At 36.8% G+C, this 241512-nt stretch overlaps 9 protein-coding genes, 3 long non-coding RNA genes and 2 other non-coding genes across 16 annotated transcripts; 10 read left to right on the top strand and 4 right to left on the bottom strand.

The window, feature by feature from the left end:
* Nucleotides 1-19712: 19712 nt before the first annotated feature.
* LOC105388150 (zinc finger protein 184) lies at nucleotides 19713-43545 on the top strand. Its single transcript, XM_011559011.3, has 6 exons — nucleotides 19713-19849; nucleotides 37834-39782; nucleotides 39872-40378; nucleotides 42317-42442; nucleotides 42670-42829; nucleotides 43133-43545. Exons 2-6 carry the CDS (start codon nucleotides 37837-37839, stop codon nucleotides 43346-43348), a joined length of 2955 nt encoding a protein of 984 aa, XP_011557313.3. The 5' UTR covers nucleotides 19713-19849; nucleotides 37834-37836; the 3' UTR covers nucleotides 43349-43545.
* Trnam-cau lies at nucleotides 29768-29839 on the top strand. Its single transcript has one exon. It is a non-coding gene; the product is annotated as a tRNA-Met (tRNA).
* A 244-nt stretch (nucleotides 43546-43789) lies between the features above and the next one.
* On the bottom strand, nucleotides 43790-45011 carry LOC105388141 (40S ribosomal protein S21-like). The gene is made up of 4 exons (XM_038118105.2): nucleotides 44889-45011; nucleotides 44755-44813; nucleotides 44219-44410; nucleotides 43790-43861 (listed from the first exon to the last, which is right to left on the bottom strand). Exons 2-4 carry the CDS (start codon nucleotides 44802-44804, stop codon nucleotides 43852-43854), a joined length of 252 nt encoding a protein of 83 aa, XP_037974033.1. The 5' UTR covers nucleotides 44805-44813; nucleotides 44889-45011; the 3' UTR covers nucleotides 43790-43851.
* Nucleotides 45012-46690: 1679 nt separating this feature from the next.
* LOC105388149 (ankyrin repeat domain-containing protein 29) lies at nucleotides 46691-83363 on the top strand. Its single transcript, XM_048623684.1, has 9 exons — nucleotides 46691-47003; nucleotides 62321-62431; nucleotides 64478-64490; nucleotides 66427-66512; nucleotides 67045-67143; nucleotides 80871-80969; nucleotides 81352-81549; nucleotides 81980-82075; nucleotides 82411-83363. Exons 1-9 carry the CDS (start codon nucleotides 46992-46994, stop codon nucleotides 82594-82596), a joined length of 900 nt encoding a protein of 299 aa, XP_048479641.1. The 5' UTR covers nucleotides 46691-46991; the 3' UTR covers nucleotides 82597-83363.
* Nucleotides 64499-65860, top strand: LOC125489078. Its single transcript, XR_007266729.1, has 2 exons — nucleotides 64499-64983; nucleotides 65599-65860. It is a non-coding gene; the product is annotated as an uncharacterized LOC125489078 (long non-coding RNA).
* A 3733-nt stretch (nucleotides 83364-87096) lies between the features above and the next one.
* On the top strand, nucleotides 87097-94674 carry LOC119693675 (syntaxin-1A). Of its 2 annotated transcripts, none has more exons than XM_038117758.2 (8): nucleotides 87097-87350; nucleotides 89148-89246; nucleotides 91648-91741; nucleotides 92373-92618; nucleotides 93388-93461; nucleotides 93901-94038; nucleotides 94257-94367; nucleotides 94553-94674. In XM_038117758.2, the coding sequence occupies exons 1-8, from the start codon at nucleotides 87306-87308 to the stop codon at nucleotides 94622-94624; spliced, it is 879 nt and encodes a 292-aa protein (XP_037973686.1). In that variant the 5' UTR covers nucleotides 87097-87305; the 3' UTR covers nucleotides 94625-94674. The 2 variants fall into 2 exon arrangements, with proteins under 2 accessions (XP_037973686.1, XP_048479637.1); XM_048623680.1 differs by lacking the exon at nucleotides 87097-87350 and adding an exon at nucleotides 87603-87621.
* Nucleotides 94675-95786: 1112 nt separating this feature from the next.
* On the bottom strand, nucleotides 95787-101084 carry LOC105397315 (lymphokine-activated killer T-cell-originated protein kinase). Its single transcript, XM_038117757.2, has 5 exons — nucleotides 100901-101084; nucleotides 100538-100833; nucleotides 100165-100360; nucleotides 97948-98163; nucleotides 95787-96120 (listed from the first exon to the last, which is right to left on the bottom strand). Exons 1-5 carry the CDS (start codon nucleotides 101001-101003, stop codon nucleotides 95963-95965), a joined length of 969 nt encoding a protein of 322 aa, XP_037973685.2. The 5' UTR covers nucleotides 101004-101084; the 3' UTR covers nucleotides 95787-95962.
* Nucleotides 101085-102464: 1380 nt separating this feature from the next.
* LOC105397314 (flocculation protein FLO11) lies at nucleotides 102465-109256 on the top strand. The gene is made up of 3 exons (XM_048623759.1): nucleotides 102465-102684; nucleotides 106666-107728; nucleotides 107820-109256. The coding sequence occupies exons 1-3, from the start codon at nucleotides 102656-102658 to the stop codon at nucleotides 109254-109256; spliced, it is 2529 nt and encodes an 842-aa protein (XP_048479716.1). The 5' UTR covers nucleotides 102465-102655.
* A 1319-nt stretch (nucleotides 109257-110575) lies between these two features.
* LOC105397313 (nuclear receptor-binding protein homolog) lies at nucleotides 110576-161641 on the bottom strand. 2 transcript variants are annotated; one of them, XM_048623672.1, is made up of 11 exons: nucleotides 161149-161641; nucleotides 120470-120694; nucleotides 119355-119485; nucleotides 118810-118988; nucleotides 118327-118501; nucleotides 118014-118132; nucleotides 117431-117590; nucleotides 116797-116977; nucleotides 115966-116085; nucleotides 115578-115696; nucleotides 110576-114926 (listed from the first exon to the last, which is right to left on the bottom strand). In XM_048623672.1, exons 1-10 carry the CDS (start codon nucleotides 161272-161274, stop codon nucleotides 115604-115606), a joined length of 1509 nt encoding a protein of 502 aa, XP_048479629.1. In that variant the 5' UTR covers nucleotides 161275-161641; the 3' UTR covers nucleotides 110576-114926; nucleotides 115578-115603. The 2 variants fall into 2 exon arrangements, with proteins under 2 accessions (XP_048479629.1, XP_048479630.1); XM_048623673.1 differs by having other exon boundaries at nucleotides 115966-116082.
* On the top strand, nucleotides 137513-137584 carry Trnac-gca. The gene has a single exon. It is a non-coding gene; the product is annotated as a tRNA-Cys (tRNA).
* A 7074-nt stretch (nucleotides 161642-168715) lies between the features above and the next one.
* LOC119693748 lies at nucleotides 168716-172770 on the bottom strand. The gene is made up of 4 exons (XM_038118137.2): nucleotides 172667-172770; nucleotides 171885-172040; nucleotides 169236-169385; nucleotides 168716-168962 (listed from the first exon to the last, which is right to left on the bottom strand). The coding sequence occupies exons 1-4, from the start codon at nucleotides 172757-172759 to the stop codon at nucleotides 168804-168806; spliced, it is 558 nt and encodes a 185-aa protein (XP_037974065.2). The 5' UTR covers nucleotides 172760-172770; the 3' UTR covers nucleotides 168716-168803.
* Nucleotides 169758-171305, top strand: LOC125489077. The gene is made up of 4 exons (XR_007266728.1): nucleotides 169758-170188; nucleotides 170298-170470; nucleotides 170649-170688; nucleotides 170778-171305. It is a non-coding gene; the product is annotated as an uncharacterized LOC125489077 (long non-coding RNA).
* A 6381-nt stretch (nucleotides 172771-179151) lies between the features above and the next one.
* On the top strand, nucleotides 179152-180455 carry LOC119693640. The gene is made up of 2 exons (XM_038117532.2): nucleotides 179152-179309; nucleotides 180036-180455. The coding sequence occupies exons 1-2, from the start codon at nucleotides 179234-179236 to the stop codon at nucleotides 180251-180253; spliced, it is 294 nt and encodes a 97-aa protein (XP_037973460.2). The 5' UTR covers nucleotides 179152-179233; the 3' UTR covers nucleotides 180254-180455.
* Nucleotides 180456-236592: 56137 nt separating this feature from the next.
* On the top strand, nucleotides 236593-238538 carry LOC119693746. The gene is made up of 2 exons (XR_005254635.2): nucleotides 236593-236773; nucleotides 238158-238538. It is a non-coding gene; the product is annotated as an uncharacterized LOC119693746 (long non-coding RNA).
* The last annotated feature ends 2974 nt before the right edge of the window (nucleotides 238539-241512 follow it).

Below are 241512 nucleotides of genomic sequence, written 5' to 3'. Positions count from 1 at the left end.
ATAATCTTAAGAAATATTTTTTCTTAAGTAAGTGACAAATATTAAGACTAGGGTTTATCACCGTAGTGAAAAGTTTCTGCAGTCAGATTAGCGTCAGTCGCTGACTGTCCACTTGTCCAGGGTGCGTATGTAAGGAACAGGTAGGTAATACGTCACTAAAGGGGGCTCTATTTGTGCACACAAATTGACCTATGTAATCATTGTCAGCAACTGTTTAGTTTCTACAAGGACTTTGTTTCTATTATATATACGAATAGACTAAAATTTGGAATAAAAAACTTATGATTCGACATAAGTAGGTAATACATATATTCATCGATGTCTTCTCATACATGTAGAATCACCTAGCTGGTCTCGACAAATATAACGCACTCGATTACACAGTGTTTCCCTCACACTTTCCTGTACAGATCGATCATTAGATAACAATCGATTGTAACACACGTCAATAAACAAGATAACTCACACGGCAGTCCCACACTCCGCGGCAAAACTATGAGAATTGTCAGCGCATGCAACATATCACTCAGGGCTTAGACAATAGCTGTAAATAAAACTAAACGCGAGTACCTACCGTTTCCTGGACAGTGACATCTCAATGCAACTGATGTACAGGTTGGATAGCACTGTTGAGTAGTCGGATAGATAATGTACTACTACTTCTAACTAATTAGTAATTAAACACTGAAAGTTAATTCTAAAGATGAAATTAACTTAAGTAGTCCGTCTTGAAATTTGCAGCAGTGCTTTCATCTACAAAATGAGTACAAAATTTCTCAAGTCAATGCTCACTGACCATTATTGATCTACACTTTACAGTTTGTAGATCCAAAAATCAATCTAAAACGGAGCTCTCAAGAGTTGGCAGTAAAAGGAGACATCTTTGTAACCAGCAGCAAAAGTGCTCGGCAAATGCGCGCCATAAACTCACAAAGTGGCCTCGACAGTGGCGCCGCCGCTACAAAGTCACGTTTTTATGGTGATATTTTAATTTAGACGTCGGCAGACGGGTGCGGATGCAGTTGACACATCGCTGACTTTGACGTAGCGACGAATGTAGTCTAGTCTTTACTTTAGCGCTGGATCTAGATTAGATGGGCGTTAAATAAAATGTTGCAGTGTTAACGATACGTTTCTCTGGGTGATTTAGAGAGTAGAAAGCTTTTTACCACACCACACAGTAATAGTATAAGTATACCTAAAGGGTGGTATACTACTACCTACTACTACCTACCTCCTTGCGAGGTAGGCATTCACTCATTTCATTGCTGCATCTACTTTTCGACAATGTTGTGTTTAAGCTCAAATAGAACGAACATAAATTAAAACCAAAAAGCCAGTTAATAAGCACTTAATAACATTGTTGTTCATGTGTTTACAATATAAATTTAAGATGATGGAAGTGTAACATCTCACATATAAATACATATAATGAGCAGTCACTGTTTTCACACAGTCTGTAAACAAATAGGTACCAATAAATGCTTACACACAACAGAATACTCCATTCGATTAAAAAATGTGCATTTTACTAAGCCAATATAGTGTGTGTCCACTACAGAATGTTGCATAAGTGGTAAGTATAGTAATCCGAAAGCGGGTGACTCGGGGACTCCTTCAGCCGCAAGTCTGCAAAATTTTCGACTGAAAATTATGATTTTGGAGCTCTATATCTAAGACATCATAAACGAATGAAGAGTGTAGTGAGCAAATGAGTATAATTTTAATGAACCCTAATGGACGTCTCCAGTAGTAAATTATGTTTTAAGTAAACATACCTAAAATGTTTACGTATTCGTAGCTAATTAAATAAAAACGCAGACATTACTTAACTGTATCAGCCGGGGCGTATAACCACACCTATCTTGTAAGCATTTTTATTCAATTATTTTTACAACCGGCGACAGAAAACCCCCGGGGTATTTGCCGCGGAAATAAAATTTATACCTGTTATCAATTTTAATAATTTTATTAGGCACCGTGAATGCGCTTGCGCAGGAATAACATTAACATTAATAGTTAGTGCGCACCATTAAGACCTGCTTCGTTTAATTGCATCTCCCTTTTTTTCTGACAGCCCTGTATAGTGTATACCTATTTGCGCGCGTACAAGAGGGTCACTTTATATAGACGAAAAACGAACGAACGAGAGCTGTCGTGCAATCGGCACGTTTAATACAACGAGATAGGATCTTGGCTCGCGCAGCAGCGCCCTGAAACTTCGTTTTTCGTCATAAAGAGTGACCCCAGAATAGGGTGGCACTCTTCCGTCTTTATACTAAGCACGAAGTACAATGCATTACTACATCGCTATTACCTTTAAAGGAATATACGCAAATAAGCAGCTGCGGCTGAAAGAATGTCCAAGATACGTGCTTACACCTGTCTCAGTCTCTAATGATAGAAGAAGACGTTAGTGAAATATAATAATTGTTGGTAGTTAGCGATTGAAATGCTATTGTTAAAGCGTGAACGTTCGTTGGTATTGTCTGGGGATCACTCTAGTACACGAAAAACTAAGCTGCTGCTCTGCTAACCACGGCTTTATACTTTTGCTTATAGCAATTGTAGGACAGCTAGGTAGTTTTGTTCGTATTTAGTCCAGCTACAGTAGTAATCTACTATTTTTCACTTGTGTCTTCTTCAAACCCTTTACGTCGTCTTAGGCCTTCTGTTACAGCTAATTCTATAGGCCACATATCCTGACAAATCATCAAAACCAACGCATTAACATCCTCTTGTCAAGCCTTCCTTCTTCTAATAGTACTATCAGAAATGAATAATAATAAAAAACCAATGACTAGTGATGTTATCATGTAAATACAAATGTGATGTCTCCGCGACCGGTGTGGTCCGGAGAACAGCTGTTCGGCAGTCAGGACTCAAGACTCAGGAACTAAAGGTCGACGGTATTAGCGGCGTGTTTGATGTGTCTTGTTGATGGCACAGTGAGGAAGTAGAGCAGTAGTGAAGTTACAACAGGCCAACTGAAAATGCTATCAATATAAGCTACCCTACCTTTATGTGGGAAAATTTTGTTTGCAGACACAGGCAAGGAGAAGTGAATTGTTAAGGAGTACATCATATGCACTAAGATTCTATCAGAATATCCACCATGTCCCATATAAGTTAGTGTAGGTTCGTTCTTCGTTTTTCATAAGCTAGAGTCAATAATAGAGTTTTTCTTTGCAATGGATACCTTCGCACATCGGATTAGTAGGCAATGAAGAAGCTGACCGTCTCGCTAAAATGGCTGTATCGGATGGTGTTACATACAATATAAAAAGTAATTATTCAGATTTCTTGTTAAAATATAAAAATCGGAATCATGAACACTGGAAGGAATATTTTGATTCAAAATCTGTAGAAAAGGGCGTTTGGTACAAAACGCTACAAGCTGAACCTCCCAGAATCCCATGGTTTGCTGAGTGTAAATTAAGTAGATATGAGATTATTTTGTCCCATAGATTAAGATCAGGTCATTTGCCATTAAATAAGTTTAAATATATGATGAAAGTTGTAGGCTCACCGGATTGTTCAGCATGTTCAGTAGTAGAGGATTTAAATAGTGTATGTCTCGATGAGACTGACATGGTCACAGTTTATTGTAAGTGACCTAAGTCTCTTTAAAAAAAAAAAGCTGGAGTGTCCATAGACGTATAGAAATATCTCTACATGATAACACATCCCTGAAATTCAATCTCCACTATTTGAACCGTGTACTGTGTCAGACCTACTAGTACATTCACTGTAACTCGTGGTGTCCCGTTGAATTTATTGGTCTTGAATTAAAAATATTAATTACGGTCACTAGTAGTCACTACAATCTACCTTGATAGTTACTAAATGTAGTTACTCAAAGCCCCAACAAAAAAGAGGGGTGTTATAAGTTTAACGTGTTTGTCTCTATATCTGTCTAGGGTACCGTAGATTTTTGTGGTAAGTAAATATGTAGAGTGATAGAGTCCTCTTCCTTATAGCTTTCATAGATACGAGATACCGTGGGTTTGAAACCAACAACATTGTCACAAACGGCCATCTAGTGTATTCTATTCTACCTATTCTTAGCTATGCTATAACAGGTAAACAACAGTTATCAATAACCCGACAAAAGTATAAAATAACACTATATCAGTGTCCGACTGTACCCGAGGAATGCGATCGCGTGCCGAAGTACAGTCGGCTCACTAATCGCGTATTTACAATGGCATCAAACGTAGGTATTGTATGTGTACAGAATATTTTTATGTTAAGTAATTTATAGTATAATTAAATAATTATGAGTACGTTTTACTGTAGCTTAAACACAGACTAATCCAAACTTACCCAAAAAATTGTGAGATAGTTTTTATTTTATATGTTTTACGTTTAGGAAATTCAAGTAAAATTATGACAAAGTTACAGTGAACGGTTTGTGAGTATTCAGTATGTAAGGTTTATTACGAATATGATGGTCTGCCTGTCTGTCTATCATAAAAACTTAGCCTTATCTTAAAAGCAACATAAGTAATAACTAAGTTAGCACGAGTTTTTGCACTTCCAAGAGTAGTCGGTCAGGCGATTAAAGAAGAGCTGATTAGTTTTTGTTTTGACAGAACATTAAGTACCTAGTTTGTTTTAATTCATAATTATGTAAGTATATGGTACTTACATATACATTACTATAGTATATAGTAATGTATATGTAAGTAAGTTAAGTAGGTACATGAATGATTATGTACCTACTTTCTTAGTTTAATCCACCTTTATTGTTGTTTTTGTTGATACATAAAAGATTTTTACAGATAAAAGCGGAAAGCATTTGATCGAATCAATCAATCCATAAAGCCGCGTACACACCGGGCCAACGAAGGCCAACGAACGGGTTTCGTTGGCCTTCGTTGCTGCAATCTACCCTGTATTATGTATGATAAATATCCATCGTTGGGATAACCGTTGGCGTTGATTATGCATTTTTTGTTACTTACGAGCAATATTTAGGATAACTCTGCGTTTTCAAAGCAAAGAAAATATTTTGTAAACATTTTCTTGAGTGGAGAGAATTGCATTGTGACAGGCAAGCGGGACGGTCGGGTCCGCCGGGCGCTCCAGGCCCCCACACGTGTTGGCCGCTGGCCCTTGCGCATAAAAATCCTTTGTTTCGCGTTGCCTTTTGTTTATCAGTAACCGTTGTACGAAAGCGCCTGAGTCTTTATAAGTTATTAAGTGATGTCTTATTTATTGAAAAAGTTTTGGAATGTGTATACTAGAGTATAACATTACCTAATCTCTTGCCTTGTACCAATAGTCATCTAAATAAAGTGTGCGGTTTAGTGTGTGAGTGAAGTGTTTAAGTAATTATAGTGTGACGCAGCCCCTGTACCTGTACCGACCCTTAAAGGTTCGCCATCCGCCACCGTCATACCCTAAAGCAACAATCGTCGCGAGAATCTGGTGAGAGAATTCCAATCCCGATCTAGAGACCGGCTGACGCTGACCTCAGAAATACCAACTATCTGCACCACCGTAGTTTGACCATCTAGACCTTAAGGCACCTGACAGAAGGCAATCAGCATACTTTATCATCCTTCCAAATGCTCCATCCTAACTAATATTATAAATGCGAAAGTAACTGTGTCTGTCTGTCTGTCTGTCTGTCTGTCTGTCTGTCTGTCTGTTACTCTTTCACGCCAAAACTACTGAACGGATTTGAATGAAATTTGGTATACATACGGTCTAGACCCTGGGAAAGAACATAGGCTACTTTTTATCCCGGAATTCCCACGGGAAAACTTTTTAAGGCGAAGCGAAGCGCGCGGGAACTGCTAGTTTGAAATAAAAGCCTTTTCTCTCAATGTCCTGAACGAGAGTGGTGGTTACTTCAACTAAGAAAAACGTGGTGATTAATGCATATTTTAATAGGGTCACAAGAATACATATTGCTTTAATCCAAATAGCAAGGTATCTCCAAATGAATTTACCATTAGTCAACAACAAAAAACCTCAAATTTCTTTGTTGCATGAACAGTGTACCTACCTAATATCAGGCTGTTATATTTTGAAAAGGATTAAGTAATAATGAAACCATCCAAAACGCACGTATCCAAAAAAAAAAATATTATCTAGCACGGCGCCTCCACCATCCCGCAAATATCAACGAATTTTTTAAACTATAGTTAGTAAATTAAAATATCCCCAATTTATTAATTGCATGAACACTAACGTAGGTATCCTATTATACAAACACGTGCAGGGTTTAGGACCATAAAAACTTATATTTTTCCCACAGCAAACGTAATTCTTAAAAATAAGCTCTCTTTCAGCCCAGAATATTTTCTTTACAAAAACCCCGGCAGTAGACCCATTGCGCTAAAAGAAACAGAACATCTGCAAGCCATAAAATAGACCCAAAATGAAACAATGGGATTAAAGTAGACAAAGCCAAAGTTGGTTAAAAAATTCCACATTGCAACAACGATACTTTGAAATAGAAAATAACAAAAATGTTATACCTAGAAAGAAACTGTACCCCTAAAACAATAACTCACCGAATAGTTTAATGGAATTCTTTAAAGTTTTTTTTCTTTTGACCATTTGGTATAATATGGAGAGATGTAGCTGTCTACATCAACGAACGCTATTCAAAGGAAACTGAAAAACGAACACAGGATAAAATACAATAAAATCATTATAGCAACTATAGCTAATACGCAACCGCTGCCTGCATATGAACCAGCTAGATCTGAATAATAAATAGAAGTAAACAATCAATTTATTTTCAATCAATTATCATCACCATTCGAAGACGCACAAACACAGAATAAGTATCATCAATCCCGTAAACTACCCACCCCAGAAGCCACAGACGCAAGGCATAGGAACGCTAGATGAATCTACATCCACATAACTGCAGTATCAGACACAGGAACACTTCAGCCATCCACAGTCACACACTACGGCATCAGCACAGGACCACTACATCATCAGCACAGGACAACTACAGCATCAGCACAGGACCACTGCATCATCAGCACAGGACAACATCAGCAACAGCACAGGCCCACTGCATCATCAACACAGGACAACTGCAGCATCAGCACAGGACAACATCAGCATCAGCACAGGACCACTGCAGCTTCAGCACAGGACCACTACAGCTTCAGCACAGGACCACTACAGCTTCAGCACAGGACAGGACAACATCAGAAACAGCACAGGACCACTGCATCATCAGCACAGGACAACGCAGCATCAGCACAGGACAACATCAGCATCAGCACAGGACAACATCAGCAACAGCACAGGACCAACTGCAGCATCAGCACAGGACAACATCAGCATCAGCACAGGACAACATCAGCAACAGCACAGGACCAACTGCAGCATCAGCACAGGACAACATCAGCATCAGCACAGGACAACATCAGCATCAGCACAGGACCACTGCAGCTTCAGCACAGGACCACTACAGCATCAGCACAGGACCACTGCGAGCCACGAGTAAGCCACAGATGGCCACAGATACGCTCTCCAAAAACCTTATTCCTTACCTGTACCTACTCTTCCTATATTGGCTTTTTAGGGTGCATACTCGGTCGATTATACTCACTTTCCCAACCTGTCCCTGAGCGTGTGTTCCCCCTCCCTTAAAAATATTCTGTGCTACTCAGTGGGCCTGGCGTATCCAGGATGCAGGGTAAAACCTGGCTGGGATAGTGCAATTCAATCAATCAATCAATCAAATCGTTGGGATAACCGTTGGCGTTCGTTGGGGCTTCGTTGGCCCGGTGTGTACGCAGCTTAACAATGTGTCAATGATCCATAAACAGCTTCGCTTACCTGTCAAATATCTATTATATCAGTGTAGTTGGTCTATGGTTAGATCCATACCAGTTATATAATTTATAATATATCAGATTTGACCAGAGCGATTGCTATTGTTCGGTGGTGGTAACCCTACAGGTCCTTAGACCGAGAGCTTACAACAGTGGCTGCTAGTAGCGCTGGTGGTATCATAAACAACCCTTTCAAGGCAAAAAGCTAAAATATTTATTTGCATTCCAACCTTAACATCATGGCATAAAATTCAAAATGTGCTGGCAACATTTCAGCTACTGCCTGTAAAAGTACACTGCCCTCGTAAACCAGCGAGCCAGATATCTGATACCTTGGCTCGGGGCATGGAAGGTTGGTTTCCATTATACCTCGGTACGATAGATACATGAACCATAGTAGCAATGAAATGTAGAAATTAGAGGTCTATCTTTATCCGAAATGATGGTTAGATACATACCAATAGCAAATTTAGCTCATTTTAGTTGAATAATGAAATGCAGGGTTATGTAAATGAAAACAAACACCAAATACATTGCAATGTGTGGTGCAAGCCACTCTGAATTTGAAAATACCAATATGTACATAATTACCTTTAGCAATTTTTTTATAAGCTCAACAACATTAGGGCCGGAACACATAAACACGATACGACGTCGCGTCGTGCGACTCTCTCGCTCTCTCCCATTAAACACCTGCGAGTAGGAAGGAGACGTTTTCACGACACGACGTCGCATCGTGTTTATGTGTTCCGGCCCTTAGACCTGCAAGTCCTGCAACAATGGACTCGAGATTTTCTCATCAAACACTTTGTAAGATCAGCACCAACACAACAGTAGGTACCGTCAGCGGTTCTACCTTTTTTGGCATAAGATTTTTTTGCCTAATCTCGTATTGCATAGTAACGTTTGGTCAAAGTCTCGTTACGCCGAAAATTGTATGGCATAAATCTCGTTTAGTAAAAAGTTATTTCGCATAAAATTGTTTAGCCTAATAATGGTATGGCCAAATCTTGAATAGCCTAATAATGCTATGGCATAGGTTTATACAAAGTAATAATATTCGTTTGGCTTTAACTTTGACGGAGCGTCTCCCTACATAGCGCAAACTGGTGCCTTGTTTTGTTTCCGCTGTTTGGAAAACGCTCCGCTCCGCTTCGCTGCGCTCCGCTTTGGTTTTGATGAACATGTGCACCTAACACGCTCCTCCTCGCTTTGCTCGTCGTCGCACCTATTTTTAGGTTTCGATCTCATGGGGTTTGTAATAATTATATTGGTCGTTAACTTTCGATTTTTTGATCATACAATATCGTGATTTTCGGGATGTAGGAGAAAAATACCACAATTTGTACATTTACTACATACTTAATATATTATTTGTTAAGATAACATTAGGAGAAACAAGATTATACATAGGTTATAGACGAACATAAATTTGAGCAAACGAAACTTAGGTGTTTAAAGATTGTGCCTAAAGAGTTTTAGACGAAACGAGCCTTATGCCACATAAGTCTTGGCAAAGTGATGGTTCGGCCAAAAAAGTTTAGACCATACGAGTTATGCGAAATGAGTTTTGGTCAATAAAGATTATGCCAGATGAGCGGAACCCACCGTCAGCAGCTACATCACGGTACCGTCAGCACCTGCAGCCCAACAGGAACAATCGCTGGACATCAACGCCTTTCTTTTACTGGAGTGGAGTTTCAGTGGTAATTGTATAGTAAGCTTAAGGAACATAAAATACTTAACTAAGCAAGTGCAATATGATATGATAAAATTATGAAGTACTAGCTGTTCCCGCGCGCTTCGCTTCGCCTTAACAAGTTTTCCCGTGGGATTTCCGGGATAAAAAGTACCGTATGTATACCAAATTTCATTCAAATCCGTTCAGTAGTTTTGGCGTGAAAGAGTAACAGACAGACAGACAGACACAGTTACTTTCGCATTTATAATATTACTAGCTGTGCCCGCGCGCTTCGCTACGCCTTAAAAAGTTTTTCCGTGGGAATTCCGGGATAAAAAGTAGCCTATGTTCTTTCCCAGGGTCTAGACCGTATGTATACCAAATTTCATTCAAATCCGTTCAGTAGTTTTGGCGTGAAAGAGTAACAGACAGACAGACAGACAGACACAGTTACTTTCGCATTTATAATATTAGTTAGGATATAGTTAGGATAAAGTGTATGTTCTTAAAAAACATCGATCAAGTGAAACGGAGGTCCTTATTTAACCTTATTATCCAGACACAAGCTCATAATAAATAAACATTAACACCGATCGAGACACAATAACATTCTCAATTTCTTTCTTTCTTTCGACCGATCGTTTGATAATTCCTTTGAAATGTCAATACACCTTTGAAGTGCCGGCCAAGGGGAGTCACGCGAACACAACGGACCTCAAGTGAGATTCGATAATTAATATGCTAATAGTTCAGCCTCACCCGCCCTGATACGTGAGAGGCATAATGCTCGAGTAAGCCAAAGAGTAACAACGGTGCAGAACCGACAAACCTTCGCTTTGCATTTCACCAGCTAAAAAGTAATGAGCCTCGAAATTGGTGATAAAGACTAAGTTACGATTGTTAAATAAAGAGAGGGTTTTAGGGAGGTATGGGAGAGGTTCGTGCTTATGTTTATTTTTTAATCTCAGAATAGCATTTTTTTTATTTCTACGAGTAAGAATTAATAATTATAAACCAAGAAGTGTAGTCCTATGTAGTTATATTTAATTCACACAGTTTGGTATAAGGTGTCCTCGCGAGCAGCCGCATGTAATACAAATGATAGGTAAAAAGTACGTAAGTATAAAATTATTGTTTGATTTTACATTAGGTACCGCAAGCTATATACCTTACTTTACCATTATTTTCTTTAATTTTACACATATTTTTCTACATCTACTAGGCACTCAAGTGGATAAACTATTCCCATTTATACACTATTAGGAGTATCTGCAACAGTCGTTGATCTTTGCCCAGATGTGGTGAAGCGCGACAAAAACGTCACAATTTACGATCGAGCCGCCGACGGCTGACGGCTTTGAGCGACAGCATCTTCGCGCACCGATGCAGGAGGGCCACTCTACCATCATCATCACGACCCATCACGTTCCCACGGCTGGGGCACGGGTCTCCTTCCAATGAAGGAAGGGTTTTATGGCTAGTCTACCACGCTGGCCAAGTGCGGGGTTGGGGTCACTCTATACTGACGAAAAAGGAACGAACAAGAGCTGCCGTGCATACAGATTCGCGCAGCTGCGCTCCGGAACTTCGTTTTTGATAATATAGAGTGTCCCCCCTGATACTTTATTATTTAGTTTACTTAACGCTAATAGCAATTAAGTGTAAGCATACATAGTTCTCATAATGAAGACCATTTCCGGACTGTTTTTCGTAATGTAAAACTACGAAATATGAATAAATTATCGAATAATTTACAGAGTTCTGAATCCTACGATGGTATCTCAAATAACGTTGGACTTGATAACAAGGCAGATTTAAGATATATACATATATACTGTTAAATAATAGGTTATTAGGGAGTTGATACCTAGACCATGGTGCGAAGAGATGATGGCTTCATATGCGTAGTTTACTTAAATCACTTAATAATGGTGAGTACGTAGACCACGAACAGGAAAATTTAAAGTGGGACACCCTCGAACCCTTCGACTTTATACAGATATCCGCGGACTTGGTTATTCCGAGGACTGTGGGGTTACCACCACCGAACATTAGCAATTAACAATCGTCAAGCAGCGTCGCTCACCATCAAAGGACCTATCCATTATGAATAAAATTTGTAATACTGTCTTACTTAATTAATTTATGAAAGTATTAAACTATGTTAAAAATATTATTTAAATGAATAAAGCAAACAATAGCCTTATAAAAGCCAATTAATTAAATATAGCCCAAAGGCGAATACTTAACCGACAAATTAACAGTCGGTTAACAAAACGAATTCACACCTTACGGCTGCAAAAAACACAACAATGGGTGAATTAAAATTTTCCGAATCCTTTAACGATGTAAAACAATAAGTGGAAGTATTATCAGGTTGTAATATCGGGGGGGCAGGTGTATGAATTGTAGGTTGTATAAATGGGCGAACATACAAGATGGCGGCTGGACACTAATAGATGTTGTCTGTGTGATCGATTTAAGGACTCCGTGGCTGCGCCGGCGCAGGTGGCGTGGGGACGCGGGGCGATGCGGTCACAGGGGGCACATGCACTAGAGAACAACCAATAGATACACTCACGAGCAATGAAAAAGTTTCACTTATATAAAATGACAAAAAATTACCCCAATTTCTTATAATTTATTTATTTATTTAATCCTTTATTGCACAAATATAAAAATAAGTGTACAAAGCGTGGACTTAATGCTACAAGAATTTTCTACCAGTCAACCCACAGGAGGTGCAAGAAAATTTTATTAAATATAAGTAAATAAATTTTAATAAATAAATTTTATTTTAGAGTGTGATTTAAATATTTCCGTTTTTAATTGGTAGGTAATATTCTGATGCCGTGTTAAATGTTACTTCAACATTGCAGACGGGCGGCGCCATTAAGCTACTAGTAATTTAACAATTATATTTACTTGATATTGATACACATAAAAATTAAAAACCGACTTCAAAAAATCACTAAAAAGTAAGAAATACTGTCACATATGTCAGTAGGTATGTTTATACTGTCACATAGAATCGGTGAACCTTAAATTATTTCTTACTTTTTAGTGGTTTTTTGAAGTCGGTTTTTATTTTTTTTTATTATTATTTTATTTTATTCTTTTTAGTTTATTTTCAATCAAAAGTAAGATGCAAATAATACCAATAAGTCCTACTAGTCAATACGAATCATTCAAGCCTAAACACGAGGTAGTTGCTATATACCGTTGAGGAGTTCCCTTGACTGCCTTCCGTTTCCATCATCAGATCAGCTCAAGGTCACCATCATATTTTTTTGTTATAAGAAGTATATTTATGGTCTAAATTTCATTAGAATGGGTTAATAGGTGCCGAAAATGGAAATTCATATCCTGTTTTTACCCCTTTACCCAACCTTGGGGGTGGAATAAAATTCTGAAAAAAATGGGACCACCCCTGAGCTCAACCCAATGCAACAAAAAAAGAATTTTTAAAATCGGTCCATAAATGGCGGAGTAATCGGTGAACAAACATAAAAAAAAATACATACAGACGAATTGAGAACCTCCTCCTTTTTTCGAAGTCGGTTAAAAACTAATCTTACCGATTAAACTTGAGTGGTTATTTGTATATAACAAACTTACCTGAAACAAACAAAAAACATGAATGAAACAAAGTTTTGATAAAACTTTTGAATTGAATTAATTAACAGTTGTTGTTAGCTACCGTACTGGCTACACTTTTACTCATTCACATGAAGATTACAACGTAATGCCTGGCAATTGTAATAACATGCTATTATTTTGTTAACATTGGGCTTGTTGATATGACTATGGCACAAGATGAAGGGTTCCATGACAATTTACTGTCGTTTGCTATTAACTATAAATATAAACGTTATGACTTATGATTATGATGAAAAACTTAAATTACAGCAATATTGAGTTATGGAGGAAGTAAAAACATCAAATGAAGTAAGTATACATAAGAAATACATTCTATTCGCTGCCGATAATTGGAAATCTATTATTGAATCTATAATTTTACCACTCTTTACACAATCCAGTTAACCCTTGCACGGCAATATCCTATAATAACCCTACTTACTTAACTCCCGATAGGCGTTTTTCAATCGCACCACGACTGCTATACCAATTTGTTCAGTATCAACCCGCGCATACATCAGCACTAATCTTGCCACTGCGAAGGAATCTAAACTGTTCCACATAAACCACTCCTGCGCAGTAATTTAATAAGATCTCCGACCGGTAGAGGAGGGGGCAGATTGTCGATAATAATGGCTATAAATGTGATGCAATTTAAGTACAAATTACTCCTCCGACGGAGTACAACACTAGAGGAAAAAAGTTTAAGATGTAACGTTTGAATGCAGAAGTTGTTGGATGGAAAGGCGATATTGCAGCGAATCCCGAGAACGAATGTGCTATATACAAGCCACTATAAGCACTGTTGCATACGTATTTAAGGTTTAGACTAGCACATTTACCAAACACCAGCCTTTAAACATCCAATCTGTGCAATATTTTGTGCGTGTAACTACTCTGCAGGATCCGTTTCTAACTTCAGGAAATCAATTATGTACGCCGGTAGTTAGTTTTTCAAGATAAAAGGATAGTTAAAACTAATTTAGAGGAGAATCTACAGCACCACAGTTTTAACCTGTAATAACTTAATTTAATGTCCCAAATCAATATCCCAACCCAAATAATTAAACGTCCTTTCAGAACAATATCGACTCGCCAATACACATCAGCTGACAGACGTCAAAATCAGCTGACAGGCACACCGTTCTAAATTTAAATAAATTACAACCAATCAAACAAAACCTTCGTGCAAGCGATACTAAGCTTTATTAGAGGGAACTAGAATATTCAGCGGAGGTTTTGATAAGATGGCGCACGTGGAAAGAGATTGACATTTTGACATTGATGCGATATGGGACCGTCAACCGCTTTCAGCTGTCACGTCGGAACAACATCGGTATATGACAGGTTATTTTCATGATGTCGCGAAAAGTTAAATTGCGAAATAGATTTGGTATTACAAACTATTAGTTTCGATTTAAATTTAAAATCTATCTAGCGCAGGCTTCGGGTTACCACGCAAAATGTTATTGGTGGTTATTTTGAAATTCGTTTTCCACAGACTTGTTTCCGGATCATAACAATGCCTAATAATAAAACACAAATATGTAGGTAGCCATAACGAGACAAGTTAGAGTATTACAGATGAATAAGTACCATAATTCCTGTACTAGAATCATTCGTCACTTGTAAGTATATTATGAGAAGTCCGAAAACAATATAACAACTGAAGATTCCTTATTAAAATCCTCACCAAAGGATTCGAAAGCTGACTTTAAAAACTGTTCAAAACTTTTGATATTCCAATAAGTTTTCTCAAATATGTGCGTTGTAAGCAGTCCCCGGGATTTGTCGGCAGTCTCCGGACGGACCTTAAGGTTCACTTAAGTGAATGAGAGCAAAACAAAGGCGACGCTGCGTTGATGTAGATTTACGTTCGACGGGGCCGTGCTCTACTCGCCCGCCCGCGCACAGCGTTGCGGTGGAGACGACATGTTTTGGGGATTTTTTGTTGGTACAAACGGACAAAAATCTCTGTAATTGCATTTGCTGTGGCTGGATGGCAATAGACAGAGTGATGAAGAGCTCCTTGGGAGAGCCCCATGTAATCAAGATGCCTGCTTTGGGCTGCATAGGGGACGATTCTGCAATTCCGGGTTCTCCCTATTTTATACCTCCATCAATTAAACTGGAATCAATTTACGATGTATTCACTTGGTATTGTGCAATGTGCATAAAATCTAAATCATCCTAACATTTTTGTCTTTGTAACCTACCACATATATTTTAACCGACTTCAAAAAAGGAGAAGGTTCTCTATTTGTCTGTAAGTTTTATGTATTTTTTCTCTTACGCAAAACATGCAAACTTTTACCTATAGATAGATAACACCTCTAATTTAATCTCATACCATCATAATACTATCAGGCCTCTTGTTTACACACGTTTTAAACGACAGTTTATTAAGCACGGTGCGCATTGTTTTATGGTTCGCTACGGGAGCTTTTTGGTTTAAACCGACAGCCAAACTACGGCCAACACACCGTCAGTTAAGAAAACTTCCAACAGGCCTCAGTGTCTACAGTTTTCTCTGTCCCATTATTCGAAGGATCCTGGGCTGCAGATAGCACGGCGGCACACCACACATTTTTTGTCTCTGTATGCTTTTTGTCCCTTATTCTGCTAATATAGGTGGACAGCGATCGACCACAAACGTAAGCCAGTTTATCAATTGAATAATAATAATTAAATACATATAGGTATTAGGTATCTATACCGTGGCTAAAGTGTTTTAAGAAACACGTAAGTCAAATTTTTCAGTACAACACGGGATGTTCTAACATTTGTATGATGTTTGCAGGAGGTAGGTATGTAATCTGTATGTCTATGCATTCGGTTTTTGTTTCCAATAACCTCTAACTAACATTTCGTTTAATCGAATGATTCAAAAAGATGATGATGAGTTGTTAGTAGAGAAGCCTTATCATTATTGTAACCAAAAGCTGTAGTGCCGACACGAAATCCTAGTTTTTTATGTATAGGTATTATATGGAGATTGACATTTGTTTTAGTGTAAATAGAAAATCTACAGATACAAAAGGTTACTGTTTTTGGTTTGAATAGGTTAAATGCTTAGGCTTTTGACTAATGAAGTAGCTATTGTAGACTCTCTACTCTAAAATATGTTGCTACGTAAGTAACAGCCTACTCAGTAAATAACTTTTCTAGAAATTTAACGAAATGGATAAAATAATATAAATTGACTCCATTCATAGAAATAATGCCACTATAGCTACAGCTACTTAATCAACCCCATTAACATGATAAATTACCATAAAACACTTTCTCCCACGAACTAAAAGAACAAGTAATTAAAGATATAATAATAATATATTATTTCAGTTGGCAAAACGACACTAAATGGACACACGATATCGCGATACTGTTCACCTGGCCGGCTCATTATGGAAAAAAACTTGCGCCGGCGCAGGCAGTGAGTGGCGACATCTATCGGCGATCTGCGTACCAATTTTAAATTTAAAAACGTTTTTCGTATTATCGGGCAGGACATCCTTAGAACCGAGTTTTAATAGCGGGGATAGAAATGTGATTATATCTGGGTTTAAATTGTTGTTTTCTGTAAAGGTGCAATGTAGAAAGCCAATTAGTACCTAGGTGGCTAAACTAAACCACGCAGCTGTCGGTAAACATATGTAATTAGCTTGCTACAATGTTTCGCTACATTGATAATCTACACGTGTTTAGAATAAATGTTATTATTCAAACCAAAATAAGTATACAGGATGTTGCAATGGAACGATTTTCTTTTAACCGTATCGGTGACAAACATTGGACTAGGGTGTCATAAAAACACATTACGGAAACCAAAACATATCTACTCCGTTAGATAAGTAACGCAATATATGGCGCAAAGTGGGCACCTCCAAGATCTAAACCGACATAATGGGTCCTTAATAGGGGGAAATGGGGCAAAACGCATGTACGGTCGTTTGAGGGCCCAAGCACAACAGGTAATTAGGGCGCACGCACCTTAAGCAAGTATTAAGTTTTACTATTATGTCTTACATTGGGACAGAGGACATACCGCAAGTAGGTATACTGCTGTCTTGGACACCTAGACATGACTGTATGTTATTACGTTTTTTTTTTGGGAAACTGTGAGTCTGGTCGTCAGTAAATTCGCTAATTTGTCAAACATCTGTCAGATCCATTTAAGTTACAACAGATTTTTTTGAAAAAAAAAATGAAAAAATATTTTTTTTAAATAAAGATTATGAAGATACAAAAAATAGAGGTTGCAGCGTTTGTTAACAATTTAAAGGTGGTGATGTAGCAAGGGCTACCACACTAGGCTAGGCCTGTGTCGTGGACAGACAGTAAACAGGTTTTTAACAATTTGTTTATATATAGAAGGTGGCGCAGTTTAACAATTTGAAATTTAAATTATATAAAACAGATTTTACATTTTAGGATGCATATCTTAAAACATAATAAAATTAATATAGCAAACAAAAATAAAATAAAAACAGTTTCTCAATTTGAGTAAAAATGTGCTTAAAAACTATAAAAACAAAACCTTACGTAGGTAATACCTACTTGTTCAGTACTACTTGATAAAATAAGGGAAGTATTTAAAATTAATCAGGGTAGTTAGATTTGACAGGCGAGTGACCCTGCTTAAGGATTGCTAATGTATCGGTGGTGGTAAGTCCACATAACTAATAAAGGCGACTTAGGTATTTACAGGTTATGGTATATGTATGGATTTATATAACTGACGACCTTGCAGATTCCTCACTCATCTGTGTCAATAGCCACCAGATACTGTCATTCAGTGAGAGTCCATCAATCAGATGTGATACTGTCATTTCCTTACGTCAACACGTCAAAGACTTGATCTTCTGTCAATGCAAAATCAGTGACAGCTGATAAATAGCGATAAGTATATCAACGTTTTTATTTATTTTGTGACTAGCATTGCCATTTTATAAACAAATAGTGTAATCGGACATGCCCTAGGTAATATAATTTTTCACCGGGAATTATGTTACCAGGAATAACACCAAATGAGTTTGGATAGGGTAGGGTAGATGATATAGGGTGATACCAACTAAAAAGCTTTAAAAAGACAAAACGTGTCACACCTTCCAACCACGGGGGACAACCAAATCGCACGCCACGAAATTGCCACCTAACAAAATGCGAAAACAAAAATAGCCGCACAGCAATTCATTAAAAGTTTCCCAGTTGATGACCCCGGTTCTTCCTACTATTTCTAAGGGAATAGTTGAATTTCGCGAGGCTGGTAACACTAAGCACCAGCGAACGAGCCAACTTAGATTGCGAGTCGGTTATGGCCCAACCTCCCCTCCCCTTTCGAATCATTCTTGCCATCTTGCCCTGCCGTAGTAGGGGCAAATACAAGGGTAATTTTCAGTTTTTTTTTTGAGTCACTGTACCTATACTCAATGTTTGTGGCTTCTTATCCTTTATCAACACAAGAATAAATTTAACCTATTGTAATCAGGAAGAGTGGCATACAAATTGTATTCTCCAAAAACATGTACTCGTATAACTTTTGTAAATTTATTTAAGTACTAATAGCATTTTTTATCTATTTGGTCGAAAACCTTCTTGTAATCCTCCTTAGTAGTCTTACTAAAACATCCTGTTCGTTGTTTTTTCGGGATTTCATAAGTTTGATTTTACAGAGATAATTAGGTCACTCGATATACCTACCTACCTATCAACAATTTACAATATTTCTCAAAATTATAAAAATACAAAAACACTGGTCCTGCCATAAACCTAGAAGTTTCTATTCAATTACAATACTAGTGGCGCCATCTGTTTTCTTGAAAATAAACTGAAAGGTTTGCCAAAGTTATTAAGTAGGTACATAGGTATTAACTTCTAAGCTATTTGTTGAATTAAAAACTACTTTACATTATGTAAATAAAATTTTATAAGGAAAAGTATTACAAACTCACGTACATTCAGCAGAAATCACATTCCAAATGTATTGCTCACGTATGGACGGTATCCTTGTAAGGCGAGCGTTGTTATTTTATTTTTTCCCATCTTTAATTAAGCGAATCGTGGTTGGATGGCCATTGTCCGAGTTACCTACCGGCTCGATTTGAATCTTCTCTGCTGAAACCGGTTACGCAAACTGTCATACACTTTTTTCCCATTTTTTGTTATACGACTATTATTGAAAGAATATAAATCACTGCACACGTATGTAAAGTCTGATTATTTTACTCTTAATAAAACATAAAGTAAAAATGTCAGTTAAGTGTTCAGCATTAGCAAAAGGCAAACGGAAAACTCATAGAAAAGTGAAACTATTTCGTGAAAAACTATTTTCCTTTTGTTTTACAAGTGTCCAAAAAATTTAACAACCATTTCACATTTCCAAATTACATGCAACTGGCTGATTAGACAGTCAGTGGAAAAAAAACAAAAGAAGTTCGATGGTGTCATTCGAATTTAAAATCGGCATCGCGCATCGCGAAAAAAGCGCGGGAACGAACGAGTTGCGTTTCATTATCACCGCGCGTTGTTATCATGTGGCGCGTGGAGCGCTTCTGGCAGCACTGGGCGGGCCGGAGGGACGGCCTACCGCTTCGGCTGACATCGGAACGCATTCTCTCGCTCGACGCGAAACGTCAAATGAAGTGAACTGAGCCACAATCCATTGTCTGTGCTGTATTTTTGTGTTTTATTCAGTTTTTCATCGATTACCGACTTGGTGAGTGTATCTGAAACGTTTTAAATGTTCTAATTTCATCTGAGATCATTTACTTTCACTGATTGAGGCGGAAAATGATAAATTATTAAGTTTATTGGAATGTTTTCATTCAGAAAAACAAGCGTCTGTAGTTCGTTACTTGTGACAAGAAAATAATTAACTTTGTGGTGTTTTGAATACTAACAAAATTGCAGATATTATAAAAGCATTTGTGCCGAAATAGTTTTGTTTATTTTTATACTTTTTACATATAAATAAAAGTAATAAGTAAACCTAACCTCAAAGCATGAGTTGTCCTAATCTGAACAATAGATGGCGCTGTAGTCGTAACAGAAACTTATTTTTTATTTCGTTCGGTAGGTAGTTAGTAAGTATCTAATACCATGATGCACTATTCTAGTATGGAATACCTATATCCGCAAAAAGTTATGAGTTTGAATATTGTTCTGATCATAGGAATAAGGAATAGCGTTGTAATCAGCTAAAAAATCTCTCACTGCTCTCTTAGTGGCACACTCTAATCTTAACGTAACTCTATTCTTACCAACATAATAACATAAATTAATGTGTTGATCAATACCTTCTAATATTACCAGTCATTACTGTAGGCCTCTCACTGGCTTACGTGGCAAATTCGATACTATTTTCGATACTACTTACTTATACACAAACATAATATGGAACCAACAAATATGTCACTTTTGGAACTAACAAATTTTCCTTACGTTTTGACAGTTGACCATACGCAACGTAAACTGAGGCTCGTGAAACTAATAATAGCCCTACTGTATTTAATTTAAAAAAAAAAACAGCTACAGTCTCATAATCATGACTCATACCTAAGTCATTAGGTCGGCATCTGTCAAATAATAACTCTAAGGTCTAAGGTAAACTCTAAGGTAACCTACATCCGTGTGCAAGAGCACTGCCACACAGATCAAACTTGTATCCCCCATCATTTCTAAGGGGTAAAAAGAGCGGTGTTGTTGGCATACGGGGCTCAAGCAGGGGGTCGTTGGTTTGACAGATTTATGTAAGCGCGGCTTTGTCGCGCACGCACCTAGGGGTCACCCTAGATTAAAATAATTATGTGTCTGAGAGATGCTACGCTTGCAACGACTTTTTATCGTTGCATTAAACGCACCGATTGCATTACAGTTCTCGCTCGTTCGCTTTTTATGAAGCTAGAGTCACCCTACAAGCGTTCAAATTAAAATGTTCCATTTTCGAATTCTTCCAAGTTTTGAGCGATTTAATTTATTTTATTTTTATAAGGTTCTTTTGTTTATCATCACGCTTTCTACCTGCTGGTTTTGGTGAATACGGTGCACGAGTTATTTAGAAATGTATAAGTCTCTACATAGTCTACATGTGTCCATACGCGGTAGTTTTTCGAGTAAAGAGTACTTAAATGATAGTATGAAATCCGGGATTTATTAACAGATGCGTATAATTATGTATGTTCTTGAATAGCAGGCATATAATATACGAGTATTATGTACCTACTTACATCATGAAATGCCAAATACCTCCATGCCATGCCAAGAGACAAGTGCCAACCTAAATACAAACCAGAAAGCAATGGTTTTTTTCTAAACCAGCATTTCATCCAGCCAGTTCCTCAAAACTCTTGAATGACAATAGCAATGAGATTTATGAGAGGCCACAGACAATAAGTGCAATGCATCACTCGTCATAAAAGGCAGATTATGTCAGTGGGAATTATGAAATTTACGAGCTGTTGCATAAAAGCAGCGACGCTGGGAAAGTATCACTGTTTGCTATGATGATATGAATGAATGCTTTATTTTGTGTCGTTTTTAAAACTGACTTACTTTGGGAATTAAAAATTAAAAGATGGTCAATGTTTTGATATGCAGAGCTGTTAACTAGATGCCTATACACTAAATTAATTGTTTAGTTTTCAAGATAAAGCTAATAATAGAGACTAACCCCCTTATTCATAAAAAAGTTAGTGGACGCTTTAGCTATTCAACTGTTTTGTCCCTCTCTGTCAAAGAACAAATTGTCCTCTGTCAAAGAGTGACAGAACAGTTCAATAGCTAAAGTCTCCACTAACTATTTTATGAATAACGGGGCTATATTATAAAAAAACATTGATGTATTACTATTTACTATACATATTATTATAGTATAATATTTCAATTTCAATCATAAATATGCACATGTTCGAATATAATCATACTTACCTACAGGCTGATAAAAAAAATATGGGGTGTTATTTAAAAATAAGCTAATTAATAATAAATCAACGGCAGGATTAGCCGTGACGTCGTCGGAACAAATGTTTCCGGGACCCAAAAGAACGGACCTTTTCATATTTTATTATTTTTATTTACAATGAATTTATGTGTTTCCCGACCGCCTTCCGAGAGATTTAGCATGAGTGTGTCATAGACCGGCCCGGACGAAAAAATATTGGGGACACGACACAACCGGATTTTTCATAAATAATCATCGTGAAACGGCTTTAGAAAAGGAAAATATAGTAGGTATATTTGTTACCTGCTTAGATGCAAATAATAAAAAACCCGATATACCTACCTATATTTTGACTGCCAAGTAATTTTGAAATTGCATTCATAGTCCATAGAAATGACTAGTTCACATTTTCAAAAGAAATGCTTATCAAAGTCAATTTATCTACAGCTGCCCTGAATGTATGGATGGAGCCTATTAATGAGTAGGAATTTTTAGTCAATTCCAGAAATCAAATAAAAATAATTACAGTTATGATAGTTAGCTATAAAATGTAGTTTTATATAATTGCTATGAAATTTCTAACTACTGTGCTATCATAAAAACACGGACTCTTATCAAAATTATGCTTTTTTTTATATAAGTACACTTATGTAATATATGATCTAAAAAAAATGAATTTATCTGAATTGAGGTTTTTATTCATGCGATCCTCACAGAGACATGAACCCTGCGCGCGCGCAACTAGACAGAACTCACAACAAACTGACAATATGCTCCGAGACTTGTAATACAAGGCCGAGTACAAATTTAGTTATCCACCCACTCCCGCTCGCCCGATTATTTATAATAAAACTTTTTATACATTTTGTTTCCGATTCAACATAAATAAGATATGTTATTTAAAGCCAATATATCACTTGACAGGTGGTAGGACGACTGGGCTGTTAGCTGAGGGATTTTGAGTCGTAATTAGTAGAATTTTAGGTGTTAAATTTGTTTGAGGGTTGACGGTCGGCTAGCAGACGTTTCATAAGATTTATACATATATCAGAATAAGGCATTGTGTGAATGTAGTCAGAGATTTTAATCAACGTCCGAGAGTCCGCCAATAAGTCGAGGCTCTGGTATTCGAAACGGGCAGCTATATACAGGGTGATCTGGAGCTCGGGCTATTAAAACTTTGCTTTTTGTAGTATTGCTTGAGGCTTGATGAGGTTAAGATGGAAAGTTCAGGGGCAAATCGAAGTCTCATGGATGAAAGTCGGTAACGCAAGGAAGGAATTTAGGATATGAAATTATAAATTATTGAGTATGTCCTACGCCTGATTTATGTATTCAGAAAACTTATTTAATGTCACCTTAGACAAAGTATAATTCTGGCAAATAACTACTACGATTCCATCATAGTATCTAGTAGCTCCATCTACATGTGAGTGTGCGAACTTAAAAAATGCAAACGAACTTTCAATAAAATAATAACGTTGCCGTTGTCGAAGACCACCAAAAAGTGATACTTTTTCATTTAATTCTTTCTACTAACTAATTATTATAATTAAACAAAGATTAAGGCCTAATTTCACACCATTCGGTTAGGTTAAAAATACCTCGGTTTGGTTACATGTTGGACCGTTAAGGTTAGTGAGTGTCCCACCATGCCAAATTACGGGGTTAACTCCCTTGATCGGGTGATAAACTTGATTGCTGCTGTGGGGTTCCGCTAAGACTTGGTTAAGACCGGTAACCAGGCAACGGGTTGTTTACTTGTCACTCATTCTGTCAAGATTCAAGATGGAAAAATGAACAGAGCCTTTGATAAACAATATACGAACTAGATGTTGTGTGACATAAAAAATGAGGCGAAATACTGTCTGGGTTTTATATAATGTCAAACCGAGATAAAAGTTTAAATTTAATGTCCTAACCTAACTTGGAACCGCAATATAGAAACACAAATTGATGGCCCTACCTGGAAATCGAACCCGGGATCCCTGGGTGATGAAGCTGAGCTTCTACCACTAGACCACAGAGGTAGATTCAAGAAGTTAAACCTAATGATTTTATTTATTTATTTATTTAATTATAGGTTATAATACATAAGAAAAAGACAAGCTTAATGAGAACTATTGAATTAAGTGAAAAATCTTCTAACAAAATATTTTAAAATAAGACCTTACTTAGAAATTGATATGTTATTTCCCGAGAAGTTTCTTTTGCACTGACACTCCATCTTGTTCGTTGTATTGTTTTTCAAAGGGCATGGCGTAATAATGCTGGATTTATGAATGCTCTGTTAGATTTTCGTCGTGGGACTCATCCAGTTAACAAGGGTAATAATCCTTAAACGCGTCGTCAGCAAATCCGTTATTGAGACTGTAACTAACAGAATCATGAGAAACCAGGTCTAATTATAATAGACACGATGCTTCCGTCGAACAATTTTAGGTTAGGTCCAGCGGACTTAGGTCATCCCTTTGCGAGAGGGCCATCTAGGTCAACTCTCTGTCAGCTCTAGCTAGCTACTAGGAGCCGCAGTCGCTACGATACACTGAAAGACTGAACATTCCATTTTGAGCTGAAATTTCTCAGGATATAGACATAAAATCAAGTGGAAGTGCAACTTGCGAGTTGCGAGCAGTCGCTTGTTGGGTGAGAGCGGTGGAGAAGCGAGCGCTGCACAACTCAAGTCTTAGCGGACTCTTGTGGGAACTTGGAAAAGTTGTGAGAGTAGGCCTCCTGTTAGGTACTGCATTGAGAGTAACACACCACTGGTGAATAGTTGGTGCCACCATGCAGCCCTGGTAGTGTCCATTGAGGATGGGAACACAGGTTTGAGACACATAGTATTTAAATAATGTGTTTATTGAAGTTAGTTTGTTTTGTTAACACAAACTGATAAATCTTCCATCAAGCAGTCAGGGCTGACATGAAATAATTGACACCTCAGCATGTAATGTAATTTCAGCTTGTCTTCAGGCGCCTTCCCAGGGAAAACTTTAGTATAAGTAACAGACTAATTAAGTGTTAACACCACATAGAAAAAATCACAATGTAATATGGCATATAGTATCAGTCACTCAACCGCGGCGGGCGGGTGAATTTCTTTGTCACGAAGCGCTAGTGATGTGCCACGTCTTCGGCGTTGCGTCGGCGGCTGGCGCGGCGAGTGGCGCTAATCGATGCGCGCCAGTGCGCTGTCTTCCGGCGGCGGCCATTACGCACCTTTATGGCCGCCCGGCCTCCGCCCCCGCACCCCGCTCGTCTAAGGCGCCACATGACGAATCAATATGCCGCCAACCGACTCAACACTTATTTATTTGACACGATTTATTAGCGAAATGCCTGTAAACTTTTATGTGCCCTTCTGTTTTCTTCCTCCCTCCGAGAGAGGGCGGGAGGGTTATGCTTTATGATGGACTGTGATAAAATTCGATTCTATATTTCGGCTGTGCCATCTTCTTTTATTGGGAATGGGAACAGATGTCTCGAGCACTCCCATATGGAGCCGATGTTTTCGGAATGCTAAGTTGAGGTTTCTTATCAATCTTTCCGACATTAAAATGGCGGTGGTTTGCAATAAAAACCGAGTGTCCCTAATGTAAAATATTTTCTTTTTAAAGTTCGACTTCATTAATTGCCGTTTTATTTTTGCGCGGTTGCAATTAACATTTGTTACTTTTTGCGACCGGTGCGGCCAGCAAGTGGCGAAGTGTAGACAAAATGTCTTGCGGAAGTGTGTAATTTTTTCACAAATATTGCGGAAGGAAGACGTTCGCTTCCTTTGGCCTGTTTAGATGCTTTTTATGCTAATCGCGGAGATTTGCTGGGTTTTCTTTCGGCGCGACAATTATTCACGGTCCACGGGCGCTTTTCGCCGGAGAAATTATCAGTAGGATGTCAACTTTTTTTAGAATTTCATTGAGCCAACCCTTGTCGTTAATTGCACGAATGTTATCATTTTGTTGTTTTTATTTTACTGATACACAAGAAGGTACTTATAGAAGGTGACACATTCGGATAAATCTCTTGAAATTAAGTTCCATAAATTCCATAGGGGTTTTTCTGGTTTTATTTATCCCGAAAAACAAGGGTTTCCTTAACGTCACCCTCCTCTTTAATGACCGCTATACATGCATAGCCTGTTGTGAACTTGCAAACGACTTCTCACTAATAAATTAATTTCGCAATAAAGTTCCCGTTATTCCCAGAAAAAAATACTTACTCTGCAAAAATGTAAACAAGAATGGTTCCGAAATGAGAGTTTTTATGAGGATTTCATCTGTTGAAAGTGGCTCAGTCACCATGCCTCCCATACAGCGTTGTGTACATGCATGCGTTACAGACAGCGAGCTAATCCCGGAGTTATCGTAAATTGTCAGTTTATGACGTGCGGAACGAGGGCGGGGGCGGCGCGGGGGGGGGTGAGTTTTCTAATTTCGCCCCTCCGCTATTTTGATGCGCTAATTCGTGTAAGCAGTTTCTGAACGCGTTTGTTTCCAGTTTGCCTGCCACTTGGAGAACAACAGCTCTGTTTGCACAGTTGCCGCGACCTTTGTGCCAAGGATAAAAGGGTGACTTTCGTTCACCGGACGCGAATGGTATTATGTTAGCTTTACATGCAGATCAGATATTTACATAATGCCTGCTAAGTATTGGGTTTTATAATTAGCAATTTTAGAGGCGCTGTCGTTTCAATATATGGACATTTGGAAAGGCTGCTGTCTAATGGAATATCCGTGCTAGCATTTTTAAAATTCCCAAATACTGTTCATAGTCCTAACCTATCAAAAATATAATATTAGTCAAAGTATAATAATGGTACCGATAATGTTAATGCAATATAATTTACATATAAAATAAAGCAGTGTATGCGGTAGATCAGTCGCAGACCGAGCTGTCCTGCCGTCTGGGCCGGGCCGGGGCTGGGAGTGGGAACGATGCGCGGGCGCATCAGCCGGCAATTAATACTCTTCATTTAATCGATTCCTTCAATTATTCCACTTTGATATATGTTAATCCTTTTCGGCCCTCCCCGGGATATTGTTGGCTATAATTACGTGGGAGGCGACGTCTATTGACAAGTATGGATGTTTTTAATCTGATGTTAGGATAAGACATTAGTATGCGCCCGTCCGTCTGTCCGTTGCTTGATTTGTGGCCGGCCGGCTCATTGCCTCGTAATTATTGGATTTCGGCGCAATATTTATTGGCGTTTCTTCTCAGTCGTAGTCGCCTTGATTTATCAGTGGCCTGTCATTCCGAGTGAGTTATAGCGATGCGTGCGTGTCCCGGGAATCGATGTTTTCTGTAATCGAAGAGCTATACTCATAGGTGTTTTTTTTTCTACCGACACCGACACGTTATTAACGGTGAATCCCTGAGGTGCATCCGATACGTCATATTTCAATATGTTATGTGTTCACATGATCACCGACATTAGAGGCGAGCCTCTCCCGACGGATTAGCGACATCTCATAAGTAATGAGATGGTGAAAATATTGGGAATAACACGCGACAGCAATAAAGGAATAATAGGGGAGACGTGAACACAGCTGCGGGCGCCGCCAAGACGATTCTTTTTAGAGACTCCTTCGCCACACGTGGATGACAAATTAAAATCGATCGATTTTGTAAAATCATAATGTGCGGCATATAGATGGATCATCACTACGACATCAACATTTTGGTGTTTCTTTTACTTTCAAATAAAAATGATTGTAATTATAATTCCAATTAAGTTTTGTTGTGATATGACAAACTCATTATAGATAAGTAACAAATAACTGAAACTAGTTTTGTCGGTCTGTCTGTAGCAGCGCATCGCGTGACTTCATCGCTTTCTTCGAAGTTGCCTTTCGTATAATTATTTATGAACTTTAACATCAATTTGTCATTGTTTTAATCATGTAATAAACATGTATTTGTATCTTTCTACCTTAAACAAGCGATGGGACATAGGCTTAGCCTTGATTCTATGAGTAAGCTAAAACCTAGTGAATATTTAAGGCATACCTACCTACTGAGGTAAAACGAAAATTATAATGTAAACGTATCCTTTAGGAAGGCTTGATAGCTCTCAATTTAGGGGTTAATGCAAGATAAAATTTGTGATAAGTTAGTTAAATAATGTATGGCTCGCTACCATGTTTTAGATTAAAGTACCTATCAACAGCAACACCCTAATAAGTCTTACTAGATTTATAGTTACTCATTTAAACATAAAGCAGCGCTTCAATGTAAAGTCCAATATTTAATAATTACTACAACGACGCCATAAAACACCTGCATGCATTTTCTATCGCAATATTCGCAATCTTATGCAATGGCGGGCGGCGCGGCGGGCGGAAAGCGCGCCGAAATGATGGATTAACGTCACCCGTCTGAGTTTCCTTTTAAAAACAATCTAGCCAAGCAAGCGGCTTGCAGCACAGCTAATATTCCCTTGCCAATCATCTTACTGAGTCAATTTTCAATTTTCCCGCTTAATAAGCACGTCATCTCCTCGCTTCGGAACAATATCGAGAGGTTATTTCTTTTTGCTTCAGCCGTGGCGTGGCATAACGTGATTATTATGGGCAATATATTTATTGGTTCTACCTTTTTTGGCATAAGATTTTTTTGCCTAATCTCGTATTGCATAGTAACGTTTGGTCAAAGTCTCGTTACGCCGAAAATCGTATGGCATATATCTCGTTTAGTAAAAAGTTATTTCGCATAACATTGTTTAGCCTAATAATGGTATGGCCAAATCTTGAATAGCCTAATAATGCTATGGCATAGGTTTATACAAAGTAATAATATTCGTTTGGCTTTAACTTTGACGGAGCGTCTCCCTACATAGCGCAAACTGGTGCCTTGTATTGTTTCCGCTGTTTGGAAAACGCTCCGCTCCGCTTCGCTGCGCTCCGCTTTGGTTTTGATGAACATGTGCACCTAACACGCTCCTCCTCGCTTTGCTCGTCGTCGCACCTATTTTTAGGTTTCGATCTCATGGGGTTTGTAATAATTATATTGGTCGTTAACTTTCGATTTTTTGATCATACAATATCGTGATTTTCGGGATGTAGGAGAAAAATACCACAATTTGTACATTTACTACATACTTAATATATTATTATGATTATTAAGATAACATTACGAGAAACAAGATTATACATAGGTATAGACGAACATAAATTTGAGCAAACGAAACTTAGGTGTTTAAAAATTTTGCCTAAAGAGTTTTAGACGAAACGAGCCTTATGCCACATAAGTCTTGGCAAAGTGATGGTTCGGCCAAAAAAGTTTAGACCATACGAGTTATGCGAAATGAGTTTTGGTCAATAAAGATTATGCCAGATGAGCGGAACCCATATTTATTTTTTAAATAAAGAAGTTTATGTTAGTCCAGGTATAATAAATATAGGGACTTAGTTAAGTACTTAAAACAATTTCTAAACTAAGCAGATATGATAGGTCTGTAAGGATTACTTTTGTTTCACAATGTCTGAATAATTTTATTTATTTCAGTTGAATACAACAATAAAAAAACTTAAATATTTTTGAAGACAATGACAGTTTTTAATCACACACTATCATTAAACTAAACAAACTAACAAAACGTAAACTGTTCACATCACTATCATTTGCCAGGCAGCACACTCACTACTACAGTACACCCGCCATAATTATACAACTATTTCGACTAGGTTTGCAGAGAGCAGAGTGGCGCAGTGGAAGCGTGCTGGGCCCATAACCCAGAGGTCCGTGGATCGAAACCACGCTCTGCTAGAATAACTTTTTGGTTTAGTTTTTTTTTCTTTTTTATATTATTTAGTCTATGTATTGATTCAACAATTATTTAATTTTAACGTTTAATAATAATAAATTAATAAAAACAATAATTTTAATTAGATTAGAGTGACAGCCAGCGCCACCTAGTGTCGAGCCCAATAAATAAAATTATTTAAATTATGAATTTGATTTCATTCGTGTAAACTGACAAATCCCACCCTTTATATATGAAAGGAAGCATACTTCGCACAACCTACAATGTACCTACCTACCTACCCTCCCAATAGAATATTATAAACCGCAACTGAATGGACCACAGACTCATAACACAGGAAACATAATATAACACCCCTCTTTATCATTCGTAAGTAAAAAACATTACGAAACCTTTAGGCTCATACATACTAATTTCTTATCTTATCATTACATAGCAATATAACCTAGCAAGATAACCGTAATATATACCTAGGCACATCTAGAGAACTTCATATAAGTAATAGTTAACTCTATTAGCTAGCCGTCAAGGCGCGGCGTGATCGAAGATTTATATTTAATTGAGTTTATTTGTGCCACCATTTTGATTTATATCGGACATGTTGCGAATTGTTGCTAGTGCGCTCCGGCCGTCGCCTGCGGACTTTATTGATATAATGCTCATTGAAAAGTAAACACAACTCGCAAACTTCCTGATGGTAATAGCAGAGTCTTGCGCACACCTTAGGGCTAATTCCGGAGAGGTTTTTGATTGGTAACGTTCCAAAGTAGGTAGGTACTTAATTATGGCACAAGTCGCGATAAAGGCAAAATAAGTGACTTCATCATCAAGCCGTTATAATCAACTGCTAGGCAACATCACTGTCCTCGGCCTTCCCCATCCAGCCTTTATATCGGCTATTTGTCTAAAGTCGGTCGGTCCAGCGGGTTGAAGAACGTCCCTATGTTTGCCTGTTCGTGGTCATTGGATCCTCGGCAGATATGATTAGACCGGCCCACTTCCACTTGAGCTTGCAGATAATTTAGAGCGTATAATCTGGTATCTTAATTTATTTCACCTAAGTTATCGCTAGGGTACATAAATGTAGCCACCGTATAAAGGAAGCGATAACTTTCATAGTTTTCGTTAACCGTCGTGTCAATCGGGTACTTGAGTAATAATGTTTTATATTATAAAGGCATAGGTACCTGGAGGAGCATGTAAGTATACATGTACGGCAACGGCTGTAACGTAAATAAACCTTGGTGATATGTAGACTGCCATAACAGAAACATATTTTAACCCAGTAAAAAATTACGTTCGCAGCGATAATCTTGTAAGTCAATAAATGAATAAACGAACGCATCAATATCAAAAGATTCGTGTCACGAATCGAGCGCGCAGTGAAAAAAAACAATGTGGCACTGACATACGGGAATCCTTTATAAATAACTCCTTTTCACATCTTATTATTTATTGGTCGCCGTTCCTCCGGTGTCCGACGGGTTAACGATGACGAATAAGAGATACGTTGGTAAAAAACCCTTTCAGAGTTGACGCGTGATATATGTAGGCGCAGGCGCGTTATAAAGAACGCGGCGGGGTGCGCGAGCGCTCGACGCTGATTGGCCGACGTAATGACGTTCCATTTTCAAACTCTACTCTTGACAGCGACTAATGGAGTCTGCAAGGCAGGCCAATGACGGATAGGCACCTTTGAACCTATTGTACATAAGCCCGAAGCTTAGGTATATGTTGCGATGCACCTTGTATTGCCATTGCAGTACAATAAAATTAATGGATCCGCTAGTTTGATTTATGACGTCGCTGCGTCATTTAGCATTTACGCGATGGTGACGATGTCATTCCTCAACAGTTTAGTTTAAAAATATTATCCTGCGTAACTTTACACTCGTAAATACTCTCACGTGAAGTCCGAAGCCGCGTAGTAAGTACCAGGGCCCTATAAGTTTCAGGAGCAAATTTAACTAATTAGTGTCGCGGTCCGGCGGTAATGAATCAATCAATCCCGCGGGACGCATCCGTCGTCCGGCTCTGGGGGGTCACTCTAGATTGCCAAAAACAAAGTTTCGTAGCGCTAACCACGATCTCACTTACCTCTATCTGTTTTTTTAAACGTACCGATTACATGACAGTCGTTCGTTTGTTTTTAGTCAATCTAGAGTAACCCGCCCGGCCTGGACCGTGGCTCGGGGGGGAGATCGATTACTGCTCTCATTAGACTCCTCACTTCAGGTGAGAAGCACCGAGGTGTCCGAGTTTTAGGAACTTTGTAGCGGAAATAAAATTACTTTCTCTAGCAGGTTCTTTTCTTCATCAGTATCACAGTTTTCGCTTTCAGTGTGAGAAAAATTCACAATCATTACAAAAATTAAACAAACTATGATTAGCACCTAAACGACATAAATAAAGTTGACTGGGAACTGAATTTGAACCCAAATTATGGCACAAGGCCCGCTCAATTTTACAGTGGCAATCACATTGTATCGTTCAGAAACTCTTACTTCTACAATACCTACCTACTTGTAATCCTACCTATCCTACCTATCATTTTTTTGTGTATCCCAAACACAGTCAAACTGTTGTGTAGGATATGGCAACACAAATGCAACAGTCGTGTTTCTACGCTCCACTCCGAGTAACTAACTGCAAGTCTCGGTGCTTTTGCATTTTTCTCCGATCAGCTATAAATCAGTCGTCCCGCCCTTTTCTAATGGGAATTATAATTGATTCCCTCCCAAGCCCGGCCCTGTAATGTGCTCAAGTATTCCAGTTTAGCTGCTTAATGGCTAGGACTTCCTTCTGTCTGCTAGGTTTTGTTCGGGGCTATTGCCTGCTTAGCACGATAATCAGCGCTTGTGTTTACGTGGTAGCATTTGATTGGATATAGTTCCATTTCTGTAATCATTTTGTACTTAATTCAATCATTAAAAAAAGTGAGGCCACATGTTGAGTACCTAATAAGAGAAACGGCCGATATCTTAAAATTTAGATCCGGTTCAAACATGTCAACATGTTCACCAAAAATACTAGAATCCAGTAGTGCGCGGGATATTGTTTTGATTTCAAGAATGTACGGTTTTCCCCGATGGTACATCAACAAGGCAGTAACATTGACACGTTTTCATACATCACAGTATCCAGAACCTACTGTTCATACAATATCATCCGGCAACCGAGAGAGTGAGAGACCAGCATTACCAGTCTTCAACCTTCGACTCTTGCCTGCTTCGCTGACAGTTGCATAATATTCTCTGGAGCCTGTCTGGTGCCGTCAAGAGTCACAGGAAGGTGACACGGAGTGGGCAGGGGCGGCGCGGGGCGGGGGGGGCGATCGATGCCGACGTCGTTATTCGGACGACAGCCTTTCACAACGTCGTGGTGCGTTCCTAAGCAGCCTTCTGAGAGGATGCTCAACCCTTCCGATTAAACAAATGCTGTAAGTTAGATGATCGTTGCCGGTTTTAGTGATCGCTGAGTGAATTAACAAAATGAAGAAACTTAGATTTTATGTTTATAATATCAGGTTTCTGCTATGGTTACTTAACTGAAAAATTCAGGCTTCTAGTTCTATCCAAAACGATGTTATTGAGGGTTGAAAATGAAGCCTGTAACAGCATCACTTCAAATCCCACAGCTGTAACTTGTGCTTGCTCAGGCTACGGTACAGTTTCAGGTTGTGTGGGGTGTTGTTGGGAAGAGCCCGGCTCAGGTCGGGTCTGTGGACGCGTGACTGACGTGCGTCACGTGACCACACCTCCACACACACACACTCACACACTACTGCACAACAATAATACTATCTTGCAGATATCTTATTGCAAAATAAAGGTATCTGATTCTTGGCCGGCGGAGTTCGATCGCTGTGGGGGTGGGTCACAACCGATTTAAACACAATAATATTTATTGTTTATTTACCTTTGTTTATATAGTTATAGGATTAGCTAGGTACATTTTAACTAGCAACAGCCGAAAAAATACACAAATTTGAGAAAAACCCAATGCAAACCGCAAAAAGACTAGACAAACCGATACCTCAAGACCCGTGACGTGAGAAAAAATCAAACAAAACACAACGCGCCGCGGAAAGAAGCCATGGAATAATTAAAAAGTTCCCAGAAACGGAACGTAATGACACAAATGACGCGTCAGTGACACGGCGGGTCATTTGTCAGCCGTTTGTGCGCCAAAATGGTGTCAGGCCGGTGTCAGGCGCGGATTGACGCGTGTCAGCGGGTCGACACCGCGGCCACTCGACTCAAACTCGATTGATTGCGATTGATGAAATTGGCTTGTCAAAAAGCTGTGTTATTTCATTTTGTTGATTTTTCAGTCAGTTTGTGTGACTTTGTCATATTATCTGACGTGTCGTTTTTGAGGCTATGTTAGGTTTGTACCTTCTCACAATTGTTACTTGTACCTACCTATAGGGACTGAACCTAACGTCAATTTCTATGTTCAATTTTGTATCACTTATTTTAAGAGTTGGACTAACTGATGATCTCCTTATTACGAAATAATGTAACCGAGGGACCGTAGTGCCCCAGCCGATGTATGTGGACAGGTGAAGGCAGAATTATTAATGTTCCGTTGATTCAGGGCAAGGGGCATGTCTCATGAAATCCCTATTTGTATGTCACCATTGTCACCCTACCACTGACATGTGACGCCTGAAAATGTCTATACACAAATCATTGAGGATTAAGGGCCCGTACAGGGTGACGTCCGCGCCAATTTTGGGTTTTCAATGCTCTTCACACAGCAGACGCAGTGACACGCACACATGTAAGTTTGCACAGTGGGTCGATAAACTTTTACTCGCCAACTTTATTGACAATTATGTTCAAGTACATTTTGGGTGATTTTAGGGTAAGTAAGTATAATTCTTACTTACACTGGTAGGCACCAGGAAAGAGTAGAAATTAATAGGGGTGCCACTTTACTCTATACTCGGAACCCGATTAGCTTTCTCAAACAAATGTGGTATTTACTTGTAGAAAGGTAACTACAAGTATTAAAGTGTAGATAATAAGTTTCGGGCATCCTCCAGCCAACTGAACCCCGACGACAAAGCAAAGTAAATACATAGTGTCGCAAAAGGGCTATACTAAGCCAAAAGGGGATGACTCAAGGGGTCATTCTGAACAACTTTTGTTCTACGAGATTTGCAAATTCGCGAAAAAAAATATTCGTTTTCCATGGTAAAAAGTCACATGTCCAACAAAGTTTCTATGAAAAAGGTTTTTTTTTGTTAATTTCCAAAACTCGTCGAGCAAAAGTTCAGAATGACCCCCTGTCTTACTCCATTTTACCCGACTGCCGAAGGAGGAGGGTAATGTTTTTTGATTGTATGTATGTATGTATGTTTGTCTGTTTCTTTGTTCCCTCCTATAGCCTAAACGGCTTGATAGATTTTGATTTATGAGGTATTGTTAGAAGCGTATTGATGGCGCGATGGTTATAGGCTATGTGACGTTCCATTAAAATGTACATAGCACCCTCTAGAGGACATAACGTGATGATCGAAAAAATAATAATTCAACTTTGCCGTGTTAGGTATCAAATGAAAAGGCTTGATTTTCACATTACAAAAATATGCATATTGAAGGTGTTTAAATAACAACACCAAAATTATTGAAATAAAAAATTATCATGAACTACTGACGTAAAATTTCATAAAATAAACACAACTAAAAAGTTACAAATAAAAAAATACAATTATAAAAAACGAAAAACCCGACTGTACGCTAAAAACATGAAAACAAGTCCCAATACTCCCAATGTTAAAGGGACCAACTTGACCGCCACTCAAGGCCGTTTTCTAAGTAACATTCAGCTAAATGGTGAACCCTCTGCTGGTCCCCGCCTACGATACGTTCCATTAACATTGGGACTTGTTTTCATCTTTTTAGCGTGCAGTCGGGTTTTTTGTTTGTTTATAATTTGTTTAGTACTATATACCGCTTTTTCAATACCTGTAAGTAAATTTTTTGGTAGCAGCATAATGTTTTTACTTAATTTTAGGGTTTCGAACGTCAAAAGAAAAAAAAGCAACCGTTATAGGATCTCTTTGTTGTCCGTCTGTCTGACTGACTGTCTGTCACCGCCCTTTTTCTCAGAAACGGGTAAAGATATCAAGCTGATATTTCGCATAGATGGGGAGTACCCCAAAAAAAATATTATGGTACTCCCTGTCCCAAACAAGTAAATTGGGGCTTATATTTTTTCCAGTTATTTTGATGTGTATCCTTTTTTTTCTTTGTTGTTTTGTATAAGTACTTATGTGTTTTTTTTCTTTAAATCTGTATTTTTTTTGTTGTTGCTGTCTATGTGTCGAATAAATGTATCTTTATCTTCAAATCACGCCATCTATCGTTTGTTTTTTTGTGGCTACTGTCTATAGAAGAAATTCCGTCATTGACAATTTTACGCTACGAATTTATTTTTATTTATTTTATTTTTATTTTTACATTTTCGTGGAGAACCAACAGCATTTTGTTAATAAATAATTATTACTTATAAACACATAACAACTTGATGCCATTTACAGAATGAACTTAGTAAACCCAGTAAACCTAACACATCCAGAGGAAAAATAAAATCTCTTTCTCTCTCTCTGAAAAACATACTTAATAGCCCAAACTAGATGCTTTTAGCTATTAACATCTTTGAAATAAAATTGAGCCACCACCGTGTTACTGCCCTCATCAGATCCTCACGAGACCATACCTCAACCAGCACCAAGAGACTGTATTTTTGATCCCTAACCTAATGTTCGTGCGTATTGTCATCACTTAGATCCATTCGCTATATTCCTGCTCCTCATCAGACCTTTACGAGACTGTAATGTCACGAGAATATTGCACACTATCTAATTTAATTTAATGTATTGAATATACTGGAAGAATTATGCTACCTCAATTTCAAATCAAATTATGTTGGTGTCATATAAAAGTTGAAAAAGTGCAATGACAACCAATGTGCAGTGATTTTGTATCTGTACACGATAAGATCGCGAGCTGTCAGTGCTGCCTAAACCGACGTGACCCTTCTTTGGAGGCCAGCGGCCAACTGAGTCAAACGTCACTTGTGTTTATGATTTTATAACACAGAAAGCCGCCATAGATATTTGTATGAAGATTTGAGTGAAAAAAATTGCTCAAGTTTGGGATTAATTTACACAAAATAAGTGTGTGTTTATTAAAAAACAAGGTATTTAGCGCCTAGTCCAAGCCTTTAACTTTATAATATGATAAAAATCATATGAAAATTCTTAATAATTACGACACAGTTGTTACAATACGGGAGTGGTTTTTCGTGATATTCTGAATTTTATTTACAGTTATCCATAAGCATTTACTTGAATTCGAATCATTCAGCACCTAGCTAGACTCTTCGGCTACCTGTGTGATTTTTTTCAAGGTTGTAGAGCATCGTTTACTACATAATTCTATGACAATGCCAACCCTCGATTCCCCCTTGCTGACCCTTAAACTGTGTATTATTTGTTAGTTAGTGGAGCGCTTTAAGGTTGCACCCATTGTAAAACAGATCATTTAGTCAACCTTTCCGTCTAAAAAAATACATCGCGTTGCGTTTCAAGAACTATGCTGAACTTTAAAACAATCGGCCCACTTTCTTGCGGCATTCTAATTTATGTCACTTCGATTATGATTGCAAGAAACTTGGAGTCGTAATTAATCTCCCTCCGCATACATTAGCGTAGCATCACGAACAGAACTAAGCACTGCTAACATTACCCACTGCGGCTAAATAATTCGCATTCGAAGCGTATTTATTACCTTACGATGAAGCCTTCACTGCAACGCTTAATATTCATTCGCCACGCGATTAAACGAAGACAACGAAGGAGTTATAACCCCACCGCGACGTCACCCGACGTCCTCCCATTAATAACACAACCCCTAGCCATTTTACACCTCAACTTTCTACATCTATTCATCAAACCGGTTTCAAACTGCGAACTTTCCCGCAGATAATGCTGCCACCGAGCCGCGAGGACGACGACGACGACAGCCACCTCTGCATCAAGTGCAACGCGACCGTCATCGGCCTCGACAACTACGTCAAACATCGCAAGCAACGGTGCCAGAATAAATATACCCAAGCAAAGAGCTTAAAAACTGATATTCCCAGCTTGGACACTTTAGAACCCAGCTACAGCCTCGGCGCAGATGTTTTCTTCCAATCGCTGGAGCTGCAGAGCAGTGCCAAGAAACCATCGGTCAGACTTACTCCCCCCATACCAGTGTCCAGTAAAACAAGCCAAGTATCAGATAGGAAGCATAATTTGGCGACTGCGACCTCTTCTCGAGATATTCCGTTGCATTCGCCATTGGAAAGTAACTTGAGAGGCGAAGATTGGATCGGAGGTCATAGTTTGCGAATAGGAAATAGCGAAGCTGACAACCAGACTAAATTGATAAATGCAGTCGCCAGCATTAGTGGGACAGCCAAGAAGGATACTTCTACGGCTTACAACATTGTTCCGTACAACGATTTCAAAGGTGACGAAGAATCAGATGAAGCCTCAGAAGACTCGGAAGATGAAGAGGATGACGAACCTCCAACTACAGGGGGAAAGTGGAAGCCACCTCCTCACCACACTGGCGGCAAGTGGCGACCAGACTCCCCAGAACATGATGTTTGGGAAATGAAAGAAGACCACACCGGAGGAAAATGGAAACCATTGATGCCCACCGACACTCAGGAAGGAGATGAAGATTATGACGCGCCACCACCTGGTCATACTAAAGGAAAGTGGATCCCTGGAGCTCAAGAATCCAAGTCTCAAATAATGAGACCCACGATACAGACGAAAACATCAGTCCAGTATTGGTGTGGCCCGTGTAATAGGCGTTTAGGGACAAAAGCGGTATATCAGAAACATTTGATGTCCAATTTACACATGAAGAAAATCTTGCCCGAAACTGATTTAGAGTTTTCTGGGCCAACTGACTCGTCAAAAAGTATAGGAAGTAGGAGATCTAGCCGAACTCCAAAATCTATCAATGACAGTATTTACGTTCACGAAAACAAACGTAAAAGGGATGAAGAAGTGACTGAGAAGCTCGGCAAAAAGAAAAGAAAACGTAAGCCTTACTACACCAAGTGCTACGGCTGTGAGTCTAGGGTTAGGGTTCATTTGATGGGTAAACATTTGATTTCACACTACCACTTCAGGAAGGCCACTGACACATCTAATCTGGAATATCAAAAAATGCTACTTGACAATATGCACGCCATTGTCCGCCAAGCCCCTTTCCAGTGCAGTCCTTGCAAATTTTATTCCAACTGGCTTTCCACTTTCAAACAGCACTGGTTAACGGAAGAACACCAAACTAAAATTTCCTCTCTAGAAGGAAAATATTGGTGCTCATTTTGTAAATTTGAATGTGATAGTTCTGGAGACATGCTACAACATCTTTCGAGTCCTGATCACAACGATGTCGTGGCGGTAGTGAACCGATCTATGCCCATAATTATACGCAAGAGAAGCGTATTTAAATGTAAAACGTGCTTCAAGGAGTTTAGATATAATATCGAAGTAAAAAAACACTGTAACAAAACTGGTCATGAGCCGACTCATACAGCTACAGACGTGTACCAAGAGCTCCACAACTGTCATCAGTGTAGAATCAAGTTCAGATCCTCCTTGGCCCTGGCAGGCCATCTCAAGATCAAACACAAACAGAAAGTATACTTTTGTATGGTGTGTTCGAAATCTTTCAAAACATCAGAAGAGGCCGTGAAACATCGCCAGACGTCGGAACACAAAATCAGAAGGAAAGAGATGTTAAAAGAGAGAGGAGTTCCAATAAAGGACATGAGAAAGAAATGTCCTTATTGTGTAGACATTGTTGTGAAGAACGTGTTAGATCTGAAAGATCATCTTGAGAGAGTGCACCCTGACATGAAGAAAAAGTGAGTATTAATCATGACGTCATGTAAAGTATAGGTACCTACCGTTATAATTTATTTGGGCATATATAAAATTTATTGTTTATTTGCAGATGTCCCCACTGCGGAATGGCTTTCACGCTCTCACAAGAAGTGAGTCACCACGTCAAGAGCAACGCCTGCCAGTTCTCGGTTCCCGGACAACTAGACTCACCCACCTTCTGGAACTGCAGCCAGTGTCTCTTCAGAACCGACTCGCAGGCCGAATGCTACTTCCACGAAGTTCTACACACTGACCCATTGATCGAAGTTCACAAACTTGGCGATGAGGAAAAAGTTGTGCAAAAGTTTGTGTGTCCTTTTTGCCATAAGGCGTTTAGGAAAGCGTCTTTGAAACATCACATTCGACAACATACGTTTGAGAGGCCGTTTGCATGTTCCATATGCTGTGCCAATTTCACCAGACAAAGCTCGTTGAGCAACCACGCGAGACTTGAGCACGGAGCCGGCGCCAGCACCTCCACCGCACCACACGCCCAGAGCATCATGAGGAAAGCTATCAACGAAACCAAGATAGAATACCAACCCAACGACCATGAGCTTTACATCAACAATTACAAGTAAGTGACTAAAATATGTCCTGTCATAATTTTATTTATACAGCACAGTTCCCAGTCGATTAACTCAAATGTTGAAACCTTAATAACTTAATTTAACGATCAATAAAGCCTTCAGATACGAACAAGAGAGAAATCTCCCCGCATGAGACTTTAAATAAAGACATAACATGACGCGTCGACATCGCTGCAGCGCGGACGCCGGCGGATGCGTCAAACGTCACATTTTCATTCACAAATATCGGGAAATATAATTTGACACGAGAACTTTGATAATGCGTTTGCTAACCTACCTCGGTATTGCCCGCGCTGACGGTTTTATTCCTTTCGGTAATAAATTGTCTGGTATCCCCGGATGTGGGTATTATTTAGAGCATCGTTCATACTCGGATCAAAATATTTAGTGCTTTTCAAAGGGACAGCTCTGTTTTATTGTTAGCACATGTTCCGCTCCACTGTCGGTGCACATATTAGCGATGTGGGAGCTGAGTTGTTTTTTGTATCCGTCCACTTTGATCATTTCATCAAACATGAGAGTCAAGATCCAGTATCAATTAATTTACCTAGCATATGAAGTTAGTGCAAGCACCTAACTGAAGTATAAATGTAGGTAATTCTACAATCCTCGCTCTGAGACTTTAAACTAACCAAGTAGACGCCGTTATGCGGACTATTGCAGACTCTCTTGCATCAAACCGCATGCATCAACATAAGCCGAATATTATCCGAAGTTTACACATATTATAGGCAATTCAGAGCCCCTGGGGACTTCTCTAGATGCTGATGATCCAAGTTTCGCGATATCTTACGCCGACGGCCATTGTTTTACCCGCAACCGTGTTATTACAGCTAAGCGGAGTTGCATTTAATGCATTCACCGCGGTCTAATGCTCGGGGAGGTTTCAATGACATTGTTTTAATCAGATGTTATGGGATATGGGATGCTTCTAGTACCCAGGTTGGAGTAAGTTTTACAGTTGTTAGGTGATTATATTACCTACCAGTGCATGGAGTCCTGCTTAACACTGAGGTTTTATTCCTGACAGGGAGACAAACGTGAAAATGATATCAATGGATAGCGTACTTTATGATCGCTGAATCATACCTAGACTTCTAGCTCATATTGTGAATGTTCGAAAGATTTTCAGAAACTGAACGTTATAAATAATACTTACCTAACTACATAATATCTAAATTAAATACATTATTTTGTGAACCGATAAATAGGTTATGTGCAATGTAGTACAATGTGCAGTTATCGACATAATAATATTAAGTAACTATATAGGTACTTATCCAAATAAACCCTTTATTCCAGCTTCTTCCCAACAATCCGTGCAAAATTCTAACGACAGAAAATTTAGTTTTTATTCTGGAAGGTCATCAAGGCCAACTCAAAAGCTAGACTAAAGTGTTAATATCAACCCGTTATAATTCAAAATGTCTCTTACGTCGCCGCTGCGGTATTTATGACCCACCCCGCTGTTTTTAGTGTTATTAGTGGCTCTGCTAAAGTGACTAGACTTGTATTATGGGTTATGTTTTCAATCTGGTACCTGAAGGTGCTTGAAATGACGTGATTATGTAGGTACTTGTACCATGGGGAGATTACTTAATGTATTTTGACCTTGAAGTTGAATTAAAATTGTCGGCTATTAAGTACGGTGGCCTGCGCCTAAAAGTATACAGGCGGAGTTTTAAAAATAGCGATCCCTGATGATGAAGTGACCAGCTACATCTGTTATAAATCCGGGGACGTGTTGTGTGTGATGTGTGTAGCAGTGGTTGTACATAGGTAGATGTAGATACCCTGCAGTTTTCATAGACAGAGGTGCGTTTTCACATCAACTTTTCACAGGTGTATGATCTATTCATCAGCTATTACTGTTACTATTATAGTACTTATTAATGTTGAATCTTACCTTAAAAATATGTTTGCAGGTCAAACTTGAAAAGAGCCGTTCCATCTTCAACCCCAAACGAAACCGAAGTTAAGATACGGGAGCACACATGTCCGCACGACACAATATGCAAATACGTTGCTGCAACTGAAAAACAGTTATTGAGGTAAAATTTAGATTTTTGTACACGTTCAATTTGTATGTAGTTGTTCATCATCCCACAAAGGAAAAAGCATGAACTTCAGCATTTTATAATTTCACTGTTAACGCCATCTCTACTTCATTATCGAAAACATTAAGTAGCGTCGTAAACTAGTAGGTACTCCATACGTGAAAACTACTTTATAGCTACTCAGCAACAGATGGCGCTGTTTGACGATTATTTTATTGCAGGCACAGAAAGTCTCATCATGGGGAGCGACTCAAACCGCATGAATGTCCTATTTGTACATTTAAGACAGACCAATCAAGTCATATGAAGCGACACATGAGGTGCCACGCAGGGTCCAAGCCATACAAGTGCCCACATTGTCCGTTTGATTGTGGTAGTTTGGTAAATATTGTTTTCATAGTTTACTAGCGCAACTATATTGTCCATCTTTCGTTTACGACGAGGCCCCATTGCTGCATTAGTGCGCGTTGCGTCGTTGCCGACATAATATTATTAAATATATGATCGTGCCCTTGGTAAAATATGCCATGCAACGCACCAATGGGGCCTCACCCTTAGCCCATGCCTCATTACATCTCCATGTTATAGTGATTACCTGTTTCGTTTGTTTTCTATTCACATTCCGATTCACAACAATTTCAGCTCCAAATCTTACTTACCTCTCTAATTCCTCAATTATTTCAGGAGAACCTACGGAAGCACGTCTTGACTGGTGGGAGGCACTCGGGTCTGTATCTGTACAACTGTACGGAATGTTGTGGACAGTTTGCCACCAACATGGCCGCTGAGCTACGGTCTCACCTGACTGAAGTGCACGGAGACAAGTATGACACTAAGACTGCTATTGAAGCTGTTAAGAGGCATTTGATGAAGGATTTTACTAGTGATATTGGCAACTAGTGTTTGACTTTGGTGATTTGATCTGTAAGTGATAAATAGTTTATGCCTGACCAGCAGGGTTGGCTGCAAACTGTGGGACCAAGGTCCTGATGGAAAGTAGTTCAAGCATGTGAACGACTGTCTTATGACAACAGGGGTATTTTTGTGTTTTAGTTTTCTAAATATTCTTTTTTACAAGCTAGGCTAGTTAATTTGTACTTTTTTTGAATTTTAACTTTTATACATATAGAGCCTCCTATTTACTATCAGCACCCCTGGATTACCAAAAATATACTTATAACTGGACCGCTTCTCTTATATTTATGATTAATTATTTAAGTTGATAAAATAAATATGTAAACAAAACAGATCAATTGTACCTATGTAAACATAATTTTAACTCACTTGAGAATTTGTTCATGGGAAGGATAACTTGGCTTTCACCTCATCAATATAAAAGTCTTGAAGTTTTATGATTTTTTTATTTTTTATAAATTTTTGGTGTACTTATATCACTAACTGCATCAGTAGTTCCTGAAACAAGAAAAAAGGGACTTAGTTCATGAAAAACAGTAGAAGAAATCTCACTCTGCATCTGACAATCTATGAAGATCTTATAATAATGATAAGTATTTGTACATGTATTTTATATATTTGTGCAATAAAGAATTAAATAAAATAAGTTGTCCTGGTTTACTCTACAATAGCATCCTAATAGTGCAACAAAACCCTTGTCAACAACTAGGTATTATATTTATATTCCTCATCACATCCCCACTGCTGAGGCACAGGTCTCCTTCCAATAAAGAAAGGGTTTTAGGCCTAAACCACCATGGTGGCCTAGCACAGGTTTGTGAACGTTTAAATTGGAAATAGTAAAACGATACTTACTTAACCAAAATACCGTCCTTCTTGGTGAGCCTGACGATGCAGTCATCACTCTCTCCCATACGGCGGATGGCTCCGCACACCACATACATCTTGGAGGAGTCGGCGGCGCGGCCGGTGGCGGGGTCCACGTCAGCGATCACCAGCTGCACGGACGCGTGGTCCTTGGCGTGGATCAGACGGTTGCTCGCGGAGCTGGAATGGTGGAAGCGGATTTAGTGAATGATGAAGGTTGAGAGGTTATGTTTTGTTTTGTTGGAGTTTGTGAGGAGTTTACGGTGGAAATAATCGCTATTATGGACCGCTCAATACTGTAACTTCTGACGTCGAGATTATGATTTAAATCAGGAAGAAAAGAATGGATACGTTGTGAGGTTAGAAAAATATTAGAACATTAACAGCATAACAAAGATAAAAACTCACTGTAGAATTAAAAATAAAGGTTCCTACAATACGGTAAGTGGCATATATCTTGTTTTATTAATGATAAAGCACGTAAATAAGTTGGAACCGCGTAAAACACGTGGGGAAACACTCACCATTTCCTTGGGCAGTAAAGGTCAACAAATTCACCAGCGTCGTTCTGCATTTTGGTGATCTGGAACAACAGAAAATTACACTTTCTTCTGGATCTATTAAAAATATGAATAAGCACAGAAAATAATAAACTTACAATAAAATCACTGTGAAACAAGAATCACGCAGATTTGGCAGATGCGAAAGAAAGATGGCTACCGGTGCCACAGACTGTCAGACACAAACCGTGTTGCGTAGACGACCAATTTTATTTACAATCTGTGTACTTTTACAATACTTATTCTGGGATTTTTATTTTATATATGTTACTGTAAAAGCCCGAACAACGGTAAATCCTAGGATTTACCAGTAAATCTTAGGATTTACCAACATGAGTTGGTAAATGTAAGGATTTGTGAAAATGGGTCATTTTTTTCGGGCTTTTACCATCAGAATTTGGTAAATCCTAGGTTTTACCACTGACACCTAGTAAAAGTTGGTTTTGGGAATAAAACAAAGATTAATTATTACCTATTCATTTATTTCAAACCAATAACCACTTGTCGAAAAGAAATTGGAGGTCAAGGTCATTCATCAACTTTTGGGCGATGTAATGCCCCGGATTATGGTATTTATGTGTATATTAATAGATGCGAATTATCATTGAATGCTGGATTATTGGAAAATAACTTTATTTTCACTCATTCACTGAACGATAATTTAAACACGGAAACCGGAAGTAAAATAATTTTCACGTATTATTATTGTTGACGTCGAGTAAATTAGATTGCAATAATAAATATTTCTTAAGTTCGGTTAGTTATAAGTTATCATCATCATCACGACTCATTACGTCCCCACTGCTGGGGCACGGGTCTCCTTCCAATGAAGGAAGGGTTTCGGTCTAGTCCACCACGCTGGCCTAGTGCGGGTTGGTGGACCAAGCAAGCTTGTGCTGAGCGAGTTGTCGGGTAAGTGGGCAACCTGACTGTCAGACGTTTTCAAGCCGCCCGAAGGCCTATGACTAGGCTTAACGACTGCTGCCGAAGCAGCAACCGGGACCCACGGCTTAACGTGCCATCCGAAGCACGAAAGCATCCAGAAAAGAACCACTTGAAATCGGTCACCCATCCAATGGCTGACCATGCTGGTTGTTGCTAAACCTCAGTGATCAGTTACGATTACTGAAGCCCGCTCGACTACGGATGCTTTGTTCGACTACGGAGGTTATAAGTTATAACCTGGCTTTTTCAACATTTACCGTGCCTTAATGTAAATCCTAAGATTTACCGAATAGTGGTAAAAGTGCGAATCGCAAAATCTTTCGGGCTTTTACCATTAAGAGTTGGTAGATCTTAGGTTTTACGCGTAAATCTTAGGATTTACCGTTGTTCGGGCTTTTACAGTAACATATACACACCTTTAGTGCGGACGGACAGAGCTAAATTGTAATTTATAAACTAGTTCAGATAGATAATGATTATAAGACAATATTTTATTCTGAAAATATTAGTAATGCTTTATTTTTGTAATGGACAGTTGTGTACTGATTTATTGTATTTTACTTCACAAGGTAAATATATTGTAAAATATAATGATAAAAATATTATAATATCCAAAGTCACACTTTTTAATTTTCTCCTCATTTTTGCCAGGCTGTACATGTCTTAAAGTCCGACTCTGAAGTCTTTCTTTTCGTCAAAATAAGGAACTACTACCACTACTAGGGGCTCTTAGACTTCAGGCAGTTACACTTCAGTGGTGCTGGTGGCGACTTCGTACTGTATCCCTGCTTTGTATTTGCTCTCTCGAGTCCACTCGAGTCGTTTTTTGGCATTCCTGTTGAAAGAGGTAATCACCATCATCAACCTCCTACGCAACTCGCCTCAAGTATATATTTTTTTGAATGGCAACATCGTCTGAATTTCCGGTTGTCAAATAATCGACCAATAACCCGCGAGAAAAATAGTGAAGTGCGAGCTAAAGACGGCGAGAGTAGCGTATTGCGGGCAATTTGTTTTCTAATATTATACCTAATAATTAACGTACCAAAAAATCCCCAGATTTTTTGTATTTGAAAAGAGATTTTTTACTTCCATAATAAATAATATTGGTCTATAAAAAACGCATTTTAAATTCGTAAATAAAAATTGCGCGAATTGTGTTGTGCAACTGTGTTTTTGTGTCTGAAGAAATTAAAATAGAATGAATTTTGAAAACGTATGAGGCAAAAGAAAAATATATCTATAAATTATACAAGATGTCCCTGAAGGTGAGTTATAATACCTATCTATATAAAACTTATTATAAATTTACTGTAGATTTTAAAAACACCGCTCGTCTTCAGTAGGTTTTAAGACATAAATCGAACGGATACAGGTAAGTAGGCCTATAACAAAATCTTATAATAATTATGTCTACATTTTAAATAAGTACCTATGTATTTTTTCGCCATTAACATTCCCATTTCCTAAACTACTTATGTATTGTACCTATTACTTTTTTTTGTAGTTCTTTATGGAACCAATAATAATTTATACATGTACTTACAGCAGTAAACAAATAATGAGTTAGTAGTTATATATACCTACCTATCTATGTATGTATGTACCTTTTTGGTAAGTACATAACTATACCTACTTATACATATGTAACTAGCTGTTCCCGCGAGCTTCGCTTCGCTTTAAAAAAAATCCGGGATAAAAAGTAGGTACTCTAGGTATATTCTTTCTCAGGGTCTAGTCTAGACCGTAATTATGTACTTATATTATACCAAACTTCATTAAAATCCGTTCAGTTTCAGTAGTTTTAGCGTGAAAGAGTAACAGACAGACACAGTTACTTTCGCATTTATAATATTAGTTAGGATAAGAATATTTTGTATTAGGTACCTACCTATACCCATACCTCAATGAACTGAGCCTACCATAAAGAAATACATTACCAAAATAATTTGACTCTTACTCAGACAACAACCAATTTAAGTTTTAAATTGAAATACTTACTTAAAACAAATAATATTCATCTCTTAACCTCCTGTGACCTGTGACAAACAGATAGGTGTGTTTTTTTAAGCTGCCCCCTTCCTACGCTATATTATCTGCATACAGGTAAGGTTTCTACTATAAAATAACACAAGACTAACGAATTGTTAAAACCTACCTACGTATCCTTACATAGTTTAAAACTTTGATTTGAAGACTGAGTGGAAATACCCACTTCAATATTTAAAAGCGTAGGTTTAAAACGGGTTTGTGTTTGCTGCAACAGCAGAATCACCCCTCTGCCAAAATGCTTTCATTCATGCTTTGTTACTCTGACGAGAGTCACTCTATACTCGAGTCGAGGGTTACTCTATACTGACAAAAACAAACGAATGGGAGCTATCGTATAATCTGCACGATGGGCAGCAGCCCTCAGAAACTTTGTTTTTGTCATAAAGAGTGACCCTCCAGGTACTTTTAGCCCCTCGCTCGGTATGAGTTGCTAGTGACGACGGCACTTGCTCTTTCGATCGAACAAAAGGTGTTTGAGTTGAGTTGAGAGGCTGAGAGCTAATGGGATGACGCAGTATGCTCTTTGGTATTGATTTAAAATACCACCCTCAAACTCAAGACATACCCATATTTCCCATACGTACAGTACATATTGGTAACAACTTTTTACTCAAATACAGCTCTTTACTTACCTAGTTACTTATCTAATTAACCCTGATATACATGGAGAAAATGGGATAATACCAACGTTATCCGTTTTCTATGAAATTTATTTTGCATCTTCAGACTGCTGCAGCTGCAGGTGTAGCGTATTTTTGCTATGTTGGTTTGAATGGCAAATTTATACCATTAATGCCATGACTGCTGAAAGAATCTAAAATAGCCCCAAATCCCACTAAACATTTTATTCCCGGCCATGCAAACAAGAGTCATTGCCATTTCTAAACACCTGTACTAGCACAGGGGTATAATCGTGACAGTTCTGACATTGCGAAAAAGAGACGCTTAGCTACATTAAGCGTAAGAAAGAAACGTTAAGCTGTAAATGTTTTTTGTCCTTTTTGCTGTGGCGCCTGTTTACGTCAGTTCTCTTTGCCAAACAATGAAACAAATGAAAAATCTTTGCCAAACAAAGGCTGACAGTTACAACAAAATTTTCTAAATGCTATTTATTTTTGATTTGCTAGTGATTTGTGAGTGTTTATTAAGTTTATTAGACTATTATCATCACTTAACGAGTGTGTGACATGGGTGGGTGGATTTTGTTCGGTTGTATAGAGCATATTGAACGAAAACACGATGGAATGATGGATGAGATATATTTTCACATGTAAGTAGATACTATCAAGTTTAACAAGCTTACATTTATCATAGTACTATCTATTGGCTCGATTTTAATATAAAACGATACTAATTTTAATACTGTAAGGTCTTTTAGTATCAGTTTTAAGTAAAAATTACGAGGTACCATATCATAACAAATCACATGGTGTTGCAATTGCAAGTTATTGAAAATTTATTTTACCCACAAATATTATAGTATGCAAAGAAAATACTAGAAATTGTAACGGACTCGGGTTGGGTTTACAAATGGGGCGCACGAATTCGGTTTTTGTGAAGATTGTATTTTGTAGAAGTCATTCTCCTCTTTCAAATGAGGTGCCTCTCATTGTGAGGAAACTTTCTTTTCGTTTTTTTCTTCTATGTGTGATTTCTTCTGTATAATATAAAGTTTATTGTATTGATACGAAATGCGTGTTTCCTTTAAAAAAAACCCTATCACATATTTGGCCCACGATTATAATGCTCATGCTCATCCATTTATCTCTGCTTCATAGGTTTCCGACAGAAAAAAAAATATCAAGAAAATGGATAGACATTACCGGTCGCACAAATTCGGTATGTTAAGTAAAAAAAATTGATGCTAATTCCAAAACCGTTTCGAGATATTATCTTCTTAATAAGTGTCTCATTCTTAAAAATATAAAATATTCAAGGATTCCGATTATTTTATCAAAAATGAAAATATAATTTGTCCTTCAAGACGCTGCGCAAGGTTAAAGTTTCAACCAAAGAGAATAAAAATGTTCAATTGTTAAATGTCACTTCTGTCAATCTAAAGTGTAAATATTCACAGAGTTACGATCTTGATGACGTCAGCCGCTGCATGGTAGCGAATGACGTCATAAAATCGTCGAAGAACCGATCTTTAATTATTTTTTATTAAATTAACGAGAGCAGTTAAATAAAAAATATTCAAATTAGTGTCTCAAATTCCAACATACTTCAATTTAAAATTATAAAAACAATCACCATAAAATTACTTAACATACCGAATTGGGAACCAAAGAAACAAACAAAAATTGTGTTCGGCACATTTTGAAGAGGATTGTTTCGATTGGACGAAGACAATGAATCATACAATCCACTCAGTTTGTGTATATTAAATAATTATATTGAAATCAAATAAGTATGAGTAAAGTTTTTTTTCTTATATCGTCGGTTGACAGGAAAAACTCACTAAGGCTGATTTTTCAATATTAAGATAAATGTTATCTGGGTAATACAAACATTGAGAAACATTGAGACGCAACAGCATCAAAATTATTTCCCAGCAAAACTTTTATCTGGCTATTGAAAAATTAGCCTTTAGTGTCTTTTTCCTATCAACCGACGATATACTCAAGTTTTGTTTTTGTTATTATGATAAGTTAAATTTCCCCATATTTAGGTTTAATTTTTTTGTCGGCAACATCTATGGTTTGAGTGAGAAAGAGAATAGTGCACACGGCGATTGCCAGTCTAGAGGTAGTAGGTCTATGTGTACTAGACTATACAATCATAGACTCGCAGATAAATCCTGTGTTCTTGTTTCCGCGCCACAAAGAAAGGGCCAGACGACGCGGCCCGGTGTTGCCATATACAGCGAGCCGGCGGCAAGGTCCGCAACCAGTTGTAGCAGTCACTGACCTGGGAACTGGGTCGCGAGATGCGCTCCATCTGGAGCCTTTGTGCTGGGGTGGAGAGGTACTTTCACTACCCTGGAGCTTACGAATGTGTACTTGAAAAATATTGAGAGACGGTTTTCATTGGTTATTTGAAATAGGTAGGTACGTATTGGCAAAAATAGCGATGATAGCTCAGTCGAGTGACGCGCGCTTCCCACGCTCACGACAGGGATGTGTGTTAAAATCCCGATCGAAGTCTAGTAGAAGTACAATTTATATATCGGTAACAGAAAACATCGCTAGGAACCTGCACATGTATATAAAAGTTTAAAAACACCAATCCGCAGTGGATCCCTTGCAGTGGTGTGAGCATTGATATACGGGTGAGCCAGATGCAGACTTCAAAGCAGGGCGGCATACAATAGAATAGAAGATCAGAGAACAATATCTTGTTGGTACCTACAGACCTACTTAAGTATTCCAAAGAGTCTGAAAATAAAGAAGTGGTGCACCGCATTAAGTATTCGCAAGTCGTAAAGCGAAATCGGTGAAAAATGTTAATGCCGAAGCGGTGAACAACTGCACCACTTTAAAAAATCTGATTTGATTGTAATTTATTGTTACTACCTACTCAGAATTTTATTAGCAAGCAATAATTTCCTTTTTAGCTGCTGTTTTATTTGTTAATACAAATTTAAACAACGACCTATATCTATAGAGTTGGGTCGTGCATAAGACGTAATAGCTACAGCTTTGTCGCCAGAGTTTTAGTCTAGACTTCGTCCATATTTAGCTCAGCTCCAGTTTCCAAGAACGGGTTTGCGTCAGTATGAGTTTTACCTTTTTTACTATAGATATCATAGCATTTATGTAATATATTAGTAGAACAGATACCGAATTTCTATTTTGGACCATGAAAGAATCAAACATATCACATACAAATCGGACCAAATAATCACTCCTTATTATTCTTAATATATTGACGACATGAAAGTACCCCTGCGGAAATGCTCCCTATGCTATACTTACTTACCCCAAACTTTTCCTAAAAGGAAACGATATCTCTTGCTGGTAATATTAGCTCAACAGCCTCGGTATCGATGTCAGGTGCAGTTAGTGCGATTAGCCGGTGCAAGAATGATACCAGGAAGAAATTGTCTAGGCCGAGAAGCGATACACGCAATACGATGTTTCCTAACGGAATGTTGGTGTAAGAAATACGCTGCCCGTTACAGAAAATCAGTAATATATGAGTGAGTTCTTCAATATGAGCAACTTTATGTTTGAGTTTATAGTCGTACAAGTAAACATAAGGGATACTTACTAGGTTCAAACTCTGTAATATGAATATACTAACCAGGAAATTCGTAGCAAAGCAAAGCCTAGACAAGTACTAAACATATATCTGTGCAAAGCTCATGCAAACCAACTTCTTTGTGGCAGGACTTCAAATAAATTATGTAACATATTATAAGCAGTATGTTCCTTATTAGAAGGCCTTTGTTAAGGAGACCTACCTTACAGTAACTACAATTATTATAATTATCTGAGGTTCTTACACGTCTCTGTGAAATGATTAGAGGCTAGGGCCAGCGTTCCTCATTTAACATATAGGTAGGAAAATTATTCATATAACTACTAGCAGTATAAGGTTTCGAAGATGCGTTGTTAGGTACGGAGGCTTCGTATGAATTTATACTCAAAAACATATTTATAAAGCTATAAGTACCTACTTGTTTACATTTCTTTGTTTTTTCCTAATACTTAGGTATTTATGTATACATTAATATAAACAATACCTATCTGTGTAAATGTAACACATGAATGCATCATGTAAGCTTTACTTGGAAACTAATTCAGAAACATCACCTATTTTTATGCCAATATAGTCAGCAAACACGCAAAGCTAACGTTCTGAAATTCTAAACGCTATCTATTATGGTGTAAGTATTGGAGCATGACCTTGCACATTTACGAAGAAGCACAAATTTCAGGGCCCAGAGAGATCATTAGATAGACATAGTTGTATTCTTAACTTAGCAGTGTAATACTTAAACACTTTTTTGGTATCAGTTTAACCTCGCATGGTTTAGTGCATCGGGGGAGCTGGTTCAACAAAATTATAACAGGATTAACTTAAAAATACTTTACTTACATAACAGGGTGTAGTCCGTAGGCATTACCACTCGAATATTTCGGGGTTGTTGTGTGTTATTTACAGTAAATTAGTAAGAAACTGCTGTCTACTAATGTTAGCTGAACCATCAATTGCCTATTATAGGAAACCGGATTCCTATTTCTGTTTGTGACAAAGTTATGATGTCACTTTATACGGCATTTGATTTCCTTAATAAATATGTACGATTTAAGTACGTAGGTACGTATCTGGTAGACCAATTTTTAATGTTTTCCTTAAAAATAAATCTAGGTATACATATGGTATAAGTACATAATATTTTCCATCTTTATTATGATAGTATGATGCCTATCAGTTCATCCTAAAATCTTCTTTACTTGTCAGTCCATTTCCAGTCTACCAAACGTATACCATTCCTAACCTTACCCTAGCAAGTTGATATGAATAGAAACAGGAGATATATAGAGTAACCCCCAGGAACGCAACCATATGAGTGTTACTTCCGAAACGGATTCAGTGAACAAGGGCAGGGGTCTAGGAGACGTCATTTGAGCCGGTTGAATGCTATTGGAAACGTGGTGATTGCGTAGCATTTCCTTTAGCCTTGACTTTTTGAGCGTTGTAGCTATGCACAGTTTTAATTTCCACATGAGTATAACATAATATACTAAAACGTTGGTTTATCTCACTTACCATCGTATTTACACATAAATCAAACTGCCACCGTGACCTCTAACTAAGCACTTATACAAACCTACGTAATATGTATGTAACATAAGACCTAGTCAAAGTCGCAGTCGGCCTGTTTTGCCGTAGAATGTTCACCTTGACTCCATAATCTTGATTACAGCTCGTTTGTAAACAAAACTGACATTTAGGCATCCTTGGCGAGGCTGATTTACTTTTAAGACGTTTTACGCTTTGCGAACTGTTTTTCCGCATTTTTAGATAAGTAGAAATAATTTTCTGATTATGCAATGCTACAGCGTCATCTTGCTAATGCTATTTCACTTGTGACAAATTATACTTGCTTTTTCTATATCCCCTGCTATAATGTCTCTTCAAGATTGGCACGCTGTAGTAATAGTAGTTGCGTATGTTGCTTCCAGTGGGAATGCGGCAGCTGTGGGCGACCAGCTCAGGCAAACCTGGCGACAGGTGGCCAGGTCAATGAACTCAGATGGGGACAGTGTCGGTACCTGTAGTTCAGGAAGGATTGAAGGAACTTGAAACTGTTCTGAATCCTCACTATTTCTATAAACAAAATATTACTGAAGTGCTAAATATAATTTATGCCAACCTGCGGACAAGGTTGGCATAAATTATAAACTAACTATTCCCGTCGGACATAAACTACGACACATGTCTTAGTTATCGAGGGCAAATTGTACCTGTACCTATGTATGTACCTAGGACATATGTTTGTTTTCTAAGTCACCTTTAAAATATCCAAAGTAAAGCACCAAATATCAAATAGCTACATGATGGTACCTAAACACGATGTCATTAGAGAGATCATTACCATAGAAAATCTTTAAATTACCTCCGCATTGTAGTTTGGAAAGCACGCAAATGAAAGTTGATAACTTGTCAACAAAACGACAAACGAATCACGAATATAAAAACTTTTTCCAAAAGTTATAAAGGAAGGACGCAATTTTACAAACAGTCGTCTTCGCCCAAAATGATTAAATACCTATGTAATGCAAGACTCATGGACTTCTCTTTAGAGAAGTACTTATGTTCCTTGCTCATTGGAGCAGCAAAAAATTAGGTCAAACTCACAAAAATGTCACTTGCATTCAGGATGTTACTTTAACAAGGTACAATTGTTCAACAAGAACGGGGAAAAAGATTTAAACCATCAATCAAGCCTACGATTCCTACGAGTAAAGTGAAATAGTGAGTAAGGCCCAGTACAAAATTTTAACCCAGTTGCTTTACCAGCATAAGGCGGTTTTAAACCGCCTAAAGATGTCATCAAAGTCCTAATGCATTTTGGAATTAAAAGTGATAGGTATTACTGTGTTATCCAATGAATATAATATTACGATCGCGTATTTTTACGATCCATAAAATTCCTGGCAGCATTCTCAAGTTTTCAATTATCTACGCTGTAATGTACTGTACATCCTTGAAACCATCTGTTTTATTTCAAGGTCTCAATAAGAGGAACTCAAGGTTTTTATAATCCTCTTTCTTTTCCTTGACCTTTACCTACTATACATTAAGAATAATAAAACTTTTCTGAACTGAATTGATTGTTTTTACTTCTGATAGGTCTGTACAGTGCTCCAAAATTGATAATGCGCATAGAAATCTTTGACAGATCGGTTGTTTTCGATTATGGGACACATGATATTGACTCCTATTTCTTTAGTACAAGGTGCAAAATGCAAGTGTTTTTTTAAGGCTCTTACGATTTAATGATTCGGGTGTGAAGATCTGCATGTGCATTATTAATTTTGGACAAGTGTACGTTTTCTTCGTAGACCATCAAGTACATTTGTAAAAACAATATCCAAAATTGATTAGCTACAACCAATGTTACCGCGACGAATCTGTCGAAGCTATGTTACCAAAAGAAAATACCTATTGATTTTTCAAACTAACTACTTATTATAATGTTTTTGGAATCTGTTGTCAATATATATATTATGTTTATATTTTCTTTTTAGCATGTCGGTAGGGTTTGTCACCGTATGTTCAACACACCGCATCCAGTCCACTAACACACTGAACTTTCGTTCGATGAAATTTTGTACCACCTATTTCAGTCTCAAGACTCAAGGTTACATCGTCTCGCCCACATCCTATATTTGGATTAATTCCAGACAGAACGATAGGGGTGTTATAGATTTGGAAAGTAAACCGATGTACAGATTTGAATTCGCCGTGACGTCTTGTATTGATTTTTGACATGTTTCATGAAAATGGGTTCAGTCGACTAAAGTTATAATTTTTTATGCTTTGTGCTTTTATATTCTACTAGCTGACCCGGCGAACTTCATACCGCCTCTTACCCTACCCTACACTACCCTACACTACCCTACACTACTCTACACTACCCTACACAACACTACCCTACCCTACCCTACACTACACTACACTACCCTACACTACACTACACTACACTACACTACACTACACTACACTACACTACACTACACTACACTACACTACCCTACCCTACCCTACCCTACCTTTCTTACCTTTTAAACCTTCCCTGGACTTCCACGAATATTTCAAGACAAAAATTAGCCAAATCCGTTCAGCCGTTCTCGAGTTTTAGCGAGACTAACGAACAGCAATTAATAATAATATATAATAATAAATAAATAATATTTTATATATAAGATTAGCACTTTTGCTGTGCAGAAACTATAAAAACAATAATAAATGCATCTTATCTCAATCGATATAAAATATCTAAATAACGTTTACTATTGATGCTACACCAAATTCTTATTTCTTTAATTCATCTTCCAAATCGTTCATCTCATTAAAAAAAGTTGAGTTCATTGACCCGGTTAATCTTGGTCGGTGATCGCTTCGGTATTGCAACACTGCTATTGTAAACATTACGTAAAGAGGCTCTGAGTCACGATTGTTTTGGTAGCACAGAATACGACTTTTATACGTATAGATTTAGATTCTTTATTAGGAACGCTTTCATCTTCTATCTATAGAGATGTATTCAAGATCAGAGTAACCATTTTGTTTCAAAAATGATGTAACTTCAGAAAAGAGGGTTTTACATTTTTTATTACTTTCTTTGTTGTCTGGTTGTGGTTGTGGTTACTGGCACACTCTGGAGAGTGGAGAGGACGGACTTATTTGAATTTGTATTTTTTTTTGGGTAAATAATTTTCTTTGTGAGCAGAGAGCACTGTACTGTATCATCAAAATACTTAATTTAGCAGTTCTGCTGTTTTCATCTATACTCTCCCTTTTATCTGACCAATGTGATTTTATCCTTCGGGCAGTAACTACGTCCATTCAATTTACATTCGCTAAAATAATTTCAAGTTCTATCATAAATTTTCTCCGCCAGATCGTCATAAATTCCGACCCTTGTTTGACTTGTGGCGCCGAGACGAACCCTCCGTCGCGACGTTACTCCATAATATACTACCGTGTTGTAATTGTAAACAAAATTAAGCTACACCATTCCTTTTGTTACTAACAAAATTCCTTAAATTTCGAAAACACTTTTAAAAATCCCGATACTGTGGTCTACTTGGCGCCAAAATAACAATCGATAATGATAATCATCATCGCACGGATTTGCGAAGCATTACTATGTGCGTATAATAAGAGAAAGTGTGCCTTCCTAAGCGGACAGTGATACAAAACGCGATGGAATGTCCACATGAGGTAGGACGCAGGCGTTTTATAGTTTCAAACTACCTACATAGACCTGGCTAGGACAGTACCCGTAGGTACTGTACTTATTACTACAAAAATACCTATGTCCTATTTGAACAGCTTGCTTGTGGCTTGTGATACAGTCGCCTGCCATACTTACCTGTTATTGCTATAGCCACTGAAATTTTTGAGCTAATAAAATAATATCTACCTACATAACAACAATGTTCCCTGGGCTGATGCGCTAAAACATCACCCAATTTCAGTGACGCAGAATTCAGAATAAGTTCTCTTCGTCAAGCATGAAATATCATTAGGAGTACTTACCTATTTGAGATCTGGTAATTATCTCCAATCCCCGGAACCTCTGCTCCGTTTCATCGTCGGCCAAAACAAAAACAAAAAATATACACACGAATTGAGAACCCCCTACCTTTTTCAAAGTCGGCTAAAAACGATCTCACTTCAAAGGGCTGACATAAAAGTTAAAAACTGCTCAATCAAGGAACAGTTTGATAAATTAAATGGGCCTCTTTCTTTATAACCACTCATAACGGAAACTGTAGGTACATAATGTTGATTGATCTTACCACACAGTTAAGTGGTGAAGATATTTTAATACTTAAATATATGACTGTAAAACATAAAACTACGTCGAATATAACAATTTCAAAAAATATTTATAATAACTACTAAAGTAGGTAAGTACATTAAAGCATGCTGATGTATGCAAATGTATCGTAATTCCTAACTAACGATCATAATTAAATTGATAATCGCACAATTAAAATGCAATAAAGTCATCCATTACAATTTACAGAGTCGGTACCTAAGTGTTACTTAAATCGTGTCACGTTTTCCTAGAAATTAACACTTAACTTTTTTAGGTATGTAATATGTATGTATGACCACTACAAAATGAACTCCAGCCATAGAGTGATTTTTCAATCAATCCCGAATAAAGGTAAGCGTACACCAATCGGTATCGTACGTATCGCACCAAACGGATTGTCATAAATATATATGGAGAAACGGCGCGGCGGCGTCGGCAATGCCGATGAAGTGGACGCACTTGTGTGAATACTGAATCCGTTGTGTACGATGCCGAAAGGACGGATACCATAAATCTGTTTTGAAATCACGTATTACAGTGAAAGTTTTTCCGTGTGCCAAGTGTGAATATTGTGATAGTAGTTATGATTATTACCCACTTACAACCATCGCGTGACAGTAATGATAGTGTCTAGGAAACCATGCTCCAACCATGTGAGTAAAAAGCTAATAGGTAATGTACGGGTGAAGAATAAACAGCTAAAGCCTTTAAATGTGCTATAGGCAACAACTCTAGTTGCTATGTAATTAGATTATTATCTTGCTATTAGATAATGCAAAAGTGTAAAACAAAGTTCATTATCCGACTCCGAAAAAAAGGAGGTTCTCAAGTCGTCTATATTTATGTGTACCTATAGTCATCGATATCTTTGCCAGTTATGGATCGATTTTGAATTTCCTTTTTTAATGTACTTATTGGGTTTGTGTGTGGGGAAGTCCCATTTTAGAATAGAATAGAATACTTACTCTTTACATTTTTATACTTACTTTTATTAGGTACTGACCATGTTAAGATTGACCGTACCGTAAAATTTAATTTTCACTCTTAGGTAGTCTTTCTCATTCTCACCACCTATAAAGATTTATAGAGTACTACTTTCATGAATACTTAGTTTAAATTAAGTAGTCGCTTACTGTAAGTTTAAAAGTGTGCCAGATCCATCATAAAGTAACGGTACGTTACGTAACGTAGCCTAATGCCAACGAAATTGAGAGTTGTTTACATCCGGCAGGCACAAGTACCAAAGTACTCGGGCAGTGTCGAAAAAAACTTTGTGGTCTATGGTCTACTTGAAGTGTCTTTGTTGAGTAGATAATGAATATACTAGACGAATAGCATAATATAACATTTAAAAATACTAATGGCATTTTTATAGTTATTGTTAATGGTGAAAATATAACAATTAATTATTATTTTTATTCCTTATATCCGTTGGTGGCTAATGTAATGACGAAGCCTATTTCCATCAGTAGACAAAACATATTGATATTCAATTAAATATATCCTCGATACCTACTCTAAAATTATAAATCAGTCAGTGATTATACTTAAGTACATATAACTACTTATTAACTAGTCTCAAAATCTTTAAGTTTTTTTTGCTCAAATTACTGAATGTACAATGTAGCTACTTAATTACTGTCTATTGTAGTTATTACGAAACAACCGTGAGATGCAGTAGCCTATTCAAACCGGTAGTGAGTTAGCTATTATGTTATGACTTCGACGGTACCTAAGTAGTAGGTAAGTAATAGATTTTAAAAGATTAGGCACTTTTATGCATCGCATTATGTAGTAGATATTTTATTTAAAAGTTACTGGCTGGTGCTGGTAGTTAGGTGTAAGGTAGTTAAATAAGGAATGAAGTAACATGACTTTCTATTTCTAACGTGAAGTCAAGAAGTCCAAGACATGCCCATGTTCTACACGACAAGACACGAGGTGAGGTGTGGTGTAAATGACTTCCTTTGGTGGAGTTGATGGATGCATTTTCGGATGTCATCACACTAAGAATGAAAATATTTGAGCTTTTTAAGGGTATTTAGTATTTAGGTACCGACTTACTTTGTTATTTAATAGTAGTCGTTGCACATGCGTTTATTGATTTCACGTTTCACGGCAATACGAAAATGAGTTTCAGTATTTTTGAGACAGCCTATATAATTTCTCCTTAAACCTAACTGAAGATGACGAGATAGCGGTAGCAGTCGGAACCATCAATTGAAGTATGTAAGCCATTGTAATTATAACAACACACACATTATTACTGTATGTCCGCGGACGTGTAGTGGAGCCACACAGTTCTGTAAATCAGATATCATTTTTAAAAATAAATCTAGGTAGGTAGTTGTCATAGAACCAAAATATTAACTTTTGTTATGACGTGAACACTGAACACTGTAGCGGACTTGAGTGTAATTTTATTAACGATCTATGTTGATGTATAGAAAATTATATTTTAGTCGGGAATACTTTTGACAAGCGTAACGTTTGTTATTTCTTGTATGTCCTCAAATATTTATAAATTTTTTTATTTTTTTTTTGTTATATTATGTAGGTCGTATTCGTACCTACTGATATATTACTTCTTCTTTAAATATGACTGGCCCACTGCCATTTCAGCTTTCAGGTGACAACACTTTGTGCTTCATTATGTATGAAATAAATACTTAAGTATGTGTTATGTCTGTTCTTATTAACTGAAATCACACAAAAACATTTGAATCACACAAAGAGCAATAAAAATCCATTGTGGTAATTTATGATTTGTAAGTGGGTCGTTAGTATTGGAGTTACCTACTACGTTAAAATAAAAGTAATGGATGAAATCGTGAGAAATGAGTTTTTATTTCTTTTCTATGTATGTGTACATGTATAATGTATAATATTATGTACTTACTTGTGTTTTTGTGCTGAATATCTGAAAGAAACCCATAAAACAACCATTGTAAGTGCCAGTTTAAATATAGGTGTTTTTTTTACCGATGATGACTGGTACTTACTACATTATACTTTTATTTATTTATTTCATTCTTTATTGCACAAATATTTGACATAAATGTACAAAGGGAGGGTTTTATACGATTTTAAAAAAATTGAGACATAAAAGATGAAAGCAATTGCATTGGTGAATTGATAAGTACCCTACCTCTCCGGCTTTCGCTTGGTTCTTTGCACTCACATGATCTACGCTACGTTACGAACCATATCGTAGAAAAAAATATCCGATAAGAATACCATACATCTAGACTACATCCAGTAGTTTACTAGGTTCTTCATTTGTACCTACTTAATTTAAATTACTTACAATGAAATTATTCTTACCTAGTTTTCGTATTTGCTTAGTTTAATAATAAAGTATGTTTTTTTGCTATAACTCACATCTACATACATATAAATGTGTAGTGTATTGCTGTGCAGCGCGTTCTGCTTTCCGCTACATCGATTTGCAACGTGGTTCGTTGTTCGACACAGGTGTTGGGTTTCTCCAGATTTATGCGAACAAAATATTACATATTACCTACTTGCTTACACTATAAAATCTTGTTTGCGTGCGAGGAACCACCAGTCCACCACTAGGTACCTTAAGGTTTTTTACAAAGATGACGTTGTATATTTGCGAGGCTATTGGCCTGCTGGTTGAAGCTAAAACGGTATTGATTCATTTACATAAACTACATTACTTACAATAAGTATCTCACATTCGTCGTTTCACCCAATCTTCCTGATCGTCCGTAAATGGCAAATGTCTAGAGACTGACCCAACCCGTTAACCCCATTTATTACATTTCTTTATTAGGTGCCCATTTGAATAAGTCGCTCTCTGCCGTGCCGCAGTGTGAATGCAATAATTCCAATTATTTCGTGATGCAATCACTTGTTTGTACGATTTCGTCAGAGATTGGAGGTTCCCGTGAGAAGCTTTCTGGAACATATTTACTTGTAAACATTTTATACTTTCAATAAGCTTTTTAAAATAAAATTGGTAAGTAGGTACAATTACCTACTTACCAATTTTATTTTAAAAAGTTTTACAAAATTAAGTATTTTTTTAAAGTCTGGACTACACTCTACATAACGTAGGTAGGTAGATAATATTTGCACTACGCTGTGAAAGCCTGTGAAAAATATATTTCTTAGTAGGGTTTCTATAAGCACATTACTCCGTAATTAAAATTTCTTTGCCCGGGCGAGATATTCAGTCTAATGAAAATAATTTGACTTGATAGTTGGAAAGGTATTTAAAATTTTCTACGTTACTTTTACTGCAATTGCAACTATTGCAAGCACTATAGGTACTTAGGTACTTAAAATACTTAAAAGTGTTTCCCATTTCAACAATACTAATAAAGTGTAATTTCTAATAAATACTGATTTTAAAACGGAACATACCATCCGTTTTTATTAAATTTACGTACTTTTTTCTAATGCTCAATCATACATGTATTTAACTCGCACTTATATCTTGTATTGAAAAATAATAAAAAAAAACTATTAATTCAACCATATTCGTCATTCCGTTTCCAGAAGGAGTCGCGGACGGACGTGCAGTTCCACCTGGCGGCGTTGCGCGGCGACGCGGGCAGGCTGCGCACGCTGCTCGACACGGGGAAGGTGCACATCGACTCTAGGGATCGGGTGAGTTGATATAGACCGGTTTATTAGTAATCGATGGACATATGGCTTAAATGATATTGCCTAAACGTTTTATTCTGGTTAGTGATAATGATTTTTTTATGAACCCATTAAGTCCCATTTCTGTGCAAAGGTCTCTCACTGGGACTTCCACCTATCCCTGTCCTACTATGATTGGTCAATTATGAGTTATGAGATTAAAATTTGCTAACGAAAATCTTGTCATTATTTATGCTGGTCTAGCTTAAAAGTTAGATACCTACCTATTTAGTAACTGGTACTTAGATATCAATGATATTTTAGATACTAAAACATATAAAGTTGGATTGGATAGTTGAAATCCGTGACCCGAATGAAAGTTTCCAATTTGCATTACGCGGGCAGTTTAACATACTAGGTACAAAATCGAAATAACCTTTTAGCTCAGAGGGCCAATTGTAGTTTTTCTTAACCGATCGAGCAGTGAAAATCGCCTCAAATATTTTGTAAAGCGCGGAGCGGTGGCGATGGTGCATTTATTCGTCACTAGTCGAACGGAGTACAACATAAAACTAAGTTATCTAGAGCAAAAACTAGTCCACGAGTCTGTAAATAATAATGGACGAGACATTAACAACAGCGGCGGCATAGGAAACGCAGTTACAATGTGCTTCGATGAACAAACAAACAGACAACGAACTGTCCGGGGGGGTCACACTATATGACGAAAAACAGCTCTACCGTGCGAGCCACGACTCTATCTCGCTGTATTAAACGTGCCGATTGCACGACAGCTCTCGTTCGTTAGTTTTTCGTCAGTATAGAGTAACCCTCCAGTGGTCAGCCACACGTGAACAGTAATGTACCGTAGCGGCTGTAATTAAAAGCAAAGCTACTCTATTAAAAGGATGAAATAATTGGCTTGGTAATATGATGCCTTCATTAGCAATAATACTATGTCGGATAAGATTAATCTGACTGGGCTAGGTGATCTTGTTAAATTAAGAAATTATAGTTCTACATACAGATTTTTAGCTGCCTGATCCCGTATGTTATAGTCGAATTTAGCAGCTATCGAAACTAACATTATTTATGGCTTAAAGAAAACTATAAACGTTCACCTGATGTGCGATAAAATAAAACTGTTGCCCTAGTTTCGCTCTATTCAAATAAAAATGCTCGTAAAAGTGATTGATTGGTAAAAAGCTTATGAAAGGAATTTATGGTGTGCCAGGCACAAAATTACCTAGCTATATCCATGGAAAAAGAGTTTTTGAGTGAAGTCTTCGAAGAAGCAAAGGTAGACGACGATGTTCTAAATGTGAAGGCAGGTTAATGAGACACTCCTTATATGAAGACCTAACTAACTATCTCAGAGAAATAATGATGCATTGATTGCACTCAATATAAATCATGTTTCGCTCGTGCGTTACATTCAAATGACATATATGTATACATACATACATACATAGCATTGACCAATCTAAATATGTAATGAATTCAAATTCAACATCATAAATGCAAAACTGTCTCATATTTACATACATACTTACTTACATGTTTCGCTTCAAGCACGCTTCAAAGAACATTGTCTATTGGATCGGATAATCTATTTACATAACAATGTCAATAAGATTAAGATTAGTTGAGTAAATGTAGAAGTTCAAGATAGTTAACATGGTAGGTTACATAAACATTTTTTACAGCTAGTATTGCCTGTAGCTGTAAGGTCGAGAGTTTTAGTAAGTAGTTATAACCTAAGTTAACATTCGACATTCAACACTAAAAGTCGCATAACTTTTGTACCGATTTACATGAAACTTGGCTAACAACACTCGGAGCTCGGAGTAGGTAACATTACCTACGACCCAAAAAATGATCATCAACAAAATTAAAATCGGTCCACCCATTTGGGAGCTAAGCTACCACAGAAAGATAGGTACACAAGAAGTTACACAGACACAATAAACTTTTTCCTTTGGAGGTTAATAAAATATAGTTAAGTTTATGCCTTTCTCCTTTAAGAAAATCCAAAAGCCGTCTTACCTATTGTCCGTTTCCATTCCCCAGGACGGCACGACCCCGCCCAAGTAGCAAAAATATGTGCAATAAAGGTAACGGCCACGTTCCTGTTTTGCTAATATGTGCTGTAAAAGTCCCGTAATTAGTCGAATAATGGTCGCGGCAGCGCTGTCTCGACGCGAAAAGGGCACAAATTATACAGCAATTCAGTGCTATGAAAGTCGAGTGATTGTAACCAAGAAGCTTATATAGTAGGTTAAAAGTCGAGTAAAAGTAAACTGTACCCAATTTAGGGTTGTCATAGCAATTTTGTTGCAGCTTCTACACTAAGGGTGCAGTAACAGCGATGTGGTGCTCATTAATCGACTAATAAGTAGAATAATAGCTGTCGAGTTGCTACAACTCTTCATTTTTGTGGGATAAATGCAACAAAATTACTTTTTCCCCACTATTTAGCTGAATTTTAGTCACACTGTTGCAGAAAAATATATGGAAGAAAATCTGTGGATTATTGTGACTGATCTATCGTAATGACTGATTACAAAAGCATAAAGGTAAGTAAGTCTCCATTAATAACTAAATGAGTTATTACTAGTGCAATTTCTATTGTTGCATTTTACACATTCGTATACGAAAAATCTTAGGCGCATTTAACTTTATCGATAAAGTAATAGGAATTCTTTAACATATGTTTAAGGGCTACGTTAAATCTTTCTTAAAAAATAGTAAATATGGTCAAAATTAATTAAATAAATTATAAAAATAAAATAATAGCCATGTTTGTTCGTATATCGCTATTACAGCACTATTAATCGATATTTGATGCAATAATAGTTACAATGTTGCACTAATAGCAAAACAAGCAGCCATCATTAAATAAATTTAGGGTTCCTCAATGCAAAATCCTTAGCTTGACTAACCCGAGTTGGGGTGAATGTCATTTGATGTATTTTATTAAATGTAATTAATTAACGATTGGTTAATATTTGCTTCATTTCATACTTAATGATAAATTAGCAACTATATTTTCTTCACACGATGAAAAATTTATTACATTGATTTTCAGAATAGAATATAGCAAACATTTAAAAGTGATTGATTGATTGCAAAGCAAGCAAGTATACAACTTGAATAAAGCAGAAAAGATACTAATCACGCTTTTTTTCCAGAATGGTTTTCAAGATTGTGCAGACAATTGAGAAGGGAGGATACGTTTTATGGACCGAGACACCAGGCCCACGATTTCTTCAGTTGTTTTCTGTGGAACAACGGAACCACTTGACGTTTCGGCCATCGCACTTGACGAATTTTGAGACAAATACTTTGTTTGAACCTTAGTTTGAATTTTTCCGTATCTTTGTTTTAATTTTCTTTTTTAATTTCCATGACTTGTAATCCATTTTATCACGTAATAAAAAAATGAATGTGCAATGGAATTATTTATTTGCTTGTCACATTAAAATACTATAAACTGTATAAACGTAACCAAAATGCTGTTACTGAATTATTTATCGAATTAATGTGCCATAAGAGCATTTCAAATAGTATGTGAGCTATTACAGTTATTTGAAAGCTTTTATTCGAAATGTCGATTAATGAAGCTATAAGAGTTACAATGATGCAGTATAGTGAAATAAAATCTTTTATTCAGCTAATTAGATCCAAATAATACAATGATGAGTAATAGTTCTATAATAGCAACCTGAACAATCAATAAGCGAATTAATAACTCTTAAAGCTCTCTTTCAGCACTAATGTGTGCGTTAAATAAAATAAAGCAGCTTTTATAGAAATGCCGAATAAACGGGCTATATAGGTCGAATATAGGTCGAGTAGATGTGTATTCGACATTGTTACAGCGCAAATTAGATAAAAATGCTTATTAATAGCTGTACCACTTTTATGGCACAATCTAGTAAAATTTCAGCCATTAATCAATACTTATTCGATTTTAAGTGCTATAAATGGGCCCTTATTCGACCATTTTGCTTGTTGGGCGCTGATCCTGTCGGCCGCCATGGGGCACACGGAGTGCGTGCGCGAGCTGCTGGCGCAGGGCGCCGACCCCGCCTGCAGCCGGACGGTATGTTACACCTTCTGTCTCCAGTACGGTATGTCACAGGCACTTGGAGGGCTAGCACGTGGCGCAAGACGTGACAAAAGTTCTCCTTCGTCGCATCTTGATGTATATACGCGTCATGAGCGCCGTACTAACCCCCTTACACTGTTATGACTCTCATCATCAGCCAAGGATCGCCTATATGTCCAACAGACTTGGCTGGCCTGTTTGAGCTGCGTCAGTCACTAATTCTCAATACTCCGTTCTGGTCTTTCCTCATTTTAAAACTAGAAGTCTGAGGTGGTCCATACTGGAAGGCTATGTTATGTTTCCTCTAATCGTGGCTTCAACTTTTAAAACTTGGCTGTTCTTCAGCAGATTTGACTGTCCCCATTTAAATATTAGCGTGACTTGGGTTCGTCACGGTTGTGAGATATCACAATTATTATCACTATCGTGAAGGCTCCTTGCATCCCTGTGTATGTATAGTTGTATACATAGACCAATACATAGAGGTAGATAATGTTACGTTATGATAATGTGATGTTGTTGTCAGACAGGAACGAGCGCGTTGTTCTTCGCGGCGCAGGGCGGCTTCCTCGACATCGCACAAGTACTGCTGGACCACGGGGCTGCCATCGACGCGCCCAGCACGGTCAGTGCATTATACAATACACCTTAGCAATGGCATTAGCACACTAGTAATAAGTGCTAGCATAGAATAACTAAGTACTACAGAATGACAATGTCATAGTAAAAAATCGTAGCCATAAAAAAGCTTGAAAATTTAAGCAGTTTCCAGATGGCGCTATACGTTTCGTTAAGCGGTTTCTAGGTGGCACCACTATCTATGGATAAATGCAATGACATCTATCTATTCGATGGTCGTCGTAATCTTGGAAACGGCCAATAGATGGCATTTTAAGCATAAAATATAAATCTTTGAAGTAAATATTATTCTCTTCATCTAATGTGCATGCAGTTTGGTAAATATTGCACTCATAAACTTATGGAAACAAAATAATGCTGGTACATACTTAGGTACTATATCATTGTCAACTTTGTAAGAAGATATTTATTTTGCTCGTACCTACGAGAGTCAACTTGAGACCCGCTACCTATACCCGTCTCTTTCACTCTCACGTGATAATAGAATGGAGTGAAAGGGATAGGACCATTTTTCAGGTGTCAAGTTAACTAGCGTAAGTATACTTTGCTCGCTTATGTGCGCGGTCGCCGCCCTCGCACCATCGAGTCAATATTGTATCATAGAACGAGTAGGTACCTACTTAATGTATTTTGGTAAATTAAGTATTTAGTTATCATCATCATCAACATCAACAGCCAACGCACGTCCATTGCTGACCATAGGCCTCACCCAAAGCACGCCACAAAACTGTCACATTCGCCGAGCATTCGCCCCGAATTTCATAATTTTGATAAGGTTCATTTTTGTTTGTGTTTTTTCCGTATCTCAAAGTACAATCGACAGAAAAGGTTTTTGCATTTCTTAATTGATTGCATATAAAGTGATTATCATTTAACTTTTAGAAATATGTTGACTAAAATGATTATTATTTCATAGAATAGTATACTTAACTAGCCAAAGTTTAACCTCAGTAACAGTGAAAAGTAATTTACCCTTCTCATTGTTTTAGCTCTTACCTGAAACTGAAATAAACGGTTTATCGATGTACTTACTTATACTTACTATACTAGTACCTACTCGTTATTCTATGATACCATTTGTTGAAAATATTACTTATTCATTACCATAGAATAACGAGTTGGTACCTTCTTAAGAGGAGAGTATACATACCTTTGCGATTTTAGCGAAATAGTTAGGTATTTAAGAAAACATTTGCTATCGCTTGTACTCTCATGCCCCGGGCACGGGTGCGACAGAGATATACTGCAGCTCGCGACTGACAATAGGTAAGTACCTACTTTTCTGAATGAAATTCTGGTTTTGGGAGAAAACGTTTTACACTAACTAAATACTTACTTTGGGAAAATAAAGGAAATAAAATGGGAAAATAAACTATGGATATATTTTAATAAATATTTATTTTTTATTTATGTTGTAGAATTCGTAGCTTAGAGTGAGGCTTAAATGCAACAGACTCACGAATTTTGCCACTTTTACAGTAAAAATGTATTTTTACTAATATTAAGTGATCAATAAGGAACTTAATATGTTCTTGGCATAAAAATGCCATCAAATCTTCTGCCTCGCATCTCAAATATATTAAAATACTCTTAATCAGATTTGCCTTTAAATTTCTTAAATGAATCATGTTATCAATATTATTATTGAATTCTCCAAGCACTAAATCGATAAATTTCTCAAATATGTCACTCGGCGTCTTAAGTTTTATCGTATTTAAGAAACCGTATGTTTTATTTAATATTAAAAGTTGTCTTTTATCTTCCAAATCAAAATCCTTAATCAATGTCTTTAGACAAGTATCACATTTAAACTTGTCTAAGCAGACTTTAGCCAAGTAGCCAGCGAAATAGCTTACAGCGCAATCTTCTAAAGTTGCTTCTGGTTTATTTTGTAGAGGTTGTACAGTTGCAGTTGATGTAGAGGGCACTGGATTGGTAACAACATCTGATACTGGTTCCGTTTCTAGAGTTTCATAACCATCCGACTCACTTGTTGGTGTCTGAATGGAAGATAATTCCTTTGTAGTATTGGTGTTTACAAATTTATCACCATCTTCCTTACAGTTTTTGGTTGACGGCAATTTTATAAACGAGTTCACCAAATTACTTCTAAATATTGTCCTAAGAATACTCGCACTGGGGTTTCTGTTGTTGCCGCCTTTTTGTCTAAATAATGCAAACAAATTTTCTAAAACATCTTGATTTAGTTTGTTTGTAATCATGAATTTTGTACATTCTTCTGTAGATTCTTCATCAAACAATTGAAGGATTGCTTCCATAGATAAAAAATAAACAATTGTGAAAAGAGTGCCATCTCGAGGAGTTTTTTGTCATACTCTATACGTCATACTGAGCCTACAACGCCATCTCTTTATATTGCTCAACCTCATTGTACATACATACAGGGTGCCCTGTTAGGACACCCTGTATATATAGATATTGTTATCACAAGTTAATAGCCGGATCTCCACCAAACGATCCAATGCGATCCGATCGCCCGATCCAAGAAGTTTAGTATGTAAAATTCCTTGGATCGCGCGATCGGATCGCGTTGGATCGTCTGGTGGGGATCCGGCTATTAACTTCAATCTATAAAGATATAAGACATATTTGCGTTAACGTAGTTACACCACACAACAGTTATTACATTTATCAGCTAAATTTAAGTTCAATCTATTTATGTACCTACCTACATGCAACAATAAATAAAAAACAAATTATTATATAATTCTTTATTACCTCGCATATAACAATGTTTCAGTTCAGTTTTGTTCATGTCACTTGTAAAATAATATGCGAGTGGGTGTGTGTATTCCTTTCACCATGAAAACCAATTCATGTTTTGCTAGTTTATGTTTCCCAAGAGAAGCAAATCTTGTCACTTGTGGTGATAAAGTCATTTCGTCCAATAGTGCATCATTTATCCTCGCGAGGCAAATCTTTGACGACATTTATCAGTTTGGTACACATAGTATTTTAATCTTCAGCGGATATGAAGATGTCGATCGCTCTTTGCCAGTGCCGCCATTTCAGCTCGGTTCCCGTGGAACCACATGGAACCTGGATCCATATGGAATCTGTCAGGTCACAAGAATTTCATAAAAACACTTTTTGCGGATAAAGATGCTTTTTCTTGATACACCATGTTTATTTTATTTATAGGTATATAAAATTTATAAATAACGATATACCGAGAGTATAGGCTTTTATTACAAAAATGACATTTGCGAGACATTGTAAGACAACTGAACTGACACTGACACGCAATTTCTTCATAAAAGCCATAGATCATGACAAAGTGTTAGCGAATGCATCCCAGCAGTAGTCACTACGTCACTACCGGATGTACATTTAATATTAGTAGGGATTTGAATTATTGTTTATATGTTGATCAAATTATTGTTAAGGTTTATATAATATGATTTATATCCGAAATTATTAATATGCAGTTATAAATAGCTTTATAATATTACATTATTTTGGAACTAGCGACAGTGGCGCCATTATACTACCGGAACAGTTAAATTAAGTATCAAGTTTTGTTATTTAATTAAAATAACCATTTTAAAAATATTATTAATATGTAGTAATTATAATCTAAATAATTTATGATTTTACGAGTTGTTTTGGATTATATAATTTTAATATTTAGAATATCCAGATACTGTAAGCGTTTCCATTTCCGCTTAGATTACGATACTTTTCAAATTGTTGGGAGTTCTTATAAAACTAGATGTAAGGGCCGAGAGAGCCTCACTCTTTACTGCACCGTCACCTAGACATTTAGTTAAGGGGAACCTCTGCCCGAAAATAAAATAAAGTGAATGTGCCTGCCGTCTATATTTTTCGCCATCCTTCGCCACCTGTTATACCTCAGAAGTGGGATGAGCCCAAGATGTCCGGCCCATATGCTGCTGGTTTGGGCATGAAGAAGAGGACAATCAGCCACGTGTCCACCACCGACGACGAAGAAAACGAAGAAAATTTTTTTTCTTCCAACGACGCCATGCCTGTTCCGACGAAAAGACGGCGAGTCACACATGCCGACGCAGAAGTAGTCCCAAAATTTCGACCAGAAGACAGCAACACCAGCGTCAGTAGCTGGCTACACAAGATCGACCAGCTGGGAGACGTCTACGGATGGGACGCGACCGAGAAGCAGTTCGTGATGCAACTCCGCCTGCGAGGTTCAGCTCGACGTTGGTATGACGAGCTAGAAAACTATAATCTACGCTGGGAAGACTGGAAAAGTGCACTACGAACTGCATTTCCACGATCAACCGACTACGTGGATCGTCTTGAGGCCATGTTGTCCAGAACAAAAAGAGACACGGAAACCATGACAAACTATTTCCACGACAAAGTTTCACTCCTCAAAAAGTGTGAAATAGAAGGTGAAAGTGCAATCTCGTGCATTATTCGTGGTCTGCCTGTGGAACTGCGCGCTAATGCTAAAGCGTATCAATGCGAAACACCCGAGCTTCTCTATTACGGCTACCTGTCGTCACTAGAAAACTACCGAAAAGTCGAAGCGGCTGCATCAACCAGGCGGTCAACGTGGAGAAGAGGCGCGACTGACGTATATGTCGCAACATCACAGCCGTCTGGAGTGAAGCGGTGCTACGCCTGCCGACGAGTGGGTCATGACGCACGGGACTGCCGGACTCAACAACGCTGCGACACCTGCCAGCGGGCCGGCCACACCTCTGCTACCTGCTGGTTTGCATCCGCCCCAAGTTCATCTCGGGCACCGGTGCAGCAGGCGACATCACGGGTGAGTCGTATTATGTTTACAACTATCAGTACCTGTCAGGACATCTATAAACGACTAGTTTACATTGGTGCGATTGTTCTATTAGCATTCATTGATACGGGCAGTAAATTGAATATCCTTACATCAAAGCGAGCCAAAATGCTAGATCTTAATGTCGTTCCATCGGATATAGTAATGAGAGGATTTGGGGGTGCTCATATAAAATCTTTAGGCAGAACGCGCATAGATGTATCAATAGATGATATTTGCTTAAGTGGAGAAGTTGAAATTACTGATTACGATTTATCAGATATAGATCTAATCATAGGACAGTCTATGATCAATCAACCCGGTATTAGTCTAGTCACTACCAAAAATACTGTAGAGTTCGTACAAACTAAGGAGGTAGAAAACTGTCTTATGAATTGTAAACTAGAGGACAATGATTTCAACTCAAAGTATTGCGTGTATCTCAAGTGTGATGTTAAAATACCAGCTCAAAGCGCCTGTTACATTAACGTATTCGTAGATATTGAATGTAATGACAATAGTTGTTGTTTTCTGACTAATTCGATATATGTTCATAACGGTCAGATGTGCTATGCTATACCTGGGCGAGTTATCTGCATCGAGGGATATTTAAAATTCATTAACTTAAGTGATGAGGTCATATCTTTACCAGCCCATAAATTAGTGGCCCGAGCCGAGCTTGTTTCCCTGGTTCCTGATAATTTTCGCGACGTCATGGCTGTTGAATTACAAACAAAGTCCACACGTAACGTACCATTATTAGATCCTAATGAAATTGACATAGGTGAACTTTCAGGAGAAGATAATGATAAATTATTGACCTTGCTTAGTAAATATAGTCATATGTTTGCCGAAGATACGAAAGACTTAGGCTGCACGGATCTAATTAAGATGCAAATTCAGACAACGACCGACAAACCAGTTCATTTTAAGCCATATCGATTGTCACATAAAGAAAACGAAATAGTTAATGAAAAGGTGCAGGATTTAATCGATTCGGAAATTGTTCGTGAGTCGATGTCTGAATATGCAAGTCCCGTTATACTTGTAAAAAAGAAAGATGGAGATTACCGGCTCTGCATTGATTATAGAGCACTAAATTCACAAACTATTAAAGATCGCTATCCGTTACCAAATATTGATGACCAAGTTACGAAATTAGCGGGAAAATGCTACTTTTCGACCTTGGACCTCGCCCAAGGTTATTACCAAGTCAAAATATCAGAGGAGTCAATACCTAAAACTGCGTTTGTTACACCGTCGGGACAGTATGAATTCCTTAAAATGCCGTTTGGTCTAGCTAATGCTCCCGCAGTTTTCTCTAGATTAATACGTCTAGCTCTACATGACGTCAGAAATGACGTAGCAACGTATCTTGATGACGTCATGCTACCAACCGTTACTGTAGAGTCAGGACTAGAATTATTAGAACGTGTCTTGGAACTTCTCGAAAGAGCCAATTTAAAATTGAACCTAAAAAAGTGTTCGTTTTTAAAAACTAGTGTCAACTATTTAGGTCACGAAATTACTGAAGGTACTATACGACCAGGTCAAAACAAAATTAATTGTGTTTCCGAGTATCGTCAACCTCGAAATGTCCACGAGATCAGACAATTTATTGGATTAACCTCGTACTTTCGCAAATTTATCCGCGGATTCGCTGAAATTGCTCTACCCTTGACGCGTTTGACAAAAAAAGACGTAGAGTGGCAGTGGGGTCCAGAACAGGAAAACGCATTTCAAACTCTAAAACAACGGCTGATAGAAAGACCGGTACTAGGTATCTACGATAGTAAATCCGAGACCCAACTGCATACCGATGCCAGCAAACTAGGATTAGGTGGTATACTTATGCAGATACAGACTGATGGATCCTTAAAACCAATTGCGTATTTTAGCAGGGTTACTACTAGGGAGGAGCAGTTCTATCATAGCTATGAGTTAGAAACTTTAGCGGTTGTAGAGTCGTTAAAACGTTTTCGAATTTATTTAACGGGAATACCAGTAAAAGTTGTTACCGACTGCGCAGCTTTACGTTCTACACTGGTTAAAAAGGACTTAATACCACGAATTGCCCGTTGGTGGCTTACTATACAGGATTTTGACTTGCAAATAGAGTACCGTCCGGGGGAACGAATGAAACACGTAGACGCGCTTAGTAGGAACCCTGTCACTGAAAACGTGTACCAAATAGATGAGTCTGATTGGCTTGTGACCCTTCAGTTACAGGATGATAATTTACAAAATATTATTACCCAATTACGAGAAAATACAACCAACCCAGATATAACCAACAATTATATTCTGAAAGAAAATCTTTTGTACCGAAAAACATTGTACGGAGAACGCTTTGTAATACCAAAATTAGCAAAATATGGCCTTTTACAGAAGTACCATGATCAAATAGGACATCCGGGGTTTGATAGGTGCGAGAAAACTATTAAGGAACAATTTTGGTTTCCGGGTATGACACGGTTTATCAGAAAATACTTGAATTCCTGTCTACAGTGCGCATATGGAAAGTCAGAGTATGGTAGAGCGCAGGGTGAGCTATACCCAATCGAAAAACAACCGATCCCCATGCATACTTTGCATGCCGATCACTTAGGCCCCTTTACAAAAACTCGAAAAGGAAATACGTACATCTTAGTGGTGATAGACTCTTTCACAAAGTTCGTGTTCGCAAGACCTGTCAGAAACTGCAGCTCTATAGAAACAGTAAAACACATGAAAGAAATTATTACAATGTTTGGAAATCCAAATAGAGTCATTACAGATCGAGGAAAGGCCTTTACGAGTCGTTATTTTAAGCAGTTCGCGGAAGAAACCCAATTTAAACACATACTCAATGCTATAGCTAGTCCGAGGTCAAATGGCCAAGTTGAGCGTGTCAACCGCACTATCATAGATGGTCTCAATACAATGTCGGAGAGCGAGAGTACTTGGGACGATAAACTTGCTGATATTGTGTGGGGAATCAACAATACGCCTAATGCTACTACCTCATTCCCCCCATTCAAACTTATGTTCGGACACGAAAACTCCCGTTTGCCGGCCTACCCTACTAATAGGCCTACTTCTCAAGAGGAAGCTTTAAAAGATAGGAGAGAGAACGCAAAGTTACGTATTGATAGGAATATGACACTAATGAAAAGTCGATTCGATCGTTCCCGTAAGAAGTGCAAAAAATACACAGTAGGTCAATTAGTTTTGTGGAAAGGCGGCGCTAGTAGAGTAACGACAGCAAAAGTTTCACAAAAACTGAAAAGTCCGTACAGCGGGCCGTACAGGGTATGCAAGGCAGAACCAAACATAGATCGTTATACAATATGTAGTGTAAAAGGGATGAAAGGATATAAGAAATTCAGTGCAGTTGTTCGGGGTGAAGTATTAAGACCATATAAATCATGTGTTTCCGATGCAGATAGCTGTTCATCTAGTGATAAAGATGTGGATAGAGATGATTTAATAGATTTGCTAGAGAGTTAATGATGTATAAATAAGTAGAAGTTAATCCTGTAAATAGACTGTTCATAATCAAAATGGAAACTTGCAAAATTATGTCGAATAATTATGATGTTATATGCTTGATTCACTAACTTTTAACTTATATCTTGTGTGCGAGTATGAAATTAAAAGCAGGCCAAATAGTATGTTTAATAGAAATAATGATTTACAGAGTCTTGGTATTTTGAACATATGGTAAACAGTACAAACAATATTATGGATATAAGTAGGTACATTATCTGGCTGAATACTTGCAACTCCACGAAGATCTTCTTATGCGGTAAACTCGGTAAACTGCAATTAAAAACAAATATAGCATTATTGATAACCGTTACCTAACCTAAGTCTATGTGACAAAACTAGTCTGTGTGACGTCATGGCGCCTTGCGGATTTTAAACATACTTATTAGCTCTTAAGGTCTATGTGACACGTAGAAGCAAGCACATGGTGTGTGATGATGTGTATTACATAATAATGGGTCTATGTGACAATTCTAGGTGCAACAAAGTCTGTGTGACAATGCTAGGAGTTATTTAAAGTCTGTGTGACAGCCAATAAGTCCATGAGATCAAAAATGTCTGTGTGACATGTTTTAACAATGAGGGGTACTAATAAAAAATAAGTCTGTGTGACTTGAACAAATGTAGACATGAAAGCAATAGAATATACATATTATACTTTACTAAACTTACCATTCGCTTGAGGAACGAGATGTTGCTTCACTTTCAATAATATAAGTATACTTCATCACCCCACTTTATATTTTATTCGACGACCAATTTTCTGCCTGAATTTATTATTTTTTCAGATACAAAATGGAGGCAGCGGCAGCGGTGGAGACTCCAGGGTGCAGCCCGAGCGACGTGGGACACGCGCTTTCCAGGATGGCCGAGTGTTAGCGAATGCATCCCAGCAGTAGTCACTACGTCACTACCGGATGTACATTTAATATTAGTAGGGATTTGAATTATTGTTTATATGTTGATCAAATTATTGTTAAGGTTTATATAATATGATTTATATCCGAAATTATTAATATGCAGTTATAAATAGCTTTATAATATTACATTATTTTGGAACTAGCGACAGTGGCGCCATTATACTACCGGAACAGTTAAATTAAGTATCAAGTTTTGTTATTTAATTAAAATAACCATTTTAAAAATATTATTAATATGTAGTAATTATAATCTAAATAATTTATGATTTTACGAGTTGTTTTGGATTATATAATTTTAATATTTAGAATATCCAGATACTGTAAGCGTTTCCATTTCCGCTTAGATTACGATACTTTTCAAATTGTTGGGAGTTCTTATAAAACTAGATGTAAGGGCCGAGAGAGCCTCACTCTTTACTGCACCGTCACCTAGACATTTAGTTAAGGGGAACCTCTGCCCGAAAATAAAATAAAGTGAATGTGCCTGCCGTCTATATTTTTCGCCATCCTTCGCCACCTGTTATAAATGTTAACATTCAAATACTACTTATCTATGTGTCTTGTTATTGTTCTATGGTCTTGTTGATAACGCCATCTTACATCTTTTTTGGTAGTAAGAGTAATATAAAGAGATGGCACTACCTTCTACTAAAAGTTCAGCCATTAAGGCACTGACCCCCCCCTGATTGCTTCAATGGTCTGTTGAATGCCATCAAAACAAGGTGGTCTGGAAAAAGTTTGTTCCAAAGATCCTTGCTTGTTTTTTTTAATTGTAATTTTTCTTATTGTTTTAAAAACATCTTTTCCTTTTAAAATGGCTTTCCTAGCATGCGTTAATTTTTTGGTTAATGCAGACCTGTACACATTTTTTTCAATTTTCTTTCTACTATTTAATGCGTCGAACATATTATTTACAGTTTCTAGGAAATTTGCAGTGTTGTACGCAGTTTCGCTTTTAAGACTGCCTGTGTCTTTAGCCGTTTGAATCGCTGCGGACACCGAGTGACTAAATATTTGAGTAGCTAGGCTCACATTCATTTTTTGAAAACTGTTGGGATTTAAATGTTTTTCAGTGATCTTTAACATACAACGGCTTTTGCCAGAAATTTTGTCCATTTCATAAGTCTTGATTATGTCCTGAAATGATATTATTTCATCATTAATAACAAAATTGTTATCAATAAAATTGTTTCTTACACTCTTAATACTCTTAATCAAATAAAGCGAATATTTTTCTTTCATTGCAAAAAAAGAAAGGGTTGTCCTTCGTGACGCCAAATTTTTTATAAATCTTCTGATTGGTTGACATCTGATCGCAGACAACTGCTTTAGGCAGGAGGCCACAGATAAATAATTTATTAATAATAGCTTTCACTAATATTTCTAAATCATTAGCTTTAACATTAGTGCCTGATAAAAAATAAGCCACTGGGACTTTCCACTTGGAGTATAATCCTCTCACTAGAAATACTAAAGCATGTTTAGCTATTTTGTTACTTCGGTGTTTACCACCCAAATCCTCAAACCCCTCCACAGTATCTAACTTTTTAGAATAATTTAAATTACACATTATGGCCATTTCGTCGAAACAAATAACACAACTTTTTTCTTGTATGGATGCATGTTCAAATTTTTTGGACAGTTGATTAAAAATATCTGCGGAAAAGCCTGGTAAACAATTCGTTTTTGATAGCCACGATCTAATGGTTGATGGGGCAGAAAAGAAGTAATTTAAGGTATTTTAAATAAAGTTAAAAAATTACAACCGAAACGACCACTGTAAACGCACGTAATTTCGGCGGGCAAGGTGTGACGTCATTGTGACGTTTCACTTGGCTCAAAATAATGACTCGAGCCAGTCGCGCCTACGCTCCGTTGACATATGAATGACATATGAACTTTATGATCAGTTTTACGTTACATCCGTCCTAAGAAAATGCGTGACGTTTCTAAAGTTTTAATCTACTGCAGTTTTTTGCTACTTTTCAACCATTACCTATTTACTTGCTTTATAATAAATTATAATCAAAAATATTGACGGAGGCATAACTTTGAAATAACAAAGTTTATTAAAAATAATATTTGACCTATATTTAATTCACATGCATATTCCCTATTCATATATACTATGATACTTGATGCTACTAAAAACTTTATAACGTTAAGAAGATTAATAAGGAACATAAACTTACGAGGATCAAAATACATAAGCCCAGCATCGATTGGCTCATCTGTTGTACCATCCATTGGCACAGTTGTTTCCGTAGGATCATTGGTGTTAGAAGCGGGTTTCTGGGTTGATCCACATTTTGATGACTGAGTAGTTTTATAATAAATTGGTACAGCTGGTCCCAACAGCCTACTATAAGTTTCACATTTGTGAATACACGACAGGTGAAAATGTGCAGCACATATGTATTGGTTTCTCAGCTCACTATCCGTTAGTGAGGTCAGGGTTGAGTTTCCTAAAAAAGAAAATATAAGTATTTAGGGTGGGTTGCACCATTTAACTTTAATTATTACAAACGTCAAATCGTCCGTCAAAGCATCGGTGATAAAAGCATTATTGATGCTTTGACGGACGATTTTACGTTTGTAATAGTCAAAGTTATGGTGCAACCCACCCTTAGTTTACTGTTAGGTGTAATTAGGTACAGGCTATAGTACAACGCGGACAATTTTTTCACACTGAGAAGGACCTTATTTGCATGAGGATAATGACTTATAAAAGATACAATCTTCACAAACACCGAATTTGTACGCCCCATTTGTAAATTCAACTTTTCACTTGTCTAGGCTAGCATTATAGAATAACGAGTACTAGTACTACTGTACTTGTTATTCTATGCTAGCATGTATTGCAGGCTTAGGGAATGGTAATTTTTAATTACTTAAATTCTAATTAAATTCATTTTCATTTCATTCATGTAACAAAACTCAGACATTGGTAGACAAGGTTTAAGTTAGTAACATTAGAATAAAAATAACAAACAAACTACAGATAAGAACACAAAAACATTAACCTTAATTATGTTCATACATGAATCATCCCCGCCTTACCTACTCCTTTGGTTGATTTTGAACAATTTTGAATCAGCTTCCTAAGGCAGTGGTCCGACCGGCGGCGATGAGCGAGAAACGAGTGTGCTTCAAACTATAAACTATCAGCTGCAAGCGAGTGTAGTTTCGATAGTTTTGTCGTCGGGCTATAACGGCTATCAGCGAGTGTGCAACGTGTGACGAGCTATTTGTATTTGCATCTCTTTTATTCACACAGAATGTTATATCTATTGTACGTTTCTTGAGCGAGAAAATAGTCGATAGTTCATAATTTACTCGCCGTTGTTCGGACCACTGCCTAAGGATTGTTAGTCAGTGCATAGTCGCATTCGAAGCTGGAGGAGAAAATATTATGCAACTTAAAATCTTACCTGAATGTATGATCCATAGAAGCAGTCGATCTTTATCGTGCACTGGAAATCGAAACATTGAAATGTCTCGATGCGTATTTTCACAATTATGATATGCACACTTTGTCATTTTATTGCGTTGGGCGTAAATCGGAGTCAATTAATCACAGTATGCACAAGTCAGTAGATAAGTAGTCGAAAACGGAGTCCAGGGGATAGCAGGGGTCAAAACAGTACGAAAACGATAGGAAAACACGAGATATATGCGATTCGCAAGGAAACCAAAGAACGCATAAAAATTGTTTTTTCAAACCTACCTACGCATCGAACATTATTACGTTCTGTTTTAAGCTGTTTGTTCCTTTTGTAATTTTATATATTATATTCATTGTTTCCATTTCAATTGACTAAGTAACTTTTTACTAATATAATAGGAAGGAAAATAGTGTTCAATAATATAAAAATCTTTATTGAAAAGAGCGTATTTTTTTTATTAGTAAGTTTTTTATTAATAGTAGGTATTTATAGGTTTACGTAAAGTGGAAAACATCACACGTTCCCAACTAATGGCGCTCACTATTGCCATCTAGTGATTATTCGTTAGTACTACTACGTTAGCAAGTAAACTCGCAACGTCTTCTTTCAAAATGGATTATGCAATAATTTAAGATTTTGACAAAATTCTACCACTAACGACATCTTACGGATGATTCAAAACTAAACTATCTAGTTACAACCGGGCTAAGGAGATTGTCATTCTTTAGTACTTAGTTATTCTATGGTGCTAGTACTCTAGTAGGCACTGTAGGACATAGACATTAGTGAAACTAACGCTTGCAACGGTGAATTAATATGCATTTATCTCAACGTCTCTGTAGGTAATCTATTGCGGGTGTCCCTACTTTTTAGCATGCTTCTCAAAATAGGTAAGTACCTACATTAGGTAAATTATCATCTTCCTATCTGTAAATCTAAAGTATGTCGGCGGCCGATGTTATCTCAAACAAAAAGTATTCATGTAAGTGTATAAGTAGTAGACTATTATAATATCTCTGAATGTTTCTGTTTCCAGGACGGAGGCACTCCATTATTCGTGGCGTGCCAGTGCGGACATCTGCCGGTGGTCGAGGAACTAATTAGAAGAGGAGCGAATGTCAACTCTTGTATGAAGGTGAGGCAAATAAAATTGTATTATTTTGATACTGCTACCTTGCTTAAATCGTTAAAATAACAAAGATTGGAATTGGAAACATTTGTATAAGAAAGTCGGTGTGATAAAAAGGATATAAGATATTTCAATGCATCAGCCGTTCTGAATGTTCCTACTTTCTACATCTCTCGGTATCTTGCTTGAAGTTTCAATCGTGGAATAGGATTAATTATACAGGGGGTATTTTTTTTTCGCGAATTTTGAAATTCTGATTTCAGTTTCGGGCTTAGATACACCATGCTGCACATGCTGGTTTCGGCTTAGTATACTTACCCTTTTTGCAACACCTGTATAGAAAACACGCACAGAAATCCGCATAAATATATCTAACTCCCATTCCCAGGACAAAGCGACCCCACTCTTCATAGCGGCCCAGAACGGGCACGAGGACGTGTGTCGCGCGCTGCTGACCGCCGGCGCGTGCGTGGACCGCGCGCGGTTAGACCGCGCCACGCCACTGTGGATCGCGGCGCAGTGCGGTCACGATCACGTGGTGCGGCTGTTGCTGGCTGCAGGCGCGTATGTGGATCAGTTGAGACAGGTAACTTCTGAACTGAATATTAGAATAAGTGTATTTTAGGGATCCAGAAACGAGATTAGGTTCGCAGTATGTGCCCATGGTAGCAGGTATGCCTTGCTAAAAGTGGCTAAATCGCTTCATTACATCGCACAAGGCAGCGTAAGTCCAAATCCTGATGCTTAACGTCTTTGAATTCGTCTGAATGACCATGCGCCGCATGGCCATGAAATATCCCTGACATTTCATGGCCTTTTCCCCTCTGAAGTCCTCTGAATTGTATTTCAGAGCATTGTGAGGAGTTACTCTTTAAAAATCATTCTGCTCAAAATTTTCTGCTGCATTATAACCTACCTATTTTATTTTACTTAGGTTAAGTACCTACCTATTTCTTAATAAGATTTGGAATCTGGTTCTTTACAAAAAACTAATAGTTATGTATTAAACACTTCAGGATGGCGCCACCCCGCTGTTCAAGGCGGCGCACAAGGGACACACAGCCGTCGTCGGCGAACTACTCAAATACAAGCCTAACGTCGGACTACTACCCGTAAGTCATCTAGCTAGTTTGTCGTTAATGTACTTATATCAAAGCTTTGGCTGTTCTTTTTTTATCAACTGGACAGCATGACTAGGAAAAAAATATTGATTGCTGCTCAGTGTTTTATGTTAATCTCAGTTTAACAAGAGCGGAATCATAGCCTTTCACAGATACAATAAAACTAGCCTTTCAGTAAATATTTAGCCCGACCCGTAAACGAACCCGAAACCACAGACCGAAACCCTACGCGCAACAGTCAACATAACAATCATTGCAGCGCGCTATCCTATCGTCCAAATAGCTCTTCTCCATCATCCTAACATTCCCTAACCTCTAAATTCCAGAACGGGCAAACAGCTCTCCATGGCGCGGCGATGTCAGGCGAGCTGTCCTGTGTGAAGCTACTAGCGACCCGCGGCGGGATTCGAACCCGCTCCTCGCAAGGCCTCACCCCCGCCCTCGCCGCCGCCGCCGCCGGGAAGAAGTCTGTGGCCCAGTATTTAAGGGAAAAAGAGGGGAAAACCAAGTGATATTTACAACAACTACCCTCCGTTTGCTACGGTGTTCGAAAACTTCCAAGTTTTTTAGGTTGGCTAGGTGATCAATTTAGCCTTTTGGCGGTTTCCTGATATTTATTTTGAATGTGCTAATTTATTAGCTATTTTTAAGACGTTAACTACTGCAATCTCATGTTTTGAATTATGATTCTCCATTGTATGTATAATGTTATGTATAAACACCTTCCAAAACGGGAAACTCTTTTAAATACACTTTTGATTATGACTACAAAGTCTGAATCTCATTGTAAGAAGATAAGGTAAAATTGTGACCGTATATTAAGACTCACGCTACTAAATAATAATTACAAGACGTAAGCTGTTACAGTAGGCTCCGACAGTGCTAACTTTGCAACGGGTAAAAGACGAAAGATAATTTTTTTCTTAACTGCTAGCCTCATATTAATAATACAATATACTAAACAAGATGGAGCGCTGTAAATAAATGAAGAAGAGGAAGTAAGTGACACGTCAGTGTCCGAAATTATTATGCTTGTTACATTTTTGCATGTAGAACTTGTAGCAAAGTTAGCGTTGATGGACTCTAGTTATGAATTATGATAGAAACACCCCTAAATATTTTGTATTAATTAGAAATATACACCATAGCTTCATACAATGCGCCTTACACAGCATACCTCACACGAAATAGTTAAGAGAAATACCCACGTCCATAAGATATTTAATTATCCTAAAGGTATTCAATATACATACTTATAGTTTATATTACTAAAGTATATTTGTACGGTGGCCTGCGCCTAAAAGTATACAGGCGGAGTTTTTAAAAAAGCGATCTCAAGCTCACATGCTGCTCAAGCACATCCACATAAACACCACTGCTACACACATCACACACAACACGTCCCCGGATTTATAACAGATGTAGCTGGTCCCTTCATCATCAGGGATCTATTTTAAAAACTCCGCCTGTATACTTTTAGGCGCAGGCCACCGTACTTATTAAAAACTGCACCAGTGCATATCTCATTTTTTCTTGATCTAAAAAGGATATGAATCTACTATGGCATTTAAGTATTATGAGAAGAAAAGTATTTACTATACGCATTATTTATTTACATACATATATTATTTTAATATTAAATTATTTTCTATGGTGCTTTTAGTTTTAAAAATACTTTCGTTTAAGTTAGTGGTAGATATCTATATTATAATTGTTTCTTTTAACTTTATTACTCCTAGTCAATATAAAAAATGCACTTTTTAATAATATTTTTTGTTGTTGTAAGTAGGTATAATTCATTAAATATATGCAACCGCTGTAACAGTTAATCTGTTAACGCGCCAAAGACATCTTATGTACAATAGCTAAATGGATCTGCCTTCGACTCGGCCACTGATAATATTCCACCATATTAGGGGCCGTCCATTAATCACGTGAGGTCGTTTTTCTCATTTTTTCACCCCCCCCCTCCCCCCAGGTGATATTTGGTGAGGTTTGGGACCAACCCCCCTCCCCCCCCCCCCTGGATCACGTGTATTTTTTGGAAGTCTATGTAAAGGCAATTTTTGACTAGAAAAAATGTAGGTCATACTACAAATCGTTAAAATTTTTGCGCTGTCCAAAATATAAGTTCAGAAATACCTAATTTTTGACAAAAAATTAATACACGTGATGTCTAACGAGAACCCCCCCTCCCCCCTCGTGATGTTTCGTGAGGTTTTCAGTACCCCCTCCCCCCCCCCCCTTTGAGCCTCACGTGATTAATGGACGGCCCCTTATATATTTTCATAATACATACAATAATGAGCTTAGTATAGTATAGATATAATATATTTAATTTATACTAACTTAATCTGTTGCAACGTTAGTATTTAGCTTTAAATGTATTCTTATTAACTTAAATGATCGCTCAAGTAATGTAAAAAAATAAAATTTTAACAGATTTCCATGTATTTTTTCCGGTCATAAAACTTACATTACTTAATTACATTTTGCGTATGTAGATATTTCAAGAACTGAGTACCTATCGAAGAATCTTGAGTATTATCAAACGAAAAAAAACATACCTAACTTATTCGTATTATGTTGCCCTGGTTATTCTCTGAATTTGAAAATACAAACATTACACGGTTTTAGTTTTGAAAAGTATATTGAAGTGTTGGCCACTATGAATAAAAGTACCTATTTGAATCATACAAATGATTGATTTGTAATCTCTGAGAAATAACTGAAATCAAAGAATCTTTCTTTAAAACTAACTTCATGTTTTATGTTAATTTACTCAAAATATAATGTATTAAAGTACCTATGTATGTATCAATATGATGGAACTGACATCGTTTATTAGATAAAGATTATAATATTAAGGCGGTACATAATAAGTCGGTATTATTGTTGTTATTCTATTATTTATGTAACTAGGGTGTAGGGACGTTACATAATAAAATTTGTGAGTACATACCTTTGAAGTTAAATACTTAATTAAGTATGATGTTTTTCATATGTTGTGCAATGTGCAGTGCATACAATGCGTACGTTCCTAAACGTGTTTTAATAAAAAGTTATTGTAAAAAAAAATACTTTGTTTAATTTTGTATTATGTACGGAAATACGGAGTTGTAGATTTTTAATAGGTAAGTACAGGTGTTTTTTGACAAATATTTCCATAGGAAGATTTTGTATTAATTCTTTCAAGTTGTGCTAAGTACTATTTTATTTAGTAAGTATTTTATCTAGGTGTGCAATAGAAGATATTTATCGTCCTATGGGGGATATGAAGGGATAGGGATAGAAACTGTATGAGCTTATTGTATACTTGAATAGTATGTATGTAACAAAACATAGAAATATAAATTATACATTATGTATACGCAAGTATCTATTGTATACCTACATACTTACGTAGTAAATAATATATGTTACATACATAACGTAGCAACAATGAGACAACAATACGTATTACATAGAGGTCTGAAGTATACCTATGTAAATTAAAATTTACATGAATATAAAATAACAATGGACACGTCTAACCTTCAAATGTTACCGGTAAGTTATACCTGTCTATTATTAACAAGATCAAAGTAATGTTATTTACGTTTCACTAATAACCATTTTTTGTCTTAGCGTCGCTTTACAAGTTACATCTCCGTCGCCCCACGATTGGTTATTTCAATTAAGTACCTATATTGGTTTAATCAATTTTACTTAATAAACAATCAATTCGTGAGTTTCATTAACTGTATACATATTTAGGCAGTCTACTTAGTCTAGCTTTCGTACGTTAGTTTGTCAAGCTGCTAGCGTAACCCATCTTACCTAGATAGGTAACTTATCTGATCTCGAGCATAGTCAATCTGTGCTCGGGGTCAGCCGCATACGTGAAAATGGAAACTACGAAATTTCGACTAAGAAGTGGTAACTACTTACTAGAATTTAAAAGAATGTATGTATGTATCAATTTAGTTCCTAATTATTTACTCGTCATCAGCATGTGCCCTAGATCGACGGTAGCCTAAAAACCCGATAGCCCAATATTCATTTCGCGCCACTATGGAAGAAATGTAATAATAATAATAATAAATAAATCTTTTATTAATCCCATAAAAAGTGCACAGTATACATGATACCCCAAACAACACAGTTGTTTCTCGGGGTTAATTAACGCTTCTTATTTACTTATGTACATTCACAAAATTTTATGTAGGTACTTATATCATGTTAACACTTATAGTACTTAGCAACACTAATGTCTATGGTCTGGTGAGGTGATAATGAGTTGTACAAACTGCGCGGAGGTCAGAGCGTGCAGCCAATGAACTTGCAGGCTGAATAGACATTGTAAAGGGGGTTATTGCATTATCTGTATCAAATTATTGATATTAGGTGCCTACTTTGCAAACTAATGTTATGTTTTTTTTGAGAAGTTAGTAGGTACTCTAGGTACATAACTGCCTCCTAAGGACCTAATTGAAATACCTATGTATAAACAACAAAATATAATTAACTTAACTATAAAGGTGCCCTTGCAAAACTCGGTACATTAATGCTAAGATAGGATTTAATTTTAAAACGATACGTCGATTCATAACAGGAAAATTAAGATCTACTTCGGTCTTACTTATTTGAAGAGGAAAATGAAGCGTATGTTTATGACACAGGACCTAGATTAAGGTAAGCTAAGCCTATCATAGATTACCTAAATATAAAATTCAAGACATAAGGTGAATATTTACTGAATATTTGTAACATTTTTTGTTAGCGCGATAAAAGGAAAAGGAGAGAGAGAGTTTGGTAATTACTAGGCACTTAAGTCTATAGATAGGTAGTAATAGTACCTAATGTTAAAAAAACATAAGCACCTACATAAATAAATCTGCAATTTATCTTATTTTTGCGTACAATGCACTTGACCTACGCACATTAACTTGATAACTTTGCAATGCAACACTCAGTATTCATTATAACGGTACCTACTCTCATTTCTTCTCTAATTAGCGTTCATAGCTTTACAGCATAGTCCCCATTTTTTTTCATGAGCTCTCCTATAATTTGAATCACCTGTGATTTGGGCGCATCCTGTTATCGGCCCCTTAACGTTTGTATGTAATGTAGCGTTATCATATCAGTGCGAGATTAGATACCGCGAGTGTAGGACGCAGTGTCGGGGGCGGTCACTAGTGTTATTATTCTGTGCTAGTGTTGTGAATTTGTGAATATAATGAGAAGCAAGGACCGGCTATCAGAACTCCAAAATATTCAAAATGTAAGCTTATTCTTCAAGTAAATTTTCATTTATTCTACAGTATATAATATTATGTAGTAAGAGGTAAATCTTATAGTTTCTAAAGTGCAGTTTACTATAAGCCGGTATTGTGACAGTACGGTTATGATTCGTGATGGCATACCTACCTAAGACTTAAAAGACTTGTGTTGTATGAAATGTATGCTGTAAAGTTTACCTAAGTGTTTCAGGATAGTGTAAGATTGTCATATTTGTTCAGTTATGTAACGTTATTTACGCTGTGGTTTAACGTGTAGGTAACTCATACCTAATAATATGAAGTCCTTCAGTTACTTGTCGGTTATAAATTTACAACATTATGTGATAAATATTGACCTATCAATATCTTACTATATTTTGGTGTATAATAATATGATTTTATGTGTAGAGATCACAGTAAAAAAAATGGTTTTGCGTTTAGAGGAGCGAATTTCAGTTTCAGGTGACATCATTCATACCTCAAATGGTCTCCTACCTATTTACCTTATCGATTCGATATACTGATGATGTTGTGTTAATGCCATCGAGCCTATTAATATAAACCGTGCATGTTTGTTAAAGTAGGTACTAATTTTCCGGTATACACAGAGTACCTACTTTGGCTCAATGGAAATATTTTTACGATGATGATGTGATTGACATCTCAATGAATAGCAAACCTATTCCTGTCGTGCTTTGGCAGTGTTATGAGGGTTATGGTGCATTAAAATGGTTATTCAAAGTGACGCAGTTATGTATGATTTTAAGTTTTCCATTGTTCCAACTAGGATCGGATAGGACTAATAATATAGGTACGATACATAAATAATAATATAATATAACTATTCGTAGGTAAGTATACATTAAATTGAAACTGACCTAAATTCACAAAACTACCAACATTTACCCATATTAGATACAATCTTACAACAAGACACAATTGAGATGATTTTCTCTCCGCATATTTAGTCAAGTGTCAGATTAAGTCACGCGTTCTACTCGTAGGTATTCCTACACAGACTTTCCACAGAATGTTATTTAATAAATACCTAAGTAATTATAAAAATAATGTCACAATGCATGTAAGTACTTAGATGGATATCCAAAGTGATCCTTGTATGTCGGGCTATGAATCCGTCTAAATAGATAACTAGCACTATACGGATGCAGTTATGATCTAGGTTGGAATCCCTCAAGAAGTGGGTTACCTCTTGAAATGATGGCCCCCAAATTCATAACTTACCTACTTAAAAAGGAAGTCGTAATTTACGCCGAAATAAACCGAACCGCAAGAGTTGACAGTTGACACCATTCATAAACGCCTATTATCTATGTGTCTTTTTCTTACCGTGTCGACACGGTCTTACTCGGTGACATACGCGAGACCCTAGTCTAGAGTTTGTCCCCGTGGTGGTCAAAGATTACCATCAGTCGCTGACTTCACATCAAGTTCTCTATCTATATCTGTCATCCTCCTGACTCTAACTCCATACAAACCATAAACGGTCGAATGGCGTAGTGGTTAGTGGCCCTGACTGCTATGCCGAAGGTCCCGGGTTCGATTCCCGGCTGGGGCAGATATTTGTTTAAAGACAGATATTTGTACTCGGGTCTTGGGTGTTGATATTTATATTTAATATGTATCTATATATGTATTGTAATGTGTAGATATATCAGCTGTCCGATACCCATAACACAGGCTCTGCCTAGCTTGGGGTCGGATGGCCGTGTGTGAGTTGTCCCCACATATTATTATCACATATTATTATAATAGATTTAGTTGTAATTATTTTTTTTCAGGTTTCAAATAATGGCCAGATATACAACGAAACAGTCGAGATATACGTGCACGGGGAGAAGAATTACGAAAAGGATGAAATACAGAACATATTCAATGAGGTATTCTATAAGATTTTTAAATAATAACTACCTACCTATATTATCCTTCGAGTACTTTTGGGTACACTACATAATTCCGAATTACTTTTTTACGAATATGAAAATAACGATTTTTAAAATTTCGAATTTCATAGTTCCGAATAATTCAAAATCCCGAATTTTAAGTTTCCGAATAACGAAAATCACGAATAGATTATAAACGAAATTTCAAACAACACATTTATTAAAATTACGAAAGTCAATTTTCCGAATATTATTATTTCGATGTTTCAAAAGTACGATTTTTTATTATATCGAATTGTTAAAACTACGAATCCCGAAGTTTTAATATTCCGAAAATACAAATTCCCGAATGTTTCTTAGTTAACAAGAAATGGTTATCTATTATGAATAGTGGGTTAATTAACAGCATAATCCGTATAAAAACAATATTTTTTAAGCTATATTATGTGAAACGCTCCGCTCCGCTTCGCTGCGCTCCGCTTTGTTTTTCGATATCTATGTGCACCTAACACGCTCCTCCTCGCTTTGCTCGTCGTCGCACCTATTTTTAGGTTTAGGTCCTAAGGTTTTTAAGTTTAAACACCATAAAAATCCTAGCAATTGTTTTGCTCTATATTTGAAACGCTCCGCTCCGCTTCGCTGCGCTCCGCTTTGTTTTTCGATATCTATGTGCACCTAACACGCTCCTCCTCGCTTTGCTCGTCGTCGCACCTATCTTTAGGTTTAGGTCCTAAGGTTTTTAAGTTTAAGCAAATGTTTTGCTCTATATTTGAAACGCTCCGCTCCGCTTCGCTGCGCTCCGCTTTGTTTTTCGATAACTATGTGCACCTAACACGCTCCTCCTCGCTTTGCTCGTCGTCGCACCTATCTTTTGGTTTTGGTTCTAAAGTTTTAAAGACGTTTATGTTTTTTTGGTCAAAATCACGAATTATCATATTTCCGATCGGGATTTGACTTTTTCGTGATTATAATAAATCGGTATTTTATTTTTCGCATATTAAAGTAATCGTATTTTTTAACATTCGTATATTTCACAATCGTAATAACAATATTCGTGATTATAATATTCGAAATTATAATTTTCGTGACTATTATAATTCGGTATTTAAAAAAATCGGTATTGCAATATTTCGTAAATTACATATTCGGGGTTATCAAATTCGGAAAAAAGTTTTTCGGAATATTTGGGTGTTCCCAGTACTTTTACTAGACGAATACGGGTCCAAATATTATATTAGGTTTGTAAAACATATATTAACTTCACAGGTAACTGACAGAGGTACGATATAGGCTCTGTTTCATGCTTAAGTAAATCTAACTAAGCATGAACTTCAGCAATTCGCGGTGCTGTATTCCATACTCAAACTGTCTCAAACTCTACTTATCTTGACATTCTCAACTGTGAAACTGACAGTAAATACCAAACACATCATTTTGAGAACCAATACCTACAATTTTCTTCAAGTTGCAGACTCATACATTTCCCTCGTGTATAATATTGTAGAATAGCATCTTTGCATAGAAATGTAGATGCAGTAGGTATCCTTTTATTGCGTTCATACAATTTATAATGGTCTCGTTTTAATTACTATGTCATTGGAGCAATAGAGACAAGCCAACTAATTAGGTGATATACTTAATTTGTTTTACTAGCTTTATACTATTCTATAGTGGGTACTTATAAATAAATACCGATGGAGCCTGATTCGAACTATAGTTATGTCATATAACAGCTAGGAATATTTATTAAGTGATATAATCTAGGAAGCACCGACATAAACCCACGAGTGATATCTAAATTACAGAATCTGCATCTTTTGGTAAAAACAACCATTGCAATTTGTGAATAAGCTGTAATTACAGATTAAGATGTCTGGCCTTATATTGACATTGATAGATGAGATCATCATAGTTTTTGTAATAATTTCCTTAGATAAGTGTAACTTAGTGCTCAGTGCTCACTTTGCATAAGCACTTTGACCTGGGACTTGATTGATTTAATGATCACTACTATAAATAAACATACGTGTTACTTATACATAAAAGTACTGTGATACACGTGGCTTGAACAAAAATGGCGAGACAATAAATTACAATTCGTAAATAATGAATACAGGGTGGTCGTTTTCGTCGAAGAAACGAGCCTATACAGACTTACATACACAATGACTTTTACCTAAAAATGCCCAGTAAAGAAGGTTAAGTTCTGTGAATCGAACTGTACCCAGATCACCAGTAGGTATTGTCGACTTAAGTCGATACGAATTCGATGGAAAAATCACTGGAATCTGTATGCTTTATTAGTTTTCACCGTTACCGACAGGGACGCTGATCAAGATGTCATACAAATAGTGACTCCATTTGACAGAACTTGTGATAGGCCTACTGTACTTTGCAGGTGGACCGCATGCGCGCGTGGATCCACGACATCAACGGCAACACGCAGCTGATGCGGAGGCTCCACGCCGACCCCACCTTCCACACCAACAAGCGTGAGTATACAGCACATGCTGAGCTGGCGCCCTTTTGATGCAGAAGTATTTTTTTTATGAGTTCTGTATTTTTATGTTGTATTCTCGTTGCTGTAACGTCAGTATGCCAAATAAATGCAAATACTTTTGCTACACACATATTTGACAAATTTAGTTGGTGCATTCAAAATTTATGCTCTTACATAAAATGTGAGACACCAAGCAAGCGACAAGCATTGTTTAAAGACTTAGATCCTAGCTAATGTTGACATGGGAGTTATGAGTATGAAGCAATTTACGATGATCATCTGGCTGATAATCAAAATGGGTCAATAGGTAAACTTTAAATCCCAGGCATTTAGACTGATGAGACCTACCAACAACGTATCTAAGCAACAATTTTGTCATCTAGATAAGATTAAGTAGGTAGGTAAATATTTGACCAAAATACATTTATACATAGGTATACCTGCTGTATCTGTATACAAAATCCTAATTAAGTCCATGTCTGAGAAACAGACCTTTCGTGAACCAGCCCCTGAGTCAATAATCTTAAATCTTTTTCTTAGCATGTCGGTGACAAACGAGACTTTATCACTCACTCAGCCAGTCACCATAGCAGAATCTTAACTTCTACCTATTCCATTTCCAGACCTCCAAGACCAGTTAGACTCCGTAATAACGCAATCCAACGCCATCGGCCTCAAGATCTGCGGCGCCCTACGCCAGTTCGAGTCCCGAGCCAGTGCTAAGAAGAATGACGTGAAAGCGCGGCTTTCGAGGCTACAATACGCCACCACCAGGCAGCTTTATAGCGACGCGTTGACGAAGCATGAGCAGACACTGCAAATGATCAAGGATGCCCAGTATGATCTGTTGCAGGAGCAGATTAGGTTGAGTAAGTTATTATTCATTTAAATAATAAATTTTATTACACTGGCAAGGCGAGATGACGGTAGATGGACCAAGGCAGTGTCGGGGTGCTGGCCAAGACAAGGGTTCGGTAGACCATTGCACTGTTGCTCCGATGGCATTAAGAAAGTAACTGGACCAAATTGGTTGAATTTAGCACGGGACCGTGGAACTTTGCATAGCATGGGTGAGGCCTAAACCCAGCAAAAAATAATTAATTTAAATAAATAATTTACAAGGTAAGTAACTAAATATATAATCAGTTTCTATTGAGTAGCAAATGAAAAGCATATAACTACCTACACTAATATACCTCAATAGTGAATGGAGTACGTTCACATGATGGTATGAACTCCTATCAAAACAACAAGCACATGAGAAGTGCTAAAATGGCCTAAACCTATTAAACTGTGCAGTTCAGAGAGGTTACTCATGCACAAATGTATGTCTGTTTGTTTAGTGTGAATTATAGGTCAGTATTAAACAGCTGTTGTGTTAATATACAACGGTGTTTTGTATGTCTGTCTGTGTACTGTGTATAACCAGTTGTTTGACTTGGTACCTAATGGCTATGTTAAAAGCTAAATGTACAAGGATAAGATGATTAATGTATCTACTTACACCTTACTTAGATACGTCTCGTTTTCTCGTTGGTAACTGTATTTAATAGGCATAGACTAATAAATAGTCTATGTTAATAGGTAAGTGTGTAGAAAAGGTTGACTTAATTAACGGAAACTATTTTTCTGTTGCAGCCAATCTCTCCATATCTGAAGAAGAGTGCCAGAATTTATTAGAAACCAACAACATATCCCTGTTCGTTGATAACGTAAGTTCTGGCAATTAGTATTTTAATATGTAATGTGTATACGTATGTATGTAGTATCTATGTAATTTATATGTAATGTAATAAAAAGGACGGGTTTTGTTACTATTAAAATAACTCTGACAACTCACATCTCATAATCGAGCGATTTACAAAGAATTCGTCCTCATTCTTCACCCATTAATAACAATAAAGGGCGAATCACTGTCCGCCTGCGGACCGACACATCCTTTGTAGAGAGTAATTTCAAAGTTAAATTACCTAAACCTATACTTACCTAGTTATGTTTCTCTACAACTTGTAGACTACAAGCAAAAAATACACAAGTAGTAGGTATTACAATTTGTGTTTTAACTACTGACGGAAAAAAGGAGAGTGTTTTAAGTTTAATAAGTTGTTCGCGTATGATGTGATGTGATGAAGCGTTTTTTTTTACTTCCAGTTGCAAGCCGAGACTCAAGAAGCTAGACTAGTGCTAAGAGACGTCGAAGCTCGACATCAGGAATTATTGCGAATCGAGGAATCCCTCAAGGATGTGAAGGAACTCTTCGTTCAAATGTCCCATTTAGTTGCACAGCAGGTATAAATACTAGTAGCGGCACCTATTGTCGAATAGCATAACTTTAGGAGTTTGTTAAATTAAAATACTAGTAACGACATCTATTGTCGAATAGCATAACTTAGTAGTTTGTTAATTTAACTACTAGATGGCGCTACCCACGTTTAGGTTAACTCTATCGGATAACAGATGGCGCTAACCAAAATTCAGCAATATAAATAATGTGGTTTACTTTTCAGCAAGATTTAATTGATACCGTTGAATATTATGCGAGCCAAGCAACAGAGCATGTCGAATACGGTGGCCAAGAACTTATGAAAGGAACAGTCAGTCGAAAAAAAGCGAGAAATGTAAGTTACTAACCAAAAGAACAACAACTTGTTTAACTATAATTAACTATAACTATTATGCCTGAAAAATGACTAAAATATTTGGTTATTTAACAAGCACTTCTAACAACGGAAAGTTTCGATACTCCTCCTAACCTATTCGATCTCTACAGATTGATCACTAATGTTTTTTTTTTCTTTTTCAGAAAAAAGTCGGTCTAATCGTCTGTTTGGTGTCCGGTTTCCTACTAGTGTTATTTGTACTTATAGTCACGTGATAAATTATAATTATAAAATATTTATATCGGTAATTAAAAGTGTCTAAATACATATTGCTGTAAGTTCCTACAGTTAGCATGAGTGAGTTATGTAATATTTTATTTTAAATTTTGTAAGGGAAATGAAACGTTACGTATTTGTATAAAATATTTATATTATAGAAAACTTAACGCTAATTTATCAAGAGAAACAGCTAGTCATAAATCTTACCAATGCAATTTTTAACAACGATTACAATAATGAATTATGAATTAAATATGTATAAAAAAATAATTGAAACATTATGATACCGTTATTATTATTTATTATCCCATTTAGAGTGCAGTGTGAGAACTGGAGCTTTAACAATGAAAAATATAAGTAAACGATTTATTGAAACTTACGTTAATTACTCCAGTGTTAGCCCGAAATAGTTTTTAATTATAAAATGTCTTTATTACGAGTACATTTTAATTTATTCTGCAACTCTACGCACTGACTATTATTAAATTTTGCAAGCAAATCACTTCTTGAAGCATTTTCTTTGTCTGTGTAAAATCATCTAAGGCCAATTCGATACGCCAGGTGGGAGACAGGCCTAAATAAATGGTCAACTGATTCATAATCTGATACAAAATATCCTAGATAAATTCTAATAGATACTAAATTTATCTAATAACAACGCTAATATAGCGTTGTGCATGTGCAGTCAAGATACTATGTAGCCACTATACACCTACCTACATACTAACAAGTATAAATCTACATTGCACCAATGAGCATTTAGCAGCAACATCGATGCAGCCTTGTCTATGAAATTTTCTGCTCGTGCTGTAGAGAAAGGTTTTATTTATATTAGCCACGTCATGTAAGCTGATTTATATTGTACGGTCCGAGTGGGACTACCGATTTTGTATCAACTATAATTCGAATTAATCGGCAGACGAATGAGATGATGATAACAATCACTCAACACATTAAAAATATTATTAATAATAATAATAGTATGATTACGAAAATGATGAGATGAGATGAGTAATACGAAAAGTGGGTGCAGCAATGCACCTCTGCCTACCCCGCAAGGGAGTACATTAGTACAAGGCGTGAGTGCGAGTTTTTTTTTTTTTAATAATAGTATGATACTAATAGGTGGACGCTTCAAAACACCATCCACCTCTACCCCCAACCTCTACACAACGAAGTCAAGCATCTCACACCACTCTGGTATCCTCTGCATAGAAATTCACGCAACGCCGTCTCTCCATATATTTATGACAATCCGTTTGATGCGACTCTTACTTAAAACACCATCAACCTCTACCCCCAACCCCTACAAGAGCAAAGTCAACCATCTAACATCAGTCCAGCCCCCGCTTCATCATCTCCTCGGCCACGTGATGCAGCTGCGCGGCGCTGGGCCGGCTCGCGGGGGCCTCTTCTGTGCAGCAGTAGAACAGCATTAGGGGGTCGGAGTAGACCTTCTCGGAGATGTTGCCCGGGATGGGTGGTCGGGTTCCTGCGGGTTGAGGAAATGGGGATTGTTAATATGGTGTTTAGTTGGATGAAAACATGGCATACAAAGTTTTTTGGTATGATACCTCAAATGCATTAGACACTTTCGATACAGTATTTAACATCAAAGCAACCAACGAGTTTAAAAATAAGTAATACGCCCTACCAAAAAAAACGTATTACATGTACCAAACTAATTTGTTTGTTTTTTGTTGTTGTTAGAAATGAATTATTGAGTAGCATAGATAATAAATAATTTATCATATTCCAGGATAAGAGGTATTAAAGTGCGCACGGATTGCCTTCAAATGTCTACTTTTGTCAGTTACCATTAGGCAACATCCATCCGATTTATTCAGGATGTACTTAATCAATGATATCTACTAAATCAGATATTTATCGATTTGAGAATTATATATAAATCGCGAAATAGCTTATAATGTCTGCGATTGTTGGCTATGATGATAATGATAATTAATAGATGCATAATCCAAAATGTTATTGTTGTGTTTTAATTATCTATTTACTAACATATAAAGCATTGTCTGAAAGATTTACAAACAAACATTTAAAAATAGACAATGTAGAAGGTAAGATAAATAAATTGTGATCGATGAGATCATCAGCTACATTACTTGATAGATATTTTAAAAGGCCATGGGTAGGTACTAAATTATAGAAAGGTATACTCGATAAATAAATACAAACAGCGTAGCACGCCAGAGATTCAACTTTTCCGTTCTCAAACCATAGATCAACAAAATATACCCAACGATCTATAGGCTGAAGTAAAGGTATCATAATACATATAATGATAATGCACATCCATTGATGTGCTAACAAAATTCTTATATGCGATTAGCTATTATTAAAACAGATTGACTAAACACGTGTTATCCTGCCGTGCCCACATACATTACATCATATCCACATAGAAACTTATCATATTTCGAGTGCAGTTTAATACCTGCTGTTTTTTATATTGAAAATTACTATTACAGATGACTATTAGAAGACATCATTTTGCGGTCATCATCATACAACAGTCTTGGATATTCTCTTGCCAGACCCCTTTAAACTTAGTCTTGCAGTTTTTCTTCCAGATTATGTATGTGCCTACATGTTTTCAAGGTCTTATGAAAGAAGTGTGTCGCACAATTTTTAAACAATTAATTAAATAACCCATTAGTGTACATTCTCCCACGCCAGTTTTAAATAGTGCTTGTTGCCTTACATCTATTTTAATTTAAGGCATAATTATTGTCATACAATTTACATGTAACACTCGCTTATAGTGTAGCATTTAGTTATACTTTTTACTGGTGGTATATATAGGGTATAGGTACACCAATGCGTGCGATGGGTTACATCTGAACCCGTGGGACTGAATTAATGAATATAACGAATAGCGTCTGCCAGGCCAAATACAGCTCATTACAAACACAACACTCATACCTGCATTCCCCTATGGGTTTGGCGAAAGTGTGATGCCATATTTTAATAATTTATTGGGCTTATCTAACATATTTTTACAAAGACGACCCTTATGCTTATAGCGTTCTCTTTCTTTAATAGTTAACTTTGATCATTCATGAAAGTGAAAGAAGCAAAAACTGCTACAAGCCGGGCAGGCGAGTTGGCTAAAAGGAGCAGATTTCATGTTATTTAGCTCGGCGGCCTCTCGTTCCACCAATGACAACACGAATCGCGATATTGTGACCTTTATCTACGTCGATAACGAATCGGTGTAGCGGCAGCAGGTGTCAAGTTAACTCGACCATGATTATTTTGTAAGTAGGTAATACATACATATAAGATAAGTTTGGCTCACCATACTTCTCGAACTGTTCGCTGAAGCTCATTTCGCTGTCGCAAGCGGAGTCCACAGACACGACAGACTCGTCTATGGTCTCATCCTGGTCTGTGAGCGAATGCGGCGGCGACAGAGCCATCATTTCCCACAGAGTGAGGCCGAACGGAAACAGGTCCGTCTTGGACGTGATGGGACCACCTTGCATTACTTCCGGCGCGCTCCATGCTTCTGTGCCTAGGGGGTGAAAAAATAGTGGATTGTTTGCTTATCTTAGCAAGTTGGTGAACACTTTAGCTATAGTTATATTATGTAGCTTAGGCCCTAGGATTCGTCACCATGGTGAAAGGACAGGCCAGTCAGGTTAGCGTCTGTCGCTGATTGCCCAGCATGCGCCGGACGTATTATACGCAATAGGATATGTCACACATCATACTATATTAATTAGCAATAATGTGGTCTGTCTTCTACGAGGGTAGAGGGTAAACCAGTCTGCGTGCTTCCTAAACTGGAACGTCTATACCGCTTCTATAACATTAGGGTCTATTTGATTTGTACTTAGACTACTTAGCAAGCCCTCTTTAAGAGGGCTTTCAAAAAAAAAAAATCAAAAAAAAAAAAATCAAAATAGTTTATTGTCATAAACACATTACATTCAAAAGTGGCAAGGGCCCTTGTACTAGGCGGTAGCCTGTCTTACTAGGTACCCCGCTCATCCACCAGGACAATATAAAAGCAAGTAGGTATTAGTTTAGACGGTAAAATACTTAGAAATAAGTTTAACTTTTAAAGTTTAGAATTTAGAGATATAACAGAAGATAACTTTAAGCAATTCAAATCTTTAACATAATGAAAGACTTTAACAGTAAATATTAAGTAGTTTAAAATTATTTAACAATGTTTAGTTAATACAAAATAAATATGCTAGAGTGCTTAAGTGTGCAGTGTGTGTGTGTGTGCGTGTGTGCGTGTGTGTGTATGTGTGTGTGTGTCTTTGTCATCAGTTTTCCGGATTTAGTTGGACCTACATAATTATCGATGCTGATCATTGCCATTCTATACCGACCTTGTCTCCTTATGGTGAACACAGATTATTTGAAGGTTACGAAAACAAAGTAAACAAAACTACCTACATCTATCATATCATAATACAATACAATAGGACATTATACTTAAGAATATCAACAAAGACTTGATGTTACCTACCCAGAAAGCCCTTGCAATTTCCGTGGGATAATATACGATTATGGAATAGTTGGTGTTATATCTCTTTGCATAACTAATTACATAATAATATTGTGATTGCTAACTAAGAAGATAAGAGATAACATTGTTGTCTTATAAACATAGAATAACTTCATAGGCATAAAGTGTATTTTTAAATTAATCTTTAAACTGGGGTCACACCGTATATATCGGCAGACCGCGAGAGACATGACAGCGCTCGTGAAAAAGGAAATGGGTCAGGCGGGGATGTCTTGGGCGGATGTCTCTGAACTGGCCCAAGATCGTAAAGAATGGCGGCGCTTCACTTCGGCCCTTTGCTCCCCAGCAGAGATAAGTAAGTAAGTACACCGTATATATATATATATATATATATATATATATATATAAAGTACATTATGACTACATCCATATAATTAAATTGGACTGATGATGAAATAATTGTTGTATCTAGACATGTCCATTGGCTGAAACTTGTGGGAATAGATAGCTTATAGGAACAATTTATAACGCAAACAATCTGGGTTGAAATACTGGCATTTTGTGTATCTAAAACTAACATAAAGCTATGAGTAAAACTATAAACTTAGGCACCTGCCATAACTCAAGTGTAACTTAAACAGAAATTTTAAACAATAGAGGTTTGATAACAGTAGCATTTCTAATGTAAAGTTTAGAATTACCTATTAAATTAATTTCTAACACGATAATGCACAGTTGGTTTTAAAGTAAACAAATAATATTGGAATAGTATTCATATTACTCACCTTGATTTTGTAGGGAAACTGAATCATTCTAGGTACTTTAAATTTTACTATAATATTATCTTCAGTTTGCATATGGGTACAAGAAAAGAGCCTCCTTAGTCAGGAAGTAACAACTAACCTGCTGACTTTAAATCCTTTCCACCATCTACATTGGCAACCCTAGCCCAGTTCTAGTGTGCAAAGCACCAACCACCAACATTATACACCACAACTCCAATGAAAATAAAGACAACATAGCAAAACTTACCATAGTACAATGCTTTGTTAGATTTCTCCTTGTCAAAGACTCCGTTCTCGTCCAATGGCAGGGTCACTCCGAAGTCGCAGAGCTTGCAGATGACAAAGTCTCCATTGACGAGGATGTTGTAGGACTTCATGTCTCCGTGCAGAATCTGCATCTTGGTGTGCAGGTAGTCCAGCGCACCGCTGATGTCGAGGGCCACCTGAAGATGTGGAGTATTAAATTAATAGAGATACAAATATTGGTCAGGCATTTTCCAGTGAATGAATGACAATACATCCTTAAAAACTTACTTAGATACTTAGTTTGGATAAATCTATAAAAACAGAATAGGGTACATAACAAAAACAAACAGGACTTATAGAGCTGGAAAACCTACCTTCAACATTTGCCTAGGGCTGAACGGCTCACAATCCGCCTCAACTCGCTTCTCAATCATGTCTCCCAGCGATATGTCACAGGCTTCCATGCCGAGGTACAGTATTTTGGTCTTGTCGAACGCGCGGAAGCCCACGATGTTTGGGTGGTCCATGCGCTGCAGCAAGTCTGCTTCGGCTTGCAGACGCTCGGAGTAGACCTTGCAGGGTTTCACTCGCTTGTTTATCATCTTCAATGCCCACGGCGAGCGGATCTGCCCCGCCCGGGGGGACCGCACCAGCTGCATCACTGAAACACCTGACAGAATTATAAGTTAGCGACACAATCGCGAGATAATATAAATAAAGATAGGTCAAGGACTTACCGGTTCCATATCCCAATCGGTTGAGGAAAGGGGAAGGTGGTATCGTAATTTTGTCACTGTTCAGAGGGTTCGGTTTCTTCACCGGTGTCTTGAATTCAGCCATGGTCTATAACTATTGGGTATTTTTATGTTAAAAACACGATAATCACTTTCAAACCCAAACTTGAATACAAATCAAAACAAATTCAAACTTTAACGGACGGACGGACCGCCGAACGCGAACGTAACTTTGACGTTTTGACAGATGTCAGCACAGATTATCTTATGTATTAATTTTGTTATTATTTTGAGAATCATACCGAGTGCGATGGATAGACGATGGTAAGTGGAGCTGCTAGCCGGGCCGTTCCAACGACCAACATACGACCCGCAGACAGCCGCCTCCTTCCCTGATACTCTTCCGTACTTGTACTTAAACTTTATCATTCTTTTCTGTTTAGTGTTTAGCCTATGTTGGTACCTTTACACAGGGATAGGAAAAACGATCTCGGAAAGAACACTCAGTCTCAATATTTAATATCAACATTCTGTATCAAGTAGATAAGTAGCTACGTACTTACGGTAATTAGTGCCTTATTAATTAAGTTAGCCCAGTAATGGCTAGAATCCGTTTCTTGGTAATAAATATACTTAATTCAATAAATTAGTCCAGAGTCCCGGCTATTTCCCTTACGTGAGCTACTACTGCAACTGCATAATAATAATATTCAGCTCTCTAAGAAGTTAGGTAGATACTTAAGTATACCGGAACATTAAGATAATTTATATGCCGGTTTAAACAATGCACAGTAAGACTACTACTGTACCAACACTGCCAGCAAAATAACTATGCAAAAAACTTAATTAAGTAATATGTATTTAGAGCATGAAAGGAGACTAACTAATCCTTTCTCCACTTTGACAAACCCTTTAGTGAATATTACACGCTAAAAAGACTTTATATCGTGTGTAACTCCTGCCATGGAAGGTATAACTAGATAGCAGATAGATCCACTAGGATGAACGTAAGTACTTAATTGTAGTGTAGGATCTCATCGATCGATGATAGAGTACTAAAAGAGATGAAAACATCTGTTTTGTAAAGATAGGTGCAGCATGTTCCGGATACATCTACATCCATAGCATGAAATAGAAAACTGCACTCCCGAAGGCCGCAATTCGGAACAAGGGAAGTATCATTTAGCTGGACATCCTACGATTTGATGTTGCATAATCGAAGGAAACTGAGTGCTTCACGGCTAAAGTAGAAATAAATAAGTATCGGGTTCTGTAGTTAAGTAGTTAGGTTGCTTTCAAAGCAAATATACTTAACTAATTAATTAATTATGTTGTAGGGAATATTGAAACTCGTCAGCAGTAAACTCCACTAGATGGGATTCGTCAGCAGTCGACTTAACGTAAAGTAGGTGTACCTATCTATTATAGGTTACTTTTACATGTACGTTCCTAATGTGGATAGAAAATAACCTTTTTAGGGAGGTAGGTAGGTGCTATCCATGTGATAACCTGTTTATCGAGGCATCAGGAGTCTTTTCAAGTTCTTCATCTGTTAACTAGTTAGCAGATCCAGATGACGACTGAGCCTGACGATTTATTGTGTGTAAATATTCATTCATAATGAGTGCGCGGAACCCAAACAATCGAGTAATCACGAATAGTATCGCGTCGGTCAGTAATTATCCGCCATAGGCGCAGGCCGGTCGCGCGAGTGCACACTGTGAACATGACAGTTGATTGTGAAACGCAACTCCAGCGATGAATATGTCACCGCGCGATTTTGTGGGGTGAGTTGACGTTTCCGAACTTTTCGACTTCCGGCTAGAATAATACTTCCGGTAACTAGGGGCAGTTTTGCGTTTTGCGCGGGAATTTTCAGTTTGAACTTTTTTGGCTTGAGTCGAGTGTGTTTCTGTGTGTAGGTAGAGTAGACTCGTAATAATTTAAAAGGAAGCATGTATGTATTAAAACTGTAAGTAACACCAGCTACGATTATGTTTTATACTTAAATGTAAAATACATACCTTCATAAATAATAAAGTGTGGTGAAGGTAATGAGTAGCTTAAAACTTATACTTACTTCATTAATTAGAATTTTGCCACAAGTTAAACTAAAAACGTAACAACGATTATTTTTTTATCTATGGATATTTGCCCCTAAATAGGTAAATACTAACTATCAATCCTTCCACTAGCCCTTTGTAAACAAATTAATAGCCCTATATTATACCTAGTTAGTTAACACAAGTAAAACTACCTACGAGACGCCTTGCAATACGCTTGCAGTAATCCAGTTACAGAACAGTAATATGGAAAATAATATGCACAAATGCCACACATCGAAGAATTTCGGGGTGGAAATAACAATAAGTAAACAAAATATTATAAGTACAGTGAAACCTGGTTAAGTGAGACTTCAGGGGTCCTGCAATATCGTTTCACTTATAGAGGTATTCCACTTACCCAGTGTCTCAGATATACAGGTATAATTAAATATCTGTCTCATTTACAGAGGGTTCCATTAATAGAGATGATAATACAGGTTATTTCAGTTATACAGGTGCGATCATTACATAAAATTAATTTAATATATAATTTTTATTTATTAATTAAAATTCAGCACAAACTTCTTTGCGTGTCTTCCCACTTTCATAAACGGATATTAACTTCAGTTTTTCACGTAATGATAATGATTGTAGCTTCAACGACATCTGTATGATAGTAAAGCGAAACTAAAACTGAAGGTAATTGATTAATAAATACATTGAACTGAACTGAACTGAAGCTCATAATTTGTACTTACGTACTTGGAATTACGTGTGGAATTTGTGGGTAGAATAAGAATGAGTAAAACAAACAATGTTATCTCAGTTACAGAGGTTTATGCATATAAAATTTACTCGCTGTCTCAGTTATAGAGGTAACTATGATGATAAATCGAAAGAACAAATCCCAGATATAGAGGCTTACCTCGTCCCACTAACAGAGGTAATTCAGTGCCAAAGTGTTGGGACCTTAGCATGAGTTCCAGCTATGGAGGTTTCTCACTTATCCAGGTCCCACTTAACCAGGTTTCACTGTAATATGTATAATAAAACATTTGGGCTGCGTCTTTCTAGCGATGAAGTATAGATTTACGAAGATAGTACCCCTATCTAACTATCAACGAGCTATAATTTTACTAACCGACTATATAAGATCGAAAGGTATCTAAAGTAAGGTGTTATGGATTAGACAAAGCCAATAAAATCCCTTGGGTTCTGGATTTATATGAGTTTAGGTAGTAGTTACCTTAAAAAATGCTTATGGCATGATGTAGGTACCTATCTGCAATGGAACCATCAACCCAAATAAATACTCTCAGTTGTCGGCCTAATGCTAGGAGTACATTACGTAGGTTATTTGTTTATAGGATCAGATCTTGTGGCTATCCTAGCTATATTAGCAGTGTTAAGGTAAATGTCCAAAGGTAAAAAAACCGCCTTAAGTACCTTATAGTACTTACTTCATTATCTAAACCCTAGCTAAAGTCGCTTCAATCCGTTAGTTGGGTAACATTGAAACCTGAGAGAATTTAAAACAATTCAAAATTTCATTCTCCATTACCCGTGCAGTTTAGCATAAAAACGGCGCTTGAACACTGACTGTTGCATAAGTGGCGACGAAACTAGACCAGAGCCACCAAAATAGCCATTACATTACACTAATAAATAATTATTATAATTAAGATAGAGACTTACAGAAGACAGTTACTTTAATATGCATTGTTATGTATATGAGATATTTCTACTGGAATATTAAATATAGAATTTGTCAATATAACTTAAACGACCGAATGGCGTAGTGGTTATATAGTGACCCTGACTACTAAGCCGATGGTCCCGGGTTCGCCCGCAGTCCCTCATACGATGGCCTAGGCTTTTGATGAATATTTTGCCGTCATGACCCCAGATTCCCGTATTCTCCAGAGTCAGGGGCACAAATATGTAATTGTCCATGAGGCCGCTATATTTGGCTATTTTCTGTTTTGCTCCTAATTCTCCTGCGGCCCCAGGAGTTGCAATGGTGGATGCTACATGTGAAGGTGCAAAAGTGCAAACACATGTAGCATCCCACAGCAAGCAGCGACCTTTCTCCCAGGGGATCAACGTGAGGCCATATGGCCATTTCCCATCGTTTCTGCTAAGGCCCGGGGGCTCTAACATATAGACGGGATATATTGGCCGAAACTAAGGCTCTCCGGATAATGTCATTGCTGGCGTGATGACGCGATTTATTAACTTGAAGTTAAGTAGCTCCGTCCCAGGGCCCGTCTCATCTTTCCACCCTATCTATTTGCGGTATTATAAGCGCCGATTTTGAAATTTGTACAGCACACTTAGCTATTTAACGATATTTTTTTCAGAAAAAGGTAGATGTAAATATCTAAGTATAGGCTTACTTAAGTAGGTATTTACTTAAAATTTCAAACGATTTCCTTGTACTTTTAGTAACTATTTTATCAAAATAAAGGTCCCGCTTACTTCAATACGGCCTCACGCCAATATTCGGCGTAAGTATAAATACCTATATAAATGCGTCAACAAGGTTTTAATCATAACAAAACAATGTTTCTAAACACTTTCTAAATGACAACTCATCTTCAATTCTGACTAACAGCTGATGCAAGTATAAATATAAAATAAGAACATCAACCAATGAGGCTGATTTTACTTTTTTACAAATCTAGGAAACAAGTTTAGAATTTAGCGAACTAGCCAACTGCATTTAGCAAGTAGGTACCTACCTATTCACTTGCTGCTACCTAAATCGCTATCTAACACACAATTAAACCACTGTGCGCCATTTTGTCGTTTGATTGAACCTCTTTGTACCATCAAGGCCCATAAATTAGATTTTCGATTCATTTTATCTTGGTTCGGTCATTATATTTTCTTTTATTTTCTTAGCATGTCGTTGACAAACACTATATGTAGGGTTTGCCACCGCTCGCTGTGGGAAAACTTTCCAGTCAGATTAGCCTCAGTCGCTGCGACTGCCCAGGGTCCGCCGGACATTGCGGTAACTAGGTATGCCACAGGTGATATGCCTCTCAAAGAGGCGTCTTCTCGTAGAGGATATAGGACTTTACCGTTGGGTTTGCCATCAGCATCGCTTAAAAAAATGTATCAAAACACTATTGTCTTAACACACTTCCCAAACTGCATTATAACATCATAAACGATGTAAGAATAATTTAAATGTACTTACTTAAACAAACCACATAAACTGAAGACATTTTAATCACACTTCTCACGGTTAGTTAACCTTTAAAAATATGTATATATTTATAAGAAAAGTTACTTAAACTAAGGATTTCTAAATTTGGATTTGTTTTATTTAACTTTTAACTAAAAAAAATCTCACCATTTTATAATCCAACCACATAAATAACTATATTTATTATGTATGTATGTAGGGCTAGGACCTATAGTAACGTATAGTAACTCGCGTACGCATAATAAAACTGCCAAACTTTACATTTGTTTGTAGGTAACTACTCTGCATTTTTAAAAATATTTCATGGTTTCCTTCCTTTCTTTTCTAGGTTATTATTTAACCCATTTCTCATCATCATAGAAATCTTCTTCATTACTAATAAAGCTATGGAATATTTTATCAGCACACCCTGTTGTTCCATCAAATCCAAATTATCCATTCAGCTTCCCACATCCATCAAGTGATATATGATCTGGATACTAACACCAATTTATTATTATAATTTACAGGCTGTTCGTGATCCAATTGGTAGCGCTAGCAGCAGTGAATAATCTCCAAGTTGAAGCACACGTTCTCAAACAAGAGTCAACTCAGAACCATGCCTTGGATGAAACCAGAGATACCTCCCTTGATCAAGACTTTGACAACAGTAAGACAACCCAGAATAACACTAAACACAAGGTGGATGTAATACTGAAGCACATGCATATAATTAATGAAACTGAAAAAGCACAGCTTATAAATAGTGGCACTAATCTCACAGACAGAACTGGAAAGAATAGAAGAGCAAGCAATATGGCAAAATACAAACCACTACTTAAATCTAAGCTAGAATACGACCGCTTATTTAAGGATATATCACCAATAGATAAGATAGATAGTGCAGAACGGAATAATTACAGAGGTTATTCTACACAATCTGCCTCGCACTCTAGAAGTAGAACCAAAGCAATCAGTTCATCGATATTCGACGAATATTCTAAATTTGATACACCTGTTACAGTTAGTACCGGGAAGACAACGTTGAAAGATACAGTAACAACCAGATATAGCAGGTCTACGCCAGATGTAAGTACCACTAAACGAACCGCTGCCACAGAGACGACTGAAATAGAACCTGTTACTGAAAGTACAGGCGATAATAAATTGACCCCGCCGATGACTTTACCGTTCTGGAAGACTTATACAACTATAAATAGAAATACCAGCAGTAGTCCAATAATCAGTACTGTAAATACAACTGAAAAGCCAGAAGAACCCACAACTGAAAGAGAGCCAACTACTCCTACCACGGAATGTACGAGCTCCAGTACAGAAATGACCCCAAGTTCTTCAGAATCTTCAGAAAGCATAATATCATCATCAAGTACATTAGTGCCTGAAGAAAATTATGACTCGGGCAAAACTGAAGTGATTTCTACAAAACGAGGAGGTTACATCAATAATTCTCAAGGGGGTACTAACTCTACAAGAAGGAACAAGTCTAAAAATGTTTCAGACGATGAGGACAAAGAAGAAGAAGAACCAAGGACGAGCAAAACTATGAAAGAAGCAGCATCGCGAAGTCAAATGGTAAGAAAAACACCTGATTAGGTCATATAACCAAGATCTATTTTAGCCACCTCCAGTTTTTACTACAAAATGTTTTGTTTTTATATTTCAGATAGAAGAAGCGTTGTTAGCTGAGAAGAGATTGTCCGATAAAACAGCCTTCCAAGATGTCCATAATGATCTTCGCACTGAATCTACGTCGTCAAATAACAACGCTGAAGATAAAACAAACAGCAAAGGGCCAGCAGCTCGGAACAGTTCACTCTACACCGTGAACCCTAATTATAAACCTTTGAAAAAGATTGATGTGAAAACTCCAAAACCGTACCATAAGCACCCTGATGATAACAGCTGGAGAAATGAAAGTATAAGTTCTTTGGGTATTGTGTTTAATCCTAAAAACTCTTCTAAGCCATTAACAGAAGTCCTCAAGAATAAAACAGAAACTGAGTTAGTTTACATGGAACGAGAGGTAACTTCTACAGAAGTTCCGGATTTGAGGGAGAGGCTGGAAAAATTAGCGGAGTTGCGTAAATCTAAGAAATACAGAACAGGGCAAAGTAGTGAAAAAACTGATAACGATTACGAAGACATAAGAAGTTTCTTACCAAGTCCTAGGCCTTTCGAAAAGGGGTCTCTTCAAAAGAACTTCGAATACTACGAAAGTTTCTTCACAACAACGGAGGCCACCACAAAATCTCCTTTAGCGAAAGGCAAAGAGAAAATAATGGAATATTACGAAAACCCAGAGCTCAACACGGCAGATTACTTCAACCTCGCCAACATAGACATTAAAAAGTCTTTCGTTAAAGGATCTTCACGTAGACCAGACTCAACTACCTCAACGATGTCTAGTGCTGACTACGCGGTCTCAATCGGACAATTCCCTCCTGAAAGGAAAGCGACTGTCCAATACTTTCCTCCTCGACCAGAAAAGAGCACTTACCCACCGGTTCTGATGACCACCGGGAAGTATGACTTCCAGAAGAATTTGGAACAGTACGCGATTATGGACGAGGCAGACCCCACCACCACCGAGAAACCCACTCCCTCCACCCTCCCCCCGCTGACTACCAACAGAAACTACGTCTACTACGAGACAAACACAAACGAGGGGACAACTTACAACCCGCAGACGCCACCAGGCGTTACAACGTTCATAGAGTTATTGGGTAAGACGAATGCCGATGACAGGATTTACAACGAGCGGTTTGTGCCGGATCCGTACCAGCGAGACGTGATAAACAGGTTCGTGGAGAACTATAACAAGAACCACGAGAGGTTCAGGGTTCCGTACCCCGTGGTGTATAACAATAGCGTGTCGCATGACTCAGGGGGTGGTTCGAGACAGTTGGTCCAGCAGGTCTTTGAGACGGAGCGGGCGCCGGCTGCCGTAACGCGACTCTATCTAGAGCAGACTAAAGCCTATGACCTCAACTTGGAGAAGCGCGACGACTCTGACTACGAACAGCTGTACTTCCTGCCGCAAGACCAGATCAATGTGGGCGGGGATCTTCAAGCGCCGCTGCCTTTTGGCTATAGGAAGTAGGTCTCTGAAATAAGTAATTATTTTAGGGAGGTTGGTGTAAAGGAAATCATTCACTTCAACTTTTAAGTCTTTCAGTTCCAGAGAATTCACGCTAAAAATATATTCTAACACTCAAAATTGGAAACCCGTATTTGAAATAAAATAAAGAACCAGTGATTAATTAATCGAACAAAATTAGGTAGGTATAGGTATCACGTACTTAAGTTATTAATATACATTTGTGCCTTAGTTAATTTAAGGGTAGTTTCTAAGATGAAATTATCTAAGTCCTTGTTAGTATTGACTAGCCCTGTGAAAAGAAACCTTATAATATGTAGGTTAAGATTGTTTGACTGATTAGGTACCAGTCGTTTTGATATATTTTTATTCGTTATAAGTTATTTACAAGTACCAAAGATAAGAATCTGTACACCTCTTAAACCTTAATATTTCTTGTGTCAGTAACTATTGTATACCAGCATGAAAGAAACGATTTTTTAAACGATACGTGTGAGAGCGATGATGAGTATCTAGTTACCTATAATAGGCAGTTTAAAATAATAAAAAATTAAAAACTAATTTGTTGCCTTTTTATATATATTTCCTAAGGGATGTGTAGTTTTCTACAACACTAAATTAAACCTTACCTAAGTTATGTTGATTAATGACTCAATTATACACTGATTGACAACTCTCCCTCTCCACCCACGGACTCGGCAAACAAAAATAGGCCTTATTGTAGCTAAGAATAGAGTTATCAAGGTAATTATACGAGTGACTTATTGGATCGCTAAATAGCATGTACATTCGCAAGTGCGTTTACGTATATGATGTAAGGAGGCAGTGGGTCAGGCGTTGACCGATATGTTCGATGGAGCGAATCTGCCAACTGCCAATCCAACCGGATTCAATTCAAAGACAAATCGTACTGATTAGTTACACTACGTCGTCTTCACACTGTCCGGTAGAAAGAGATGCAAGGTCAGGGGGTGGTCGGTATAAAAAGGATGCTTTGATCAAGTGAACTGATGACAGAACCTACACTGTATTCATTCTTATTTGGCTAAAAAGGTAAACAATCTTTGTGTGTCTTTTTAATTAAAATACTATTAAACAAATAAACTACGGCCAAAATAAATGGTTTAATTACGCAATACATCATTTTTGCTTGTAAGTATTTAATTTGTCATTATGTTTTATTGTATAACTTAGTTTTTAAATTAATTCAAATAAAAAGACACTCAAAGATTGCTCAAAATCTAAGACAAGTAGGAAAAAAAACATTATATGTCGTCGGTAATAGCCATTTAAGTCCAATAGGCAAAAAAATAAAACATAGATGTTTAAAATATCGTTTTTATTGACATTTTCATTTTTGAATAGTATGCAAACATCACTCGATCGTTCGACCATTATACATTGGGTTATACGTCATTTTGAGCATATCATATAATAACTATAAGTAATGGCTAAATCATACTTATGGAACTTCGTGTTGACTGATTTCAGTTGAAGAAATTAAAATTATAATTTCATAAGGTAAAATGTTCAGTGGCCAAATCGCGTATAACTGATAGCATATTACTGAAACCAGCCTTACTTTCGACTATAACAGAGAACTGAGTGGAAAATGCAAGCCTGGATATTCAATAAATAATAACGTTGAAATATCAATTCAATTATTAAAAAATAACATAAAATTGAAAAGAAATAAAATGAACACATCCTCTTTGGATAGAAACAAAACGAAACACAGGAATCAATATCAATATCGATTATTATTTACAAATAAAACAACTGATAGTATTACAGAGCACTATTTGCATTTTAAACACGTGTCCATTCAGATTTTTATCATGAACATAATGATGTATTAGGTAGCCTATTACATACTATTACTATGAAATAATAACTGCTGCGGGATGTTTGAAGAAGAATCTCAACAGAATTCTAACTTTGTGCTAAACAACATTATTAGTAATTATTGCTTGAAAATTAACATATAGGTATTATTATGTAATAAAATAAGTGTAAAAAAACAGAATATGGAATATTTGGATATTTAAAACATTGGTTTGTAGTATCTTTAAAATTGTAAAAAGGAATAAGACTAAAAGGTGCTAAGAATGAATATTTGGGAGTGGTGTTAAAATAATGGCATCGTATTCCGAAAAGAGGTGAAACTTATCATTCTGAACAACTTCTGCTCTACGAATTTGAAATGTCGGTACTACATACTTGCCGGTAAAGTATGATTTTAGTTAGCGGCACTTTTAGTTGCAACTTTGGGATAACAACTTTTCATTATACCTGGTTTTAATTGTCCAAATACTCCTTACAAGTAAAGTGAATAAGATAAATGGCCATGAATAATAAATAATGAACGCGGGTCGGGTACAGGAGACGCGGCTAAATACTCTTGTTTTTATATTAAAATACATGGTATTGGATATTAATTACATACTACAAGCGAATATTTACAAGATACAACACGTTACAAGCTAGATACCTGCCTCCCGATATATGCTGAGGTGGCTCTTAGGCGTTAACTTCACTTTAAGATGAACTAAATCATTACCATTTATATTGAAATTTTATTCCTTCACATCAAAACGCAATATTACGTTAATCATGAGAAATTATTTGCGCCATTTGGCCCTTAACAATATTATAGATGGCACCACTATCTGATTCCTTATTTTGTTCTATTTTTGTAGTGTAGTTCCGCCAAAGAGTCACCAGAGCGAGCCACTCTTCACATAACAACAATCTTATGTTCGCCTACATTAGCCAGTCTTTCGTTTACTACGCTATCCTACGCCTACGCTCTAGCCGCGAGCGAGACAGTATGTTTCTTTCCCTTTCATTCTGGAGATCTGACGGTTCTTGGATGGAATATGTTTTTGGAATTGCAATTTAGTTTGGAAATATACCTTTGGTTCAACGCCATCAGACTTCAATCGGAAACGAATTGGACTCAACAGTACTAGATATTATGTCTTATTCGATTCGACAATATATTGCTCCAAATTTCAAATGTCCACTGTCGAACCTAGAATCTGATTTTATCAATTGTTTTTACATTATTCAACTGTTTTAAGGATTTTATTAAATGTATTTATTAATTATTATTCGTATAAAAGTCTAAACTGTGTTCATTATAATATAAAGCTGTCCGTCAGATCTCCCTGTACCAAACGCTTAAAATTCAGAAAATAATTGCACAAACTCTACAGAGAAAACAGGCATGGAAGTAACATTGTTTCTTATCGTTTTGTCCACAAGGTCTAAAGTTAAATAACTTGGCACCTCGCATTTTTGGCACCACTAGCGTTAACCGAAATAAATAAAACTTAACTCCATTAATTCATAAAATTATTCGGTCACAGCACCAAAAAAATATATCGAACAAAAATTAGGAACAAGGTGCCTTACCGGAGCATTTTTTTTACTGTATAACATACAAACTGTTTCCTAAACACCGCTGAGAATAGCACCACAACGCTGTACAAAATCAGAAATTATTTAAAAACAAATGTCCATGTATTAAATGCAATATATCTTCCTTACCTACGCAAATTGACCAACTTTGTTTAAAAATAGAAATTTCATAGAAAAAGAATCTCGCGATATACACATTATCTTGACCAGAACGACTGTTTGAACCTCGACAGATATTAAACCTTATACCGATAGTGAGTATGTTCAACGCGTATACTTAACACACACCATAAAGCTCTAAGAGGAAGCCTCGCTATACAATAGTTAAAATAATAATGTATTTAGTAATTAAATATATAAATATCATTTCTTACATTTTCACAATCATACAAGCCTAATAATCCTAGTTATTTAATATATCCATCGATCGAAGACACAACTTGGTCATATTAAAATTAATGAATTGAAACTAACAAGTATTTTAGGCCATGTTAGTGAATTTTACCTTTTGAGCCAATGTTTTTTTTTGTGTTAAGACTCAATAAGTATATCGGTGAGACGTGTGGTTTACACTTTAGGTTTATTAATATTTATCAAACAACAACATACATTAATTTTCGTTATTTCTTAAAAATTGGTTTGATATCTGATAATAATGAATGTACTATAGTTTGATAGCCAATAATATTTAATTCTCCCTATAGGAAATTCCGCTTACACGTGTTTATCATATTTTTTCAGTTTCAAAACAGCTTTTCAATCAAAGCTCCGATGCTGCAATATGAATTCAATGGCGAATAAATAGATAAATATTACCATTTTGTGGCTTCGTCGGGATTTACATTAAAGCATTCTCGATGTCCGTCTAACACGATCGAACTTTTGACTTGGCTAATTTAATTTACAATTTAATTAAAATTTCCTAAAGTGTCAATATTTTTACATCTTCCCTTTATAACATTCGTGATAGTGCAATAGATTCACAAAAGACTAGTAGGTACACTTTTGGGGGTGAAATGCATGTTTTATTACTAGGACTAAACATATTTATTTATGTTTATAATGTCACGTAATCATAACCTACTTTTCTGTAGATATGAAAGTGCTTTTTCTGAAACGAACGAACGAGTAATCGAGTTATAATTAAAATAATAATACTTGTATTCAGTATAATTGGATTTTCTTTGATTTTATATGTTCCTTCTGCAAAAATACACTTTTTCAGCCATACAAAATTCGTAAGTTCTCCTACCTATCTACATTTTATGTCTATGGTAGACTCATAATGTAAAAAATAAAGCTTGACTAAAGTAAAGCGACGGTTTAAATTGATAATAACTATTATTTAGTGCTTCGGAAGTATTTTTAGATACTATGGACCTTTATATCTGCCAAGTACTTTTTTAGAAACAGACAAAGAATAGGTTATTTTTATGTTTCTGATAAAAAATTTATGGTAATTATAATTGGAAGGTCAATTTAATCACGCTAATTATGCGAATCGAAATTTAATTTCTTCTAACGTATAATTTTATTGGCCCATTCACTCACCCCAGTAATTTGCCCAGCCAACGCCTCATTTACACCTACAGTTTACTTAGCTCATATTTTATGTCTAACATATCTTATTCTTCAGAAATACAATGAACATTACGCGCTAAGTATAGCCTAGTACTTATTCAAGCAAGCTGTTTTAATTGATGATTTTGACATACTTGGTCATGCGAGAAATATGTATGGTAATTAATTAATTAATTATTTATCTACTCTAAAGGTGACTAATTCATATCATACTTTTAAAATTGAAATCCAATATGGCAGCCGATATCACCAAAGTGTTAATAGTGTTCAGAAGAAACGTTTTAGGCTGTCCACGAGTTATTAACATGGCTTTCTGATCTTGCGGGAAAACAGAACACTGCCAATTGCAAGACGTATTCACGGAAACTGATATCAACACTCTGATATGATACGAACTACCATATCCGATTCCAACTTATTACAGTGACAAGATTAAACTACATACTTCTACACCAAGTATCTCCGTCTGCGAACGTGAATGGAGCTTTAGTACTAGGCTCACAGGAGTCTGTGGAGCGTTCGCGCGCCTCTGCTTGCACTTCTGTAGGCGTTTGTTCGTGGTTTGTCTGCGAACTCTCTAGGCTCGTACTAGGGCGGCAAGGTGACGGCGGAGGTCGGTGACCCTCGCTCGGTTGCGCTCGGCTCTTCGTAGGTGGTTTCCTTCTCCGTCTGGATGAAAGAAAATGTTCTGTCAGATCATAAACTAAATAATTATAGCACGAGAGAGACATTGCAACTATAGGACTGAAAACTTATAGATACCAGGATCGCATACGTACGTATGCTATACGTCTACTGGCTGGCTGAAGCTCGCGTCAGAAGCCGTCAGAATGTTTGACGTAATATAAAGATCTAAAATTCACGTTATGCCTAGTCCAATGTCTATGTCGAAGTTCACGGCTGGGGACAGGTAGTAATCCATAGTATGTGAGGTACATAAGGTACCAGGATCGCAGACGTCCTAGTTGGTGTGACGTGGACAGCGTGCAGGCGCGGGGCCGTGTTTTAAACTACAGTAGTGTGACATAGGTACCAGGATCGCAGACGCGCGCGCGGCTACTAGCTGGCGAGCTGCGGGCGGCGCGCGGGCGCGGGCCATAGTTTATACTACAGTAAGTAGTATGAGATATGTACCAGGATCTCAGACATGCTAGCTGGCGAGGCGGTTGTAAACTACAGTAGTGTGAGATAGGTACCAGGATTGCAGACGTGCTAGCTGGCGAGGCGGTTGTAAACTACAGTAGAGTGAGATAGGTACCAGGATCGCAGACATGCTAGCTGGCGAGGCGGTTGTAAACTACAGTAGTGTGAGATAGGTACCAGGATCGCAGACGCGCGCGCGGCTACTAGCTGGCGAGCTGCGGGCGGCGCGCGGGCGCGGGGCCGAAGCTCGCGCGCAGGGAGTCCTCCATCAGCCGGCACAACTTGTCGCGGTCCGACTGAAATTATAACACTTGCATTAGATACTGTCGACTAAATAAGAGCCTTATCCTCTGAAGGGTTGCATTTATTTAAGTCATATAACGGAGATTAAAGGGCCTAGTGTAGGTATTTCTAAACTGATCGAGCAGTGAAAATCGACTCAAATTTATATGGCACGGGGCTAGTGCAACGCAATCAACGTTTACTCGCCGGTGTTTAAACTCACACTCCGCATACATGACAGTATGTAAGACTAACCACTACACACACACACACACACACGTACCTCGTGTATGAAGCCCAGCTGCACCAGCTCGCCGGCCAGCGCGTGCGCCGAGTCCCGCCGCGACACCGCGCACGTCAGCTGGCGGTTCATCTTGTCGTCCATGCGCAGCAGGATCGTCATCTGAGGGGGAGATACGAACAACAGTCATGTCTATCTTGGCAGTTGTATGGGGTGTATAAAGATATATGTAGAGCTAAGTGATATTAGTAGTGGGTTTAGTAGCAAGACCTAGTCGGCACGCGACATCTGGATAGGCGCGTTTGATGGTTCCAATACCGGTATCTTTGCCAGGCGCAAACAAGATACAGTTGTGGTGCTAAAGAGAGCAAAAGAAGATATAGAGAAAGCAGAAGATATTTGGTACACGTTAATAATGAAGGGGTACTTAAGATGCTACATGGTATCATCATCTATCCACAACTCCAAATTACCAGCAAGTCCTGCGCGTCTTGCTGCGGCTTCAGGCTGCACATCATGTTGACTACTCTCCGCGTCTCCAGGTCTCTGGGCTCGGGCGACGCTGATTGGACAGACTCGGCGAGCCGCCCGGCGGAATCAGGACGCCGATGATTCCATATGTGAAGTCACATAGCGTTACGCCACGCTATTCTTATCAAGTTATGCTATAAATGCTCTGTGACGTCACAATTGCATTCCATGTAAGTATTTAAAACATCCGGTGACACGCTGGCGCCGCGTAGCGTCATCGTCACGCCCTAGACCGGACAGATAGCGGGTAGAGCCTCAATTTCCGGCAGTATACAACCTTTCAATCAAGAGATACTAAAATAGTTGCCACAAAATAAAACATCTATCTATAGCTATATTTACCAGCAAGTCCTGCGCGTCCTGCTGCGGCTTCAGACTGCACATCATGTTGACCACTCTCCGCGTCTCCAGGTCTCGGGGCTCGGGCGACGCTGATTGGACCGACTCGGCGAGCCGCTCGGCGGGCGAGGCGGCGCGCGCGCACTGACGGAACCCATACGCTGTTAGCGGGTAGATGCCGTATCTGTGGAGGGGGGGAAATGTTAGGGAATGTCTGGATACTTTGTAGAGTATAAGGGATTATAGATTTAGGCCATGTTAAAATATTGAGGTGTATTTCGGGTTTATTAAGAACTTGACATAATATTTATCACTTAGTTTATGTCGGTAAATGTTTTTATTTCCTACAATATGGCTTCAACGCCTGCTCCATTTGATATAGTTGGCCCCCGGAAATATCTGATACAGCGATTGCTGCAGTACTTGTAGAAGTTGTCCAGTTTCCCTTGAACCTTGTAAACTTTCTAGGGCGAAGGTAGACAAGGAGTGTAAAGTACCAGGATAACAAAACCCAGGTAGACGGACTCACTTGACGTGTCGCCACTACACAAGGGCGATCTAGCGCATCACCGCGATAGTCTATATCGACGAAGCACCAGAGTAGCAAATCATAGGTAGAGGTGATAGATCTACTTACTTGACGTCTTCTAGAAACTTGTCGAGTTTCTCCGGCGCGGGCGGCAGGTCTCCCGCCGCTAGTTCGTGCGTCTCGCCGCCGCGCACGCACCACGCGAGGGCGCCACTAGCGCCGCCGCCGCGGTTGCAGACCGAGTCCGATATCGTCTCTGATATGTTCGCTGCGAGAGGGAAAGGTATTGATTAAGGCTTGATCGTAAGATGACGACGTTACGTTCTTCAGCGAGACGATCATATGTATGTAAAATTGCGTATGTAAGTAGAACCCCAAGGGTACTGACGGCCGATAGTTCCCTCTTCTACGAATTTTGGAAATTTGCGTGACAAACAAAGATTCTGTGAAAATGTTTTTATTTAAATTTCAAAACTCGTAGAACAAAAGTTGTTCAGAATGACCCTCTGAGTTACCCCCTTTCGGCTTAGTGTACCCTTTTTGCAACACCCTGTATAAATTCGCACTCTGCAAGTTAGACCGTTGACCTTAGGCCGGTAATGTCTTGTGAGTGTTGTATCGCTCCATGGCAGAAGTCTTTGTTCAACAGCAGATATGACATAGTAGTATTTTTGATATTGACAATAAGTACCTGAAGTATTGACGAGAGTGTGCGCCGCGAGCAGCTTCAGTGAATGCACTTCGAACAGCAGCGGGTGGAACAACAGCTCCCGCGCCGTCGGCCGCGCCGCCGGGTCCTTGTTTATACATCTGGAAGGTAAATGTATAAATAGATAATGGTCATAATATCAGTCAATCATCGATAAGTAAAGTTTAATCAGGAGAACAAATATACATCTAGCAGACCAAGAGCCTTACGCACCTAAATAAAGTCCAGCCGCTGGCTGACTCGAAAGTCGACCACTGTAGCTCTACTTCCGCAGCCGCTGTAGTTTAAACCTCACCTGTATATAAAGTCCTTCTGCCGTGGGTCCTCCAGTGACTCCACAGTCCGGACGATGTGTTCCTCAGTGACGTGGCTGCCCGAGTCCCCGTTGCCCTGGATCTCCAGCGCCGCCGTCTCCAGGGCGCACATGCCGAACGAGTAGATGTCCATGGCGGGGGTCACCATTTGTGATGCTGGAAGTGGATTGAACGGTTTGGATCAAATAATATGGAGTGTAGATAAAATATAAAATCAAAGTAGGTAACTAGGCCCTTAAGAAGTTATTTTAGCATATCGATTTGGTCTAGTCTATGGCTTAGAATAAAATCGTATAAGGTATCACCATCACAACCCATCATGTGCTCACTGCTGGCCCACGGGTCTCCTTCCAATAAAGGAAGGGTTTTAGGCCTAGTCCACCACGCAGGCCCAGTGGGGGTTGGTGGACATCAGGCATGTTCGTACTAAATTATGACTGAAGTAACTATACTAAAGCACTCACATCCGTACTCCGGCGCTATAATGTGCATGTTGGTCATGTTCTCGCGGCACGTCTTGACGTGGTGGTGGATGGCGTCCGGCGCCACCGAGCCGATCTTCACCAGCCCGTTGTGCTGGATGAAGATCGTGTCGCACGTCAGGTTGCCGTGCACGATCGGCGGCGCGCAGCCGTGCAGGTAACTGTGAAGATAGAAATATAGATAAAGCAAGCTAGCTAAGCACAGCGAAAAACGGTCATTGACCTTTATATATTTGTCTCTATAGTGCCCTCACGCTTGCACAGTAAGCGAGCGTGAGGGCACTATTTCTGGTAGACCAAAAAGAATAATAAAATTAACAAGTTGTAGCTTAATTAGGGTACAAAAGGCGGTCTTTTCACTAAAAAGATTAGGAGAAATTGAGATTGGTTTTAGTTTAATTAATATACTATGCAAAAGAATAGTTAAACGTGAAATATAGTCAATCGTGGCTCGCGCAGCAGAGCAGCGCTCCGAGACTTCGCTTTTCGTCAACAACAGTGACCCCTTGTTTCATAACCGCCATTACCTGAGCGCAGACAATATCTGCGTGCACCACCGCTTCCACGCCTGCAGCGGCAGCCGCTTCACGTTGCGCTTCGTCCGCTTCAGGAACTGCTTCAGCGAGCCGCACGACATGTACTCCGTTATGAATATCACCTGGAATGGAGGGGAGAAATCGTCAGTAGGAGATTGAGTTTCAATTAGGAGAGGGAACACATTAGGCGGTTTGAAGCGCGCGCGGTCTATCGAAGGCTACACGCAAGCGCGCATCAAAACCCCTAATGTGTACTAGCTCTAAGAAAAGAGGGTTGCCACGGACAGGAATAAAAAATGCACTATACAACTCATGAAAGTAGAAAAAAAACATCTAACTCGATGATTCAAGTATTGTAATACGTAAATCTTGATTTTTTTGGAAACTTATTTATTAGTTACTTTACAGTAATGACCTAAACAGACTTGGTGAAACAGACATAACTAAATATGATAAATATTGATATTTATAATCGCAGGATATTCATATTCTATTGTTAAAGTACTAGCAATAATAGGGTAATCGTTTAGCTAGAATTATTATTATTGTTCTTTAACTTTATGTTTAGCTATTCATAGTCAGTAAATGAATTATCGTGCCAAATTACTGTTATGTAAACACGCAATGATCCATTTATAATCGGCAATTATTGTTGAAATTACAATAGCAAAATGGAAAATATTTGAGACATTAGGCAATTAGGGGTCTTTCGGGGTTTTTAGATTTACTTTCCACGAATTTTCAGAGGTCTTTTAATAAGTTTTCGGAATGATGAATGAGTAATTCCTTGATTTACATTATTTAAGCAACCCGTAACATCACCAATGACGTTTCAGCTGTATCACCTTACGTATTAGTCCGGTGCACCACTACCAGTCAGCGACTGATAACTTTTCTGAGTGGATCATCCTTTCACCAAACCAGCTACCGCTACATGGGTTCGTTATCGACGCAGATAAATATTACTATATCGCGATTCGCCATGAATACGACGCTGTGATTCGGGAACGCGCACTAAACGAGTTTATCGACGTCGATAACTAATCCGTGTAGAGGCCGCAGTACACACGGTAGTACGAGTATTATTAACAATAGCGGAAACTCACCCTTGGCTTATCATTATGCGTATCCGTCCAGTACCGATGAAACTTCACAATATTCGGGTGCTCCAACCTGGTGAGGTTATCAAACACCATCTGTATCTTGTCCTCCTGCGCCTTGAAGTTCTTGCGCTCGGAGAACTGCACCTCGTTCCAGACGACCTCCACGCCCTCCTCGGTGTCCATCGCCAGGTGCGCCACGTCGATGCCGGGCACGTCGCGCTGTTCGACCTGCGATGGATGGCGTGCAAGAATTAGTGACGTGGTGGGACACATGACGAGACATTCATGTACTAAGGTTCCACTCAAGAGAGCCACGAACAGGAACTTTGCCCCTCTCAGAATAGACGAGATATTCGCGGGAGTAACTGCCTAAGGCCTTATACAGAAATAATGCTTGTTACCACAGCCGATAGATTTCTCTATGGAGGTTTTATAAGCGCTTATCAGCGCTGGTTCGGAAATAGTATGAAACAGACAGGTAGCTTTCTTTCTGTATAGGGCCTAATGCAAATCCCAGCATATGTATGAAAGGTACCGCCAGGTACCAGATTATCACTGTACTGGCCCTAGATCTTCGCTGCGTCGACATCATCTCTATGCTCGACTTATCACGAAGGCTACATACAATATTTAACTTAATTTAAGAGATATGTCGTGTGCCAGGGAATGCCGAGTAAGCTAAATTATTCCTCCTGTACCAACCATGAAATGGGCACGGACATATACTTAAAAACTACACACAGACTGTTACTTTTCGTAGCAAATAATCAATATGATGTTGTAAATAGGATCACAAACGATACCACTTGCGAAACACTCTAACAGCTTAGTGACAGTAACGGTGCGGTTTTCCAATAAACTGGGAATTAATGGAGCCTTCCATATTTCAGTTTCGTTCACTAACTCTACCGCTTGCATGGTAGGTACTTGTCAATAAATGGCCTGAACTTGTTTTCAATATATTTGTTACTTAGGTATAACTTATTTATGTTTGGTTATTAATCCGCTGTGGAAACTTCCATAGACTAAGTTATTCGCATTAAGGGCCTGCAATAGGCAATCGAGGGTTGGCATTGTCATAGAATTATGTAGTAAATGATGCTCTACAGCCTTGAAAAAAATCACACCGGTAGTCGAAGAGTCTAGCTAGGTGCTGAATCATTCGAATTTAAGTAAAAGCTTATGGATAACTGTAAACTAAATTCAGAATATGACGAAAAACCAGTAAATGACACTCCCGTATTGTAACAACTGTGTCGTAATCATCAAGAATTTTCATATGATTTTTATCATATTATAAAGTTAAAGGCTTCGACTAGGCGCTAAATACCTTGTTTTTTAATAAACACACACTTATTTTGTGTAAATTAATCCCAAACTTGAGCAATTTTTTTCCCTCAAATCTTCATACAAATATCTATGGCGGTTTTCTGTGTTATAAAATCATAAACACAAGTGACGTTTGACTCAGTTGGCCGCTGGCCTCCAAAGAAGGGTCACGTCGGTTTAGGCAGCACTGACAGCTCGCGATCTTATCGTGTACAGATACAAAATCACTGCACATTGGTTGTCATTGCACTTTTTCAACTTTTATGACACCAACATAATTTGATTTGAAATTGAGGAAGCATAATTCTTCCAGTATATTCAATACATTAAATTAAATTAGATAGTGTGCAATATTCTCGTGACATTACAGTCTCGTAAAGGTCTGATGAGGAGCAGGAATATAGCGAATGGATGTAAGTGATGACAATACGCACGAACATTAGGTTAGGGATCAAAAATACAGTCTCTCTTGGTGCTGGTTGAGGTATGGTCTCGTGAGGATCTGATGAGGGCAGTAACACGGTGGTGGCTCAATTTTATTTCAAAGATGTTAATAGCTAAAAGCATCGAGTTTGGGCTATTAAGTATGTTTTTCAGAGAGAGAGAAAGAGATTTTATTTTTCCTCTGGATGTGTTAGGTTTACTGGGTTTACTAAGTTAATTCTGTTAATGGCATCAAGTTGTTATGTGTTCATAAGTAATAATTATTTATTAACAAAATGCTGTTGGTTCTCCACGAAAATGTAAAAATAAATAAAAATAAATTCGTAACGTAAAATTGTCAATGACGGAATTTCTTCTATAGACAGTAGCCACAACTCGAAAAAACAAACGATAGATGGCGTGATTTGAAGATAAAGATACATTTATTCGACACATAGACAGCAACAACAAAAAAAATACAGATTTAAAGAAAAAAAACACATAAGTACTTATACAAAACAACAAAGAAAAAAAAGGATACACATCAAAATAACTGGAAAAAATATAAGCCCCAATTTACTTGTGTGGGACAGGGAGTACCATAATATTTTTTTTGGGGTACTCCCCATCTATTCGAAATATCAGCTTGATATCTTTACCCGTTTCTGAGAAAAAGGGCGGTGACAGACAGTCAGTCAGACAGACGGACAACAAAGAGATCCTATAACGGTTGCTTTTTTTCTTTTGACGTTCGAAACCCTAAAATTAAGTAAAAATATTATGCTGCTACCAAAAAAAGCGGTATATAGTACTAAACAAATTATAAACAAACAAAAAACCCGACTGCACGCTAAAAATATGAAAACAAGTCCCAATGTTAATGGAAAGTATCGTAGGCGGGGATCAGCAGAGGGTTCACCATTTAGCTGAATGTTACTTAGAAAACGGCCTTGAGTGGCGGTCAAGTTGGTCCCCGCCTGCGATACTTTCCATTAACATTGGGACTTGTTTTCATGTTTTTAGCGTACAGTCGGGTTTTTCGTTTGTTTATAATTGTATTTTTTTATTTGTAACTTTTTAGTTGCTTTTTAACAGACTTCAAAAAAGGAGGAGGTTCTCAATTCGTCGGGAACTTTTTTCTTTATATTTTTTTTTATGTATGTTCACCGATTACTCCGCCGTTTATGGACCGATTTTGAAAATTCTTTTTTTGTTGTATTGCATTGAGCTCCCAGGTGGTCCCATTTTTTTTTCAGAATTTTAGTTCACCCCCAAGGGTGGGTAAAGGGGTAAAAACAGGGTATGAATTTCCATTTTGGGCACCTAGTAACCGATTCTAATGAAATTTAGAACGTAAATATAGTTCTTATAGCAAAAAAATATGATGGTGACCTTGAGCTGATCTGATGATGGAAACGGAAGGCAGTCAAGGGAAGTCCTCAACAGTATATTTAACTGTACTGTTACTGTTTAACCCAGCGTACCCCGATTATCTCAAAGAGCGATTTCACTTTCGACATGAATCCCACAGCCGGGGATTACGTTCTTCAGAGAACCTACGGCTGAATATTCCACCTCATACCACAAAATTCTTTAGTGACTCTTTCACTATACAAGCAATCACCCTATGGAACGATCTCCCACTTAGTATACGGAAAGCACCGTCATTGGCCTCATTCAAAAGGATGTTAAAAGACCATTTCCTCGGCTCTTGATTGAAGATCACTATATCCTCTTTAATATGCTTATTATTATATATAAGTAACATGGTATGTAGTTTATTATATATTAATATATATTTTAATATATTATATATTATGATGCTAGGTATATAAATTATGTATGTAAATATATTGTAGGTAGTATGTTTTGGTATATTAAATATTTATGGTATATTCTTTATTCCTGCTACACTTTACCCTTTACATCTAAATATCCTTCCACCCAAAGGTTGTCTGGAAGAAATCGCTTTTAGCGATAAGACCGCCATTTGTACATATGTGTTAGATTAAGTTTTGTATTGTTGTCCATATTTTTGTGTGCAAATAAAGAATATCTTATCTTATCTTATCTTATATATAGCAAATACCTCGTGATTAGGCTTGAATGATTCGTATTGATTAGTAGGACTTTTTGGTATCATTTGCACCTTACTTTTGATTGAAAATTATTGCAAATATACTAAAAACTATAAAATAAAAATACCTAATAATTAAAAAAATTTAAAAACCGACTTCAAAAAACCACTAAAATGAAAGAAATAATTTAAGGTTTACACAAATTCTACTCGTATGTGACAGTACAAATATACCTAAGCAGGAACTGTTCTTTTTTGATGTTGGTGCGGTGACAAAGTAATCTAAAGAAATATGGCACCAACTTCAAAAAATAACAGTTCCTGCTTAGGTATATTTGTACTGTCACATACGAGTAGAATTTGTGTAAACCTTAAATTATTTCTTTCATTTTAGTGGTTTTTTGAAGTCGGTTTTTTAATTTTTTTAATTATTATTTTTATTTTATGAAATTTTACGTCAGTAGTTCATGATCATTTTTTATTTCAATAATTTTGGTGTTGTTATTTAAATACCTTCAATATGCATATTTTTATAATGTGAAAATCAAGCCCTTTCATTTGATACCTTACACGGCAAAGTTGAATTATTATTTTTTCGATCATCACGTTATGTCCTCTAGAGGGCGCTATGTTCATTTTAATGGAACGTCACATAGCCTATAACCATCGCGCCATCAATACGCTTCTAACAATACCTCATACATCAAAATCTATCAAGCCGTTTAGGCTACAGGAGGGAACAAAGAAACAGACAAACATACATACATACAATCAAAAAACATTACCCTCCTCTTTCGGCAGTCCGGTAAAAAGGAGTAAGACAGGGGGTCATTCTGAACTTTTGCTCTACGAGTTTTGGAAATTAACTTTGTTGGACATGTGACTTTTTACCATGGAAAACGAATATTTTCTTTCGCGAATTTGCAAATCTCGTAGAACAAAAGTTGTTCAGAATGACCCCTTGAGTCATCCCCTTTTGACTTAGTATAGCCCTTTTGCGACACTATGTATTTACTTTGCTTTGTCGTCGGGGTTCAGTTGGCTGGAGAATGCCCGAAACTTATTATCTACACTTTAATACTTGTAGTTACCTTTCTACAAGTAAATACCACATTTGTTTGAGAAAGCTAATCGGGTTCCGAGTATAGAGTAAAGTGGCACCCCTATTAATTTCTACTCTTTCCTGGTGCCTACCAGTGTAAGTAAGAATTATACTTACTTACCCTAAAATCACCCAAAATGTACTTGAACATAATTGTCAATAAAGTTGGCGAGTAAAAGTTTATCGACCCACTGTGCAAACTTACATGTGTGCGTGTCACTGCGTGTGCTGTGTGAAGAGCATTGAAAACCCAAAATTGGCGCGGCACGTCACCCTGTACGGGCCCTTAAAGATTAAAAGCGAAATAAAATAGTTAAAATGCGAAATTCCATCCAATCATCAATTTGATTTAATTTGGGCATTTATCGTAAGTTCGTAAGGACAATAATTACGTAATTTACAAATAATTCAGTCTTGCACCTACCTGAGATCAAAATGTGTACACACATATTGTTTTTTGTGGATACAACATACACACTCTACATTTTGTTTGTACATCTAGTACCTACCTACACTACCATTAAACAACAAGTATCAATCTCGCAACAATCAAGGGGTTTAACGCAAATATAATCCGAGCTTTGTTTGCGGAGTTCGCCTGAAACCGCAACCACTCCACGTTGTTTACATTAGTTAGCTTTGTAGCTAGTCGCATCAATACTTTTAAGGGTAATTAAGAGAATAGGCTGGAGAAATAGTAAATAAGCTCGCAACAACAAACAGAAATGAAGTTACCTACGCCACCCACTCGATAGCACTCTTAAAAATTATAAACGAGTAAAAAAAACAAAATTAAAACATAGAAGATATAGTTCTTAAAGTTAAACTAGAATTTTATTTCCCTTTAAGTGCATTTAACATACTTTGTCAAATAGATCTTGTCTATTTACATTTATATGCGTAATAATAAAAAGTAGTTTACATATTTATAAGGAAGTCACATATCGATGTTGTTTATCACTTATCAGTTATCGTATAGGTATGTAGTACTTACCTATATCCTATATGTAAATAAATAAAGAAACTCATCAAAGTTGTCTATTATAAGAACACAGCAAATATACTATAATTTACAGAATTCCGTCATCAATAGTTAAACAAATATGTGCTAAAATAGACTAGACCTATACCTACTAAAATTATATGCACATTTTTTTGTGAAGGATGGAACATAATATGATACGCATTAAATACACGTGCAAAAATACAACGTCATGTGATATTTGATCCGATGTTTTATTAATAGTTTTCATTTATTTATAGAATCATAAACATCGCTAGATATGCTAAATGATAAATTGCCGATCAAGCTAATAATACTCATTGAAAAAGTTTTTAAAGGCAATACTTACATACAAAGACATACTTAATAAGAGTAGGTAGTTAATTAGGAAAATAATACCTACAATGACCCTCGTATAGGCACGTATAGGGCCTACGAAGTAGTAAATTCTGTTTCTGTTGTGTGTATCTCTCGAGAAGGTCTGAGTTTGTGCGTAGTTGGTCTAAAAATACCCACTCTAATGGGCGTATACTGATGGCCCCTCATTTGGAGCGACTCGACCTCCATAATCATTTGAGGAGCAATCGGTTGACATCACAGATACAAATTGACATTGCTGTGCATTTTTTAAACCTTCGATGACTTGAAGGTTTAAGGCATTCTTACCAGAATATTTGGGAATCAAACAAAATAGATTGTATGCTGGAACTGCCTCTGTGGTCTAGTGGTAGAAGCTGCGCTTCATGACCCAGAGGTCCCGGGTTCGATTCCCGGGTGGGACCATCAATTTGTGTTTCTAAATTGTGGTTCTAAGTTTGGTTAGGACATAGAAGGCTGATCACCTGATGTCCGAAACAGTGAAACGATCCATGCTGTCGGATGGGCATGTAAAGCAGTCGGTCCTGCGCCTAGCTCTCTCCAGTCGTGTCGGTCAATCCGTCCCATTGGGCTATGAGAGTGATGGAACAGAGAGTGCTCCTTTGTACTGCGCACACACTTGGGCACTATAATCTACTCCTGCGTAGATGGCTGATCTCAATTGAGATTGGCCGCCGTGGCCGAAATTCGGCCAGGAGGACATTATTATTATTATTATGCTGGAATTTTCAGGAGCATTGTAAAACAGCTATGTTTTTTGTCGACTAAGTGGTTAGTCCACTGTGCAGATGTGATAATAAATGAAAAGAAGAAAGAAATTCACGACAGAGACCTGTAAAATGGAGTCAAAATATGGAGGACGTTAGCCAGCAAGAGGAATCCATATGAGTTTACTCAAAAAAAAATATGTATGTATAGCAATAGTAAATAATTAATTTAAAACCGGCAATTACGCAGACAGCAAATACCAAATGTCGGGATTAAGTGAACAGCGGGTGTGGCCGACCGCAGGTAAATATAGACAGCATAATATTATTAATTGGTATTTTATGAACTTTGTCTGTCTACTAATTAATTATGCGCCGATATGTTATCGATATTGATATTAGTAACTGCGTAGCGGGTACGACGATTTGAACCTCCATACGATTTGAGCAAACAGCAAGTGTTGTTTAGTTTCGTTACTAACCGCTTGGAGAGCTCGTCGTCCAAAATATTTTGCTCTCTATATTATTACTCGTGATATACAGGTATGTATATTTAGGTCTTTTACCAGCAGTTTACAAACCCAAGTTTACTTTTACAAGTGTTGTATCTGAGTGCATGTCGCACTGTGTGCACGAGGAGTTGTCATTCATCAGACCTGTCACCTGCCTGAAGGGTCCAGCAGCACCATGTCATCGGCACAGCTTATTTTATGATACAACTATGGAGCTGTCCACATGTATATGCTATTGAACTTTCAGATGACATACACACAGTTTTATTCATAGGGTTCATATAGGACTACAATTCTTTCACTATCTTAGCAGTATCAATGCATGACATCGGCAGCCGCTATATAAAGCATGCTATGAATAAGAAACGACGCTTACAAAATGATATAAGGGTATTTCTTAAAAATCACAAAAAAAAATTATTTTTTAAAAACTTTTTTTTTATATTTTTTTATTAATGTTATTGGAAAGTGTATTGAAAATAATGAATTTTAATATCTTCAATCAAGCTTAACAGGCTTTGCAAGGGGTAGAAAATGAGGTGTGAAAGTATGGTTGTGACAAATTAAATTCCTTGTTTAAAATTCGACTTTATGACTGAATGGCGTAAATCTCATTTTCAATATTCCAAATCAAAGTTTTCCCAGAAATAAAATTAAAGTTTGTGCCTTCAGAATAACTATATATTTTTTTTATAAGGTAGTTACGTCACATCCATGTTCGACATGGATGTGACATGTTAAAACATGTCACGACCATGGCCTCAAAAAGCTATGGCTGTGACTGCCATGGTTGTGACATTTTCGCACCGTGCCTGACATTATTTTAAAATTCGTCATTATTTTTGCAATTTGTTACTTTTATCTGTAAGTACATTGTTTAAGTTATAAATTACGAAAAACAAACTGACAATACAGTTGAGCTTACCTTATATAACTTGAACACGGTCTGGACAGGTTCAGAGTGTTAATTTATAAAATAAAACATAAAAATTATTATTAATTTACACTCCACCATTCATGCCGGCCAAGAAAAGGTAGGTCATACAGTGTTGATATAGCAGAAAAATATATAGTTATAGCAGATACGTGTCGCAAACTTCTACCCTTTTTTCAAGTGTAAATATTTCGACCCACGGCTGTGACAAAAAAACATCAGACAAACTTTACGAAAGGTTTTGGTTTAAACTAACTTAGCTAAACAACATGAAATATATGTATTGTGTGATAAGTTAATTGCATATAAAATGATTATATAATGTTTTTTTGTCTGAAAAAGCACCAATTAATTCCAGAAAAATATTTTGTTGAGTAATTCGGTGAGCGGACATCGCACGGCTGTGACATTTTGGGGGGGATATTGAAATCTATAAATACAAGGCTTATGTATTTTAATGCATAATTAACTTGCCTGTATGATAAAAAATATGATTTACTGTTTTAATTCATACCTAACAACTATGAGTGCTTCCAGCTAGCCGATTCTTACGTAAGACAGTATTTTTTATAAGAATAAGAAATACCCATAAAATTGGATTACAATACCGAGGCAGCCTTGAACTTGAAAATTCAAAGAGGGCTATTTACCGCACGAACGATCCCTCCATTATACGGTAACGGGTATAAAGGTAATCTAACTACCTAGGTAAGAAGCAATCATAACCACGCCTCAATCTAGATGCGGACTCAGCCAATGGCCTCAGTCTGACTTTTTGTAAGGCCAATTTTTAAATAGTCGAATTGAAGCCATCATTTACATATTCATTCAGCTCCTTATTAAGGTAGTAAGTATCGAAAATTAAATATTAAAATGCTTATAGCTTTATAGCTTACTAATACAGACGCCCGGAAATATGTCTATGGGCCTTACCACAAAAACTTAGACAGTGTTTAACAGATGTTTACTGCTGTCAATCGCCTACAAAATCTGTCAAATTTCGCTTTAAGCACTTGTTTAACAGTGTTTAAAGTTTTTTGTGGTAGCACAGTATATGTCCTTGTTGATGCGTTGTGCAAAATACAGAAGCTTATTGTACAGGTTTCAGGAAAACTTTTCTGACATCTGCCTTTGTGTTGTTGAAGGGGGAAGGGTGAAAACATTTATGGACCTTTTTTGTTTCTATCTGGTATTTTGGCAGTCATAGATATATTTCTGTTGTTTTGTAAACATGATGGATGTTCGTTGTAATGTAATAAAAAAAACAGTATTAAACCAGTTGCACAAGTATACATCAACTCAGACGTAGAGTTTCCTTGGTTGTCCGTGTAGGACCAGGAAGCCTATTGAGTGATTTTCTTGTTTATATTAGTCCATGAGCAATAAAAATAACATTAAACTTTGATAAAATTCGTCCCCGTCGTATAGAATATGGCACAAACTTAATGGAAAAAGCCATGCGAAAACAAGCTTCCAGTGGGGAGCGGCGGTGCCGTAATTGTCTACAGCTCATTTGACTTTATTAAATTACTCTGTATCAAAGACTCGAGCTCTTCCTTAAAGAGATTGTTGATTGTCTTTGAAGGAAGAAGGCATCGCTAAAGAAATACAACTTCTAGCTGTGAAATTTCAGGCTATTTCTATCGCCAAGTTTGTCCAGTTACTGTTGTAGACTCTGAGTGCACAAATTCTACGGTTTGTTACCTATGTTAAAACCTATTGTTTATAATTGGACTCGGATGAGTGTTTGCATGAATCTCGTTTACCACTGGCAAAATTTAATTTTATAGTTTGACATGATTAAAACTAAATTCTGTGCCTTTACCCGTAAAAAATATGGAGAACGAGTTAGTTTTCGTATAAAATTGGCATCAGCTGACACACCGGCTAATCTTGCTCGCATTACGTCACACCGGCACCGGCCACAGCAAGTGCATATAAATTTAATATGATCGTTGATCAATATCAAATGCAGTAGGCGGTAGTAATTTAGACGCAGAGGATAATAATAATCATACACATATATATTTATCTGGTTGTCGCGACTTTGTGCAATGATGCAGATTGGTACGACAAATTAATAGCCACTTGCTATATTCTATAGTCCTATTTGGTATACGAATGGAATACATTCTCAGTGGTTCCACAATGGAACTAGCCAATACTTACTTTGCCGGTGAGAACCAATCATTGTCAATTGTAACGTCACAAACTCCTGAGTGGTCCAATTTGTTCAGAAGTGGATACATGTTGTTAACATCCTCTCTAGGAAGAGGGCCGCTAGATTACAGAAACATTCCGTGTAATGATTTTAGATGACATGATACACGATTCAAGAGCCATGTTTCTTAACTATTAGAAATCAGCAGTTCTTTAGAATCTTTGGAACGATAAGATGACCGAATGGTGTAGGAACTTAATTATTTATCTCTGACTATCATATCATAAGGATACCGAACGCCCGAAACGTTCAGGTACGTTCTTTGTAAGTTTGTACAACTACAGTTTCAGTAATTTTCATATTAAAAGTAAACGAATATTGCAGGCGTTAAGGTATACTTCTCACTGAAAGTTTCAGGCGCCCGGTATGCTTATGATAGTGGCGTGCATCAATAGGCGGGCCGCACTTGGGTCACGCAAAAATAGTTGATCTTGACATTGAGGCCGAAGACGAGGGTACGGGTGCTCACGTCATTTCAAATCAAGTGTCTGGTGTTACGCGGGTTATGTGACTACGTTACAATTTCGAAGATTATTTTGCACCTTTATAAATAAAGGCACATGGTTGGTTTATTCCTTTTAGCTTGCATTACACAAGTATAACATAAAATATGTCTAGTACAGCTTTTATAGTTAGTCGTAAAACTATAAAAAAATACGTTTTCTCGCATACAAAGTGGCGCCTCAAGCGGAAACTATCATAAAACTTTTGACAGAGGACAAAAAAAACGTTTTCCTAAATTACAATACCCGTGATCTCGAATTATTACATACAATTTACATTATACAACTTCACTTTTTCATCGTGATTTGGGGTAGCAAACCATCCAAGCTTAAACCTTAGCAGGTATACCAAGGATTCCATTCAAGCGACCCCGGGTTCCGACACGAATAACCTCGCAGAGAATCAATAACCACAACATATTCCAGCAATGCAATTTTAAACAATACCTTTCATTATCAATAATTTTAAAACAATAGTAGCCGGCCACAGTGGTCATTCAATGCGACAATACAGAGCCGCGGAGTGGAAACAAAAGAGTTTTAAATAGAATCTGATGGGTGGACATGGGCTGGGCTTCAGGGTTACTACGGACAATTGAGATGACATTACACATGGATTCATAAATTAGCCGTTATATTGCTGTTTGTGTGCCAGGTATAATATTATATGATATAAACACTCACACCTTGTACTAATGTACTCCCTTACTATAATATTATATCTTACTATTTAATTATAACTAACACAATTAGAAAGTATACAGAATATTGAGATTCTAACAAGATAATAATTATATTTTCACTCTTTATATCCACATTGTGTTGCATGTGACTTCAAATGTAAAATTGCTTTTTTAAAGTCGAAGTTGTTATTTCAGATAATAATTTTATATTTGAAACTGACTGTACCGACATTGATTGCCAAATACGCAGTATCCTCTGTATCCTGTAACAGCATGATACGCTTTTGTCGTTACACAAATAAAAATGTACAAAAATCACTTCGACCCATACAGTACAATAAGAAAGATGTCTCCTTAAATATTTCAATAATTTAACGGCAACGATATCAGATAAAATATATAAACGAATCCCCTATGTGGTAGGTATGTGGCTATATTCGTTGCTCTTTTACGCAAAAACTAATAACGGATTTCGATGAAACTTAGATGGTACACCAGAATAACACATAGCCAACTTTTTATACGGGATTACCACAGGAAAAGTTTATCCGCGGGAATATACTAGTTCATCATAAGAACGACGTTTGGTTAGGCTAACGGCCAACAGACGTACTATTGGAGCTGGGGGACGTTGATTGATTTACGTCGAAAAACTTTAAAATATTCCATTGATGCGTAAAATTTTATACATATATATACTACATACCTAGTGTAGTTCTACACTACCTCATCATTATGTATAATTGTATATTGTATGTTATATATCAATCTGCAGGTTGTAAATAAAGGTTCAACGTCACGACGGACGCGTGACGACACATAGTTGAAATAGATCTCGTTTTATTTATACTACTAGAGACGTTTCGGGATCAGAGTGATTGATTCACGACGACGATCCGCCCGATGGGCTAGTACGGGATAAAATTGAAAGAAGACAAAATACATTTATTCACACACATAGAAACATCGCAAAAATAGGTAAAATAAAGTTTGAAAGGTAAAAAAAATATTAAAAGATAAAAAGATAAAGATAAGGATAAAAATTCTTTATTCGGTGTCCAGCACCAGCACACACCAAAAATACACAAGAAAAAAAAATACAAAAAAGAAAGTAAAATAACAAATAGCTAAAACAAAGCAAACAGAAAAAAAAGAAAACCCTTATAATATAATATAAACCTATTAGTAATAGCGGTGTGTGTTGTCCAGCACCGAAAAGGCCCGCGCCTCAGCTTACACCGCTTCGTGTATATTAGCGTTTGTTGTTTCCCGGTGCTGAAACGGGTTCTAGCTCAGCATAATGATTAATGCCATAGCATAGCGCTGGTTTTCAGTTACACAAAAATGCACGAGAGTTGATGAAGACATTTCCTCACTAGCCTTCATAGAAGAAAGCCCTTTTGTGAGTCAAGCCCTCTTGTTATGTTATAAAATGAAGCGAACGGCACTCAAGCCTCCAAGTTGGTATCAGTATCAGACTATCAGCCTCTTGAGCGTCAATCACTTGTAAGCAACTTATTGGAGTGCGCGTTAGCAACAGATGTAGCACTGAAGTCAGTACTATTACTGCTAAGAAGAATTGAGCTTCGTCAGTGCTGAGATATTTATGTGCATTTTAGTAGCTCCCAATTACCGCAGCCAATGATCATTTATAATGCGTATAATTTTATATTTATCATCATAATCATCTGCTGAGGACGTGTCTTTATATAATTATAAAATATAATGTGCGTGTAAAGTAAGTACATTTAAATAATTAAGATATACAAATTAAGATTTCAAAATTAAATGACGACGCGACAGCAGCGCACGAAATAGGGTACAAAGTCCAGAGGGTGTTGTAGTAGGTACCTGGACACACTGGCACAGCATGTTCCTACTATGCATACCTAGCTTATTCTTATATCACTCTCATATCTATAAATCCATCCATCCACCCGCCACCGACTGCAGTGCACCGTGGACTTGGCAGAGCTGGCGGATGATGGCGCTAGCCCCCTGGAACCACGCCAGGGTATTGTGCACGGAGTGTAAAATATTTTACGAGAACACTCATTAGTAGTAAGCACTTTATGTTTATCTACTGGGCAGATTTTACCATGTTTTTATCTACGCAGCGACTGACGTATATCAGTATCATGACCAGGCCGTGTCCACTACCTGCAATAAGTCTTTTCCTTTGGAACTATAGTTAAATTTCTAGCGACTATATTATTTAAACCATATTCTTTTAAATTAAAAAGGTATTATTATAAATTTGAGTACCTAACTGAAATGGATTAGCTTTATAATTTAAAACTTGAAACAAGCAACTCAATGCAAACGCAGTCCTCAAAGTTTCAAAACAGCTTTAGCTTTGTTTGTGTTGGGATAGCATCTTCGGTCTGGCAAGAACATTAGTTTAAATAAATAAAAAACTACTGTACGAAATAGACAAGCAAGAAAACAATCATTTATTTTATTCGCGCTATTGATTTCTCGCTCTCTCATCCCTGACAACGGCGCTTAGTCTCTCCATACGCGGAACATACTTTTTTTCAGCTGGCTCACTCTTCTGTACACAATAAGTAAATAGTACACTTAAGGCGCAACCCTAATACCTACCTTAAGAGCATCTCCTCAAAATTCATTAAAGGTATATAGTACTATGCTTAAATTGTTACTTAATTTTTTTGTATGTCTGATTTATGTGGTGTTCAATAAAGCAATATTCTATTCTATTCTAAATTGCTCACATAGTTTTGTTTCATTTTAAAGCTCTTCTCGAAATGGGAGTACCTAAGTAATATCTTTTCTCCCGTCTATCAGTAAACTATCTGCTGCATCGTGAGCTGTGGCTTGCCTGGAGTGCTGCCAGGGTATTGTCAAACGAACAAATAGCGCGCGAAGTCGTCGACACACGAGTCACACGACTGACGCCGCACCGGACCGGCAGCGGCATAACTATCAGCGTTTTACAACTACACCACTATTTATAGAGCAATACTATTTATTTCTCATGTTTCAGTAGTATAGCTCACAGGATCGTGCTGCATTAAGGTTTAGTATATTTTTATAACGTTTTCATTATAAGTAGAATGGGTATCTACAATGTTAGTCTTCTGACTTGGACAGTAGAACACTCATAAGAAGTAAGTTTTTTTAGAATGAAAAAACAGACACGATTGTTCTTTGCTAATTTTATTAAATTTACATTAATGGAAAGTACAGCTGCCCTATGAAATAATTTACCTACTTCGTATTTAATTTAATCCCCTCTCAATTTCAATCAATTATTCATGAATAAAGAAATATAAACCTTTACAAGCTAATATAAACCTATAGTTAAAAACAAAGTACTTACTTAACGAAATACCGGTACATAAAGACTTATTACGAATTTAAAGCTTTGTCAATGTCGCACGATTCCTTCGGGAAGTAATTTTCCTGTGTGCAAACATTCCATAATTTTTCTTGCATCGTGGTAGGAATTTGTTTGCAAACATTAATATTCTACCCGGGACCCGTACGTGTTGTATTAAAAAAGGAAGGTTGCTTCCCGCAGCTACACCATTAAATATAAAATGGGATAGGAATATTCATTTTTCAAATTTACAACACAACAAGAAGTAAGTAGTTTATCCTTTATACAAGTCGCATGTCGCTTATGCCGTAAATAATTATTACGCACTGAGTGAAATGATGAAACCGCGTCTTGTAAATACATATTTTAGTTCTGAAATAATTTGTATTCATCCCTGACTCCTCCTGTAGACTGACTCAGAGTGTGAGTTAGTCCTGTGCTAGTCACAAGCTGTGCGGATTAGTGATTCGCAGTACTGTTACTACTCAGGAATCCCATTCTGACTCGAGTAATATAACCACCATCTTTAACCTGGCGCATTCCGGAAAGGTTTCTCTTGGATATTTCGCTTCATACAGCTTAATTATTTGTTATAAATTACACGATTATCCGGTCAGTAGTGTTAGGAATGTGAAAAAGTGACGAAAATCAACAGTTTCGCATTTATAATGTTAGTAAAATCCTAAAAATTATTTGAACTAGATTTTGACCCCTCAGTTGAACTTAGGTACACGGTATTATGTTAATGTTGGCATCATACCTAGACGTTGAGTTATAGGTTAACAAATCGCGATACACATCTGAAGGGTGGCAGGTTCATGACCGGCTCGGACTCACCTGAAACAAACGAAAATAAATCTTAATACATTGTTAAATGGTAGGGATTATGGTTAGGTTACTTTTCAGAACCATATATTATAGACATTTTCCAACATTTGTACATATTGTTCTCACGACTATAAGAGGTAATACCCGCAGGAGAAAATTTAAAAAATAAAGATGAAACAGTAGAAAATATGGTAGCAAAAAACGCCTATTCTCATCTTTGTACCAGTTTTCCTGTACCTCCTGTAGGTTGGCTGGTAGAAAATGCTCTTAGCATTAAGCCCACCTTTTGTGCATTTATTATATATTTGTGCAATAAAGAATTAAATAAATAAATAAATATTCTATTTCTATTCTCTATTTCTTAAACGCAGACTATAAGGACTACAACGACAATAGCACAATAATGTTTCTAATCAGTTATTTTAAATTACAATATACATTATATTATTAACTACTCAGCCTGGGTCAACAGTGAGGTTTATAGCTGGTGTAACGACCGCAGAATAGTATTTGTACAAGAAATACATACATACATACATGCTACTTTAACGGTGTCGTAAAAATAGCTAGATAGCGATATTATGTATGTACTCGTATGTTAGTATAAGCAGTTGACGTAATCAGTTAAAAATTTGGAGGGATTGCCCAATACTAAATATTGTATAAATATAATCTAGATAGATTTTGGGCCAACAGTATTTTGGTATCCAACTTCAAACATTAACAAATCCTTCCAAAGTATATTTTGATATCCTATTTCGGTTGAAGCAGCAACCGAAGAAACCGATCCTAAACTTAAGGGACTAAACTACCACCATCTGCTATACATATAAATATTGGGAACTAGTAATGTTTTTAAAACGGATAAGAACTAATTATGATCTCGATCATTAGATTTGTACGTGATTAATTGATTATCGTAAAAAAATAACTGTTATCAAACTGTGATAAATATTTGCGTTGAGTCTCATTATCATTCACAATTTGCACTTATCCTTCCATCGGGGATATAGCTCAGTGGTAGAGCATTCGACTGCAGATCGAGAGGTCCCCGGTTCAAACCCGGGTATCCCCTGGATTAGGCTGACCAGAAATTATCGGGATCCCCTGGTCGGTCTGTCCACCTTTTATTTTAGATTTTTTTCGTTTTCTATCAATTATGAAGGCGTTTTCAATTATATATTTCAGCGGGGTAACGCGGCCAGCCTCTTGGGTACCCCACCCGACAGCGCCCATGCACGATGGCCATTATAACTTTATAAGTATGTGATTGTAGCGAAACCTAATAGTATATTTTTTTTATCTCTCCGACGGACGGTGCAGCCAAAAGCCAAATTATGATTAGTTAGTTAATAACTTATCTTATGCAATAGATCCTACGTCTTTATTGCGAATGACATTCCTTTTTATGTTGTATCTAATTCTATAACTAGTTATAGCGGTGTGTGTAAGGAATATAATCATAAGATCAAAACGATCAGCCATTTAAAAGAAAGACACACGTCTAACTTATGACACCCTGAAAAAGGAAGGTGGTAACATAGATCAAAACAGGCAAATTATAACAAAGGTCACATAGTTTTATGAGTGTATTACATTAACTTTATGCTTCTACTTTTACCAGTGATGCGATGCGGCGATTGGGGGATGCTGGCCGTGAATGGCCTCCTAGTGCTTATCTGTTTTACTGCCGTTTTACTAACTATTAATAGTGGGATGTGGACAGCTAAACACGGTCGGCTTACGAGGTGCGTATACATATATGAAGAAAACCCGAGGTGGTTAGATTTTGAGGAAAATGATCACAAATGTGGCCCTTGTATCTTTATTTTATGATAAACTATATATCGGCTCTGGCTTTGTACGTGTGCAAGTACAATATATTATACATAAAATTTATTTTATATAAAACTTCCCCATGACTCATGAATCACTTTACGGAGGACTAATTTAATTAAAAACACAAAATAGATCCTTTTACACTAAAGAGTATTTATAAATGGAAAACACAACATCTATCCAATATAATTTGATATTCATACAAACACTATCTTCAGATTGAAACTTTCTCCAAGTACCTAAGCTAACACACAAATAAAGAAGGCATCAACCACGGAGTGATAGATAGCCATAATCGAGTGATCTCTCACACCGGCTATTAGTCATGTCGCATCGTCAGAGACGGCCATCTATTTAAAGGCAGGAATGTAGAGATTAAATATTCAAACACAGAGATTAGCAGGCGAGTGATGTCGCACGGCAATCACTTGCTACTCGAATGTGCAACGAGTGGAATGCCGCGTGATAATTAGGATTGGTGCACAGCTACCTTACTACCACCGACACATTAGCAATTTTAACAATCCATAAGCAGCGTCGCGTGGAAGCTTAAACTTAGTTAAATTTACAGTTATACTTATATATTCTCCGTTCATCAGCTTCGCTATTGGGATGGTGACAATAATCTAAACAAAAAAAGAGAAGACCTATCCTATTGATCCCACCAACTTGTTTCAACACGTAGAATCTAAGATCTTTCGCATGACTCAGAAGATTCAGGCCTCTACACACCAAAGCCGCTGACCCGGCGGCTCAGGCCGCCGGCTCAACCCGCCGGCCTCATTTTGTACAATCATGCCTCATTTTGTACTATGTTAACCCGCCGGCACTAGGCCGCCGGGCTATGCCGCCGGGTCAGCGGCTTTGGTGTGTAGAGGCCTTTCCATGAGGACGAGCGGCGTATGAGTCGTATGACTCATACGTCATACTAATCGAATAAATTCACTAAAGCCCGCTCCATACTCTCTACGAGAAGTTTTGTCTTAACTTTAACTGCCGAATTGTGCCAATTGACACTCAATAAGAATTCGCGATGTCTCGTGTAGTTTTGGCGTGAGCCTAGAGCGCGCTTAAGGGCCCGTACAGGGTGACGTGCCGCGCCAATTTTGGGTTTTCAATGCTCTTCACACAGCACACGCAGTGACACGCACACATGTAAGTTTGCACAGTGGGTCGATAAACTTTTACTCGCCAACTTTATTGACAATTATGTTCAAGTACATTTTGGGTGATTTTAGGGTAAGTAAGTATAATTCTTACTTACACTGGTAGGCACCAGGAAAGAGTAGAAATTAATAGGGGTGCCACTTTACTCTATACTCGGAACCCGATTAGCTTTCTCAAACAAATGTGGTATTTACTTGTAGAAAGGTAACTACAAGTATTAAAGTGTAGATAATAAGTTTCGGGCATCCTCCAGCCAACTGAACCCCGACGACAAAGCAAAGTAAATACCTACATAGTGTCGCAAAAGGGCTATACTAAGCCAAAAGGGGATGACTCAAGGGGTCATTCTGAACAACTTTTGTTCTACGAGATTTGCAAATTCGCGAAAAAAAATATTCGTTTTCCATGGTAAAAAGTCACATGTCCAACAAAGTTAATTTCCAAAACTCGTAGAGCAAAAGTTCAGAATGACCCCCTGTCTTACTCCTTTTTACCGGACTGCCGAAAGAGGAGGGTAATGTTTTTTGATTGTATGTATGTATGTTTGTCTGTTTCTTTGTTCCCTCCTGTAGCCTAAACGGCTTGATAGATTTTGATGTATGAGGTATTGTTAGAAGCGTATTGATGGCGCGATGGTTATAGGCTATGTGACGTTCTATTAAAATGTACATAGCGCCCTCTAGAGGACATAACGTGATGATCGAAAAAATAATAATTCAACTTTGCCGTGTAAGGTATCAAATGAAAGGGCTTGATTTTCACATTATAAAAATATGCATATTGAAGGTATTTAAATAACAACACCAAAATTATTGAAATAAAAAATGATCATGAACTACTGACGTAAAATTTCATAAAATAAAAACAACTAAAAAGTTACCAATAAAAAAATACAATTATAAACAAACGAAAAACCCGACTGTACGCTAAAAACATGAAAACAAGTCCCAATGTTAATGGAAAGTATCGCAGGCGGGGACCAACTTGACCGCCACTCAAGGCCGTTTTCTAAGTAACATTCAGCTAAACGGTGAACCCTCTGCTGGTCCCCGCCTACGATACTTTCCATTAACATTTGGACTTGTTTTCATATTTTAGCGTGCAGTCGGGTTTTTTGTTTGTTTATAATTTGTTTAGTACTATATACCGCTTTTTCAATACCTGTAAGTAAGTAATATTTTTTGGTAGCAGCATAATATTTTTAATTAATTTTAGGGTTTCGAACGTCAAAAGAAAAAAAGCAACCGTTATAGGATCACTTTGTTGTCCGTCTGTCACCGCCCTTTTTCTCAGAAACGGGTAAAGATATCAAGCTGATATTTCACATAGATGGGGAGTAACCCAAAAAAAATATTATGGTACTCCCTGTCCCACACAAGTAAATTGGGGCTTATATTTTTTCCAGTTATTTTGATGTGTATCCTTTTTTTTCTTTGTTGTTTTGTATAAGTATGTGTTTGTTTTCTTTAAATCTGTATTTTTTTTGTTGTTGCTGTCTATGTGTCGAATAAATGTTTCTTTATCTTCAAGTCACGCTATCTATCGTTTGTTTTTTTTGTGGCTACTGTCTATAGAAGAAATTCCGTCATTGACAATTTTACGTTACGAATTTATTTTTATTTATATTATTTTTATTTTTACATTTTCGTGGAGAACCAACAGCATTTTGTTAATAAATAATTATTACTTATGAACACATAAAAACTTGATGCCATTAACAGAATGAACTTAGTAAACCCAGTAAACCTAACACATCCGGAGGAAAAATAAAATCTCTTTCTCTCTCTCTGAAAAACATACTTAATAGCCCAAACTCGATGCTTTTAGCTATTAACATCTTTGAAATAAAATTGAGCCACCACCGTGTTACTGCCCTCATCAGATCCTCACGAGACCATACCCTAACCTAATGTTCGTGCGTATTGTCATCACTTAGATCCATTCGCTATATTCCTGCTCCTCATCAGACCTTTACGAGACTGTAATGTCACGAGAATATTGCACACTATCTAATTTAATTTAATGTATTGAATATACTGGAAGAATTATGCTTCCTCAATTTCAAATCAAATTATGTTGGTGTCATAAAAGTTGAAAAAGTGCAATGACAACCAATGTGCAGTGATTTTGTATCTGTACACGATAAGATCGCGAGCTGTCAGTGCTGCCTAAACCGACGTGACCCTTCTTTGGAGGCCAGCGGCCAACTGAGTCAAACGTCACTTGTGTTTATGATTTTATAACACAGAAAGCCGCCATAGATATTTGTATGAAGATTTGAGGGAAAAAAATTGCTCAAGTTTGGGATTAATTTACACAAAATAAGTGTATGTTTATTAAAAAACAAGGTATTTAGCGCCTAGTCCAAGCCTTTAACTTTATAATTTGATAAGAATCATATGAAAATTCTTGATGATTACGACACAGTTGTTACAATACGGGAGTGGTTTTTCGTCATATTCTGAATTTAATTTACAGTTTTCCATAAGCATTTACTTAAATTCGAATGATTCAGCACCTAGCTAGACTCTTCGACTACCGGTGTGATTTTTTTCAAGGCTGTAGAGCATCATTTACTACATAATTCTATGACAATGCCAACCCTCGATTACCTATTGCTGACCCTTAATACCGTGCTGAATTGCCGATCGGTACGTATGTAGGTATACTATTAAGTACTAAATTATCATCTGTATGCTTGAAGCTGCTGTATCGGCAGACTTGAGAATGCTTCGGCATCCTTCGGTACGCCGCCGGCGCCGAGGCAACACTCGGGGGATAGCTTGCCCTGCGGGGCGAGGGCGCCTCGTCATCCCTAAGAACGTTGCAGCACGCCTAAACATAATTGCCGATAGTGTACGCTTGCATGTAGAATGCCGAAGGATCCTTTTCCTTGCCGATGCCGATAATGGGTGCCCGGACTTATGGTGTTTTGGTAGAGGTACCTAAGTTCGCTAATTAGTAATTAGTTTTGGTCGAGAACCTTTTCTTTTAACGAGTAAAATATTATGTAATAATAAAAATACGAAGTTAAAACCTACTGGAATGTTGGATAAGTAATTCAAATTTAATATTCCCAGTTTTGCTCTTGAAAATAAAGCTAGCTATGGCTTCATAAAATGATGAACGGTAAAAGTATTTGGCGAAACTCTCTCCGCTCGGAAAAGCCTGTCCATCTTGATTACAAACAAAATTAATACTGAGGAAGATGAGAATAACACCGTTACAAACTACGCGATGCAAATTACGTACTCCTGATAAAGGTAAGCTGGAAGAGAATGCTGTTAGCATTAAGTTCGCCTATGTACATATTTATTATTGTGCAATAAAGTATTTAATAATATTAACGGTAAGCTTCCACCTATCGGTGTACGTATCGGACCAAACGGATTTTAACAAATTTATGGAGAAACGGCGTTGGCAATGCCGAGGAAGTGAAAAATTAAAGCCTACACTAGCCATTCAATTCGAATGTCTCCGTACGTCTCCGAGATCTAATCTGTGGCAGTGTGTTAGCGTCCTGCCACTAATCTGTGTCAAGTATAATTGATGTGGTCACTGGCCGCTGTTGACTCATCCCTCAACAATCCGTTACACTTCCATGTTTGAAACTGTCCGTATTTACATAATAATAAGTATACTAGTGAGGTACATTCAATATAAGTTCGAGCTCGCATAAGTATGATTAATGTAATGATAATGATACTTTTAGTCAGCATCAAATAGATATCATAGATACTTTTATTCCACGTTTTATTATATTACAAAGCGTTTTTTTCGGACATACTTAGGTACTCCATAGTATTTAATCATAACAATATTAAAGTCGATTAAATATCGTCAACATTGAGGCAGTATAGTTTTCCGACCAGGGTGAAGCAAAGGTCAGAAGCACCATAACAGGCTGGGTCGATTTTTATGCGAATGCTTGGGCCTAGTCTTAGCAGTAGGTGGTAGTATTATAGGGATATTCGTAACATTGTAACATTATCTGCTAAACATAGCGTTTTGTTAAAAATATAATAATTAAGACTCTTCAGCCTATCGAAGTCAGAACACAGTAATTCGATCAAAATGCTCCATACCAGCTGACACCAGTCACCTGGCTGATGAATTATTAGCATTAATTACTATTAAATAAACAATCGATTAAATAATTACTACCTACAATCGAAGGACATGTAATATCATAAATAATACATCTTCACGTTATCTGTTAAATCAATAATGATAAGTAGTGCCAGTACCTACTTGTTAAAATTTTAATTAGGTATAGATGAAACCATTATAATTTACACTGTGTAATTTTTATGAAGGTAAATATGGGAAGGATATTATAAGGAAAATGAAAATGGGTAATTTGTCAGCACAATACTAAAAGCCTGGGCCACTTATTTTTCATAATAGTGTATAGATTCATTATTCATATTATATCTCCATTATTTGCATTAGTGTCATAGTGTGTAATACCGATACGACTAAATCCCGTACGTCATATCTAGACACAATTAATAAATTATTTTTTCGCGTCAGCATGCACGTCATTCCCTATCTTCATTAATTGATATTGTGCTGGTTCATTCATGATTCGACACATGTATTTTGTTGAAATTGCTACAATATAAAAATATTGTTTAGCGAACAAGATGAGAAGAGCATATAACTGTGTTTATTATAGGTACGTACTATCCTCGGCCTTTCGCTACTTGACTAGCTTCATCTGTCAAGTGCACTGCACGGAGGCTCATGCTAGATTTGCCTGTGGTGGTTTACACGATAACTCGTCAACTAATCACCTGCCACGTTAGCCTAGCCTAGTCACACCTGTATCTTGTAGTCCAGGATGAAAATAAGCTTTGAAACGTGTTGCCAACCCCAGATCGGTTGATAGCATAACGCGCCAATGAGATTATGCTACAGCATTACCAGGAGGTCATAAATACGTTGACGGTGTCAGCGAGCAAATCGACGCGTGGGCCGTCCAATTACGGCCCGCATCGCACCGCCTCTCACAAGTCGCCTGTGACGCCAGAAATGGAAAGTAAAGCAAGATGAATGACGCCGGGTATTGCGAAGCCCACGCACCGGGGGAAATGAGACGGCAGCGGGATACAGGGCGGAATTGATCTCGGTTAATTTGTGTTCATTTGTTCGGAAATTGCGATTCTTTTACGTTGTTTGATACAAACAAACCAGATATACCTCTATATCAACGAAGTTTCTACTGAGCATATTCATGTAGGATATTTTTTATGAATAATGAATTTCTCAGAATAGTCTTATTATATTATTATGTCCTTACATATCATTATTTGAAATTCAGCAAGCATCTGTTGCCCGAGCACAGGATTCGAAACCTCCGTTTTCGTTGCGTATCGTCAAATGTCACTGTCAAAATGTAAGGCAAATTTGTTAGTTCCAAAAGTGGCATTTGTTTTTTTCATGTTAGGTGGAATTTCACCAAACGCTAAACGTATTTAGTTGCCTGTCATACGTCTGTCAGTTAGTACAAAATGTATTTAAAATTTGATTTAAATACGTTTAGCGTTTGGTAAAAGCGACCCTTCGTGTAGATTCGAAAATAGTATCGAATCCTATGCTCGAGCCTCTGATATGCCTGGCTTATCCTTTCACTACCACCTTGTCGCGCAGTCCAGACAGCTCTAGTTTTTTTCATTGTGCTATGAGGGAGTTTTCTTATTTCCAAAAATAATAATAAATGTAGGTAAATATTACTCTAGTCTAAAGCCAGAATGATTGTATTGTAACTGAGATACAGAATACATAAAATAAGTAGCAAGGCATTTCAAATGTATACCAAACAGCTCTGCTTCAAAACATCAGTCTCAAAAGCAGTGAAACTTTACTCTGCAATTTAATTACAGCAAAGCCCAAAAAGTTTCAGGAGCCGTAAAACGAAACGAAAAGATACCCGAGGGGAATTTTTTCAGCGTACAAGTAACCATAAGGGTTTTATTGCGAATTTTTACAGTAAGGAGTAATTTTAATATGAATGAACTGAAAAAAATTACAATCAAATCTTTTGTAAAGTAGAAACTTGACGGTAATTTTCAGAGGAACAGTATCCGTATGTTGGCAAACGATCAATCCAACTGCACCGTTTCAAATATACAACAGCAGAGCTCTACTCCGGAACGCAACTAGAGAGCATTCATAAGAATTATTTCTAAACGAGCTAAACTAATCGAGTAATGCTTCAGATTATGACGATTGTGGTTAGAAATTATAACGATCATTGATTCATCCAGTATTATGCACATTATAATATGTATATATTTCTATTATTTATATCTTTCTAAGGCATGTTTATTATTTATATATATGACAAAATACTAATGATTTCTCTACATTTGCTCAAACCAAACGTACTGATAGGGTCTACCTTTTCTTCTGCATAGTACCCATTTCAGAATATCTTATTATTATCGGCGCAAAGGTTCGCAAGCTGGTTTCATTATGAAAACGCTATGTTATCGTGAATACAACTGCAGGCTGTAATAACCCGAGCTTGGATGTAACGGCTCATTGAACAAATTCAATGCCGGACGACCTGACTGAGGTAACATCAGCCTCAAGTGAAATAGATACCGCCATACCGCGGACAGGTTGATCAGTAGCTCACTTCACGAGAATTCACGGTTAACCTTTGCTAATGTCATGTTCACCTATGTAAGGATATATAGGATACTAAGTAAATAAACAGCTGTGCGGAAAACCTTGCGATGACCGTTTTAGATTTCCCCCAATGCAAGGCATTTTTGTTTCCTTCCGTAAACATTGACTAGCATCGGAGATAAAATACAGATTATGAGTTTTATATTCATTTATACGAAGGCAATGCAATGTGGACAAAATAAGAAGCAGTAAGTATGTGACCTAATAATGCGACCCATCGATATCGATATATTGCTATCGTGTCCAATTCTGAAAACACCAACCCGTGATAGTGTACTAAATAATGAATCCAAAATCACAAACACACCTATTTGCGGTCAACAGTACCTGTATAGAGTTTCACAGACGGTGTTCACGTAATACCTAGGGTATAGGTTACCCAGATCACCTGGCAATGTTGTGAGCGGAAAAATATTGGGGCCTTTTTTATTTGACTGGATAATGAATCGTCATTTAACTTTATGATGTTCATAGACCTACTACCTCTAGACTGGCAATCGCCGTGTGCACTATTCTCTTTCTCACTCAAACCATAGATGTTGCCGACAAAAAAATTAAACCTAAATATGGGGATATTTAACTTATCATAATAACAAAAACAAAACTTGAGTATATCGTCGGTTGATAGGAAAAAGACACTAAAGGCTAATTTTTCAATAGCCAGATAAAAGTTTTGCTGGGAAATAATTTTGATGCTGTTGCGTCTCAATGTTTCTCAATGTTTGTATTACCCAGATAACATTTATCTGAATATTGAAAAATCAGCCTTAGTGAGTTTTTCCTGTCAACCGACGATATAAGAAAAAAAACTTTACTCATACTTATTTGATTTCAATATAATTATTTAATATATAGTCGTTTGCAATAGAATCCAACAATCATGTAAACAAATATGGCGGACTGACATTGACAGCGTTTTGTTTATGCCCATAGTGATGTCATAGTGTTCTAATTAGATTAAATATATAAGCCATAGACTATAAAATAAAACTGATTATACAGGGTGTCCCAAAAGTCAACGTCATCCCTTAAAGGGCTGATAGGTCAGCTCATGAGAGGCCAGAATATCACAATATGACCTTAGTAAAAACTCGATAATTTTCGAGATATTGACACTTTTATAAATTTGCTGAAAATCGACACCTTGGATCAGTTTTTTGCGTGCCGCCGGTACAAAAATCCATATTATTAGAATTTGTTTAGTGTTGCATCATCCTGTATAGCTCTGCTATTGATCGCAGTCAAAAAAAATATCGAGTAATGCTGTATGTTTAAAAAAAACACGGTTTTCAAAGTCATAATAGGTAATCGTATTTTTTTATAAACAACTTTGACTCTACATACCTACTGTAAAAAAAATATACCACGCAAACCTGGCACCTTATTTAAAAAAGATTGCTCATTTAATGCAGTTTCCAAAATGGTATGAAACGTTGCTATTGTTTCAATTAACAAAAAAGTTATTGCTATTTTAGTACAAAACGACCTCGATGTAAAATTGTTTGAAGGAAATTTATCTGACTGAATTTATTAAGGGTAAGTCATGTTGGAATGAGTAAAAGTAAAATAGGTTGCGGGGTCAGCCGTGGCAACATAGATGACGCAAAAATACTTATCTAAGCTAAGAAAAAACTTACCAAACTCTTATAAAACATATTTTGCGTTTTTTACACCTTATTTAAAAAAAAAACATTTATTGACTTTTATTTTTATTTCTCAAAATTATAACACCACATTATTATATTAAGTACATATTCAGCAAAAAATTATACTCATTAAAGGTCATAATCATAATTTTGAGAGTTTGGTTTTGTTTAACAATAACTTTAAAATAATAACAAGTAATTAGGGGTAATGTTAATGACAAACTGATCTGTCCCTTTTTTGGATACTGTGGGTGTACAATGTACATGTGTATAGTGCCACAAACTTATCTGTTCCGGTGACAGCGAACTAAATTGATCCATATCTCATTACTTACTAATGAATTGTATATTTTAAAACATTAGATGGGTTTATTAACACCGCAAGAGCGAAATAACAATACGAGCAAACTTAAAATCTTATAGAATAAAGAAATATTAGAGATTTATTTGAGCTGTCACCGGAACAGATAAGTTTGTGGCACTATAAGCGTTTTACTTGTACAATATCACACATTTGTACTCAGGAATGTACGTTACCATGCGCTACATTTATGGGGAATGTGGAGTTGCTATTGTCCACTTTTTTCGAGAAAGATACTCACAATGCGTTTTTTTATTAACTGTGACAACGTTGTCTCTTTTTCCACTCCCGGCCACACCACCTATTTTACTTTCACTCATTCCAACATGACTTACCCTTTATAAATTCAGTCAGATAAATTTCCTTCAAACAATTTTACATCGAGGTCGTTTTGTACTAAAATAGCAATAACTTTTTTGTTAATTGAAACAGTAGTAACGTTTCATACCATTTTGGAAACTGCATTAAATGAGCAATCTTTTCAAATAAGGTGCCAGGTTTGCGTCGTATATTTTTTTTACAGTATGTAGAGTCAAAGTTGTTTATAAAAAAATACGATTACCTTTTATGACTTTGAAAACCGTGTTTTTTTTAAACATACAGCATTACTCGATATTTTTTTTTACTGCGACCAATAGCATGGCTATACAGGGTGATGCAACACCAAACAAATTCTAGCAATATGGATTTTTGTACCGGCGGCACGCAAAAAACTGATCCAAGGTGTCGATTTTCAGCAAATTTATTAAAGTGTCAATATCTCGAAAATTATCGAGTTTTTACTAAGGTCATATTGTGATATTCTGGCCTCTCATGAGCTGACCTATCAGCCCTTTAAGGGATGACGTTGACTTTTGGGACACCCTGTATATAAAAAAAAGTGTTTATTAAAACAAATTTAAATCTTCGTCTTCGTCATCATCACTATCAGAAGTGTCGCCGGTGACCGTAATTATAAATGGAACCACTATGTCATCGCTTGCCGTGTCTAAAATGCCGTCGAGCTTTTTGATTTCTTCCTCTTCCTTTTTTCGTTTTGGTTAATTATATTAAGCTCTTGAAATATTTTTTTATTGTATTCAAATAATATTAAATTAAAAATAAAAGATAACTTCAGATTACGAACAACACTAACTTTTCAATGACTTATAGAGTTCGATGAGTAAAAAACTAAGATGACAGCTTGTCAAATACTTCGAAATTTTTACGTTGCAAATGTTTTAACAAATTTAACTTATAAATACAAGTTAAATCGTGTTGAAGATAATGTGAAAACAATGGTGCGTTCGTTGAAATCAGACTATGTTCATAAATTGATCGAAAATGTATGTGATTACGGAGTAATCGTGACAATTTGGTTTGTTTACATGATTGTTGGATTCTATTGCAAACTACTATACACAAACTGAGTGGATTGTATGATTCATTGTCTTCGTCCAATCGAAACAATCCTCTTCAAAATGTGCCGAACACAATTTTTGTATGTTTCTTTGGTTCCCAATTTGTGCGACCGGTAATGTCTATCCATTTTCTTGATATTTTTTTTTCTGTCGGAAACCTATGAAGCAGAGATAAATGGATGAGCATGAGCATTATAATCGTGGGCCAAATATGTGATGGGGTTTTTTTAAAAGGAAACACGCATTTCGTATCAATACAATAAACTTTATATTATACAGAAGAAATCACACATAGAAGAAAAAAACGAAACGAACGTTTCCTCACAATGAGAGGCACCTCATTTGAAAGAGGAGAATGACTTCTACAAAATACAATCTTCACAAAAACCGAATTCGTGCGCCCCATTTGTAAACCCAACCCGAGTCCGTTACAATTTCTAGTATTTTCTTTGCATACTATAATATTTGTGGGTAAAATAAATTTTCAATAACTTGCAACACCATGTGATTTGTTATGATATGGTACCTCGTAATTTTTACTTAAAACTGATACTAAAAGACCTTACAGTATTAAAATTAGTATCGTTTTATATTAAAATCGACCCAATAGATAGTACTATGATGAATGTAAGCTTGTTAAACTTGATAGTATCTACTTACATGTGAAAATATATCTCATCCATCATTCCATCGTGTTTTCGTTCAATATGCTCTATACCACCGAACAAAATCCACCCACCCATGTCACACACTCGTTAAGTGATGATAATAGTCTAATAAACTTAATAAACACCCACAAATCACTAGCAAATCAAAAATAAATAGCATTTAGAAAATTTTGTTGTAACTGTCAGCCTTTGTTTGGCACAGATTTTTCATTTGTTTCATTGTTTGGCACAGAGAACTGACGTAAACAGGCGCCACAGCAAAAAGGACAAAAAACATTTACAGCTTAACGTTTCTTTCTTACGCTTAATGTAGCTAAGCGTCTCTTTTTCGCAATGTCAGAACTGTCACGATTATACCCCTGTGATGATGTTATTCCACACCACAGATAATACACGATATTCTCATGTACATATAATAATGGTTTTTGAGTATTTGAGAAACCTCTCGTAAGTCTCGCCACATCTTTAAAGCCAAAGTAAGTGAATCGCACACACATGCACATGCAGTGTGACCCCAAGACATCGCTCGGCTCACAATGAATGGGCCATAAACGCCCGCGTAAGATACGGCCTTTCTCTCGTCTGGCAGAAGTCTGCAGGGCCCTTGAGGGTAACTCTACCTTTACAAAAACAAACGAACGAGACCCGGCAAGCAATCGGTACTTTTGAGGTAATGGAATACGGTCGGCGTTCGCGCATCAGAGCAGAGAGCAGCAGAGTATTCGTTTTTCGTAAGCAAGAGTGACTCCCCAATCCAATCTTAAACGCCTCAGATGCTAATGTCTTGCAACCATTATGTTTGTTGTTAAGAAACGGTATGGTTTAAGGGTGCAAAAGTGTATCTGCGTTATTTTTATTTGTGAAACTGAAAAGTTAGCTTTTGGTTGTTCGCATTCTATTTTTCTGTTATAGCAGCGCCATTTTGTATGTAAGGAACCATATTTATTTGCGTTTTTCAAAACCTACCTTGGCACGGTAGGCAGTATAGGAACTTGAAATAGCAATAAGCGATGCTAAGCTCGTATTTTTTTTTAATTAATGAGGATTAAGTTCTTTTGTTTAATGTTACTTATTTTATACACAGAGGCCACTTACCGCCCATAACAAAGAAAGTGAAAGTGATTTGACGTACATACGTCACAGTCACAGTACTCTCAGTCACACAACTGGCAACACTCACAGCTCAATCGCTGGCAGATCACAAAATAATTGCTTAAAAAAAGTTAAAACAATCCACTTTCTATATGTCATACTTTTCGAGTATTGAGTTACCGTCTGCCGCTAATGATATACCTAGTATACGCTGATAGTTTACACATTTAAGCCGGTTCTTTTTTGCTGTGATGATTAATTTAGAGATTGAGTTTATACACAATACCCAGGCCAAATGTGTTCAGTTTTCTTGTCAGGTAAAAAAACTCTCCTAATTCAGAAGTAATGGCATTTTAACAGACGTGGGTTCAACTTCGTCCGTCGAACTCTGCCTACTATTACCTCCTACCTATTGAAGCGTGCCACTATGACTCAACCTTAACGCTTTCCTATCTACGTAGCCGATTTCGTCTACCGCCCGTCTGGCCTCACGTCATAGATTAATTAAATTTACAAACAGAACAGACTGTTGAAATACCAATAAAGTACTTAACTGTTATTTAAATGAATTAAATATCACATTTGTGCAATAAAGTATTAAATAAAATAAATAGCAAAAGTTTAAATTAAATTGGATAATCGTATCGTTATTTGGAATTATTATTGGTATTTAAATTATTACATAAGAAGGCTTTAACCATCACTATCATACCTATACACTACAACCATAACATAAAACAAACATGAGAACGGCCAACCCAAGCATCATATAATAATTAAGTATCGCAGAAACGACACTCCATCTTAAGAGCCAGACGTTGCGTTGCGTGGTAGCAAAGTTATAAAAGCCTCGAAATAATGTGATGTAACAGAAACCCTTGGGCTTATCGCATTTATTACGTCTCGTCTCGGGTCTCGACCGTCGCGTCGCGTTTGCGTCTGGCTGCCTCGTCAACTGACCGGAGAATCGAAACGTCTTCTATGTAGATTATTCCTGGATCTAAGCCGCCAAAAGCAGTATTATTTGCCGTCACGAAATAATTCTAGATTGTTCTATTAGGGCAAACCCGTAATTTTAAAGATATTGGCCACACGGCAGTTCTGTTCCTCTGTCCAACATTTCTAACGGGCCACAATGAGGATATAACGAAATATGACTTAAAAACAACTACATTTAATGGCGACATGACGACAGACAGTACCTAGGCATAGGCAAGTAAGGTAACCAAAGATTTGATTAAATCCATTTATAACTATTTTATAAAGTAGTTTTTTTCACATTTTAGTTTTCAGGAGAGGGAAACTCTTGCTGTAGACCTCTAGTAGGTACTTTACATAGATATTACGTATTTTTACATTTATAACTACATCATATTCGTAAGGTTACTTACAAATTAATTAAGGCGGTTTGGTAATCAACCCTTTCATTTATGTACTATGCTTCTAATTATTATGATTCCAATTAATTAAATGTGTTGCCATGAAGAGAAATGATTAAATCGTAAAGTAGGCACTTTACCTAACATGATAGTAATTTTATTAGCAATTTTAATTAGGTAAGTTACGCATACTGTGTCGAATATTAAGTTGTTAATAATCGGAAGTTGCCATTGCCACGCAGATTTGTGGTCCCCCCTCTCGAGTTTATTGGTAAGCTACTTTTATTAGTACCTTTTATTTAATAACCATTTCCGAGCGAGCTTCGCATCGCTTATGAGTACCAGGCGAGGTTAAGTAATTTTAGATGTTCTCTATTTCTACTTAATTACAATTAGTGCATCCTCGCGGCCGATTGACGGTCCATCATCCACATTGGAGCTAGACTTAGAAAGTGATAGTGGATGTTGCGCAAGCGCCGAATTGCGGCGGTCAACGGCCGCGGGGGAAAGTCGACCATCAGCACTAGAGATTCGCAACTCACTATGGTCAGTGGTCACTGTAGGAAATGTGTTTTTTTTTTCATATTATCTCATTTATTGAAAATATCTAACCGCATTTACTAGCAACCCCCCCATATACCTATTATTTATTGCATGAATGAGCTCAATCATATATACATATAGGTACTTATATAATCAAAAATTTTGTTAAAAAAATACTTAGGTATTTAAGATTGTTTAAAAAAAATATTCAATTGGTTCATTTACATTTAAACACTTCTCTCATAAGGGGCAATGAGTTCAAATCCTGGCATGTACCAGTAGATTCATTTCAATTAAGGAATTTAAGTAAATGCATGCTCTTACTAGTCTCTGACTCATTGGAACTGGATTGTACTCATTCTGCTTGTGCTTTTGTAGAATTATGTACTCCTGTAGTGGAACTCGTTGATTTTTTTTTTAACATGTCAAAATTAATAAAATATACCAAAATTGCATATCATTGTCACAAACCATCCCCACTGCTGGGGCATAAGCGTGCTTCCAATCAAGGTAGGATTTTGGACCTTAGTCAACTACGCAGGCCTAATGGAGATGGTGGATTGGACAAAATTGCAAAGAATGGTATCAAAAATCATTATAGATTTATAATTAAATTCAAAAGCAATTTTTCATAATGACTCCATATATTATGGACATTCTTCTATAGTTGACTGTATTGCGTCAAGTTCAGAATATGACAAATTCTGATTACAACAAGTATGGAACAAATACTAGTTTCAGCAAAAAAAAACTGGAACTCCATAATAATAAAGCAACCATTGCGAACCACATCCAAGTGGCTACCTCATCAGCTATGCTGCAGTAAGTCATAGATGCATTGTTTCCGACATTAAAATAATGAAATTTTGTTGTTCAGGTTATATTATTATCATCGCAGGATGTTTATAAAGGTAGTTAATATTTTAAAATATTGCCATCCATTCAATCGTCTATGGAGTTATTTTGGGATTGCTTGCCATATAGCTAAACCCAACATGGTAGTGCTGAGTGCTGTGTCTTATCCTCTATACCATTTTCCAGAACCAATGATATGGGTGACACTTTAAAATTTTCCATTTAACGCATGAATACTATTGTGTATTTGAACAGTCATATGATAATTTGTATAAGAGGGTACTTGAATAATAAATCAGTTTTGCTTCAACTTACAATATTGTTGTATCTTTTAATGGCGACTTCGGTAAATTAATTGTTTTTGTGAGGATAATGGCGTCAAATCTATCTAATATTGTGTTTCCCGGTCAGTTTAACCCAAAGACTGATAAGTGGTGTGAATACAAGGAGCGGCTACTGTGTGCGCTCGATGCCGCGGGGGTGTCCGCGGAGCCGGCGGATGAACAAAAAGCGCGATCATTGTTCCTATCTCAGTGCGGCAAAGATACTTATTCACTAATAGTGTCACTCCTAGTGCCGAAAAGACCGACCAGTGTTGGGTTTTATGACATTCTCTTGGTGTTAGATAAATTTTATGAACCTGAGGTGAATGAAATACTTGAAGCCGGGAAATTTCACAAACGCCTACAAATACAAGGGGAGAGCGTGCAGGACTTTGTATCGGCCATAAGCCTCATGGCAGCTAAGTGCAACTTTGTAGATTTGAAACGACAGTTACGGGATCGACTAGTGTTGGGCGTGCGAGACGATCGCCTGCGTCGCGACCTGTTGAAGACTACGGACCTCACGTACGAGAGGGCTGTGCAGCTCTGTCTCAACTACCAGGCGGCGTTCCATGACCTGTACCCCGACACTAGCGAGATGAAGCTAACTCCGTCCAGTGTCAGTGAACCTATGGACATTGGTAGAATAAAATCGATTGAATGTCGACATTGTGCACAGAGTCATAAGGCTGGAGAGCGGTGTCCTTTCATGAAAGCTAAGTGCTTTTATTGTAAGAAATTTGGGCACATTGCCTCCGCCTGCATGAAGAAATCGGCCAAGGTGCATCAAGTGGGAGGTGACGACCAGCCGACGACTCCTTCAGAAGATATGATGGGTGTCTACGTCTGCTCAGATAATAGTTATCGTGCACCGATAACAGCAGAGCTGATCATCGACGGCGCCAAGCTGAGCATGGAGGTGGACACGGGCGCCTCGAGGAGCATCATCTCTGAAGAAACCTACCGCAAGCTGTGGCAGGTGGCGCCACCTCTGCAGTCTACCAATGTAAAACTAGTGACATGGACTCGTGAACCTTTGAAAGTGTTGGGTGTGACGCACGTGCGCGTGGTGCTAGGCAACAAGGAGGCCCAGTGTGAACTGTTAGTAGTGTCGGGTAAAGGGCCGAGCTTATTAGGTAGGAACTGGTTTCAAGCTTTGTGTTTGGATGTTGCGGGACTTTGTTGGACTGATGACAAAATTTCAAGGCTGATGAGTGAGTTCCCGGATTTATTTAAGGAGACTCTTGGTGAATATAAAGGTCCTGAAATTTCTTTACATGTTCGTCCTGATGCAAAACCAAGGTTCTTGAAAGCACGACCCGTTCCCTTTCCTTTGAAGAAACAAGTCGAAGAGGAGTTGACTCGGATGGTTGAGAGCGGTGTCCTGACTCCGGTGCGATACTCCAAGTGGGCGACCCCACTGCGGCTCGTCAAGAAAGATGACGGCGCGTTACGTATCTGTGGCGATTATCGGGCAACCGTTAATTCTGCTATCGATGTCGATACGTACCCACTCACAGCCGCCGTCGAAGCCTTCGTGAACCTCAGTGGAGGAAGAGTCTTCAGTAAGCTCGACTTGAAGCATGCGTACCTACAGATGAAGGTGGATGAGGACACAGCAATGCTCCTAACACTGAATACGCCTCTCGGGCTGATGCGGATGAACCGCCTGGCCTTCGGTGTGAATGCGGCTCCCGGAATCTTCCAGCGCGTGATGTCGTCGGCGCTGGCGGGCCTGGCGGGCGTGGCGTGCCTGCTGGACGACGTGGCGCTGACGGGCCGCACCGCGCAGGAGCACGACCAGAGGCTACGAGCAGTGCTACAGAAACTGACAGACATGGGTTTTCGACTCAATCTGAAGAAGTGTGTATTCGCTTCGAACAGCATCAACTTCTTGGGTCATACGATAGATGCCGAAGGTTTGCACCCGTCGCCTGAAAAAGTGCGTGAAATTAAAGAAAAACCGGCACCTACAAACAAAGCCACGTTGCGGGCTTTTCTGGGGCTGTATAATTTCTATGAGAAATTCCTGCCAGATAAAGCAACATTACTAGAGCCACTGTATCGCCTCCTCGAATCAAAGAGACCTTGGGCCTGGGGCGATGTGGAACAGAAAGCCTTCGAGGATGCGAAAAATTTACTAGCATCTGATCTGACTCTAGTTGGCTACGACTTAAATAAGGAGCTACTGCTCATTTGTGATTCATCTGAATATGGCCTTGGGGCAGTGATAGCTCACATTATGGAAGATGGGTCTGAGAGACCAGTAATGATGGCGTCCCGAACCTTACAACCGCATGAACGCAGATATGGGCAAATCGATAAGGAAGCGTTAGCCATCATGTATGGGTTGGAAAAATTCCGCGAGTTTCTGATTGGGCGCAAATTTTGCATCATAACGGACCATAAGCCGCTAGTTGGACTTTTCAATCCTGATAAACCAATTTCCGACTTTATATCACCACGTATGCTGAGATGGTCATTGAAACTTGGATGTTTTGATTATGTCATAAAGTATAGACCTGGCAAATTGATTGGACAAGCTGATGCCCTCAGTAGGTGGACCGCTGTTAATGGTTCCGGAAACAAGGAGGATGCCCTGGGCGAAGTTCTATTACTGGCGGAGCAACCCGAGGGGTGGAACCTGGATGTGACTAGGATTGCGACTGAAACAAAAAAGGATCGCGTGTTACGTAAAGTTTTGTTTCACGTTCTACACGGCTGGCCACGTGCGAATACGGATCCAGAGATGCAGCCATATTGGACGCGCAGAGAGGCTCTTTCACACGATAAAGACTGTTTATTGTGGAGCAACAGAGTCATTATACCTCAGACACTTCAACAAGAGGTGCTAAAATTATTGCATGAGCCGCACGCCGGCATAGTCCAAACAAAGGCATATGCTAGAGGATACGTATGGTGGGCTGGTATGGACCAACAGATTGAGAGAGTGGTGGCTGAATGTGAAGCCTGCCAAGCCGTGAGAAACAATCCTCCGAGAGATCCTCAAGCCTGGATTGTTCCTGAAAAGCCATGGAGCCGAGTTCATGTTGACTTTGCTGGCCCGTTTCAAGGTAAAACATTCATTGTTCTGATAGACAGCTACAGCAAATGGTTCGAGGCAGAAATAATCCAATCTATGAGCAGTGGAACCGTTATAAGTGTTATGCGGAAAATATTTGCCTCACAAGGACTGCCTGATGTGCTGGTATCCGATAACGGTAGGGCTTTCAGTTCCGTTGAGTTCAACATGTTCTTAAAGAAAAATGGGATCAGGCACTTGTATTCCCCGCCCTATCACCCGGCGACCAACGGGCAGATTGAGAGGGCTATTCAGACATTTAAGAATAAGCTCAAGAAAATGAGCGAATCTGATATACCATGGAGCGAGAAGATGCCTAAAGCGCTTTATGCGTTGAGGACGGTGCCGAACAGCTGCACCAACAAGAGTCCGGCGGAGATGCTGAACGGACGCAAGTACAGGACGGCGGTGTCGGCGCTGCACCCCGCCGCCGCGCCCAGAGCCGCCGCGCGCCAGGCGGAGGCCGCGGCGCACAGCGCGCCCGCGCGCACCTTCGCGCCCGCGCAGCCGGTGCTCGTGCGCATGTACCAGGCACCAGACAAGTGGCAGAGAGCCACGGTCGAGCAGGTGGAGGGACCGAGCTCCTACATGGTGAGGACGGAAGATGGGGAGTTGCACCGGCGACACGCTGACCAGATGTTAGCTCGAGCTGTGCCAACTCCAAGAGCGGAGACTCCACCAATAGAGATGCACAGACCAGCTGTCTCCATGCCATCTTCACCATCAACCTCTGATGAACCTATAGTGATACCTCCACCAGATATGTGGCCTGATATTATTGGCATACCTAATTCTTGTTGACTTAAGATTTATTAGTGTTGATTATTGTGCTAACTTTAGTTACTGATAATTTATGTTTAACTTATTACATATGAACTGAGCTTTATTGTTTAGTGTTGATTAACCAACTGTCATTATATTGTCTATTGATTATGTCCGATAATAATGTATATTTTCTGTTGACTCTAATTTCAATCCTGTTGATTATGAGAGAAAGGTATATTGTGTATTTGAACAGTCATATGATAATTTGTATAAGAGGGTACTTGAATAATAAATCAGTTTTGCTTCAACTTACAATATTGTTGTATCTTTTAAATACTATTGCAAAATCTGTCATTTTATTGACAACGACCACAGATAATATATATTTCTTGAGTACACACTTTGGTAAAATGGAACGTACTAGAGACGGGACACATCAAAGTCAACGTTCTGAAATCGATAAAATATTAGAATTTTTTACATTGTATTATAGTAAGTAGGTATATAGTATTTCTTACTTACTTTCTCATCAACAGCTTTAAAACAAACTATGATGTTTTTAATCAGAGTGTATATCTCTCTCATGCTGCCTCTCAGAATAATAACAATTTTAATATATTTTATTAATAATCTACCTTCATGTAGTTCATCGATATCCCTCGTATAATTTGAGTAAAGTTTAATTTATGGTTTTATTATCCTATTGTTGTTGGAAAATTTCGGTCTGTTTTTTTGTCATTTTGTTTGTTATTTTTGTCAAAATGCCTAGAAAGGCTGTTTTAAACTCGGAATATCGTGAGTTTGTAATTCATCTGAGTATGGTTGATAGAAGAAAAAGAATTATATTACAGGACTGTGACTATTTGGCTCGGATAGATTTTTTGCAAGATGAAATGATCATCAATGTCGGTGTTTAATCTGACACATACAAATTGACCTGTACAAATATCGATAGGTAAAAGTCGATAGAATTTTACTCTCGGACATCTCTAAAACTGCCAAACTCAAAACGTCATGAAAACGTCCCCCATATCATTGGTTCTGGAAAATGGTATAGAACCTTGGTACATTACACTCAATGTAGAAATTACTGAAATCCCATGATTCTACTTCCTTTTAAGGACAGTTTAGCCATCTGTGCATCTTATAAATTTACCAGTATAACTAACTGGCTGATGGGGATCAAGTGGATGCAATTTACACAGATTACAGCAAGGCCTTTGACCGTATTGACCATTATCTACTACTTAATAAACTACATAGTCAAGGCGTACGGCACAATCTGTTAAATTGGTTCACTTGTTATCTCACTAATCGTTCACAGGCTGTTGTCCTCAACGGGTTTACCTCAACCTGGAAGGATATTCCTTCCGGGGTGCCCCAGGGTTCCCTTTTAGGGCCGCTGCTCTTCATCGTTTTTATTGGTGATATCGACTCTTGCTTCGTAAATTCCTCCCATCTTTTATTTGCAGACGACATGAAGATCTTCAGAACTGTTAACAATGCACTGAATGCTACTCTCCTCCAGGAAGATCTATCTAGGCTGGACTCTTATTGCGCTAAAAACAAATTAGACCTTAATGTGTCGAAGTGCTTCATTGTTTCTTTTAGTAGGAAAAAGACATCGCACATAGCCGACTACCTAATCCGTGATCAGTGCCTAGCAAGGATGTTTTCCTCTCGCGACCTAGGTGTCGTCTTTGATAGTAAGATCATTTTTGATCAGCACATAGATAGCATCGTGGGAAAAGCATCGAGGGCACTTGGCTTTGTTATGCGGTCGTCCAAACCTTTCAAATGTATGAAAACAGTGAAATTGTTGTACTGTGCTTATGTGCGTAGCCATCTCGAGTATGCCAGCCAGATCTGGAATCCTCGATATAATGTTTATATCAACAGAATAGAGAGGATCCAGAAAAAATTTACTCGCTACCTAGGCTTTAAGTTCAAGGTGCCCTATTCTGACTACGAACACCGGTGCGAACGCTTCCATCTCTTGCCCCTCGTACTCAGACGAACTGTGGCTGACGCTATCTTCTTAGTGAAAGTAGTAAGAGGTGACATAGACTGTCCCCAGTTATTACAGCTGGTAAAACTTAGAGTTCCCGAAGTAATGACGCGGAAAAAGGCGGTGCTGAATGTACCCCAATGCAGTACCAACTACGAGCAAAACTCATTTTTCGTGCGAGCCAGCACCGTGGTCAATCGGCTGTGCGAGTCTGATGAAGTTGACCTATTCTGTACAAGCATAGAGGCTATTAGGATAGTTTTTGTGCGAAATTTCGTTGCATCGTTGGCATAACGGCGAAGGTGGCGGGTGGTTTCACTTGCCAGGATATTTGGGCATTAGTCAATAATTTAATGTCTATATTTACCTACAATTTTATGTATTAAGTTAAAAGGTCTATTATTATAATTATTATAACCAGTTTAACTAGTATAGCCAGTGTACGTGTGTTTTAGTGTTTAATGTTACAGACTTTTGTTATGTATCGTTTTGTGTATCTGTGGAAACTATTAATTGGCTTTTTGTTGTCTTTTATTTTTGTTTAATTGTATTGATTAAGCTGTAAGTTTTCCTAATAAAGTAAAATAAAATAAATAAAATAAAATATCTCAAGAAAACACTATTAAGAAACATAAAACCTAGGTACTTGAACCTCAATGTACAACAACAAACAACGCATACGAGCTGTCATCATTAAGTTATTGCGTCGTGCCCTTAGTAGCAAACTTGCGAACATCAGCTGGGGGACTAGCGAGAATCGTACCTTGACACGATATACTACTTGTTGGTATTGTAATTACCAAGGAGGTACTTACCTCTTCCCGGCGCTTCAGCCAGCGGCCGCAGGGACTCTCCTCGAGGATCTCACTCTCATCCTCGGAGTCTTCGCCGCTCTCGCGGGGCGACTTGCGCTCCTTATCGATACTTCTGCCACCGGACATTGTACCAAAACACAACGAAATCCCACCTTCTCAAACACTGCACAGTCAAATTATATCTCCGAACGTTTTCACGGACGAAAACACAAGAAATATTATTCAACACACACTTTTTCTCAAAATCATATCCTCCAAGGTTGCAAGACGGGACGTCACAGAGGGTTCGGATCGAAACATTATTCGCGATACCCGACGTTTGAGAGATATGTTTTAACGCACGAATGATACAATGAATAGTACACTTTACAGTTACAAATAATACACAAGGCGTCTACTGAGTTTACTCATGATAATTGAAATAATCATTCATTTCCCCGGCGCGACGAAGCTCTCACCTTTTTTTCGACACAAATAAACCATAGACTAACTAGAGTAATCTGTCAAAATGAAAATGTCAAGTTTTTGTGTTTTAAGAAACATTGCCAGTATAAAAAATTTAATTTTTGGTAAAAGTTGAATTATGATTTATTTTTTATGGAATGATATTCTATATCTAGTATTTTTATTTACAAAGAAGAATAACTTATTCGCAAAGTCCTTGCTTATTCGTTACTAGTTACTAGTGCTGCCATCTAGTAGGATGAATGAAAACGAACTAAATTTTATTATTAAGGTTTTGCTACTCGACACTAGATGGCAGTATTTCTTTGATTTTCATGAAAAAATATAGAGGGCGTTACTTGTTATAAATATGCATTTTCTTAGTTTCACGCACGTGGAGGTCCATAGAGGCCTTCCCCTCTGAAAGACAGGCGTGAGCATTTATGTATGTATGTATAATATGTATGTAATAGTTCCGCCACATAACTTTGTTTAAACATTGAAAATAAAATTATACTTAATAGCGAATTATGATCTCTCATACTCTTTCTCCATACGTAATATGAGAAAGTAGTTAAGTATTATATTTACTTACTTAATGATGACTCAACTAATGCCACTTTGCACACAGGTTTGCTGTGTACAACTGTACAACAACCACTCAATAATGACCCCCAACCCTCAAGCAAAATTGCCCTTTTTAAGCTGTAGTGCAAACATTTGCGAGGGATAGTATAGCTAGTGTCAGGGGTCATAGATCCGAGTGTGGTTTATGAGGCAGTAAACGGACGAGACAAGTTGCCTCGAGCGTTTTTCACGATGCAGAAAAGACGTTGTGTTTTATTTTACCTGCATGGAGAAAATTGCACTGTCTTGGGTGAATAAGTAAGAATAGTAGATTATTTTGGAAAATTCATAAAATAAAAACTTCGGTTTAGACTCAAAAATTTAGAGACTGTGATCCAATCTATCAATATCAACTTTAAAATAATCCAATCTATCAATATCGACTTTAAAATAATACCTACTCGCAACACATGATTCATCAAGACCACCGGATGGCGTAGTGGACACCACCTCCAGCCTGCCCCATATAATTTCTCGGGTCTTGATTGTGCCTGAAGTATGGCATTGGCAGCAGGCTAGCCTCCTATTGCAATGGACCTAAACATAACTCCGACAAAAAGTGGGTGTAGCAATCTACGCCTGCCTACCCCGCAAGGGTGTAAGTATACGATTATATGTTTACGATTCATCAGAAAACGGCCACAAACAACTAATTTTTGCTAAGCGGGAGTCCGAAACAGTCGTGAAGGCTGCAATGGTTCGCTCGCCTCACTGGAATCTCATTATTCGTACAAGTGAACCGAGTAATAGAGAAATAACCGATCACGAAACTTCACGCATGTATCTACAGGGCGTAGTGGAAAGGATTATATGGCTTTACATATACTTAGATGCGTAAGAGGTCAGTGAACGTATCTTACTAAGATTATATCTAAGTACCCTCCTACTAGTTGATATACAAAATATTGAATATGTAATTAAGTATAGGTACTGATTTAAATTTCAACTCGATATTTTCACGCGTTGGGGATATAAAGAGAAATTTTGACAGATAGGCGGAAGGATAGGCAACGAAGCTCCAACGAAGTGATCCTACAGTATTGTGCAAATTAATGTGAACACAAGTGAAAATTTGACATAAAATACATTTATTAGTTCTAGAATAAAAAAACGAGAGATATATTAATACAATTTCAGTTATTTTAATAGAAAATGTGTCCTCCCTGGCTTTTATAACTTTTTCAACACGTTTTGGCATAGAATCGACAAGGTTTTAACAGTTTTCTGATATTTACTGGTCTAAAAAACTTGTATGGATTACAGCCTCAATCATTTTAGTTTTTCTTGTGCAATCCGTTTTACGAAGTCTAACTTTCACGATGGCCCACTTATTTTCATTGGGATTAAGTGCCGGTGAGTTCTCTGGCCATCCAAAGGCATGATATCTGGTTGTCGTTGAAATATTTAAGCATAATCTTGGACACGTGGCTTGGAGCCGAATTTTGTTGAAAAACTTATTGACCGTTAGCATCAACTTTTCTTAGTTTGGGGATGTTTTTTTTTTATATAGGTGCCGGATGACTAGTGCCCATCGAAGAGATGATGGACTCGCTGTACAGTGACTTCCTAGAACGGAGATTAGAAGTTGAACTAAGAAAAGTTGATGCTAATGGTCAATAAGTTTTTCAACAAAATTCGGCTCCAAGCCACGTGTCCAAGATTATGCTTAAATATTTCAACGACAACCAGATATCATGCCTTTGGATGGTCAGAGAACTCACCGGCACTTAATCCCAATGAAAATAAGTGGGCCATCGTGAAAGTTAGACTTCGTAAAACGGATTGCACGAGAAAAACTAAAATGATTGAGGCTGTAATCCATACAAGTTTTTTAGACCAGTAAATATCAGAAAACTGTTAAAACCTTGTCGATTCTATGCCAAAACGTGTTGAAAAAGTTATAAAAGCCAGGGAGGACACATTTTCTATTAAAATAACTTAAATTGTATTAATATATCTCTGGATTTTTTATTCTAGAACTAATAAATGTATTATTTTCAAATTTTCACTTGTGTTCACATTAATTTGCACAATACTGTACTTATAGGTAAGTAATGTTTCTTTTTGGTGTACATGACCCTATGTAACTATTATTTTAAAGATTAACACTTTACTTACAAAAAGTTTATGTTATATTGACTAATAGCAGTGGTGATGCAAATCTTCAGTCATGTAGGTATCTACTGAAGGAGTAGAAGCCACTCTGCGGCACCTGAAGCCGGTTATATCCGGTTTTGTGGCTGACAAACTCATCACATGTTATACCTCTAGTACAAGTACTAGCTTATGCTTTGTGGCCCGACAGCAGATCTTACATCTTCCGGATATTACTAAGGCCGGGTTTTTGATCCGTAGTCAACTTTAAGGATTAGTCAAGTCCCTTGTCAAGCTTAACAGTAGAAATTTTGTTGGTTTTTACCAATGGTCGAGATTTTTGACAATGTAGGAGTACGGTTTAAAAAAAAACGGAACTAAGATAATCTGATATAGATCCTTAAAATATGCCGATGGTTTCGGAGCATCTAGGTAATTTCCCCAATTTTTGCTTCAACTTCAAAGGTTTTCTGAAATGTCGGGATAAAAAGTAGCACGTCATTCTCCGGCCTGCCTAACCATCTATTGAAATTATCTACTTATTTCCTTTGAAATGAGAAGAACCTTTGAAGTTCATTTTATCTAAACACGCTAAGGAAACGGTTAGTAAACTCATCTTTCTGTCTGGGTACGTATTGTGTGTACCTTTTAATAAGTAGGTACGTTTGTAAAGTACATATATATTGCAGACAATCTTCTGGAATAAACGCACTTGCTAGGAGGTGCAATAAAATGTGTCTGAGCGAGCATTTTCTATGCGCAGTTTTATTGGTATAGCCATTAGCTGATCCGATCTTATTTTGCTTGAGAATTACTTTCACTTGGAATGGAAAATACACTTAACTGACAGTGTTTTGTTTATTGAGTACCTACCTGAAGTTCGTAAAAGAAAATAACTACCCCTACCCAGAGTCAGCACGGGAGGTAGACAAAAACAAACTAAGAGCTGACATGCTATCGTTTAGTGCAATTAGATTGATTTGTGGTTAGTGCAGCAGCGTTTTAAACTTCGTAGAGTAACCGCTCTGCCATCGAAGTCGAAAAAAAGGCGGAAGGAAGCTCGCTTACTAAAAACTGAAGCACTCTAAGTAAGTCGATTTCATTTTTACGCCGAGCCTGACACACTCACATTGACACTCAAAGTAAGTCCGTACGCCGCCATTAACCAATTACAACGCACCATTGTTGTGCCTCATTTTTTAGTTAGCGATATTCCTCCCGCATTTTTTTCTACTTCGATGCTCTCTGCTGTTCACAATGATTCGACACATGAGGCGAACCTCAAGTGAAATAATTGGAGATAATGACAACCATAATCATATTCCAAATTAAAATAAAAAGTACATAATACTTTGGGAAAGCATATTTAAATTATAAGAGCTTACATATTTGGCTTATGGTAAATTAATAACAAATAATATGAGTTATGAGCGGTGGTAGCTCAGTCGGGTAAGCGCCCGCTTCTCACGCAAGAGATGCGGGTTCGAATCCCGGCGCTGACATGTACCAATGAGTTCTTTTAACTTAAGTACAATGTACACCATCGCTCTTACGGTGAAGGAAAACATCGTGAGGAAACCTGCATATCTAGATTTAGCACATCTAGATATGTGAACCCACCAACCCGCAGTGGACCAGCGTGGTGGGAAATGGTCCAAGCTTAGGAAGGCAGTTTAGACCTTGGGGATATGCACAAAGGTTCCACTCGAGAGAGCCAGGTGCAGGTACTTACACCCCCACAGAGAATAGAATAGAATAGAATAGAATATGAGTTATTTATTTACCTAATTACTACACTCACGAGCAATGAATAAGTTCCAGTGACAATAGCACCTAATTATTCCTAAACGGAAAAGACTGGCTTGATTACGCCGTCTGCAATATTGAAGTAAGTACATTTATAAGAGCGCAGCACAACATTAACAACAAAAAACCTACTTATTTTTGATAAATTCTTAAATAAATCTTTATAAAAATTGGGGCCATTTGCTTACAACATTTTGTATGTGAAACTTTTTCATAGCTCGTGAGTGTAATACTGTACTTATCAGAATATTTAGGATAAGAGACAAGTTTTTTTTTCCAATGGAAAAATTGCGGAACAAAGGCAAAAAATATTAAGTCTACTAAATCTTATATATTATATTATCATAATCTTGAAACGCTATACGTTTTTATTTATTATTTCCAGTAGCTTACCCATTACCTAAGTTGGCGTGTGTTGCTTCCATATTAGTTCATTTTTCTCTTCATTTCTACGAACCACTTTGCTCAGATATCGTAATGAAAAGGATCAGTATTGCTTTTACCGATGTGTAATGGAAGAGAAAGAAATTAGACCTAACAATCGACTTCTTAGCTAAATATATTCTTAATATTGTTGCTATGCCGACCCGTTTGCCAGTTAGGGGAAATAATGGCCAGTATTCAAACAGCACTGTTGTAGCCTTGCTGAATATCCTTTTAGTACATATTTTTAAAACAATCCTATAGTGCGCTTATATCTTTATATGTTTTAAAACCTTATTTTTGCTATCCTGCTTCAGAGAAATTCATTAATAAGATATCTGTTAAAAAAGTATTGATTTCTTAATCGGATTCGCAACGAAACCTACGCAAAAATGTATAAAGCTCGTTTGTGGGCGTAAGGACATTCCAAATCGGAGTTCGGATTAAAATTATTTTTGACTATAAAAGCTAATAACAACTTAGGGTGCCCGCATACGACCAACAATTAGTAAACGACTTTATTTATGAGGAAACGAAGAACTTATTAGAACGTATTCATTACAATAGTGCAACGCACCCGCCCCATAAAAAGTCGGTAAGAAATAGGTTCTAAATCAGAAGAAATAAAAATCGGCCAATTTGTCTGTTTTATAAAAAGTTTGTCGTGTGCAAGCACCCTTGTAGTTACAAAGTAACATCTGCTTATGAAGTCAACGTAGTATGTTTATAGACATCGCCTAAGGGTACAAGTTTAGTTTAGTCTAAAATAAACAATTTTCTTAAGATGTACAAAACAAAATTGCTTTAAAAATAGAAATCTTCAGTAATTGCTTAATAGTATGATTAAACCTATTTTTATCCATTACATTTTATTGAAATATGATAGATATAACTAAACTTGTTATAATGGCCATACTTATTTCTTTATACTTACATACAGTACATCACGAAGTGTCGACTGGATTAACGACCTGTCCCGAGAGAAATCATTACTTGAAGTTAGTTACATTGTACATACTTGGTCTTTACTGGCGAGACTAGCTCGATCACAATATATTACGTGATAATCCTGAATGATAAATATGAAAGTAACTGTGTCTGTCTGTTACTCTTTCACGCCAAAACTACTGAACGGATTTGAATGAAATTTGGTATACATACGGTCTAGAACTCTAGACCCTGGGAAAGAACATAGGCTAGCTTTTTATCCCGAAATTCCCACGGGAAAACTTTTTAAGGCGAACAGCTAGTATTTATGTATATAATAATATTATATTACGTAAAACTTTACCAACATGCTTGAAGAAAGTCTATAGATACGTATGTTCACAGACGAACCTCCTTTTTCCATATCTCCCGGGATGAAGACAAGGAAAGAGCCCAGTACAGGAACGTCTGGAGAAGATCTGTTGAGCCTCTATGCTCCTCGTGGAGTAAGTAATCATTCAATTGTAAATTATTTATAACAAAGAAATAAGTAGGTAGCGGTTTATGAATAGTATCTGCGTCGACTGATGATGACTGGTGATGCTTCAAACAATCTGTTTTTTTATAATTTTATTATTATTATTTATTATTAAACATCGCAGCTTTATTACATTTGCTTTGCTTTATTACATTAGTTACATGCCACACGATGCGATGAAGTGACAGGCGGTGACGCAATAAAAAACTTTAGACAAAACTTTACTTCATAATATGTAAGTTATAATTAAAATACCTAAGTATTTCAGTTATTTTGAGCCAAAATGTTTCCACATCCACTAATTAAGTTCCTAAACTTAGATTCAATATAGCCAGATTATTATTACCACAATTATGACCCTTAACTTGAAACTACTCTACACCGCTTGAAACTTTAGAGCTCATTAATATTTGGTAATTTATTATCCCTTTTGCAATTTATACAGGAATATCTCATTCATGTACGTACTTAATCAAAAGGCGTTTTGTATCGTAAAATTTAAAGGGATACATGTTGTTGCAAAAGTGGTTTATTTAATAGTAATCGGAAAACAGGTGACTCTAGGGCTCATTTTGAACAATTTTGGGCTAAGTACGAATTTTGTAAATGATCACGAATTTTGGACGTGATGTGTGAGGGTATTTTATTATTAGTACATTAGTACATAAATTACTTATGCTTTTTTATGAGTATTGCAACACCTTAGTTTCAAAACCTCCTTCCTTGTTATTATGTTATTATATAATAAGTCACCCATTTTCTGTATAATGCACTGTATATGTTTTATTTAATTAGATTACGTAGATTTGTGAAAGACTACTCTGGTAGTGAGGCAGGTGACGACTTCGTCTCCACACTTGAACTTGGCGTGGTACTCGTAGTCGCCGTAGAAGAACTTGGAGCCCCAGAACTGTCTCGTCATCTCTTTCACATTCAAAATTTTCACATATTTGCCCTGAAAATAAATATAGTTCTTTGGATATTGTATTTAGATTATTCTTTTTTTTTTTTTTTTTTCAAACACTGATTATTCTTCTAATAGTTTCGGTGAAAAATACGAAACAAGTAAGTGCTTAATGTTAGCGTCTAGGGTTTGGCCTCTCGATGGAAATGCCTTATCTGTTATGCCACCACAGCATTTACATAACATTAAGACCCTAAGAGGATGTAACTTAACTTCAAAGTTTGTAGCAGTGATTTTTAGGTCAACATAATTTTTATTTCTTACCTTTGGAACAACACAGTTTCTTGTAGCATTTAACGTTTCCATGAATATTTCACCGAAGGCAAAATGCTGACAAATATTTCTTATACTATAGTTGACTATATTTACTTTTCCGCTTGGTTTGTAAACATCTGTTGTAATTTTTAATACACACTGAAAATAAAAAACAAAATTTATATTAGTTGTGTTATAAGTATTACGATAAAATAGTTACAGTGACATATGGAACTGTTGTGCGGCGTGCAGCGGGAGTCTCTTCAGTGAAAATGCACTTTAAACTTGACCAGTTAATTTATAACTTTCACTAAACACTAGTTCACAATAGGTAGCAAATGTAAAGCTTTAGCTTCAACACCGATGTTCACGACGCGAGACTCGGAACTGCATTTAAAAACGTGACTAAGTATATAGGTACTTAGTTATTAAAATTACGATATTTTAGTGTGCGGACATAACAGAACGGCAATGACAAGTGGCACTTTTTCATTTCCTGGGGCGCGATTCATATCTCAACCGAAATATTTGTAAAGCGATACGAACGAGTTACGAGATGAAATCCGCAATGTTCAAAAACGCGATTCATATCACACATACTTTGATCTCGTTTTCATATCGCTAGTTCGTATTTGGATGGCTTGAGTGAAATGAATGAAACTATATTTTTTTAATTGCCATGCAAAAATAATAAATACTACCACTAATTGTTTTAAATAATTTTGTTCCTACAATATATTTTGTTGGAATTAGTGACGATAGCAAGTATCAAGAAACGGCTTTTTAATTCAACGTTGAAGAAATTCATAACTTGTGGCACTTTTGACAGCCGCCATGGTTTCTACATAAAAACAAACATAACAAACATTGATTTTCTTTGCTCATTTTCGTGTCAACGTAGTTTTTTTGGAAAATAAGAAGAAAGGAAGTTTAACTAACTTAGAGAAATACGACTGAGACATGTAAGTATCAATGTATTAACCTATTTTTTTTTAATATAAATGTTACCGGTTGTAGTTAAGAAGGTATTGTAATTTACGATGTATCCAATTTCTGTTTGAATTGTTTTAGAATCATGAACGAGATGAACACAAGCAGCAGCCGATGTGCTTGAGTTGCAGAAGGAGCAACTGCGTTGTGAGAGGGCCACGGCTTCAGCCCTCACAATGATAGCTGAAGCAATGAACAGACAGGCTGCAGGCAATGACAGGCTTCTTGAGCAGGGGCTCCTCATATGGAAAAAGGTAGGTTATTCCTAAATGTTTGGCTAAATAATAGAATAGAATTTAACTTCATTGTTGCCCCAATAATGTGTTAGGAAAACTGGTGTTGAATATTTATGTTACAGTGTAGTTTTATTAGTGTCTGTCTGTAATTTTTTAGAACAATATCATACTGAACTTTTCATTTTGTCTTTTCTAGGCTAATGAAAGGAACAATCAAGACCAGACTTAAAGTAAAGGTAGGGTATAATACGTATACATAATTTATATCGGAATAACAAAATATTTTTGTAGGTATTTGTTTTAACTATAAATTGAATATCCACAGATTTTAGCGGCGACGCAGTTGCGCGACCAGTGAAGCTCTGGCTCCGCGACCGGCGTGGAGCGCGCGGTCCGAGCGGCGCTGCTGCGGCTGCTGCGCGGGCGGATCCCGTCCCTGCGCATGCACCTGGCCTTCAATGGCCTCACGCCTCTCTTCTTCCTCTTCTTCATGCGTCAATTCAAACAGAGGAGCACCTGTGATTACTGATTACCTAAGTTCCTATATACAATAATAGTTTAATAATTGTTTACAAAATATTGTATACATACATAAGTATTAATAATTATACAAAAGGCTAAAAGCATTTTGTACCAGCCAACCTATAGGAGAGAATATGAGAAAAATAATAAGACTTTAATCTTTGATTGCCATTATCTGTAGCTTTATTAAGTGGTAAAGGGACCTAATTACTACCTATATTTTTTAGTTTTTGTGATAATTCATAGAATTTATTAGTTCTATCAATAAATAAAATATACATGCATTACAATGTGTTTAATTCATTAACTTACAATTTGCACACTGAGGGAATGTGTATGCTTTCGGTTAAAATATTCTTCCTCATTCTGCGAGGGCCTCAGGCCAAAACCCACGCCAATCAAATAAATATCACTAATACAAGCTTACTATAAAGGAAAATTACGAATTCGGTAAAGATGGAAACGTATCTCGTAGGCTGTCCGACTGAAAAATGGCTTGAAGATCTTGGAGAGATGCGTACAAGGTCAATTTCACAGTTTTTTGCAGTATTTTTTCTGAAAACGATCTAACAATTTCACCCTTTTCTTCGAAAGTTTAAAATCGCATAAACGTCAAAATATGACGGATAAGCGATATCAAAAAATTCAACAAAAATGACATGAATCGCGTCATTCTCCATTCGTTCATTCATTTTGCGATCTCGAAACGATCTTACTATGTAGCTTGGGTTTTAGTGCCATGTGAATCGCAATTTGATAACTCGTTCGTAAAAATCTGAAAACGAGATGAAAGCGACGGGGTTTTTTGTGACACGAATCACCCTCCTGAGTTAGGTTCCTACGAGGTTTGCGATGTACACTTTGTTAGGTAAATAATTTAAGAATAACAAGAAATCATACGTTTCCTCACCTTTGCCATGTTTTTTTTTCGCGTCACTGTAATGTTACAGGCATACACGTCCGCGTCTACTTGATTCGTACTAAAATAAAATGCTTTATTATGAGTCTTCAAGTCGTCGCCATCTGAACATGCTTCAAAGGTCTTCAGTTCTATTTTGTAAGGACCCTGTATTAAAAAAATACACTGTTATGTAAATTTTGTTTTAAACATGACTGTATGTCAAAAATAAATTAACTCTGGCATGCACAGAAAGAAGAGCCTGTTCCAGTGATGTATTCGTGTCGGTCCTTTCAGCTCAGCGCACCCTGAGGGTGTATCGTATCGTATACAGGGTGTTGCACAAAGGGTATACTAAGCCGAAACCTACATGTGCAGCATGGTATATCTAAGCCCGAAACTGAAATCAGAATTTCAAAATTAAAAATCATTTTCCATTGAAACTTTGTTGGTCACGTCACTTTTTTTTTACTATTGAAAATGTTTTTTTTTTCGCGAATTTTTAAATTCTGATTTTAGTTTCAGGCTTAGATGTACCATGCTGCATATGTAGGTTTCGACTTAGTGCAACACCCTGTATAGTTAGTATTAAATTAAATACATTTTTAATCCAAAAAGCTGCTATAACAAGTTCGTGATAGGGGGCCTGGGCCGTTGTGCATTGGGTCTTGGAATATAAAACATTTTCACTGGGTAGACGCTTGACGCTAATCTGACTGGCCAATCATATGAACAAACAAACCCTAACTTGTTTTTGTCACCGGCACGATAAGAAGAACCATCTTCATACTTACGTAGTTATCTTTGTCTAACATCTTGTCCATGTCAAGTTGCAGCGTGGCTGGGAGTACGGAAGCGCACAGACACACAACACACAGCCACCGCATCGCTAGTGCACGGCTTCTGTAATTATAGCTGCTTATTAATATTTTCGGTGGGTAGTGATTACTGACCGGAGAATGATAGTTCAAATTACCATCATATGAAACATAAATGGTACAATACAAATGTGGTATAAGCAGTGCAAATAAAGAAAGGAATTAAAAATGGATGTCCGCAAACATGGTTGCTAGGAAAATAAGAAAAAAATATCTAAGCGGGAATTTATTAGGTACTTTAAATTGTTTATACTTACATGTTAATATTTTATTTATAATTGAATACAGTAAAGTTTACATATGTCTTACTGCATGAATATAATAATTATGGAGATAATTTTGAATATAAGACTCTATAGCACCCATCCGCCATGAAAGTGAATATACACAAAAATAAAAATATACTGTTTCAAATAATATCTACATTTAATTATGAATTCATAAAAGATTTAAAGCTGATACTGATAACGTAGGGCTATTATTTTATATTTTATGGATACTTAAACAGTTTAACTAACTACATGATTGGTCTATTTATGCATACCCAGTTAATATTCCATTTAGATGTATGTACTTACATTAAGGGTCACTTTTACCAAACGCTAAACGTATATAAAACAGTATATAAATCAAATTTTAAATACATTTTGTACTAACTGACAGACTTATGACAGGCTACTAAATACGTTTAGCGTTTGGTGAAATTCCACCTAAGTGTAATGCTAGCTATGCAGTTTTTTTACGTAATTGGCTTGGCTAGCGTATTGTACACTTAATAAAAACAGTAAAATTGCATGCCAGTGATTTCAAACGATTTGAACTGGATGTCGTAGACAAGCCAATCTAGTAAAATTACGATTTCCCTCATAGTCGTAACTCACAAACTGTTCCAGAAAAAATCTGATTAAAAATGTCAGTACTTACAGAGTGTTACAATTACAACTACTGTAACTGTATGTGGATGGGTATTTGACGATTTATCTTTGTAAAACTCTCAAAAATCTGTTTCAACAAACATAATAACATATTATTACCATCAAGCTTTCTTAACACGTAACTTGCTAGCGCTGAGTGTGATCAATAAGTTCTAAGCAATTTATTTCTATCAATTGAAGTGAGTGGATAATCAATTTAGCTTGTTGAAAAATGACTCTTACCGACTTTTACTGATTGCTTTAAAAGCTCTGTAAGAGTTTAAAGTGTGCTGAGTATGAAATTTTAAAGAAATATAAAGTTACATAACAGTCTGAGGAGGTAAAACGCCATACTTGCCTTAAATTAATGCAAAAGTAGCGAAGACAATGATAGCTATTCTGAAGGCGGCACTTTCTAATTTTATTCGATTCGGAGCTCGGAGTCATCCTGGACAACTTCTGTTCTATGGCTTTTTGAAATTCGGCAGAGTGCCTGATTCGGAAGGAAGTTTAAGACCCTCAATCAAAAGCAACCAGGTGCATACTGTACTTAAAAAATACACGATACACCCGGGCAATGTAAAAGTTCCAGTAAGTAAAGCAACAAATTACTCCTAAACGGAAAGAAAAAGTTAATGGCGCCGCCTGCAATATTTGTGTACATTTAACGGTGCATCAGAATATTACCAACCTTTGAAGATTTTAGTCAAATTTTCTATAAAATGTTTAAAAATGTTAGGGTCATTTAGTGTCAGTATTTTGTAAGTGGAACTGTTTCTTTGCCCGTGAGTGTATAAAGTAATAATAATAATAATAATGTCCTCCTAGCCGAATTTCGGCCACGGCGGCCAATCTCAATTGAGATCAGCCATCTACGCAGGAGTAGATTATAGTGCCCAAGTGTGTGCGCAGTACACAGGAGCACTCTCTGTTCCATCACTCTCATAACCCAATGGGACGGATTGACCGACACGACTGGAGAGAGCTAGGCGCAGGACCGACTGCTTTACATGCCCATCCGACAGCATGGATCGTTTCACTGTTTCGGACATCAGGTGATCAGCCTTCTATGTCCTAACCAAACTTAGAACCACAATTTAGAAACACAAATTGATGGTCCCACCCGGGAATCGAACCCGGGACCTCTGGGTCATGAAGCGAAGCTTCTACCACTAGACCACAGAGGCAGTCGTGTATAAAGTATATAAAGTATATAGTGGTGAGTGTATAAAGTATATAATTGGTGGTGTTTACTATCGTTTACTATCGAAACGATTATCTTAAAAACATTGTTATGGTTGAAGAGTCCATACCTACAGTATTTCTACAATGTCAGCATCAACCCCACAATCGAGGTACACATAAGTTGGTTTTAACTAGACGTAAACCCATTAGCATACCACACGGCGAAGTTTATGTCACTGTCACTGTGATAGCCATCTGGAGGGACCGTCATAATGTGATCTAATGTCCCAACTTTGACCCACACGCTGTATAGTATGGAGTCCCCGGTCAAAGCCCTCTGAGACGAGCCTTTATAATGGCCGTAGTTAAACATGACGAACACTAATATAAGTAAGTATATAAGGTACCTAAACCTTATATATGACTTCCATGTAACCGCAGTTTATGCCTCTAGTTAAAATAACCCTACGTACTTACTGCATAATAATGTATCGTCTATTGTTTAGTCTAAGTATGCAGTAAATTTTACGTGTGTAGAGGTGCGTAAGGCACTCTATAATATAAAGACGACTAGGTATATGATGAAGACGGACAAGTCCTTGAGACGGACAAGCGAAAGTAGCATACTGGCACAATACCATATGTCGGATGACCGTGTGTCTTCTATAAGTAAACGAAAGTCAGAATGGTTTATGGGAAATAAAAATGGCGAAGATTTAAAATAAAAAAGTCGAATGTTCAGACAATCTTGTCGTTTGTACAAATAAGATTCTTTCTTCAGTAAAATTCACGAAAAGTTGGGTGAAAATGAGATTTTAAAGAAGGCTATCGTAAAATAGTTGAATCTTCAATTTCACACGCAAATGGCTGCCTTTTTACAGCCTGAATGAAAAGGAGCAAATTTGGGGAGATATCCAAAAGACATATTTGAGTTTTATAACTCCTCAGTGTGACATCTGTTCAGACAGTACCTAAGTTAGACCTGTATTCTGATAAATTCCTGTGAAGCTACTGCGACAAACATAAAATATTTTCTTGCTTTATATGTACTTTTTTATAACGTAATTCCAAATAAATTTCTAAGTAAGTATTTTACTTATATTTAATTAAATTTTTATGAATCTCGTTTACAAATCACGTTAACTCTCCTGTTAAATTGTTTTGGAATGTGCCGGTACCTACCTAATAGGTATAGTAAGTAAAAGTAAAGGCAATTCGCTTCAGGAGCGTGCGTGGGCATGGTGACTCTCTGTACATAAATGGCATAATTTCACATGGAAATGAAAGTCAAACATGGTGATAAGGTGAAAACAAACGTTAGTTCTGCACTATAAAACTTTTATTTATTTGCGGATTAACACCCTCTGAATGTAGATGTTTAGTTTTCTATTGTTTTCTATCGATAAGACTCACCATATAAATATGCTAGATCTCTCTTTTTCGTTTATCAACTCCAACCTTGTACTACAGTAGTTACTGAAACAGGTCAATATAGGAAATCTGTTTATTTAATATCTCCGAAGGTAATTCCCCGCAATGGCTTCAATGAAACTCCTCTTCATTCTTCTACTCCAGTTGGTTGTGGTGCTGACTTTTCCGGCAGAAAATGAGCGTAAGTATAAGATCATTTTCTTGAAGACGAGTTCTCAAACGGTGACTGCGAACAGGCAAGGTAGCGTAGGATATATAGCCAGTAGGCTAGTTGTAGATGGATGAAAGAAATAATGCTTGATATGATTGATTGATGACTTTCTGATGATGTTAGGCATATTTATTTATTATTTCGGATCTAATTTAATTTAATTTTTGCATGTACTATGATTTTTATATTTTGGCTATAAATTTTTGACATGTTTTACAAATTTACTATGGATGTTATATCTGAAAATAAATGGTTGATAATAATAATAATAATGTGGCGAGCTGTTGGGCATTAGCGACCCCACCCACCCGATGCCGAGGAGAACCCCTGTTCCTCATCTCTGGCTTTCCTTTATTGGTTGTCCAGAGTGAACACTGACGACAGGATCTCCCACCTCTTGTTTGCCTTCATTGGCTGGCTTGAGTGGTGTACAGCTAGAGCAGAAATGCTCGGAGGAAAGAAGTATATCCAGTAAGTGCTAGTAGGGCATCCGCGATTGCTCTGAGAGCCTTGGTGTACCTCTCCATCCCCAGCACCTCATGCCATGTTGCCCCATTGTTGCTACGTCACTGTAATGTGCCAGCGACTGTTTTGGAGGGCCCATTTAATGTGTGTGCGAGTCACCCCCTGCCTTTTTATCCGTATACATATAGGTCAGGCAGGGGCCATAGTCCTTCGATAGTCCCAGTTACCCAGTTTATTTAGCAACCCACTACATAACCCTGTATTAGTTTCGTGCATATCCTGCAATAGTCCTGCACTTCCTTGGGTTTACTTCTATAGTTTACACAGGGAAAATCGTCGGTTGGTCTCACATGTCATATAGATTAATGTTGTCAAACGGGTCTCTACAAGTTGGATTCGGCCCCATGCACGCCTTCCAAATGCCCGGGACCCCATGGTCCCAAGATGGTAACGACACAACATAATAATAATAATATTGATGAAGATGATATTTAAATTCGGTTTGCAGAAAGTTATAAATTCTGAGACTACAATAGCAAACCTACTAAATCTAATCGACTAATTTACCGGGAACCAATCCGATGTAACCTACGCCAAAATCGTATTAAATTTAATAGTCAGTAGAAATATTTTTCAAATCAATTCTTTGTTAAAGTTCCTGGTTTCTCACAGAACCTGCTGACCAGCTGGACACATCAATGCCGCCGAAGTCCGCTGCCATGCTAGTCAGCATGCGTGCAGAGGCCCTAGCCGCCCCGGGCACCGCCGACGCCCCTGAAGCCGCCCTCGACATCCCCGCAGTGGCCCCCGATGCCTACGCAACGGCCCGCGGCGCCTCTGCAGTCGGCCCCAACACTTACGCTGCCGCCCCCGTCCTTACCGCCCCCGCCGCCCCCGCCACTCCCGCTGCTGCCCGCCGAGGCGTCTGCACCAAAGACCTCTGCCACAAAGTCTGCGTCTACCTCGGCTACAGAACTGGCTCCTGCAAGTCCCCCGAATACTGCCTCTGTCGGAGCCATTAGAACGACAGCGACTACTTACCCAATCATTGAAATGAAATAGTTCCAGTGACAATAGCACCAAATTACTCTTAAAGGGAAAAGACTAGCTTTATGACGCTTTCTGCATTTAATAGCGCATCGCAATATTACCAACTAAAAAGGTAAATATTACGATCCACGATCTAAAAATTTGGTGTTGACATTTTGTAAGTGGAACTGTTTCATTGCTCGACATAGATACGCAGTTTCAAAATAAAAAAAAAACTCAATAATCAATGTCATAACTCCGACCATTTACAACTAATCTAATCTTGTCATTAAAATTGTTGAAAAAGTTCTTATAAAACGTTTTCATACCGATAAAACAACTATGGAGTATGGATATTAGAAATATGGGCAATCCGCGCTCATTAAACTTTTAGTTCATTAATTCAGGATGTCCGATTCTCGAAAGTCGCAATACTCAGTAACAATATCTTCAAGTAGTTGTTGATATTATTGTTATCGTCTCAACACTTTGTTTCTCAGTATTCACTGTTTTCCTTTTACAAGTACTTGACTTGTTAGTTTACCTATAGGGTTCAGTTCATGAAATATAATCTCTTGATTAAATAAAATCAGTGAATTACTACTGAGGGTCAACGTATTTTCTATAACTTTTGACTTTGCCACGTGTAGAAGCTGAAATCCTCAAGATAGGTCTCAATGATAATAGCAAAATGTACAGAAAAATTAATACACTCACGTGCAAAGTAACAGTTCCACTTACAAAATGCTGACACCTAATGGCCCCAATTTTTTAGAACTTTTCATAGGAATTTTGAACAACATATTTACGTTTTTAGTAATTAATATTCTGATGCACCCTCAAATTTACCAAAATAATGCAAAAGGCGTCATCTTATGTTTTTTCCGTTTAAGAGTAGGTAATTAGGTGCTTTTCTCACTGGAATTTTTTCATTGCCTGTGAGTGTATAGTTTTTATTGATTTTAGTGTGCCAGAATTCATCCTGAGCGTAATTTTCTTCCTGATAATATACCATCTTTATTAAAAGTACCATTAAATTGAAATAAATATGTGTCTAAAGAAAGCAATCCACTTCACTTAACAAGTGGTTTACCTGTAACTGTTTACCGTCCGGTGATGCCCCTTGCATTATCAATCTAGGCGTAATTATTATCAGATATTGCAGTTGTTTAAAACCCTGGTGGTGCGTCCTGATCGTCAAATATTCCTCAACTGTCTTGTCGCTTGCCGTTTCATCAACTCATCACGATGGCTTCACTGAAACTTCTGTTCGTGCTTCTGCTGCAGCTGGTCTTTGTGCTGGCTCTCCCAGCCGACAATAACCGTAAGTTTGATTTTATTTTCAAATAAGCTAGTTTTGTTTTGGGAAAATTTACAGGCCAAGATATATGATCGGGGGATTAAACTGTACAAAACCGTTTACAATTTACGTTGGACGAGTAGCTTTGGGCCCCAACAGTCAAGTTTTGCAATACAGTAAGAGTAGTTACAGTAATTGTATGAATTTTATTGTTTTGTTTTTGTGATGAATTAATTACTTAACGTTTAAAGATTGTATTATTAACAATTACAGGTGTTAAGGTTATTATAGTTTAATAATAAAATATTTATAATGATAATATGAGGTCAAAAAATCTTCATAAAAAAGTTCGGTACCACAGGTAGATATAATGTATCATAAAATGGCGTGGTTTTATTTACGTCTACATAAAGTATTTTCTGAAATGCGAGCACCGAATTAACCTTCTCCGATGGCACGGTTCGCCGAAACCAATGTTTGATCTACATGAAAATTATATGAACGAATTTAATGTACACAATTCACGTTTCATATTTACTTACCTTAAATATCACATACCTAGGAAATATAAAAGAAATATATAATTATTATTTAATACATTGTTTCTATAAATTTTCCTAATCATGAACTTTAACCTTCCTTTCCTACTCTTAAGAATTTTACTAATTGCTGCGGGTCATTATTTAGTTCTCAGTAGTGAACCCGACAACTAAGCATAACAACCCACACACCAAAATCTTTCTTCCCCAGACGTGGAAATAGTGAACCCTCTGGACAACTCCAAGCTGTCGACGACCCCGGCTCTGCTGGTGCACATGGGGGCTGACGGCGCTGCCCCGGGCGCCTTCGCCGAGGGCGCGGCTGCCCTGGGCGGGTGCACCAACGCCCTCTGCGCGCAGATCTGCCGCGCCCTGGGCTGGGGCGGCGGCTACTGCCTCAGCTCCACCGACTGTCTCTGCTACCGGTAGAGAGTTCAGCTGGGAGATAATTTTGAACCACACGCCTTTATAGACGGCTGTTAGTAGCGTGTCATAAATATAATAGTGACCATTTTGCAATGTATTTTGGCGTATATCACTGCAAAGGCGTGTGGATGAGAAGTACCTTCTCGGATTCTTTCGTATTCGGATTTTTCTTCTTTGGTAAATAAATGTATTGGTTAAAAGAAAATTTGTTTTAATTTGTTTTTGTGAGGTAAAGTTAAAATTAAAAATACGTTTCATCCACACTTGGCAGCAGGCATGGAAAAGTTTAATAAAAGTACAAAAAACATTGATAGGTAAGTAATACTTATACACACATTTATAAAAGAAAATGACGCGATGAGGATGAAAATTTTCATTCAGATGTAAAATTATTTACGAAAATATATTTACAGCATATTCACATTTCACATGAACAAACATAACATTTTATTTAATGCTTATGACATTCGTTGCCAAAAATTACGATACTAATTTAAAAATATATATTATGTTTTTGACTGAAAAAAAAGGTCTTGCTTGCTTTTATCTCAATTGATATTTATAAAAATGAATATTTAAATTACAGTCAATAAAACCTTATGTAAGTAAAGCAGTATTGATTTGAATCTACCCACATAACTATTAAATATTCCTACAATTCATTTAACTTTAAAACATCCGTAGTAACCTAACTGTTGTACTTACCTAATATAAAAACTGTTATAATTATACATAGGTACATGGTGTCCTTCTAGTCACACTGCGAACGATTTTTATCTTTTTTATTTTTGTTCGCGTACAGACTAATTACGTAGCTATATTTTATAGAAGAAGAAAGGTTGATTAACGGATAATTTGATCACGCACATGCGACGTGCAAAATGTTAAATTTGATTTAACTTTTATTATTATAAGGCCTTGTTCCACAATGTCTGGTTAGTGGCTACCTGTGAGATAAAATACATGCTGTCACTGTCAAAAAAATAATAACAGAAAGTGACAGCATGTATTTTATCTCACAGGTAGCCACTAACCAGACATTGTGGAACAGGGGCTAAGTCTGAGATAAAATTACGTATCTGGCAAAGTCATGTCACAGTGTACACACCTCAGAGTGCAGAAATTAGTCCTAGGATGAAGAATTACGTCACCCTTTTGGATTGAAATAAACCTTACTATAATCTTGTACGAGTATAATTTGTAATATTTGTACAATAAAGAATTAAATAAATAAATAAATATACTTATACATATGTAGATATCAAAAAAGTTTTCAAACCATGGTATGGTACTTACCTATACATGTTACCTACATACGTAAGCGCAAAGACAAGTAGGTGCAATAAAGTTTATGTACATTATTGTTCTTTTATGTTATCCTCCGCTGAATGGAGAGTAGTTTCTAATGTCCGTTTTAACACCACCTCTTAGGACAATAACATACGGTCTCCCAGTCAGGCGTCGGCAGGAGCCAAAATAACTCATCTGGGCCTTGAGTGTGAGTTTTTTCGCCGTTCGAGAAGCGGTGAGTAAACGTGAATTTGTATGGCGCGGGAGACACGGCTCCTAGCGGTAAGTAGCTGTACTAGCTCCGCGCCATACAAATTTGCGTTTTCGATTTCACTTCTCGATAGGTATTAAAACTCGCACTCGAGGCTAATCCATGTTCTTCTTTAGCGTGTCGGTGACAAACACGACCCACTACATCTCGTTTCAGCTAACATGATTCCTGTGGCGTTATAGAGACGTTTTCGGTTTTGCGGTTTTAGAGATCCCATAATGAAATTCTATAGATTTTATTATGCCACTGGAACTTTTTCATTGCTCTTGAGTGTAAATTTCAACCCGTTTAGTGACCCGTGCTATAAAAGTTAGCTATCTCTCTGGCACTGCTTGTACTCTCCCCTGAATGGCACTCCTGGCTATATTTCCAGAACAATTGACAACATTTCAAAATTTTATACAGTTGAAATTCGAAAACCATTTAGAGATATGGCTCTAATATTCACAAAAAAAAATGTTTCCGATTTTTCTTTTGATTTATTTCAGAGAAAAACATAAAAATCTAAATTATCATTCGTGACACCACGATGTGGCATAATAATTAAACGGGCTTTTACTTCTAAAACATAAACAACAAAAAAACATGTTATGTCACTTTGACAATGACAATGACAAACATCACTCAAATGTCTGTCACTTTTATGTGTCCTTGTCAATGACGGAAGTACGTGATTGGTCCTTGCCACAAAATAAAGTTGAAGTTGAAGCTGATTGGTCCTTGTTCATGTCAAGTTAATGTCATCCAACTTTTTTTTTTTAGGTTAGGCAGGCAACGAAAATATTTTTATCCCAAGCCTCGACGTGACGTCACTCATACTAAAAATATTTTGAACTTTGAAATCAAAAAAATATATTAAAACATAGAAATATTAAGAAATAAAAAAATACGGGTCATCTAAATTTGTGATATCTCGTCGAAAATAAAATAAAATCGGTGAGCATTTTATTTGAAATGTTGTCAATTGTCGTTCGGACGCCATTAACCAGCTCATAAATTATAAAGGATTCTTCGCAAAACACGACTGATCTTCCTCACCCGCCCAGCCATTGTTTCTCATTTATAAAAATAATAAAACGTTCCGAATAATAAAGGCATGAACAAACAAAGCGAATAAATTAAGCCTATGAAAAAGGTGGACAAATTGTTTTTTTTCTTTGTTGTTGAAAATAAGCAACTGGAATTTAATTAACCGATTTGAAAGTGGGTGTTACCTATTTGTTTGTTCTTTTCTTGGGTTACTTAGTTACAAGATTTTTATTTTGTACCGAAATACCTGCCGCAAATAATATATAAAGTACCTGTAGTGTTTACATCTGTGTATGACCATTCTGTCGTCTCGAGAATCGCAGACGCATGTCGCGGGGCGCGGGGGGCAGTCGCCTACCGGCCGCGGTGGAGTAAAGACGTGTGCGATTGTTGCGAGCCGATATCTCGGTTACGTGTCTGTTTATATCAGTTTAATAGTGAACACTACATGTGGCGACGAGGAGCAAAACTGTGAGTTACTCTAGTTTTCTTTCAAGGAGGATGAAGACTAGAAGACTGTTAGTAAGTTAGCGTGCAATACTTACAAATGAAAGGTAAGCGTTGAAATTTACTAATAACTAAGTATTTCTAACGAGGTACTTATATAAGTTTACATCTTCGATGGTTTACAAATACTTAATACTGTTTAACCACTTAGTATTTGTATTATCCTATTAAGTATATTGAGTACCTACTTACCTACTTAAACTAGCCAAAGATTCTCGTCCATTATTAAAGAAAGTATCAATTCAACGTTCCATTTTGTCATTTTCAACAGCAGAGCCCTACGATCGTAGGTAGCTAGGTATTAGAGATTTTCAAAGTACAAACTTAGTAGTAAAAGCTAAGGTAAGTACCTAAGTACTCTTTATTGGAGGCCATCTGCGACGAAATTAGGTATTGTAATACATTTAGCAATAAATAGGTACCTACTTAGGTTTTGACACAGAAAATAGTTTTACCTGTGTCACATAACCTCAAATCTCATAACTCAGAACAGTACCTGTGTAGTTATCTATCTAAATTTGCTTTTTGTTGTAAAATTAAAACATTGTTACCTTAACGAAAGTTGGGTAAATAAACTATAGGTTCCCATTCGGAAAGATCATACCTACCTACCCATTCTACGGAGAAAACCGGGGGCAAGGAACTTTAGTGCCAGGACGCGAGTCCGTTTCAAGTATGCTGCATAATAGAAAATACCTAACTTATTGGTAGGTCAGGTTAATATTATTTTATTATTGTATTAGTAAGTACACAAGCAGTTAAAAGAATATACCTACTTATTTCCAACAGATAAGTTGAGTTAATCAAGTTGGGTATACCTAGTTAGTTAATTTTGAAATAGGTACCTAACTATGCCAATAATAACTGATTTAAACATAGGTATTTAGGTTCTTATACAAATTTATAGTATATAAGTAAGGTAAGTAACTTACTTATTATAAGTACATACCTACTTATGACAATATGTATATGTCAAAGTGCCCTTTTAATGATTGGAAGTGGCTGTACTAAAATATCAATAAGTAGGTAAGTATTATTATTTCCCTTAAAGAGATCAGTGTACAAGCATAGACTAATTAGTCTATAGCACAAGCGTTAAGTATACGACACGCCTGTTCAGGGATTGCAAAAAAAAAACAGATTTCTGTTGTTGAATGTACCACCTAGTTATTGTACAAAGTTTAGGATTACTGACTCTGTAGTTTACCAGTTTTAGAGAGGTCACGGGTGTGACGTGTTTGTAAGTAATCTTATAAAGCATTATTAAAGATACCTGGTCACGCCAGGGTCAAGCCGGTCCAGTTTCAAACACTTACGGTAGTCCTAATGACTTATGTAGCATGCGTTAGGTAACTAGGTACCTAACGGTGATCATCATCATACACGATAGGCAGGAGGCTAAGTACCTACCTAGTTAGGTACAATTAGGTTCAGGTTCACACTCTATTAGACAATTATTGAAGGTTACGTTTTCATGGTGAGGTTTCCTTATGTGTTGCTTTCCAATAATAAGGACATAAAGTACGGAGACATACCTAGATACGTACATACCTAACTATAAGTACCTTATAAGTTTCGATACTGGAGTACACTCTTAATGGAAGATGATAACTAAAAGAACTAAAATAGATAAGTAGGTACTTCTGTATAATCTGAATACCTAAGTACTTAACTGTGAATATTATTATAGTAACGGTGGCTCTTCCAGGTAGCTCACTAATGGTAATTATTATTATTATTATTTAATCCTTTATTGCACAAATATAAAAATAAGTGTACAAAGGGTGGAATTAATTCTACAAGTAATGGTGGATTAGTTTCGATAGACAAGGCAATGTGTTTGTGTTGTTAGAACAAAGGGTATTTTAAATTAAATGAAGTCGATATACACAATATATCGTACTTTCATACTGATTTAAGTAAAGTTTTGTAAGTATATTTACAAAAGTAAAATGTATATTGGTATAATATATAGAAATCCGAGTGGTGTGATGGATGGGAGCTTGACTCCCAGTCCTGGAAACGAGTGTTCTAGCCCTGCATGTGTCTGTGAATTCTTTTCAATTAAGGAAGTTGAGTACTATGGTGCCAGATGCTCTTGCGGTGCGGAAAACCCTGTGCATTCGAATTTCTGGAGGTGTGCAGTGAGCGCTTTTGCTCGTGCCGGGGCGATGCGGCTCCCGGAACACAGCCTGTCGCGCGAGTGCAAGTGTGCAGAGAGGGGAGTGCTTTAGCCGGCGCGACCGCCTATTGTTGGTTCTACCTATCTTCAAAATGTAAATTGATGCCGTATTACAGGTATGTTGGATTGTGTGTTTTATTGATAAAGTTCAGTAATTAATTACATTGTAAGATTGTCTTGTAAGTTTACCTCCTTACATGGTTCATACTAGTTGGTTAAGCGGACATAGATATCTAACTACCTAAGTTCATTTCCTACATACCTATTGCAATGGCGGGTAGGTGGTTGGTCTCACGCGCTGTCTCGAGGATTGTGTTACCATGAATTAGTAATATTATTTATGCAACTATGTAAGTACGTCATGATTAAAATTGCTTATTTAAGTAGCTTGTTCAACTATGGTTCATGGATTCGAGCAGAGGAGCTGCTATAAACTTGATCCGGGTACACTGCTTATTCTGCCAGTGGTGCTGGATAATGCACCAAGGTACCGTATATACTGTAGCAATCCAAGTGGGCACTGAAAGCTGAAGGAAAAAGGGGTGAGTATACGTACCTAAGATAATGCCAAAACGGTGGATATGTAAAGTTTATTATTAAGTTATTGTGCTTAAGCATTGGTACAAGTGGGTAGATTAGGTGCTTATCGAACATAAGCAAATATCAACCTGTCAGGGTGATTGTTCAAGTATATTAGGAAAAATCTCAATGAAACAATACCAATTAACCATGGCAAGAGAAAAGGTTTCCAAAGGAAAGGAGCGGATGATGTCCTTCAAGTGGGTGAGAAAATTTATAGCAAATCACAGCAGGAATAATCGAGGGACAGAGTTGGTTTATCAATATCTGTATCTTTGTAGCGATTTAGGATTTTAGTATCGTAGACATAACAGATGAAATAAAATTTCGGTATAACATAAAGCCTCAGTTCCACCATACTCTGTTTGATAAATAAATAAATATGTGGGGATATCTCACACACGGCCATCCGACCCCAGAATGGGCGGAGCCTGTGATATGGGTATATCTACTCAAATTAATAGATATAAAATAACGATCGTAACAAGGGATTAGTTGTTGACTTTTGACACATCTGTCAAGAATTTGATATGGAGATGACATATAATTGACGACATTACATACAATGTAACAGGTGTGGTAATGATCTAACAGACTATGATGAAACTGGGCATAAATGGTAGAAATTAGAAATGTTACTGTAAGAGCCCGTTCACACCGGATCCGTCAGTGACGATTTGTCGAAAATCATGATACGTCATGACGGATATACGTTCATATTGCATACGGAATCGTGTTATTTGAGTTATTTCACGATTCGTCAAAATATCCGATTATATGTTCACATTCGTTTCGAGTATAGTAATAATTAACAAATTTGAAAAAAAAGAATAATCGCGATTCGTGGTTTTTGAACGAGGGTTGTAAAAGACTATACTCACGTGATTTTAAGATGACTGTGTTTGTTATTTTACACGATTCCTGATGTCTGTGAACACGGGCTAAGAGTTTTGTAAGATTTATTTTGTTGTACATAGAAGATATTTAATTTGAGTTTTATTATTTGTTAATGTCAATAAAAATTTGTTTAAAGAAACATTAGATACCGTAAGTCTAAGTTCCACGAAATATTCACATTGGGCGAACCTGTATCGCCTAGTGTGGAATTTGCAACCACATCACAAAATGTAAACAAAAGAGAATGGCCAAGTCTGACCCGCTTTGCCGCTGCTAGCGGGACCTGTTTTTATTCAGTGCTAAGGGTGTTCTGGATAAGGGAAGATGTTTGAAAGAATCTAAACCGCTTGTAAAAGGGATACTTTGCTTGAGGGAGGGAGGCGTCTTGTACAGTACGGGGACTTGATCTTTCGACACCTGTGTCTTCGTTCTCCCGTGCCTCATAGTGGTGAAGTTTGCGCCGGGATGTGCTGTGGTCATGGACTGCACATTGGTGTGTGTTTCATCGATGGCTGCTCTGGCAAGTCGTGGCGCCGTGGAGAAGTGGCCATTCTCCTTTGTTGGTTAATAATCACTTTTATTTTTACACTTGATTGTAAGAGTGGCATTAAATTGCACTCAGCCTCGACTGGCAATTGGCCTTGCATGGCAACATTAGATTATGACTGTAAGAGTGGCATTAAAATGCGCTCAGCCTTAAATGGCAGCATTAAATTGCGATTGTAAGAGTGGCATTAAATTGCACTCAGCCTCGACTGGCAATTGGCCTTGCATGGCAAAATTAAATTGCGATTGTAAGAGTGGCATTAAATTGCGCTCAGCCTTAAATGGCGATGGGCCTTAAATGGCGGCATTAAATTGCAATTTAATTAAATTGCGATGGGCATTAAATTGAGGGGCCTTAAATGGCGGCATTAAATTGCGTAGCCTGGCGAAGTTTCGCTGGCGATGAGCATTAAATTGCGATGAGCATTAAATTGCGATGAGCATTAAATTGCGATGTGCATTAAATTGCGATGAGCATTAAATTGCGATGAGCATTAAATTGCGATGAGCATTAAATTGCGATGAGCATTAAATTGCGATGAGCATTAAATTGCGATGAGCATTAAATTGCGATGGGCATTAAATTGCGATGAGCATTAAATTGCGATGGGCATTAAATTGCGATGAGCATTAAATTGCGATGGGCATTAAATTGCGATGGGCATTAAATTGCGATGGGCATTAAATTGCGGTGAGTATTAAATTGCGATGAGAATTAAATTAGATTTAGCATTACATTGCGTGGTGTGAAGTGTGTGTGTGAAAGGTTAACTCTAGATAAACAGTGAGACTATTGCGACACCACTGAGAATGTTGGTTGAGTGGTTTGAAGTTGGTGGTAGAATAGCTGAGTTAGTGTTGTTTGATCTAACTGGAGTTATACCTACAGCTGAGAGCTTCAGGCCAGGCAGAGCTTAAGTAGCTATGTACAGAGGTGTTCATCTGGTTATATGATTTTCGACAATTTTGATAAACAAGGCAAGGAATATATTAACAATGTTCTGAGAGAGAAGCTAATGCAGAGAGTACGAAACATAGAAGTTAGGGAAGTAAGAGGAAAAGAAGTTATGTGCAAAAGGAAAGGATGAAAGGGTTAGGTAAGGTTAGGCACAAAGAATAATATACCTAATGCTAACATTTCAAAATGATAGTTGAAGGACAGTCGAAGAAGCAATCTGTTTGAATTTCATTATTCTCTATAGAATGAGGATTACGCAAGGGTTTACTGAGCTTTTTGTTTTTATATGGATTGGTAAAATCTGGTAGTGATTGAGCAAATCAAATCAAAATTTAAATGACAAGGGAGGGATGTAGTGTTTACATCTGTGTATGACCATTCTGTCGTCTCGAGAATCGCAGACGCATGTCGCGGGGCGCGGGGGGCAGTCGCCTACCGGCCGCGGTGGAGTAAAGACGTGTGCGATTGTTGCGAGCCGATATCTCGGTTACGTGTCTGTTTATATCAGTTTAATAGTGAACACTACAGTACCTAAAAATTGTTTTAGTATTGGTATCATATAAAGTAAGTTTTCTGCCCTATGTGGTAGGCATTAGTGTTATTTGCATAGAACGTCAAACAAGTACTTGCACAGTACAGTACATTATATACAGTGCCTTTGCGATGCGTGCCGGCACACCTCTACTCTAGTAATGCCATCTTATTTTCCCCTATTCAACTTTCTAAATCCTAAGTACATCCTGAAAACACTATCATAATAATGGCTGTTCTTTAATATTTACCAAAAGAATTTTTCCTTTAGTCTAATAATATTATAACAAGGCGCTCATTATTTTCGTCTTAAATATATTTTATTTTGGATATACCTACTTACACAAATATAATTTAGTTGTTTTCAGAAAAGCGTTTTTAGGATTCCGGCACGGAAAAAAATTCGATAGTTGCCACGGAACCCTTCATGGTACAAAACAATTTTTAAACTATTTACTTATTCAAACATTTTTTTTACGCAAATTTTACGTTGTGGGTTATTTGTTTATTCACCTGTAAATTCGGGGTTTTACTTTACACTTTTTACTCCAACCATAATAGTTAAGTTTTTTTTGCATGGGTCATGAATTTGTGAATCTTTCAAGGGCACTGTAAGTACTTTCAAAACGTATCACGCGAGGGTTCCGCTCATCTGGCATAATCTTTATTGACCAAAACTCATTTCGCATAACTCGTATGGTCTAAACTTTTTTGGCCGAACCATCACTTTGTCAAGACTTATGTGGCATAAGGCTCGTTTCGTCTAAAACTCTTTAGGCACAATCTTTAAACACCTAAGTTTCATTTGCTCAAATTTATGTTCGTCTATACCTATGTATAATCTTGTTTCTCCTAATGTTATCTTAATAAATAATATATTAAGTATGTAGTAAATGTACAAATTGTGGTATTTTTCTCCTACATCCCGAAAATCATAATATTGTATGATCAAAAAATCGAAAGTTAACGACCAATATAATTATTACAAACCCCATGAGATCGAAACCTAAAAATAGGTGCGACGACGAGCAAAGCGAGGAGGAGCGTGTTAGGTGCACATGTTCATCAAAACCAAAGCGGAGCGCAGCGAAGCGGAGCGGAGCGTTTTCCAAACAGCAGAAACAATACAAGGCACCAGTTTGCGCTATGTAGGGAGACGCTCCGTCAAAGTTAAAGCGAAACGAATATTATTACTTTGTATAAACCTATGCCATAGCATTATTAGGCTATTCAAGATTTGGCCATACCATTATTAGGCTAAACAATTTTATGCGAAACAACTTTTTACTAAACGAGATTTATGCCATACGATTTTCGGCGTAACGAGACTTTGACCAAACGTTACTATGCAATACGAGATTAGGCAAAAAAATCTTATGCCAAAAAAGGTAGAACCATCACGCGATTATACTCAATACTGCTGCAACGTTCCTGCTACTAAGTAGGTATAAATGGTTGTACCTTGTCAAACTATAACTAGCCATCAATATTTGAATGAATGAATATACTCTTAAATTATGAGGATGACTTTATTCAGTCACTGCTACGATCTTGCTACGTCCCTGTTGCAACCTGTAGAGCAGCCTGTAGAGCAGCCTGTAGAGCAGCCTGTCTGCGGTTATAACTAGCTCTCCGTGAGGAACCTGCTAATTAAAGTGCCCAATATTAATATACCTTAAGTACCATAAGTTAAGACCAATAAGCACTAAAAGCCCCGAATTGGAATGTGTTTATTTTTGCCGGTTTGGAACGGTGTTGATATGTTACTTATCAGATGATTTAAATCACCCTATAAGTCATGCTCAATAGGACCAACCTCCAAACTTAGAACATGGTAGATTCTAATGTAATTTAATTGGATGGGTTATTTGAATACGGACCCTTTGATAATTTATATCACTCGCTTTCAGAGAAAATCTACAGGATTACTTGTGGGAACATTAAATTTTATACTGATCAGTGGTCATGTACATATAATTTCAGGTAGAACTTTTTCAGTGAGCTTCCCGTAGGCAAAGTACGTACCTACCCGGCACGATGAGTAACCTGAACTTTTATTACAAATATTGAAAACAAATAGGGTAATTCTCATACATAAGCTTATGGAGTGCAATTAAACTTTCCACTAAAAAAAACTTTTTTTCCAGAATAGCTGGAAAAAAGTTTCATTACAATGTTAGTAGTTATATTATTTGGTAGGTATAGTTTATGTTTTGTGGCACAATCACCGTCTGTACACTTGTCGGTCAGACACAGACAACACATAGAAAACAATAAAGCCTCTGAATTAAAGTAACTTTGGCCGTAAATATTCCGAATTTCAAGCGCAGCAGGTGACACATGTGCTATGAAACTTTTGTCAAAATAAAACCAAAAGTTAGGTTAACTGAATAATATTTGTGATATAAAAGTTACAAGCGCTTTAATTTTATTTTTATCGTTTATTTTGCTACGCGCTAATATTATGTTTTTTATGAAAATATATGTCTAACTTTTAGATAATCTGTGCTTTTAGTTACTTAGTATTATTAACTTCTAAGCCTGTTATTCATCAAAGAAAATTCTGAGGCAAATCCGACTATAATATTTATTACAACAGACTTTTATTACTATAAATGATATCTCGTGCACAACTGTTGAGCGAGCCAGTCGCACACAATCCGTTGATCATAAAACAACTAGAGGCGACTTTTATTTCACTTTTATAATTTCCCTCACATAACAATAAAAAAGTTATGTGTCTCCGGATGGTCGTAACTTTAGTTTAAATGCACTGTGGAGAGTGTGTCATGCGTCATCCGGTGTCATTCGGGGCGTCATTATGAAGAGGTTTTACTGAAAGTCCGTGACGCTGCGTTTAACGCCCTCCATTAGACATAATCCTATTGTACTCGCGTCTTTACTCCAAACCCCGCAAAGTCACAAATTTACAATAGCCTCTCTATACCAGTTTTTCCCGCGAGCTTCGGGTGACCTTAGAAGGATCAGCTGTTTCTATGTAATTGAACAGTGAAATACGTGTGTAATGTTTTGTTTCGTTGTAATTTTTTATTAATTTTAAACATAGTAGTATTTAAGTCCTCAGGCGTAACATATTTCTAGATCTAGAGCTATGATAAAGCGCTATTTGTCAGGATGAAAGTATAAAATGGTATTTATCAAAATTAATGTAGTATTAAATGGGGGAAGTGCGTCCCAGATGCCAAAGAGGCACTACCGGACGCGGGCTGAATATATAATCATAAAAATGAGGTCCTGTATTGAAAAATTATAATCATAATGAGTAGAACACGATTTTTTAGCAAAAAAGCTAAGAAAAATAATTTATTCCCACTATTTAGACCGTAGTACGGTAGCGACAGTAAGTAATAAGTAAGCAAGACACTGTAAGCAAGATAAAAAAAATATCATGCTCTGAAAACAGGCATGAAAGTCCGAAGAAAGAATTGCTTTCATGACTGTCAAATTATTAAAACATACAAAAAGCATTTTCTATCATTTATTTAAATACATAATCTGTACTAATCGCCACACTCGCATAGAGAAAAGAACACTACGTTGACATTCGTCTGAAAAGTGTAAGTGATCACTCAAGGAGTCTTCTTTTTTGCACCCGCATTATTTATGATAGTATCCTAGGGCTATAAAATATAATGTCTATAATGTATATTAACCATTCCTTATTACCATACCTAGTACTATATATTATCAAATATACAATTAACATTCGCACTAATAAACCAAGGACTTATACGCTAGCAATAATCAACAACTGGAACATGGAGTGGAGGCTATCACGGTTGAGTTATATTGTTGATAGTTCAACTGTTACACTACACAGTCATACACACAAGTTTCAATGAGTTCCCAACTAACTGAGTACTGCCTGCTCCTATGTACATAGCATTCTATCACATACCCATTTTGAATTCTGTTTGTGCTGAGATAAGAGTTACTTTGTAATGGCTTTGTTGCCCGCGCATTTGCAGAGGTCCCGCGATTCTGTATCAACGCATTATAATTTCAACATTGTATAATTCGGTATGAATTTGGACTTGTATTCTGAAATAGGAAATGTGGTATTGTGGAATCCATGACAGAGATTATCGGGCTTAAAAAGGTAAATAATAATAATAAATAAATAATTTATTCCATAAAATCTTAAAATCTAATTACAAATTTCATCTGTGCCTGAACTAGGCCAGAGACCTGTACATCAGGCATCAGCGCTCCTCCAATAGAATATAATAATAAAGCTGTGCATATGTAAGTACTCAATATGAGTATCTAATTGAATTAACGTTGGGAAAAAAATATGTTTAACAGTGATGTTTTTTTTTCGATTTGTCGATTTCTAATTTATATATTTTAATAGGGAACTGGGCGGATCAGTGGGCAAATAGAGGAGATATCCAAAGATATGCACCCCCTTACATCCCTCGACATACTCGGCGTTCATAAAGTAGATATTTATTGGAAAAGTTGTCCGCATGGAATCTTAAAATGAGCGATTGTGCTGGACTTATAAACTCACACACACACACACACACACACACACTCACGCCTTGTACTAATGTACTCCCTTGCGAGGTAGGCAGAGGAGCATTGCTGCACCCACTTTTCGCCACAGTGTTATGTTAGTCCCAATGTAATAGGGGGCGGGCCTATTGCCATTTTTCGGGCACATCCAAGACCCGAGAACAAATATCTGTGTTTAAACAAATATCTGCCCCAGCCGGGAATCGAACCCGGGACCATCGGATCAGTAGTCAGGTCACTAACCACTACGCCATTCGGACGTCAAAACTTGTACTTACTGTGTACTTATGTACAATAATATAATATTGTAACAGTTTATAAGTTACAATATTATATTATTGTACATAAGTAACAACCTAAAAACATATAGTTTGTGCATAAACTTAAAGACTATACAAACGGAAATATAAACCTAATATGTACTTTAAGCGTTAATTATCTTCTACAAAGATCCTTAGCTATTTATAGCTTGAGGTCCAGGACATCAGATTATAATACTAAATGCAGATATACATGTTAATGTTAACATTTTTTCCATTTTAGATTTTAATCTTTATTAACTAATTCTATGCTTTGTAAAATATAGCACGAGCCTTCATGTATACTTACTCGTTATGATATCACACGATATGCCGAGTATCAGTCCCTTCAGCTGCTCAATTAGCAGCTTTGACAACTAAAAATAATTTACGTTAGGTCTGCCTGAAAGCTTCTTTTGTGCACTTCATTCCAATCGAATAGATATAAATTAATGAACACTTTATTTCCAAGTGAAGATAAATTTGTTGGCTCGAGTAATTCTAGATCGTGATGCTCTTACAGCGGAGGTACTAACGAGTGTACTGAAGATAAGAATCAATGAGACCCTTTCAGTCGGTAAGAGTTACATTAATTCTAATAGAGACGGACAAGTGTCTGCAAAAGAAAAATAAGCTCGAGTGCCTAAAGTTTTGTCCTGTACTTTAACCTCAGTGAAAGAAAATCCGTATTTTTCTTGAGACTTAAAGATAAGGAGCGCTTTGTTCTGCGCCATTGAGTTTCAATAGGCAAGGCGAAAGATTTTGAAATCCTCTTCCGTAATGCAGATAACCATCTATTGTTTACAACAAAACCTTTATTTCGGTAATAAACTTAAGATTTTGGAAATTTAAAGCCATTTTTATAATCATTTTTAAATACGGCACGAAAACAGCTCGCCGTGTCATGGCGTCGTGTGTGACGTCACACTTACGTACGTATGTCAAATTTGTTTACGCGCAGCTAGACAGCAAAGTAAACAAACACTGCGTATTTTTTGTGTTAAAAATGAATTCTAGTTTATAAGTGGTGTGCAGTGCCTCAGTGCAAAAATACATCAATAACGACACCCAACAAGGTGTTTGTACATGTCCCATACAAGAAAATAATAAGAGATAAATGGTTAAAGCTTGCACGGCGAAACAAACTTCTACGAAACAAACTTCTTCGGCGAAATAAACTTCTACGAGTTTAAAACGAGTTTGATTGCTACTTAGTCATATTTATATCTAGTGTTAAAGATAACGTAGCTAGTCACGTAGCCCGCAGAGCCGACGACCGCTGGAGTAGAAAGGTTCTGGAGTGGAGACCCCGTGTCGGCAAACGGCGTGTCGGTCGCCCCCCAACCCGTTGGTCTGATGATCTGCGGAAGGTAGCGGGAAGCCGCTGGATGCAGATAGCGGGTGACCGTTTGGGGTGGCGATCGTTAGGAGAGGCCTATGTCCAACAGTGGACTACAGAAGGCTGAGAGAGAGAGAGAGAGAGTTAAAGATAAATACTAATAAAATAAACTTACAAAGAGGTTTTCACGTTTCTAAATTCGGAAGAGCAAAATTCTTTATTTGTTGCAAGGAACTCGCCCAACATCAATAAATCGATCCTGGGCAAATTTGCGCTGTTTGCCTTAACAAAACCTGGTTCCATTGTTAAAGATAGATTCGTGTTATAAAGTCGATAAATCACAAAAACAAATATATATCAATCGTAACGCGCAGTCAGTATGTAAGGTAATCAAAACACAGTGAAGCGTACATAAGTATGACGTCATGCGCTGTGATTGGCGTTTCAGTCAAAATGGCCGATTGCAGTATTTTACTCTTTTATTTTATTGAAAATCTTATTAATCTCAATTTTTTAAATAAAACTAAATCAGTTTTTTAAATCCTTTGAATGTGTATTTTCCTCTAAAGTCATTAAATCTTTGATAATGTAATACTGTCGACACGCCTATTATACACTGCACACTCCGCGGAGTCACTCCGGGCGCGACGTCTGTAAATAACGGCAGATATTTTTTTACATGTACAGAATGTTTCCAAAGTGGTATACTAAGCTGAAAAGAGACTCGCACTTTTCTTTGGTTTTTATATAGTAGAAATTTAGGTTGTTGTTGGTTACTTACTTGTCTTCTACAGAAAAGAATGTTCACAATGACCCTGTGTGTATACCACTTTGGCAACAGCCTGTATAGTATATGTCTGTGGTGATTACAATATTTATATTTACACTTTAATGTAAAACTCTATGTTATACTTACTACATTTTAAGTTTATCTTTTCGTTAAAGAATTCACATCATAAATCAGTGTAGCGCTATCTCACATGAGATGCATTATCACGTGCCTCGACGCGACGTGGCCGCCAAGTCTCATCAAAAACAGCTTAGCACCCTTTATCTACGTCACACATGCTGTCTTCTGCTTTATGAGTCGTGCATACTTATGTTCGAGTAGCCATTCTAGCAGTGATAGCATCGTTATGTGACGATTCCAGTTTCATTTCATTTCATCCCCGTAGGCAGTTCAGGCTTTTAATGTATTAAAGTAATGGAAAATAACAAAAAATACCAGCTTAAAACTAACGGAGTAGGTAACCTCTAGTTGGTATTAGTTGTTTGGACTCTATGTAATAAGGTACGAGGAAAACTAAAAGAGACATGCGAACAAACTTTGTTTCAGAAGTTTTGGAATTCGTGAAATAATCTCTCCTGTCCATAGCTAAAACTTGTACGCTCATCCAAGCAATTTCGTATACAATATTATTAGTCAAACCACACGATGCTAAGGGTGTGCTTTGTAAGGCGATATTTTTGTCGCTATAACTAAAACAAGTGCCGGTGAGTGAATTGTGATAATAGAATAGAATAGAATTCATTTATTCACAAGAAACAAGGTTATACATGAGATCTTAAACATCAAATTACAGTTTCTATCATGCTTCACCGAGGAATCGGTATGTGAAATACTTAACAAATAAAATGTTACTTCATGCACAAATTGAGATTGCTTAAATAGGTATTAAATGCACCACAATAATTACATAAATTAAAATACTATGCCAATTCAATACAATTAATTAAATAGGTACTAGTGATATGTCAATTGAAATTAAAATAAGAATAACAAAATATTAATACATATTAAAATTCATTTGCAATCTCATAATTTAATTTATAATTCATTCTTTTATAATTAAAAAAGTCATTGATTGAATAAAATACATTTTCTGTCAACCAATATTTTAGTTTATGCTTAAATAGTTTTAGAGGCAATTGTTTTATTTCATGCGGTATACAGTTATAGACCTTTATAGTCATAATGTGACAATTTTTGCTATACAAGGCACTATTATGCTTTGGTAGAACAAGGCGTTCTTTGTTCCTTATGTCAAAATTTACAATGTTGCCAGCTTTTTTATAAAGATTAGGGTTACTTTTAACATGTATAGCTGCCTCTAGAATGTACATAGAAACAAGTGTCATAATTTTAGACTTTTTAAACAAAGGCTTGCACGAATCTGTTTGTTTCTTACCGTATATTGCTCTTAAACATTTTTTTTGAACAATAAAGGCTTTATTAAAGTCTGTGGAGTTTCCCCAAATCAATAAGCCATATCTTAGGACAGACAATACATATCCGTGATATGCTGCAAGAGCAGCCTTTTGGCCTGTTATCCTGCTCAATCTATACAGTACATACACGAACCTATTTAGCTTGTTACATACGTTTTCAATATGAGATTTCCAATTACAGTTCCTATCAATTGTAACTCCGAGAAATTTGACTGTATCGGACTCTTTGATTGTTTTATTTTTATGTTTTACTGTGAGACCCATTTTCTTGTTGTTATAATTTTGGAATTGGACATATGTAGTTTTATCAAGATTAACTTGCAGATTATTTGATTCAAGCCATTCAACAACAGATTCAATGGTTAGATTGATTTCGTTCTCTAATCCCTTTTTGTTGCTTGAAATCAAAATAGATATATCATCTGCGAATAAAATTGACCTATATTGGGATATTTCAGGTAAGTCGTTTATATACAAAAGGAACAATATTGGGCCAAGGACACTTCCTTGAGGCACTCCGAATGTATTTACTCTCGTTGAAGAATCAAAAGACATCATTTCATCATTGACCAAGCTATCAATACGAACAAACTGCTGTCTATTCTCTAGATAGCTTTTTATCCAATCCAGAGCAGGACCCCTGATGCCATAACAGTTACATTTCTCTAAAAGAGTTTTATGGTCAACATGGTCAAATGCCTTTGTCATGTCAAAGAACATTACTACAGCTGGTTTCCGAATATCAATTAGTTGAGAAATATCTTTTACGAGATTATAGATAGCTAGTGTAGTTGATTTATTTGTTTGAAAACCAAATTGCTCGTCTCTAATGATACTGAATTTATCCAGGAATGAAATCAACCTTTTTTTAAATATTTTTTTAAATATTTTTGATATTACTGGAAGAAGTGCCATGGGTCTATACTTATTCATTAATGTTTTGTCACCCTGTTTATGTAGCGGTTTTATCATATAAAATTTTAGTTTATTGGGAAATATTCCGTGCTCAAATGATAGGTTGATGAGATGAGACATAACTAAAGCTATTATATCAGCGCTAATTTTTAGTATTTTTGTTGAAAGTTCATCAGGACCAACAGAATTCGTATTTTTTAGCATGAATATGGTTTTAAAAACTTCATCAGGGCATGTAGGACGGAGAAACATGCTGCTGTGTATGGGTTGCAATTGTGTTTTTGTCCTTGCACTATTTTTATCTATTATATCAGAAGAAACACTGTCTATAAAGAAGTCATTAAAACATTCTGATATCTTACTGGGATCACTAATCAATTCATTTTTATTTGATTTTATTGATATTATCCCACTTTTTACCGATAACTGACCGTTTGTGTAGTTATTTATTATGTCCCATGATTTTTTGCATGTATTTTTTGCTTCTGATATAAGTGCAGTGTTTGTTCTTTTTTGAGATAAATCTATTATTTTTTTTAACATTTTTGAATAACTTTGAAATTTGGATTTATTATTTAGAGTTTTATTTTTGTAATACGTAGACCTTAGTCGACTTTTTGTAATGCATAAATGCGAAAGTTTGCGAGTATGTTTGTTACTTCTGCAAGTCAAAACGGCTGAACCAATATTAATGAAATTTGGTATGGAGTTAGCTGAAACCCTGGATTAACGTAATACATAGGCTACTTTTTATCGCAGAATTCCCACGGGAAAACTTTTTAAGGTGAAGTGAAGCTCGCGGGAACAGCTAGTACACTTTATATGAATAGCGCGACTTATAAAATATTCGTGTCGCAAAAAGTCACGCTACAAAAAAACGTAGTGCGTGCAAGGCCTAACTTTACTTTCGTCACAAAGTTTAACTTTAGTTACGTACTCGTCACTTTCACCAAACTGGAGGAGAGCAGGAGGAGAACTTTACACACTATAAAAATTACATGCCTTGTCATTTCCAAACTATAGCTATTAATTGTCACCAACTCACTACGCTGTTTTCATAGAACGTACTGTCAGTTATTTATAATCCGCCGAATAACGTTTAGACGAAAACACTTTTCATAATGTTATACTTCAACGAATGTTTGCGCGATTAACGACTCGCCGACTACACGATTAATAATTTTATACTTTAACGAATTAATCTTTGGTCTACTAACGACTCGCCGAAAAAACAATTGGCCTTTTTACATCCAGCCAACCTTAACTTATGATCAAAAGATATTCAATCACATCACTTTTAATTATTTTAAAGTTACGCTGATTTTAAGCCATTTCCCCTTAAATGTCACTCACCTAATGAATAAAATATATCGTTATGTGTTTATCCGTTTACAGCCAGCCGCAGCCGGTTTTGACAGTATTGTTTAGAACTTAAGTGATTAATAAAAAAATACCATTCCGACCTTTTATCACGATAAAGCCACACGATGATCATTAAATTGTTTTGCTTGTTTAAAATTCCAATATTAATTTAAAGGATAAAGGGTTGACGTGGAAAATGTCGTGGGCTGTAGAATATTTTATTTGACTATCTGACTGAAATCTACATTGTGAAATGAGCGGAAAACAATATTGCTGGAGGGTTAATCTAGCTTAAGCCTAGTCAAGGGCCTTCGGGCAGCTTGAAAACATCTGACAGTCGCGTTGCCCCCTTACCCAACAACTCTCTCAGCACAAGCTTGCTTGTTTTGGGGTCCACCAACCCGCACTAGGCTAGTGTAGTGGACTAGGCCTAAAACCCTATCTTCATTGGAGAAGACCCGTGTCCCAGCGATGGGGACGTGAAGGATCGTGATGATGATGTTGTTACTCTAGCTTGACACAACCAGTAACGAATGAGAGCTGAGAGAGACATCGGTACGTGATAATTTATAATGGTTACCGCATCAACGGCAGTCAGCGGTCCGAAACATCGTTTTTGTAAGCTAAAGTGACCCCATGGATCTCCCACGCGCGTGTTGTGGGCGGCATCTACCGAGTATCCCTGGAACTAATGTCAAGGCTTAATCCTTGGAAATGTAAATCAAACTCAACCTTATGTATAATATTTTTCGAGGGAAATGACTCTGCCGTTGTTATTAGCTACGCCTTTACTCGACTCGTGTATACCTATAAGTAGTAGGATTTTATTACATCCGGTTTATATTTCTCAAATAAGTACTTGCCTACATAAGCTCAATTGCTTCCATTCCTCAAAATAATGTAATGAAAGTTGGGTTTGTTCTATACATATAGTATATGTATGTAAATTTATATGTATCTTAGAATACTGTAATGCTAATTAATTTATTATAATTACTATTAGTAACAATTTATAAAATAACATGAAAAACAGCGAAAGACAGGTTTAAATTCATGCACAAACTAAAATACATACTATTAAGTTTTAAAAAGTTTGCACTCACCAAATTGGCCATGCTAACTTTCTGAACAAGAATGAAATGCTTAAAACCGTTTCGAGGAATATGCTTCCAGTACAATTTCTGGTCATCAGATTTTAAATTAAGTCCCTATTTTTTTAATTATTCAATAAAAACTAATAACCTTCATTTGTCCTTTCTATGACGACGATTAGGATCATAGAGTATAATTACATTTGCCTACAAAACAAAAGTAAACGTCAAACGTCAATAAACGCAAACCTCATGTACTCTGTGAACCTCACAGCCCGTGTCACCCGTGTGCACAGAGTAGGTGCCCGTGTGTTTATTTCTCTTTATTGATTTAATTTATTTATTTTCTACCTTGTTTTGAATCTCTACTACGAATAAATAATAAACCAGTGGATACTACGATGACAACAAGAACAGAGATAGTATTTCTTCAGTGAGTATTATTGCTTCACAGAGTATTATTTGTAGGTTAAGAGTTAGATGACAGATGACAATGACATTCTACCTCACTGACGTTAAGTGACACTTGCTTTTTTTGTGGCGCAGGCAAAGATATTTATTTTAGTATTGGTTCTGTGACGTCATACATCCATTCAGCCGGCCAAATTTTAAAATTATATTAAAAATAGTTGTAATGAATAAAAATCAAAAATTACGAAATTAGTTTCTTAAAATGGTCTATATTTTCAAAATAAATTATAAAAAATACATATCATAAATTGGTAGCATGGCCAATTAGCGATGAGTTAATAAATAAGCCCTCGATTTTTTGTAGTATTTGTAGAAGTACATAGATCTAGTAAACAGTTCTGCAAACTCTCGGAAAATTACAATTTTCGGAATTCTCCGGAACTCTATTGTTTAGTAACCACTACGCGTTTCGGCTTTGCAGCCAATTTTAAATAAGTACACCGGCATAGGTATAAACCTTTGTGCCATTATGTTCAAATTCCAAACTAGTGAAAATTACGGATAATAATTCTAGCTCAGTTACAGATACAGGTCAGGTTTGGGGTGTTGATTTTGTGCTCTCTTGTGCTCTGTGAAAAGTAGTTCAGAATAATGTGCATTACGTGACTTTGTGACTCATACGGGAATGCACTTTAATTGGACATATTCTAGTATTCCCAGGCTGTGTGGACGGGCGTACTTATAAGACCCTGTTTTTTATGTGGCTTCTTTTTGATCTCCATCTTTAACAACTTATTTTTGCACTCCTGAAGAGTTTATCTCCATCGGTAGTTGCTAAGCCAGATACCGCTTTCCTTGCGGGATAATTTCTTTCCCGTCTGTCTGATTGACAGTTCATTTGCGGTAATCAATTCTGCGGGAATTTTGCCGAGTAAGGTTCCTCCAGACATCAATAATAATTTTCTTTGATAGGCTACTAGAGTAGTTAGTTTTACTTTTGGATTTTTTTAAATGCAGTAATAGGTACTCTAATGGTGGTTTTCCTCTAGCAGATCTGGATAAAAAGAATAATTAAAAAAATAAAATATTGTTAATAAGTTGTTATAAAAAAAACTAAATATATATTTTTATACGTTAAAGCGACGGTAACCCTTATTAGAAATATATTTTATTTAACAAGTTAGGTTATTGCACCGTCGCGTCGGGAAAACTCAAATAGAACTGAAAACTACTGAAAGAGCTAGTTAGAATGGCATCAAGCTTCTACTGAATAAATTTTAAAAGCTAGTGTGTAAATTTCCTGTGAATGAAAGTAGAAATTTTAATTTTACTGAACTCGTAATAAAAATATTTTATCAACTAGAATCAGAGTATCTAGCAAAATTGCATTAAAAGAAGTGTAAAACCAGAAAACATTGTAGTAATTATCATGATCAAAGGATAGCCAGAACCAGCATGGTCTTATGACACTTTATACTAAGGCTTAATGAGATCGCTTACAGATAATTAGAGAAACAGGAAACATGCGTAAAGTACTGAGAACCCTCCTGCATACCACTCCACGGTGGTTAGACAGTAGTTGAGCGGGCCGGAGGGCGTCCCACGAGCACTGCGTACGTGTATATTTCTGCGATAAATAACTTTAACCATTATAATGCTTCTCTATCCCTTAGTGCTGTAGGTTACATTTTATCCTGAAATCTCTACGGGGAAACGGAAAAGGCGATGCGTAGCTCGGAAAAGCAAGTTCTTTTTGCCACTTTCACACTGTAAACATCAAGTATAGCTACTTTCATTCTCCTACGAATGTAATAAAAACTCAGTTATTGCTACTTACTCGTTTAATTTAAGCGAATACATTATTTATGTCTACTCTCATATTTTATTACATTCTGTCTGCACTAGGAATTTTCAATAAGGGATTATTTTATTTTATACGTACCTATTATCCAAGTGTTCAAATCTATCAGTTTTTTTAAGTAGCCTTCCACCCGACAGCCTCCATATATTATTATTATGAACGATGACAATACATACTATACTTAAAAAGTGGAGGTAATTATATTTTGCCATAGCTTTGATTATGATTAAATCCTTGTATTAAAAAAAACCCTTCCTTCATTGGAAGGAGACCCGTGCCCCAGCAGTGGGGACGTAATGGGTCGTGATGATGATTAAAAAAAAACTTATTGGTATAAACAATGGTGAGTTAAGTCTTACATAATTGTGGTAATTTAGGTTTTGAGTTCATGCCCTGTGGGTCCTGTGGGATCTGTCTGATCAAAGATACCTACATTTTTTCACTTATCAAATTTACGGTCTTACAAATTTCTCCCAGAGGGCCATAAATATAGACCTAAGTAGTCTGTTTTCAAGACCAGGTAAGTTTTCTTTTAACATCGGTGTGTCGGCAATTTTATGTAGGTATACAAGTAAAGATACATTGTAGGTTTGAAGGCTAAAAGTATTATTCAAAATGTCGCTACGATGTTATCATATCAGTGAACTAATATATTTTCAGAATTAATATTCAGTTAGGAAAAGGCAGTGGTGAGTTAAGTTGCGTTAAAAGTCCGTTATTCAGCCGTTACGCTTAAGAATCTTATGATTACGTTAGCGCCTACGCGTCACGTGATTAATTACGTTATTATTCACGTTAAATCTTACCCATCGCAGGACCGGAAATTTACTAATATTTTCTTGCACCTAAATGGTAACGACGTGAAAAGTGTACCTAATAATATTTAGATAAGAACATATATTTTTGAAGGAAAAATGTATATGTGATTGTAGATAATGGAAATATACTGACATGACACATAATCAAAAATATTTTACTGGTTACACCGTGCACCTCATCCATATCCACATCATATTTGTTTCAATTTGAAAAAAAAAACAATTACGTAAGTAGGTGTACCGTTGCAGCACATTTTAGTAAATTATACACCTGAAAGATTTTGCAAAGTGTTATTGATATTGGAAATAAGTAATAAATTGTTCAAATATTGGTAATGTCTAATTTGTAGCCGGCGTCAGAGGTCCCCGGGGCACTCCGGACACTCCAGTGACTTGATGAAAGCCTCTTCGCCCGAGTGCTCCTGACTCTTAACATATAAAAATGTTTGCTCGCCGAATTTCCGATGTTCATTCTGTTTTTTTATTTTATTTATACCTACTTTTTATGTAGGGAACATTTGCAACAAAAACTATAGAGCGATAAAATTTTATTTGGCTATTTTGATCTATAATTTGAAAAGACGATCGAATGGCGTAGTGGTTAGTGACCCTGACTACTGAGCCGAAGGTCCCGGGTTCGATTCCCGGCTGGGGCAGATATTTGTTTAAACACAGATATTTGTTCTCGGGTCTTGGATGTGCCCGTAAAATGGCAATAGGCCCGCCTCTAATACATTGGGACTAACATAACACTCTGGCGAAAAGTGGGTGCAGAAATGCACCTCTGCCTACCCCGCAAGGGAGTACATTAGTACAAGGCGTGAGTGTGTGTGTGTGTGTGTGTTTAATTTAAAAAGGGATTCAAATCCATGATGATACGACTTTTGTTTTCAAAATACCTTGTTTTTTCTAGATATAAAGGTACAATTTAAAAAAAAACATCTGCGATTTTTGGATTTGGTTTTTTCAATGGCACAAAGAGTGAACAAACATTTTGTAAGTCTATCAATAATTATATAGCTACGTATTTTTAATAATATTCTTACAGTTTAATCATAAATGTTATATATATTATTTATATTATATACCGTATAAACAACAACATATGTATATTAATAAAGCATATTCTTATGCCTTTGGAATTCGCAGTAGAATTCCATTGGAAATATCTGAGTTAGTATCAGCCCACCCGCTCTGAATGCGGGCCCGAACTTTTGTAAATAATTAACAAAGTTTGGGAGTTAAATCTTCAAACAACAAATTGGCAAGTTCATCCGCAGTGAAATAAGTATGAACCTGTAAACACGTTTCTAAATTAAATCTTTTAGGGATCTGTACCTTGGAAAAAATGGATTCTTCAAGATTTAACTTTGGTGTTTGTCCGTCTGTCTGTCCGTCTAGTAAGACCCTTTTATCTTCGGAATTAAATAAATTGAAAAAGTCCTTAAAGTTGTAATAGAATTCTAACTTATCATAACTTACAAAGATGCAGTCATTGTCATGTTGCAAAAAATCATTTTTACTCCTGATTTAAATATAAATTCATAGGGTATTTCCTGCTAATCTCGGTAGCAGGTACCACACATTCCGAGTTAAAAGTGGCATGACAGACAGACGGACGGACGGACGGATGATAAAGTATAGTAAGATAAGATATATGTATAAGATACATCTTGATTTCCCTTTTTATACCTTTAGACGTACAGAACCCCAAAAAAAATTTGTTCAAATCAAAGTGAGAAAAAGAAGACATGATTGACTCAGAAGAAAACATGAGTCAAAAGGTACCTTCTGTATATAAACATTATCGAAGGAAATATCAAAGCGAAAATAAAAAGCAGCTTATTTGTGAAACTTGAGAGTTCTGTCGATGTGAAACCGTTTTCCGGTCTGAGGTCGGCGGTGGCGCACAGTGGTTCATATTTACGAACATGTAGAAATATTTTATAAAAGTCATTGTGACTGAAAGACTACTAAACATAAGATAGCCATTTATTTAACTCCTTTTTTACATTTACATGCATATACATTAAAAGAAATCATCATCAATCATTAAAGGAAGATTTATTTTATTTTGAGTACTTTTCAATGATCATATTTAGAGTGTGGAGGTGATCCATTGTTGAGAACCCTTTTCTGAAGCCAGCTTGCTCAACCGTCTGATTTTCATCGATTGCTCTGTAGAGCCTGTTTTTCAGAACTGTCATGAAAATTTTGTAGAGTGTAGGTACTTGAAAGCGTATATATAGAAAGATATATATATTTTTAAATATTTTTTATGTATGTTTACCGATTACTCCGCCGTTTATGGACCGATTTTGAAAATTCTTTTTGTTGTTGTATTGTGTTGAGCTTCCAGGTGGTCCCATTTTTTCAGAATTTTATCTCACCCCAAGGGTGGGTAAAGGGGTAAAAACAGGGTATTAATTTCCATTTTGGGCACCTATTAACCGATTCTAATGAAATTTAGAACGTAAATATAGTTCTTATAACAAAAAAAAATATGGTGACCTTGAGCTGATCTGATGATGGAAACGGAAGGCAGTCAAAGGAACTCCTCAACGGTATATAGCAACTACCTCGTGTTTAGGTTTGAATGATTCGTATTGACTAGTAGGACTTATTGGTATCATTTGCATCTTACTTTTGATTGAATATTATTGAAAATTAACTAAAAACAATAAAATAAGTTGGCACCAACTGGTGCCATATTTCTTCAGATTACTTTGTCACCGCACCAACATCAAAAAAGAACAGTTCCTGCTTAGGTATATTTGTAATGTCACATAAAATTGATGTAAATTATTTCTTACATTTTAGTGGTTTTTTGAAGTCGGTTTTTCATGTACATGACTGTACTAGTTCAAAAATAACAATAATAATTTTTATTTTTCAGTATTCGTTACTAGACCTTCATCATAAGTCTCCTGGCACTGGCAGGGGACCGCTCTCATTAAACAGCTTAATAGCACAACGTACGACTACTTGATATTTTTCAAAAAGAAAATTGTATGCCTAATAATACCATAACTTACATTTAAAGTGCTAATAGCTGCAACCTCATGTTGTCGGCGGCCAATTGGCACTTTTATTTTAAAGTGCATATGATGCGTTATTTTCCCCGAAAAACAAATGTGAAAAAAAATCATTGCCACTCGAGAGGTTTAACTTGTAATTATAAATAATGTGATTGTAGAGGGTTTTAAATTTCTATCAGGTTCATTAAAAGCACCACTGTGCGGCCGGCTGGTGGCGGATATTTAATTACGAACTCGTGAACTGAGGCACAGAGTAGGCTGCTTATCTTGAAATCTTGTTAAGTCACTACTTTATTATTAATTACGTTTTATAAGTTAGCTGGCAGTAAGAAAATGACGTTGTTATTTCAAGTAGCCATTGAAATGGTCAGAATAATTTATCATTTCCGGCAAAATATATACCTAATATAGGAGTAATATAGGGTAGGTATTGTTATGTCCTGGATTGATTGATATAAAAAAGGTCAGCTGTCAATTTCGACTTATAAAAAGTTTTCAAAAGCAGCTGCGCTATTCAGTCTGATTTCGATTGGCACTTTTTATGAAAATCGAATACCTCTTTAAATGTTCTGCGCGTTTTATTTTAACTTCGTATTAATATGAACATGAATGGTTTAAGTTAGGTTAATTTATTAGTAAGTACTTAAGCCGGGAACTATACATGGCCTATGTAGCCGTCGCCAGAATTGATGAGGGCCTAATTTATAACATTTTCCATCACTCTTGCCAGAACTTTGGGACATTGGTTCTCGCATTTCGAAAATACTTTTTACATAGCTTCAACGAGTCAAATCAATTTAAAGAAAAACAAGAAATTTCTACTGTAAAACTGAATAAATTTTGAATCTTTTCATGTCAGAAAAATAACTAACCGGCACTAGCAAAGCTACGTAGCTACCATCTTCCGATAAGGTGACTTGACGAGTTTTACCCCCTAATGCACGTTGCAACAGCTATTCTCCCTATATTGGTCATTTGTTCAGTGTGTCGTTCCCGCCTCCTCCCCGGCATGGTGGGTAATTTCCCCTGGCTCGGAGCCGCGTAGTAGCCAGGAAAACTAATTATAAGATAAATTGCCCACTTAGCCCGCCTTCATTCATATAGGACGGGTGGCTGGACGCTTACCTACTCAATATATCGTATCTTGCGTGGTACCTACTGTTGATTAACCGGTCGAATCCCGTGCAATCAGACACAATAGATAATCTATTTTTAGGGCGATATCGCGACTACGGGTCGCAAAAGTTTAAGCATGGTGCTAGAACGGGTTATGAGCATATTATACCTTTGCGATCCTAGCGAAATAGATAGATAGAATATTCTTTATTTGTACACAAGAACATAGGTATTTAGGAAATCATTTCCTATCGCTGGTGGCTTGTGGTCTTATGCCCCCGGCACAGGTGTGATAGAGATGCACTGCAGCTCGCTGACAATGACTGAGAAAACCTTTAGCACTAACTACATAAATATCAACAAATCACTTTGATTTTTATGTCAATCGCTTCAGCCCAAATATTCTAGGTTTATACTAGGTTTGTTATTATTTTATTCAAACTTGATCCACAGATATAAACTGCTAGCTGACATCGAGTTCTCTTGTTTACATTCGCAATAGAAATACCTAAGTTTTTATATAAGTACCTTCTTGTATGCCCTTCGCTTCAGACTCTGACTTTCAATGGCAGCCGACACGCAAATAATAAGATTATTTCTAATACCAACTTGCCCTAGTTGTAACACAGTTTCAATAACTGAACATTTGCGAGCTTTTACTATTTTCATAAAAGTAATAACGCTTGCTGAAGGTTAAATAAATATACTTTTGAAGAAAATAAAGAATGACTTCGTAAGTGTAGCAACTAGCCGATATTATTGTTGGATAAACTCGGTGAACCTTTGTGCAACATTCTTCGAACTTGAAAACTTAAAAATGTGCTCGGAAACTGCACGCCATTGTTTACTCAGTTGAGGGATTCTTTATGTATACGCTTTTCCCATTCTCGAGAGGTGTGTGAAGTTAGCAGCCTAAAGTTAGCAGCCTTTGAATAGCCGACCAAATTAAGATGGTCACTTCAGTCATTGCATACTTTATCAATTAAAACACGTAAAAAGCCACAAAACATTGGAATAACAATGCTAGGTATTCATATAAACACTATAATATGTTCTAAAATAAATAAATACTAAAAAATACGACGTTTACTTACCGACGCCCTTGTTGGTTAATGGATATTTTATATGGGGGCACCAAGATGCCATAGACCTGCCAGCATCTCACCTAGTTAATTATGTGTGTTGACTCATTAGAAAATACTGACAGAAGTTTCATCAACATTGAAACGGTATAGCAGGTGTCCAGGAGCCACTTTCTGACAGATTTTGGGTGAAAAATTTACAATATTTCACGAATATTCAAGTTTTCAGGTAGAACCTGAAGGAATTCAGTTGCAAATGATAGTTCATATGAAAGGTATTATTAATACCTAGAAACGATTTTCAGCAATTTCAGAGTAAATGACTTTTGGTGAATATTCAAGGGGAAGATCAGAAAATAAAAGTTAGCAGCCCAAGATTCACATTTTGTATTGGGGCACCAAGATGCCATAGACCTGCCAGCATCTCACCTGGTTAATTATGTGTGTTGACTCATTATAAAACACTGACAGAAGTTTCATCAACATTGAAACGGTATAGCAGGTGCCCAGGAGCCACTTTCTGACAGATTTTGGGTAAAAAGTCACAATATTTCACGAAAATTCAAGTTTGCAGGTGGAACCTGAAGGAAATCAGCTGCAAATGATAGTTCATATGTAAGGTATTATAAATACCTAGAAACAGTTTTCAGCAATTTCAGAGTAAATGACTTTTGGTGAATATTCAAGGGGAAGATCAGAAAATAAAAGTTAGCAGCCAAAGATTAACATTTTGTATGGGGCACCAAGATGCCATAGACCTGCCAGCATCTCACCTAGTTAATTATGTGTGTTGACTCATTAGAAAATACTGACAGAAGTTTCATCAACATTGAAACGGTATAGCAGGTGTCCAGGAGCCACTTTCTGACAGATTTTGGGTGAAAAATTTACAATATTTCACGAATATTCAAGTTTTCAGGTAGAACCTGAAGGAATTCAGTTGCAAATGATAGTTCATATGAAAGGTATTATTAATACCTAGAAACGATTTTCAGCAATTTCAGAGTAAATGACTTTTGGTGAATATTCAAGGGGAAGATCAGAAAATAAAAGTTAGCAGCCCAAGATTCACATTTTGTATTGGGGCACCAAGATGCCATAGACCTGCCAGCATCTCACCTGGTTAATTATGTGTGTTGACTCATTATAAAACACTGACAGAAGTTTCATCAACATTGAAACGGTATAGCAGGTGTCCAGGAGCCACTTTCTGACAGATTTTGGGTAAAAAATCACAATATTTCACGAATAATCAAGTTTGCAGGTGGAACCTGAAGGAAATCAGCTGCAAATGATAGTTCATATGAAAGGTATGATTTATACCTAGAAACAGTTTTCAGCAAATTCAGAATAAATTACTTTTCATGCACTGGTCAGAAAACATAAAATTATACTCAAGATACATTGAATCGCAATAACATAATAAATAAAATATAATAAAATAAATATAAAATAAGACAATAGTATTATTTTGCCAGGTGAACGTCTTGTCAATAAAAACTTTTGCAAGTCGGCTTATGATCAAAGGTAAAAAAATATTGTGTATACTAACGCACAAAAAAATAACCATAATCAATTCTTTAGGTTCGCAACAGGGACATTCTATTGTTGTGGTGTGATGAACTCTTTGTTTTAGGCAGGTAGGTAAATGGGTTCCCAACTATTAAATAACACTAGTCGGCATGCCACCAAAGGCTCACACCTGCGTCATGCGTCATGCGTATTGTATGGCGGAAAGAGTAAGGCTGAAAAGATGACCTTTTGTAATACTGATAAGAGTATTGTCCTTTTCTATAAGGACAGTTTTTTTGTCGTAAGTACAAAAAAACTGACGATAACTAATGTCAGAAAGTGGCTCCTGGACACCTGCTATACCGTTTCAATGTTGATGAAACCTCTGTCATTATTTTAAAATGAGTCAACACATATAATAAACCAGGTGAGATTCTGGCAGGTCTATGGCATCTTGGTGCCCCCATACAAAATAGTAATCTTGGGCTGCTAACTTTTATTTTCTGATCTTCCCCTTGAATATTCACCAAAAGTCATTTGCTCTAAAATTGCGGAAAACCGTTTCTAGGTATTAATAATACCTTTCATATGAACTATCATTTGCAGCTGATTTCCTTCAGGTTCCACCTGAAAACTTGAATATTCGTGAAATATTGACAATTTTTACCCAAAATCTGTCAGAAAGTGGCTCCTGGACACCTGCTATACCGTTTCAATGTTGATGAAACTTCTGTCAGTGTTTTATAATGAGTCAACACACATAATAAACCAGGTGAGATGCTGGCAGGTCTATGGCATCTTGGTGCCCCCATACAAAATGGTAATCTTAGGCTGCTAACTTTTATTTTCTGATCTTCCCCTTGAATATTCACCAAAAGTCATTTACTCTAAAATTGCTGAAAACTGTTCTAGGTATTAATAATACCTTTCATATGAACTCACATTTGCAGCTGATTTCCTTCAGGTTCCACCTGCAAACTTGAATATTCGTGAAATATTGACAATTTTTCACCCAAAATCTGTCAGAAAGTGGCTCCTGGACACCTGCTGTACCGTTTCAATGTTGATGAAACTTCTGTCAGTGTTTTATAATGAGTCAACACACATAATAAACCAGGTGAGATGCTGGCAGGTCTATGGCATCTTGGTGCCCCCATACAAAATATTCATTAACCAACAAGGGCATCAGTAAGTAAACGTCGTATTTTTTAGTATTTATTTATTTTAGAACATATTATAGTGTTTATATGAATACCTAGCATTGTTATTCCAATGTTTTTGGGGCTTTTTACGTTTGATAAAGTATGTAATGACTGAAGTGAACATCTTAATTTGGTCGGCTATTCAAAGGCTGCTAACTTTAGGCTGCTAACTTCACGCAGGTATTCTCGAGTCGCTATGAAATGTTTCATATTTAGGTTTGTGATATTGTTCTTGACTGGACCAATACGGGTATAATATAGTATTTAAAGGAAAAGTTCATGTCTAAATTTCCAAATATAACAAGTCCGATCATAATTTTTAATAAATAATACTTTTTTAATATACAATCAAACCCTAAAATTCCTTTTTGTTTCGTCGTAGTCAGGTAAAAAACACAACTTTTCTTAAGTAAGTTAAAATTTTAAACGTATCGTAGGTACTTACCTAGGTATGTATGCATCTTAACTTTCAATAAACTATTTAAGTTCAATGTTTGTTTGTTTCGAGCTAACCGCAAGTTTCTCTAGTATACAGTTAATAAAGTGGCATTTTTTGTGTTTCCAAAAGTTCAGTCATAAATATTGTGAGTGCGAGTATGAAACCCGGCAAGCGACACGTTCTCTCAAGTTTTGAGTAGGTAATACTTGCAATGAGTACTTATAGTTTTGAACTAATACGTACCTATGAAGTACAAAAAATATATAATTGTAAGTCTAACTTACTAGGTATTCCTTACTCTCTATTAACAAAAAAAATTGGTATAAAGTTATAATATAATATAATAAGTTATAATATAATATATTTGGGGACATCTCGCACACGGCCATCCGGCCCTAACTAGGCAGAGCCTGTAATATGGGTATCGGACAGCTGATATATTTACACAAATACATAGATAGATACATATTAAATATAAATATCAACACCCAAGACCCGAGTACAAATATCTGTCTTTAAACAAATATCTGCCCCAGCCGGGAATCGAACCCGGGACCTTCGGCATAGCAGTCAGGGTCACTAACCACTACGCTATTCTACCGTCAAATTGAGACTTGTTTACGATAACTACCTACGTGGTGCGTTCCACGACTCTATCTCGTTAAGTATTAAACAGGCCCCCTGCTCGTTCATAACGTCATCTCTCTGGGTAAGAGCATAATCATGATTTCATATATAAATTTGTTTTTCGTAATAAGCGCGGCAACTCTAGGGTTAAATATCATCAATATATATTACTACGATATTTAATTAAAATTATTAGGTACTTACATAAATTCTATTTTTCAAACAGCCTACATTGTTAGTAAAGTTCTTCTAATTGTTCATTCATAAAGCACAAGTTACAATAACTTAGTTCCCAAACTGCGTGTTTACAACCACCAAGGTTCTTAGTAACTAACTTCTCCTGTGGCTTGTGTGATAAGGATGACATTGTGTTTTACTACGAACTTTCCTGACAACGCATTCTAAAGTAATTCGTAATATCAAATGTATCATTCATCAAGCTAAATTAATAGGCATGATGGCTAATTTTGATTATAAACTTACGATATCTTTTGGTGTAAGTGTATTAATAATTAAATTTGTAATTTCAATTGACAATAGAGACTGACCAACCAGACACTATCAAAACTGAAATAAGCAGAAAATGGCTCTGGATGGGCTCTAACCTGATCTCCATGAGGTTCCATCTTAAAATGCCATGTGGTGTAATCATTGCTTGTTATTATCTGGTCAAAAGAAAAACAACACGTCATATTATGTGCGTATGCTGCGGAAATTGAAATAATCTAAAAATCAATCTTTATGAAACTTTGTAACAAAGTATTGTGTGGAAAGAAAAGATTAAACTATGAAACTTGACAGCGGTTGGTACCCTACCCCCCTCTCTTCCCCCGTGCCCCCCGCGCCTCGCTGCTCTCATCTTCCCTTCGTTTGCAACTCATTTTTCTCCATATTTTCGCACTTTTGAAGGTTTTACGCCAAGTCTTGCTTTCTGTATTTGAATAATTGTTCTTTGATAATTTTAGGAAAAAAATGGAATACTGAAATGATAGCTTCGACTTAAGATTTACTTAGTTTTATCTTCGGAGATTATGTTCTATGATGTTCAATGAACTACTATTTCACTGAATTATACAACTTGAATCATGTTTGTTTATTGATTTTAAACCTGCTATTGGTTATAAATGGATTACCAAATCCGAAGATTAAATGTAATCAAAGTTGTTTTCCGATAATTACGATTTTCCTCTTAAAGCTAAATTGATTATTTCTTCAAAGAATTTCAATTAAACTCTGTACTCGAACTCAATACGAACAAGCGCCTTCAGCACGCAGTTGGTGAAATGATATCTGAAATGGAATCTCTGTTAAGTATTATTTGTGTGTAAAGCGTTACGTACTGCCTCTGTGGTGTATTTATAATATCTCAATCAATACCCACAATACCCAGAGGTTCCGGGATAAATTGAGAATATGTTATATTTTTGCGTATTTACTTATATACAATGATATACAGTATTACTTCAGTCAATATTTGCTAAACTATAAAATAAAAGTTACTAACTAGATGATAATGGCTCGGTAATATTCTACCTTTAATATATAGTACAGAGGTTTTCTTAGTTATACTTACAGCCCTAGCACTCCCATACCATCCTACCCACTCTTGTCAGAGTATTTCCATAAATTTACAATCCTAAGGTTAAGTTATATATTATGAATTGTATACCTAATAATATAACAGTATCGATATCCTTATGGGTGCATATGGAAGAAGTAACTAGGCAACTAAGAATGGTATGAATAATTCAGTATTTTCTTGGTGAAGATGGTGGAAGTTAGTAATGTATTCATGTTATTTCTTGCGCTCTAACTTAGGTTTACTCGTGCATACAAAAAACGTGACTAAATTAGGAATTCACTTTAACGAGAAAACTTTAAAAGAGCTTTTCTTGCTTTTTGCCTTGTTCTGTTGAAGGGTGAGGAAAAAACTGATATAATCCGAAAAAAACATATTGTAGCTATATAACTTACAATAACACTTTTACGGTTAATTTTTAATCTGTTATACTTACTTGTACCTACTTTGATTTGGTTTATAAATTATTTGTACATAGTAGTTCCACAATAAAACCATATTAAAATATATATTATTTAATGTACTTAAGTATTCTGTTATTACTTATTTGCACCGATATCGATATATTCCGTTAAAAATATTGATATCAAAATCAAAAAACAAATATAATATGAAAGATGAATGTGCCTAAATCGGTAAAGAGTCAATAAACTAAACCAAAACATCCATAATGGAAAATTCCATTTTCAAGGGAAAGCTTTTTTCGTGAATAAAATGGCCTAACATAATGTTTGTTCATCGTTCAATCTTCGGTCGACACTTCGGTAATGTTTTCTCACTCACTATGGGCATACATTTATATAAGCACCATATAAATTGACTTGTTTGTTTTTGATTATACCTCATGTAAAATATGCTCATATACTGATATGTTTTGTAAGAAAACAAAATAGAATAGCATGCAGAGCTAGGCCCAGTTTTTCACTGGGGTATATCTGTTATCTGCATACTAAAGAATGAACTAAGACCAAGTTAAAGTTTTGCATCGTGCTCACTCACATCACATCGCGCAGCCTCAACAGCGAGCGCGACGGAGAACTTTTGTCACGTTTTGAATGCGCCCCGTGCTAGCCCTTCTGTCTACGACCAATACCTATACTTATAACGCTACTTTTCATATTAAAAGTTCTTATTAACTTGAATTCTAAGTTGTAAATACTGCAATTCAAATTCAAATTCAAATTCAAAAATATTTATTGAACAAAAACATATCACAATTTACATTTTAACAGCGGGCCCCGCACTAGTAAAACTGTATCGAATATAACTATACTTTTACGCATGTTCTTGATGTGTCAATTTAGTTAACAAATGATTTCGTTTATATTAAAACATGCCACCTCTACGGCTAAATAAATATTTTGACCGATTGAATGTGAGGCATAGATCTTAGACTCTGTTTATACACTCACGAGCAAAGAAAAAGTTCCACCTGCCATTGTCGTTTCATAATGTCACTGTAACTTTTTAATTGCCCGTAGTACCTATATGGTTTTCTTTGTTAAAAGGTACTGTTTCGGCAATTATATGTATAGTATATACTTTTACATACCGTAATTTTATATATCACTAGCTTTCCCGCGAGCTTCGCCTTAATAACTTTTCCCGTGGGAATTCCGCGATAAAAGCCTATGTGTTAATCCAGGGAGTCAGTTAACCCCATACCAAATTTCAATACACTCGGTTCAGCCGTTTTGACGTGAAGAAATAACAAACATACACACATACAAACTTTGCATTTATAATATTAGTAGGATGTAAGTACTAATGGAATAATTATTGCTTTCCAAAGGTCAAACTTGTATACTGCCTGTCCTAACCTACGGTGCACAGACTTGGTCTCTGACCGAACATCAGAAGTCCAAACTCAAGGTTTGCCAAAGAGCGATGGAGCGTACTATACTTGGTGTACGAAGGATTGACCGAATCCGGAACACCACGCTACGCTCCTCGACTCGTATAACTGATGTGGGCGCACAGACTGCGAAGCTGAAGTGGGCCTGGGCAGGCCACGTCTGTCGCATGCACCCGGACCAGTGGGCCAGAATTGTCACCGAGTGGGTGCCCAGTGATGGACGTCGGCGACGCGGAAGACCCAGACGGAGATGGCGGGACGACCTCGACAAGTTTTTACCTCAATGGCCGAAGGAGGCACAAGATCGGGACCGGTGGTCAATTTATAAGGAGGCCTTTGCCCAGCAGTGGGACACTAACCAGGCTACATAAAAAAAAAAAAGGTCAAACACAAACACAGCATGTAATAAGACAAAATATACTTAATAATTTTCAATAAAAACATCTAAGATTAAAAATGATATTAAGAAAATAATTAAAGAAAGAATTTCATTTATGTTTATTTTTCTTAAGTAATTAATTTCTTGTTAAATTCATTCTTAATAATGAATTCACGTATTAATTAGCCGTTAAGTACGGAGAATATGAAATTAATGGACGAGTCTAAGTTGATTGACGAGTCCTATGGGGTCACTACATAAATCATGTTCTATTTACACAAACAAGTAAGTACTTACATACAATATTACGAGACATTCGCTATCTGACAATCTTGTCCATCAAGTAATGAAATTAGTTTCCAACTCTCTGTATCGGGGAATACTTCGAGTTATCAAACTTAATCTAAATATTTTCTACATTTTCCCTTTGCATGCAATAAAGTTATATTGAAAACTGTCACACCAGTGTCAATCCGAGCCAACGGCTGTTTCACTATATCACGATAAATGTTAAATACGTCGTATAAAGATCATGCTCTCACTCTCTGGAATTATGTTTTAGACAGTGACAGCATGATTTGTATGTTCCAAGTTGACTTTGGACCATGTATTGTGAATCAGGTGCAAGGCCTTTTCCTTCGTCTTCATTGTGTACTTTGACATCTCTTGAGAGTGTCTTCGTGTTCTTCAGGGTGTTCTTCATTATACTACAGGGTGTTGCAAAAAGGGTATACTAAGCCGAAAGGGGGTGACTCAGGGGATCATTCTGAATAACTTTTGTTCTACGAGTTTTGAAAATTCACGAAAATAAAAATTCCTTTTCCATAGAAACATTGTTGGTCATGTGACTTTTTACTATGGAGAACGTAAAAACTCTAACCGTAAAAAACTAACGGGAGGAACGGTCACTGCTTTTAGCTGGAAATCTTGTGGTGGGTCCACACCGTATGCATTGTTTTGATTGGATTCGTAACCGCGAGCTTCGCTTCGCGTTAAAAACTTTTCCCGCGGGAATACTGCGATAAAAAGTCTATGTGTAAATCCAGGTAGTCAGCTAACACCAAACCAAATTTCTCCAAAATCGGTTCAGCCGTTTTGCCGTACGTAGAACAACATACAAAAAATACATTCATACATAGGTACTCACAAACTTTCACATTTATAATATTATAGTAGGATAATATTATCCAAATATATAGCCAATAGCAGCAATAGCGATGTCATCGACCATGTTTGCGTAGGTAGGTCTCTTTTCTCGGAGAGAAGAGAGAAGTCTCTTGTGGAGAGATCGGGGGCAACTGAGAAAAATTAGAGTAGGTATTGATTCAAAGTCTTATTGAGTGTTCAAATCTTGTAAGTAACTACTTGGGAATAATAGATGTACGGACTTCAACAATAAAGGCGAGATTCTATTACCTAAGGCTATTATTTCAAAGTAGGTCTTATTATCTCAAAGTTTCTTATTTTTACTACTTATAGGTACTCAATGAAGTGTATAATATTGGTTTATGATGGTCGCGGTGTGGTCATAAAATGTGAGTTCGATAGTTGGACTAACTCGTACGGTAAATAGTAAATTGCTTTCAGATAAACTCAGAACTTCAGTTATACGACCACTAATCGAGTCTCTATTGTCAGTCATAACATTTACGTACCTACGTGACTCACATTAGGTATAATGTAGTTTCGCACCCCAGACAAATACAATTAATGTTGTAAGTTTGACATTAGTGTGGTGTTGTGTGTGTATTCACATTGACACGCATTCTTTGTGTGTGGGTCAAATTTGTGGCATCATCAAACTGATGCACAGATTCCAATGCGGTTGATGACGTTGAGATTATTCAGATGTAAGTATAGCTACATAGATTGCGTAGTCTCCAAGATATTTTATATTTTGTACCTCCTAATTCCATGGCAAGTACATGACAATTTGGAGGTTTAAATACAAGCCATAAAAATATATATGTAATTTATGATTACTATTTTGATCATATGTAGAACAACGCGGAACTCGAGTGACCATTGATACTTAATGATTTTGATGAATCCAATGAAGATTGTCATTGTTTATCGCTGATTCACACTTTAAACAACAATAATAAAGAAAAGTGATTCATTTAAAGGTCTATCTTTCGGATGTCGTAAATCCAGACCCTACAGGGTCCCTAGGGCCCTGTGACAGTGTTAACCTTTGGCCCTTATTTAAGTGCTCTCGTAAAACGCACTATAATCTTCTAATGTTTATGTTAACAAAGTTAATGAGTGGAGTATTCTATTCTATTCTATTCTCATAGGGGGTGAAGTTCCTGTACGTGGCTCTCTCGAGTGGAACCTTTGTACATATCCCCTTGGTTTCAGCTCAGCCAGCCTAGCTCCCGGGTAAACTGGAGTAGCAGGCCTGGGTGTTGTAATAGCTGAGGTAGGCGCTCTGTTGGTCCAAGAATAGATAATCTTGTTTCTGTAGTAGGTGGACAAGCTAACAGAATATGTTCAACCGTCTCATCTACTTCCTTACATGTCCTACATAAGGGACTAGTTGAGTTACCTATGGTATATAGGTGTTTATTCACGCAACAATGTCCTGTTATTAATCCTACCATTAATGATATATTACTACGGGACAGGTTGAGTAAGTAGCGTGTAAGTTTGTGGTTGTGTGATACAATAAACGCTTTAGTTTGTCTGCAATCTACACGATTTTTCCACTCCTGATTGTGTTCAGATAGTGTTTTATCGGTGAGACATTGCCTTATTGCCTTTGATGACAGACTAATAAATGGTTCTGGCCCTATTGGTAGGGTATTTGATCCCATTCTTGCTAGTCGGTCAGCCTCGCAATTTCCTATGTTGTCGTTATGACTTTTAATCCACTGTACTGTTACATTATTTGAAATGCTTAGGTTGAGTGGAGTATTCTCTAAGGCTTTTTCTGTGGTTGTAAGTAAGTAAATATAACTGCTGAATATGTTGGCTAAGTGGCCAGTGGTATGTGTGGAGTACACAAGATCACTCTTGTTCCATCACTATCTTCATCATCACTAGCCTAATCGATAGGATAGCCGACACGAGTGGTGAGGGTTAGATGCAGGACCAATAACTGTTTTACATGCCCATCTGACGTGACGCCATATACCTATAACTTAATTTATCGGAGATCAGATAGGTATTTTTTTTATGTCCTACCCTAAAATGGAAACCAAAATTACTTAACAAACGTTATGTCCATAATCTCTATTAACAAGAACTTCTATTATATTACAACATTGCAAGGAATAGGCATATTTAAAAACCAAGGTGAAAGTAACCGAAATTACGCGCCATTATGAAAAATAAAGGCTAAAATAGATATTGAATTCTCATTGGGCCCCACGCGCCACCGACCATCACTTTTCATTCAGTAAAATCGCCACTAAGAGTTCCTTTGAATACCTCTATCAAATCATTTTTGTTAAAAGCTGTGGCTCACAAAATAAATTGAAACGTGCTAGCGTTTTAAAAGCTCCCAACAAAGTAAATACATATTTGTAGTCAAGGGGAGATCCAGCCTTCGACGGACACACTTCAATTAGATTCTATTAACATTTCCCTCATGCTGTAAGTATTCCAGTTGGATAAGACTTGATAACCAGAGGCACTCCGCTGTTGCAATGATAATATATGTCACAGGTATTGGTTTGTACTAATACATAACGTAGCCTACTTCGTAGCAAGCAATTTTTTGGATTAGGTACTTTGACTGGGCTTCTGACTGTGACTACTACGACGTACTACTAAAAAGAAACCATAAGTCCAAGGTGTAAAAATTTACTTGTTGTAAGTTACAAACCTTAGTCCGCATTCGGCCCGGTAGATACACCCTCAGTAGCTAATTCATACATTTCACAACACCCTACAACATTTTCGGTGATTTGTTTTATCGTGAATGTCCTGCCAAGTTGCGAAGTGCGATATTGTGCTCTCCCATAGTAACGCTTTTAGAGAGGAAAATCCGTTTGAAATGGGGTCCGTCAACATCTCTTCGCCTTTTATTGCTACACTGAGACAAGCTTTATATTTTTATCTTCCACTTCTTTCTTATACACGCATGTGACTGAAATATTGTTGGAAGTTTTGAATTTTACACTACTACCCACTATTACCCCATTATTCTGAACACCAACTCTGAACAAAAAATCTTTTCGTAAACTGGTGCTGTGAAAATGTTAAACCATTGTACGATATCCTAAAAAATAGGTTATTTTAAACATATTCTTTATTTTCCTCGTTTAGATTTGAATAATGATAGTGTATAACAATGTAAAAAGGGTTTATGAATGCGGCATCGGATAATATAAATGTCGCAGAGATAGCACTCTCAGGTGTAAGATGCCGACCGAGAGCCTGACACTCGGATCTTTGTAGTCTACGTAGGATAATAAATAGTTTTGCCTGGGACACATGGTTTAATGTATCTTGAGTAAACTTGAAATATATGTAAGTATTTAGGTTATTTAAGATGTTAAGGTTCCGTACCTCAAAAGCTGAAAACGGAATGCCGAGCGTATGACCCTACAACCCTTATAATTTCTCTGATTTTAAATATAGGAATGCACAGTTCAAATTCTGTGAAATTACTTACATACATACGGAGAAAGGTTAAGGAACAATAAAGGTTTGCGGAAAACAAGAATAAATATTTCTCGTAAGATGTTCTACTTACTTATTCCCAATCTCCGCTTCTTATTCTAATATTATTGAACTACAGCGTCCTATTCAGGCCAACTAGCGTTTTTAAACGAGAGATGCATAGATGGTTCTAAGAGAACTATTAAACTGTAAATAAGCCAGTCAGCGTAGCATACCTACAGGCAACAAATGTGTGATATATGCCACAATGTGATGGACGAAAACAAGATAGTTAGATGCGATACGTTTTACCAACACTCGCGGTGGTTCCTTTCGTGCTATGAATTTCCATATCCTGAGGGTCCATGTACACTGAATCATTTCGAAATCGCTTTCGCTATAATTCTTCAGAATAAGGCTTAGCCTCGATGAAGACGGTGTGGACTCCCGTGAGAGTTGGCGAGTGCCGGCGCCAGATAGCGGCTGGAAATAGGCTCAGGTGCGAACTATCGCCGGTACTCCCCAGACTACTGCGCCGATTTATATTAAATATTGCAGCTATCGCATGAACGTAGTTTTTCATAAATAAATTATAGTTCTTATTAAAGCCTTTTCCAGTATCCGTATAAAGCTTTTAAAGGCAGGTCTTTTAGTTTCTCTCTCATAGGTCGGGCTTGTCCTATAACAACAACTTTTTAAGTTAAAGCTTGTAAAAACATCCAATTTAGTGGGACCGTGACCTGCACGCGCAAGGCACTAATATTATTGTAGGGTCTTAATCCTGCGGCCACCCTCTGAGACAACTACTTAAGTAACTCAAACAATCTTATTTGAAGTAAATAAAGTGAAACAAAACCCCAGCCAAGTGTCCACAATGTGCACCAAGTTTAGTAAAGTCACATCATAAACATTCAATCTATACGGCGGCCAAGCTAATGTCGACTCTAGCACAACTAACACAAACTTGTGAACCGTTTGTCAAGTGTTTTATGAAATGAACAAACTAGCCATAGATAATACGATTAAAGTCTGTCCAAAATTTAGTTAAAGTTGAGGAGGAGGGAATTACTGTACCTGAGCGATTGTACTGCAGGTCAATGAGCGATTTCATTGTAATTTGTTTAGGTACCTACTACATATCTTGAGAAAATAAATAAAAATAAGTACTGTGAGTTATTATAATTTTAATGTTATTTTAATTACCACTTTTAAGTATCGGTACAGAATGATCCTACTTGAAGAACAACGAAAAGGGCCATATGAAGTTATACCTACATCTTAAGTATTCACGCACAGCAAGGCTCGGTGTTCCGTGGCTGTGACTCGGCTCCAGACTCCTTGCTGCAGGCTGCACGAGGTGAACCATCACCTGAGCATCATAACATCTGGTTTTTCTGGTTTTTCTTTTTCTGTTGGTCTGCTGCTTAATTGTCCCTAAAAAAACATTAAATATTTAATCCTATTTTATTTTCTATATTAATATAATATATTGTTATAATATAATGATTTCTACTATAATTATATGACCACACTGCTGACACCTACCTATATTGTATGGTTTATACCTACTATTACATATACCTACTTTTAATTTCTGAGTATTGACTTTATTGCACCACGATAATAAATAAATACAAATTAACTTACCTCTTTTTTGGGTCGACGCTGCCTTAATTTCAAAATGAAACGATGTATCACTAGTATCCACCTATCCACTGGTGTTTAATGTTAGTTGTTGTCTGTTGCTAGCTGTTCGTGGGGTGCTCGGTATCCGGGCGTGGGTGCGCGGGCGCCGCCTCGTCCCGTTATCTACGCACGGCTGGCGGGATGACGCGGGCACACTGAACGGGTCGCGCCCGGATACTGAAAAATTACTTTACGCCTCTGCAGGCTGTGAGTGCCACTGCCGTTTCATAATGGCTTATACCTACTTACATAATAATATAACGTATTCGCGATATCCGGACCGGCTACCTACTTTCTATACCTACTTACGTACTTTTATTTAACTATTATTATATTATGTTATGCATTTATATTGTACCTATTCTATTATTTATGGTTTATTAATAAACTTAGTATTATGCGACTTATTATTTATAAATATATATTTTTACTTAATGTACCTACTTATATCTACTTATACACCAACCTAGCTTACTCAAATATACACACATTCCACACATACACACACACACACACACAACACAACACAACACAACACAACCCATCCTAATTAATATACCTCGCGTTCGTGACTGAGGTCACTACACTAAGGGCCAGCTGAAAATCAGCGCTGTGGCCTCTCTGGCCACAGCACACGCTGAGCTGGTGCCTTTTTGACGCTCTGGACAGCAACCTTGTTTGTTTGTATTATTTTCTGTTTTTTTTTTTTTTTTCAAATAATTTTTTTTTTTGTAGTATTCTTTTTCTTTTTGTTTCTGTTTTTTATTGTTCAGTGTGTCAAATAAATGTTTCTTTCTTTCTTTCTTTCTTTCTTTCTTTCTATTTTAAAGCTTGCTAAAAATATAAAAGTTACCTGGACAAATAATTATTATTTAGATAGTTTGTTGTAAAGCTTAGTACATATAAAATACCTGCCAGTAAAAAATTTTATCGGGAGTATTTTAAATTTATAATTTTCAATGTGGCCCCGCTGACCACTGGTCAAGAATTCGTGGTCAGACTACATTTATTTTTTGCAAAAATGTCCAGTTAGTCCCACTTAGCCCCGGGTGGCAGTATTGTGCACTCTTTACGCCCGTTCTTCTTTCAGTTCTTTACAACGTACGAACTTGGCGTTGATTAAATTTTTAGATGTGATTTACGCTGCGCTTGGCACTGCGCTGACACGGTTTTGTTATGAATATTAACGTGAAATTTGGATTAAAATAATTATTCATGGTCTTCTCTCAGCGTGTTTCACGTATTTGCTAATTAACATATTTTTTTACCGTTCCACGTATTTCCTAATTAGTAATTAGCCTTTTTATTTTGAATACGGGTATGTGTTGTTTAAGGTGTTTTTCTGAAATAACATAAACTATTATTAAAACTAAACATAGGTCATAAGGTCGTTACCTATTATAATTTATGTAATTGTACTCGTCTGTTAAAATAATACATTTGGCCTAGGTCGTCTGCCTGCTATTGAAATAAATCAAGTAGGTATTGTAACTTTAACAATAAATTCAACATGAAGTTATGATGAATGAGTATTAAGTTCTAACTGCCACTTAAAATTTCTAATGCTTTGTTAAATACAGTTTATTTTGAACTAAGGCAGACAAAAGTATAAAAATCGATGGCCAATTGACAGCGTTTAGCACGTGCCTAAGATATATTATTATTGTCAGACCCTTTATCTAATTCTAATTAAATTTTCTTTTTCATCATTACTATCGAAAATTGATTATAAAAAAGCGTATTGTATTTATGTATTGATTTGATTTATGATAAATTGTATGTTAATTCTTGTGCTCGTTGTGAATGTATTATTTTTTATTGAATTTTATGACATGTACTGAATATGGATCAAGTAATCCTAACTAGTCCTAACTAATATTATAAATGCGAAAGTAACTGTGTCTGTCTGTCTGTCTGTCTGTTACTCTTTCACGCCAAAACTACTGAACGGATTTGAATGAAATTTGGTATACATACGGTCTAGATCCTGGGAAAGAACATAGGCTACTTTTTAATCCCGGAATTCCCACGGGAAAACTTTTTAAGGCGAAGCGAAGCGCGCGGGGACAGCTAGTCTGAAATAAATGAATTTAATTACTTAATTAATTAAAAAGCGCCTATTTGCGAATATTGTTTGCATTAGTGAACACCTAAGTGCAATTCAAGATTAACGTCGCGTATTTTTGTGGTCAAACCGGAAAATTACAGATTTGCAAATTTGAATTAAATATATTTTAATAAGTCCATGTTGTTTGTTTTTAATTTTAATTATGAGAATAAGCCCTCAGAGTAATCGTTGATATTATACAGGGTGTTGCAAAAAGGGTATACTAAGCCGAAACCAGCATGTGCAGCATGTTATATATAAGCTCTAATCTGAAATCAGAATTTCAAAATTCGCAAAAAAAAATCATTTTTCACAGTAAAAGGTCACGTGACCAACAAAGTTTCTATGGTTTTTTTTTCACGAATTTTAAAATTCTGATTTCAGATTAGGGCTTAGATATAACATGCTGCACATGCTGGTTTCGGCTTAGTAAACCCTTTTTGCAACATCCTGTATAGTTAAGCATACCTATGTACAAAGCGGTAGGTACTCAACTAGAGGTAAGTATAATAAAGTTGTGATTATTTCATTATGTTGATACCTAGGTACATTTATTTCTTAAACACCTGTCTCGAATATAAACTAGAAGTGAGACTCTAAATGTTAACAATATCTCGTTAACATTTGCTAATTAAGTTAAGCTGTTAACATCAAAGTGCCTCGCACCGAGCGGTAATAAACAATTTTACATATGTTTGAAGAGCTTACGCATTTACTTATTTATGCCCCTTGATTATGAATCACTTGTACCTACCTAGGTACTTAGATTTTAGACTATTAAATGTGTGGTAAAAATAATAATTTCTTGTATTAAAATCAATATTAAAAATAATCAGCATTACCGTTGTTAAATCGTAATTAGTGAAAAATTAAAGGTGAGGTCTTTGCTCAGCAGTGGGAAAATAAATAGGGTAAGTATTAAAAAAACATAAAAAATCTAACCACGTTTAAAAAGTTTTAAAATAGAATTTACTTACTAGGCGTTTGACAGCCTCTTACTGAATATATTTTTAACCTACAAAAATAATATTTTACAAAACTAATATTTTTTCACATGAAGCAAGTTCTAAACTCATGTAAAGAGAACCCTCACATCGGTTCCGGATATCCGTTTTCCCTCCGGTGCTGGAGCCGCGGCGGTTGCATATTTCACGGAGCCTGCCCCAACTTCTCCAAGAATAGCAAATTAACCATCTCTAACCACGACTCTATTGCAATGCATCAGAGTTACAGATGGCACGGCAATCATGCATGTAGCGGGACCTTGTCTAGACTGCTAGAGGCGGGACGAATTATTTAACCAAGATCCTACGTACTGTAGGACTGGTGTGCTGGATGTGCGGTGAGCTCATTTAATGATGTTATTCTGTGAGGGAAAGCGCAGAGATTCAGGATAAGCATTCGCGTTCGTGTTTGATGAACTTTTTTATTCCATTAAGAACCTATAGTGTAAGCTATAGGTACATAATCCGTTTGTTTTTTTAAGAAAACTACGAGTAACTTTTGTATACTTACTTACTATAAATGAATTAGGTATTAAAAATATGAAGTAGCTATATATATTTTGACCTAAATTTTTGTCACTTTGTTCTGTGAAAAGTAATTTTCTATACAGAATATACTTACCTTTCTTTGACTGACTGTATCCAGTGTTCCCACAGTATCATGTAGCTGGTGGAATAATTATAAGAGGTGCATTTTCATTTGCTTTAAAAGTTGTTTAGTTTAACTTTATAATTAAGTAGTTTCCTCCTTGCTTCATTCAAGAATCCCAGATGCAGGCATATTATAACTAGAAAAATTTAAATGGAATATCATGTATACTTACGTTTCGTCTTTATAATTGTATTTACCTCCAACTTCTTATAAATATACTTATCTGAAATAAGATTTATTAATTACAGGGTCGTATTATTACCTAGTAAGTAGCTATTAATCATGGTCACTGCACAATTATTGACTTTCTCAAAAAAGCATAAGTAAGTAGGTATATTATTATTTATCAATTGCGCTCTTCCACCACAAAAAAAATATCACACCTATCTAGACACTCAAAATAATATTAAGGTAACGGGTCCATATATCGCGGTATTCAAAATGGCGTCCTTATTTCGAGTTATATTTATTTTCATGATTATTACTCATTTTAATAGGTTTGGATACTCTAAAATTACATTTAATCGTTCATTATCTTTAACTGAAACTACTTGATGTAGTAAATATGTTTAAAATTGCCTAAAATTACTAAAAACTCATGTAATGTGCCGTGAGGGCGACGCCGCCATGTTTTTCATACAAACGCGACCCGGCTTACGTAAGGCCAGCCATATTTAATAATTGTGTTTTTTAATATTTATACGACGTTCAACTTTGTAAATAGTTTATATTTAGTTTATTATATTCTTATACTTACATTAAATTTAAATTTTAACTCTTTTTAAACTAATTTAACCCCTTTAAACTCAAAAACAAAATACCTCGGTATAAGGGCCTGATTTTTATACGTTGTTCCTAACTCCGAGTTACCCTCGGTATAAGGAAAAATACTATGTCATGATTTTTAGCTTATAATTTTACAAATAATAACATTTGAAGTATATGCTTGATTACATAATAATAATGATGAACGTGACAAGCTTATAACCTAATTCGGCGGTACAAAATATCCTCTAGGAATCTTAATATGACACGATAATTGTTGACCCAAAAATCATGGTTACATAGAAAACCTTAACTTAGTATGTATATTTGAAATGATAAAAAACAGTGTTATTTCATCGCTATTAACGTAAGTGATACATAATTTTACCAATATTTTATGTATGATTTGAGTAACAAATCTATGTTGTTTCTAAATCGATAATTTGATAACTCGGAATATGGATTATTAAAATACTTGCTGAACCCCTAATATGGAGTATGACATTTTACATAGGTAGGTACCTCGGAAATCGGAACATGACTACATCACACCTTCGCAGTGTCATCCGATGCCGTCATCAAACCATAAAATCAAGATGAATTAGCGACTTTCTTCCTAAATATAAAAGGGGTGTGGATAGATATGCCTGACTTTACGAAACTACTACTAGATACTACCTACTTATTACTCTTTATAAAAGAAGAAAGAAAGAAATTTGTAGACGTAAAACTTTATTTGGGTGAATAAAATAACACACACGACCGTGGAGTTTTTATAACACTTATATACACAATTGCCTAATTTCATTTCTGTATTTTATTTCCATTATCCTTCTACTTCGAGGTCTGATGGCCGTTGTAATATTGTTATCCCAGAATTCCCAGATAAATGAATGTCCTGTATACTGCATTTCATGTTTGGTTTAGGGGTCTGGTTGATTTTTTCATTTTCTTGTTGTTGTCACTGAAAAATAAAGTAAGTAGGTAAATTGTATGGATAGTTGACAGAATTAAGCTTATCCTTATAAGTTGGTACCCATTTTCACAAAACTTAGTGAGTTTAGAAACGAAAACGCTAGAACAAAAACCTAGGTTAGTAACTAAACTGATGCCAAATTACTGATAAAAACATAAAAATATTTCCATTTTACGTAATTTCCTAAAATAATTCGCACACAAGCTTACCTTATCGATTTTCCAATTGCATATTGCAAATACAAACATAATAATTTAATAAAAGATGTTTGTTTTCTAATGTAAAGACTTAACAAAAATACTTTCTAAGAATAGCGGCAAACTTTTCGGCGGAAAATTGAACATGGCGCCGGCGCGCCTCCAGTCCAGCGCGCATGCGCCATAGAGATGTACCTAGTGCAATGTTCCTTGCTTCCGACCTATGCTTGAATGAAAAAATAATCGATGCTGGATCGATTCCTGGGTAGATACTTTTATTATAATCATATTCGTTTATGGTAAATACATTAGGTACTCATCGGAAATTAGTACTGATAAGGTATTTGGCTTTTGTAAGTATTCGATACTTTTCCTCATCCCTTACACATCTACTTTTATTACGTATCATCAACTTTTAAACATTTAAGTAAGAACATAAAATATCGTGGAAAAATTTTAGACCTTACTTAGATAAAAACTATAGTAAAAAATGTTTAAATCATTCGAGTTCAATAATCGATTATATTCGATTACTGTCACTATTTCATCAATTTACCCCATCTCTACTCTATTTTTTTTTTAATCGCTTGGAAAAGTCCATAGAACATCATAGAAGCATTATGAATATTTTTTCTAGCCAATGTTACCAGTTGCAATAATGAATTATGAAAATGTTACATAAATAATAGAAATTATCACGAAAACCAATATAAATGGAGAGTATTTAATTCTTTTCATTATTTTCAACTACTATTTAGAATAATTAAATTTATTTGGAGTACTTTAGGGTTAAAAAAGTATATCGATATTTTAGATTGTAATTTCCTTATGTTCATGGCCACACTCATGGAGCCACTGACAGTACTAACTCGGAATATGGAACAGGCTACCTCGGTATATGGAAGAAACCATAATCCTACCTCGGTATAAGGGCAAATCGACATGTGTAATAAATTATATTTTTTTAAGTATAATTAATGTGTTATCAATGAATCTGTGTTAAGAAATATAAAATTTAACGTATATTCTTACAGAAGACAATATTTCACATCAATATTGATGGTTACAAATGCTTATTTTTCTTACTTACTTTCAAATGTTGTTATTTACCTCGGAATATGGACCCGTTACCTTATAATGCTATGATAGGTAACTAGCCAAGTGAAAGATCCGCAAGAGCTTGCACAAAAGTAACAAAACACGATAAAGTTCTCAGCCAATCAGGTGAGAGAAGTCGCATCTTTTCCAAGTGAGTAACTCAGTAACTCCGGCTTGCTCTATCGCCAGCAGATAAACAAAAGGCTGCAACTTGTCAGATCATTGGAGAGACTTGTCTAGACAGGAATCGGTTTATTGCTGCCATTTCTGGCTTGTCACTGCACCTGGGTTGTAGTTTGTACTACGGTAAACGACTGATTCTGTTTTTTTTACGATCCAAACGGCTTAATACAGGGAAACTTAGATAAGTGGGACTTCAGCGGACCAAGAATTTTATACCACTTTTCTTTCACTCACTACAGTATATCAGTTTGATATGTTTCAATAAATATAGATGGTATCATACAGAGCGTCCCATAATAAACATTTAAGCACAGCGCGCCAAAGTTTACTTTTGGAGAATACCTTCAGAAAATATAGCGAAAACGACAAAAAACACACTAATACTAATACAGAATTTGTAAAAATTAAATTTTAAATAAAGTAAAATTGATTTTACAACAGAATCCGGGCGCAAACTGGCGAAGTGGAAGAATAGCTGTGTCGAGATAAGAAGGAATTAACTCACAAGCTATAAAACTCCCTTATAAAATTCATTGAGGTATATTTTTATTTTGTTTTTAACTCCAATTGTATTGAAGTGAATAAACTATTAATTATACTTAATACAAATTATATATATGAAAGCAAAGTAATCAATACAGTAGAAACTTAAGACACAAGAAATTTTATAATGTGAAAAATTAGTAATTGGTCCTAAGCCTTATAAGTACTTAAATTCATGTTTTCGACATGAATTAAGTGACATGCACACGCAGCCAACTTCAAGCACCCTTTACTGAGTCTGAGTTCAAACTCTATACAATATTGAGCCTCTATTTATAGAGTGAGACTCGAAAGTGTGCTCAATTATACAGGACCTCAATCATGGCAATTCACATCACGCTTCCTTCAGTCACAATTCAGTGGCTTCGCGAACTAGCTTCGAATAGCCGAACTAACTCGACATTCATGAACTTGCCAGTACGCCCACCGCTGATCCATCCCTTGACAACGTTAAATAGGTACACGTGTATGAGAGCCCTGCGACGAAAGGTGTTTGTACAACACGTAGCGTGCCCTGGCACGCACTACTCACTTATAACTCATATTTGTGCAATATAGTATTAAATAAATAAATATCCTTCCACTCTAAGGTTCTCTTGACAAAATCGCTTTAAGCGATAAGACCGCCATTTTTGTACATATGTGTTAGTATTTAAGTTATGTAAGTTTATTTTATGTGTGAACAAATAAATTATTGTATCTATCTATCTGTTTTTGAAAATTGCGAATGTAATATTGTGTCTGAAATAGTCTGAATAGCTTTTCCTGCGAGCTTCGCTTCGCCTTAAAAGGTTGTCTCATAGCAATTCAATCAACCCGGCTGGGATCAATCCTCTGAACTCCTGCACAGCAAAAAAGTTAACTATATCCTTAGATGTGTCTGGTTTCTCATATTATGATTTAAATTAAACTCCAACTTGATTTAGTTAACCTCGATATCATGTTACGATATTACATCAAAACTGCTAAATTATGTAAGTGTGTTATGCGGAGGTCACTTGTTATCACCACAAAGAGTACTCAACACACAATAGCCTTACAAGATATAGTATGAAAGGACACTAATGGCCGACATTTGTAGTAGATAGTTCTGAAGAGACAATAGCTGCGTGTGTAGGGACGCGGTTCACTGACTGTCCCTATGGCTGTCCTTGAACTTGACCCTCCTGACTTGACAAGAGTATTACAATGATCACCCACAAGGGACAAGCTCGAGTTTGATATCGTTTAGGTACATTAATTGTCCTTCCCTTTATAACGGACCGACGACCGAATAACATTGATGTTGGTGTACTTTGTGCAACTGATAATGGTTTCAGTGTGATGGACCAACTTTTTGACATTTAATAATTTAAGAGTTATTATCTGACTGGGCTGGACTAACCATCATCGTTAAACGTCTACATTATACACTACATAAGTAAAAACTTATTCATTTTTAATATGTTTATGATATATTTTTAGTGCAAATTTTACACAGTTTTTTTAAACATTTACGTAGGGCTATTGTCAGACAGAAAGAAATAAGTTTAATATTTTGTGTCACGACAGTTTTTATACTCCAGCCGGTATTCATTTCTTCTTATCCAGTCTATTTTGAGTTAAAACCCAAATATTAGATAAGTATAAGATCATGACTCTTGAACGGTAAACGTGTTTGATGTCTAGAGGTACAGAGGAGGCCGACCAAAATGCAACTTTTGAAGTTGAAATTTAGCTCTTAGGACAAAATTTTTAAGGATGCTAAAGAGTCAAAAGTGTCCTGTTGAGTTTGCCCCCTACTGTCCGCTGTGCCGCAGACGTCTGCGACTCCCTGGCTTATATCTTCATCTTTATTGATATTGTAATAGAAGATAAGCACACCAACTTAAAATATCTGACTAGTAAATTGCTTGAACAGAGATAAATAAGTAACTAGTTTTAACGAGAAAACTTTATATAATATATACTTTATTACTCATGAGATAGGCTACAATTGGCAATAATTATATCATATCTCAGGGCACGCTATTCTAAAATTATATCAACTCACTGTCAGTGACATATTATATATACTTAAGAATATCATAATAGAAAATAATATTTCATTAGATTTCATGGAATTGATAGGTTTCTTTCTATTAAGGTTTTTGAAAAGAAGTTAATTAAACTCAGTAACAAAAACTGAAAGGATTTTCTTAACAAAACGTTCAGAAAACCGAAGTTGTTTTGTCTGTCTGCAACTCAATGCTCTAAGTTTGATAATAGAACAAAATGATCAATATTTCTGTTTATCTAGATATATTTTCATTAGGTAGGTACCTTCAAGTAAGATGCCTTCACCAATAATAAAAAAGTGTTTGAATAAAAAAAAACGGCATTATTGTCTGTACTCCATGGTTTTCTTTTCACTAAACTAACAGAAATACGCATTTAAAACCCACAGTCATTGGTGGTGTTATTATGAGGCCGGGTGATCCGAAAAAGTCGAATAACTTTCTTACTTTTCATTGATTTGTTTTGTGATATCGATAGATATATTTATTCAGATTGTATCTGTTATTTATGTTATAGACATGTTATCCTGACCGAAATTTAACCAATAAACTTCCCTAAGGCAAGTCAATGTACCCGCTACCCGACATACTGAGTAACTCATGAATCGCAAGAAAAACCCTTTTAACTGTGTCAAAATTAGTTTGCGCTTAGGTATACATGCGCTTATATGTATAATTGTAGCGGACTAATAATTTGTTCGGAAAAATTAATAATTTATCTTTTTTCTCCATCCGTAGTAGTTTGTGCCCTCGTAGCGCTACGCCGTAGCACGCCGTAGCAACAGACTCGCGCGTAGCAACTTGTAGCGAGTTCCAAAGAATAAAGTGAACGCGATGGATTAACCATAAATATAATACTCTAAAGCCATAAGCCCATTTAAACAAAATAAACCTTTAGATTTAGATGCCATTTGACATGATTTTGTCATTCTCTTTGTTATGTTTATTCAATCTGAATTAACATAACAAAGAGATAATGTTATTGTGTCGGTTATAACCCCGACTCTCATTAGCATGTCGTGAATGGCATTATCTTATAGTAGAGGTAGTGCTTAGATTTTATAGTAAGTTATTATCATATCCTGAATCCTGTGTCTGATAGTATGGATAAAAAATTACCCAAGTATTCAAACATTTCACATTATTTAATACTTAAACATAACTGGTACCGCGCGCTTCGCTTCAAATGATGTTTTTACGAGTTTTTTCTCTTATCATTCGATCTTAATAAAACAAAGGCTTCAAGTATTTTTTTTATTGGCACAGGTTACATCCATACCTCTATCGCGCCACATAAATACAAAAATCTCGCTTAGAAATTTTCTTTCTTTCATTGGAGCTTACCCTTAAACACACTGTCATTTATAAAGATATTCATTGTTCATCACCGTATCGGTGTAATCATAAGAATCGACCTCAAAGTCGTCTACTCCGACTGTACGCAGTACTTCCTACTTCCACGCTTTACGCAAGTCTTTTAGTCAACAAACAAGTGAATGGCGAGGCCACACACTGAATAAACCCTTTTCTATTTCTGGATTCAATTCCTTAGAGCGCTTCCAGGTGGGTCGGTAACTGGAGACCAAAAAACTAAAACTAAATTTTTGTTCACTATTTATACCACAATATAGGGACACAATTATCAGTGAATTTCCTATTGACAGCATACTGAGGAATTTTGATTACGAAATCAACTCTGAAATTGCGTGAAAAAAAATCGTTTCACATATTCTGGCTATTTTATGTTCCACTTTTCCTCAACAGTTGATATTTTTCAGACTAAGTGCCAATTTCTTCACAGTCGGTTATCTAACCGACAGAGATTGATTTATAAATTAAACGTCATCTCCATATAAAATTCATAACCGATTTGTCAAAAGCCATGCACTACACCCTGGTTATGCTCTAACCGACTATGGAGATATTGGCACTTAATTAGTCTGACGAGTGCTAAAGGGAATTTCACTGATAAAGTTCCATCCTGTATAGTAGACACGTGCAATGCTTCATACATACAATGTTTATGCGATAAGTCATCAGTGCGGGCAACAAGATTTACGATTTTGTAACGGTGCTGATGGAATGTAGATGTGCGGTATTTTTAGATAACAAAAACACCATTGTTTAACCTCTGAAAGGAAAACTGGGGTATTGACAAGACTGTGTTGTTGTTCTGTTTGTTACATTGTAGCTTTAAATATGCAGATGGAGAGATTTGAATGTGGTCTTTATGTAAGACCGATCCTCATAAATGTTTTTGAAGGGAACATCAAAATCGGTGTAGTTAGTAGGTACATATAATATATGATGATTTTTAAAACATGTCTTATACGGGCTTCACCTACACTGGACTGTGTTCTAGCCTTTCATAATATGAGAAAAAGGGTGTGTGGTGTATACTGACTTAGTGACGTCACCGTTAGATCTACAGTCCCGCAATATACGCATTGGGTTGTATTTATGAAGTGAGCATCAAACAAACGAAGTTAGGGCGAGTGCCCAATGATATGTATACTCATTATATTGGATGAATCTACTAATGGTATCGGTGACACATACTAGAGCTAAACTAGAGTGTATCACCATGGTTAAAGGATTGGCCAGTCAGATACAAAAGCATTGCTAGATAGCTTTGCATAGCCACTATTGGCAGTGTTTTGTCTACTTTTAAACTCTTTAAATGTAAAGATAAAATACTCTTTATTGCACACAAACAGAAACAGTTACACAAACATAGAAAAGAAATAGTACAATCGGCGGCCTTATTAGTGAAAGTAATCTCTTCCAGACAACCACATAGATAGGAAATAGACAATATGAAAATGGGTAACGTGTGAAAACAAGAGATATTTATAAACTGTATATTATAAACAATATGTAAATACCTACATAATATAATAATACTAAAAATCTACATAGTAATTAATAAATATATACCTATAATATATAATAATACATATATTATTATAAATAAATAAATATTTGCTTTAGTTTTACAAATCAGTCAAAATATAAGTTTTTTACAGTGGTGTTTTAGTGCAACTAGCAGTGATGTAAATAGGTCCTAACGGGGCTTGTGTACATGGTACAACGCAATATATGTGGAGGTAAACAGCCACATACATCAATAGCTAATTGCTTCATTAGATAGCATAACAGACTGTCGAGATGTTTACCGCAGTTTAATGCAACTATTCTTATAACATCAAATAGCATTTCTTTTTGGTTCAATACCACGTGATTTTTCTGTAAAACGTAACTATACACTTTCTAAATGTGTTTGTAGATTAGAAATTCGTCCGAAGAAAGCCAAAAAAAACAATGAAGCAATAAATAACTTTTGTATCTATATGTACCTTACCAAATGATACATATTAAATAAATAAATGCCAATATTATTATAAAAATAAAAAAACACGCACTCACGCCTTGTACTCATGTACTCCCTTGCGGGGTAGGCAGAGGTGCATTGCTGCACCCACTTTTCACCAGAGTGTTACGTTAGTCCCAATGTAATAGGGGGCGGGCCTATTGCCATTTTACGGGCACATCCAAGACCCGAGAACAAATATCTGTGTTTAAACAAATATCTACCCCAGCCGGGAATCGAACTCGGGACCATCGGCTCAGTAGTCAGGGTCACTAACCACTACGCCATTCGGTCGTCGTATATTATTATAATACATGATTATTAGGTATAATGATACTTCGATGAATAAACTCACAATCGAATCTTGTACAGAACCCTTCGCATGCGAGTCCGATCCAACTCGCACTTGGCTGGTTTTGGATTTTAATTGCCTGCGCATTTGTATAAACAACAGCATCCTCAGTGTCTTTGCTGATCGATGGGACTCTCCATTGACTCAGAGATGGATGCGGTTACACACCAATTAATATATTCTTGTTGTATATATATGTCTACTAACACTAGATGTAAGAACATTGTATTACTAACTACTATGGACTTCTTGTCTGATAATAAATAAATAATAATAATAAAAGCATAAGCAGCCGCATCGTAGAAATCAACGGCGGTAGAGTTCATTCAGTGACTTCACCATTATCAGTTTCAGCCGCTTCGCCGCTAGATGTCGCCCTCAACTGTAGCGCTGCTGCTGCTCGCCACTTCCGCTCTGGCAGCGCCGCCACCTGAGTGGGTTCGGGATGGAATAAAACGCAACTGTAACTATTTTTTTAAATACATTTTTAATTTATATGTTGCATTTAATAGCGACAGTATACAGGGTTATTGGTAAGTAGACCGGATCCTTTCAGGAGGTGATAGAGGAAGGCATTTCATTTAATAATGCATTATCCTAAACTTAACCATTTCTAAGATATTTAATATTTAAGGTTTTTTTAATTTTTTGCCAAAATTTTATGCTTAAAACCAAAAATAAAAAAAAATCAATCATATTTCCTGTAACAAGCTCACAAGCCCCTCTGACTCTCAGATTGTCTCTGCAGCCAGACAAACAACCAGAGAAAGCGGAGAAAACTCAGCAGGGGTTTCCATACTAAAGTCAACAGGACTGAAAACAATCACACTTTTTACCTTTAAATTGGGCTAATTTTGTTAGTTTTCCTGTTGAATTTTGTCCGTCTGTGCTGGTGGTTTTGGCCATATCTTGGTGATACCTTAATCGATTTGGTATTCAATTATCTTGTTTGAAAGCTTATTAGTTGACCATGTTTTTAAGCTAAAGTGCACAAAAAAATGTCATATGAAAATATTTTTTATTAGTTTTTGCGTTTTGAATATTTTTTCAAAATGTTTAACTATTTTGAGGTATTATGTCTAATTTAAGTCGAATAATGCACATTTGATTATTTTAATTACTTTATTAAGGTGTTACTTATGCAAAACAACAAAAAAAATTATTGAAATATGATTGTTTTTTTTTATTTTTGGTTTTAAGCATAAAATTTTGGCAAAAAAATTAAAAAACCTTAAATATTAAATATCTTAGAAATGGTTAAGTTTAGGATAATGCATTATTGGGTTCAATCGACTGGAAATGCCTTCCTCTATCACCTCCTGAAAGGATCCGGTCTACTTACCAATAACCCTGTATATATAAAGTTCAATTGATAGGCCACTCGGAGAGGCTCTTTTCGTGCACCATATAGCGCTATTCACACTGTTGCTATAAATTGTTTAAGCTACAGCTCTCTTAATACTAGTAGGTATGTGTAAATGTGTTAAGGAAAGTTATACATAGATAGCTAGAAAGTTAGCTTGCTAGGTGATTCTGTAATAAAAATAATTGTGAGAAGGTAAATTATATAATATGGTCTATAGTTATGGTCTGGATTGTTATGAAACTATTTAATATCTTATTTTATACTTTAAAATACTACACAAGTATTAATAATATATCCCTAAATAAAGGAGTCACTTATTGCGAAAAAAAAAAAAAAAAACATGCAACATTGTCCGAATAACCTTTAAATACCTCGTATTAAACAACTATAATATATTACTACTAATTATAGTAAATACAAACCAGTTAAAAAAAACAAAAGACACTCCCATTCAACCTCTGATCACCATTTGACTCCGTAGATCCAGATGTCCAAGTAGCTGCGGTTGACACCGCGGGTACATTTGATGCATACGAGTACAACGGCGGCGAAACTAGAAAATATGATAAAGTGGCTGAATGCACGCTTGGTATACAAGAAAACTGTAAAAACTATTGCTATTGGGTCGGTATGGATGGAATGTGCGCTGTTAAAGATGGAGACATTTGGTGTGAGTGCAGGATGTCATTTATGTGGAAATATTATGGCAATGGCCTATAATAACTATGGTCAATCTGTTTCTACCGACTCAGGGTTATTCGTTTAAATAAGTATTTTTGTAAAACATTTTGATTTAATTTATCGTCCTAGTACTTTTTTATTTGGTTTGTATAAATATTATAATAAATTGGTGGTTGGTGTTAATTCAAAATCTTTATTTTATGTTATTATAATATAAACATGTAGACCTAACTTAGTACTTTCGAAAGTAATATTTTTATCCAACTTTTCTTTGAAAAGCATTTTATTCTGCTTTTAATAAAAACTTGCTGTCGAAGAATTTGAAATATTTAGTTAGCAGTAAATATTTTACTTGGAATTGAACGAGATATAAATAAAAAAAGATTGCCAATGCATTTTGATAAATAAAGGCACCGTGTGGCACTATCAATGTTGACGCTTGTCTCGTAGCAGCACGGACCCTGCGTGGGGCCCACTGGTTCTGGCCGCCAAAAAAAACCTTTCGGTTATTAGTTACTTTAAAACTAAATTATTATAATAATATCACAGATACACATGACCCATAATTTTAATTTATATATACATTGTATACCTACCTCGTGTTCGTGACTAAAACCAGCGCTGTGTCCTTATTGTCCACAGCACATGCTTAGCTGGTGCGTTTTTGACTCAATTGTTTTTTTTTTGTATTATAACACAGTAAAAAAATACAGACAATAATCTGTTTTTTTAATTGTATTATTTTTGTTGTTGCTGTTTGTATGTCAAAAAATACCTCTTTATCTTTATGATTTTTTAAAATTTTATGCATAGGCATATTTAGATATACAAACGCAATATCTGCGTACCTACTTTGTATGCATACCGGGTAGAATTTTATATTTTTTCTGTAGATGGAAAGCAACGCGAATCGCTTGGAGCAAAGAGATTCCTGTGTCAATAACCTTTTTGTTTTTAATTTATGTTGAGAAGATTGAGAGACGGACTGCTTTGAGACGCTGTGTAAATACTGTATTGAGTTTAGCTAGCGCAAACCCTCTAACTAATTCTAAGAAAATTCAAGCAAATCTAGTTTGTTCCAGTCGTATTGCAATGGGCAGAGTGCTCTTGCAAATATTATGCAAATTTGGGCATGTTGCTGTGGAAGTCACAGCTGATACCTACAACTGAAACAAGAGTATTTATAGAGCTAGTACACAGTACACAGTATTAGCTGTACACTATTTATCATATCACTACAATATAGAATATAGATAGGTACATAAGTACATATTTTTATTATGGGTACACTACATAATTCCGAATTACTTTTTTACGAATATGAAAATAACGATTTTTAAAATTTCGAATTTCATAGTTCCGAATAATTCACAATCCCGAATTTTAAGTTTCCGAATAACGAAAATCACGAATAGTTTATAAACGAAATTTCAAACAACACATTTATTAAAATGACGAAAGTCAATTTTCCGAATATTATTATTTCGATGTTTCAAATGTACGATTTTTTACTATATCGAATTGTTAAAATTACGAATCCCGAAGTTTTAATATTCCGAAAATACAAATTCCCGAATGTTTCTTAGTTAACAAGAAATGGTTATATGAATAATGCAGCATAATGCGTATAAAAACAATATTTTATAAGCTATATTATGTGAAACGCTCCGCTCCGCTTCGCTGCGCTCCGCTTTGTTTTTCGATATCTATGTGCACCTAACACGCTCCTCCTCGCTTTGCTCGTCGTCGCACCTATCTTTAGGTTTAGGTCCTAAGGTTTTTAAGTTTAAACACCATAAAAGTCCTAGCAATTGTTTTGCTCTAAATTTGAAACGCTCCGCTCCGCTTCGCTGCGCTCCGCTTTGTTTTTCGATATCTATGTGCACCTAACACGCTCCTCCTCGCTTTGCTCGTCGTCGCACCTATCTTTAGGTTTAGGTCCTAAGGTTTTTAAGTTTAAACACCATAAAAATCCTAGCAATTGTTTTGCTCTATATTTGAAACGCTCCGCTCCGCTTCGCTGCGCTCCGCTTTGTTTTTCGATATCTATGTGCACCTAACACGCTCCTCCTCGCTTTGCTCGTCGTCGCACCTATCTTTTGGTTTTGGTTCTAAAGTTTTAAAGACGTCTATGTTTTTTTGTCAAAATCACGAATTATCATATTTCCGATCGGGATTTCACTTTTTCGTGATTATAATAAATCGGTATTTTATTTTTCGTATATTCAAGTAATCGTATTTTTTAACATTCGTATATTTAACAATCGTAATAACAATATTCGTGATTATAATATTCGAAATTATAATTTTCGTGATTATTATAATTCGGTATTTAAAAAAAATCGGTATTGCAATATTTCGTAAATTACATATTCGGGGTTATCAAATTCGGAAAAAAGTTTTTCGGAATATTTGGGTGTTCCCTTTTATTATCTCTTGCCTTTTCCTACGATTCGCCTACATACTCGTAAACTTACGTGAATTTTATGTTAACTAAAGTATAAGTCTCAATTGTATGTAAGTATTAATAATTTGAAGTCGACACGCTAACATGCCTCAAAGTTGAGGTTTGATAATTCGTAAAGTGCAAAGTTCGCTGGTGCAAACGATACACAATCTTAATAATTGAATTAGTGATGGCATGATTATAATCCGGCAGATAATAATTACTTCAAAGTGTTACGATATACATAATATAATATATACATACTGTATTGTATTTCCTGTAACAAGCTCACAAGCCCCTCTGACTCTCAGATTGTCTCTCCAGTTGTCACTCACTGACAAATACACGGATATCAACATACCTAATATACTTACCCAATAGATAATGCCACGACTTCAGCGGAACTAGGTAAAAAGGTATTTCCGTGAACTTTGCCAAAAAACATTTATCCCGTGAAGAACTCCCGCCACCTCCATTTCTCTCTTTTCCCCTTTCCTCCCATCCCTTTCTCTCACCTTTCCCTACGTCAAATCATTATCATCAGCCAATAATTATCCACTGCTGTATATATCTTCCAAAGAGCGCCACAACACTCGGTCCTCGGTCTTCGTCATCCAGCCACTACCGGCTACCTGCCTAAAGTCTTCGGTCCAGTGGGCAGGAGGGCGTCTCACCCTGCAACGTGAAATATAATGTATATATATTTTCA

Source organism: Plutella xylostella, chromosome 10 (genome assembly GCF_932276165.1).
Source record: "Plutella xylostella chromosome 10, ilPluXylo3.1, whole genome shotgun sequence".
In the NCBI taxonomy this organism is placed as follows: Eukaryota; Metazoa; Arthropoda; class Insecta; order Lepidoptera; family Plutellidae; genus Plutella; species Plutella xylostella.
The sequence above is the reverse complement of the archived record's forward strand: the minus strand, read 5'-3'. Positions and strand labels throughout refer to the sequence as shown.

Coding starts and splice junctions, on each gene's coding strand:
- LOC105388150 (XM_011559011.3), top strand. CDS start 37,837: ATGCTGCCACCGAGCCGCGAGGACGACGACGACGACAGCCACCTCTGC. Junction 40,379..42,316: donor CTTTACATCAACAATTACAA/GTAAGTGACTAA, acceptor ATATGTTTGCAG/GTCAAACTTGAAAAGAGCCG. Junction 42,830..43,132: donor CGTTTGATTGTGGTAGTTTG/GTAAATATTGTT, acceptor CAATTATTTCAG/GAGAACCTACGGAAGCACGT.
- LOC105388141 (XM_038118105.2), bottom strand. CDS start 44,804: ATGCAGAACGACGCTGGTGAATTTGTTGACCTTTACTGCCCAAGGAAA. Junction 44,411..44,754: donor CTTTACTGCCCAAGGAAATG/GTGAGTGTTTCC, acceptor CCACCATTCCAG/CTCCGCGAGCAACCGTCTGA.
- LOC105388149 (XM_048623684.1), top strand. Junction 67,144..80,870: donor CCATCGACGCGCCCAGCACG/GTCAGTGCATTA, acceptor TTCTGTTTCCAG/GACGGAGGCACTCCATTATT. Junction 80,970..81,351: donor ATGTCAACTCTTGTATGAAG/GTGAGGCAAATA, acceptor TCCCATTCCCAG/GACAAAGCGACCCCACTCTT.
- LOC119693675 (XM_038117758.2), top strand. CDS start 87,306: ATGAGAAGCAAGGACCGGCTATCAGAACTCCAAAATATTCAAAAT. Junction 93,462..93,900: donor TATCCCTGTTCGTTGATAAC/GTAAGTTCTGGC, acceptor TTTTACTTCCAG/TTGCAAGCCGAGACTCAAGA. Junction 94,039..94,256: donor CCCATTTAGTTGCACAGCAG/GTATAAATACTA, acceptor TTTACTTTTCAG/CAAGATTTAATTGATACCGT.
- LOC105397315 (XM_038117757.2), bottom strand. CDS start 101,003: ATGGCTGAATTCAAGACACCGGTGAAGAAACCGAACCCTCTGAACAGT. Junction 100,834..100,900: donor CCGATTGGGATATGGAACCG/GTAAGTCCTTGA, acceptor TAATTCTGTCAG/GTGTTTCAGTGATGCAGCTG. Junction 96,121..97,947: donor CGAACAGTTCGAGAAGTATG/GTGAGCCAAACT, acceptor CTCAACCCGCAG/GAACCCGACCACCCATCCCG.
- LOC105397314 (XM_048623759.1), top strand. CDS start 102,656: ATGAATATGTCACCGCGCGATTTTGTGGG. Junction 102,685..106,665: donor TCACCGCGCGATTTTGTGGG/GTGAGTTGACGT, acceptor TATAATTTACAG/GCTGTTCGTGATCCAATTGG. Junction 107,729..107,819: donor CAGCATCGCGAAGTCAAATG/GTAAGAAAAACA, acceptor TTTATATTTCAG/ATAGAAGAAGCGTTGTTAGC.
- LOC105397313 (XM_048623672.1), bottom strand. CDS start 161,274: ATGTCCGGTGGCAGAAGTATCGATAAGGAGCGCAAGTCGCCCCGCGAG. Junction 116,086..116,796: donor AGGACGCGCAGGACTTGCTG/GTAAATATAGCT, acceptor TCTCCCCCTCAG/ATGACGATCCTGCTGCGCAT. Junction 115,697..115,965: donor AGCTGGGCTTCATACACGAG/GTACGTGTGTGT, acceptor TTATAATTTCAG/TCGGACCGCGACAAGTTGTG.
- LOC119693748 (XM_038118137.2), bottom strand. CDS start 172,759: ATGCGGTGGCTGTGTGTTGTGTGTCTGTGCGCTTCCGTACTCCCAGCC. Junction 172,041..172,666: donor TGTTAGACAAAGATAACTAC/GTAAGTATGAAG, acceptor TTTTTAATACAG/GGTCCTTACAAAATAGAACT. Junction 169,386..171,884: donor GAAAAAAAAACATGGCAAAG/GTGAGGAAACGT, acceptor TTTTATTTTCAG/TGTGTATTAAAAATTACAAC.
- LOC119693640 (XM_038117532.2), top strand. CDS start 179,234: ATGGCTTCACTGAAACTTCTGTTCGTGCTTCTGCTGCAGCTGGTCTTT. Junction 179,310..180,035: donor TCTCCCAGCCGACAATAACC/GTAAGTTTGATT, acceptor TTTCTTCCCCAG/ACGTGGAAATAGTGAACCCT.